At 38.4% G+C, this 288,358-nt stretch overlaps 3 protein-coding genes and 1 long non-coding RNA gene across 14 annotated transcripts in view; all 4 read right to left on the bottom strand.

The window, feature by feature from the left end:
- DYNC1H1 (dynein cytoplasmic 1 heavy chain 1) overlaps window positions 1-35,691 on the bottom strand; it is a 60,757-nt gene extending 25,066 nt beyond the window's left edge. Inside the window, exons 1-42 of one of the 2 annotated variants that reach the window (XM_087726517.1) lie at window positions 35,363-35,691; window positions 30,870-30,957; window positions 29,171-29,344; window positions 28,479-28,734; window positions 27,580-27,766; window positions 27,142-27,413; window positions 25,252-25,479; window positions 23,792-24,868; window positions 22,896-23,075; window positions 21,523-21,672; window positions 20,244-20,390; window positions 19,976-20,116; window positions 19,550-19,726; window positions 19,188-19,298; window positions 18,768-18,887; window positions 18,312-18,551; window positions 17,769-17,924; window positions 17,466-17,579; window positions 15,980-16,090; window positions 15,681-15,890; window positions 15,362-15,508; window positions 14,536-14,702; window positions 13,223-13,396; window positions 12,865-13,030; window positions 12,595-12,783; window positions 12,284-12,478; window positions 11,875-12,157; window positions 11,686-11,786; window positions 10,287-10,446; window positions 9,306-9,549; window positions 8,800-8,983; window positions 7,982-8,194; window positions 7,598-7,836; window positions 7,328-7,484; window positions 5,047-5,274; window positions 4,697-4,927; window positions 4,413-4,553; window positions 3,036-3,269; window positions 2,228-2,434; window positions 1,846-1,967; window positions 635-800; window positions 369-532 (exon numbers count right to left, since the gene is read on the bottom strand). In XM_087726517.1, coding sequence (XP_087582643.1) covers window positions 369-532; window positions 635-800; window positions 1,846-1,967; window positions 2,228-2,434; window positions 3,036-3,269; window positions 4,413-4,553; window positions 4,697-4,927; window positions 5,047-5,274; window positions 7,328-7,484; window positions 7,598-7,836; window positions 7,982-8,194; window positions 8,800-8,983; window positions 9,306-9,549; window positions 10,287-10,446; window positions 11,686-11,786; window positions 11,875-12,157; window positions 12,284-12,478; window positions 12,595-12,783; window positions 12,865-13,030; window positions 13,223-13,396; window positions 14,536-14,702; window positions 15,362-15,508; window positions 15,681-15,890; window positions 15,980-16,090; window positions 17,466-17,579; window positions 17,769-17,924; window positions 18,312-18,551; window positions 18,768-18,887; window positions 19,188-19,298; window positions 19,550-19,726; window positions 19,976-20,116; window positions 20,244-20,390; window positions 21,523-21,672; window positions 22,896-23,075; window positions 23,792-24,868; window positions 25,252-25,479; window positions 27,142-27,413; window positions 27,580-27,766; window positions 28,479-28,734; window positions 29,171-29,344; window positions 30,870-30,957; window positions 35,363-35,621 — 8,510 coding nt within the window. In that variant the 5' untranslated portion in view covers window positions 35,622-35,691. The remainder of the gene's footprint in view (window positions 1-368; window positions 533-634; window positions 801-1,845; window positions 1,968-2,227; window positions 2,435-3,035; window positions 3,270-4,412; window positions 4,554-4,696; window positions 4,928-5,046; window positions 5,275-7,327; window positions 7,485-7,597; window positions 7,837-7,981; window positions 8,195-8,799; window positions 8,984-9,305; window positions 9,550-10,286; window positions 10,447-11,685; window positions 11,787-11,874; window positions 12,158-12,283; window positions 12,479-12,594; window positions 12,784-12,864; window positions 13,031-13,222; window positions 13,397-14,535; window positions 14,703-15,361; window positions 15,509-15,680; window positions 15,891-15,979; window positions 16,091-17,465; window positions 17,580-17,768; window positions 17,925-18,311; window positions 18,552-18,767; window positions 18,888-19,187; window positions 19,299-19,549; window positions 19,727-19,975; window positions 20,117-20,243; window positions 20,391-21,522; window positions 21,673-22,895; window positions 23,076-23,791; window positions 24,869-25,251; window positions 25,480-27,141; window positions 27,414-27,579; window positions 27,767-28,478; window positions 28,735-29,170; window positions 29,345-30,869; window positions 30,958-35,362) is intronic. The other variant, XM_087726508.1, reaches the window with a different exon arrangement.
- A 6,117-nt stretch (window positions 35,692-41,808) lies between these two features.
- On the bottom strand, window positions 41,809-103,670 carry PPP2R5C (protein phosphatase 2 regulatory subunit B'gamma). Of its 7 annotated transcripts, none has more exons than XM_014076281.2 (16): window positions 103,376-103,668; window positions 101,637-101,702; window positions 91,973-92,132; window positions 72,197-72,396; window positions 69,995-70,105; window positions 66,862-66,954; window positions 66,645-66,775; window positions 61,155-61,214; window positions 60,666-60,774; window positions 57,464-57,517; window positions 56,013-56,183; window positions 55,040-55,167; window positions 51,499-51,600; window positions 49,511-49,583; window positions 48,743-48,859; window positions 41,809-45,002 (listed from the first exon to the last, which is right to left on the bottom strand). In XM_014076281.2, the coding sequence occupies exons 1-16, from the start codon at window positions 103,406-103,408 to the stop codon at window positions 44,871-44,873; spliced, it is 1,740 nt and encodes a 579-aa protein (XP_013931756.2). In that variant the 5' UTR covers window positions 103,409-103,668; the 3' UTR covers window positions 41,809-44,870. The 7 variants fall into 7 exon arrangements, with proteins under 7 accessions (XP_013931756.2, XP_013931758.2, XP_013931757.2 ...); XM_087726484.1 differs by having other exon boundaries at window positions 44,920-47,548; window positions 103,376-103,664; XM_014076283.2 differs by lacking the exon at window positions 48,743-48,859 and having other exon boundaries at window positions 103,376-103,670.
- A 41,365-nt stretch (window positions 103,671-145,035) lies between these two features.
- LOC106542443 (uncharacterized) lies at window positions 145,036-260,331 on the bottom strand. Of its 4 annotated transcripts, XR_015698209.1 has the most exons (5): window positions 260,176-260,331; window positions 235,630-235,738; window positions 233,896-234,066; window positions 215,599-215,715; window positions 145,036-145,743 (listed from the first exon to the last, which is right to left on the bottom strand). It is a non-coding gene; the product is annotated as an uncharacterized LOC106542443 (long non-coding RNA). The 4 variants fall into 4 exon arrangements; XR_015698207.1 differs by lacking the exon at window positions 233,896-234,066; XR_015698210.1 differs by lacking the exons at window positions 233,896-234,066; window positions 260,176-260,331 and adding an exon at window positions 260,010-260,102.
- Window positions 162,161-163,937, bottom strand: DIO3 (iodothyronine deiodinase 3). Its single transcript, XM_087726449.1, has one exon. It carries the CDS (start codon window positions 163,803-163,805, stop codon window positions 162,936-162,938), a length of 870 nt encoding a protein of 289 aa, XP_087582575.1. The 5' UTR covers window positions 163,806-163,937; the 3' UTR covers window positions 162,161-162,935.
- Window positions 260,332-288,358: the final 28,027 nt, after the last annotated feature.

Raw genomic sequence — 288,358 nt, 5'->3', positions numbered from 1 at the left:
TAAACCAGGATAAAAGTAGGGAAATAACAGCATAATAGAGCTCTGAGAAGAAGAAGGCTGGAGGCAATCCTCACAATTGTCTCCCCCCAACTATCGTGCAGGAAAGATTCTAGAAAAATCTTTAAAAAGTAAAGGTTTTGACAGCATACATTTCCTAGAAAATGTTTAGATTTTATCCTTTCTGGACAGTTCTTAGGGGATTCATCTACAACATGCCTATAATTTTAAAAAAGGGGGAATTATTTTAAACAGAAGTCTAGTACAGACTATTTATTTGCTACAATCTCAGTAAGTCTTATTGAGTCTTAACTCTAATACTGGCAAATAAAAATAAAACAAGCGTATAACTTTGCATCCCTAAGATTTACCTATCCTGGAACAGACGCAAGGCTTCATGTGCCCAAATTCGAATGAGTCCTTCAACAGGCAATGTTTCCAGCGGTCTCAGAGCTTCAAAGATACCTCGCACCCACCGAGTCATTTCACGAGGTGAATAGATATAGTGTGGCTGAGTATCTTGAGTAAACCTTTCCTGTGTGGGGGAAAAAAATATATGATGAGTGCTTACTAGCATTTCTCTTCCAACCGCTTAATCACTTAATTAAAATCTATGAAAAACCTTCAGCCTTGTTACCTGTGACATTGTGTAGAACTCAACCATTGCAGCAGTGAGGGGCTCTGCATATGTACGGAGAGATGGAATTAGTCTCAACATAGCACGATTGAAAGTACCATAAATCTGAGTGAGTGAAGCTGGTCCAGGGTAGTCCACATATACAACAGGAACATGGCGCAAGAATCTGAAAAGATATTCAAAGGGCTTAACTTAGGAAAACTATCTAATAGTATTTTATTAGACTAGAGAGCCAATTTGCTGTAGTCAGTCAGACTAGAAAGCAAGAGATCGTGAGTTCTAGTCCTGCCTTAGGCACAAAGCCAGTTGGATGACCTTGGGGCAGTCACTCTCTCTCAGCCCAAGGAAGGAAGCAATGGCAAACCACTTCTGAAATCTTGCCAAGAAAACTTCAGGAACTTATACAATAATAATAATAACAGTAGACTTATATACCGCTTCATAGGGCTTTCAGCCCTCTCTAAGCGGTTTACAGTCAGCATATTGCCCCCAACAACAATCCGGGTCCTCATTTTACCCACCTCGGAAGGATGGAAGGCTGAGTCAACCCTGAGCCGGTGAGATTTGAACCGCTGAACTGCTGATCTAGCAGTCAGCCTGCAGCCTGCAGTGCTGCATTTAACCACTGCGCCACCTTGGCTCTTGCAGGCACCAGGCATCAAGACAAACTTCAAGGCACAAATACACAAAAAATGTAGACTGACTACATCACGGGGGTCAAACTTGTGGTGTCACCTTGCCATCACATGACATTTTGTGACTTTTCCCCATTCGCAGAGCTAGGGTGGGTGTGGCCTGCGTGTGACGCATCCAGCCCATGAGCCACCAATTTGACACCCCTGGACTCTAAGAATTGACAAGTATACGCCACAATGAATTGTTTCACAGAAGGTTCTGAGAATCATGCAGGATAAGATATTTCATCATTTCTTTCTATTTATGAGTAGACTTTCCAATGAAAATATCATTCCAGGGTCCAAACTACAGGAATGTAGTATTATATTGCACCAACAGGGCACAGGTACTGTAATATTACATAGAGAACTAAAAACTTGATTGTGGAAGAAAGCATTTGGAGGATGTTAGATTTGCTATTGACTCCTCCTGTTCAGTGCCTTTAAAATGCACATTGTTTAAAACTGTTGAGTTTCATACAAACCCCATCAGACTAAGTTGGCATGAACATCCATATTGTATTATAGGCATATTACCTATGTGAAAGAGGCTTTCTTCCAGGATCTGTAGGTGGATTGCAGGCACCAACAAACTGAATTCGTTCCAATTTCACCCAAGTCTGGTCTGCTGTACGGTAGAAACCTCCATGCTCTACCATCTGATGAAGTTAAGAGTCTTGGTTAGAAAAGAGATGGACATATCACGCTGTTCCCTTTTGGGAAACACATTATATGCAAAGCATAGAGAAAGGCAGAAAAAATGGAGACAAGAGAGTTTTTAAATAAATCTTTTAGTAAAACATTTACACCTTTTCTTCGCACCTTTCTATTTTTGCTTTGACTCCATACATTGCCTTTTGTTTTGCAATTTAATCCTGATACACAAAAAAGATATTTTTTTTCACTTATTAATACTTACCTGTCTGATAAAGGATATGACCCTCTGTGTGCCATATTTATCCATATCTGGCAGGTTGATTTCATCACAGAAGAGTACCAGCCATTTTCCCAGCTGAACCGGAGCTAGTACCACACCATTAGGTGTACGCCTGTACTCACAATAGTGATCAAATGTTTTCAGGAGAAGTTCTGGAGTGGTAGCACTGGAGAAATTCAAGCCAACCACCTGGAAAGGCAGAAACAATCTTGAAAACAGGAAATAAAAATAAGAACCAAAAACATCCTTCACCTGCATAACATTTTAAAAAACGCTGCAATCTGTTGATGGTTGACTATTTCCAAATCAACATTTTAAGCTATGTTTTAAAAGTCTGGTTCTTGAAAAATATGGGTTCCAATATCGATTTTATGTATAACAAAGCCACATTAATTCATACTGTTGCGGTATTCTGCATTGGCTTATAATGTCCTTTGAAGATGATTCGGCTATTATAATTACAACCAGCAGTTATATTGTGTTAACTGTGCATGTAGAACAGGTCTTAACAGACTTGAATCAGCAATATTTCCTCTTGTTGATTCTAATTCAGGGTGCCGGTTTTACTTTAAAATTTTAAGTGACTAATGATCAGTACATCTCAAAATCTATCTATTGAGATAATCAAGGGCATCCAATTTTCTGGAATGAAGTGAATGGACCTCTGGAACAAGTTCTCAATCGCTACTGGAACTACTACTTTGTAATTAAAGAATTATATTTCTCCTGTTCTGCTAGAAGGAAGAGTAACTCACTAAAATATTTTCAAACATTCAGAATGGGGAAATACCTCCATGTCAGGCAAAGCCCTGAGTGCACTAAAAAGAGTCATGGTCTTTCCAGATCCTGGTGGGCCACAGAGTACCAGTGGTTTGTGCTCTGCAAGCCAAGTATACAGCAATGCTTCATGGCGGACAGTGTCAAGTGTTGGCACAACAACATCAGGAGCTGCAACTTTGTGAGTCTCAACTTCGATCTGTGGGACCTTTGACTGCCAAGGCATCCATTCACCAGTGATGGAGACCTATACAAAGGAAAATAGAATCTGCTACTTTCTGCATTTGTTGCAGCCAAAGATTTTAACTCTAAGTAGAACTTTTAACTGTTCAAAAATTAAGAAATGTCCCCAATAAATTGTCAACAAATTGAAAAGGCTTTTAAAATGATTCCACATAAAATGTACTTGGACTCCTCCTAGTTCTGAGAAGGCATTATTGTCTGTGTAGAGGACATGTCATCAAGATAGACCCAAAATGACCAACGAAATATATTTTTCTTTAGAATGCTTACTTACTCTCATATACCATTTTATAGTGCTTAAGCAACAAATCCAGGAATGTGTTTTTGATACTCTAATTAGTATCAAAACGTAATTTCATTAAGCGCATGATCTCAAAAGATAGAGGTGTGCATGGTAAATTAATATTTTGTACACTGTTGCTAGGCCTTTGGAACTACTTGTAATACCGTACAGATAGTCCTCGACTTACAATAGCAACAGGAATTGGAATTCCTAAGTGATATGGTGGAAAGCATTTCTGGAACTGACAGCAGTCCCAGTTGCTGTCATTAATCAAATTCCACAATCATTAGGTGAAGCAACTTCCTGCTGACTTCTTTACAACCAATGTTTGTAAGGAAGCTGGCAGGAAGCTGTGACTCCCTTGCTGAAAGCAGATTAAGTGGCTGCTGCTGAATGGGAGAGGGAACATGGGAGGGGAATAGGGGAGGGCTGGGGAGATACGCAAAGAGGTGTGGGAGAGGCACAACATAATTCAGGGAGGAAGTGCAGGGCTGTGTGACAAATGGAGATTGGGGAGTGTGCTTGATGATGTGGGGGAGATATGTGAAGGGTGATTTGTGAGAGGGTGAATGAAAAGGAGGGTCTGTGGGAATGCATGGGAGGCACATTGCAGTTTGAGGAGGCTGTGTGAAGGATGGGTGGCAAGGGTATATGAGAATGTGAGGGATCCAATAATTGGTCATAAACCACTATTCATTGAGCACAGTCTTAACTTCAAATGGTTGCTGAACAAATGGTCATAGGTTGAGGACTACCTGTATTTGCGGTACTGATTACATTTTTTCCAAGCATTGCAATTAGACAGCAGTCACAGTAAGTTGATGGTTTTTTTAAAAAGTACTCTAAGAATACAATTGTCTTTACCTCGTAATCAATTATGGGTATATTTGGTGCACTAGGCAGGGGCACTGTTGTAATTCTTCTGATATATTCACCTAGCTCTGCTCTCATTTTCAGACGGCTGTCTCCCGAGAACGACCACAGGATTGCATACACTAGGTATCTCTGAAATGACAGTCAATCATCAGTGTTGATGTGAGGAAACAGGATTGTACTTAAGAAACACATGGAAATCAGCACCAAGAGTTTAAAAAGCCTGGTAATTTTATTGCCTCAGGATTATAGTCTTTCGGTGAGACAAGACTTACCTGGATGTAGCGTTCTAGCTGATCTATTTGCATTGGAAAATCTGGGTGGTTGGCATTATACTGTGCTACGTTGCGGCACGCTTGGTGAAGCATGGAAAAGAGAGAACCGAGACATCGTAGTCGGGTGAGGTCCATAATGTGCTCCAATTTAAAAGCATGTTCAAGTGCCTTTGTCACCAATCCATTAGATGTGAAGTAGGGCTGCATAATTGTAGCTGCATCTCTTTGAATCTGTCAACAAACCATTTCAGTAACATTACAGCTAGAAGTTACCATACCGGAAAACAGAGCTAAACAATTATTGTGTAGTGAAGCGGGGAAATCTAGACACCCCCCCCCCCCAGGTTTACCTGCAGCATTGGAGATGCTGTTTCTTCACTTTCATCTTCTTTTCCCTTTCTCCTGCGCTGAGCCTCTTCTTCACCTTCATCCAGAGGAATACTTCTCAGTCGGGCCAAGAAATTGTTGAAAATCATGTCAGTACTTAAAACATCTTCACTGAACCAAACCATGCCGCATCGTGACACTGTGGCTAGAGTGGCATATTTCAAATCTTGAACTTCAAACATGATGCGCACCTATGGAAAAAACGAAAGGGTGGTTTCTGAAATCATTTAAACCAGACTTCTTTATGGTTTCTGTTCAAAACAGCCTTCTTCAACCACCCTTCTCCTTTCGAGTTTAAGGTAAGCAAAAAGCAAAGCATCAGAGAAAGAATCTCCTGGCATGGGCAGTTGAAAGCTACTGCAGCAAACTCAGTGGGAGAGCTTTTTTTTAAAGATATTGGGAAGCCAAGTTGCATGGACAGTACTCCAGGCTAGAAGGACTGTAGACATTCTGAATACAGACTCATCCTGGACACAGAATCTAAATATTCACAAGGAACAGATATACTCACTTTTGTTGCCAGCAGTTTAGAGATTAATGGCTGTGTGTTGCATTATTTTGAGGGGACAGCACATTTACCGTTATACAAGCTGTATACTCACTACTTTACATTGTAGCCAAGTGTCATTTCTTCAATGTTGTCACAGGAAAAGATATACTTAAATATTTACAAAATGTGAGGGGGTGTACTCACTTCTGTGATATACTGTATGTGCTAGACACTGCCTAAGCCTCTCTGTGTAGATAGGAAACAGTGAGATTTAATATCTTCCCACAGCCTCAGAATTAACTGGCTGAAATTTCTACAGAAACCCAGGTAAAAGAAGCAACAGGAATGCCTCTTTCAAGAGCCTTGTTCATTTCTGTAGGTAAAGGGTTTAAGCAGGAATTTGAGATTAAAATTTTTCTTGATTTTAATATATGTGTACTGATTAAATCTGTGCAATTACTTGTGCCATAATCTCTACAGATAAGCCTTGCGCTTAAGGACCACAACTGGGACCAGAATCTTGGTCACTGAGTGAAGTGATCATTAAGTAGGACATCACACAATCTCTTTGCTCAACAACTGCAATAGCAACACCTCTAGTTCTGGTTGTTAAGTGATTTCATGAGTCCCAGGTAAGGTGCGTGGAATGCCTCAGGGAAGACCCTGGGAGACATGGTGCAGGTCAGATGCAAGTGTCATAATCTAAAATTTCTCTCTCGAAATTCAAGAAGCAATTTAGCTTGAGTAGGTAAATACTTGTGCACAGCCTGTACCAGGTCTCCCAGGGCCTCTGCCACCACCAAGGCCTCCCTCTTTACCTTACAGCACTGCCTCCCTGCTCCAAGACTGTAAATCCTTCGTGGAAGAAAATCCTATCTCGATTTTTCAACTTTTATTCAGCCAACCCCCAGAAACCAGGGGGAATCCTCTTGTCTTTGAGGGCTGACTGTGAATGCCCTGTGCTGCGAACGCTCTGTGCCAAAATACTGCTTGGACCCTTGACAACCAGCCTCCATAAACCAGGGAGATTCCTATTGGCAGTGGCTTGAGATCTTCCCTGCCAGTTTCCCTACTGACTTTCTGGAGAAGCCGACAGGAAAGATTACAAATGGCAATTATATGATTGCGGGATGCTTGGCAAACAATTTTAAGTGCAAACGGGTTTGCCAAGTGCCCAGACCACAATCATGTGCCTGTGGAAGCACAATAGCTGTAACTTTGGGCATGGGTTCGAAGTCCCTTCGTTCAATGCCATTGCTATTTCAAATGGTCAAATGATCATTGATTATATTAATTATAATAATTAATGATCATTCAGATTATCATTAAGCAAGGACTATCAGCATATAAATTGGGAAATAGTATGGATTTCCCTCATTTATCATACAGCTTGTATTCATAAATCTAGCTTTATCGACGTTAAGTTGTAGTTGAATGATAAAAAGGCAAATTGCAGCAGACCAGTAGCATCTTATGATTTGAGTGGTTCATTCGATTCCTTTTCTCTTTTTAATTAACTTATCAATGATGCTTTCCCATGAGTTGGGCAACTCTGAAGTTACCCTTTTTTGCATTTTGATATTTGAAATTCAGAATGGCTTTCACCTTTGATTATTTTTTTCTGAGCAGAATATATCAGCATGCTGCTGTGTGAGAACTGAGTCAATATTCTGATACTCTGTTCTCCACATTTAGCTACATTAAATCACATGGAGATACCACCTTAAATATGAATTTACTGTGGATAGGCTTACATTTGGTGGAAGACTGAGACGTTCCCCATTTGGTAATGTCAGCAACTTGTTGTCATCCAGGACAGAATTCAAATTTTCAACCCACTCGGGATCAACATCTCCATCAAAGATAATCCACTGTCGTTTTTGTAGTTCCCCTCTCACATTATCTATAATTCTAAATAAGATAAGAATGTAGTGCAAAGTTAGGCAAACGTTCAATCAGTTTAAACACCTTCTCTGGAAATCTTCCTATTTACTTTCACCACATCTTATATATTTCACACTTACTTTCTCAAGACATGGGTAAACAACCCATCTGTCCACTCTCTGGTGTTGGGATCCAAAGTACCATAGAGATGGTCTTTGCTGATAGCTTTCGGATCAATTATATGTGCAATACCTTCCACCCCTTCTAGTCTCTCCAGAGCTTTCAGAAGTACTCTCCAAGCCATGCTCTTTCCACTTCCAGAAGGACCAACCATCATCAAGCCATGGTTGATCTGGGTAATTTGATATAGCTGAAGAACCTATAAAAAGGAGTAGAATGTGGGAAGATCTTTAATCTAGAATGACAATGGTTACAATAATCTTGTTTAAATTTTTAGAGGACTATTTACAGCAAATCTCATAGGATTTTATATTATGTTGTCAATAGCAGTTGCAAAGCCATACCTTTTCCACCCACATGCTACCAATATCTTCTCCATCACCATACGTGAGGTACATTTCCTGACAGACTTTCTTAAGTTCTTCTCTCAGTGCAGTCATTTCTCCTCGGTGATACTGAATGCCAGGGAACACGTCTGATAAGAGACTGAAAAGCAGTGGTATATCTTCTGCAACCAGTTTGGGTACCATAGTTTCACAGACACTCTGGATCAGAATCTACATGGGAAAAACATTTATTAGACAAACTAAAAAGCAGAGTTATTTAACAGTGCAGGGTTCAAAGACTGGATATAATAGAGTTACTATACTGAAGTTTAAACTGGACATTACATATATTTTCCTTGGTTTTTTTTAAAAAGATAACTTGAGATACTGTCAAATACTATTTGTGTGGTGGTTGGTCCAGGTGCATTTTTGTTTAAACAAATTACTGTGACTGTTATTAACTGATTAATTTAATGTTTATAGTAGTCCAGGGCATTAAGGCTACAAATAGTAGCGTATGTAAAAATGGGATCTGTTTCAAGTGGAAAACAATAATGGGCTCTTCTAACCATTTTGGGAATTTTCAAACACAGGCCAGTACTTTGTATCTGAAATGTATAAAGCTCAAAACGAAGCCTCAAACACATAACAGTTGTTTTGCACTCCAATCTGGTGTTTTGAATTCAAAATGAATTGAACCTGAAATGTTATGCACACTTGCACTGAATATTGATTGCAAGCCAATTCAAAATCCTTGTATGTTTTTGCACTTAAGGATCAGTGTCTTACATAGCTGTAGAGTGCATTAACCACTCCACGTAAAGTGTAGGGCATACCTCCTGTTCTGGTAAATTTTCAGCAATTTCTCCTTCATCAACAACTTCACCACGCTCTTCCTTCTCTCGTTTTATTCTCTGAATCCTTTCTCTTTTCACATTGCCAGCACTGATCAGTACACTTTTCAAAGCTCTCAAGCCGAAATCATAATGGCTTTGAGAAGAGAGCTGCTCATCACAGAGCCTAAGAATATAAAGATGTCACTCTCACCACTATGTTTAAATAAAAACATTGGCTTTAGAGATGAAGACACATTATTATGACATTCTAGAACATTACTTCACAATGTTTCAGCTAGTTTATTAAGTAGTTCAGATACTTTCATCTGTCTGTAGAAAATATATAGCAATGTAGGAAATTAATTAGCAGTTTTGAGCTACTTCTTCATGCATTTTGATCTACATATAATAAAATAAGAATGGCAACTACAGTAATGCCAGCATCTGATTTAACAGTAATCCAAGAATAAATCATCCTACAACCCACTGCTAACAATGATACTTACTTAAAGAAGGGGACAATTTTGTTGGCAAGCACTTCAGCTGTCCGAAATCCTTGGGAGTACAACATAACCTGAGCAATCAGTTGACGATCAGGCTTTGTCATGGCCAAACTACGGAAAAGTTTCTTCAAGTTGTCTGGAAGATTTGATCGACCAGCATAGCCAGGGTTCATTGTGATGAAGATTGCCATATCTGGGCTCACTTTCACTTGTTTGTTCAGCAATTCACAGGTAATGGGGGCAGCAGCTGAAAGCAAGCATCTATCAGTAAGTACACTTTTCACCTCTCCACTTTTCAACAACTGACAGAAAAGGAATCCAGAAAGGCTGGAGAAGACTACTGGTATGTGTATGTATATAGTATATTTTATATATTTTTAATTTTATTTTCATGACTTCTATGGCTGAATAGCTCCTACAATGACTCTGGACAGCTCACAACAATCCATATAAAACAGTTAAAAACACAAAAGTTTCATTAATACATATATTGCTCAGAGGTGGCATTCAGCAGGTTCTGACCAGTTCTGGAGAACTGGTAGCAGAAATTTTGAGTAGTTCGGAGAACCAGTAAATACCACCTCTGGCCCTGCCCCCATCTATTTTCTTCCTCCCGAGTCCCAGCTGATCGGGAGGAAATGGGGATTTTGTATTAACCTTCCCCTGGAGTGGGGAGGGAATGAAGCTTTTACCACTCCTGGAGTGGGGTGGAAATGGCGATTTTACAGTATCCTTCCCCTGCCACGCCCACCAAGCCACACCATGCCCACCAAGCCCACAGAACTCGTAGTAAAAAAATTTGAATCCCACCACTGATATTGCTATATTATATTATGAACCAATAGATTAAAAATATTAAGTGTAGTGTTTCAAAAAATGTAATTATATTTCATAAAATAATAACAGTATTGAAATACAGAAACTATATACTTGAAAAACTTCTAAAGCACTGCAAAAAATAGCTTTTCTTTTAAAAATACATACATTTGTCATAGTTTGGATTTGAGTGTTCTCGCAAGGCTTCCTGTATGCACTGGACTTGCTGAGAAACAGCAGAAAGCATTCGCTCTTCAAGTCTGTTGAACTCATCAAAGCAGCCCCATGCACCTACTTGACAGAGGCCCACAAAGATGCGGCCCATTGCCTAAAGAGAAAAAAAAACCCATGCATATATGAAATTGAAAAGGGTAAGATATTAGATGTAAATCATCACCTGTAAAAACAGGGATTTTCCTCATGGTTTTTAAAAGGCAAAATCGCTATATAGCCTGAGTCTTTCATTAAATATTATAGACATATACAGGAGCTTCCCTAGCACCAAAATTTAGGCTCATAATAGATAATTGGATGCAAGATCCTGTTTATTAATTTGGATTCCAGAGTACAGTTGGAATTGTAGCTATTGTACCAGCCTCCCTGTTCTACTGCATTTTTCCTCCCTCCTCTGTGACTTGATTGTGGGTGGTGTTCTCCAGGATTATGGTCCTGAGGGACTTCAACTTGCTCTTTCAAGAATTTAATCAAGGTGGCTGTTCATGGCCACCATGACAGGTATGGATCTGACCCAAGTCATCAGGGGCCTGATCATGGTGCTCGGAAATTAAGAGATATTGCCATAATTTTGTCATGGACTGATTAATTTCTGATCACCCTGGAGTGTTCCAATGCTGTTCCTTGACACAGGGAGGCAGTGATATAGTCATGGTGCTTGGTAGACCCTGCTGGATTTCAAAGAAAGCTATTAGGGCTATTCTTAAGGTTTGGTGCACAGTTCAGTTGATGCCTTCTTGCAGTTTGGAATGGGAAGAGAGCTGGACTAAATCAAGCCTATATGGTTTCTCTTCTCCCATGTATCCCGCCCTTTGAAAATGATTTTAGGGTGCTTGGTAACCAGTCATAAGTGTGAACAGGTTGCTAAGTACTCAGATTATGATCATATGATTACAGGTGTGCTGGGGAAGCTGGAACTCTGAGGACCAGTCATAACCACCATTTGTTCACAGCACCATCATACCTTAGAATGGTCACTGATCAAATGATGTCTATCTGTAAATCAAAAAATGAACAAATAAAACTGGCTGGGATTGTTGTTCCTTTCCAATAATCCATGTGACTTAAAAATAGGAATTATGTTGTTTGGAATTCATTTTATTTTCTGGGTTATGTTGAATTTAATTTTTGAATTATCAAGATTGGAAATTGTGAAGACATGACTCAATTAATTTTAATCAGTGAAGGCTTTACAGTTAGCCTATCATTAACCCTAACTCTAACCCTAACATTATAGTATTGCTAGATTTATGCAAAAATACCTAGCACTTTTGACAGAGATAAAACTCATTTTTTTTCTAAAATAATCTAATTATAGATAAAAATGCTATACCTGGAAATCAAATGTTTCATCACAGTTGAAAACAAGAACAAATCGTCCAAGCTGATGTCCAAGAGCTTTAACAGATTCTGTTTTACCAGTTCCAGCAGGTCCTGTTCAGATATAAAAGAGGTAGATTACTTCTGCTCTAGAATAACAGCATAATCTTGACAGAAAAATAATGTATGAGCAACAACTTACCAAATGGAGATCCTCCCAGTCTGGCCTCCAAAGCTTGTGTCATTGTCAGGTAACAACGATCAGTGAGAGGAGTCTGCACCAGTTTATCTTGGACTCCAAGGTACTCAAAGCCATAGTTGAATTTGGCATTAGCCATCTGAATGGATAGTTGCTGCAGTACGTCAGTTTGTTTAGGATCAAAGTAGAACCTCATCTGGCTCAACCAATCAAATGATTTGGAGTTGTCAATTTTGCTCTTGACCAATGATCTTGTAACATCTCTTTGGTGAACCAATTCGGTGATCTTTTGAAAAAGCAATAATCAATCTTAGCATGTGCACATAATTGAAACGTTATTAGATCATGAAATGCATATGTAAAGTAACATGAATGTCTGGCTAAGAGGCAATTAGTTAAGATGATAACTTACCAGGTGTTCCAGTTTTCTTCTGCGGAGAGGAGGCTGCTCCATCAGTACAGAATCAGCAAGCACAGTAAGTGTCGCTTCGACATTGGTTAGCACAGATTGCAGAGGGGAACTATCACCACCTCCCCCCATGCTGTTCAAAGCAGACTCCACATTTTCTGACCAGGCAATCTGAGCTGAAAGGACAACGAGTTGGGCCTAGAGAATTAAAAAAAATATGTCTTAAGTGTTATCGATTATTTTGGCTTCCTTTCTCTCAAAGCATTTTATCTTATTATAATGCTGAAAGTAAAAATAAATAAATAAATAAATACCTGATACTTGTCAATCCATGAGATGTAAGTAGCTGGATCAATTGAAGTTCCTTTGCCGAAGATCTCAATTTCTGTTTCAGACTCAGCAAGAAGTTTGGCAAGTGTTACCCTCATTTCTTTTTCAACAAGTGTGAGCCATTCATTGATCTTGGGATGCTCAGTGATTGACACAGGAGTTTTGAATATCACCTGGAAACCGAATTGTAAGCTTGTTATTGGCTTTAAGAGAAAAATGTTTTATGCCATCAGTTCCAGAAAACACATTTATACCTCTTCTCCCTCACGTGATGATATTCCCAGAACAATAGAGCTGTCTTCATTGAGGATAATGCTTGACACACCAGCAAACATCTTCTTGAAATGTTTCTGCAGTTTCGCTACATTTTTGCTGTTTCCAATGATTTCAAGCAAATCTTCATCTCCAACAAAATAGAACCTTAAAAATAAAGTTAAGTGTTTCAATAGATCCACACATCAAAACAATAAAGCTCAGACCAAAACCAGCTGTGATTTTTCTTTGGAAATTGATCAATCAATTTAAAAGAAAAACGTAAACTACTGCTTATTGAATTTAGAAGTCATTCACATTTATGTAGATGAACAATTAATTCTGGACTAAACTGCTTACCGAGGGAAAGAAGCCCTCTCTCTCTCCAGGTATTCTCCCAAAGCTTTTTGGATCTTTCCAAGCAAGTCTGCTAATCTTTCCAGAGATCTCTGTACCCCCTGAATATTCAGAACATCCATCACCAAGGGAGACTTTGATACCTTTTTCATCAGAGCCAGAAATTCTGTGCTGATGCTGAAAAGCCAAGAGGAGAGAATGCTGATGCACAAGACATATAATATCTTCCACTTTATTTACTTATATTTTTATACTGCTGAAGCTGAATCTGAATCTGCCAAGACTCAGAACCGTTAACAAGTGATCATCATGATGTAATATAAATTAAGTCATATACAGTGAATAAAACAAAATTAAAAAAATTGGATCTAAAAATGCAGTCAGTTCTTACCAACTGCAATAGGGATTGTCAACTTAAGTGGTGTGATCAATAAATGTGATGTTAACTGACTGCACTATCTACCTCAGTTCTGGTTGGGGTCATTAATTGTGATGGCACATGACCACAATTTGCAATTTCCTGCAGGCTTCCCCATTGATTTTGCATGGTGAAGCCGTTCTGAAGGTCACAATTTTTGATCACATGACCCAGAGATACTTCAACCATCATAAATGTACACTGGTTGCCAAATGCCTGAATTGGGATCAGATGAGTAATAAATCTCTTATTTTCATCATAAATTCAGATAGTCACTGAATGACTTTTTGGTAAATGAGGTCTAGCCATTGTTACATAAATCTGATGGAATACTAACAACTGATCTAAGGAGAGGCTGGTCTATAGAAATTAACACATAATCAAAACATCATAGACACTGGGAACCACCAGTAGCCTCCTCAGTGATAATTCCATAGAAGAACAGAATTATATAGGACGATGAGAATACAGTTTTACAAATATCTAGGTATCAAACCATTTTTGGATTTTATAGCTCAAAATCAGCATTTTCAACACAGAAACCTATTGGTAGCTAATTCAGGTTCGGCAATACCAGCAAAATATAAATATGTGTATGTGTATGTATATGTGTGTGTGTGTATGTGTGTATGTATGTGTGTGTGTGTGTGTGTGTGTGTGTGTGTGTGTATGTATGTATGTATGTATGTATGTATGTATATATGTATATATATATAGCCAACACCATGAACCATTTTGTAACATTTCCAGTTTCCAAGTAGACTTTACAGGGAACTATGTAGCGATCGTTGCAATGGTGATAAAATTACTACTATTGAATTGTTCCATAAAATCTTTAAAACTAAACACAACATTAACGTTCTCATGTTTACATCCAAAACTGGGGCCAGGCCATTACCTTTGGAACCTCTGAGTTTCAACTGGCAGCAGATGTTTGATATCAGCACTACCCGTGAAGATGCCTTCCAAGTAAACCCATCGCCTCTGGACATCAATCCAGACATCAAACAGTGCCATAATTCGATTCAGTTTGTCTTCCCAGCTAAGGGCATCTTCTTCAAATACCTAGAAATAAATAATAAGCTTCAATTAATGAAACAAATTCACAATAGGCTGAAACTACTAATTAAGGCATCTATTAATTTATGAGTCACAATAAATAAAACAATTATATTTATTCAGTAAAAGTATTGATTGTATCTCCATAAAGATCATAATGTGATATACAATAAAATATAATAAACAAATGTTAAAACTTTTAAAAATTGCATTTCAAGCCTGAAATTAGAATGTTAAATGGCCAATGTAATTTATTTGTTTCTCAAAATATGCAGAGTTTTTGCTACATTTTATTAAACAGGCTCTGCAAATGATGATGTTTCTCTTAGAGATCTTTAAAAAAAACAGGCAGAATAGTGACACAAGGAGATATTCAGCTATCTGGGCAATAAAACCATTCAAGCTATGAACTGTGATTGCAAACAATTGTCTGTCATTCACTGTGAATAGCCTAGCTGCCATATTTTTCTGCTATTGGGACCTCTGGATATTCTGCCAATGATCATAATTTATAGATAGTTTTGTATAGAAGCTTGCACATTTGTATATTTGTAAACTTTTATATTTGTAAACTTTTTCAAGAATAAATTGAAGCATGGTTTAACATTTACTGTTCAAAAATACTGCAATATGGAGAAGATAAAATAAATATAGCTAGTCATTACCTTGTAGTATGGCGAAAGCTTCATTGCAGATACACTGTTGATGTGCTCCTTGACCTTGTTGAAGAGGTCATCCCAACCACGAATCAAACGGCATTTGTTTTGATAGTTGACCAAGTCCAACTCATAGGTATTCCATACTTCACGTATCTTTAAACAAAAGGAAGCAACAATGAGACCTAGAGCTTAGCGTAGTAAAGACTATAAAACATCTTTACAAAACCCTGATATAAAATACAATTAATTCATATTTTTGTTAAAATCGCCAGAATATACACTGAAAATCTATGAAATGGTATAGAAATTAAAAATGAATTGCTACCTGTTTCAAGAATTCTTCCAGTGCCATCTCTCCTTGTGCCACAAGTAGCACATCCTTCACAATCAATTCATTCCTTTGTAAGTCAACATCCCAAATCTGCCCCAGCGTTAGTTCAGAAACCACCCAATTGACATGTAGCCTCTTCATCAATTGTTTCCAGTGACGATCCTTAAGAGCTTCTGATTTCAGCTCAATTACCAACATATTTATCTGGAAGAAAAAAGGGAAAAAAGGCATAAAATCTTTCTTTTAAAATCAACATACTGCTACATTGAAGTAGTTTTCAAAAGCAACCTTACCTTCATGTAACCCTTCAGAAGTCTCTGAACATATTCATAGGATGCATACTGACGTAGCCGAGCAGGAAAATTTTTCAGCTGGTTTAGTAAGCCATCTAAACTTTGGCGAAGCTGTGGAAACAAGAACAATTTAGAAAAAAAATGCAAATCTTGAAGTCTATGAATCCATGCTTCATTACATACTTATTAACATATTTTAAACTAAAGGAATCTTTATCTGTGATGCTAACCAGCGGTATACCTGGTTTTCAAATATAAATGATCATATTAATTCCCTGTAAAATTTCTTAAGCCTTATTTGGGCTTCATTCTAACCCTACTTACATGATTGCTATCTAGTATTGTCAAAGTGATAGAAAGTAGATATACCAAACCAATTTTCCAAATCTACTCTGGAGTCTTAGGGGACATTGCAAAACTAAGGGTACACTAAAGTTGTAGCTCAAAGAGCCTCTAAAACTGCATCTGGCTTTTGCCCCCGTAGTTAAAGTTAACTCAAATCATCCAGTTCCAATCTTTTTGAAAACAAGGAGCTGACGTCTTATCTAAGATACAAACCAATAAAACAGAGGTGATATCAAAATAATGCTCATATAATATATGTAATAGTAAAATAATGAAAGAAAATCTAGATCACTGTAATATGTTTCATTTCATAAAGCAGGTCTTCATATTTTTAAAACCACTTTTTCCCCTCTGGCAATAGTGTCACTTCTATTTTTTGTTTGTTTTATTTAACTTCATTCAACAAATTACTATAACCACTCTACTGCCCATACAACTCTGTGAAGATAGGTGAACACAATCAAACTACAGCAATTCAATTCAAAAGAAACTGTGTCAAGGACCCTAAAAATAGTATCAACACATCAAACAAAACCATACCAATCAATGTCCTGGCCCCAGCCTGTGCTTGTTTAAACATTATTTTGACATGGATATGCCACATTTCATTCAGTGATCAGAACAGTTTGTCGTAATGCAAGTATTAAAAATAAAATAATATGCAATAAACAATGTAGTAAAAATTAATTGAAGGGTGTCACACCAAAAATGGGTGCAATGTTGAAATACTCTTCCCAACTAATATTCATATTAAGTATGTATAATGCTATACTGAAAAAGTCAATTTTGATGGAAGTAGGAACTTAAAAGAAACTAGTATGGAGACATGCAGTATCAGTCATCAGTAGGTTATCTCCAAAGATTCTTAGTTTCTAATATGGTTAAATAATAGAAGAAAAGTGGTTGAAGTTCAGTGATTTATCCTTGTGGACTCTTAACAGGCATACTAAAGTTCCTAGGCTTTTTTATTAAGAGATTTGATATTTGTTCTAATGAATGTTTTCCCACACATCTAAAAAAAGGGTTTTAAATTTCTACATTGTAAGAGGCAGGGATATAAAAGAAGATATATTATATATTTAAGAATGGATGATGCCCTCTGCCCCCATTTCTGCATTCACATGAACAGCTGAAGTAATACCTTTCTGGGTTGTACAGAAACCCAAGGTTGTTCCTTCATTTGATCAATCTGTTCCCAAACTTTTGAAAGTTCAGACCAGACTCCTTTAAGGTCCTGTAGCTCTTCTAAAGCAACCTGTGATGAAAAAAAGTTAAAAACATCAATACGTTAAAATAGATGTAGATTCAGTGATAAAGTATATGATTTCTGAAGAGCCACTGTAATTATAGCAGGACGTATGTGTAGAATGTTTCTAATTTGAATCTCATAACTATAAAACATTCATGTAAGAATTCTTGGAATTCAAACTGTGATTTTGCTTACTTGGACACGTTCTTCACTGCCGCTGAGAAGTCCTGTATCAGTAAGCTCCAGGGCTTCTTTGGCCTTGGCGCATTTTTCCCGGTCATCTTTCAATCTTCCAAATTTTCCTTCATAGATGGTAAGTGCTTGGAGAGCCTCCTCTGGACGTAGGTTGCCCTTAAGAAGGAAGTTATGAAATTTTAATATAAAATTTAAAATATGTTACTTTAGAAGTCACTATTACATAATTTGACACTGGCACTTATCATATTTTAGCCTTACAGCTGCTACGATTAAGTATTGTGTAATTCTACCCAGGGAACTTGGTGTGTATTTGAAACAATGTATACTTTTCAGGTATACATTGTATTAGGTCTATTGTTTCAATCATTGTGTTCAACCAGAGCACCAAAATTAATTATAGGTTTCTGGTATCATCAAGGAGAGTCGGAAAACAATATTGAAGCCATGCAAATATATGGAGTGAAAATAATAAAATAGATCTCCAAATGCAAATTTAAGCTAAAAGATAAAAAAGAACTGGTTGAATTAATGGAAACTTACTGTTACAGGCTTCGTTTTCTCCCAGTCTGTCAATAAGTCCACTGTGCGGGTTTCTACAGCTCGATCTTCTTGAACAATCTTCATCTGCAAGTTTGCTACTTGTTGCTGAATGGCAGAATCCTTCCGTCGCATAATATCATTAAAAGCACCCCATTCTCCTTCAATGTTGTCAATATACAACCAGGATGAAGGAAACTGGAATCTCTGCTTCTCAAGCAAGCGTTGGCCATTACGGTATAGCTATAGGGTCAGGGGAAAAAAAAGACATATGGTAAGATCAAAAGATACCCAAGCTGGAATTTTAAATTAGCAGCTGCTACTATAATATGAAGAACGTAATCATTTTATTAGTTGATGAGGTGTTTGTTTTTTAAAATTCTAAAATTGACCAAGAATTTATAATCAGGATGTATCTTTTCAAAACATTTTTTAAAAAAATATGCCAAACAAGCTTACCTCAACTTGTTTCTCAAACTGCTTGATTTTGCGTTTCAGTGACTGCACATATGTGATAAATGTGACAGCATCAGATGTGCTAGCTGTATCCACTGAATGTTGCTCCAATTCTTGACGGGACTACAAGAAATGGAATAAAGCACTAAACTATAATTATATCAGGAAACATCAGAACAACTTACAACAGTGAAGCCTGGTCTAAAAATGGATAGGTTAGAAAGGAGATGCCATTGTTACTAATGTCCCCACCTCCCCACGCAAAATTCCTAAATCAATAAAAACTATGGAAAAAGACAACTCTTTCATCCTACCTATAATTATAATATTAGATAGGATCAATTAGTTTACCTCTTTTTTGTTTTTGTTTAGGGTAACTTAATATAATAAACGACCATCACATTTACTATAGACTATTCTTACCTTGGAAATCTGAGAATGGAATTCTGTCATGTTTTGGCCCAGCATTTGACCAAATTTGCTGAGAACTTCTTTATGCCAGGAGTCATACTTTAAGTTCACTTTGGATTGAACCTACACAATGAAGATAATGATACTTTTATTTGATACCTTTCTATCTCTGTAACACAAATACCTACTTTTATATTTGTATTACATTTCCTCATTCATTCTCATTCTTTTAATTTTTTTGCATGTTAAGGGAAAGTAACTAAAAAACGAGCAATATTTATGGTTTTGACTTTTAAAATTTGCTTTACAATCTGATTAGGTACTAAATTAACAAACTAACAATATTACTCAATAGCATGTTTTGAAATGTTTACCTTTCCATAATCTATGATAACAGGCCCAAATTCCTTCCTAGTTTCGGCATTGTCAAAGGTTCCTCTGGCTTTTCTGATTTGAACCAACAGTGCTTGCCACTTGTTTAAGTCTTCTCCAAGTCGGTTATAGATATTTTCAGCTTGCATGTCCCATAAACACTGGTACTGCAGCCAAACCTATAAACCAAGCACACAGAAAGAAAACTTAAGCAATTTTAAGAAAGACGTCATCATTTCTGAACAAATTGAAAACTACTTTTATGAATTTAAATTCCTTCAAAAAATACAAATTCTCCAACTTATAAAATTAATGTACATGGTAGGAGCGTAAAGGCAGAACATTCAGCAATAAATAATCAGTCAATCACACAGAATACTGATACATTATCTCAAAATGAACCCCCAAGAAACAAACTACAATCCTACCTTAACATACTGCTCCACCTCTGTTACAATCCCCTTGACAGCAGAATAAGCTTCTTCCAGAGCTGAAGGACCATCTGGCATCCGTGTCAAAGCATTACGATAAAACTTTTCTTCTTCTGATAACTCATAGTGAACACCAACCTAATCAAATCCAGAGTTAAATACATTTTTAAAAAAATAAAACAATTAGCAATTTCACCAAAATTCTTGAATGTCTCAAGAATTCTTTGAGTCAAAAGTATGTGTGTGGGCGTGTGCTATGTTTTACCTGGTATCTCTGACTTTGGATTCTAGGCAGTGAGAGTATTATTGTCTTCCAAGCAAACAATTCTTGGAAGAGTTTGTATCTGCAGTCTTCAATTGGTGGATTCAAATAGATCACCTGATTGGTTATTCGTAGTTCATGTACAACATTCTATAAAAGTATAAAGCCATGTTTAGTTTTCCTATACTAAATAAAAGACATAGTATTCATTTTAAAAACCTTCTAATGTTATAGTTGGAGAAGAGGTTACAGTGTGATAGACTACGTTGGCCAGATAGACTGTATTTTTTGGAGTATAAGACGCACCTTTTTACCCCCCAAAAGAGGATGAAAATCTGGGTACGTCTTATACTTCAAATGTAGCTCCACCCACCCGCTCCACATGTCACATTTTCAGGGGGTCCCATGCGGTGAGAATCCTCACTTTCACATGGCGCCTGATTCCCGAAGCTGCCTGGGGAACTGCAATGAAAGCCTTTTCAATGAAAGCATTTTTAGGCTGTAGAGTCCCCTTGCCACAGTTCCCCAGGCAGCTTCAGGAATCAGGTTCCGACTGAGGCAGCAAAGATGTTAGCCAGATGAATATTGATAGATGCTGCTGGGAAAGAGGCAGAAATGTTTTTTTCCTGATTTCCTTCCCCAAAATTAAGGTGCGTCTTATACTCCAATGCATCTTATACTCCGAAAAATACGATATTACTGTATTACTGTATCTAAAACTGACCTATTCTTTGAAATTATTTCATTAACTGTTTAATGTTTGCAAAGCCTAAGCACCACAGTCAACGTGTTTTTACTTATCCCACCACTTTATTCTATTCTTTCACAAATCATAAATATTCACATGAAAAAAGACTTTAGGAGAGAGGCCTGTCCCTTTTGATTATGAAACTTGCATACATTTATCTTATTTTTTGACATTCCAATAGAAAAGTCAAATTCAGTGAGATAAAAACAAGGGAATAAATATGAGGAACATGAAAAGAAATTAACATAATTCATATGCTGGAAACCAGATTGAAATCTTTAGCTATTGACTAGTCATAGTAGAATGCAGAATCCCACTTTTCTCTTATCCCCAAACTTTAAATAAATTGCCAATATGACACTCACAAGCTAAAAATTTTCTAGTAAAACTCTGGAAGATAGCTTCTCTGAAAAATTATATTTACTGCATTTGTGCAAATATGAATAAACTTCAACAGAATCACTACTGGTGTTCTTCAACTGATAATAGTATTCAAACTGCACAGATATAGTTTAAAGTTAAAACTTCACTTACTTTGATTTTGGGCTCTCCACCTGGTTTATGACTGACTTGTGGAGCATCTGTATCCATATCTACTTCGGCTTTGTCATCAGCTTGACCAAGAAGTACTTGTGTCCATGCTCTCAACCCAGCTTGCAGGCGAACTCCTAGTATTCTCTCAATCTAGGATGCAAATATGTTCAACAATTGTATTACTTGACAGCATTGTTTATTTTTATTCATATTTTAAATGAAATTTGTTTGCCAATGGTTCCACTGAAAGGCTACAGAATATGCAAAAGAAGGACTAGTTAGACACAGTTCACATAATACATGGAGTCATAATGACTTAGATCTGCGACTGCCATTTTTAGCAATTGTTAGAAGTTATGATGGTACAGAAAAAGTAATTCTATAGCCAGTCCTCACATTTACAACCACTGCAGCATCTCCATGGTCTGTGATCAAGATTTGGGTGCTTTGCAACCAGTGGATGTTTATGACAGTTGCAATGTCCCATAGTTATGTGACTGTCATTTGTGTGCTTCACACCCTGCTTCAAGAAGCAAAGTGAATGAAGAAGCTGACAGTAAAACTGCAATTCATAGACACATAGTATCTTGCTTAACACCTAGTGAGGTCATAAGTCTGTGTAGTGACATGAAGTCTCACTTAATGACTGATGCTTGATTAAATCACCAGTTTCAATTGTGACCATTAAGTGGGACTACTTTAACATAAAACAAGTATCAATAAGACTGAATATTACATGAAAACTGTGTCACTGAAAAATTTGGAGAACTTAAAATCCCTTTAAATTTTAAAGTAAAATATGGTTAAGAATGATATTTCCAAACATTATTTGTGAGTTACTGACTAAAATTTGACATTTTAAAATGTTGCCCTTAATATGATTTGAATAAGTGAACAGTTTAGAAAAGATGCCAAAGTAAAATCAAAAGAATTCACGACCAATAAAATATATCCTTGCCACTGCTATATTGGATCACGTAACTTAACATTTTAGCAGTGCTTAATAACCAAAGAAAAACAATTTCTAGAACCAGTTGTTCAATTCTTATTGTCTTTTATCTCATAGAACATTTAGTCATTCTTCAATATGCATTTATGCATGTTGTCATCTGAACAAAAAAACTGATAAAAATAGTATTTTTATCAATCATAAGCAAATAGATCAAATTTTAAAAAGATTTTAGCCTAAATAGCATTGTACTATTATGTATGTTTGCAGAAATACAGTGAGGACTATTTTCAGGCAAGTGTATCAACTTGGAATTTAGAATAGAAAGGAAAGAAAGAGAACTATGGATTTAACCACCTATTCATGTTTTTCCCCAAGATATAAGCCAGAGAGTTTAGGAAGAAATACAGTCAGTGAAGCTTACCTCCATATCTAACTTATTCACCCAGATTGGCAAATTGGAATATGAATGAAGATTCAGATCATCCACAGCCTTCTGAACTCTGTTTAAAATTTCAGAGAATGTTTTGTGATCATACATGCATGTTTCCAAGGATCTGACTTCCAGGTCTATTTTCTCTTCAATGATAAGCAGGTCATCCACCTAGAAGATAGAAAATAATAAGCCTTTAGTACTTAACAATTCTTCTCTCCCAAACTTTGGAAATGTAATTACGTAACAATTAACTTTATAGTCATTGGGCAAAGCAATTATGTTTGCAAGTGTAAGTGGTAAAAGGAAACCAGGCTGTCAGAGAACACGGTGGCCAGACACTATGAAAGCTGACACCAGCCAGAGTAGGGGAAAACTCAAAGACATAGTGAAAGATCAGAAGGTGCGCAGAGATCTGGCCTATAAAATCGCCAAGAGTCAACTGTATGTACAACATCATCATCATAATTTACAGAGCTAGTTTGATCTAGTGGTTAAGGCACCAGGGTAAACTAAGATTCTGTGATTCTAGTTCCACCTTAGGTATGAAAGCTGCCTGGATGATTTTGGGCCCCTCCCAGCTCATGATGCCAGGCTTCCATGATAATACTTGGTTAATCCGAAAAGTGGATCCTGCATTTGCAGGAAAATACTAGAAAAGGGTGTGTGTGTGTGTGAGTAGCATAAATTGTAACTGCTAAGTCACCTAGATATTTTAGTATATTTAGGAATTGATACGTCTATTACTTTGATCTCTAGAGAAATGCCTGCAGAAACAGAAGATGTAGTGAGATTTTTTAAAATATGCAATGCTCTCACTGAAACATTACTGGGTCACTCATCCATTTAAAGCCCCAAACTTGAAACAAGTCTGACAATAAACTAACCTTTTCCTGGAAGTTGAAAACCGTCTCTGCCAATCGCTGAACGTAAGGATCCAGTTTGTAAGATTCCCATACCAGTGCAATGCCCTCTGCAATCAAAGCCTGCACTTCTTTTTTAAGACCCGCAACCAAGAGAGAAATGGTATTTCGTTCTTCTACTTTTTCACAAGTACGTTCGTATGTGCGAACACTCTCAATCAAAGAGATGGCAAAAGGATAGAGCTGATTGGCTTGGTGAGCTTTGTTGACTATTGCAAGAGGAACCCGAAATCCAAGCCACTTGAGGTTACGGACTTCTTTGGATAGTGTAATTATTTCTGGGAGGAAGTTAACCTTTAGCTTGAGGACATTTCCTGTTCTGCCTCTCACGCGAGTGCTCTCAATGGTAAAAATGCGCCCAGAGACACCAAGGTTTCGCTGCTGAACCTTCCGAGCCCAATCATCAAATATTTCTTGAGTGTTGAGCTTCATACGGAAGCTGTCTCCATCTTGTTTTAGCTTCTGTCCTTCTACATGGTTTTCCCAGCCCTTCCCAAGAACATCTTCAACACGCTTCATGTAAGCCGTAAGTTGCCTGTCAATCTGTTTAGCCCAGATGATAGACCCTGCGACAGGAGGCAAATCTCGAACATGACTCATTTTGCAAGCTTGACTTTGAGGATACTGAACTTTGAATTTGTCATGAAGTGATTCTATGTCGTCTTTCACACGTTGGATTAACTGTGTTTGGTATTCACGGATGGCACCTCTAATATGTGGCCGAACAAACAGAGCATTAAATCTGGAGAAGATTCTGAACATTTCATTGGCATTCTTGGCTGTGCCAAGCTGATCCCTGAGGCGAGCAGTAATGCGGGTTTCAACTCTATCAATTCTTTCATCGTATCTTTTCATTGCAGCTTCCCAGGCTTCTGTACCTTCTTTGGAAACATCCAAGCCATCTACTTCTTTCACGTTCTCATAAGCAAGATTTACTTCCTCAATTGCATTAGCATCAGCGGCGTCAAACAACACTTCTGCTACTTTCATATCTTGAGGCTCAGGCACATCTCCCTGATTTTGCTGAGCCACAGCGGTAACCTATTTAAAGTCATAGCAGTTAATAGGATAGTTATCATTCAGTATTCAGAAAAGTAGGCTTCTAACACTCAAATAAAAAATGGGTCTTAATATTCAACAAGGTTTCTAAAAAACAGCCATGACCTGTTCACTTAAACTCAAGTTGCAGCATGCTTGCTATGAGTTTTCACCATCTATTCTACTTTGCAATAATTATTCCCACTTGCCAATTATGGGAGGATTTTTTTGTCATTCAAACAATTTTTTATGAAGCTGACTTATCCCTTTTCAATTAAAAAGAGCCTTCATTAGAAGTCTATGAAACAAACACCTGCAAGATTAAATGCATGCTTAAGATTTGGAAAACCTATCAATATTTTAACAAAAATGGCAATATGTATTACCTGAGGCCGTAGGACTCTGACAATGACTGCTCTTAGTTGTTCATGCTGTCTCCGAAACTTCCTCATTTGATCAAGACGAGCCTGCAGCTTTCTGTGGGCAGGATTGATACGCCATACCATCTTCAGATTCTCTTCTCGCTTTCTTTTCACAATGTCTCTTAGTAGGACCTGAAGTTTCTCATACTCATCATCCCAAGATTGGAAGACTTCAAAGCATGCAACCATGACCTGAAATAATATTGAATAAAGGAAATGAATATATCCTGTAATTTTTTTTAGTTTATTATGCACTACATAGTTTACTTAAAATCCATCTTAATACAATAGCAGAGTTGGAAGGGACCTTGGAAATCTTCTAGTCCAACCCCTGCCTAGGTAGAAAACTCTATACCATTTCAGAAAAATGGCTATCCAACATCTTCTTAAAGACTTCCAGTGTTGTGGCATTCAAAACTTCTGGAGGCAAGTTGTTCCACTGATTAATTGTTCTGTCAGGAAATTTTTCCTCAATTCTAAGTTGCTTCTCTCCTTGATTAGTTTCCACTCATTGCTTCTTGTTCTACTGTCAGGTGCCCTGGAGAATAGTTTGACTCCCTCTTCTTTGTGGCAACCCCTGAGATATTGGAATACTGCTATCATGTCTCGCCTAATCCTTCTTTTTATTAAACTAGACATACCCAGTTCCTGCAACCGTTCTTCATATGTTTTAGTCTCCAGTCCCCTGATCATCTTTGTTGTTCTTCTCTGCACTCTTTCTAGAGTCTCCACATCTTTTTTACATCCTGGTGACCAAAACTGAATGCAGTATTCCAAGTGTGGCATTACTAAGGCATTACTAAGGCATTATAGTGCGGGATCTTGATTCAATCCCTCTGTTTATGTAGTCTAGAACTGAGTTGGCTTTTTTGACAGCTGCTGCACACTGCTGGCTCATATTTAAATGGTTGTCCACTAGAACTCCAAGATCCCTCTCACAGTTACTACTATTGAGCAAGGTATCACCTATACTGTACCTGTGCATTTCATTTTTCTTGCCTAAATGTAGAACCTTACTGTTTTCACCATTGAATTTCATTTTATTACATAGTGCCCAATGTTCAAGTTTGTCAAGATCCTTCTGTATATTAAGCCTGTCTTCTGGAGTGTTGGCTATTCCTGCCAGCTTGGTGTCATCTGCAAATTTGATGAGTTCCACATTTATTCTCTCATCCAAATCATTGATGAAGATGTTGAAGAGTACTGGGCCTAAAACGGAGCCTTGGGGTACTCTACTGCATACTTCCCTCCATGTAGATGCAGTTCCATTGAGGACTACACATTGAGTCTAACTTACATTCTTCTACTTTATCTAGTAGTAGGTTATGGTCTACCTTATCAAATGCCTTACTGAAGTACAAGTAAACTATATTGATGGCATTCCTCTGGTCCACTAATTTTGTCACTTTGTCAAAGAATGCAGTAAGATTAGTCTGGCATGATCTGTTTTTGACAAACCCATGTTGGCTTTTGGCTACTACTGTGTTTGCTTCTAGGTGTTCGCTAATTTGTTGCTTGATTATCTTTTCCAGAATCTTTCCTGGTATTTAGGTCAGGCTTCTTGATTTACAGAGAGACACAACTAGTAATCAGCCATTATGAAACAAATAGTATTTCAGGGCTGTTTGATTATGTCTCCAAAATTTCAGAATGTTTTAAATTGAAATCTGCACAAAAGCTATCTTTAAAAATAGTTATGCAGAATCACCACACAGTCAATATGAGTAAATCGCTTCAATGCTATGGTTTTTGTGCAGTAAAAAATAAGCTGTGTGTCTTCTGAGTTGAAGCTAATATTCTGTACCAATGTTTGGTCTTTTCCCTCATCATATCAGCACGTTAAGCAAGACTTACCTTCTCAAATTCTTCATAGGCAACATGCATCAGTTTTCGTGTGCCCAATACTTTGAGTAACTGGGAACTTAAGTCTCTTGAAATGGCTTCCACTAAGCGTAGAGCTCTTTGAATAGGATATTTTGTATTTCTGATTTTTCTCAGGTGAGTGAATATTGCCACCAATGCCTGTCGTATTTTATCCAGTTCGGTTGCAGACAACAAATCATTTAGAGGGAAGTCTTTCATTAATGGATTATAATCATTAACTGTCTCCAATGCCTGTTTCAGACCTGGGTGTTAAAAAAAGAAAAGAAAATGGATTTAATTTTTTAAGTGTTAAAGCAGTTAAATATATAAATATAAATATATATAAATATATATATATAAAGACAAACACACAAACACACACACACACACACACACCCCTGCCAAATTCTCCTTCTGGATAACTCTTACCTGTATCTGTATCAAAGCTAACAGTAGCATGAAACCGTTTGCCATGTTTCAAAATATCTAAAGTTAACAGAACTTCAGGGCTTTCACGCTTCTCCTGAATACGGTAAAGAGCACGTTCCAAATTTAGCCAGAAACTGATTTCTTGCAAAGCAGTACCTGATGCAGGATCCCTATCTAATTTGGTCACCTAGAAAAATAAAACGAAGAAACATATTTAATGAATTAAGCCATAATTTAATGTGATGTGTAGTGTATTTCTTTTCCTTATTCTGCTTCAGTCACTTTAATATATAAACAATGAACAGAACAATATGAACTTGTGAACACCAACCTATCTATAGAAAAGCAATTATAGCAGAAAACTTTACTTACTTATTGTATGCAAGAAATAAAAATTTGGTAGAATTCAAAAAGTAGTCAAAAATGAGCAGGTTAAAATATTGTGGGATATATTAATAAAAACTGATAAAATCTTGGCCGGTAACACACTAGATTTAACTGTGGCTGAAAACTAGAAAGTGTGGAGAGTTAATGTGGCAATAGCAGAATTTAGTAGAATAGAAGACAAAGAATAGGATAAGATCACAATATATCAAGGTCTGAAAACTGAAATATTATAGCATAAATTGGCCATGGTGATCCCACTGTCTATTGGAACAGTAGGTGCAGTATTAAAATATATTAAATAGCATTTAGAAATTATACACATTGACAAACTTTCTGTCAGTTATAAAAGGCCACACTGCTTGGATTTGTGTGTAAACTACACTAATATATTATGCTATCCTACATTCTTGGGAAAAGTTGATGAATATGAAGACCAACACAGCTAAAGAAATGGCAACTGTGATTTCATACTTTTATACATATATAAAAATAATAATAATTTTCCAATTTACCTTTTGGATTTCTCTAATCCAGCGATTAACTCCAGATTGTAGCTGGTTGAGAAAACTTGGGTCCTCAACTTTATCACCAAAATCTGTAACCTTTGGCTTTTCTCCACGTTCATAGCATTGCTTGGCAACATTAGTGATAATTGGATGAATTGGTAAACTAATCTCTGGTATTTCAATATTCTGCTGCAAATGCAGAAGTCCCATTTCAAGTTCTGCAATTTTTTTCTCAACTGAGGGAGCCATTTTATCCCCATCCCTTAGGAGAAATACAAAAACAGGCTAAATAAAAATCTACGTATGTAATTAAGACATTTACAATACATATGCATGCAATCCAGAATATGTTGCCCACCAACACAAACAAGATATTAAGATATCACTACAATATAAAATAAACTTGATAAAAGAATGAGATGTGCCACACAATTAACTGCTGTTACTATGTTTTCACAGGGAATGACACATTTCAGAAAGTTGCCTCTTTCCTATAAGGAGCCATGGGAGCAGCATCAAATACAGCTTGAAAGAAGCTTCAATCTTTTTTTTTTTAAAAAAAAACACCCTCTTTAAATGTCTTCTAACAGTTAATATCTTGACTCAATAATTTTCCATGTATCTTCCCATTTTTCTTCTTCTTTTCTAATTCACTCGTCCATATCAGAAATACAAATTGTACCAACTAGAGTAGTTACCTGTCTGCCTTGCCAGATTCTCTGATGTAGGACTTGAAGAATGGAGCAACAGCATTGCTAATGAAGGAATGCAAAGTTTCATAGGGAGAATCTTCGCTGAGAGTGAGAACTCTGAGCTGGGATGACACAGGCTTGTCTGCATCAATTACTGGTGCCCGCTTAATGAAAGCCAAACTATAGATTACAAAAATAAAAAATAAAAAATTAGTGAGCATTTACTCAGTTTAACATGAAGACATTCAAGTTCTAGGCCAGTGTTGGTGAACCTTTTCGGCACAGTGTGCATGTGCGCTGGTCACCTGGTGTTCCAGGGTCTGGCACACATGCACGCGTGAAGACCAGCTGGTGGGTGTGCATGCGCACGCCACAAACCAGAAACTCAGCTTCCCAGTGCGTGCATGCCAGAACCCAGAAGAGCAACGGGTGATGGCTGGCGTGCCTGGAGAGATGGCTCTGCATGCCACTTCCGGCATGCATGCCACAGGTTCACCCTCACGGTCCTAGGCAGTTTTAATTTTTGTTAAGTTTGTATCTTATTTCCACTTCAAACATGTACTCAACTAGCTAATAACAATACTAAATAAATATGTTATTAAAACCTAAACATTGGTTAAATACTTTTGTAGTATCACAGAACCTATTTTATATTGTCTGTCTGTCTCAGTCAGTCAGTCAATCATCTAATTTATATGGCTGCCCAGCTTACAAGCAAGTTGTATTCAACAAAACCGAAACAAAATCCTACCAAATTACTTGAAAGGCCCCATGTCTAATAACAGCAATTTGCCTGATGAGAAGTAACTTATCCTTGAAACCATGCTCAACACTACTGATTCCCATGAACAGATTCATGCAGTTTTCTTGTCCATAATATAGAAATGATTTGAGATTGCCTTCTTCTGGGGAGGTTTTGACTTCCCATTTAGCCTAGTACCATAGTATTTTCTGGTAGTCTGACCACAAAAATTAAACTATTAAAAGAGTATTTAAACCAGGATCAGACAAGAAAGCTTTCCCAATGCGAACTGCCAAACCACCATGTATATACTGCAACCTAAAATGATAATAGCATAATTTAGCATCAAATTATTAGAATTTTCCATTTTTGAGAAAAATAAAACCCTTGAATAATTATGTAAGCTTTTGATGTGCTTAACAGTTTTACTAAGCAATTGATTCCCATTAAAAAAAAGGAGGGGATTGAGCATCCTGACCCTATTTCCAGTGACTATATAATTCCTTACAACCTTGGAACAAAAAAAAAAAGCCTAATAAATGTAGTTTCTGATTGCAGGATACTTATCCAGATCTTCTTTCAATTCAGGCCTTATGGGAAATTAAGATCATTACTCATATGACATATGTCATGATTGGCCTTTTCAATATTTTTGTGTCAGAAAGTGGGATATGCTTCATAGAATCATCTAACTTCAATACTGGCATGAAAAATCTAAATTTGAGAGTACAACCAACCTGTAAAGTTCACTCTTCAAAGGAGAGAGGAGTAGAATAATCCCTCTTTCTAATTTGTCTTCTAATGCACTAACAGAAATTCTGTCTTTTTAATTTAATTCCCTTTAATTTATAATCTGCACTGAATATGGATCTGTCATTTTCAGGTAGGCATGTATATTAGACATATTTAAAGGCACAAGACTTCATACTGACCAGCATATTTACAGGGAGTATCTTGACTGACCTGTTTGATTTTATACCATAATGAATATCAGTGCTTATTCCATAAGAAATAAATTCTTTTTCTTCCTCTCCTTCATCACCAACATCCTCTGCAAAGAATTAAGAAACCTTACTAGCATCAGTTTCTCCACAAATACATTTTTTTTATTTTGATACATGAAAAAGAAAAAAAAAGAACAAAGGGAAACATTAGAAAAATACAGGAAGTCATGTGATTGTTTAAAAGAGATCATTAAACACTGGCTGCACACAACAACACTTTCCATTACCTCATATACAGAAAGCAAGCATGTTTTAGTAATTAAAAACCTCAAACTTGGGGTCATACAATCTCTTCAAAACTGAAGACTAATATTTTTCTTGCTTTGTACAGTCTTAAATTCAGAAAAGCATAAAAGCCAGGAAAGTGCTAAAGAGATTGGGAAGTTGGCCGGGGTGGGGGGTGGGTGGGTGGGGGGGGATGCTCCAGAAATGAAGATTCCTAAAATTAGAATTGCTTATTGCTGTTATTTATACTATTTTACATAAATTGTCTTTTCACTAAACGTTTTTGAATTTGAACTATGCCCGTTTATAGTTTACAAATAAAGAGCTTTCTGCGGAATTCTAATTTGTCAAGATTCAATACAAATAACATTTACACTTGATAGAAGCTATAATTCTCTCAAATATTAGAGGATTCTTTATACAGGAAAACCTCATAGCTTAAGGAAAATGAGACTCGATTAACAGTTTCTTAGCTGACAATGCTATAGTAATGACACCACTGCAATGCAGCACAGTGACGTGCTCTCTGGGAGACACACCCAAATGGGGAAATGGAAAGAAAAAGCAATGAGCTTGAACAATACATCTCTAGAGACAAAAATACTTAAGTGAACTTTCAGCATTTCTCATAGTATCAAGGACTCAGTTGACATAATTGACAAATGTACTTATTGTTTTATTAAAAAGCTAAAATACTTTTAGCAAGGTTTACTAGATGTTTGTGTTTTAGAAAGGGGAAAAAACCCAAATTCCTGGAAGATGTAAGATCAGGGACATAGCCTTTCCAGGGAGTATAAAGATGCTCCATTGTTCTGCTCAAATTTTTATGCACAACTTTTTGTCAGAAATCAACATACTTCGTGTCTAAAAACAGACTGTTCTTTAAAGTGCTCCAATATAATTTGTTATTATTTCTGCTTTATACCTTATTCTAAATCAAGTTTTTATTTTTAATGAAGTAAAATAAATGATGAAATTTACTAAAAAATAAAAATACTAAAAAAAAAACATTTTAGTGTCATTCAGATGAGAAATATCCCATATTGATTATCAGATTACTCCTGAAAAGTCTCAGAAAACTGTAATTACTGCAAAATGCCGAGACTGGTTTAACTATTGTAATAAGGATTACATGAGTCTCTACTGTGGTGAAATATCTGCACTGCATACCCATTGCTTACTGGTCGTAATTTAAGGTGCAGTCAACACTCCAAATGGTTTAAGTCTGATTATCTGAGAAACCATGTCCTATTATGAACCTCTGTGGACATTAAAATGCTTTTATCAGAATTGAATCTATCTGGGTTACAAGAGAAGACCTTTTCCTATATTGCTTCCAGACTAAGAAAATTACTACTATGGGTTTCATGATTGGCCTAATTATCTAAGCAGTGACAAAATATTTCAGGCTTTAATGATGTAATACCTTTAAAATATTTGTTAGCTACCATGACTGCTCGTTTGAAAATAAAATACTGTGAATTAACACCAGAACTTGCAGCTTAAACTTTACAAAATTGTATTACATCTCAAGTCAGTAATTTGGGACATACAATTTAGATTTGCTTGATAAGCTTAAGAGATTTGCATGATATGATTCTTAACATTCTGAAGTATTTTCAAAAGATCTATTAAATTACAAAAAAGCAGTCTAGACTTTTGGTATAGCTATTTGTCAGTGGCATAATGAACAGAATTAAAATGCTTTAAAATGCACTATTTTGATTATCATTTACTACTAGTTGATCTCATTTAAGTGATACTACTAGCAATTACTGTACAACACATTTTAAAAAAAGGCTCTTTCCAGATTATCAAAAAGGACCGAAAGCTAAAAATTCCTTACTTTTCATTACAGGTTCATTTGGAAATAAGAATGGTGATTTAATCAGGCAAATAATGAAGTTATTGCCTCATTATTACCATGACTTAAAATGTAATCCACAAGATAGTTCCAACAAAATCTGTAAATCTATTTACAAAGTCTATAGTAACTTTATGAAAATTGTTTTATTCATAAAAGAAAAGACCATAAAAAATCTACCATTCAATTTGGAAAGCACCCATACCTTTCAAAAATACTTAGTCACAAAATGAATCCTATCACTAATTTAGAAGTTCTGGAGAATTAACAGTACATGGAATTGAATAGAAAATGCTTATAAACAATTGTACAATTCTTCAACCACAAAGAACATTTAGAAGAAAGCATGTGTTTACTGTAGTAATTAGTACTGGAGTAGTGTTTTTATATAAAGCAAAAACATTCTAAACTACTTTCTGAAATTTCAACAATACCTATCAATATTTTAAATATTACAAATGATTATTTCTGATTTTACGTAGGAACTGTCTCCTTTTAGAAGGATTTTACGTAGGAACTGTCTCCTGAATGACTTCTAAATCTGTCTAAAGAAATTGCAGATATTTGGATGATATTTTTTCTTATCACCCCCAAGTTATCAAATTTAATCAATTAGTAATTGTATTTGGCCATTAATATTTTCATTTTTAGAAAGGTTAAAATTTACCTTTTGAACCAAGCCTTTCATAATGTGTGATTTTAGATTTATATTTGTTTCTAATCTTTTATAAAACCAATAATTATTTGGACAAAGAAACTGAATTTTACTTACAGAAAGTTTGCCTTTATGCTATAAGAATATACTTTTAATTACAAGACACTTATCTGTAAGCCATGGAGATATATAAACTGCTGTGCATATGCAACTGCAATAATGCTGTAGGGGCCTTATTGGTGTCCCATCCTGAGAACCTTTTTGTATTTATTAGGAAATGTAAAATATTAGTATGTTTTTCCAAACATTTCTTAATCTTGTTAAATATTTTACAATGAAAAGGCACATCAACAATATGTAATAGAGGTTATTGTGCAAAATACAGATATTTCAACTCAACAGTTAAAGAAGTGTTAAGGTGGAACAGGTCAATGACTGATTCTAGCATATTAGATTGACAAAGGAAATCTGATTGTTTGGTTTTCTAGCTATCTGATGACACTATTCTCACTTAAGGCCAGTATAAGAGCCGAGGTGGCGCAGTGGTTAGGGTGCAGTACTGCAGGCCACTTCAGCTGACTGTTATCTGCAGTTCTGCGGTTCTAATCTCACTGGCTCAAGGTTGACTCAGCCTTCCATCCTTCCGAGGTGGGTGAAATGAGGACCCAGACTGTAGGGGCGATATGCTGACTCTGTAAACCGCTTAGAGAGGGCTGAAAGCCCTATGAAGCGGTATATAAGTCTAACTGCTATTGCTATATTATTGCTATAATCCTGAATGGTTTATTAAAAGCTCATTCCAAAATAGGTACTATTGTCCATTTTCTCTTGTATCTTATTTACTCATCCACTGATCAAACTGTTATCCTTTGGACACGCCTAAAAGTGATAGTATGTGATGGGGCAGATCGCTTTGGCGATCAAAGGAACTCTCCCAGATGGTTATGCCCCAAATTTTCAGGCAACAGAATCTGCTTCAACCTATGAAGCCTTTACAAGGAGTCATAGAAGGAAGACATGGATTTTGAGCAAATACTTCCACACTGAGAGGCGAAAATAATCGGGTGGGCAAATCAGCTTCTTAGGATCTGGCGTTCCAAAGATGAAATCTGATTTTACAGTATTGATAAAACGAACATGGCCGATTCGGCCAGCCGTGTTTATTATTGTCAGCTGGGCATCATCCTTTGGGGCCGTGGCAAAGATTCAATTACCGCCAGCATTCGCCAGATCGAAGCGAGATAAACGAAGGTCACACGCACAACACACCCTTTCGCCAGTCTTTCAAGGCCGGGGCAGGAGTTAGAGGGAGAGGCAGAGGGACTCTTTCCAGACGGGCTTCTTCTATTCTAGAGCTAATGGGTGAGGGCTGCAAAAAGCCGGGCGGCCACAGTTAAAGGGAGCAAGCAACACGACCCTCTCAAGGGAAGGGGCTGCTGCGAGTCCTACGGGCGGAGGGAGATATTCCCCGGCCGATGGTGCAGACAAAGGAGCAAAGAAGCCGGGGCGCCATTTTGACAGCCGCCTGCCTGCCTGCCGGCCAGCCACACCCTCTCCATCCTTTCCAGCCTGCGCAGCTGCGGCTTAACCGCTGGGCGAGACCCGCTCTCCGCTCTTTCCTCCGCTCCCAGCCAATTCCTTCGGCAGCCCCATCCGAGCGCAGCCCCGGGGGCGGCAAGCCGCGGGCGCCCCGCCGCGGGTGACTCACCCTTGAGGGTGGAGCGCTCCACCAGCACTGCGTGGACTTGCGGGTCCGAGAGGAACTTCCGCATCTGTTCCACGGCGCCCTTCTCTTCCAGCGCCGCTTCCAGGGCGGCCGGGGCCTCCCCGCCGTCTTCCAGCAGAAGCGGCACCAGCTTGCGCAGGTGCTTCTGCAGCACAGACACGTCCGCCACATTTTGCACCGCCGAGCCGCCCGCTTCCAGGCCGCCGTCCTCCCCGCCGCCGCCGCCGCCCGAATCGGACATGGCTGATGGGCTTCTCGGCTGTCGAGATGGAAGGAGCCGCCCTTACAAAAGCGCTCCGGAGCTTCCCTGCCGCGGAGTTCTGAAACTTCGCACTGAGCCCCGCCTCGTCCACGACGCCGTTCTTTAACGACGCCTTCCTCGCGACAGCCCCTCCCCGGAGGATCCTGGGAAGTGTAGTCGGGAATTATGCGGCTCGGAATAACAGGCTTTCTCTGCGGCGAAGTTCGATGGAGTCCTCGGCGACCGAGTCTAGAATAGAACAGAGGTCTTCAAACTTGAAGACCTCTGGAATAGAATAACAGAGTTGGAAGGGACTTTGGAGATCTTCTAGTCCATCCTCCTGCTTAGGCAGGAAACCCTATATCATTTCAGACAAATGGCTATGCAACATCTTCTTAAAGACTTCCAGTGTTGGGGCATTCACAACTTCTGGAGGCAAGCTGTTCCACTGATTAATTGTTCTAACTGTCAGGAAATTTCTCTCAGTTCTAAGTTGCTTCTCTCCTTGATTAGTTTCCACCCATTGCTTCTTGTCCTGCCCTCAGGTGCTTTGGAGAATAGCTTGACTCCCTCTTATTTGTGGCAACCCCTGGGATATCGGAACACTGCTATTATGTCTCCCCTAGTCTTTCTCTTTCATCCAAAGACACGTGAATCGTAATTGGATTTGTAAAATCCTAATCAATTGTCCCCAAGGCATTGTTTAGTTTGTTTCCGACGCCATAATACGACCATGCTAAGGGAAAGATCGCAAAATGCTTAATAAGCTAGATTTTCACTCTGCATTTTAGTTCTAGGAGTGTGTGAATCGCTTCAGTTTGTATTTAGGCCGCGACTGTTTCTTTTATATTCTGGACTTTCCTCTGAGTCGAGGAAGAAACAGCCCCTGTAGATCAAGCAGCTCTAACGTTAGCTTTAACTGCAGCCAAACTCAGATCTCACAGTAAGTTCCTTAGGTTCATTCAGGCTTATGCTGAAAAGGTTAAAACAAGGGCTAACCCTTAATGGATTCTGAAAAGTGTAATTGCATCACTAAGGTTGGGGCAGATGTGTGATCCAAGCACAGAACTAATCTTTATGCAGTGTTCCTTGAGAGATCTTGATAAAACTGAAGGGACTACTCCAAACCACTGGCCCCAGAATTCATAGCAACTGCTCAATATCGGAGTGAAGGTTAACAAGCTAGGAACAGTTTTGGAACTCTTTGCTACATGTGAAGAAACCTTTATTTTCTTGCTGCTTCAGCCTCTTCCTGAATTGCAGAATAGCTGGAAGAGGACCAGATACTGTATTCTGGCAACTGTCAAGTAGTTATTAACCACTGATATAGATGACTTATTTCTGAATGAACTTGTAGCAATTATTTGTGACATTTGATGCATACCTGGGAACATCATTTGGGAACTTCTCAGTGGCCTTTTATACAGCATTATGCAAAATGAAAATTGTTTTCTAAATACTATAAACCTCTATTTGTTGGACCAATCCAGTAATGCAAGTTGTAAACTTTGGTTTATAAATAACAAAATCTAGGTTTGTTCATTGTGCTGAGCTAGGATTGATTTCCTTCTTACTTTACATGTGTGACTCCAGCCAATTATGGCTTATTCAGTAAACTATGAAAAATAGCTTAGCATAAAGTAAGAATATAGCTATATAATTGAGCTATGTATTTTGGAATGAAATTGGGACTATGAAAGCTGCATAGAAGTTGGGGGACCTCTTACAAGTAAATGACAGGGAATTCTTTCTAAATTCCAGAATTCTTTCTACATGCCAGGATAATTACACAGAATGTCCAAATTATACTTATTCCCAAAAGGAGAATATTTTGAGCTTATTTACATGACACACTAAGTCGCCAAGTTGACTGTTGACCAATTTGACCAGTATTCCTTCACAATGGAAACACTTTTTAAAAAATATAATTTTCAATTTTTAAAATGGATTTCATTTTTAATTAAAACAAGGACAAAAAACCAAAGCCAAAATAATGTTAGTCAAATTGGGATCAGAAAATGAAGAAACAATTGACTTTCCACTTATCTCTTCATCTCCAACTGAGAACAAATGATTTGGTTACATTGTTCCCATTTTATGGCTACTCCATCTTCTTATCCCCCTGAATCCCCTTATTATGCCCGACTACAATTTGAAGCCAACCTGGCAGATTCTTCATTCTGTCATTCCCACCATGATATCACATTCAGACTAATGGGACTTAAGTTATTTTTAATGGTAGCAATGCTAACATACAGTATTTCTAATACTATTCAAGGATAGCCTTAAAAATACAGCCTAGATCTATCAGTTGCTGGGAGCAGACCAATGTAATGGGTCTAAGCCCCCTGCAGTGAGTGGTGTTGCTAGAGAATCCCATAGAAATGAAGGGGTGATCCAATCATGACAAAGGGAACACCAAATGGTGACCATGCTTCTGAGTTGGGCTCTAGATGACTTGGAATAGGCTCACAGTTGCAATGAACTCCCAACATGCCTCAGATGGCATTTCTGGGAAAGGCAGATAAAAGTACTCCAGAACCATTAATCTGGGAAACTCCGCCACTAACCCAAAAAATAAATTAAAACAAAAAGATTTTGTTCCAGAATTTTCATTTTTTCCATAAATCAGGAGTGAGTAAACATCAGATCTGTAGAATCTATACGAACAAACACATCACTATTCTAAAATCACTATTTTAAAATCCACCAGCTTGAGTTTGAAGAAAAAATTAAGGGTCACACCAAAAACCACTACAGGTAGTTCTCAATTTGTGCATCAGTTCATTTATTGACCATTCAAAGTTACAGCAGCACTGAAAAAACTGACTTATGACCACTTTTCAGTTACAACCATTGAAACAACCCTAAGGTTGCCTGATCAAAATTGTGATGCTTGGCAGCTGGTTCATACTTATGGCAGTTGCTGTGTTCAAAGATCATGTGACCCCCTTTTGCGACCTCCTGACAAAAAACGTCAATGGGGAAGAGAAGTTCATTTAACAACTGGGTTACTAACTTGATCACTGCAGTGATTCACTTAACAACTGAGGCAAGGAAGATTGTAAAATGGGGCAAAATTCACTTAAATGTCTCAATTAACAGATTTTGGGCTCAATTGTGGTTGTTAAGGATTACCTGTATTGGCTTTTTCTCAAGTTTCCTTAATACTGATATTAGCAATCTAATTTATCCTATGATTTATTCTGTTGCTATCATTGGTAAACAAGCAGACGTCAAAAAACCTTGTCAATTTATAAATTACTGTACAAGATATACTAAATCCAGGTGTTCTGCCTACCCTTGCTTTAGATTTTCTTTGAATATATGCCCCTATAAGAAAAGGGATCCCCCCATCTTCACTATTTTATTAATATGAATACATGAACTGTTTTGTTATTTAAATATTGTACATATTTAGAATTGTGAGGTCCTGAATTTTTACCGAACTTTTGGTGAATGAGACCTTACTTTTATCACACTTGCTATTAATATTTTTTAAATTGTTGAAAATTGTTTCAATATTAGCCATAAGTTGTTGGGAGTCAGGCAGGATGCAAGTTTAATAAAATATTATGTGGAAAAACAGTAGCATAAGCTCACTATATGAAAAAGTACATAGATTGTTCCTAATAGTTTAGACTGGATTTCAGAAAGGCACTTTAATTCATAGAAAATATTTTCAAATAGGTTTTTTTCATGTATGTTACAAGCTAGAGTACCATTTGACTTTCAACAGCTGTAACCAAACTGATGTGCATTTAAAAGTTAAAACTTAGTTCTATGCCATCAAAATTTTGCAATTGGACAATTGCAGTAGTTGGAAACTCTCCACTGTGAAATTGGTTTTTATACTTTTTCTTTCATATGACTCTAATACATAGTCGCTTTTGTAGGACACTGGCCCATCTTGTTCATGAGGTGTCAAACCCAAGGCTTGTGGGTTGGATCCAGCCCGTGGGGCCAGACTAGAAATAGTGAAGGACTGGCCCACGGTGCCTCTGGCAGCCAAAATGAGGCATGGAGGGGCCATGTGTGTCCCGCTGCAGCCCATTTTTGGCCTGGACGGCACCGTTTTTGGCCTGAATGACACTGTTTTGGCTGACAGGGTGCTGCAGGAGGTGTCTGCCCTGCCCCTCGCCCCTTGCCCGCAGAGAACAATGCTGATTCGGCCCTCGAAGAAATCCAGTTTGACATCCCTAGTTTAGATAATCTTTTAAAGTAATGTAATAATTTGTATCAGTTTAATAAGCATACATACAATGGTACTTATCTTTAATTGCTTCCGAGACATGATGAGTATCAAAAATGATGAATACCAAGCGATTTTTTCCTATAAGGAATAATGTAGTCACAAGGCAGCCAACACTGACAAATTCTAGCTTATATGTTGAGCACCAAATAAACAATGAGTACAGGGACAAAATTTTCACATCAAAATGTGTCGAGTGCCAAATTTGATGAGTTTCAAAGCAGTTGAGCACCAAGATGTCACTGTATAAGCCTTTTGTTTTTTTTTTATTGAAAATTTTGAAAAAAAAAACTTTTACAAATATTTACCTCCCTCCCCCTACCCTCCCCCCAACCCTTTTGTGTAGTATAATCATGCAATAAAAACATGCTGCTATCCTGAAATGCACAAATTGATGACAATAAATGTCCTGAGAATTCACTTGCTATTCAGGTCATTGGTTACATATAATGGCACTTCACTCAGGCAGAGGACGAGTATTTATTTATTCTCCATTCCATAGATACTGCAGCTTTCTTCTGTAAAGATAATCTAGAGCCTTGACAACCTGTTGTGTTTGGGTGGGAGGGGAAGATAGGAATGGAAAAATTAAGTGACGCTGTATTTCAAAAGCTGGAGGGTATAACTCATTATGCATTTCCTCTTAACCGAGGAAGACAGACTATAAAGGCAGTTATGAAGATACTTTCTATCCTCTATTTTATATGAAGACAGGGAAAAACTGAAGTTTTGATGTGTGCAATAGTTTCATAAAATAGTATCCATGACCCCATAACCCACATTTGGTTTTCTAAAATTTCTGGAATATGCTAAGTCTTAAGACTTCAAAACATGGTAATTAAAAAAATATACTATTTTATGGAAGCGCTACATTACTGAAGTTTCATACATCTTCTATATCACTGCAGACATTAACACAGATGGCCATTTTTGGTCTCTTAAGTATATTATATGACAAAAAATTTGTCAATTTATTTGAATACTGGTTTATTACTAGTTTTTTTTACAATTTGATGTCCTCAAGATACAGTGGTGCTGTGTATATTTTTGACTTGTTTGGTTCTCTTTAACTAGTTTTGGGAAGTGGAAGACAGATCATATTTTAAACGAAAGTATATAAACATCATGTTTATACAAAAATACTGAACTGCTATGAACACTGTAACCCTCAGACAATTTGAGAAAGGCAAGAATAAAAATTGCATTAGGTAGCAATCAATATTCTCTATTTAACATTGTTTCTTCAGATATGCCTGAAATCCGGACAGGAAAATTTATGTCATCTATCTTGAGGTTAACTGGAGAAAAATGCATTCCATATTTTTCAGACAATGGTTTATAGGGCTTACATGGTGATAAGCACTATTAATCAGACAGATGCCAGTCAGAATTTTTCTGTTAGTGGATACAACAAATTTCCTCAACTTCCAAAATTATCAGAGGATCAATTCAGTGGGATCAGGATAACCATTGTAGTATTTTTTTCCCCAGGGAATATTGGGGCTATAGGAGAAACTGGATAGAAAGTTATCTGGAAAGTTGTCTAATTTGCTTTATTATGGGGAAAGGGTGGGTAACAATAATATTCTAATAAAGGAGTGCATTTGTAGCTCGGGGTTGAAATGAGGGGTCCTTGATGCTCTCTGACTTGCTTGTTTTCTTGTAGACGTTTTGTTACCCAAACTAGGTAACATCATCAGTGCTAGTAAGGAGTGTAGTTTGCTGTTTATATTTTATTGCTTTCTAAGAATAATAATAATTTTCTTATGGCTACCACCTGTACAGATTTGTCCACTGCTGTAAGAACATATGGAAATTTGAGTGGATATTCTATAAAATTGGATGTTTGCTCAGTATTTCTTAGATGCTTATGTAATCCACATTCACTTTACAATGTTCTATATTAGGGCTAAAAGCAGTGTTATGATGAGCAGGTAAAATTCCATTTCTTCTTTATTTAATCCATAGAATACACCATTTGTAGAATTTAAAAACTAGATAAAAGAGCATATTAAATGGCAGGTGTATGAAGTTTTTCCATAAACAATGTCAGAACAAAAAAATCCAAATTACAAAATATTAAAAATATGTTGGTACATTAACATAGCATTCCACTAAAGCATAAAGATACAGGTATAAAGAAAAATTGTGCCACTTACCTATTATTATTTTTTGCTGTTTCTAGGAATGTTTTATTCTGTACATAGGACCATTCTGTACAAAATATGAAGTCTACATTTTTATTACTCATTACAATAAAACAAAGTACAATGTATGTACAATATTAAAATGAAGCCATACTAAAGCCACACAAAAGAAGACACTTGTAATATTCTTTTGACATTCCTGATGTACAGGCATAAGGTTCTGGAGAACATGGGAAGATAGGTAACACTGAACTTTATGAAGAGTAACAATCATCAAAACTGTTTTTTTATTTGTACACTTTATTTGGGATGAATTTGTTTTAACAATAATTTAATACGTAACTTGTATAGAGCATAACATGGTGATAAGAAGGAAGCCAAACAAATGAATACTACTAAATCTTAGTATTGCTTAGGCAAGTTTGTGAACTAGCCTGATATTTCTAGAACAAATTGGGATGGCAATAATGCTACCTGCTCCAGAATAGTTGGTTTTTGGTGAATGTTTATCTTCAGTAAAGAGCAAAAGTAAAATTTAGACAGTGAAAGATCTTATATGCTGAGCGTTACACAGTCAACCAAACATTGATATACAATATTTTCTCAATCCCCCATTCCCCAAGTTAAAATTAGACTGCTTCTTCTCAAAACCCTCTTTCATGAACCTACTGAACAGCCAAATTATAAAGAAAATATTCGATAAATTATCAGCTAAAGATGGGAAGTTCAAACAATGGCATATCAAAATACATACAGACATTGCTTTATGCAATTATAAAAGCACCCTTCCCCTCATCAAAACGGAGAAGATATATTTAAACTGCTTTTAATTATTTGTATTTCATTATGGCAAAGCATATTATTTATTTTCAAGTTTAACAGGTATTATTTTCACAAAAAATAGGTATTTTGTTTGAAGCTTGGAGTGGTATTTATATTCAGTTTTTTCTTATCACGAATTCCCATCATTCTCACCTGATATGATCTATTTTTAATTTTCACTATATACTTTTGGACTTTTCATATTTGAAATCAACCAGGGCCCTGGTCCCAAAATGCCTGCTTTGTAAAGTATTTATTATGGATCAAGATATATTAGTTAAAATAACTATTTTAAAGAAATTGCAAATTTTATAAGTGGTAGAGATAAGAAAAGAAAAAAAAAATCACTAATTCTAAATCAAATTGGTCTGAAACTGCCCTTGAGTTACTAAAGTCTAAAATACTGGCTACCCTTAGAGCAATCAAATATTAAAGACAAAGCACAATACATTTTTTTGAAAATTTATTTGTGCTTTCCCATCTAGAAGAGATAAAAGAAAACTCAACATGCAAGCAATGTTTTGGAATACATAGCAGCATTTGAAGATCAACAGTAATGCAGATGGCTTTTCTTTTTTTCTTGAGGTGTGCATGTTCTCGACACTTATTTCATCAAAATATATACTGACAGCAGAATTACTATAGTTAACTTCTCAGCTTTTAAAATATGTATCTGAAAATGCTGGAATGCCATTTGAGGGAATTTGTCTATGCTAAATTTTCTAAGATGCATCTCTCTAAACAATAACATCCAGAGAAATGTATCCAAAATAATCTATGTCCTGATGTCTATAACAATTCTTAGCAGGTAACATATTCCATACACTAAAAACTTTTTTAAAAAAAGAAATAAAAACGGGAAAGTCATTTTGATAAATAATAATTCTGAAACCAAAAAATATATGCAATTACTTTAAAAATGCTATTTACTTTTAGCCAAGGCAGACATATTTTTATTTTTAGGAGCACAACTTCTTTACCAGCTCAGTTCCAAAATATTAATTTTGTACTTCATGCTAACGGACCAGAAAATATGGCTTCAATCCATACAAAGTACTCAACCAAAAGTGTCTTCTATCTGGAACCAAATTTGGATTAAACCATTTCTCTAGAAATTAGACGTGATTAAGATTGTCATGAAAATTACCATTCTGTAATAAAGAATTAATAACTTTCCAAACTGCCAGAATATATCAAGGCAGTAATGCATTTTTTTTCCTCTTCAGGTATTTTTCTCCCCCGATTTATAAAATGCTCAATAGTTATATATGAATTGAGAAATGTGACCATTGCCATGGTACTAATGACAGGCAGAGATGGAGAGAGGAAAGAGAGAAAGAAAATAGGCTCCGTTCATCTGGCACTGGTCTTGTGCAACCTTCATTATTTCAGTGGACTTACATAAGAAAAGCCATGCAAGGTCACTTCATCTTATCCTCGTTATAAGCTGATCAAAATAGGAAAAAACATGGGACTCCTGTGTAATTGTCACACATGCATTTCATTGTATGACCATGGATATTATGGGGAAAAACCTGAAACTGCAACCAATTTAAATTTATTAGCACATGTACGGATATGAAACATGATAGACATTATTGTTTCATGCCTTTTTCTATATAGAGCTGCTTTTAATATACAAACAAATAATTATGTTTGAAGAGGCCTGAAATATCTGAATGGTTGCTCAGCAGCAGTGCTTGATAATTTGCTCTCCTTTCAACAATAACTGGAGAAAATGCATGCTTCCCACTGGTTGGTACTATGCCAACAGCACCAAGAAAATGTCTTTAATACTAATCAACTCAAGCTTCTGATTACAGAATTAGGTAATTCACCATTGTTTGAACTACTTATCTTGAGCTGCTTACACTGTATTGAAATTATTGCCTAACAGAATGGGGTTGAACAAAAGCTTTGACTTGTGTGTAACTGATCAGTATGGCACAAAAAAAGGTAAGTTCTCTACTGCGGAACAGAGTCCAGAAAAAAATTGTTTTTCTCCAAATAAGATATCACTTGACTAGTCTAATGCCCATCATGTGATAGTAGATCCTCAGCTCGGCAATGAGTCTCCAAGGCTTTCATGGTATAGATATCCTGAGGCAATTCAGACTTGCGTCGTACTATAGGACGTTCCCTTTTTTGCTCAGTCAGTACCTGAAATTAAAAAAAGCAATGTTTAAAGAAAACAGAGATTTCTTACACCAAAAAGTGCCTGGTTTTTATTTATTTATTAATAAAATTTATGGGATGCCCACCATACCATGGGGTAACTCTGGGTAGCTTACAGTTAAAACCTAAAAAGTTAAAATCAAACATTAAACAAGACTGAAAAAGCATTAAAAGAAAGCAGATTTCAGTAGAATAAAAACACCTGATCTGTCATTTTTGGATTTTGCCATACCGTTCAATGGCATTCCCCTGAAATTGTTTCTGTTTGTTTCCAATGCTCCAGGAAGTCATTCAGTACAAAGTTTATTTGCTCTATCGATTTCATATAGAGTAAGTAAGCTTATTGTTGTAACCACAGATCATAATATACAGTGTGTCATAAAATACAGTAAAATAACAGTAAAATACAAAGACTATTTAATAAGAATATTAGATATAAAATGGTTACAACAAAACAAAGCCAAAGATACAATTACGAATTTAAATATTTCTTTCTAGGTTTTGACAACTTGGTTGCTGACAGTTGGAAACATTAGTGCAAGAAGATAGTTGAATTTTCCAAGGTTGGGTCCCTTGAATTCACCTGCTCTCAGTAATTTTAAATGAGATTATCATTTAAATGATATTATCATTATCATTATGGATGCCCTTGGATAGAGGTGATGTCCAACAGGCAGTTTACAAAATCTCTTATCAAGATATATGGAAGGCATGGTCTGCAAACAAAGGGATCTTAAAGCCTTTCTCAATGAAGCAGTGGTTATATTGACCAGGAATCTATACCATTTGAACGTAAGTCCTCAGGGTACATTTACACTATTATTATATACTATTACAATTATAGACTATCATTTAGTTTATACCCAGGTTGCTGGCACAACTGTGGTTGCTAAGCAAGGACTAATTGTATGTACCTACTATAATGTAGATGACAATAACCTTTGAGAGGTAATGGATGCCCCTAATGACTCTGGTACATCTAGCAGGACTATAGTGAGAAATATTGTGGCCAGAATTGTGTAATATTTGGTCACAACATGGTATAAGCCATTCAGGTTTAGGATGGAGGCATTTGCTATATCTGTCAGCTGGGTCTTTTCCTGGTCTCTTATGATAGCCACAAAATACATGAAATTAATGAAGAGGGCAGGGGAGTGCAAATTCAAGGTCTCATAATGTAAGTGGTAATAGATACTTTATCAGATCCTCTCAATAGGAACTATTTGAGCCAAGGTGCCCAAGCAACAGAGACTAAAAGCACCTGTTTCTTCTCTCCTGTACTTAATCTTTATTCTCATGCTCTGCACTGGTATTCAGTTTGTTGGCTACATACAAGTGTAGCTTGTATTCATGACCCGACAAAAGCGCGCATGACAAAAACGCGCCGACAAAACTGTGTCGCTAGAACCGCGACGTCAACGCGGCGACAACAGCGTGGCAACAGAAGGGCGATTTACAACAGTGCGTCAATTTAAGTTAAGGTAAGGGTTAGGTTTAGGATTAGCATTACATTTAGGGTTAGGTTTAGGTTTAGAGCGTGCTTCTGTCGCTGCACTGTTGTCGGCGCGATTCAGCGCTCATTCGTCGGAGCGCTTTAGAACTCACAGTTTTGTCACCACGTTTTAGTCGGGCGCGCTTTTGTCGTTCGCCCTTTTGTCGATGAACCACTTGTATTAAGTTGAACTCACAAATTTTATTTACCGTTTACCAAATGGTAAATAAATAAATAAATATTTAAATAGCAATAGCACTTAGACTTATATACTGCTTCACAGTGCTTTACAGCCCTCTCTAAGTGGTTTACAGAGTCAGCATATTTTACTGACCGTGGAAGTATGGAAGGCTAAGCCAACCTTGAGCCAGTGAGAATCAAACTGCCGGCAGCTGGCAGCAGTAGTCTGCAGTACTGCATTATAACCACTGCACCACATGGCTCTTTAATATTTAATATTCTTCAATAAATACTGTTATAAAGCACTGCACTCCAATAAGACTTATAAAGTTTTATAGCATTAAAAACCATATTTTAAGAATGTGTTTTCAGTTGCATGCTCCTTAACTCTTCTGTTTTCGAACAATCAATAAGCATGGTGAAAAATGGGTAGCACATCATTACTTGTGCTGACAAAGCACAAAACCTAATGACACGCCCTGCCTCCTGAGAAAATCAAACCACATATTCAGATATCACATTTACAATCAGTCATTAAGTGAAAAACAAAGAGTTTTGAAGTGCTTTAAAATAATGATTTATTCAATAGCCCCATATACACATTTTGACAGTAATGTTTCAGTAGTTATGGGTATATTTTTTAACCTTTTTTTTTTTTGCCTCTTAAGCATTTTAAGAAACATGAATATTACCAAAGTCCCAGGCCTGGAATTCTTGACTGTTTTTTGTTTGTTGTTTGCAAGCCTTTAATGCTATACCCATTAGAAGCATTTATTTTAGTACTTTGTGCAAAAGAATGAAAAGTTCAGTTATTATGATGTTGTTTTCCATCTTTTCTTCTTTATGATCTTGGGTAAAACTAATTAGAAGTAGTATGTTAGTTTATAAGCTATAGCATAAATATACAATTATTCAATTCAAATACAAAAGTGGGACCAAATTTAGCATGTATTAAAACCATTCTGCTAACAAGCAAATGGAGTGATAATTTAAAAATTACTAAAATTATTCTGCTAATTTCAATTTCTTGCAATTTCAGAGACGAATTGTACAATTCACGATTAAATAGTTGAATCAAATTTGGAAAAAGTAAGCTATTTCTTTCTCTCTCTCTCTCTACAGGTAGTCCTCAGTTAACAACTGCTGATTTAGTCACTGCTCAAAGTTACAATGGTGTTGAAAGAGCGGTAATTATGACTGATCCTAAGGTTCCAGCCATCTAAGCACCTTTATAGTCACCTGAGCATGAGCCGGGCACATGGCAACCAGTTTGCACTTATAACAATTGCAGCATCCAGTAGTCACCTGATCACGACTTGCGACTTTCCCTGCAGTCCTCCCCACATGCAAAGTCAGGAGGAAAACTGGCAGGGAAGGTTGCAAGTTGCATGGGTAAATCTCCCCCACCCATGCATCCTCCCTGAGCTTTACCACACTTCCACTACACTTCCCTGGTCACTTGGTTACCCTCCCCAGTTACTCATGCACCCTCATGCACCAGTAAGCTTCCCCTATCCGATAGCAGCATCCCGAGTGTTGCTGAGCTCATGCTGCACCTCCCTGCTATACTTGCACATCCAGCAGCAGCCACCACAAGCCCAGCATGCGTGTCTCACCTCCCTCCACCACCTGCACACATCCGGCAGCAGCTACCCCATACCCACTGCTCCTTTCACTTTGCATCTTCTCCCACCTGGCAATAGCCATTCAAGCCCCTGCTGTACTCTCACCACACCTCCCCCACCACTTGCTCACCCTTTCCTACCCAGCAGCAGCCACTTACTTGCTTGCTAGCCTTCTTGCAAACTACCTAAGACTTGCAACTTCCTGCTGGCTTTTCCACTGACTTTGGTTCTTGGAAGTCAGTAGGAAGCTTCAGAGAGGTATTCACTGAATGACCCATAGCCCTCCTTTAATGATGGTAATAATACAGGAATTGCCATAGCTAAGTGAAGTGGTCAGGTGATGTCACACTTTCCAAGTGCATTGCTTAGCTACAGAAATTCCAGCTCTAAATGCTATCTTAACTGGAGGACTACCTGCATATGCTTACCAGACAAGCTTCTTCCTTCACTCCCTTTGTCAGCACCTGCAAGTCTTCAATAAAAGGCCCATCTGTTTCCATTGCAACAGGACTGCTCACTAGAGATGTGTCACTATATACTGAGTACTAACCAAATACAAAAAGTTATGTCAGATTTTTTTATAGCAAATCTCAGATCCTTAAAATTGTTAGAAGCTACAACAATTCAGGTACTTCATTGCCAGAAATGTTAACATCAGTCCACCTTTGGATGAACAAATCAGAAATAAAATGTAACTTGATTTTTTTATAAGCAAGAGATTTGACAAAGCTTCAGGGAGATTAAAAGGAAGAAATTCAAAGAGCATTTTATTTATGGAATTTCATTATTAGAGATATTGTCATGGCCATTAACTTCGATGGCTTTAAAGGTTACTTCATAATGGAAAATGATCTTGTTGGTCATTACTAATTAGGGCAATAAAGAAATAGTGGAAAATAACTAAGAATTGCTATGACTATAGATTTATGCTATGTGCAGCTAGGATCAAATGATATTCTGAATTCCAGATGCTACAGAGCAAGAATGGCAAAATCTGTTTTTTATGGATTTGGTTTTTTTGGGGGGAGGGAGAGGGATTCTAGACTATCGTATGGTTCCTATGGTCAATGGAAGTCATTAAAGGATATAAATATAAAGCTACATTCCTACAAAAAAGAGTAAATAAATGTTACTTTGGCAACCTTTATTCTTCCAGTGAGATCTAAATTAAAATATTCATCCTCAGAGTGCCTTACCTGAGGATTTGATTTGGCTAGATTTTCTATTTTGACCCAAGCTTCTTCCCGTTCCTTCATTTTTAGCTTTTCCCTAGGGGAGAAAAGGACATTCACACATACTATGCAATGCTTAATGAACATAAATGAATTAAATTAACACTAAAATAATAGGATATACAGGAACTTTTCACATTTATTGTTTTTGAAATGTTGCATACATTATAAATAGAACAAACTCCTTTATAGTGAGGGGACAATAAATATTAGAATTATGGATAAACAATAATCCAAGAGGAAAAAGGGCAGGAAGCAGAGATTTAAACACACACACAAGGGGGGGGGGGAACAGAGGGAGAGACCATTGTTATAATCAGCTATACAACTGCTGATTTGTTATTTTCTCTCCACTGCCCACATTTTTATAACTTAAAGTATGAACCATGTATGGGCAGGCAAAATGAATAAAATATAACAATTCATATTAAATTGAATTTGTAAAAGACATTCTTTGACAAGTTTAATATTTTTAAATTCCTCTTTACTTTACATTTGAACAAAAACTGTTAATGAATGAATATCAGAATGAAGCCATTTGCTATATCTTTCAAGCAAAACTTTGTTTAGTCATAGGCAATATATTCAATTATGAATATATTGCTTAATGAATATATATATATATATATATATATATATATATATATATATATATATATATATATATATATATAAATAATAGTTAAGTATAAATATTTTAAGTAACTAAATGTTTATCATTTCATTCTAATCCTTTCTGAATATGCTCAAAATTTTCATTGAGGATTCTGAAGAATTACTACTCTATTCTTTATTCATATAGCATAAGAAATTATTTGAATTTTATTCTCCAAAGATGTTTTAACTTGGAAGCCAAGATGAGTAATACTTTTTGCAAACTGATTGCTTGTTTTACTATTACTTTTAATATGGGAAAGCATGGATGAGATGAGATTGTTTGACAAACTGGAATCCTGGCAATCCTGGTGACAGATGAGATATTTTCTCACAATTTTGTATTTTGGAATTTAATGAGAAAAAGAATCTCAGACTTTTATTTATTTGTTTATTTATTTGATATTTAGGGGCCATCTATGTCCTCACAGAGTGACTCTGATTTAAAACAGGCAAGGATAGGTAAAGTTGACATTGACAGTTAATTAAAATTCTTTTCTTAAGAATTTTGTCTCAAAAGCCATTCCATTTTGAATCAAGACTGGTTTCACTTACCATTGAGTAAATAGTATATACAGATAATCCTTGACTTACAGCAGTTCATTTAATGACCGTTCAAAGTTACAATGGCATTGAAAAAGCAACATGATCGTTTTTCACACTTATGAACTTTGTAGCATCCCTATGGTCATATGATCAAAATTTAGATGCTTGTCAAATAACTCATATTTATGATGGTTGCAGTGTCTCAGGGTAATGTGATCACCTTTTGTAAACTTCCGACAAGCAAAGTCAAAGGAGAAGCCAGAACACTTACTAATTTAACAACTGCAGTGATTCACTTAACAATTATGGCAAGTTAGGTCATAAAACCAGGCAAAACTCACTTAACAACTGTCTCCCTTGGCAACAGAAATTTGGGGTTCAAGTGTGGTCATACATTGAGGAGTACCTACCCTGTTTTCTCCAAAATAAGACCTCCCTGGATAATAAGCCCAATTGGGCTTTTGAGCACATGCGCTAAAATAAGCCCTCCCTGAAAATTATGCAACACAGCAGTAGCCATGAGGTGACCACGTTCTCCGCCTCCTGCACCTCAAAAATAGTAAGATCTCCCTGAAAATAAGACTAAGTGCTTATTTCAGGGGTTGAAAGAAAAGAAGACCCTCTTTTATTTTAAAGAAAACACGGTACATCTACAGAAATGCAATACAAAATTTATAACAAGCACAGCAGGAGGTTTTCACAGGTCTTAAGAACGGTAAATAAAGGTGAGAATACATTAAGAGGAAACTCACTTAAGTTTTTCTGCTTTAAATTGCTGAGTGCAGTCATCAAACAATTTTTGGTTCATTTCCATGAAAAGTTTCAGAGCATTGTAAATCAAGCCATGTATTGTCCTATAAAGTAAAAAAAGAAAATGATGTAAAACAGATTCAGGCTTTGCAGTGCATATAGTCACAAAAAGCCCCAAAGCAAATGGATGTTTCCATTAGCTAAAAGCGGCACACAGAAACTAAAGATTCAATGAGGAATATAATACTTACGAATTCTGTGAACACACACCAATGTGTTCTGCATCTGTGCAGTTGAACATATCCCAGAGTTAGAATGTTTGGCAGGAAACTGCCATCTTGCCCACTACATATGCACTGGGAATGGTTTCTGCTGATTCTGTTGTGGAGATATCCTCAGAACCAGTGATGCACAGCACCTAACAGGGATGGATAGTAGGCTGTGTGAATTCACAGAAGACCACTTGAAGAACCACAATTCAGGTCAGTAACAAGTTCTTCATCATCATGGTCTCTGAAATTCACACCAGTGGGGGAATAGTAAGCTGCATCCCTGAATATGGGAAGTGGCCCAGAGATTTATAGATGGAAAAAAAATGCTTTTTCAAATTCTATCTCCCTTTCAGAGCAGAGATTCTTATATCCAATATGCCTCATTATGTCATCATGATGATAAGTATGACTAATCTAAAGAGGCAAGAGTAACCTTTTGTCTGCTTCCCTATAACAAAAGAATGACATGAAGCTTGCTGAAATCTCTTAAAAGTTAAAAGCAAACCCTTGAAGGACGTTCAGGATGTGGAGTGATGATCTAAAATAATGACTGAGAATGGAAAGAAGGATAGTCAAATAATTATCTAAATCAAATGGAATTTTGAGATTGACTTTGTAAGAAAATTCTGACAAGAACTAGCTTGCTATAAAAGATGAAAAGAGATGGGTCTGAACATGTGATACAGAGCTCACTTATTCATCTGGACGATAAAATGTTTTCTAGGATAAATTCGAGATAAATTCCAAGTGGTAAATAGCAAGGAAAAAGAAAAATAATATGAATAATTTCATAAAAATTTGTCTAACATACCAGAAAACATAGAACTACCATATTCACAGAAATAGTATTCAGCAATCACCATTAGAAAAATTATTAATGAAACAAAAATTTTACTGGCATTTTTCATTTTTAATAAAAGGAACAGCAGATGAGGGAGCTTTTTCTGGATGTCTCTCTTTCAGTCAGGCTTGACTACTCCCATATAACTAGACAAGTCCATGACATTTTCCTGGCAAATCTTTTTTGGAAATAGTATGCCATCTTTCAAGGGCTGAAAGGAAATGACTGGTCCAAAGACATTCAGTTGGCTATTGTGTTTAAGGCAGGACTAGAACTTGTAGTCTGCTATTTCAGTGCCTTTAACTAATTACTAAACTGGCTCTCATATGAGGAATATATCAAGTATGAGGATCAAAACATCTTTAGTATAACATAGAAGATGTACAAAAGCCAGAGTCTTCAATGACTTTACAAAGCATCAGAGGGAAGGTGTTAGTCAGAAGGGTACAAAAAGATTTCCAGGGACACAGTAAAAACAGACATGAACAAGTGGAGAAAATATGTAACAGAGATATTACCAAGAACTGCATGTCCCTCCATAATTGATGAAAAAAGAAGAAGGCTGGTCTGAGAGACTGCCAAGAGGCCTACAACAACGTTAAAGTAGCTACAGGAATTTCTGGCAAGTATTGGTTGTGTACTATATGTGACAACAATCTCCCATATTCTTTGTATGTCTGGGCTGTGGGGTAGGGTGGCAAGACGGAAACACCTCCTTACAAAGAAAAACATCCAAGCCTGGCTACATTTTGGAAAAACTTATATCAAGTCTGACAAAAGCATGTGTTATGATTTGATGAGATCAATTTTGGCCATAATTGTTGTATGTTTTTATTATTATTTTCCTCCCTAAAAGATTTCAGTTTGTTTTTCAATTGAATTGCACAGCTTACATGCTATATTAAATGTAGAAAAAAAATTGGTGGTGATTTATCTTGGTCTCATTTTTTTTACATCGCAAAAACATTTTAACAGGGGTCTTTAGATTTTTTTATATCCACTGTATAAAAAAAACTGCATGATACATATTTGTCTTATGTCTTAACAAAAAATAATTGAAAAGATTAATGTGAAGTATGGATTACTCTATGGATTTGGACAGGAAGATGAATCTACCACAAGAAGTTCAAACTCTGGGAAGTTCAAATGGTGGTTTGAGCAGACACAGAATCTATTGGTGTGGATCACAGAGAACAAAACAAACTATTACTTTTTATTAGTAAATCAAACTCCTATTTTTACTCCATATTAATATGCAGATAAGTTTAAGAATTGAAGTCTGGCATAATTTTGCATAAAGCAAATTCCACACAGCAACTTTTGCAGAAAAGATATATTCATCCCCAAACAAGTAGCTGTAGTGTAACATGATTATCCTGACAATGTAAACATACCTAACTGAAATATATATTACAAATATTTCATGATAAAAATTCCCAATGAACACAACTATACAATCTAAAAATCTATACTCCATTATAAACATATTTGGGGGAAAATAATTAGGTTGCTTCATCAACTCATATATCAAACTAATATAGCAATTTAGGAACTGACATTGAAAAATATAAAAGTCAGACTACAATCATTTAAGAGAAATTAAATTATTTTGTTCAAATAATCTCATATAGACTCAAAAGCAAACCTGTAATAATTACACTGCTTACTTACTTGGTATTTTTTAATGGTAGATTTATTCAGCATCCTTGGTTTACCCTATAGGCAATTTTTAATTTATTTGAAGCTTATAGAAGAAACAAATTTTATTTCCTCTCTTCTACATAAAACATTCTTTTATGGCTGAAAGTTCTACCCACATTCTTAGCCACATAACCTATTATCCACCAAAAAAATAATCCCTTTGTTATACTGTAAGACAAATTATTGATTTGAGGGATTGTACGGCAGAGCTGATTGATGGAATGGCCTATAAACCCATAAATAAAATTAATAAATATAACATTTTTAAAATAGTGGATCTTGGGAGCAGGATGTACAAGCACGCATTTGTATTACCCCTGTATATTGAGCATTTGGCAGATAGTGGTGTAGAAATGCTCTCATGTTAATCTGATACTTAAGCCTTTTGTATGTTGTGCCAATGTCAAACCTGGCCAGGGGGTTGGTCTAGATGACCTACAAGGTCCTTTCCAACTCTGTTAATCTGTCTGTTTTAATTTGTCAGCTCTTGAAGAAGGTGAGCTGAAAATTCAGAACGAATTTCACATGGAAGGTTCTGCACATTTGCTCAGTCCCTTATAAGATGCAACATATAGTTTCACTGATTGCACTGAAGGAATAGCGTCATGTTCTTTATATTCATGGGAAATTCAAGGGCACTACGCAAACACTATCATAATTTATAAAAAGTCTTCCAACTGAGCTGTTAGATTATATGTATCAAGAAATATAAAACAGAAAGATTCTTACTTGTTCCAGTGAGTCTTTGAATTTCGATACAAGGATGGAAACATGATAGGTAAAATCTTAGCTGCATTGTCACTGATTAAGCTCATAATATATTCATTATTCCAGTAGTATAGTGCTCGTTCTGCCACCTAAGGTACATGAGATAGTTAGCCATTTAGCAACTTATACAAACCACAGAATTTCTACTATATTCTCTTTTTGATGATGCAATTGTGCTTTGATCTTATTTGAACTATTTCTAGCAGTTCATCTGTTCTCTGCATGCAATGTCTATTGTATAGATGGTGGCATGTGATTGGTATCTGCTAGAACTGCCACTACTCAACTATCTAAAGCTCATAGAAATGTAAGAACGCATCCCTTTGCTAATATCACAGAAAAGGTCTTCACAACTTATAGCATCAGATCTAATGCATTTTCTGCCATGAGTTTGTCTTGGAAAAGCTGCAGCATGCTGTATTGCAATATATTTACAAAGCATACAGGTAGTTCTCAGTTAACAATTGGGATCAGTATTTCTGTCGCTAAGTGTTGTAGTCATAAAGCATATTTTCATGTGAACATGCCACTTAGTGACAGTAGTTCCAGCAATCTTCAGTTATCTGCTTTAAGCAAAGCCTTAAGTGACCATGAACTCAGACTTCCTGCCAGTTTCCCCATTGTCTTTATTTGTGGGAAGCCGGCTAGAAATATCACACATCATGAGCCTTTGCCTGCAAGATGCTGTTCTGGCCAGAAATCTGAACTGGTTGCTGAGCACACAGATCATAAACATGTGACTGCAGGCCTGCTACACCACCCAGAACATCAAGGACCAGTTGTAACGATGACTCATCCAGCACTGTTGCAAGTTCAAATGGACACTGAACAAGTGATCATTAAAGACTGCCTGTAATTCAAAGTGACTAATAACTGACTATTGGCATGCCATGTTAATTTTTTTTAAAAACCCCACAGAATTAAAATGACCAACCTGAAAGTGTGGACTCGAGACGCACTTTGCTAGCTGCCTGAAAAGAGGTTCCATAACCTTCACAAATTCAGTTGGTTCAATAACATCTAAAATTTCTTCTAATTCATTTAAAAACATAACTTCTTTTGGACTATGAGTCTTTGGCCAGTATTTGAGTAGCGCCATCACCACCTGAAAAATAAAATATGCAAATATCTAAGTTTCTATTTGCTTGCCTCAAATATTACACTTATATATCATTAATGCCATATATAATACATATTCTTATAATCAGTGGGCATTACAAGGAAACTTTTGATCTTTTGACCGAGTTAGCTTGAAATATTGACTTCAGCAAACATGACTGAACAAAGTTTTGAAATTTTCACAAACAGTGATCTCAAAGAAAGAGTACTGTTTATTCAAGTGAGAAATTATTATTTTCTTATTTAGAACTTTTTTGTGTATGTGTAGCAAATAAACCCAAGTCAGTTAAGAGAAAAATAGCATAGTGATTGGGGCTTCTGGACATTAAAATGTCTTTTATTAATTCTTTTCTAAATCACCAAATAGTACAGTATTTAAAACCAGTAATTAATTAATAATAACTAACAATTCAAGTAATACTCAATGGCTTATTGCCTGTATAAACATAACTTATTTCTATGTATATTTATTTGTATTCTGCCTTTATTATATTTACAAATAATTTATGGTGGCGAACATATATAATATTCCATCTTCCTCCTATTTTTTCCACAACAAAACTGTGAGTGGGAGAGTTACTGTCCCAAGGTCACCCAGCCAGCTTTCATGCTTAAGGCAGGACTAAAATGCATGGTCTTGTTATTTTTAGTCTAGTATCTTAACCATTAGATAAAACTGGCTCAACAATGAGGTAAAAACCCATAATAATAAAACTTCCATGTAGAAACATAAACAACAAAACCAAAGAATAAAGGATTATTGCTGATTTAGGTTATGTTGCTATTTAGAGCTTCAAGGCTTAATAAGAAATTAAAACATTTATATTTAAAATGTTCATGATATAAAGGTAAAGTACAAGTGGGAATGAATTATTAAACAATAACATTTCTTTTATTATTCTGATGTCTTTTATTATTTCTATTTTCTTCTAAAACAATGCAATCCAGAAAAAGAAATTTTAAAATGAAATATGTGTATCTATGTTTGCTAATTAATGTGACTACTTTTATAGTAGTAGATTAAAACCAGAACTATATATACAGATATTATTCTGTAAACTCTAACTGTAAATCAATTTTAAATAATTTTAAAGGCACATTGTCTTTCTGTTTAAATTGTTCAAGCTGTACCATTGTGAACATAAGATATGACTAGTGCACTGTGCAAGTTAGCTGTTGCAGATGCCTAAGTAATAAGATCACAATTTTTAAATTATGCTGTTTAACTCATTAGATAATATAAGGAAGAAGAAAAACTAGACTTACTGGCTCAGTAAGTGTGCTGTCCTTTTCTAAAAACTGAACTACGCAGTAAGCCAGCTAAATTGAGAGAAGAAAATGTTATTAAGATGGGGTTCAATAAAAATCTAACATATTAATATTGAATGTTTATCTAGGGTAAATAAATAAAATTGAATTTCAAACTCAAAAGACCACAAAAGAAAAAATATCATCTCAAAAAATTAGAATATCGTGCAAAAGTTCATTTATTTCAGTAATGCAACTTAAAAGGTAGGATTTAGGATTTTAGGATTTTATTAGTATTTATAGGCCGCCCTTTTCCCTGAGGGGGACTCAGGGCGGCTTACATAAAATAAGGAAGGGAGGGTACAGACAATAGACACAAACAAAGGTGAAACTAATACATGAAATAAGACTCATTACATGCAAAGCAAGATAGTTCAAGCCGTGATTTGTCATAATTGTGATGATTATGGCGTATAGCTCATGAAAACGCCAAATCCACCATCTCAGAAAATTAGAATATTACATGCAATCAATAAAACAAGGATTGTACATAGAACAATATCGGAACTCTGAAAAGTATAAGGATTCATATATACTCAGTACTTGGTTTGGGCCCCTTTTGCAGAAATTACTGCCTCAATGCGGTGTGGCATGGAAGCTATCAGCCTGTGGCACTGCTGAGGTGGAAGACCAGGATGCTTCAATAGCGGCCTTCATGCAATCCTTTTTTTACTGATTGCATGTAATATTCTAAGTTTCTGAGATGGTGGATTTGGGGTTTTCATGAGCTGTATGCCATAATCATCACAATTATGACAAATCATGGCTTAAACTATCTTGCTTTGCATGTAATGAGTCTTATCTCATATATTAGTTTCACCTTTTAAGTTGCATTACTGAAATAAATGAACTTTTGCACGATATTCTAATTTTTTGAGTTTCACCTGTATCTAAAAAATAAAAGTAAAATCAGCAGTGGAGAAAAATTTAAAACCACAAATAATTAATTGTTCTTAAAAATGCCTGGGAAAAATAAAAAATAACGACTTAGTATTCAAAAAGCAATGCCATGTACAAATAACATGTACCGTAACTGCATAGATTTTTCCAAAGAAATATTTTTGAGGCCCCAGATAATGAGTCGAGTAATAAACTTTCTTCTACTCATGTAGTGATGCCACTACATTATTTGCCATGGCACCCTCTTTTTTTGGGATTGTGAGTGTAGCTTAGTACTTAAAATTCAGATTAATCCTGAAAGTAATATATATGTACCCCCATATATAAATAGTTGGCTGAATATGATGAAGTAGTTTGTATACTTCAGACCACAACAATATAATTCATTTAATATTCCAGGTTCTAGACCCATGATGCCAAACCTATGACACACGTGCCACAGGTGGCACGTGGAGCCATATTTGCTGGCATGCCAGCCATCAGCTCCGGAGGGCATACATGCTCCAGCCAGCTGTTTTTCGGCCTTCCAAAGAGCCGGGGGAGGCCATTTTCGCCCTCCCTAGGCTTCAGGAAAGCTTCCAGAGGCTGGGGAGGGCGAAAAACAGGCCCAATTGACCAACCAAAAGTTTGTTGTCAAACTTCCGGTTGGCTTGTTGGGGCTGTTTTTCACCCTCCCCAGGCTTTAGGAAGGGTGAAAAATGGCCCCAATGGGCCAGCAGGAAGTTTGGAAACGATTCATTTCTGGCTTCCGGGGGGCCTCCAAGGAGTGTTTTTGCCCTCCCCAGGTTTCACGAAAGCCTCTGGAGCCTGGGGAGAGGTCGTTCATGCATGCGCGGGAGAGGGGTTGTGCATGCATGTTCAGGTGGGTGGGTGAGGATTGAATTGGTATGGGTACCTGTGCGTGCACAATAGCGCACATTTGTGGTATGATGTAAGAAAAAGGGTCGCCATCACTGTTCTAGACATTTCAATGTTGCACTAACTGTGACAATTAAAGCTTGAATTGAGAAATTTAGTTTTCACATGCAAAGTACCTTTCTGAGTCTTCTATTATTATGCTTATCTATTTCATCAGACTATGAGATATTATATTTCAATGCACATTCATACAAAACAGGAGATCACACAAAAATCTTAGAACACAGGTAGAGCAAATCTAAAAATGCTGAAGTGGAAATAATATATATGGCAGAGGAGATGCTACTTTCCATGCCAGTCTGAACTCACATAATCCACAGGTAGAGAATAAAATTATTTCAAAAAATACTAGGCATTTATTTCAATTTCTTTCTCTATTGTTATATAAATAAATATAATACTGTTCATTAATTAGTACTGTTAATTATGTTCTTACTAGCAACGGATCAATTTGGGGCATTAATCTTACCTGAATTTCTACACTAGACTCCACACTCTACTCCTACCAAGTTGTAGCTACTAACATGCAAAGATTTTGATTTCTGTACTCCACTAGATGAAGCATATTTCTTTATAATCACATAATGTACTTCTATCACTTCAAGTGAGGTGTGTTCCCCAATGAAGCAGTAGTAACCTACATTATTCAAATAAATGAAGCTATATGAAACACTACTGAAGGTTACAATATTAATTATATTCTACAAGTAATCATTAGAACATGAAACTGTGTCTGTAGAAAAATGCACATCACTTTGCTTCTTGTTAGAAAAATGCCATGCCAGTTACTGCAGATTTTTTTCGTTTTACGATCCTGTAATCCTTTTTATCGGGCTGGAGTCAGGGTGACTGAACTGAGTTGACTGTTTACTGGCCAGATGCTCTTCCTGACATCTATGTGGAGTTTGCAGCAGATACTTTCTCTTTGGGCCCTAATTGAGAAACCATCTGTCACTGCCTAAGATTGAACTCTTAACATTCCAAGTGGGAGGCAAGCATCTTCACCTCTAGATCACTGCACCGCTCTTCTAATTTATTTTTAAGGACTAAGGACAGAGAAAATACTCAAACAAATACTCACAAAGAAGCATTTTACTACTTATCCAAGAAGTGCATATTGTTCTATTTTAGCTGTTTTCTTGAGAAAGCCTAAAATGTTTGAAATTAAAAAATCTTCAACTTAAACAAAGCAATTTAACCATTAAGTAAATAAAAAAGTAAGAAAACATAGGTTTTCAGGATTAAAGATCATTTTCTTTATCTCATAGTTTCCTACTTAAAATGTACAGTTATGTAATTTATGAATAATATGAAAATAACAAGTACACATCAAAATATTTACCTGTGGATGATAGACACTGAGTGATTTTACTTTGTGCAAAGGTAGTAATACCTTGAGAAGGAAAATTTTGTGCTCTTCTTTTAGTGGTAAGGCAAATCCATTGATTATACTGAAGAAGAAAAAAGTGTTTAGGAATGAGAAAATCTATCACATTGCTGCATTTCAGTTTCATTTTTTAAAAAAAGGAAAACATATTCTTCCATTAGCTTTAAGATGTGCTTTCATTCAAATGTTTTTGATAGACTTCTTAAATAGCTTACAAATACAAATAGACAATAATTTAGGAATTATTTCCCAGATTTCTGTAATGGTAAAGCACTACCCCATTTCGCTACTCCAATTCCAGTGAGACTTTTTCAGTTATAACTGACAGAAGCTATGCAAAATGTTTATTGTTTTGTTCAGTCCAAGATCCAATTTATAAAACCCAGAAAGATTTAAGTTACAACAGCAGTATTGATTATGAAGTATAACTATTAAGCAGTTTACCTTCCCAATATTTCCAGTAATTCTGCTATGCCATTGTGATGTTCTGTCTCATAAATAAACCTGAGAAAACAAATTCATTATCATCAATGGTGCAATGTATTCAACAATATGCTTAGTTGGATAAAAGGCACAAACATAACTTACTTTCATCAATTTAAAACCATATTGTGCATATTGGTAGTTTCAGAATTTTTATTGTTACTCACCCTCTGCAAAAGTAAAGCATGTTCTAAATGCAGACATAGCATAAATAGCTGTATATTTGGCTAGCTGAGACAGGTAGTCCCCGACTTACAACCACAACTGAATCCAACATTTCTCTGTTAAGTGTGACATTTGTTAAATGAGTTTTGCCCCATTTTATGGCCTTTCTTTCCACAGTTAAGTAGGAGAAGAATCACTGTAGTTAAGGTTGTTAAGCGATTCTAGCTTCCCCATTGACTTTGCTTGTCAGAAGATTGCAAAAGTTATCACATGACCCCTGGGACAATGTAACTGTCATAAATATGAGTCAGTTGCCAAGCATCTGAATTTTGATCATGTGACCATGGGATGCTGCAATGATCGTGTGAAAAACTGTTTTAAGTCACTTTTTTCAGTGCTGTTGAATGGTTGTAAGTTGGAGACTATATGGAGATCGCTTCTGAATTTTGTGTTTGAGGTGGGGGGGGAATGAAACTTTTATTTGGTGTTTTACTGATTAGATTGATTTGTTGTTATAGACATGGCTAGTTTATGTTGTAATGGAAAAGTAAAAAGTTGAGGTTTGATGTTAATGCTTTATTCTACTACAACAGAGGGAGTAGGAAGTCAAAGCTTTTCTCCCTTCCCCCTCACTTTTCTTCCTCCTTTTCATCCCCATGTGTCCTAATATTTGCTTTTATGTTTTTGTATTTTATCTTTGTATTTTATTCTATAATCTAATAAAAATGTTAATAAAAGAGGAGTACCTGTATCACATTTTTTAAAAGAATAGACTGAAAAATAGAGAAAACAGAGATACTATTTTATGTTTGGATCTATTTTATAGCTGCACACCATCGGGTTTTTTTTGCATATAGGTCTAGAAGCAGACATTTGGGACAATGATTTAAGGTAAGTAAGGCTTCTAGCAATCTCACGTACAATTTTAATTCCTAAAAAGGGGAAAAATAACCCTTCAAAACTACAATCACTGGAGACACATATAACCTCTTTTTGCTGTTGCTGTTGAACTGATTACCGTATTTTTCGGAGTATAAGATGCACTAAGGTTTTGAAGAGGCAATTTTTTTAAAAAAAAGGTTTTGCACTCTGCAAACCTCCCAAAAACGGCCTGTTTTTTGCAAAAACAGGCCCATTTTCCCCCCCCAAAAAAGGGCATGAATAGCACTTAGGAGGCTTGTAGAGTGTTCCAGCCCCCCCCCCCAAACAAGCAAAAAACAACCCATTATTTGCAAAAACAGGCCATTTTTGTCAAAAAAGGGCAGTAGGAAGCTTATAGAGTGCTCCCGGGGGGGGGGGGGGGGAATTTAGCAAAAAAAAAAAAAAAGCCAATTTTTTGCTCATTTTTGCCTTCCCCAGGCCCCAGGAACTCTCTGAAGCTTCCTGCAAGCTATGCACCGCCATTTTGATGAAGGGGCGGGGTTTTGGGAGGCAAAAAAAATGCTGTATTCAGTGTGTAAGATGCATCCAGATTTTCAGCCTCTTTTTTGAGGGAAAAAGGTGTGTCTTATATTCCAAAAAATATGTTCTTTAAAATACATTGGGGGGAGAGGGAGAGTTTGAAACTTACATACTGGGAGGTCTATTATTGCATTTTGGCATGAGAATGCACTTCAACCCTTATCTTTAAATATTTGGCAACTACATTCAGATTCAGGCAAGCAAAAAAAAACAAACACAGCACACCATAGGATAAAGAAAACATTGTTTTGCGGTCTCACAAATTTGATTAAATTCTTTATATTTGCTAACTATTTTGGAAGGCAAATCAGGGAAGATCATTAGGCTTTTACTTGTATATTCCAGCAGTTTTGATTTTCTAGAGAGCTGCAGGATATTAAGATCCTCCTAAATATCTTTATTACAATTGGACATGATAAGGTTGAAATCTTGATGAAACCTAGCATATTGCATTAATTTCAAGAGAGTTGGAATTGATTCACTGAGATGGTTCTCAGCAATGTCTACAAGAAGCTTCTCATCAGCAATATAATGAAGATAGAAAACTCTGAGCTTCTTCCTCCATAAGTGGTCTTGAATCTGTAAAAGCTCACTTTAGTGTGCCAGAATGTATTTTTTTGAATTTTTGTAAAGTCTGTTTTCATGAAATTCAATTCAAATTTTTCTGAAGCTTTTTCATTTCCTTTTAACTGAGAATTAACTTTTGTTGGAGTATATCATTGCTTAGCAGATCTACTATGGTTAGGTTAGGTTTAGGTTTAATTTATTTGTATGCCGCCCTTTTCCCAGAAGGGACTCAGGGCGGCTCACAACTCAAAAAGGGAGGGATAACTATAACTTCTGCTTATTGATTGCATTAAAAGTATAGTTCAATGTTTGATAATTATCTTGGCTCTCTTCATTTAATGGAAGCTCTGGAGTTAACAGCTGCATGTGAACCACATAAATAATTATCTATCAGCAGAGAGCAAGTTTCTCAGGAACTAGCCTTGTAACAGCCACAAACTAGGAGTTAACTTATGCTAATGGAGATAATTCTTCCCTGACAGGCAAAATAGAAGGAAGAGGGTTCCCCCCCCCCACTTTGAGGCATATTTCCTCCCAAAACATCAAGATTCACTAGAACTGTGATGGTGAACCTATGGCACATGTGGAGCCCTCTCTACGGCCATGCGAGCCATCGCCCAGCTCAGCTCCAACGTGCATGCGCATATGCCTCTCACCAGCCAGATGATTTTCGAGTCTCTGCCATGGATGCAGGAGACGCGCCTGCATGCACAAGGGCATCATGTGAGAATACATGGGGGCAGGGGGTCACACATGCATGCACAGGGGGTGGTGGTAGTGCGGCGTCCCCCTATGGCCTGTTTTTGGTCCCAGAAGGCTTCAGGGAGACCTGCTGGCCCAAAATGGGGCACAGGGGGTCGTGTGCATGCACGGGGGACTGCGGGGAGATTCCACACATGCGCAGGGGGTGGGGAGAGCACGGAGGATGCGGGTCATGCGCACATGCATAGGCGGGTGTGGTCACGTGTGTACGATTTCAGCACGCGAGGAGAAAAAGTTTAGCCATCACTGCACTAGAAGATTTAAGTAACATTTTTTTCCCATTTTTAAATAAACAATTCAATTACAGTTTTTCAGCAACTCAGTGGGAAAGAGAAAATGAAGTGTAATTAACATACTGTAAATTCATCTTGTCCACAAGTCATTTTTTGGAGGCTTTATTATATTGCTTTTGTCTTTTAGGTTTCTTTCTTTATTTGTATGGCTATGGCAATGTTTCTTATTTTTATTTCCATTTTTATTTTTAATATATATATATAAGTATGCTTTGAGTTGCTGAATATAGTTATTTTTTAATTTTTCTTGATCTATTCTAAGTCATCTTGAGTCCTCTCATTATTTTGAACAATTTTAATTCTTTCATGAAAAGTTAAGATCTAAACTGTATATATCAAAAAGAGATATTTTTTTTTACAAATTGAAACCTAAGTAGTTTTTTCTGTTATTGCTGCAAAAATAGTGTTTTCTTTATGGAAACATTTGTGGTAACATGCTGATATATATCTGTGGCAAATTTTACTACAAGAATTACTATTTCACTTAAGATTTTTTAAAATTATGGAATTAATTTTTTTGTCATATACCAAAGGCTATTTTATTTAATGATGGCTATTAAATCTTTTCAGAGTTTCATTGGTTAGTTATAAAAAAACCAGTATAGCTTTAAAAGTCAAAATATTTTGTGGCAATATATGGGAAAAATTTAATATTGCAGGTTGAAAAAGAAATATAACTTCTAAATTTTGTTTCATTCTAGTATATATAATTTTCTAGAATTGCTAGAACATTGTTGCCAAAGATGGAAGAATAATCTGAACTGATCATTATATTTGTTAGAAAATGGTTTACTTTAATAATCAGAATTGGAGCAATATATCAATGATAAAACATATTAGTTTTCTCTATGATATTTGATTTAATTTTCATGTTCTTCCATTGAAAGGAAGGTGGCGAGCCAAGGTGGCGCAGTGGTTAAAATGCAGCACTGCAGGCTACTGCTAGATCAGCAGGTCAGCGGTTCAAATCTCACCGGCTCAGGGTTGACTCAGCCTTCCATCCTTCCGAGGTGGGTAAAATGAGGACCCAGATTGTTGGGGGCAATATGCTGACTCTCTGTAAACCGCTTAGAGAGGCCTGAAAGGCCTATGAAGCGGTATATAAGTCTACTGCTATTGCTATTGCTACTGCTATTGAAAGTCTCATTGTTGCATGCTATTACAACATTTACATTCTGCATTGATTTAATAATACAATTTTTAATTTGTTTGGTTTCTGAGTTAAAGTGTATTAATAATTTGCAAATAGGGCCCAACAATTTTTGTGTGATAAAATTTCACGTTTAGTCAATTTTTCTCTTGTTTCTGCAGCTTTTTAAATACTAGAGGACTCATTTGAAGACACTGGAACCAGACAGATAGTTAAGGCCATTACAAAGTAAAAGCCTGAAAAGATTTATCTTTATCCTAATCAAATCTTATAATTGAAGCATTAGCTTTCCAGAACCTAACCTCCTAATTATAATGTGATTATTATCTTTAGTTGAAAACTAGAATGTAACCCTTATAAATAATTAAGTCATTTGTATATCCCATTTCAGTTTAAAAATTTTTCAAACAAGGAACGTTGATGGGATGATATTGTACATTCAAGCATTATTGTCATAATTACAACTGACATTCCTTCTTTCAGTAGAAATCTTTACTTTTGTCTTTGGTACATAGACAAAAGCTGGCTCACACAGATAATACTTTTTCACTATTATTTCCATTTCTATCTCTTCTATCTGCAGCTGGTATTTCTGTCTTTTATAGATGATTGGCAAAAGCTGTGGCACAGCTGGTACTACTTTTTTAAAGTGTTCTCTTTTGGGAAAACTTTGGCAACAAGGAAAATGTACAAAAGAAAAATGATACAATATAGTGCTTCTACAGCTTTGAATGAACAACTATTTTTAAAGTGCTCTGCAATACACTGTACATATCTTCTGTACATAAAAATATCCTGCTATTAATTCACATACCAAAATGCGGTAATACAGTATTGTTAAAAGTCATGGAACTCCAATTTTAAATAAATAAAAAATGCTTTGGCCTGCCTTTCAGAAAGAAAATTAGATTACTAGCTATGGGATTGACCAGACATTTAATGAATTTTAGCTTGTTTTGATTTTAAGAACATTTTTGTTTTCTATCAAAAAAGTTGTAATATGATTAAAATACTTTACCTATTACTGAGCATCAGCACAGAATATAGACATACCTATAAAATATGTTGTTAATTTGCTTCCTGATGTAAGCTCTTAGGCCTAAGAATTTTCCATATATTCTATGCAGAGTAGTCTTAAGAAAATCTCTTTCACGAGGATCCTCACTGTCAAAAAGCTCTAAAAGCTGCAAAAGATGAATATTTATTTGCTTAATCCATTTCAAATTAAATGGAACTTAAAGTTTGAAGATATATTCTTTTTTAACCTCACCTGCAATACAAACTTCTGATCAATATATTTCTTAGCTATATTAGGTTGGAAATCTGGAGATTCTAAAAACCTTAAGAAAAATTCATATACAAGCTGAAAAAGATCCACAAAAATAAAAATTAGTTTTACAACATAAATCAACTTGAATTTTGAAAAGCTGTTAAGACAATACTAAGTTTTAAACACTTTTCAAGAAAGACCCAAAATCATATCAACAGGTAGTCCTCGACTTATACCAGTTCATTTAGTCACTGTTTGAAGTTACAACGGCATTGAAAAAAGTGACTTATGACCATTTTCACACTTATGACCATTGCAGCATTCTCATGGTCATGTGATTTACATTCAAATGCTTAACAACTGACTCACATTTATAATGGTTGCAGTGTCCCGGACTTATGTGATCCCCTTTTGTGACTTTCTGATAAGCAAAGTCAATGGAGAAGTCAGAATCACTTAACAACCATGTTACTAATTTAACAACTACAGTGATTCACTTGACAAATGTGGCAAGAAAAGTCATAAAATGGACCAAAACTTACTTAACATTTTCTTACTTAGCAACATAAATTTTGGGCTCAATTGTGGTCATAAGTTGAGGACTACCTGTACGTACAATTCCTTCAGCTTTCTATGTTCTTCTGTTTCGTTTTCCTTTAGACCATAAATCATCTTGAATCATTCATTTTACGCAGGCTTGGCAGGAAGTTGTTCATAACAAATTGAGCATTTCCCAATAAATATTTACTATATTGATTTCACAATGTTTGCATTCTGAGCCAATTAACATGCAGTGACTATTCTGAATGTAGATAAAATGTTGGAAGATGAATGCAAAAATGTACATTTTCCAACAGAGGTTTAACTAGGGTCAATACATGTATCTGGGATGTGCTGGAATTGTTTTAACAAATATGTGAGACAAAAAATTATATATAAATAAAAGCTAGATGGATTTCCTAATGTATTTTATATAAAAATTTAATCGCTACTATAGTTAGTGTGAATTTACCGTGTTTCCCCCAAAATACGACCTATCCTGAAACTAAAGCCTTGCCACATTTTTCGCATGGGCAAAAATATAAGCCCACCCCCGAAAATAAGCCCCCTGGACAAACCCCACTCCGGCCAGGCAGAGCACCGCTCGCCGACCTAGTGGTATCCCGAAGGCGGCAAGCCTCAGGAACGAGGTGGGGGGGCAAAGGCGCTTGTGTTGCTTGGTGCTTTTGGGATACCGCTAGGTCGGTCAGCAGTGCTGTGCCCAGATGAAGGGGGAGTGGTTGCTTTGAAAGCCGCAAAAAAAAACCAAGCGGCGGGTGGAGCCAGCAGCGGAGATGCCCTGGCTCTGCAGTTAGCCAAGGGCATCGTGAGTCTGCGAGTCGCGCGAGCGGAAAAGCTGCTCACGCAACTCCCCTCTCCAGCCATGCAGAGCCCCATCCACTCACTTAGGGGTATTCTGAAAGCGCCGAGCCGCAGGAGGTGGAGGGCGGTGAACAGGCGCTCGCATTGTTTAGTGCCTTCCGGGTATAGCAAGATTGGTCAGCGGCACTGTGCCTGGTTGGAAAGGGGGGTTGCTGGGAGGCTGCTCGCGAGTGTGGCCACCTCATGGCTGCTGTGTTGCTGCTGCGACAACGCAACGCAGCCATTTGACCCTGAGGTTTTGCCCGGGTCTTCGGGAGCCCAGTCGCAAGGGAACAGCCACCCGGCAATCCAAAAACAATAAGTCCTCCCCTTTAATAAGGCCAAGACCATATTTGGTGGGTCAAAGAAATATAAGATCCTCTTGTATTTTCGGGGAAACACGGTACTACTTTGCTGCACCAAAGACTTAAGTCTACCTGACACTTGCCAGATATTGGGATTACAAATTCCAGAATTCAGAGCTAGAAAAGGTATTCATTATTAAATTAAAAACCTTTGGAAACTGTAATTTCAACAAATCTGGAAGATGCCAGTCTAGGAAAATTTGTCTAAAGGGAAAAGTAATTATGAGATGGGAAGAGAAAAAAGGTTGACCTTTTAATCATGGAGTCTTACAGCGGATCAATGGTTTTGACATGAAACCCAAAATACAATTTTACTTAAAATTACTGTATATACTCAAGTATAAGCCTAGTTTTTCAGCCCACTTTTTGAGCTGAAAAAAACCGCCTCGGCTTATACTCGAGTCAGTGAAAAATTTGCCCGAAATGGAGGAGAAAAAGGGGCAGGGCCATGCCGCTGGGTGACACTCGTGAATGGCCCAGCGCCCCTGAGTTTCCCCTCCCTCTGTGTCAGTTTGCCGCGCAGCGTGCACCGCACCATCCCCCTCCTCACGTTCTAATGTAATGCAGGGCTATCTTACGATTCCCCTTCCTCCCCCTCCTGCCGCTCTGCAACGATGTCCCACCTCCTCCTTGTTATGGCAAGCAGCCACATAGCGATGTCCCACCTCCTCTGGTACAGTGATCCAATGATAGGAATCACTGTGCCGTGTGTCATAGGAGGCGGGACATCATCATCACAGCGGGACATCAGCATCATGAGGTGAGTGAAGTATTTCATTGAATACACCGGTATTGTGTGATAATAATTTGTTATGCAGAGCAAATTTTTACAATGGCTACTGTATATTTAATGGGCACAGGCAGGCTGTATATGTTATTCAATGGGCAATGGCATTATTGGTATCTATTTTTATTTTTGAAATTTATCGGTAGCTGCTGCATTTCCCACCCTAGGCTTATACTCGAGTCAATAACTTTTCCAGTTTTTTGTGGTAAAATTAGGTGCCTCGGCTTATATTCGGGTCGGCTTATACTCGAGTATATACGGTATATGAATGTTTACAATTGCATTTATGCCTTCTGTTCAGTGAACCACAGGTGCCACAAATCTTACCTATGTTTAAATCTTAAATCTCAAAAATATAATTTTATTAAGATTATACATTGCATTAAAACATGCTAATATGTTACTTATTTAAACATTAATCTAACTGCATAATGAAACAGCAGCACTAGTATACATTAATATGCAGACTTTAGACCCAACCAGATGGGGAAAAAATCAATATCTAGATTTACATGTTCATTCCACAGTTTGGATTAATTTGCCATTCCTGATTAGATGAAAATATGTATTTCAGTTCTACCTGTAAGTGAGGCCAGGCAGCTTCTAAAGTTGGTTCATCTTCCTCTGGGTCAAATTCTGCTCCCGTTGGATTGGATGAAGGGGGTAGTGTGCGAAACATGTTAACTGCAAACTAAAATCACACCTGATTAAGCAAAAGTATTTAAAAAAACCCCAATTCTTAAAAATATGTTCTTGCATAAATATTTTTAAAAACTAAGCAAATACAAATATATGATAACTTTCTCCTCTATTACAGAAACTTTTCTTTTAAGAAGTTTCTCAGAAAATTCTAATTTATTAAGGAAGGGGGATAAACAACCCAGAATCTTAATGAGGAAAATGTCAATTTAGAAAAAATGAAATTGAAATGACAATTTAGAACAGAGTTAACTAGAAGAAAAGTATAATTTATCATATAAAGTGATACATTATTTGTACACCACCCAGAGTCATGTTTTGTGAGCTGGGCAGCTACATCGATTTGCTAAAAAAAAATTGAAAGATTTTGTTAACGATCTGTTTCAAATTTTCTTGCACAAAATGTTTCTCCCCTAAAGTTAATCATATTAAGAATTATTCTTGTGCTCATTAGAACAGCACTTATTGAGAGCAGCACTTCATCCTAAGCTATAGGTGTAAGAAAGCTGTAGTATGGAAACTCCTTGGTTAAAATCTCATTTTAATATGAATTTGTAGGTAATAATTACATAAAAATGGCAGATGAAGATCCATAATCTTCAAAATTATCCCTAGATCATCCTCCTAATAAAATTTACAAAGTTTTGAACTGCAGTGTATCAGTGGCTTAATAATGGTTTTCTACTCTGCACCAACTGTGGAAAGTGAGCATCTTGAAGCTCTTCTGAGTTTAATGTTTGAATGAATGGATTCCATTTTTTGTTCCAGCGTTATACCCTCTAAAGAAAAGTCACATCATCGCTAAATTTTGGCAATGTGACAGTAGATCTCTAGGAGGCATTAACCAGAAGCTCAATGCAGTATGTGGTTTGCAGGTTGCTTATTCTCGATATATAATTTAGGTTGAATTGAACTATGTTGTCCATTTAAGAACAGTCTGGAAGATGGAGAATTGTTTTGAATCCAATGTGCCCAAGCACTGGTAGTATGAAAACCTTTCTCTGCTAGCTCTAGTTAGTACCTCACCACTTCCCAGACAAAGAGCATCTGTCTACATTGATATCAAAATAATTTATGGTTGTTGTAATACACAGGTTCTTTAAAAGTGCCCTGCGTGAGATCACCTATGAAAACTGATCAGAAATTATTCAAAATAATCTGTCAGACTGCTATTGGAGACAAGTGAAATTCAAGGATCCGTTTTCAAAGTTTGGGATAGCAATAGCAATAGCACTTAGATTTCTATACCACTTCATAGTGCTTTTACAGCTCTCTCTAAGTGGTTTACAGAGTCAGCATATTGTTCCAACAATCTGGGTCCTCATTTTACTGACCTTGGAAGGATGGAAGACTGAGTCAACCTTGAGCCGGTGAGATTTGAACTGCCAAACTGCAGCTAGCAGTCAGCTGAAGTAGCCTGCAGTACTGCACTCTAACCATTGAGCCACCTGGGCTCAATCTTTTGGCCATCATTTCCTCCCATTTAGGCCTACTTGTATGTTATTCAGAGAGAAGTTACAGTGTCTCTTCACAAATTGAATTGCAATGATTTTTCTCAAAAAAGAAAAAACGACCATCTAAAATGTTGTTCTTTATCACTGAATTGGGCTGAGAGCAATTTGAAGTGGGACCTCAATGCCACTATGCTAGTTTTAAGGCTGCATTCTAAAAGTCCTTTCAATAAATGCATATGTTATTTATTTATTTATGTTGCAAGCAAGTCTCCCAACCTTAATTTCTCCTAATATACTACTGCAGTTGAAGAAGAGCAGGGTGAATGTTAAGCTTAAACACTCATTTTGCATTTGTGATAAATTTAGAACATATCTTTGAACCATGCAAATTCTAATAAAATTAAGAATAGGATCTATAGGACCAAAACAAACAGCCCACTTTTCTGAATAATAACTGAACCTAAACTGTTATTAGAAGTTAATTATTTAGTACGTATCTGATTGTACAATACTATATGCTTCCAAAAGCCAAGCCTCTTCTGTTATTGTTACATATGAGAAATCTGTTTAGCAGAATAAGTCAAAAGGAAGGGTTTTAAAAATTGTATATTTAATTTTAAACAACTTACCATATGTACTACTTCTGGATAAATGGGCTCAGTAATTACATTGCGATTATGCGTGATGTACTCTACCATTTCACTTAAAGCTGCTCGCTTTACTTCTTTCCACTTCAGGTCACTTAGTGGATCAGAAACGAAGTCGAAAAGGACACAACATTGTCGTAGTTTCTGGATAAAAAGCTTTTCTTGCTCAGCGAGGGGGACATCTGAAAATATTTTTAAAATTGTTATACTATTTTGCTTGTAAATCTTTGCATTATAGTGAATATAACAAGATTTACTGAAGACAAACTCATTCAACTGTTGACACTTTGTTTAATGCTCATAAATATACATCATAATCCTCTTTCCCTGGGTTTATTCCTCTAATTCCAACTGGTATTTAGTAATAGATGAAATATTCATCATTTATGGTATACATCACCTAACCTGAAATTTGATGCCCACCCAATTTAAAATTCTTTTAAATTGATATTTGTTATACCCATCACATAGAACACTATCATATCCATAAAGTGCATTGTCTGTTTTATGTGTATCTGTCAAAACTCAGCATGTGAAAGTTCCCTCAGAAAGGACTGTATTCAACACAGAGTTAGCAAAACAATATAAATCGATCAGAAGGTCTTCCAGTCCAGCCTCTGTCTCAAACAGGAGACCCTATACCATTTCAGGCAAGTGATTGTCCAGTCTCCTAAAAACCTCCAGTAAATAAGCACCCACAACTTTTGAAGGCAAGCTGTTCCACTGGTTAATTGTTCTCACTGTTAAGAAGTTTCTCCTTAATTGTTTCTTTCCTTGATTAGATTCACCCGTTTCTTGTCTTACTGTCTGGTGCTTTGGAAAATAAACTGAAACACACACCCCTTTGTGGCAGCCTCTCAAATACTAGAATACTGCTATCATGTTCCCCCCTAATAAAATGTTAGGTCTTTCACTGAAACCAGCAGCAAAATGCTGTGGCAATATTACAGAAGATCTCAGCCATGATGATCTGTTATATCCATGGGAGAAAAATGGACTTGCTGTTGTTTTAATTGCCATACATCACTCAGACTTGAAGCTAAAGTATCAAAGTATCAGGAGGAGGAAGGAGAAAGAAGAAGAAAAGGAATAAGAAAAAGAGGAGGAGGAGGAAGAAGAAACAATTCATTGTAGTCTCTGGCAAGTATTTATTTAGAATAAAAATGTCACCTGACATTCTCTGTAAAAAAAGAACTACAAAAGAATATGTGGTTCACAGGCTCGATGGAGTTGTTCCTACGTGGTAATAGGCGTTGATGTAGAGGGATGTGGCGCAGTGGTTAAATGCAGCACTGCAGGCTATTTCAGCTGACTGCAGTTCTGCAGTTCAAATCTCACCGGCTCAGGGTTGACTCAGCCTTCCATCCTTCCGAGGTGGGTAAAATGAGGACCCGGATTGTTGTTGGGGGCAATATGCTGACTCTGTAAACCGCTTAGAGAGGGCTGAAAGCCCTATGAAGCGGTATATAAGTCTAACTGCTATTTTTAAAAAGCCCCCGAGGGAGTATGGAGAGTAGTGCATTTAACCTGGCTATCATTAAGGCCTGATAAATTTCAGAATTAGAATGGAGGAATGATAAGATGATGTCACATGCCCATTTGATAAAAATTGGAATCTAAAATTTTGTTAAGCCAAGTTGATTTAAAATTGTCTTTGAGAACCATTCAGACTACAACCAAAGGGAAAAAATGTTAACCAGAAATTAATGAGATAATACTGTCAGGTTCCGAAGGGTTAATAAAACCAGCCAAACACAAAAACGGTTTGTAAATGCAGTTTGTATTCTTTCTTCGCACCAACTGACCAACAAAGCATAAGTCAATGAATACATTGTCAGAGCTGCCACCCTGTGCTTCCCACCACCTTTTATAGCTACATTGGTAATTAAGATAAGTCGCACCCCACACACCCATCACCTTGTGACCCAGAGCGAAACCACCCGACAATTAATCATGGATTGTTAGCATGAACTTCTTCAATTTGTGTAGGTGGGACGGTGAGTCTGGCAGCTGGCCCAGTCTTCTCCCCCGAATGACAGCTCCAGGCCTCTGAGCTGGCCAGAGCTGACAAGTACAAGGCTCTGGCATTCATGGAAACCAATCCTCTGTCTAGCCTTAAGGCAGTATTCTTAATGCATCTTGGAACTACAAGGATAGGTTGTATAAACATTATTTTTTTGAAAGGAGATCAGAAAAAAAAATACCACTAATACATTTGCCAACATTTCCTCAAAGGCTTTTCCTAAGCCCTTTGATCCATTTCTTTTTTTTAAGGTAGGAAAATATTTTTATACCACTGACATTTATAGAAATTACATCATCGATTTGAATTTGTAATCTACAAATGCAATTTACTAATTTATTCCAATAAGTAAAAATACCTTTTACAATACACCCTTACATTACTTTTAAATAAAGTCATGAATAGGACTTTAAGTAAGTCATTAGAGATAATTATTGTATAAGAATATATTAATAAGAAGTAAACATGAAGATTCTATTCTGCTTTGTATGCTTAAAATGAAAAGATGTGAAAGAACGTATTTTCTAAAATTGCAGGAAATATACTTCCTATGCTGATGGCTTCAAGCATAAATAGAAGACAAAACTATAGTGGGTAACTGATGACTTTAAGATTAATGTTAAATGATTAAACATTTAAAAGTCAATTAAACATTACCTTAAAAGGGTTTGTTATTGTATGTTCAGATTTTAGATATTTGATGTGGTTTAACATGTCCGAGACTAACTTAACATAGGAGCACAGACAAGTAGAGATACAATGCTAAGTGAAATTCAGTTGCTGCTTTCGTCATTGTTACTAGGAGACCAGTGATTAGCAAAGAGTTTAGTAATCACAGAGAAGGTGCTAAATGATAGCTATTTATGAACAGAATACCATTCTTATGACAACTGGCTTGCTCTGAGATCCTTAAATATAAAGAGAAACTAGTGTTAACACATCATTTTAAATTGTATTGTTGATTTGATTTAACCTAGCTTATTGTGTGAACCCGTCATGATTTTATTCAATATATTTTGATCAAATAACCTAGGTTTAGACAAAATTATCAACTTTATTTTACAGTAATTTAAAATGAAATTAAAGAGTGTTCTTCACATCGTTCCAAACATTGTTTAATGCAAATATTATTCTTGTAACATAAATTGCTAAAATTGAGTTTGCACGTTCAGTTTAAGGAAATATTAGAGCAACATCTTCAATTATAATAATAAAACATGATCATGGAAAATTATTAGTAGATCAGATTTACTGTATCATACATTATGCTTTGTTATTGTGCTTTTGGCTGTCTATTATGAATATAATTTATGTTGAGCCCAATCCCAGAATAACCTATATGGTATAGCATCTGTATACAAGATGGTCTAATTTAATATTAACTAAAAACATCACTCCACAAATAAATGTTTTATTTAAACAACTGTATTACTAAAAGGACGGCAAAATGGGTAGAAAAAAAATGACTACTCAGCAGTGATTTCAGGACTTACTGCTTTCGCTAGGATGATAAAAATATACATTGTGCCATCAATCCCACCCTTTCAATTATATAAGTGATGAACAGAATAACATAGTTGGAAGGGACCTTGGAGTTCTTCTAGTCCAACCCCCTGCTTAGGTAGGAAACCCTATACCACTTCAGACAAATTGTTATCTAATCTCTTCTTTAAAACTTTGAGTATTGGAGCATTTACAACTTCTGGAGGCAAGTTGTTCCACTGATTAATTGCTCTGTCAGGAAATTTCTCCTTTATTGCTAAGTTGGTATCATACCACACCTACAAAAGGGCTGTTTTGTCATGCTTCTTTCATATGTTTGACTGCTTTGCCACCCATCCCCTATGACTATTTATTGAGAGTGTGAATAATAATTGTATTCCTGAGCATACACAATCAAAATACAACTGAGGATAGTCTTCCTACATCAGATTGATTGATGGAAATTGAATAAATGTTTACTATTCTTCAAAGAATTGTAAGAGATTATTTATTTATTGAATTTATATAGCCGCCTATTCACTCATGGCAACTCAAGGCAGCTTACAGAATATAAAACCACATTTGAAACAATAAAACTAATAAAAAGAAACAAATAAATTAATATAGTATAATATAATAAAACCACCCGCCACCCCCTCCGCCCCAGCGACAGCAGATAACATGAGCCATTTAATGCGCTCCATCCCACTCTGGGTTCCCCAGTTGCATGAAATTCTGTGTAAATAATATTGAATAATCCTTATTGTCCTACCCTGTTTTCCCAAAAACAAGACCTCCACGGATAATAAGTCCAATCCAACTTTTGAGCACATGTGCTAAAATAAGCCCTCCCCAAAAATATTGCAACACAGCAGCAGCCATGGTGACCACGCTCACTGCTCCTACACCTCAAAATAATAAGACCTCCCCAAAAATAAGGCCAAACACTTATTTCGGGGATCAAAATAAAATAAGACCCTGTCTTATTTTTGGGGAAACACGGTATTTTAAATAAGGATTGCAGATTAATCACTAAAAAACAGCCAACACTGTCTTTTAAAAGAATTGTATGTGTAGCAAAAAGTGAAAAATAAAGATTCCAATAAGTTAAGTTCAGCTCCAAGTAACTGCAGTCATGTGGTTTATTGCCAATATTGTGGAAGTGATTTTTCATTATCTTCTTTCTAAGATATTTTTTCAACTTCCACTTTAGGCCACTACCTTGGAATTGTGGACACCAACTTCTATTCCGATCAGAATATGAAACATATACCACAAACATATACCTCAAAAGCATACTGCCATATGAATTAAAAATCCAAATGATTGGAACATATATTGTTGGGAACTGAATATCAAGTTTCAATACATGGTTAAGAATAATTGGCATTTAACAATTGTTAACAGTATCCACCTTAACTTACTTTCAGATAAAGAACAGGCACACTAAATTAAAACTAAACACCTTTTGGAAATTATCCACAATTTATTGAAGACAGTTGAGAAAACAGGAATCTCATAGAATTATGAATTTTTATTAACAAAGTCACAGCAATGTTGAGAGTATATAACTTTTTATAAAGGAAGCTCTGTATAACATCTAACTTTTATTATTAATTTTAAATGAAAAGTCGATATGTAGGAAACTATGACATTTATCAGCATTGACTTTACTCCCAAGAAAGCCTCTTAATCCTTCATTATTTCATAATAAAATAAAAATGTTGGGAAAATACTGTTCAGTTGTTTATTTGGAAGAGTCCAAACGTTGCCTGGACAAGTGCCTGCAGATTTCTTGGCAAGATTTTGGAAGTGGTTTGCCATTGCCTCCTAGCTAGGGCTGAGAAAATGAATGGCCGAAAACCATCCAGCTGGCTTTGTGACTAAGACAAGGAAAACTCATAGTCTCCCAGTTTCTATCAAGATCCTTTAACTGCTACACCAAATTGGCTCTCCTCTCCTCTGGACAATTTAATTCCTTACATGAATTAATAAATTAAACAAAATCGAATTGCTGAATTAGCAGAATTAGCCTGCAATATTGTATTCTAACCACTGCGCCACCACGGCTAATTTTTATTTCTATATTTTTGGTTTTTTCCGTGCATTTTCTATTTTTAATTATTTTTATTTTTTGTAGTCTATATTAGTTTTTATCTGTCTGTCAATCAATCAATCAATTTTTATTCAGTCATTGAGCAATAAATAAAACAATAAAATCACAATTAATTAGGATAAACAAGAAAATAATTTGTAGTTCAAAAATATCCAAGAAAGATTAGAAGAGATACTACCGCATAATGTGCAAACTGTAAAACAGGGGTCCCCAACCCCCAGTCCACTATCAGGCTGTAAGCTGTTTAAAACCAGGCCACCTGAAGTGGTGAGGGTGTGCATCCCCACTTGTGCGAATAGCAGGCGAGCACATGGACACATGTTCCATTTGCAGGCACATGTGCTTGTTGCTTGCGCAAATGGAGCTGTGTACATGCGTACGCTTGCCCACTCTTTGCGCAAAACTATTCCCCCCTTCTCCCCAGCTGTCAATCTGCAAACCCAGAAAGGTTGGGGAATTCTGCTATAGAATATTACTTAGTTGTAGTCAAAGAAATACAATCAGATTGATCTGATAATAACAACTTAAGATAAAACAAGTCAGAACCACCAGAATTTTTAGTAAGCAATGGAAACAATAATTCTTAGTGAGCATCTGCATAGATGCTCACACATTCCATTGCTTCAGTTAGTCCTCAACCACATAGACGCAGTCTCTGTTCAAAAGGGATCTTTCATTATCTCATTTTCATCTATTTAACTATAATATTTAATAACATTATTATTAAAAAGAGCCTGATAAGGAATGCAAAACAGTCTTGCAAGCAGAAATTAAACTGGGAATATTTTTTTTACTTCTGATTATTTATGACTGTTAGACTGCACTTTTTCCCCAAATACCCGAAAGGATACCATAAAGATCTGTTTTCTATCATCTTAGAGCTTATGGCAAAGAAGTCTGAAGTTACAAAAAGTTAGATACTAGGTTAATATTCCTTACAATAAGAATAGTTTGACAGTTCAACCAATTACTAAGGGTATTTATTAGTGAGCTCCTGTTAACCAAATGTATTTAAACAAAAACTGAGCAACTACCTGTTGACATTATTTCAATTTCCATTCTTGCACATGAGTTGGATTTAATGGCATAGGTGGAATCTTCTAACAATATGATTCGAGGGGTGGAACTCTGTTCTACAAAAGCTGCATACCATGGGAAATGAATGAAAACTATCTCAATATATTTTATTTCTTAAAATAAATCAAATTGTTTTAATAAAGAAAACATCAGTCTTTGAAAAAAGCTTTTTTCATTACCTGGATTTACTTTTTCTCATAGCAACTTCCCAACTGAAGTGAAAGAGCAGATGCTGAAACTTTAAGTGCATCTGTATTGCTGTATGTTGGCAATTTATAATATTGGGGACATTACTTTTCATTAAACTATCTTATCAAATCATAGTGCAATGAATGTTTCTCTGGAATTTTACATAATATCACACCAATGATTTTAGCATAACCTGCATATTCTAAATTATATCACAACTTTTTGCCTCAAAATATACTCTATTGAACATGCATTTTGAAATGCCTTGTATTATTTTATTCACAGATTAGTTTGATTTTATAATTATTGTGATCCTCCAAGGCCCGCGAATTTTTAAAATATAATCCTTTCATAATACAGCAAGATTATTAAACTTCCCACGTATCCTTCTTTCTTTTATTCTCATGCATCAGCCTTATATCTTTGATTATTTTTGCCATTTCCCATTAAAAGAGGCATGGTGGCTTAGTGGCTTAATGCTGCTGAAGAAGGTCTCAGCTCTGGTGGTTCGAGCCCTAGGGCTATGTGGCAGGTGAGCTCCTGTCACCCGCCTCAGCTTCTGTCTACCTAATAGTTTAAAAGCATGTTCTATGTAAATAGATAATTAGGTACCACTTCAGTAGGGAGGTAAATGGTGCTCTGTGCAGGCAATCAGATTCCTGATGACTCTGACCCTTCCTATTTATGAGGCAGCTGTGGGAAGAGAGGGGTCTTGCGTGACGCTGCAGGAAGAGCCACTTTTCTTTCCCTCTGGTGCAAAGCCAGGTTGCCCTCCTGCGGTGCACCTTGGGAACCACACAAGCATGTCCTACAACAGACCTGGTGCCTAGGCAAGCCAAACTACTACTTTTCAATAGCATTTTGGTCTCCTGACTTCTGTAACAATGCTATATGCTAATAATAAGTAATAATAGTCCATTAAAAATCATGGTTCTTCTTCCCTACAACAGTATAATAAATATTAAAATTACTGCTATCATTGGCTTTCATTTGCTAATTAAAATATTTCCTTTCCTGGTCTTTTCTTAGTTTCATATCTGTCTTTTAAATTTATTTGTGCATTGTTGAAAAATATTCCCCCCCTCATACAGTACCTTTCCTTAAATCCCTGAACTGTTTGCCTCCCTATTTGAACAAGATTACTATTTATCTTTCGATATATACATCTAGTACCCATCTCATCTATAATTAAATAGCATTCTACTTGTAACAGTTATTTATTCATCCCCTTTCTATTATTATTTCCTTTTCTTTCTTCTTAACCTACTTATTAGGGCACAAACCAAGTTATAAAAATAGTTTAAAAAAACATAAGTCTAAAGAAAAATCTAAAAAGCCCAAGAAAATATATTTTAGCAATAATCTTTAAAATTAATATTATCAATTGCCTGAAAGAATAGGGGGAGAGAGTGTGAGACCATGAAGTTTTCTGTCTCAATACCTTAAGCCTGTAAGAGGGTGTAGATGGGCAGGACTCTTCTCCGACTTAGTTCTCCTAAGACTGAGTGAGTAGCTTATGGGTGTTTGAGCCACCCATATTTGGGATATTCCATCTTTAATCCTTTACAACTTCCCCATTCAAGAGTAGAGCATTATCTAGGTGTCTTTCTGAACTAACAGTTCTGCTCAATGAGCAGAGGTCAGCTGTGGCCAGTTTCATCTTGTACACCAGTTGCACCCTCTCCTATATTGAGGAAGTTCTAGATAGATAAGATTCTGGAGGTCACTTAATGACTTGACTACTACAATGCACTCTACATAGCTCTGCCCTTGAAGGTCACCTGGAAGCTTCAACTGGTCTTAGTATGCCTATGTCATATCTCTGTTCTGTGAGCTGCACTTGTTGCCACTTTACTATCCTACCTTCAAAAGAATTGGCCTAATGATCAATCATCGAATGATATCTGTCTTAATTTTTTCTTGGTTATCATGAACAGGAGGGAGGGAGAGAGAGAGAATATGTATGATCTTTTTTAAGCATCCTACAAGGTAATGATTTTCTGGCCAAGGCCAAACACGTACACAACCAAAACCATCTACCACCTCCTTTCCTCCCTCTCTCAAAATTAATGGAACATCTTTAACTGCAGTGCAAACTGTTTGCAATTACTTTCTGAATGTACCATCCTATGTAAATAGGTTTTGTTAGCAAATTTCACTCTTGCACTACTCACTCCTTACTTGAACATATACAAAAACTAGTATACCTAATAAAAACTGACCACCTAAAGATGATTTATTTCCCATTTCATAATAGACATTTTCAAAAGCGCATGATAAATTGTTTTATTAAAACACGCATAGAACTTAACACCTGATATTTAAACCAAAAATTGAATCTATTAAGAATTCTTGTATTGTACAATATTTTATAAAAACACCAAATTGTAATTTACAGTAAATAAATTTTAACATCCTATAACAATTTTAGAAGCATTTAAGCAATACTTAAATCCCTTGTTTTCCAATGTCAGGTTAATGCTTTTTATGTAACATAGTCTTTCATTTTTAAACTGCCATCACTATAAGGACGCAATTTCATCTTTACTCCCCAATTAATATTACATCATATACATTGCTTATGAAACTCCTTCTCAATATAGTTCAGCAAGCTCATTGATAACAGACTATTCTACAGCCGAAGTTACCACAAACTGATAAATGACCAGTAGTTTAACTGATATCCTCTGTGCAACTAGGAATAAGGTATTTTTCCCACTCTACTTCTTACACATATAGTAATCTTCATTAATCTTGTTAAAGATACATTTGAACTATGTGTTTACATTTCAATTGTTGAATGTGACTATGTGTGTCTGTGTATCTTGCATGCATTTTACTTCCAGTGTGTCTTACTCTACACAGAGATAAAGCTACCAATACTCTTTTATTTCATGAGGCATTCTAAGAAACTTGATAATCTGTACCTTTTTTTTTGTGACATTTGTATTTTTTCTAATATAACCTATTGTCAACTATGGATTTCAGATGCTTATTTTTGTATTTATTTTATATAGTTCCATTCTTTCAAAAATATTTTTTTAAAAAGTTGTGTTACTTTGGAATGGAAAGAGGCATAGGACAGACACAGCTTGACAGAAATCAGAAATCAGTAACATTAAGCATAGGAATACTTATGAATAGTTTGTATATGGAGTCTGAATGTACTGAATTTTATATAAAATAAAAAGATAATCTTAGTGAACTTGAAATCAATCACGAAAAAGCTTTTCTGGAATAAAAAATAAACATTTGATGAGGAAGAATAAAAAAAAACTACACTGAATATGAAACAGCTTGATTCTCAGTAGCTAGAATTACACCAAGTCTACTTTAAATGCCAGCCTAATAATAAGTACTTTTTTTTTCCAGAGTGAATAAACATTTCTTTTACAGGACTTTTCCCCCCAAAGTAGGAAGTGTAGGAGCAAAGCTTTTCCTCCTTCTTTCAAGCAATAACAATAGTGGCTTGATAGCTCTCTAAACTATGCCTATCTGCGTATAACCAAAGTATCCTTGTAATATATTAAATCCCATTAATCTTAATTAGCAGTAGACATTACTTATATTATCGTAATATAGCAGAAACAACAGGAGAAATCATACAAAATGTACCAGTGAAGTTTATCTCCTAAAAGAACAGCATTTTCAATTATTTTGTTTTCTCCCTCTATCCCCATACACAAACTGAAAATCTACATGAGGATTGGATTTATCTAGAATAGATCCAGAGCAGATTTGTTTCTAAAGTTATCAATCTTAAAACATACCATTGTAAGGCACTCATTTCAAGCAATTCACAAAATTCTACAAGATTCCTTATTTTTTAATATGTTTTTATCCGTCTGTTAAACATTCTGTTACTACAGAACAAAATTGTTAGTGACAAGTTACAACCTTGTAACAAGATCTTTTCCTATGTTAAACATTTTATTTACATAATACATGGTACATAGAAACAGGAAATAATAAAGTTTTTTTGAGTCAACAAACCATATTTCTAATACCTAAATTTTTAGCTTATTTGCTTTAAAGAAAGTAATTTCTCTGCAGTTGCATATTCTTGGGTAATAAAAATGAAGCCTTTTCCCTGGGCAACAATTTGATCATCTTTTTAATCTCATATCATCGGAATTTTGGTAACTTCAACCTGTGGATGAAATCCAATTGTATTCACTTGCTGCAAAGTGTTACCTACAAGCAGTGCCCATGCTCCCTCTGATTGTTATGTAGCCATCCTATCTTCCCAAACTCACTAAAGAGTAGAATCTGAGGTCATACCCTGTGCTGCAGGTAGAAGAGGGTGGGTCTACTTGTTCAGCAATAATAATTCTATTCTACATATTGAAAATTATTTAGTAAGCTAACTACAATTGTAGAATCATATTATAATATGTACGTATTTTAGTGGTTTTAGAATTAAGTGAATAGGTTTATGAAAGAAATTCAAATTAAGAATTTGAAACTTATTAGGAAAGGGGCACAAACATTCACTTTATCTTCTAGAAAAATGTTTTATACTGTATAGCTTTTAAATAGATTTTAAAATAAAAATCCTACATCAAAGCTTTTTAAAAATATCTATCACATTAAAATTTGGAATTAACTTTGTTAATAAGTAACCATAAATAACTACTTTTCTTCAGTAGTATCACATATATTCTTCCATGAAAATGAATTATAAAAACTAAAATCTGAAGATCAGAGCATCAGAAATATTACTGCCTTTGCATTCCATATTATGAGCACAGAAAATTTAATATAGGATCAAAATATCCAGAACTCAAATTGTAAATTTACTTCTTGAAAACTCCACAGTATAAGCCTTATATCCAACATTTTAAAAGCTTCCCTTTTCAGAATACATCAAAAATATAAGGAACAAAAATGTAGCAGTCTGTAATTACAACATTTTTCTAATCAATTCAAAGTATAATGTATAAACAATCCTGTAAGTGTATATGTTTATAACAGAGAACTATTATTATAATGTCTCATATCTTCAAAAGTTACCACCAGTCTCGTAAGTATTTTAAATGGAATAAATGGGAAATAATTCCAAGAAAATTTAGTAACTCTCTGCCACATTAAGCATTCTGTAGCTAAGATTCCAAAATAGCAACATGTATCCTCATCCTTTACTAATCAGCATAATAGACAGGAACGCAAAATCACCATCAATGACAAATTGCACAAATAACAGATTTCTTTGGATGTGTTTTACATATCTTTGATAAATGTAATGGATAGTGTCTTTCAGCACTTTGACAACTCTATTACTGGTTATAAAGAAAGTGTCATTGCACGCACAAAAATCATTTTTATTATGTATGTTATGGTTTATTTGTGTCCTAAAAAACTGCAATTTTCTGGAAAATCTGTAATGTAACTTAAAGAGTGCTGGCTTCTCTTTCATCCACTCCTCACAAACAGCTTTCTGGGATAGTGACTTCACATCCTTTGACATCAGCATAGCTTGAAAGAGGGGAGGGGAGCACCAGGGTCGAAAGCAGTAAAACCTGTTTAACATTGCAAGCAGCTCACCCAATTGTTCAATCGTTTAAAAATAAAGTATAAACCTGCTGTCTAATTTTGCAACTTTAATAAATCTGCATCAAAACAAAAATGGATTCTTCCACAAAAGACTTCCTGCTTTCCTTACCCGAGAATCACAATAGCTAGTCACAGAAGGTTACAATTCATTCAAACACAAATAACTTACCTCGAATATGTAAAAGGGCCACAGGCTGGAACGGCCCATTTGAATTGGCTGCTTCTACCACCATTCTGTTGCCAGCTTTATTACATGTCAACATTTAGGCTTCAGCAGAGAAAGCGGTGTACTCCTTAAGGCAAGAAACCAGCCTCCATTTTAGTTTAAAAAAAAAAAGAAACTGAAGCTCTCTGCAGCTGGAGGGAACTGGCTAGTTAGTGATGTCAGCAGAGATGAGAAACCTGATTGGCTATCTACATTAACTTAAAATGACTCTAGAAAGCCGCAAATGAAAAGAGCTCTCTGTGTGACTGTCACTGTGCATTCAGCATGTATATTGTCAGCTTGTGCTTACTTTTATTCATCACTAGTAAATTAAAATCTAAACCACTCTTTCAAAATACTAGTAAAAAAGGCAGAGTATAGCAGCATAACATGATAAATATATTTAAGTATAGTAGGAATGAAAAAGAATTATCATGCATTCAAAAGATTAATATGTTCATACTTTAGTTGCATTTGACATAAATAGTCAACATTTCTCTTTCCTCTCTAATGAACTTACATCAAATATACAAACACTATGCCTATACTTTTAGGGCTTTACACAATTTTCTATAACCCTGTTCAGAGAAAATGTAATTTTTCTGCCATCTCCAAAATACACATATGATACATATGTAAATTTCTTTGAAAAGTCTGAAAGCAACAGTTACATTGAATTTATCCATACATCTTTAAAAAACAATTACGGCATGGAGAGCACATGAAGTTTGCTTGCAGAAACCTTTATCTGATTTTTTTTCTGGACATGGAGAAAAAAATATTCTGTTTCTTTATCACATTTGCCTTTCTGCTGTTGGTCTTCTGTTTATCTATTACAGAGCAATTGATTTTACAGTTGACTAGTATACTCAAGCATTTAAAAGCAACTAAGACTCAATTCATTAACTGAATTTGAGATTTTTTTTCTTTAATAATGCAAATCTCAGGAAACAGAATTTAAAAAGAGAGCAGAAGAAGAAATAATTTATGTACAAATGGGCTCTCTTTTCCTGAATATGGACAGATGGATAAGATAGTATGTATATGATTGAGAAAATAAGATTGTTATAAGTATTACTGCAAAGCTGCTCACAATGTTATTAGCCTGAGGTAATATTTTGTTTACCTATCATACCTCTAGATTACATATTTGGTAGTACATGGTTCCGTTTGGAACTGGGCCACGCAGGAGCGCAAGCATTGGTCGCTTGCATGACTATCTGTAAATAGCAGAGAAATACTGCATTCACTTGCATTCTGAAGCAGTTTTTAAAATCATTTTCAAAATGTGCAAATCGGACTGTATGAGTAATCTTCCTCAGCCATCACAATTGTGTCTGGCAACTTGGTTGTTCAACAAAGTGGTTGCTAAGTGAAAATCACATGACTGCGACTGTTTACAATTTTACTTCACCTTTCTTTACTTTTTGCTACTGCCTTCAGATGAAGGAAACTGGGTTTTTTTCTCTCTCCCTCCCTTGATATGAGGTAAATAAGCAAGTCAAAGTAACAGCAGTTAAACATATATTGCCATTAATTTGTGCATTGACAATTTAAAATTTGCAGGACAGATACCAAAGAAAAACACTAAGGGAGATGCCAGAAGATAGTAAATCTTGACAAATCATTCCTGAATATATCAGAAGGATATAACCACAGCCAGATGAGCCGAAATAGCAGGGAAGGTTTCCAGAGCAAACCTTCCTCCCACCCCCACCCCCTGTCATTTGCCATGCTTACCCTGGCACTGCCCTCTTCTGGAAGACCAAGAGCATGGGTCTAGATTTCACCTCATCCTGGTAGCAGAATATTCTAAAGGGTGGAAAGCACAACAGAAAAGGCTCTTATCCTGGATTCCACCAGTCGAAATTACTTGACAGATGAGATCCATGAAAAGCATATTCTCTTGTTGTGAGTGGGATAGGCCACCTGACAACTAGTGCAACTTGAGCAACAAGGATGTTATATTTGCCACCTTAGGAGCCTCAAGAACTATCCATAGTGCGTTCTGTATGTGTTGTAGCTTCGAAATATTCTTCAAGGATAGCCCCACATACAGCGTTTTACAGCAATCCAATCAAGAGATGACCAGGGCATGAGTGATTACACACAGCCCCTTTAGAAAGGATGCAGTGGGTGCACAATGTAAAATTGTGTAAAGGCTCTCCTAGCTATGGGACTAGCTAAGAGAGCTAGTGTCCTGGCTTGCATTACATTACTTTTTTGAAGCAAGGAAGTTTATAAACATAATGAGGTTAAAAATGTGTAAAACTAATTACATTCAAGATATGATTCTTATTTATTTTATTTATTTGTTTGTCAAGCATGTACAAGATAGGAGGTACAGGTATAAACATAAAACAAAGGAAGTAAGTACAGATAAATGGGGACAGTAAGACAGGGATGGTAGGCACACTTGTGCGCTTATGCACACCCCCTTTACGGACCTCTTAGGAATGGAGTGAGGTCCACGGTAGACAGTTTGAGGTTGAAGCTGTGAGGGTTTGAGGCTGTAACAACAGAGTTGGGTAGATCATTCCAGGCATTGACCATTGTTGCTGAAGTCGTATTTTCTGCAATCGAGTTTGGAGTAATTTACCTTGAGTGTGTAGCTTGAGTTTGTTTGCCCGTGTATTATTGTTGTTGACAGGTAAGATGTTGTAGCAGACAATTTTGTGTGCTATGCTTAGATCAGACCACAGGTGGCGCAGTTCCAGATTGTCCAAGCCCAGAATTTCAAGCCTGGTGGCATAAGGGATTCTATTGTGAGTAGAGGAGTGGAGCACTCTTCTCATGAAATACCTCTGGACCTGCTCAATTGTGTTAATGTCCGATATACAGTGTGGATTCCAGGTGGATGAGCTGTATTCAAGAATTGGTTTGGCAAAGGTTTTGTATGCCCTAGTTAGCAATACAATGTTAACAGAGAAGAAACTTTGCAAGATTAAGTTAACAACTCTTAATGCCTTTTTGACAATGATGTTTCAGTGAGCTCTGGGGTTTAGATCATTTGAGATTAGTATTCCTAGGTCCTTGAAAAAGTGAGTGTCATCTACAAGATCGTTTGTGCCCAACTTGTATTTGGTGGGAGACACCACTGTTAACTGGTGCTGGATTTGATTGGGCCCTCCCTATTTTGACTATTTGTTGCCTGTTGGACAAGAACGTGGCTATCCACTTGTGCAGGGATCCGGAGATGACGTAAGAACTTAGTTTCAATAGTAGTTTGTCGTGTACCACTGAATCAAAGGCTTTACTGAAGTCCATGTAAACTGCATCTATTGCCCTGGTCAAGATGTGTGGTCCAAATGTTTCTACAGTGTAGGAGTTGCACATTATAGGACATTTTTTTTCTAAAACCAAACCACATGGAACTTCATACAATCTGAGTAATGAAAACGAATGCTGTAACTTAAATTTAACATTACCTATCGGTGTTAAAACAGATTTTTGAATCACAGTTTATTGAATAAACTATAGCAATCTGGGTCACACATTGAAACCACATTATGCTAAGCCCTAGCACTATTACAGCTTAGCATGATATAAAAATCCAGCCATTATCTGCCTTTCAGTGGTCAAAAATTAAATTATGCTTAGGCTTCTTGAAAATGGACAGCAACTTAAAAGAATATCCCTTATATTTCAGTTTATTTTCTAGTAAACCATTTATAGTAAATATGAGTTATCTTCCTAAGTATGCTACATTGCAAATTAAATTTCGTTGTTTATCAAACTTCTGAAGTGAAATAAAATACCAATGACTCTTAAAGAGAGTTCACTGTTTAAAAACATAACCAAGCAAAGCTAGTACTGTCAAGATAGTAGTAGTTTCAAAAGCCACACAGAACCAAAAATGTACAACACACACACACAAATTGTCAAATTAGAAGTTTTTTGGAATGTGGTTCAAGTTTTATATATTCTTCCAGATAATAGCATTTAACTGAGCAATAATAAAACTCTAAGAAGGCACATAGAAACAAGAAACTCAGCATCTCAGCATCATGTACACTGAACATTTTGTCAAAATTTAGAATGTGCATATCCATTTTGTCTCTACCACTTCCCAATTATTTTTTTCATCCAGATTAAAAAGAGAGTTGATGCACATGCAATGCTGGCTTTCTAAAAAATTAAATAGGCTATCAGTCATTTGCATGTCACATGCAGCCATTCTAATCAAAACACAACAGATAACTCAGCTCAACACTGTTGTTAGCCTATACTTAAAAAGGCTAAAATACAGAGTTAAAATCAACATACGGGCTCATGTCCATGCACAATTTAATGGCTGCCTACCTTAAAATTGACCTCTATGAAAGGTGCATCCAATTTTCAAGTCCTGAATTGAAACAAAAGTGAGCTGGCCTTTGAAGGATATGTAACATACATTTTAGAGCCAGGTGATTATCTTTATTTTTAAGGCAAAATCAGTCCTAAAACAGACTCTCTAATAATTAAAACATTAAAATTGATTTAATAAGGGTTTATATTGTAGGAGATATATGTTCATTATGCAACATGCAAAATTGGTGTTAAATGGCAGCAATTCCATCAGACTGTATGAAAAAAATGCATAGTACATTTTTGGATTGTCTAAAATACTAGCAATTAGAAGAAAGTTTCTCCAGTTCATTTCATTTAAATATGAATATTTTGTTTTTACAACTGGACTGGAGAAAAGTTATATGACTATAATTCAGGTTTTGAAATAAATGTAGGACATCTTCATTTATCATGTAATACATTCTATAAAATCCCAATACATACAGTCTAATGGATAGCATTTAAGACTTAATATTGCTAAGATGGTGTAACTTTGAGCAAATTACATTCTCTGCGCCCATTTTCCAAAACAGAGTAAGGTTAATGATAATCCAGATTTAGGATTTTTGCAAAATAAACAATAAATATTTATAAAAATATTGTCCATACATTTTCTTCCTTTGTTATTCACTGTTCTCTATCTCTTTCAGATAAACTATCTAAGATATTCATGTTATATCATTAAACCTAAAGGCCACATGTATCACTTGTCAAGCATTACTGAAACATGAAGAAATGAAAACTGTTTTTAGCTTCAACAGACCAATATTATCTCACAAGATAATATTAATTACAGCCTCGGGCGAGAAATCAAACCTATTTTTTATTTTAACTGAACAAGCACAAAATTTGAAAGTATTAAACTTATACAGAGAAAACACACTGTAGAATAATGATACATTGTGATTACCTCACTGTTCCTATGAAGTTGTTTTACTTCCTTCTCCTATTTTTAATTTTCTGATCAAAGCTTGTTTTTTTTTAAAGGAAAATCAACAATCATACTCAGAAACCATGATGATTTTTAGTGAGCAAATATGACAAGGGTGAATATATTTTATAAATAAATACACATTAGACAGCACACTGAAGTTTATCGTGATCAAGAAGCAGCACCACAGTTCAGTCATTATATCAGTAATATGATGATGTCCACTTTCAAAATCACAAAAGCAGTTATGAACATACTGTATGACATAGGGAAAAGCAAGCGGGGGAATTCTTGTGTGAGCAGCAAAAGTTGACCTGAATAAAGTTTGGTGTAACTTACAATGGAATTTGCTGGTGCCTTGTCAAAAAGGGAACTTGCAATGTATAGTACTGGTATAGAAGGTATCTCACAAAGCAAGTATATATTACAGCACTTTAGGTTCATTCAAGATAAGATCTCATTATTACAAGTATATGAAAAATAAAGAAATCCAGATTTTATCTTAGTAATTTAGAAATCAGACAATTACTATAATGCATTATCAAATGGTTGCTTTCCACTTTGGCATGTTGTAGAAATTAATGCCTTACAAACTACACAAACTCCCTTCACTAGATCTTATTTAATTCTCTTTTTCTCATTGTTTGGAAGGATCCCACGATTATCAGCCCAATATATAAAAGCTTTTTACTCCTAATAATGGCATCTGTGTATTTGCATTATGTCAGCATAGTAAAGAGATTCAAAAAGCATAATTCTGTGCATGAAATTGTAAGTGACAAGTCTCTTAGCATGTATCGTCAAGCCTTTCTAAAATAATTAATTAAAAAATAGGCTATAATATCATTAGAACCTATGCTATTTCTAGTCAAGTGTTATGTCCTGTTTATTTGCTGCTAGTCTTATGTTTAAAAACCTGGCCGCTTCATGGAAGAGCAGTGCCTCTTTTTCTGAAGAATTACAGAATCAATTTTTGGCTTATTTAAAATAAGATGCTGTGCAGAAAGAGAACATGCTTTCTAGAAATGTAAAAGTAAAACTTCAAGAAATTTTAATTTTGTAATTCATAGTCATAAAATTATTCATAGATATCGATATAGCAAATGCTTTCCTCTAGGTAAGAATTTTTGGAAATTTGAGAGTTTTGCATATTCTACAATATTCCTATTAAAACAATTTGATGGCAGTCAATCAAAAATGCATTCATAGGTGTTCTCCATATCAAAAGTGTTATCATACATTCTGGTCTCAAGTTCAACATCTGCATATATTATGCTTTAAAATTCTACAGCCTCACACTAAATTGCTTGTATGAATTTGTTACTTTAAATCTAACCCCTTGATCAGCATAAATTCTCAGCTATTTTTTTCTGGACATTATCACAGCATAAGGTTATATGAATTTTGGACCATACTTTGCTGCTTCTGCCCTAAAGCAATAATCTTGCTATACTTCCTTAGTTTATGAACAACTTGGTTAATGCTCTGTGATGCAGTGTGAAGATCTGATCTTTGAAGGAAAAAGGTCAGAAGCTCTGCTATAAAACTTAAAGGAATCCACAATAATACATTATATTGCCATTTACAACCAACATTTACTTATTTCAATTTTTATGTCTGCCCCTTATGCCAAAGTGATACTGATACTGAGTGGTAAAAAAGTAAAAAACATTAGTGAAGTAATGAAAAATAGATATATAAACATAACACAAATAAGAAATCAAAATGAAACAAAGAAAACTAAGGAAAAAATAATCCACAATAAATTAATATCTCACAGGCTGAATTAACTGTGATCCCAATCCATTGGGATCTCCACCTGCATATGATTTGTGTGAAAAAAATACAAATACCTTTTAAAGCTGGCAGTTTTTGTAGTTCTCTATTACTCGTAATACTAAATTTTGAAGAACTCTGCCGTTTTTCTTTCTTTGCTGTAGCTTGTGTAGAAGTTACTTTGATTTTAGATAACTGTGTTGCAGGTGATACAGTATTCGATTTTTTGCACGAGACCTGTTTTTAAAAAGCAAAACATCATGAGACTTCTTAAAAAGAATGTTAATTAGGCAGCAACAGATTTTATTGATGCAGACTTCACTTAATGTTGTTAACAATGTTTTTCAGAAGTGGTTTGCCATCTTCCTAGAGATGAGAGAAAGAGAGACTGGCCCAAGATCACCCAGCTGGCTTTTGTGCCTAAGCCTAAAAGGAAATGGCACACAGTGATAGGAAGCAGAGTTAGGAAACTTTGATGTAAATGAACAAATGGCATATTATCGTCAAAATCCACAAGATAAAAGTTCTTGAGAAAGATGATGATGTCTACTGTTCATTTTTCTTTAGAAAAGAAGTATTTTTTATACTGATCCTATGTTTGGTTTTCTTTAAGTTTTCTCTATTCAGGATTATAAAATAAACCATCACACAATTTTGGAGATTAAATTTGTGCAAACGACTTTTAATATATTTTGATTTCTTTTTCTCTTTTATTCATATTTTTTTAAAAACAGGCAAAGTAACTAAAGTTACTGGAAGTGTTTAATATCTATAGTAGCTGGTTTACGGTTTCAAAAAAAGTTACAACTTTAGAGGAAGATGAAAATTATGGTTGCACAGAAGCTACAAGAACTTGGTTTGCTGCTCATGCAAAATTCCAACAAGATTCAATTTTCCCAAGCTTTTTGTATAGAAATAAACCTTATAGCTCTGGGATTCTTGGTGTTCTGAGCTTGATTGTTTTCTTGAAGCTGTTTCATTACCAAACTAGGTAACATCATGAGTAGCACTGATATTACCTAATCAGTGATGCGAACCTTTTTTTGGCTTATGAGCCATAAGTGGGGAAGCCACTTCCAGTTTGCTCGGAGGGTCGTTTTGAGCTCTCCGAAGGCTTCAGGGACCTTCAGGCGGCTTTCCTGAAGCCTCGTGAGCAGTCAAAACGACCCTCCGAGCAAACCGGAAGTCCATTCCTGAACTTCTGGTTTGCCCGTAGGGCCGTTTTTTTGCGCTCCAGAGGCTTCAGGGAAGATCATGAAGCCTCTGGAGGACCTCCGGGAGGGGGGGGGGAGGCTCTTTTCGCCCTAACCAGGCGGGGAGGGCGAAAAATGGCTTTAAACAAGTGTGAACTCATCTGGCCAGCGCACACGAGTGCTGGTCAGCTGACAGGGCAGTGCCTTGCGTGCCTGACAAATGGCTTTGCATGCCATCTGTGGCACGCGTGCCATAGGTTTGCCATCACTGACCTAGTTGATAACAAAACATCTGCAAGAAAGCCACCAAGTTCAAATAGCACCAATGACCCCAGAGTTTAACCCTGAGCTACATATCTTATAGCATTAAGTCAATAACACATACACTCCATTTCCAGCGAGAATATTTTTTTTGGCTATCTTGAAATTCATGATAATAATCATATTCAAGCCTTTATTTCTAATACAGGGATGGTTACTGTTACCCATCCTCATATTAGAAATAAAATGCTTCAAAGCTTTCAAAAATGAAAGCTCTTTTGCCTTCATGGGTTCCTTGGAAAAATGTATTTTAAAAGTGTTAACTTTCATGGAAGCCTTTCAATGTGCTATTTAAATTGAACAATTTTTATTTCTATATATATATTTCTTTTTCATTAGTAAGTCATAAGTGCTGAAATTTGTGCCGTGTCTTGCTGTTAACCAGCTCTAGAATCATCTTTATTCTTAGTATTATCCTTAAGCCTTGAACAAAATGTTATGGAGATCACAAACCATAAGTTTCTATTTTATCATTCAGATTACATCTCTGCCTTTTGATTGAATTTTTTGTTTCATATTCTCTTTAAATCAAATCAACTTATCTTCCAAGGTGAACTTTTTGGGAGAATGCCCAGAACACATTCTCAAAAGCACCAGTGATTCAAAGAAGATAGGGATCCCTGCATTAGGGTACCTATTTCAAAACTATGACTTTATTTTCACAATAAACTTAGATATCCTCTGGTCATAAAAACTGAATAACCTCCAATGGAGGAAACTAGATTTACAATATATTAAATTCTGGCATATACAACTGTTTATAATTGTTGTGTAAACAATGAATTTTATATTTGAAAATGGGAATTTTTTAAATTTTATATGCAATATTATTGCAAACTATAGAGCAAAGTACTGAAATAATATTACTACCCGTGTTTCCCTGAAGTAAGACAGGGTCTTATTTTCTTTTGATGCCCAAAATAAGTGCTTGCCTTATTTTCGGGGAGGTCTTATTATTTTTGAGGTGCAGGAGACAGTGAGCATGGCCACATCATGGCTGCTGTTGCAATATTTTCGGGAAGGATTTATTTTCAGGTTATTTTAGCACATGCGCTCAAAAGCCCGATTGGGCTTATTATACAGGGAGGTCTTATTTTCAGGGAAACGGGGTATTTCAAAGTTGACTTTTTATATGTGCTCAAGAAAGGAATACTTTGAGGAAAATTCTGAGAAAAATTATTTATTCCCCAAAGTATTTCTTTTTTCCTAATCTTCAGCCATTTGAGGAAAGGTGTTTGGCATGGGTTTATAACTTAAACCCATGCCAAACACCTTATAACTTAAATTTAATAGTGATAAACTACTTAGAGATACTTAAGTTTATCACTACTTAAATTCTAATTTAAAGACTGAGGATGTGTGTTTATTTATAAGAAATAAATTACAGGTCCTGATCATTCAGTCTAATTCTTTAAAATATTAATTTCCATAACTGTGGAATTAAACTCACAACTATGGATACAAAAATGTAACTATACCAAAGCAAATATGACAATGATGAATTTGAACTCATCTTAGTCAAGATTCTACATTCTTGATCATTTGTTTTCATTATACAAGATTGGTTTGAATAATCATTCATTACTCCTATAAATCTACTATCAAACACTCAAAAAGCAAAAAAAAAAAAAAAGCAACTTTTCACCTTGTATTATAGCCTCCTAAAATATCACAAAAGGCTTCCAAAACAGCACATACAGAAACACTTAATGCTCACAAAAACTGTACCATTATTTAACATAGTATATTTTTCAAATACACTTCATGGTTAGCTGCCAATATGTAATGTACATCCAAAAGAAGGGTATCATGAGAATCTTGAGAAAACTTCTACAATGGACAGTGAACATTATTAAAAACAGTACTAAGATGATACAAGAAATTACACATAGCCATAGTATTTTAGAATAAACAGTCAATAAAATCTCTTTTCAAATCAAGTTTGAATTCCAGGAACAGCATTTTTTGCAACAATATAGAAGGGTTGGTGTTTTTTTTTTACCATTTCCTTATTTCAGATTTTCTTTTCACATATCCTACTTTAATCTATAGCTTATTCTGGAAATCTCTGGTAGTCTCTCACCCAGGTTCTGACTAGATCTGACCCTTTTCATATTCTTGACATCAGCCAAGGATGGCTAGGTATTGCTACTGCTTTGACATGTTAAAGATGTAGTAAGTTGTAATAATATTTGCAATTTTCTTCTTGCATTCTGGGATGAAGAAACAATAACCCCTCTATTTTTGAATACACAAGGTCATAATTTCAATTCTGGATTTGAATTGGGTGAAACGTGTAAGAACTTGGTAGCAAAAATAAGGGGAAAAAAGTCAGCTCCATTTTAGCAAAAGTGAAGATTCCAAGATGGCCCTGATCTAATTGTCTTTTCAACTGTGCTAGTTACTAAATTTAAAGAATTAATAGAGAAGATTTCAAATATTGAATAATTTGGAGAATAACAATGAGAAATTATTTATAAAAAAATAAGAAAAAGGTGCAACTCTGCCTCTATCAAGGTCAAAACTGATATATGCTGCCCAGGAAATAATGCAAATTAAAGATCACAACACTGGTTTCAGAAAATTCAATCCCTCCCCACCACTTCTTTCATAATGGAAAACATTACATAGTATTCTGCATAGTATTCTGCAAAAACATAGTTTTAATAGAAGGGATTATTTAAAATATAAACTTCCGCCCCGGACTTGAAGATAACACCTTTTCCCCATTCTTGATAACCAACATTAAAAAAGACCTGATTACTAATTAAGTTGGACAAAATAAATAATCATGTTATAATTTTATACCACACTTAGCTCTGACCAATTTGTTGTGAAAAAATACACTTACACTAAATAATTGAATAAAGTAATGCTATAAATATGGATAAAAGAGTTGAAAAAGCATTTCAGTATAAAAAATGAAATGTATGCTGGTTCAGAGGCATATAAAATATGGTAAAAATATTCACAATTTTAAATATTTCCTAGTTAACCAAAGCTTTCCAGAAAAAAAGGTATGTTTGCCATATCAGCCTAGACAAACACCAGAAGTAATATTATCCTGTATGAAACATACATTATATTACTTCAAAATGAACTGGAGATGGTGTGAATAAAAGTTCTTCAAAAATAAACATCTATCAGCTCTTGAATAGTAAGAGATTACAGGAGCTAAAAAGTAATTTAATAAGTATCCTCAAAAAAATAGCAACCAGAATATAAATGTAAGAACTTTGTTTTCTCTACCGCAGGATTGCTGCATTATTTTGAATACAGTAGAGAAAGGGCAGAATTTTTCTCTGAACATATAAAACAATATTGTGGAAATAGAAGAAAAACAGAGTTTTTTGTTCTGTTCTCAGATTGCTATTCAATATGGGGGTAGAATTTCAGGGAGTATGATGATAATTTGTTGAAATGTGAGTAAAACATTTTCGATAAGATCTGTACTACAGAGGAACAATCTCTCTAGGGAGGTTGTGGGTTCTCCATCACTGGAGGATTTTAAGAACAAGCTAGATAACTATACTGTAAGTTATGAACAATTTAAATATTCAGATTTGTAATTTGCAGTCCCTGCTAGATGCTGCAGGAGGCAACCTGAAACTCCAGATGAAAACTATTTCCCTATCATAATTTATCCCTGACATAATGTCATACTAATATCCATGTTAATAGAAATTCCAATTCTAATATTGAAGTCTTAGTACATGATCACAAATTTCTCTCTCCTTTGCTTGTCTGGAAAAGGAAATAAAAAAAATGATTAATGTAATATTAGATTTTTAGGATCTTGTCTAATGCATATGTAAAATATGGCAATTATAAGGCAGAAGTTTATGGTTTAATGCTTGCAAATGCCAGAAGGCAGATAACATCTCCAGATGTAACCTATAGAACCCTACATTAAATGCTTTATTGTAAATGCTAAATATCTCCCAAATATGAAGTCTCCCAATATTCTTCATTCTGCACAAGAGCTCAATGGCGTCTTTGGCAGTTTGGATGTGAAAGTATTTTGCAAAGGGACCTTATGTAAAGTAATCTATCATAAATAATTAGGCATTCACATCTTATGTATGAATTAATCTCTTCCTTATTACTAGCATCTTCTTAATAAATCTACTGCAAGAGAAGTAAGATTGCAGAGAAAAAGACCTAAGTAATTTCTCAGCTATGCCAGAAAAAAATAGCACTTTTTATATTTTGTGTAAGCTAATATTGGGCATCTAGAATTTCCAGGTAGCTGCCTAGCTGAAAAGATGTCCACCTGTTGATATATCCACAGGCAAAAGAAAAGTTAGATCTGCCAAGGTAAATATGTTCTTAGTCTGTGGAATATCAGGATATGACCCAAAGCAAGCTTGATGCTGTCAGAGCAAAAATGTAATGGCTGAACATTGGCATTCTGGGTACCTGAGAGACCGCCTCCTGCCGATTACCTCTCTCAGACCAATTAGATCGCACAGGTTGGGTCTCCTCCGGATTCCATCTGCCAGCCAATGTCGGCTGGCGACTCCCCGGGGGAGGGCCTTCTCTGTTGCAGCTCCGGCCCTCTGGAACGAGCTCCCTGTTGAGATCCGGACCCTTACTACCCTCCCGGCCTTCCGCAAAGCCACCAAGTCCTGGCTGTTCCAGCAGGCTGGGGGGAGCTGAGAAGCATCTACCTCCACGGAAATTGTGAATGCTGGTTTTGTTTTTAATATGTTGTCTTTGTCTCATTCCCCCCTTTCCCTTGTCTTTTGTGAGCCGCCCGGAGTCCTCCGGGAGTGGGCGGCATACAAGACAAACAAACAAACAAACAAACAAACAAATAAATAAATAAATAAATAAATAAATAAATAAAGTAAAAGGCCTGGAATGGGTCAATCCACATCAGAGAAACACAAGATTTTCTTTGGACGAGACAAAGAAGAAATGGAGCAGTTGAAGTCAGTGCTTGTGCACAAGTGCCAAAATGGTAAAATGATCTCAATTAGTCCAAAGCAAGGCAATAAATGGTGCTATATGGAGATCCACGTTTATGACGCAATAATAGTTGCAGAGAAAAAGGAAGTTAACCTATATTTCTAACAGTTTATCAAAACTCCCCCAAAATATACTAGTTTTAAGAGACTACCATGCTAAATAAAATAAAACAGTATCCATTATAACAGGAACATTTAGCTTTAGATATCAGAGTATGCAAAAAAGAATGTGATGACAATCCTCATTTCATGAAGCACGCAGAAATTTTCCTGAAACCAGGGCAGAGGTAGCTGCTGAACTGCTACCAAAAATTGCAGTCCTGTATCGCATCTGACAAAATAGTGTATTATGGATGTTTAACCCAATTCACCCTTACTTGATTAGTGCTGACTAAGTATTAGAAACCATCATATATGATGCCTTGTATTATGTTTTATTAGATACTGTTGAGAAAATGAAGATGATACCAGGTTTACTACTATTGGGATTACACGTCATCATATGTAGTTTCAACCCTTGTCCCGCCACCCAATTGTGTTGCAAGTTTGGCTATTAAATCTACTTTTCTTTTGGTCTTAGACACCTCACATTTTAATGTTTATATAACTGTGCATGATGTCTGAAATAGTTTACTTCACTAGTGCACAAATATTTTTAGAAAGTGATATGTAAATTGAAACAGTGATCATTTATATAGATATTATAAATAAAATATGTGTAAGTTACTATTACTTGTTTTTTCTGTCCTTTGATTTGCGGACAATCTTTAGACTTTACAATCTGGCATTTTTTTAACTAACATTTGGAATAAAATAACATATACTAGTACATTTTCAGGCAGGAAAGTTTCAGATTGCATTTACAAAAATTAGACAAAATTAACAAGGCAGAAGTATAGCACATAATAGCACCCGGTTACTTTTATGCTGATTCTGAAGAAACTAAGCAGGGTCAGCCCCGGGTTAGTAATTGAATGGAACACCTGAGGAGATCTCAGAGATCTAAATGACAGGGAAATTAGAAAAAGGGATCCCGGGGAGTTGCCAAACTCTTTTTTCATACTGATCTATGAAAAACTATATATATTCCTTGAATATACTCCTTGTGATTATATCCATATAATCAAGTCAAGGGAGACTTTTTATATAAAATAGAGACTGTGGAGAGATGTTGGTGGCAGCACTGGGGGCAAGTTAAATGGATCATGAAACAACTGAACTCCTATTGCCCTGATGGTGAACTTATGGCATGTGTTTCACAGGTGGCATGCAGAGCCATATTTGCCAGCACAGCAGTCCTCACAGCAGTTCTGGCGCGCATGTGTGAGCCGGCCAGCTGATTTTCAGCCTTCCGGAGGGCGGGGGAAGCCTTTTTCGCCCTCCCCATGCTTCAGGAAACTCTCTGGAACCTATAGAGGATGAAAAACAGGCCCAACCGGAAGTTCGTTCCCGAACTGCAGGTTGGGCTGTTGGGCCTGTTTTCATTCTCCCCAGGCTCCAGAGGCTTTCCTGAAACCTAGGGAGGGCGAAAACAGCTTACCTACGTAAGTGTGCTCCAGGTTGCCCAGTGAAAGAGATAAGCCTGTATGACCTTGATGAGTTTAAAAAAACAACCGTATTCTAAATTGCCTGTGACGCCTCCCTGGAATTTTTGAGGACCCCTGAATTACATGTTTTTTGTTTAAAAAAGGCTGAACAAATTAAATGACACTGCTGGTAATAACAATTCTTATATACTACAACCTACAGTATCTCTAATTATAACTTCTAGTGAACAACTATAAAATATTGCTTGCAGTTAGAAATGTGTGGCATTTAGATATGAAGCAGGCAAGATTTTTGGATTCAATGAAGGTACCTTTGTTATACCTGTTGACAACTTCTGGGCTGTGCCTTTATTGCTTCCCAAATGCTTCTGACTGATCACAAGGTTCCCACAATACAGTAAATGACCCCTTTGTTGGATCCAGCAAAGCTCTCCTATCATTACCCCATTTAGTTCTACTGTCTGAAGCACATCTATGCATACATTCAATTAATTATATTATTCTTCACTCATCTCTCTCTCTCTCCCCCCACACACCCTCTCCCTCTTCCCCTCCCCCATTATATCCCTCCACCCTCTCTTCTTCCCTCCCTCCCTATCAATCATCCATCTATCTATGTATCTATGTATCTATCATCTATGTATCTATCATCTATCTATCTATCTATCTATCTATCTATCTATCTATCTATCTATCTATCTATCTATCTATCTATCTATCTATCTACTATCTGCATGCTGCATTTGAATATGCAAGTTCTCTATTTTCATAGAACTTTAATTTCAAACTGAGCATTAGTATTCCCATATACATATGTACAATGTACAGTAGAACCTCTAACTCATTCCATAATTTTGGTCACAAACCAATTTGGTTATTACCTGAACCTAATTTTGGAAATTTGGCATTTACAAAAAAATTTACGCAGAAGGGGAAATTGTGAATTTTTTGGTTGGAACCCGATTTGGTCGCGTTCGTGAACAGAGGTTCTACTGTACTTTTACAAAAGATAAAATATGTACCATAAAATGCTTGTGTTAGAATGTTAAACCATCACTTTATCAGCTTCTCACAATTCAGCATGTACAATGCCCTGCAATACTAAATGACGTACAATTCTTAACCATTCTGTGGTTTTCTTAAGAATTTAAGAATTGCAGCTATGGAAGCTAATCTAAATATACATTCAATAGGATCTCTGTGTATGCTTCTATCTTCTTAGTTCTACTCTCCCCAGCAAAAGAGAATATTTTTCTATATGAGTTGTAGAACAACAGGGAAAATATTATCAAACCCACAGAGATATTTAATGCAAGAAAACTTAACAAAGGAAAACACTGAGAAGAAACTTATGTATGGTGTTCATCCTCCTAGGTATGCATAGCACTTGAATCTGAAGCAGAAAAGCTGCTTTGGAATAGGGGTGGGCATGAATATATCTGTCAATACATCATTAAATAATAAACTTGGCTTTTATACAGTAATTTTTCTTAAACTTATAAAACACTTATAGTATATTATTGTAATAATTCTTTCAATTAAGTAAACCAATATAATCATTCCTAGAATCCATATATTAGATTAAGGAAATGTGAGAAATGGTTTAAAGTTACTCAGATAATTCAGATTGAGATGTCACAAAAGAAAAGACTTGTAAATCTTTCAAATCTTATAGAATATAGCATACTTTTCCAGTATTTAAAAACTCACCTCAATATCCAGATTATCTTGTACATCTTTGTTGCTTTTGCCACTTTTGCCTGCTTTTGGAGGTTCCTAAAATTGATAGAGATAAGAAAATTTCAAGCGCACTTAGAATATAATTTTGTTTAGAAAGTCATTATTTAGTAAACTTTAAAAATGGGCATTACATCAAACAGAATATGTGGCCTGCATTTACTTTTAAACAAGCACTAGAGTTTTGAAACCACTGTTCATTGACATAAAACATGAAATTGTTTAAAAAAAGCAAAGGCAGTAGACTAGTTCTCTTAGGTCTAAGAGAGTAAGTTCTGTTAGGCCTAATTAAATTTGTAATATGGAAAGGTCACATGAGTTCAAGTATCCTACCAAGGAGCTTCCACGTGTAGGATTTAAAAAGTTATACCAAATGATGAGTTGAACTCATATATATGTATTTAAAACACTTCAGAATGCAAGTGCCAACAAGAACCCTAGGCCCTCAGCCAAAAGACAAATTTTCCTATATATTTATTCTTGATATTTATAAGGGCAAGTAGAATTGTAGCAAACCAGTTAAGGCCCTGTTGCATATAAAGTACTCTAATAAAAGTAATAAAATACATGTAATAAACATTTGCATTTATGAGCATATATGGAGATGCTACCATAGAATTCAACACTATAGGGTTAATTAACAAGAGAACCTCCCTGTTTCACTCAATAATAAATAATAGGATACCAGATCTTTATTTGCCAGTTAGCAGACAAAGTATACATATACATATGTATAATACATATACAGCCTGTTGGTATGCATACTTGAATTAATGAGCCTCACTAAGCAATAAAGTTTATTCCAAAGTATACAAGCATAGGATTGCACCACTGCCTCGATAGAATGATACTTGCACACTGCTCCAGTAGGAAAACAGCACCTTAAAGCTTGCTTAATGACACTTTCATAAACAAGCCAAAATGAAACAGAAAAATAACAAGTGAATCTTGAAGTGAGTTTATTATTATAACAAGACTGATTTCCCTACATCAACCTTTGTTAGTGCTTTCCACACTTTCCAGTTTGCCAGTCTGTTGCAAGAACACCCCCCCCCCCCAATCTAAGTATTTATAGTTTAAGTCACTTTCCAAAATAAGCCCATCCTCTTTGGTCAGTGAACACTTAGGACATCCAGAAACCATCCCAAAACAACACTTGCAAAAAAACTTGGCAGCCGTGTGTTAGTGTTTGTTGCAGCAAAGAGTCTTGGGGTTAAAAGGACTGTCAGATTTAAAGCTTATGAGGTGCTAAGGCTTTTCCTTTCTAAAATGCAAGACATTCTCCCTCGGGGTACAAACACGTGCTTCGTGCTCCCCCCCACTCATTCCAATCAAGTCTGGAATGGGGGGGGCGATGAGTTTACACAAGAAATTCGTATGCATAACATGAATAGTGCCCTATAAAGTACTACAGATGGGAAGGACTCCTTTCCAAGTAATACCTTCCACTCATGTGCAGGGGAGTGTCAAACCTTTTCAAACCTCGCCCAATTTCCAGTAAATCGGGACGTACACACACATACACACACACAGACAGAGCAAGCATTGCAGCCCTCACTTCGGGCGCCCCCTCCCCAAGCTCCCCAGGCCCACCAGTCTGCCTCCACCCAACCAGTTAGATAGAAACCCCCAGCCCCCTCCCCCCCCCAGCCCCAGGGCCTGTTCCTGCCTGGGACTACTCCGCGGCCGACGCTGCCTCTCTCGGGCCTGACCTGACTCTTCTCCTTCTTGTTTTTATTCGGCATGGCCGACCGATTGGATGTCTGGGGGCCCGCCAGGCCGAGGAGTCGCAGCCTCCCGGGAAGGACGGTAGCTGAGGAGGGGGAGGCGTGATGGTGGCAGTGGTGCCGGCCCCGTTGCCTCTGCCTTCTTTCCCTCCCCTTCCCCTTCTCCCTTCTTCTTCAGCTGTTTCTACTCCTCCGGCTGGCCGGCCAGCCAGCCAGCCGGCTCGCCTTCCCGCCCGCCTCCCGCACTTGCTTGCTAGCTGGCTGGCTGGCTCCCTCCTTCAGACCCCGCGCGGAACTCGTCTCTCTCTCCCTCTCTCTCTCCCCCCGCCCCCTGCTCCGACTACCGGGAGCGCTGGCAGAAAGAGGAGGAGGAAGAGGAGAAGGAGGAGAATGTAGCCGCCGCCAAGAGTCCTCTTAGCCTGCCTGCTTCACGGCGGGGCTAGCAGGCTGCCTCTCCATTGGCTTGACCGAGTCACGTGGCTCTAACGTTCTTTTTCCTCCTCCCACTCACACCTTTCTCCCCGCCTCACCCGCACCCCACCACTTCTGGAGGGCGTGGTTTAAATACTGACGTTGACGTTTGGTTTCCAGCGTGAGGCGAGTGGTTGCCGGCCGGCCGGATTCCCGCTCTTAGTCAGAATAGAGCTGAAAAGGACCCCGGAGGTCTTCTATCCCAACCCCCTGCTCAAGCAGGAGACCTTGTACAATTTCAGATAGGTGGCTGTCCAGTTTTTTCTTAAAAACCTCCAGTGATGAAGCACCTACAACTTCTGAAGGCAAAGCTGTTTCCACTGGTTAATTGTCCTTACTATGAATTGTCCCCTCATTTCTGAGCATTTTCCTGCATTGTCCTTCCAGACTTCTTTCTCTCCCTTCTTTCTCATCAGAGCAAAATAAAAAGGCATCTTAGCTTCCAAAAAACAGTACTTATGAAACTGGGATGTGGATGTAAATGCTTCTCTTTCACTGCCTGCCATATCTGCCTGTGGAGTCTGGGAAATTTACCCGAAGAGAAATTCGTTAGGTTTTTTAAAATGATTTTAAAAAACTTGATTTTGTTGTGAAGCCCTGGCCCGGGTACAGTAGTCCTTGAAAACAGACACTTATACTTTACAGGAGGATGCTGCAGCAGGAAATATGTGGAAAATACAATTTATGGGTATATTTGATTGTTACCCAACAGCTGGTCCTCTGGCTTGCAATCTGCATGTAATCATCTAATCGGATTACAGGTACTTGGCAGCTGATTCATTTTTATGACGGTTGCAATGTCCCGGTGTTAGAAGAGCACCTTTTGGGACCTAACCAGCAAAGTCAATGGGGGAGCTACATTCACTTAACAACCATGTTACTAACTTAACAGCTTTGGTGATTCACTTAACTGTTGCAAGAAAAGTCATAAAATGGGGCAAAACTCACTTAACAAATGTTTCACTAATAACAGAAACATTGGCCTCAGTTGTGGTTGTAAGTCGAAGACTACCTGGATATGTGTAGTAAATGTTTTAAGGTATCACAGGACTCTTGCAATTTTCCATGTAACAGGTTGGCACTAATGGAATTCAGTAAAAATTACATATATTCTGCTTACCAATTTCAACATAAGCAAATACTGTTTTTCCCCAGTTCTGGATGCCTTTAAGATCGTTCAGGCTGAAATAGATGCCCATACGTTTTCCTTGCATACATCTTCATGGAGTGCTTGAGTTATGACCACAATTGAGATCAAAGTTTTTGTTGCTAAGCAAAACATTGTTAAGTGAATTTTCTCCCCTTTTACAACCTTTCTTGCCACAGTTGTTTAATGAATGATTGCAGTTGTTAAATTAGTAACATGGTTGTTAAATGAATCTGGCTTCCTCATTGACTTTGCTTGTCAGGAAGTAACAAAATGTGATCACATGACCCCAGGACACTGCAACGGTCATAAATGTGAGTCAGTTGCCAAGTGTCTGAATTTTGAACACATGACCATGGGGATGCTGCAACGGTTGTGTGAAAAATGTCATGTCACTTTTTTCAGTGCTGTTGTAACTTTGAACAGTCAATAAATGAATTGATGTAAGTTGACAACTACCTGTTTTGCATTCCTTTCCAGGTGTAACTGGTAGGAATATATGTTTTTCAGAATATTGAATATCTTCACTGAAAATTCATGATATTTCAAATCTATTTCTATGGAACAGAAACAGCCTATTAAGAATATAGCAAGTAACATCAGATCAAAGCAGTTTGTACAGTGAGAACCAGTGTTTAAGGAAGAGCTTGTGAAGTTATTTTTAAAATAAAGTAAAATTTGGAAAGATTTCTGGCCAGGATAATATACCCATCAATCTTCCTAAAAAAAACCTAAATTGGTGGGTCCCTTTATTAGCAGCTTTGTTAACTAAAATAGATAATCTTGGTTTAATCTCCTTTGAGTAAGTGAATGGAGGCTAATAATACTTTATGAAGGGAAATATGGAAAACACTATAGCCTGATTTGCTTTCTATCAGTTTTGGGAAATTCTATTCAAGGTATCTAAATGAAAATTAACTTCTTTCTTTTGTGGTTTTAAAATAACCTCCCAAACAAGTCCAGAATTCAAAGTCTTCTGTATCTTATGTAGTTTAGTTCAGAGACATTTATTCATGCTTGGAGATTAAGTCCTTCTTGAGAGAATTTGGGATATAATTGCTACAACAGCAATTCTTTTACGGTGGTGGAACAAATTATATACCACTGTCATCATGAAATACAGTGCAATTCCCAGAACAATCTAGTGGGTAATATTCTGTAATTTCCCCAGGAAAAATAAAATAGCAAAACAGGCAATTTTCTCTGGTTGGATATCCTTTATTTATGGGGGACTGCAATGTCTGGAAGGTCTTACTACTGGTATAATCCCCACATATAAGGAAGTTGTCAGGTTTGAGAATGCTGATGCAAGAAATTTCTGTCCCATTGAGTTAAACGGAGAAAAAGAATGCCAAAATATCTTGCTCTTCCATGACAACTCATAATTACATGACAGGGTGTAGCATATGGCACAAAACATTGTTGAATCATTGTCTTTTTAAATACTGTAGTCTGTTGTTAAAAGGTATGCTTTGGCAGAGAAAATAAAGGTCATGGTACACATGAATCTAAATGCATCTTGTGACATATTTTGCCCTCAGGGTGGATCTCAAGATTCTAACCCGATTTATCCCAATGTGAACTCAAAAATCTTCAAGGAGAGAAATCACTTGACCCTGTGAATCACTTGACCCTCTGCATGTATAAATGTACAAAAATCCATTTGTGCATTTATCTGATGTTTAGCAAAATGATAATAGGAGACATATTTTGAGAAATCAATCACATTCCGTCAGGCCTGGGGATAAAAAATCTTAGTTTGTCCCCTCCCGAATGATGAATGAATGTTGTGTTCTATTTTTTAATATTATGTATTGTTTTATGTCTTTTGTCTTTGTACCCCCTTTCCCGTGTTTTGTAAGCCGCCCTGAGTCCCCTCAGGGAAAAGGGCGGCCTATAAATTATAATAAACATTCCCAAACAAACATTCCCACATTTTCAAAGAGCAACTAGACATCAAAGAGGCATCAACTCTATACCCAAGTCACATTTTTATCCTGCTTCTAATTTCTAACCTTTTATAAAGAAAAGACATTTAATGTAGGAGCAGAGAATGGATCTTGCAACCCTCAGCATTGTTTTCAAAATCAGATACAACAATTTTATTATTTTTGTATAGAAGCAGCAGTACCATGTAACAGACAAGAGACCAAACAGCAATGAACATGGGCAAACAACAAAGGTTGTATAGGATTAATTCTACTTTCTCTTAATTCTGATCCCATCCTTAGGAAATAAACATTAATGTATGGGCATAATCCATCCTCTTCCCTCTGCATAAGGTCATTCTAGATTCAGCTCTTAGTCACACTACATGGTGGCAGAAGATTAGAAACATGTTATTTATAATCATGCACACATGTACATACATGCACACACACAGAGGCACTACTGCTGGTTTGCTTGTGTGCAAACTTTGCACGCGTGCACATGCGCAGTGCAATTAAAATTGTTCTGCGCATGCACAGAACTAAAAAAATGGCGGCACCAATATTGCTGACCAGAAAACCAGGGGTGTGGCAGGCCTGGGTCACTGCTGGTTCTAGTGACCCAGGCCACCAAACCACTACTGGTTCGACTGAACCAGTCCGAACTTGTAGGAACCCACCACTGCACCCACACTTCTATCAGTGGTGGGATTCAGCCAATTTGCACCACGTCGGGAGAACTGGTTGTTAACTTTCTGAGCAGTTTGGTGAACTGGTTGTTGGAAATAATCATTAGGGCAGAAAATCAGTTGTTAAATTATTTGAATCCCACCACTGACTTCTATCACCAATAGTATAATGGTTTGAGGTTTGAAGAGATTTTAGGCATCTCTTCATTATGTTTAAGTATACCATTTTAGCATGAAAATCAAAAGTAATGCCATGTAACCAGGAGGAATAATATTTACTTGTTTAATAATAATAATTATAATAATACATTTATATGCCACCTGATTTCCAGAGAAATTATTTTAACAGATGTTAAAATGTTTTTAAAAATGTTTCAACAAAGCAAAACAGCATGAGACAAAATAATAATGCTCTTCCCCGAGAGAAGAAAGAAGCCACTGAGAGACCAAGGAGGACATGGAACGCTCTTGGCTCTGCCATAGGCATTGACAAGCATCATGGTCATTTCCCTGGCCATTTTCATAACCCAGGGGGGGACTCTGATCCAGTAAAAAGTAACCAAGCTAACAGCAGAGAGAATTTTGTCCACTTTCTCAAGTATAACCAACTCAAACTCATTCTAGATGATACCACCAGACCAAACTCTTGGCCTGATTCTCTAGGTCAGAGGTGCCAAACTGGCAGGCCGTGGGCTGGATGCATCATATACAGGCCGTGCCCTCCCCAGCTCCACGAAGGGAGAAAACATGAAATGTCACATGACAGCGTAATGCGTTGAGTTTGACACCTGTGCTCTAGGTTATCACCACAGATCTGAGATGTGCCATTGCAAGTTTTAGATGAACCCCAACAGGGGCTAAGGAGCTGAAGGAAGAACTTGTTGAATGTGATCACTATGCTGTTCCTATTCATGACTGTGACTTAGTATTGAATAATGGATCTTAGATTATCAACTTCCAACTGAGGTCTGGTTTATACTTCACACTACCAGAACCATTTCATGGCATCTTTGGTTTAGCATGCTATGTCAATTCAGACAATTGTGGTTTATTCTACAAACAAGAATTAAGATTTGTTCTGATATCCTTATTTCTAAATTCAGATCTCTGAGGATCTAAGCACTCCCACTCTATAACACCTTCTTGGTGGTGATAAGGAGGCAAGATTACTCAGAGACAATGACCCTATTGTGATATTTTGGCCAGGTCAACCATAGATGATAGAAAGGACATACTGTATATTAGAGTGAAGCCACCATAGAAGTTTTTATTAACATAATAGAATATTACAGTTGAATAAAATATAATTTATTCAGGCCAACCAATGAATGTTGAAGGCGTGTTCTCCACTCTTATTTTCTGCAGAAGTTATAAGATGATAATGCATGTTTATTTCTACTCCTGATCATACATTCACAGCATGGAATGCAAAGAAAATGGATATTTTACCTGTTGCTAGGACATCGTGCAAAACATTTGTTTTTGTTTTCAGGCAATGGGTAATAATGTCATTGTTTTAAAGATGCTTTAAATATTAAATGCCCATAGCATATATAGATGAGAAAAATGAGTAAGCAGCTGTGTAGAACCAAAACGATTTGTGTAAAAAATGAGATTGGTTTGCAAACTGCAAATGAATTATTGATGTCATTTTATTCTTGGATCTGCAAAGCAGACCTCAAGGGAACTCTAGATAATGGATACAGAGATTTCTGTCTCTAAGTAACTAGCTTATGAAACTGATTTTATGACAGCAGGCCATGTAAAATTAACTACCTGGCAGCTTCATTCACAAATCAGTCCAACTGTGGTGAGATTTCATATTGACCTAAAGAAGGTATAGAGCTGTTAAGACACCGTATATAAGAGTTGGATATAAATATATACCTACTTGAATAATATTTTCATCAGGTAAAGATACATACAGAATTGAAACTATTATAACATTCTACATTGTTTATTAAAAAATTACTTTTATGTTTCTTCTTGAAAATGAATGTATTAGCATAATAATTTTCTTATTTTGTTCTCCTTTTCTGTTACAGATAATCCTTCTGTTACAGGTAATCCTCAAGTTATCACCACAATTGAGCCCAAAATGTCTGTTGCTGAGCGAGACACTTCTTAAGTGAGTTTTGCCCCATTTAATGACTCTTATTGCCACAGTTGTTAAGTGAATCACTGCAGTTCTTAAATTAGTAATATATAGTAGCTGTTAAGTGAATCTGACTTCCCCATTGACTTTGCTTCTCAGAAAGTCTCAAAAGTTGACCACACAACCTCAGGATACTGCAACCATCATAAAGATGAATCAGTTGTCAAGCATCTGAATTTTGAACATGTGATCATGGGGATGCTGAAATGGTTGTAAGTGTGAAAAGGGTCATAAGCAGGGGTGGGTTTCTCGCCCCGTTCCAACCGGTTCGGTTGGAACGGGGCCGGCGGCGTCCTCGTGCACGCACGCAGTGCACGCATATGTACTAGTGCCTGTGCGATGCTCCAGCTGCTCCTGGAGGATCGTGCAGGCGCTGTATGCGTCCTGCGCATGCATGGAAGCGCAGAACTCATCAAAACCGGGTAAGAAACGCGGGCAGGCGGGTGGATCCTTCGGCGTTCCCGGAAGTTACTTACTTCCGGGTTCGCCGACCAACCGGTTCACGGGGACCGCTGCGAACCGCCTGAAACCCACCCCTGGTCATAAGACATTTTTTTCAGTGCTGTTGTAACTTCAAATGGTCACCAAATGAACTGTTACAAGTCGAGGACTACCTGTACTAATTTTAAATAGAATAAAAACAACAATAAAAAAGACATTGAATGGTTTGAGACCAAGGGAGTGCAAAACAAGGTGAGCTGAAGAATATTCATACTCTGAGAAGTGGTTAGACATTGGGAAATACATTCCTATGGTAAATACTGTTCAAAAATAGAACTTGCTACCTTTGGTAGATGAATAAATTTTCCTTGGTTGGATGTATTTAAATAGAATTTAGATTACCATCTTTTCAGCAGTGACGTGAGGTTTATGACTGGTGAGGCAAGCGGGCAAAAGCTACCCTATGTCGGACACAGTGGCAGGGCGTTCGGATGCCCCGGTGCTGTGTCCGCGATGCCGGACGCAGCACCGGAGCTTCGGCGGGGCTTTCAGAAAGCCCAGCCAAAGCCCCAGCATGGCTTTCCGAAAGCCCCGCCAAAGCCCCACCGCTGTGTCCGACATGCGGACACAGTGTCAGGGCCACGGCATGGCTTTCCGAAAGGCCTGCCAAAGCCCCGGCGCCGCTTTCTGAAAGCCCCGCCAAAGCCTTGCCAAAGCCCCAGTGCTGTGTCTGACATGCAGACACAGCGCAGGGGCTTTGGCGTGGCTTTCTGAAAGCCCCACCAAAGCCCTGGTGCGGCTTTCCGAAAGCCCCACCAAAGCCCCAGTGCGGCTTTCCGAAAGCCCCGCCGAAACCCCGCCACTGTGTCCGACATAGAAGCTTCCCACGGGATGCCTCTAATGGCGGACACAGCGCCGGGGCTTTCGGAAGAACTCTACCACACCAAGGGAGAACCCATCGTTCTCCCTTCTTCTACAAAACAGCATCAGAAGGAGAAAGGGGCAGATTATACATCATACATAAAAACATAAAAAACATAAAAACATAAAAACATTTAAAAAGTGCCAGCCCACCCACCAGCAGCGGCGGGTAAAACACACACACACACACACACACACACACACTACTTACAATAATACAATTACTTACAAATTACATTAATTTTGAATTCCTCCCATTCCCTCCGACCCACATACCTTTTCCAGCTCTTTCACAGAGGATTTCAACTCTGCTCGTCTGCCATGATGAAAATGTAAAAATGTAAAAGGAAAAAGGCAAGAGCTGCTGAGGTCAGGCTGGATTAGCTGCTGCCAGAGTCCCCAATGGATGACTCTGCTTAACTGTTTAAAAAAGCCTCTTAAAAAAGTGCCCTCTACAGGAGGAGGTGAGAGAACCACGTGCCTCATTTACATAAGGAATTTTTCGCCTTTTAACCCTTGCTTGACTCTGCTCGAATGATCATAAAGATAGACTAAATGAGGCACGTGGTTCTATCGCCTCCTCCTATAGAGGGCACTTTTTAAAGAGGCTTTTTTAAACAGTTAAACACTAAGCAGAGTCATCCACTGTGACTCTGGCAGCAACTACCTCAGCCTTTTTCCTTTTACATTTTTTTTCTTTTCATGATGACAGTGGTGAGGCCCTGCCTCCCCTATCTCACCTGACTGCATGTCCCTGCTTTTCAGGGATGTAGTAATGCATCCCAGCACTGAGCAGCACATTGGATCAGATGAGTATCAAGATGCTCTCACATTTTATGATTCTGTACTATAGAAAACTGCTTTGGAATGTTGGTGAACAACATGGTTTAACAAATAAAATAAAATAGCTATGTTTCATGTTTACAAAATAAAAAAGGAAAAAGATATAATAATGCTAAAAATCTGTAGAGATTCTCAGTCACCCAGGTTATGGTTTTCCCAAAGATACTTTTTCAGGAAGTAACTGGATTTCCTTGTTTTCTCTTTGAAGACGTTTCGCTTCTCATCCAAGAAGCTTCTTGGATGAGAAGTGAAACATCTTTAAAAAACAACAACAAGAAAGTCCAGTTGCCTCCTGAAAATGCACCTTTGGGATATAATAATGCTCTAACTATGAGGGTAGGAGTCAAATGTATATCAAAAACTATTGATCTGTGTCATCTAAGTTATTATGAGCACATATACTGCAAAGGTATGCCTCGGTAGATTGGAAATAGTGTGACATCTAACACTTCAGCAGGAAAGAAGCAAAATCTTCAGAAATGTTGTGCTACGTTCTGAGGGGAAATTTTTGTTGGATGACATGAATGGAAGGGTGGGAACATGACAAGAGAGTACAGGTAGTCCTTGCTTATCGAATGCCTGTTCAGTGAGTATTCAAAGTTGCAACAATGCTGAAAATGGAGATGTGTGATTGGTCCTTGAAGTTTCAACTGTTGCAATGTCCCACAGTCATTGGATTGTAATTTGGGCAATGGCAACTGGTTTGCAATTATGATGGTTGCAACATTCTGCAGTAATGTGATTTCCATTTGCAACCTACACAGCTGGCTTCCGGCAAGCAAGGAAGCAGTGGACATGTGACATTGCACTTAAAGACCATGGGTGATTTGCTTAATGACCATAGCCGGAACATATGCTATAAGTTGGTGTGGTCATGTGACATTTTACTTTACAACCAGATAGCTTAGTGGATGAAGTTGCAAGTCGATAAGTGACAGTTGTTAAGTAAAGACTACTGTACTGAAAAAGTAATTAGACAACTAAAATGAATGAGAATGGTAATTGTTCAGTCAATATTTTCTTAGAAAAACAACTCTTTCTTTAGAATTTGAAATTTATGCCTGAATCTATCCATAAGGTAAGATGAGAAAGAAATGAATATTAAAGAGCATAGTTAATTTGACTAATTATGGTGAAAGAGAAAGAGGCCATTTTTGTATTGTCCAAAATTCCCCCCCAAAATAAGACAGGGTCTTATTTTATTTTGACCCCCGAAATAAACACTTGGCTTTATTTTCAGGGAGGTCTTATTATTTTTGAGGTGCAGGAGGCAGCAAGCATAGTCTGCTGCTGCTATGTTGCAATATTTTCAGGGAGGGCTTATTTTAGTGCATGCACTCAAAAGCCTAATTGGGCTTATTATCCAGGGAGGTCTTATTTTCAGGTAAACAGGGTAGATCCTGGGAAAGAGTGAACATAGAAGAAAAAAATATACGTGAAATAAATAAGATTCAACCACGCAGTTGATCAAAATTCCAGACTTCAGTAGGAAGGGAGTAGAATCCATATTGAATGCAACCTCCAAGTTGGGATTGGAGGAGGAGTGAGGGAGGTGGAGAAACTACCCCAGGTTTGACCAATAGAAGGTCCTAAGACCAGGCTTGACCAATAGGATATGTTAAGATCAGGCTTGACCAATAGGATGTCTTAAGACCTATCTTTACAAGCAAAGCATTGGCTTAAGACATAGAATAGGAGCAAAACTGAATTTCCCTGGGAATATAAGTGAGGAAGAGTGGGGTTCTGATCTAACAAAACCTTCAAGGAAGAGATAATAAAGCCTATTTCCATGGGGAGGCAGCAAAGATCCTAGATGGACAGAATGAATTGTTTGGAGCTCAAGTTAAGGGAAAGCTAAAGTTTTGATTGAAGATTGTAGTCAATGGGATCCTCAAAAAGGAAGTGCTAAGAAAATTTTAATGGAACAAAATGCAATCAGTAGTAACTACATACTCACATTTGCAGAAAAATGTTACACTACAGTATGTAGAGGTTGTGATATTGTTTGTTCTGTTAGGGATTAATTGAAGCACAATATTTGACTGGGGTAGCCACACTTTTGCATAAGACTGTGATGGAAGCAGGACTGGTATTCAGGACAGGAAAATATTGACAAATATATTGAACAATGTTGTAAATTGGATTAGATGTTATCAGATTAGAATACATTAGATTAGACAAGATATTTCATGCTCAGGCTTGTAATTTCTCTAGATTACTATTTCTTACTCTCTTCCAGAAATTTGCATAACATTGCTCACCTCCAAAGGAAGGCAAGATAGGTATGTATGGAAATGTGTGGAAGGCAAGATAGGTATGTATGGAAATGTGTGTGGAAATGTGTGTGCAGAAATGGGTGTGTGAAATGGGTGTGTTGAACTCAGCAGTCACTTAGAAGAAGCATCATTTCAGGTGATGTTTTCCTTTTCAGGAAAAGTAAATATACCCAAAGCTAAATCAGAACAACATACAGAAATTCCTACTGAGACTGAATATCCATGTGTCCAAGGCAAAAGTAACATACTACAGTAATTTCCTTGCTGAGGAATGTCCAATATCTCTTGATAACAATATTTTCTAAACAAATACTTTCTGCATGTTGTACTACAATAACTATTACTCCCACTAGTTTATGTACTCCAACTTCTTTCAAGGAAATATTATTCTTTCTGCTAAAATTAATTATTAAAACTCCAAAATTCCAAAACACACGCACACACTCTCTCTCTCCCACGCATCCTCTCTCCCTCTTCCCCTCTCCCATTCTATCCCTCCACCCTCTCTTCCTTCCTTCCTTTCTCCCTCTCCCACTCTCTCCCTCCCTCTCTCTCTCACTCCTTCCCCTTCTCCCCCCTTTTGTGTAAAATTTGTCCGGATTTTCATCAGACAAAATAATTAGTAAATATTATTTGCCATATAGCTCATCCAGAGGATTTAATTAAAGAGTAGCTAATGTTTCAGCTTTGACTGAGAAACTCAACTTTAACACAATAACATTTAACTTAAATATAGCAGAAGCAGTTTTAAAATAGAGGCTGACTCACATGTGATGTGGCATGTGGCATTCATGTTTTTAGATTAAAATATTTTAATTTTTGCTTTCCTTGACATTTTTTTCCATTAAAGAATGAGTTTCGGTGTCATTGCATTAAATTGTAAGTTACCAATTCCTTTGATTTATAGATATAAGTAGAGAACCAATATAGAGTACTAATATTATGGAGTCATTGGTTCTATCTGAGCTTGGTAACTAAATGTTTGCAGGCAAACAACCAAGCTCAAAGAGCAGAGACTCCAACGCGGAGCTTCATATATTCTGTTCTTCTGTTGCTGCAAGACTAATATTTCATAACACTGACCTCTAGCGACAAGTGCTTGTTCTTACACAATTCAAGCTTTGTTTTTTGTTGTGCATAAAACACAAATCTAATTTCTAGTCCTCACAGCTATATAAAAGTTCATTCTTCCCAACCCCAAGTCAACCGAAAAGTATGTTGCCATAATATCCAATTTGCTGCCCAGACAGCCAAATTCTATCTTGTGACAACATTGACAAATGGATTTTTTGTTTGTTTATCTAATTTGTATAGAGTCACCCATCTCACAGAACAAGTGACTCTGGGTAGTTTACAACAAGTTAAAACAATCAATAAATACCAAAAACCATTACAATTATTAACAATTGAAACTATCAAAAACTATTAAAAAACTGAACTGAAGTAACAAGTAGATAAAGGGAAGTTAACCATAGTGGAGCCACCTTATTAGCTCTCCGTCCCTCTGAAGTTCTTGAATTTACTGACAAACCAAATCTTGGGGGATCTTCAGAAGCCCAGAAGAGATGAGGCCAGAGGGGAAAAGATTCAACAGAGCACCACAGAGAAGGCCCAATGCCTTGGGCAGTGATGGAGAACCTTTTCGGTATTGAGTGCCAAAAATGGAGCATGCGCACATGCTCGTCTGAGCTGCAACCTGGAAGAGGGGCTGTGTGTGCCAGAAAATGAATGCCTGCTTATACTGGAAAACGGAAGACTAGCTCTTCCAGTTTCTGGCACTGCCGCACGCACGAAGGCCAGCTGATTGTCATGCATGCATGCATGCATGCCAGAAATCCGGAAGAGGAACGGGCAACGTTGCGTGTGCCAGGCAACATGGCTGTGCGTGCCACTTCAGGCATGCATGCCATAGGGTCGCCATCACGGGCTTAGGGTTTGCTAAATGTAGCCCCCTAGATGATGGAACCTGTAATATGCCCTGTATGTTGAACCTGTAGGGATGGATAATTGAAATTGAGAACAGGCAACCCCTCAAATAAACTGATGCCACGCCATGAAATGCTTTAAAGATCAACATCAGCACCTTGAATTAGACTCAGAAATAAACTAGTAACCAATGCACCTTGCGGAGCAGAGGTGTAATGTCTGTCCTGCAAGAAATACTAAGTGCATTTTGTATCAGTTGACGTTTCCAGATATATTTCCAGGAAGATGAACAGGGAATGAGAGACCATGAGTAAAGCACCTTGTTAGGGATGTAATCCTAGTCTTGGGTTGGCAATATATATAAGCCATGATTGAAATAATGTATCTGTCACTTTAAATGCTCAAGTGAGATCCGATTGGATGCTGTTGCTTTAATCAGCCATAAGAGGGAGTAGGAACTACTACTGTTTGTTCCTGGTTGTTCCTGTATGTTCTCTGTGCTTGTTATTGGAGTTGAATACTGTATATTGCATGGTGACTATTCTGTATGTTAGTTACCGTCTACATGGTGAATCATGAGTTGAGCATCTGTAAACCAATGTGTTGTATCATAGACTGTGTATATAATTCAAGACTATTTATCGCTTGTTTTGGAGAATGTTTATCCTACTTTATTTTTGTCAATGCAAGTAAAGTTATCCTTGTTTAAACATCGGCGGATGTGATTGATAGTGTGACTGTTCAGCGGCACATTCCTTGCTACTTCTGCTACTCAACTCTAGTCTCCAAAAGGAAATATACTTAACACACCTCAGTCAAGGAATGGATACAACTGTGCAAAGATCCTTCTAGCGACACCTGCCACCTGCTCATCAAGCAGGAATTGGGAGTCCAGGAGGATCCCTAGATTGTACACAGAGTATGTTTAAGGCACTGCAGTTCCATCTACTACCAAATATGGAGGTCTCAAAACCCAAAGCCACTCAGTCTTGCCAGGTTTAAGTTGAAACCTGTTTTCCCCATCCAAACCCTCACAGCCTTTGGATATCAGGATAAGGTGTTCATAGCATTGCTTAATTTGCCAGGGATAGAGATGTACAATTGAGTATCACAGCATATACCAGATCATCAACATACAGCAGAAAACCCCATGGCAATGGATAAGCTTACTCAACCATCTCACGTAAAAGTAGAGAGGAGATCACCTACCCCTGCAGCATCCAATACAGAAGGGGCTGGAGACAGATGAGATTTCTCTTTTTCAATCACCAATGACTAAAGTTGTCCCTGGAGAAAGGAGGTGATCAAGCTCAGCACTGTACTGCCTACTCTCAATCCTCTGAGTCAATTCAGAAGGATACCATGGTTGATAGCATTGAAAGCCATGAGAAATCAAGTAAGGCAAGGCAGGATGCACAACAAACAACAACGATCTAAAGATTGTTAAAAATGTGACCAATATAATTTCAATTCCATATTCCAGACTGAATCCTGTCTGAAAATGATCTGATTTCAGTGGCACGCAGAGCCTTCACTGGGGGCACATGAGCTGTCGCCCCAGCTCAGCTCCACCATGCGTGTGCGCGCGCCTCCCGCCAGCCAGCTGATTTTTGGGACTCTGCCGCCCATGCATGGAGGGCGGGGTGCATGCAGGAGATGTGTGCGCATGCATGGGCGTTAGGGAGCCCCTACTACGCTGAAAACAGAGCATGGGGGTGTGGTGCATCCCCCCCAGGCGTTTTTGGTCCCAGGAGGCTGCAGGGAGTCCTACTAGGTGCAAAGTGGGGCAGGGGAATGGATCGCTGCACATGTGCAGGGGGTCAGGGTGAGGGTGTGCATGTTATGCATGCATTGCATTATGGGTGCGGGCACAATAGTGCATTATCGCGCATGCTTTTGGCACACAACAACAAATCTAGGTAATCTGCTTCATCCAAGATCCTCTGAAACTCTTGCGCAATCATATTCTAAATCACTTTCTCAAAAAATGGGGGTTTGGATACTGGACAAAAATTTCTCAAGATCCTGGGTTTCAGATATGTCTTTGATGAGGGGATGGACCAAGATCTTCTGAATAGGTAAAGGAACAAACCCCTCACTTAAAATAAGAAATTCACCATCACTCTAATCCACTCATATGACATTCTCTCTGGTCTGCTTTCACAAGGTAGATAGGTTATGGTTCTCAGAAGCAGGTGGCTGAGCTCATAATCCTAAGGATTCTTCCTCAAGACCAACAGGTTCAAATCATTCCCAGATACCAGGACAAGACTCACTTTAGGCAAGTCATTATGTTTGCCAGAAATAATGGTTAGTTAACTCAATAAAATGAGCCTATAAACTGGCATAAGAATCAATTGACAGATACTTCCATACCTATCAAAATTAGAAAGAATCATAGCTTCTCTTAATTTCAGAAATGACATGTTTGTAGACATCCGACTGTGTTGGTTTATTGGAAGGCATGTTAGTCTTTTTTTTTTTTTTTTGCAAATCTCCTTAGCTTGTCTGCCTGGGATGAAAATAATGTTTGATCTTTATTGAGTTAAATAAATAAAGCCTACATCTGGAGGAAAGCCAAATTTTCAATGGGAAAGGATTTTAAAATTTTTCCACAATACACAGCACTGACAATTTAATTCTACAGAGGGTAGACTCCATTTATTAGGTTAAAAACCTACTTTTACCCTCAAAAAGTCTGAGAATTGCCATCCTTTGGAAATTCAAACTCAAAATAAGTATTTTACAAGGGCAGGAACGTCAGGAAATCTAAAATATACGTGCAAGATTTTGGCTGATCATATCATGCCAATGCCTTGTCTGTTTCTGGACTCAAATCAAGCACAGGCTTTAAAAGCTCTAAGAATACTTTCCTGATACCATCCTCAGAGCTGATATTAAATAAAAAGAGTTGGCAGGCTGCATGAGAATGGGCTTCTCAGCTGTAGGGCTCCACCAAGGAAAAGTCTTTGGTCTGGTAGGATAGGGTAGGGTTCAGTAGGGTAGATTATGATAGAGCAGTGATGGCTAACCTTTTTGTTGTTGGGTGCCAAAAATGCGAGCGCGCATGTGCGATAGCGCATGTGCGTGCTGGCACCCATAATGCAAAGCGCCCCCACATGCCCATGCATGCACACACCCCTCCCACGTGCACTGCACTGCCGGTGTGCTGCTTGCTGCCAAGATGAGCGTGGTATTTCCTCCAGGGGGACAGGGAGGCCGTTTTTGCCATCCCCGGGCTCCATGAAAGCCTCCGGAGCCTGAGGAGGACAAAAAACGGGCCTACTAGGCCTACCGGAAGTTCAGAAACAGACCATTTTTTTCCTCCCCCACCCCCCCCGGAGGCCCTCTGGAAGCTGGAAATGGTCCATTTCTTACTTTCTGGTAGGCCCATTTTTTGCCTTCCCCAGGCTCCGGACGCTTTCCTGGAGAAAATGGCCTCCCCTGGCTCTCCGGAGAGGCCAAAAATCAGCTGGCCATCATGCGTGCTGGAGCTGACATAGGGTAACGGCTTGCGTGTCTGCAGAAATGGCTCCGTGTGCTACCTTGGCATGCGTGTCATAGGTTTGCCACATGGAGATAGAGTATGGTACTAGGATAGGGTGTGGTAGGGTAGGGTAGGGTAGGGTTGGATAGGGTAGGGTAGGTTATGGTTTGGTATTAATTATAAATAATAGCAACAGTATCATTTTAAGCCCTCTAAACCTCTCAGCCATTTTGCAATTATGGTCATTAGTTTTTTTAAAAATGAGCAAACAAATATTATTTTTAAACTGAATTGCTCTTTCACCTTTTGGCCCTTTTGGTAAGTACACATAAACTTCCCAAGTGCAGTGCTTATGCTAGAAGAGATGATACCCCAAGCAACCCAATTATCTTTAATGTTTCCTTCTTTTGGTAACTGTTGGTAACTGTTGGGTGTTTTTTTTAAAAAACTAATTGCAATTGTAACTGCTATTGCAGTTCCTATACGACTTGTGCTCTGTAAGCATTAAATTATTGTGTTGTGTTGAATGTACACTAAGATTAAAAAAGACTTGTAGTGGTATAGCAAGAATTATCAAGACATTTGTTTTTGCTGCCAAATTTACACATGAAAATGGACTTCTGTACTCTTTATTTCTGCTATTGTTTAGCTAGTAGCAGATGAGTTTTTATCATATATGTAGGGGCATTCTCCCTGGAATGAAGCAGAGTAATTCCATAATTTAAGAAATTCTCACTTGGAAGACCTTCAAAGTCCTATCCTGTCTATCTTTTCTGTTCTGACCACCTGACCACCAAATCTCTTTAAAGTTGTTTTATTTTATTTTTTTATTTTATTTATTTCTTCAAGCATGTGTTAGATAATATATATAAGTATAAACACGGTTTTGAATACATGAAATAAATACGAATAAAAAGGAATATTAGGACAGAAATGGTAGGCATGTTGTTGCGTTTATGCATACCACCTACCTTGTCTCTTCTACTTGATCCTCAAAGTATGCATTTGAAAATCTCTTGCAAAAATGTGTGTGTGAATTTCATTGTGTATGCATGCTGCAGCAACTTGATGTCCCCCCCTTACAAATATCATAGCGAACTTCTAAGTTAAATTCCTATAGGATTTAAAAATGTGACTCACTAATCTTGTGTAAAGAGGTATTAACCACACTAGTCGCAGAGCTCTCTACATTTTACCGAATAACCTGCCTTCATATAAATCCTCCTATTTTTTTCTTGAGTTATTAGCAATGTTAGTCTCAATACTACTGGTGAAAGTTCATTTGAGGCTAAGAAGTTCTCTGTCTCTGTCTCTCTCTTTCCTTAAATAATTCCAGTTACATTCACAACATTTCTGCTAGATGGATGCTTGGCAATGTTTAAATTGTAGTGTGATGCCCAGAAATACTAGTTTTTTGAGGAGGCCTGCCATACTTTGTTTTAAGCTAGATTTTTTTTTCTTACATTCTCTTTGGAATGAAAGACTCGTCTTGATTCCAATTTCAAAACTTACCATAATTTATTCTCAGATGGGACAGCAAAATACTGGAAATCATATTAGAACCGTAACTTAATGAATGAATACACATAGCAATCATACGCTTATATGTCTTTGATACTAGCATTTCTTCTCCAAGCTGGCACCTTTTAAATTGATTGGAAGTCATGCTGGCTAGGACTTCTGGAAATTTACAGAAATCCCATCAGCATGACTAGACTGAGTTATGATACATGCAGCAATTGTTAAAAACAATTTACAGTAAAGCCTGAGGGTACTTCCAATAAGCATCCATGTTCTATTAGCACAGCATAGCTTCTTTAAAGTCCAATAGACCTTCTAGCAAAAGATTGTCCACATAAGCAAAAGCCAGTGGTTCCAAAAGAATACTTGCTTGTTTTTAAACAATTACACCCAGAATTTATCATATATTTTAATTAGTGAGATAAAATATCACTAACCATTCTGTCTCAGAACGGATTATCTTTTCAGGGGAAGGACTATGGGGACATAACTTTTTGTGAACAGAAAAATCTCAGTTTTTTAAATATCTTAGACAAAGTTAACCTCTCATAATGTTGCTGTGAAAATCCAACAGAAGAGGGAGAGAAGAACTATCACACTTAGATGTAAGCATAATATAAACAGTTTTTAAAAATCTGCTAAAAGTATACAAATGTTGATATTTGTTGATGTTCGGTCACTAAGTTGTGTCTGATTCTTCATGATCCCATGGACCATAGCACACCAGCCCCCTCCTGTCCTCCACTGACTCCTGGAATTTATCCAAGGTCATGTTTATTGTGTTATTGACATTATCTAACCATCTCTCATCCTCTGCCATTTCCTTCTCCTTTTACCTTCAATATTTCCCAACATCAGGGTCTTTTCCAATGATTCCTCTCTTCTCATTAGGTGGACAAAGTATTTGAGCTTCAGCTTCAGTATCTGTTCTTCCAAAGAACAGAGTTGAAATTTAATATTAAAGGAGAATGAATGAGTATAATGGTTATGAGTGTTGGATTAAGATTAGGAAATTCAGATTCTACTTTCCACTCACTCTAATAAGTCATGGTTTGTTTAAAAGATGGTTTTTGGGTGGCTTCCCACAATATTCTGAAACAAACAATATGTCTATAAACCATGTTTTACAAACTACAGTGGTTGAATTCAGGGAATGTGCTAAAACAAAACCAAATAGACCACATGATGGCTTACTTTATGCTAACCCTGTTTTATCTCTCATCCAAACTTAACCTCCCTCACAGTGTTGCTGTGAAGATAAAATGGAAAGGGAAGAAAGAATTACAAACACTGCTTATTATTTAGCTCAACAGAGCAAATAAATGGAAGATTTCACAGAAATTGAATTTATTTGTTTGGTATTTCCACTGCATGAGAAATAGAGCAAATACTAATGTCCTGATCTGGTATCATCAGCAAAAGATTCTACAAGAATTTCTGGCTAAAAGGTTTTTGCTTCTTATGTTGTTAAGAGTTAAAGTCCTGGATTCTGGATGAGGTATTTCAAAGTTGAAATTCTGCCTCTGTCCCTAAGCCAGGTAACATCTGATTTCTGCTTTTTTTCTTTCTTCCCTTTGTTTTTTTTAGTGAAACAATACTTTGTCCAAGGATGAACACACACACACACACACACACACACACACCCTTCATTAAGCATAGACATTCCTGTTCTTTTTTCTCTCTCTCTTCACATGCAAGTTTGGCTACAGTCTCAATTCACTCTGACTATCCCACAGTGAATTTTCAGAAGACTGAAAGCTCTTTTGCATGCCGGCCTCCCATTGCTAAGTCTCTTTCTGCAAGAACCAGGGGTGGGCTGCTGGGGGTTTGCAGGGGTTCAGGAGAATCTCTAGCTAAGATTCTGTGCAGTTCAGAGGACCCCCAAATCCCACTCCTGGCTGGCCCCACCGACCGCTCCCTTCCTCTCCCAAGAGTCCCCATGCGGTCCATTTTGGATGCAGGTAAGTGCAGGGTGTGCACGGAGGTTCAGGGAGGGCGAAAAATGGGTCTACCAGAAGTTCAGAAAGAGGGCCTACAGAACCCGGGGTGGCCATTTTCACCCTCCTGGAGGCTCAAGGAAAGTCTCCGGACCCAGGGAGGACAAGAACGTCCCCCTCCCATGCCCTGGTGCAGGAGGCAGACTACACCCACTGACCATGGCCACCATGGCCACATCATGGCCACGCCCACCCAGCAATCAGGTAGATAACCCCTTTCTAAAATTTTTGAAGCCTACCCCTGAGTAGAACCTCAAAAGGTGCCACACTCAGGCTTACTAGAGCAGGGGCACAGGACCATTCTAACAACCCTTAGCAAGAAACCTAGGAAAAGCAATAGTAACAAAGCTAAAAGTTGCTAGATACCACACCTTCCTGGTTCATTAAAAATTAGAATTGGATTGCCCTTGTTAACTGCTATTGTGCAAACTATACTGGCCCCCAGTTTTTTGTGGTGCTGGTTGTCATCTTTAAAGCCCTTCATGGCACAAGGCCAGGTTATTAGTGGGACTTCCTCTCTCTGAGGGCATCTGTCCATTCCATCAAGTTGGATAAAGATGGGCATGTCTTTTCCTTTAAATGTTTCCATTTGTTGGACCTAGAAGGTTTGTTTTTTTTCTGTAATAATTGCTGCTTTTTGGAATATCCTTCTCTCTGAAATCCAGCAGGTCCCAGCCCTCTTAGCCTTCTGGAAGGCTATAAAAAGCTGGCTCCCCCACTCCAGAAAGGTTGGGCTAGGGTGAGGTTGGAGCCTGGAGCCTAAAGAAATAAAGACAATCCAGTTTAAAATTGTCCCTTCCAGAGTAGTAGCAGGTTAATGTTTCACAATTAAATGATTAGAGTCATAAATATTTTACATGCAGATTAGAGTTGTCCATATTTAAACAATTTGAACACAACAGCTCTCTGCTATTCATTACAAAGCCAGTCTTTTTCTGGCTCCCATCTAGTCCTGAAAACAAGGTTCCATGAGTTCCATGAGTTTCAGGAATCTATTAAAATTCATGCAACTGTTAAAGCAGCAGCACTCATTTTAAGCCCACAAAGAATCCTTAAAAATGGTAAATGTTCATTAATGAGTAGCAGAAAGAAGCTGCAATTGCACGAGGTCCAAAGCACTTCTCCCAAATCTTTTTCATGATCATCACATATGGATCTGTAATCCACGTAAGCGTATAAATAAAGCTTTGTTGCCTTTAAAATAGCACAAATCCTTTCTGCTATTCATACTATTGAGTCCTTTGGAGGGCCTTCATGTACTAGTCTAGATAACTTCACATTCTGGGTTTTTTTTAAAACCTGTGTGAAATAGCTTTCACATACTTAGGCACACAGAGGCAGAGTTCCAACATTCTTTTTTCTACCCATTGTGTGAAATATAACAGTGAAACAATTGGAATATATTCTGTTAGAGCTATTCTGTGAATTCCATGTTGTGATTTTTCCAGAAGAAATTAGTCATCCCATTGTTTTTGCAAAACCCATTTACTGGTGTATTATTGCAACAAATTCTCACAATTCATAGGTTTATCTTAATGAAGTAGCTTTCCTTCCCCAATACAGCACAAGAAAAATCAGGTTGATTTTTAAAAAAGCTCCAAAAACAGCACCACCAACAAATAGTTATCCTAGTTATATATCTGTATCAGCAGCATTCAGAAATGGAAGAGTAATACGGCCCTGCCCCGCTCCTCCCAAGAAAATATTTCATAATGTGCCAAATAACACATGGAAATGCACATTATAAAGCACAATTTAAAAAAAAACACAAAAAAATATTCCAAGATTAACATACTCTCACAACTTTTCCAATCAGAAATCTGATCTGTGATGAAAGCTTAATCACTCTGTTGCAGACACGGTTTTTAAAAAAGATTCTTGACTTGTATTTATGAGAATTTACAAAAATTTTATAAACTTTCCTCCAAGAGAAAAAAAAGTTCCTTCTGCTATTAGTTTAATATAAAATTCAAAAGCCTCCTAAGTGGTAAGCTAAGATGCCTTTCTTTGTAGTCTTAAAAATACATACTTGCTCTAGGGCTTGTTGAAAGAATAATCTAATGGAATGCCTAGAGAGCTGCAATACTTGGAACCAAAGGACTATAATTCTTCCAGCCAGCATCATAAATTATGTGGCCAAGTACTAGAAATTTTTAAAACTAATATTATTATTACTCATAATATTTTTAAAAATCCACATCTCTTGCAAAGAGAAGAAAAGAAGAGCATCAATAATTTTTACTCCGTCTCTTTATATTTGCAACTTCCCTTTCAGAGATGTTCTTGAAAGTAATAATAAGCTGTAACAGTTTTGAAACATGGCAGCCAATTAGAATTCCAACCCTCCTGGTCCTATCCAGCAATATATAGGTGGTTTCACTGGGATACTGGAGCATCCTACTTTGTCTAATGGAGTCTATAGCCACATCAAAATGTCTCAGTGGTAAAACTAGGTTGGATTGCAACCACAGGGAGGCTGTTTGGGGTTGTCTAAGAGATGTCCCACAGGTCAGAGAAGATGTATGTGGAATGCTGACTTGGGAGGGTGTAGCAGTGCTGGGATTCATTTTTTTTTACTACTGCTTCTGTGGGTGTGGCTTGGTGGGTGTGGCATGGCTTGGGGTGGTGGTGGCTTGGTGGGTGTGGCAGGGGAAGGATACTGCAAGATCCCCATTCCCTCCCGATCAGCTGGGACTCTGGAGGGCGAGAATAGATGGAGGCAAGTTCAGCCAGAGGTGGTATTTACCGGTTCTCTGAACTACTCAAAATTTCCGCTACTGGTTCTCCAGAACTGGTCAGAACCTGCTGAATACCACCTCTGGAGTGTAGGTATGTAACAGTACCACATGGGTTGGGGAAGGAACATGGGGAGAGTGATGTTGGTTGGGGGAGTATATAGGAGGTGCATGGGTTCCTTCCTCCTATTTCCTTCCAAAAATGGATTTCTGCTTGATTCTTGTGGCTTTCTTGATTCTTCCTTTCTGTGACTACTCAAGTGCATATTAGGCTACCGTAAGAGAATTTCTAGAGTAGCTTGAGACAGAATATTTGAGCCAATGCCAGGCAAAAAGAATTAGTTGATTCTTATTGAGGGGGAATTTGAATTTGAAAATTGGGATGCCATCTTAAAAAAAATGGGATGCCATTTAAAATAAGTAAACAACCTTTTGTGATCTCACCAAACACATATCTTTTGATCCCTTAGCATTAATGTTTTCTGGCTCTAAACTGTTGAAAGCATCTAGAAAATCACCAGTACATTAAAAGGGCCCAGAAAAAAATGAAAATCTGTTCAATTATTAATGTGACCTTGAGAATCCGAAAGGAAGTTGGCTATGATGTTTTGCAATACTGTACTTTCCAAATGATTGCTATTACGTGCTAGATTCTAATTAGGCAGTGAGCAAGGCATCTTTCAGATTAGGTGGTAGTGAGCTAGCTGACCTATCAGCTTCTAAGTCACTTGAGCATCTGGAAGTAATGTTGAATCCAAAAAACCTGCCAAAGTGACTCCCTCTTGCACAAGGCAATGTATCGTCTACTTATCTAAGGTAAGCATACTTTCTTATACCTATAGTTCACAATTCAGACAAACGTATGGACTTTCAAACCATTTGAAACCAAGGACACTCTAAAGAATTTGAGAGTGTTATGCTCTCAAACATGTTATTTAGATTTTCCTTTTCCATTTTAACACACTTAGAATTACTTCCAAACGAAAGCAATACTTTCCCCATTCAAAATCATAAAAATATCATCGCCCTATCTGTGTAAGTATATGAAAACATACAAAGAAGTGGTTTTTGAGAGCTTGTATGTATTATGTATAAAATTGAGTAGAGGAACTTTTTTCCTTCTTGTCTCTTTTGAAGAGAAAAAGAAAAATGCCAACAAAAAGAATTTCAAATGTTTAAGGATTTTGACGTCAGATAATAAAGGCCAGAGAAATGCATTATCAACTTTTTAAAGTAGTACAATTTTGGTGGTCTCTTAATCCTTTGACATGTGAAAAAGAGACATTCTTTGACTTCTTACATAATTTAAAATACAAGCTTTTTCAGGGCAATTGGTGTTATATTCTCAGTCGCTTATTAAAAACTTCAAGTACTACACAAATCTGTTTTTGATCCAGGGACGTGCAGTCACTAGAGGCAAGGGAGGCGGAGCCTCACCAGTCTCCTCAGGAAAAAGAAAGAAATTTAAATATTTTTTAAAAAATAATTAAAGCCAAGATAGTTGCTACCAGATTCCAGGTCACAGTGGCTTGGTGTCTGCTTAGTGTTAACTAAAGCAGGAGGCGAGAGAACTCGGGGCCTCTTTTCCATAAGGAATTTTTCGCCTTCTAAAAGTTAATAAAGAGTTAAAAGGCAAAGAAGTTCAGATGGAAAAGAGGCACTAATTCTCCCACCTCCTGATTTGGAAGCAGCCAATTGTGTCTTCTTGAGCACGCTTACGTTAGGCGGGGCGTGCTTCAGAGGAGAGAGGAGTGGGCGAGAAGGAGGAGGCTGCCTGCCTCTTTGCTGCAGACCTGGGCACTTGGCGGCTCCCGCGATGCAAAGTAAGTGCCCCACCATCCCCGATGCTGCCGCCCGCTGCCCCGGCCTGCTAATCCAGGCTCCGCCGCTGGAAGTCCCGGATCGCCTCTGGGGGAAGGCTGGGTGAGAAGCGGAGCGAAGCTTCTCTGCGGCCTCCTGGCGCTGCCCAGAGGCGCTTGCAGGAGCACGTGTCAGCGGCCGGCGGCCTGGAGCGGCCCCGGTTGTGAGACAAGGAAGCACTTAAAGCAGCTGCTGCCGCCGCCACCACCGCCCCTCCTTCGCCCGGCGGGGCGGTGGTGGCGGCAGCGGCAGTGGCTACTTTAAGTGCTCCCTTGTCTGTCTCACAGCCGGGGCCGCTCCAGGCCACCGGCCGCTGACACCTGCTCCTGCAAGAGCCTCTGGGCAGCGCCGGGAGGCCGCAGAGAAGCTTCGCTCTGCTTCTCACCCAGCCTTCCCCCAGAGGCGATCCGGGACTTCCAGCGGCGGAGCTTGGAGAAGCAGCGGACGCAGGCCGGGACAGCAGGGGGGGGCAGCGGGGCACTTTGCATCGCGGGAGCCACCAAGCACCTTTGCTGCAGACCTGGGCGCTTGGTTGCTCCCACGATGCAAATTCCCCCTCCCCGCCGAGCCTCACCAGGTATCAACTTCACCGCACGTCACTGTTTTGATCCTTCTCTCTCAGTACTGCAGAAAATTGACAGAAATCCTTAAGAATTATACTTCTTTGCAACATTCTTTTTCTGGAACAAGGAGATGGAAAAGTGACCAATGATTTTTTTTTTTAATTTGGCAGCAATGGTATTGTAAATCATATCATTTCCTATCATTCTGCCATGCATAATGTACAATTTTAATAAAATAGTAACTAGCATCCTATTGCCATCGTATAGGCCCTTGATGGTGAACCTTTCACACGCGTGCCACAGGTGGCATACAGAACCATCTCTGCGGGCATGCGAGCCGTTGCCCTATGTCAGCTCCAGCACGCATGTGTGTGCCAGCCAGCTGATTTTTGGCCTTCCAGAGGGGTGGTGGAGGCCGGTTTCACCCTCTCCAGGCTCCAGGAAAGCCTCCGGAGCCAGGGGAGGGCAAAAAACAGAACTTCTGGGCCTACCAGAAGTTTGGAAATGGACTGTTTCTGGCTTACAGAAGGCCTCTGGGGGACCAGAGGAGGCTGTTTTTGCCCTCCCCAGGCTCCAGGAAAGCCTCTGGAGACTCTGGGAGGGCGAAAACAGCCTCCCCAGGCTCCAGAGGCTTTTCTCAAGTCTCTGGGAGGCCCTTCCTGAAGCCTCCTGGTACCTCCAAAGCCTGGGAGGCCATTTTTGTCCTCCTGGAGGCTTGAGGAAAGCCTCGGGAGCCTGGGAAGGGTAAAAATCCCACCCCCTGTGCAGGGAGGGTCACAAACATGTGAGGGAGTCATGCGTGCATGTGCGGGGGGGGGGTTGTGCATGCATGTGTGGGGTCACACACGCATATGTGGGGTCACACATGCATGTGCAGGGGTTGCGTATGCATACACCGGTGGGCAGGGCACATTGCATTGTGGGTGTGGCGCACACAATTTTGGCACATGAGGACAGAAAGCTTCACCATCGCTGGTATAGGCTATTATTTATGCTGACAAAATGGCACTATCCAAAAAGAAGACACAGTTGTTGGTCACTTCTTACAATCTAGAATAGTGTTTCTCAATCTTGTGAACTGTATGATGTATGAACCTCAACTCCCAAAATTTCAGCAGTTGATGTACACCCATCTTAAAGTTGCTAAGATTGAGATTTACCATATTTTTGGGAGTATAAGACACACCTTTTTTCCTTAAAAAGAGGCTGAAAATCTGGGTGCGTCTTATACATCGAATACAGCATTTTTTGCCTACCGAAGCCCCGCCCCTTCACCAAAATGGCTGTGCATAGTCTTATGGAGGCTTTCAGACAGCTCCTGGGAGCTGGGAGGGCAGAAATAAGTAAAAAAAATGGCTATTTTTTGCCCCCTCAGGCCCCAGCAGCACTTTATAAGCCTCCATAAGGCTATGCATGCAATTTTTTGACAAAAATGGGCCAATTTTTGTGAAAAATGGGCCATTTTTTGCTCGTTTTTGGCACCCCCCTAGGAGCTCTCTGCAAGCCCCCCAAGGCTATTCATGCCTGTTTGTTTGGGGGGGGGAAATGGGCCTGTTTTTGCAAAAAGTGGGCCAATTTTGGGAGGTTTGCAGAGTGCAAAAACTCCCCTCCCTTTTGGAAAGCTCTTTAACTGATTGACGAGAATTACGTTGATCAAGTGCTGTGTCAGCAGAAACAAAGTCAGTGATTTCCTTCTCTAGCACATGGATAAATACACCTGGAAACATCTACCTACTTACCTACTCTCTCTCTCTCCCTCCCTCCCTATCTACTATATTTCCCCCCCTCTCTATCCCCCACCTACGTACCTACCTACCTACCTACTCTCTCTCCCCCTCCCTACCTATCTACTGTATCTCTCTCTCTCTCTCCCCCTCTACCTACCTACCTATCTACCTACCTACCTACCTACCTACTCTATCTCTCTCCCTACCTATTTACTGTATTTCTCTCTCTCTCTCTCCCTTTATCTACATACCTACTCACTCTCTCTCCCTACCTATCTATTGTATTTCTCTCTCTTTCTATTTCTCTCTCTCTATCCCTCTACCTATCTACCAAAACACACACTCTCTCTCCCTACCTACCTGTGTTTCTCTATCTATCTATCTATCTATCTATCTATCTATCTATCTATCTATCTATCTATCTATCTATCTATCTCTATTTCTCTCTCTCTCTTTCTATCCCTTTACCTTCCTACCTACCTACCTACCCTCTCTCTCCCTACCTACCTACTGTATTTCTCTCTCTTTCTCTCCCTATCTATCCCTCTATCTACCTCGCTACTTATTTTTAAAATTTGCCTCTTCAAAACCTTGGTGCATCTTATACTCCGGTGCGTCTTATAATCCGAAAAATATGCTACTAGTCTATGGGATCCTGAATTTGATTTTGTTACAGGTTTTGAAATGAGCAATAATGGCAATTAAAGGATGATTCTGCTGGATAAATGTACATTCTGTTACAACTTCAGAAGCCAGAAATAATCACATTGCTCAAACCGCGTTGCTTTCCAACATCCTACATAGCTGGAATGTAGTCAGTTATACCATTTAAAAATGTAATTATGAGATGGCTAACCTTTTTCTTCTCACGTGCTGAAATTGTGCATGTGCCCACACCCATAATGCAATGCCACTTGCCCCCTGCACATGTCTGCATGAAAACATTAGGGATGCTCAAAAGTTGTGACATACTTTGGGGACTGTAAAGACATTTTGGTTACTTTAATATAATTTCAATTTGCTTGGTAAGTAACAACATAAATATCATGAGTTTTTAAACATATTGCTTGTTTCATGTATATTTTTTTTAAAGTGAATTTACTGCTGTGCACTTAGCTTTTAATGCCCAGGCAATCTGTCTTGTCTCTCCCAGACAAGTTCATTTATTTTATCAATTATGGGAGAAGAAAGACCAACAGGGTAAGAAGGCAAGAAAACAGAGGTGTTTAGCATTGCTTTTACTCTTGCTTAGTCAGCTTCTTTTTGCTAGACGTGTTTAAGTAGAGAATGGATAATTTTTCTGAAGAATTCTTAAGTCTGAATTCATACACTCAGCAGAGTGTTGAATTTGATGGCCAGTAGCTTCTTCCAGTTCTGATTCACTTACATTAATTACCCTGTTTCCCCGACAGGGTCTTATTTTCTTTTGACCCCAGAAATAAGTGCTTGGCCTTATTTTTGGGGAGATCTTATTATTTTTGAGATGCAGGAGGCCCCTTAACCTCGGTCTATGGCCCACAAATCAGCTGATCCAGAGAAGACTGGAAGTTCTGTATCTGTTTCTGTTATACACTTGCCAGCCCTAGCCTCACTGGGCCTCTTTTTGTGGCCGCCACTAAGTGAAGGGGCGTGGTAACTAGGGTTTGCAAGAGCGGCCTCTGCAAGACTGTTCCGCATGGATGGCAGGTGCATGCGGGGTGAATGGGGCATGTTCCACCTCCAGAAAATGACGGAGACTAGCTGCATATGCAGTTAAATATTTGGGGAGAAGGCTTATTTTAGCGCATGCACTCAAAAGCCCAATTGTATTTATTATCTGGGGAAGTCTTATTTTTGGGGAGACAGGGTAGTTAGACACATCTTTCTATGTATTCAAAGTGGCATATAATATTATATATAAAAGTCTATAAGAGTAACTTTAAAATAGCAATTAGAAAAACAGCAATATAAATAATAAAATAAAACATTTGAAACATGTTGGAGAAGAAAGTCCCAAAGACCAAAAGATGAATCAACCATTCCTTTGTTGATTTATCAAATAAAACTGTGGGCAGTAATACATGGAAAATGCACTTCCCCATGTCCCCTGTTGTCGTTCATGTGGGAAGTGGCATTCCAAGAATCCAACATCTTGGTATTACATGGACTTCTGCAGGATAAATTCATCTTCACCTCTTGCTTTGTATCTTGGATTTAAAGTAAAATAATCTCTTGCTAGTTGACTAGTTCAGACTAGTTGAGTCCCCTTCGGGGGGAAAAGGGCAGCATATAAATATAATAAATGAAATATATAATAAATAAATGAAATAGTTGACTTTGGACAGAATTTCTAACTGTCTCCTAATGGTGACTTTCCAGTGGAAGGATGATTTGAGATAAGCACCCTCTCATTTGTTTCTTTACCTGTTCAAACTAATTGAGAGGATGGACCTTTTGTCTTTTGTATGCCTTTGAAGGAAGAACCACACAATGAATGAGTATAAATAAGAATTTGAAAAGTGAGAGCAATCTGAAAACAGGAAATGATTTTACCAAGAATGTCATCTTGCAAATCTTCTTACAATATCTGGTTTGATTTTGGTAGGACTCCTTCTAGATATTAGCAAGTTTGAGGTTAGAAGAGAGGGAGCTTTTTCAGGTAGACACGGGTTTGGACAGATTTCTTTCCTCCAAGCTTTTATTTTTAGACAAATGGTGGTTTATCTTGTCTTGGCCACAAGTGGGAGCCCACGGGGCATGATGAATGACTAATTGTGGCTTAATTAGGCTGGAATTGAAGAACCTTGGAGAGCACCAAGTACAATAGCTGTCATAAGAATTGCAGCTTAACAAAGGCTTTTTATCCCTCCTGGGCTAGACTAAATATAATTTGCAGGCGTCATTCTTTTCTTCAAGAAGGAAGAGTTTGAAATATATAGTTTACATGCTTAAATTACAGCACTACCTAGATTTTTTCTTCCAGGGGCTCATCTGAAAAGAGCACTTACAAGCTTGACAAATAGTCTAGCTAGCTTACCTTGTAGGAGGATATTTAAATTAGTTTATGGTAGCCTCAAATTAGGAATCTGGAAGCACCTTTTCCCAACTAACAGCTTGTGAAGGCTTCTGTCTTTCAATAAAAAGTTTTTGGAAAAAGTGTCAGCAGAATGTAGTTTAAATTTAGTATTGCGAGTTGGGGCTCAACACTCCTTAAGGTTGTTTTTCCTGTTGCTGCCCCTTAGCTCATATCCAGGAATTGGATTGTATCATATTTGTGCTATTAATGTTTATTGCTCACTTCAACTCCAGATATGTTGGTTATTCCAGAGTGGAATAAGAGTGGAATAACCACTCTGTGGTTGGACAATTTGAGGAAATTATTGATCCAATTTATTCCAAATGTATCAGATTGGGAAAGGTTATTGTATATGATCTTAGACTGTTGTCAGAATGCTAATTCTTTTTTGAAAAATGTTATTTGCCAATATTGAAAGAATAAAGGTCTAGTCTCATGATGGCGAATCTATGGCATGTGTGGCCAAAGTGCATGCGAAGCTATGTTGCCCGGCACATGTGGCCTTGCCTGTTTGTCTTCTGGGTTTCTGGCGTGCATGTGCATGCGATGATCAGCTGTCCTTTGCACGAGGCAGTGCCGAAAACTGGTATGCTCATGCGTGCTGACCAGCTGATTGTCAGGTGTGCTTGTGTGACAGAACCCGGAAGTTAAGCTTTTCCAGAGAATGATCCCTTTGCATGTGCAACTAAGTGCCAAAAAGGTTTGCCATCACTAGTCATAAAAACATCAGATCCTTAATAAGGGATTTTCATTAACGTCTTAACCTTTTCTGACCAACTCCTGCAAGATGCCCTTGCTTCTATTGAAGCCAATACTGCAATTAACATCAGTATGTTATGCTAGCAAGGAGAGTTATTTAGAGAACTCATCCCGGTGGGCAAAGGGCAGAAAATTACTGGGAGGGGAAAATAATTTGGGAGTGACTCTGAAAGCAACAGAAAGAAATGAACACAGTGATGCAAAAAGGAGGCAAAATGGGTTGAATGCAAACTGTGGGTCCCAGCCCTTTCACACATAGAGAGCTTCCAAGGCAGACATTCAGATGTTTCTTGGTGGACAAGTCAAGTGAAAGTGTCCCTGGAAGGGATATTTTTTTTATTTTTTAAAGGAAAAATATAACTCTAATGTTGGAAGAAATGTCTTTCTGGGCTCAATTCCAAGTGAGGGAAAAGACACTGGAAACATGGAGGCTGCTTGGAAAAATGGTTTAATGGTGGACAGGCTCACATGTCTTGAGCTCCTGAACAGAAAAGGGGGATCACATGCTTCCAGATGTTGGGTGAAGAAGAAAAGAGGTAGTGATGTTGAAAGTCCCTGGTTTTATGCCCTCTCTGGCCTTTGAACCTGAGCTTGTGTTCTGATTGGTTATCAGATTCCCATGGGTCCATGCAGGGGCAACTCTGTAGGCTGTGTTTTGAGTCCAAGTTCAGTTGAGCATTGCTTCTTCCCAGTTGCCCAGTGGTGAAATGGGTAAAGGGCTAATACTATCATGCCTTAACCCCATCACCCTGGAGCTGAAGTGGGGAGATCTTTGGTATGTAGAATAGACTAACTCAGGCTTTTAATGACCCATTGACAAGGTGGGGGCTATTAAGAGTGAGTCTGTTTTCTACCTAAAAACTTTCTACCTGTTTTCCATTTCTTATCCAGGGAAATGTAATATTCTGCCTTTTCAATATTTCCCAAGACATTTCATTTTTCTAGGAGACAGGTGGGGTTTTAACTTCCTACACTAGGAAATGTGAAATTTGGGGCAGCAATTTTAGTTATTTAAAATTTTAGTAATAGCAACACAAAAAACCCAAAGTAATTGTATGTTTTATTTTTAAAAATATGGTACATTAATATGTATTACTAGTAGTACGGTATTTCATAGTAAGCTACTTATAAGAGCCTATACTTAGTGTACAATAATATGATACTTTAAAAGCAAAACATTGGTTTTGGCAGGCAACCGGTTACTCTTTGAACCTGAAGTTGTTCATTGCCTTCATTTCTAAGCCTTGCAGAGAGTCTGCAATAGAGGCTTGACCTTCAAATACTTGTGGCTTGTATGATATTTGCATTTGTATCCTGGGCATCAAGTGGGCGTCAAGGGAAATGACAACATTTGCATGATGACCTCATCATGCAAATGCTGCAACTTACTGTATTTCGCAAAGCCTGATACAAATAGATAAGTACGTAATTATGACATTTGTGTAATAACATCACGTTCCCTTATTACAGTTTGTTATGAATGTGACTGTTCCTTATGTTTTTCTTTTTCTGCCTTTTTGTTTCCCCTTCCCTTTCCACAAACACTTTCTGGCATAAAACAAACATCTTCTGTGATATATTTTTTAAAAAAAATCCTGCATGATAATTGCAATAAGAAATAGCGTAACTCTTTTAAATTCCCTGAGTTGATGCCACTGAATTGTTGGTTGAATTGTTTAAAAGGAGAACTAAGTGGACTTGGAGAAAATGTTCTTTGCTGTGAACAGCTTTGCAGTTTCTCTAGACTTACTAGGAGAGGTTTGCCCATTCACAAAATGTCAGCAACATTGATGTAGCCAATTTCAGTTCATTGACTGGTTATGTGCTATCATGTTGTTTTGGATTTCTAGCAATCATATCGATAGATTTTCTCCATGACATCTGGCCAGTACAAAACACCGCTTGATCTGAAGGTGAAATGCTTATTCCATGCTATATTTTAGTCCTCCCAAAATATTTACTATCAAATCCATCTTTTTCCTTGGCAGGTGGGCACGAATAATTTATTGAGTCAATCAATCAGTGCTCTTCCTAGTCTGTGATGTCCAGACCAATCCAATCAAGATGATATCTCTTGACTATGAAAATTCTCTCTTTGCGATTCACAAAGAAATCTGTATTCTTTTTCAATGTACAGTTGCTTCATACTCTATGATTTTTTTTCTATGCTGTACTCGTGTCTTTGATTTTTCCTACCGAAATTTAGGACTTTGCATTTATTTCTGTTGAAATTCATCATGATCGTTTTTATTCCATATGCCAGTTCATGAAGATTATCCTGAATATTCTGATACTATCTTCTAAAGTATTTCTCATATGTCCCTCCCTCCCTTTCTCCTCCCTCCCTCCCTTCCTGCCTTCCTTCCTTCCTTCCTTCCTTCCTTCCTTCCTTCCTTCCTAGTGTATACCCAATATGACTAAATTTAAAAAACTTGAGTATCCATTCAAACATCAGTAAATGAGTCACTTTGTTCTGCACAGACTTGCAAAATATTCCTAGTATACAAAACAGCTAAAACTTTCTGAACTTTTCATGGTTTAAAGGTTGGTAATACTTGACTTAAACACCTTTTATTAAAGGCAATCATTGTAAGCTGGGAGAAAGTAATGCTAATAGCAAATTATTATTTTGGAACTAATGAACACACACCAAGGCCACCAAAGTTTCAAATCCCTCCTGTCTGCTACATTACTTACTACCCCCCTGAAATCTGATAAATTTAAATTCATCAGCTCTAGATTAGACAACTGAAAAAAACTGACAGGCTCTTCACTGGAGCTTAGTACCTAACACTCTGATGGCATTTAAAGGGATTTGACATATTTTTGTTTTAATTGAAAAATAGTCCAATTATGGCATTATTGAGAAAATTAAATCTGGATTAAGAGGCCTGACTTTGAGATATCTCAAGGTTCGAAATATTTTCTTTCTTGATAGTTAGATCTAACTTTTTCATTCCAATGAAGCCATAAGGACAATTGCATTTTCTCCAGCTGATGCCATCTCAGCGAAGATTTTATAGATAAAGCACAGGGTTGTTGTTTTTTAAAAACAAAAGTTAGAACAATACTTCATTTTTACATATATAAAAGAAATTTAAGCCTATAACTCTAACCCTAGAATACAGTATGTAGAAATTATAATCTAGGCTGGAACCGAGATGAACCCATAATTTTTACTGAACAATTAATAAGTAGGTAAATTAGTCAGTTAGAAGCTGAGAATCTACCTCAAGAACCAGCAGAGAAAAATAAAATAAATCAAAGCTCTGCCACATTTCATCCTTTTGCAGAAGATTCAGAGCTCAAAATGGAATCAAGGGCACCAATCCTGCTCCAACTAATTCTTTACTATTCACAGACTGGGTATTTCAAACTGCCTCCTTACTTCTCTCTTTGCCTAGCCAAGCCTGAACATTTTGGCTTGGAGGAGTACTTTTCAGTTCTATTGGATTAGCAGAGGTGGGCCGCTGGGGGTTTGCAGGGGTTGGGAGAACCTCTAGCTAAGATTCTGTGCAGTTCGGAAGACCCCCAAATCCCACTCCTGGCTGGCCCTACCCACTCCACCCTTCCACTCTCAGGAATCCCCATGTGCCCCATTTTGGATGCAGGTAAGCGCAGAGCACGCGCGGAGGTTCTGGGAGAGTGAAAAATGGGCCTACTGGAAGTTTGGAAAGGCTGGAAAGAGGGCCTCTGGAGCCTGGGGAGGCCACTTTCCCACTCCTGGAGGCTCGAGGAAAGCCTCCGGAGCCCGGAGAGGACAAAACCGCCCCCCCCCATGGTGCAGGAGACCAACTAGGGCGTGCCCACCATGGCCACGCCAACCATGGCCACACCAACCCAGCAACTGGGCAGAGAACTGCTTGGTAAAAATTTTAAAGCCCACCCCTGGATTAAGGCCCCTTAGATTTAAGAGTTTAAGAAAATCAGGAGCAGAATATAAGCTTTCCCCTTCTTCTCAGCATGATGATGCAACTTTCCCCCTTTATTTCCATTGGTTGTTGAAATTAAGAATATGTAAGTCACTTTCAGACTTGTAAGATTCTATTAATGTAAGGTAGCAGCCCTGGTTGTTTTTATTATATGGACTACATTACAAAGCTCACAACAGTCTTGCAAATCTTAAAGTACTCCACCCTATGTTCATTTTTACTCTTCTGAAAGCTAGGGAGGATGCCTTCTGCAGGCTCAGATTTTTTTTGTCAGAATTATCTAGGCTGAAGCTCTTTCTCCTGCCTCCTGAGTCATTCTGTGCTGGTTAAGAAAAATTGTGTCCAAAAAAGAACATTGATAAATTGGATCATATCCTGTAGAGATTAAAAAGGACAAACGTGACAGAAAGAGGGAAACCTATTACCAAGACAACAAGTAGATAAATATTATGGAAGCCCAAGTGAGGGGAAGGGTCTCAGACAGGCATCTCCTAAATTTACATGATGATAAAAGAGAAAGGATGAGAAATTAACTCAGACTTGCAAGATTCTGTTACTATCACTAATCTGAATAAAAGTATTTTGAGGCACACATGGCATCTGTTTTTTAGTCTGGTCTACTTTGTAGAAGTAACATATCCCACGAAAAGTGTCGGAAATCTAATCCTGCGATTGACAAAGGGCTCAGGGTACAGGACAGGACATCTTTACATTTACTTTTACAGAAAAAAGATCCATTTTTCAGATTAGCCCATTGTTTTTTGAAGAATATCATGGAACTCATATTTAATATTTCAAGGTAAGATATTCTGGAAAATTTCATTTATTGCAAGGTGCGAAATGGAAAAGTCAGGCAAAGCTTTGGGAATAAAAATTTAGAAGTGCACAGGTGTTTTGTTAAAGAAGATCTTGGAATGAGAAAGGACTGAAATAAGTAATGCTTTCCTTATACTATAAATGTAATGCTTGTTTTGTAGGCTTTATTCCTGATTGTCTCATATGATCGTTGGACTCATGCTTATTAGCAGAGATCCAATGAAGCAAGAATGCTCTCCAATCAAGTATTGATTGATCAATCTTATCTATACCTTGCCATAGTCATACATAGATTCTCAGCTACTTACAATGTAAAAAAAAAGCAACAATTGTACCCCATAACAATTGTGTGCTGGTAGTGATTAAAAAGAAGAGCAATTAAAAAGAAGATAAATGACAGGGGGAGGGGGAGAGAGAGATGATAGGGAGGTAGCTGAGTAAGTAAATTAGAATATTAGATAGGTAAGTAGGTAGGTAGGTAGGTAGGTAGATATGGATGATAGCCATTTGTGCAAAGGAAAAACTGATTACTTTCAATCTTGATGTATCCTGTCAAATCTGGGTCAGATTTGAGCGGACATAACAGGACTTTTGAGAAAAAGAGCTTACACAAAGACTGCTGTGATAGGCAGGGTCCAGAGATGGGTTTCAAAATTTTTTGGAACCTCTTCTGTAGGTGTGGACTGCTTTCCGGGTCCACTTGTGGAACCTCTTCTAACCGGTTCGGTAGATTTGACGAACGGGTTCTACTGAATAGGTGCAAACTGGTAGGAACCCACCTTGGCAGGGTCAATCACACAACACTCTTACTGGAAGGCGAACTAGTATCCCACGCTGGATCTATCTATCTCAGTATGACCTTCACAAGAACCAAAGGCATTGCTATAAAAATCTGATGCTCTAGGCCAGTGATGGTGAACCTTTTTTTTATGGCGTGCCAAAATTGCAAGTGCACATGCTATTGTGCACGCACATGTGCCCACTCAATCTCCCTGACCACCTGCACACGCAACCCCTCCCCAGGCGGATTGTGATGAAACATATCATTTCCAAACTTCTGGTTGGCCCGTTTGGGCTGTTTTTTGCTCACCCTAGCCTCTGGAGGCTTTCCTGAAGCCTGGGGAAGGTGTAAATGGCTTCTCCTGACCCTCCGGAAGGACAAAAAATCAGCTGGCTGGCATGCACATGCATGCCGGAGCTGATGGCTGGCATGCCACCAAACTGTCAAAAAAGTCAAATATCTTGGTATACATTTATCTGCAAGGTGTGTGACCATCAAAGAAGGTAACTATACCAATTTGATCAAGAAAACTAAGAAAGACTTAGAAAGGTGGAAAAACCTACAACTGTCCCTGATGGGTAGGATCGCAGTCATAAAAATGAATGTATTACCAAAATTTCTTTTCCTATTTCAGAATGTTCCCATGAAATTAGAAAAAGGTTTTTTTTAAGGATTTGAATTAACTGGTTTCGAAATTTATTTGGCAGGGAAGAAAACCTAGAATAAAACTCAAGGCTATGCAAGACACTAAGGAAAAAGGAGGATTTGGCATACCAGATTGGGAACTTTATTATACTGCGGCCACTCTAACATGGCTAAGAGAATGGATAATGTTGAGAAATAAAAGATTACTCAAATTGGAAGATCATGACCTCCAAGTAGGATGGCATGCCTTCCTTTGGTATGAAAAAGGATCTGCACATATATATTTCAGTAGACATTATATCAGACAGTCCCTGTTATTAATATGGAACAAAATTAAACACGACCACTACACCAAAATACCCATTTGGCTATCTACGATGGAAGCATACATACATCCAAATTTAATTAATATGGAAAATATAGTTACATATAAAGAATTATTGAACAGACAGGGAGAGATTAAAACTAGATTAGAATTGACATCACAAGGGGTACAAGTAGAATGGTGATCTTATTTACAGATACAGTCAAGGTTTGCACAGGATAGGAAGAAGGAAGGTATTGCCAAAGACTAATCATTAGATAAACTTTTGATACAGATAGAAAACAGGCTGATCAAAGTGTTGTATAGATTTTTGTTGGAATACAAGCTAAAGGAGGAGCATGTCAAAGAAACTATGGTCGCCTGGGTGAAAATTTTTGGTTACAATGTGGAATTGGCTAAGTGGGAAAACTTTGGATACTTAATCAGAAACTAACAATGGCTACAGCGTATAAAGAAAATCTTTATAAGATGTTCTACAGATAGCATCTCCCTCCAGCACGGCTCTCCAAAATGTTTAAAAATCTGGCCCCAAATTGTTGGAAGTGTAAAAAAACACCAGGCACTTTTTATCACATGTGGTGGACATGCAATGAGGCAAAAAATTATTGGAAAATGATTCAATCATGGTTAGAACAAATGGTGGGAGACCAAATCTTGTTTAAACCGGAAATTTTTGTCCTAAGTATAATACTGGAGGGGTTTAAGAAAGATACACTTCATTTAATTATACATGTACTAACTGCGGTGCGCATAACTTATGTACAATATTGGAAAAAAGAAAAGACACCATCAGAGCTAGATATAATCAGAAAAGAGTTGGCCTGTGCAGAAGCAGATAGGCTCACTCTTGAACTTAAAAATAAAGGGGAATCAGAATATTTTGAAGTCTGGAACAGATTTTATGACTGGTATAAGACAAGGTGACAAGACTGGAACAAACTGTATATATTGTGATTGGACAGAAGGATTGATAATGTATTAAGTAGGCTAATTGTCAGTGGTTGAGACTAGCTGTATATAATGTGAATGTATGGTCACTTCGACTTCACGGTACTGCATTGTTTTAAATGTAATAATAATAAAAATATATGAAAAAAAAACAAATATGGCTCTGCGTGCCACATGTGGCATACATGTCATAGGTTCGCCATCACGGTTCTAGGCTGATGTAAGCTGGTTCTTGACTTTGCAGCCTATCAGCTTCCTATTTCACATTTTATTACAATATTTTTTTAAAAAGCCTTTTAGAAACTAGGGACAATCCTCCTAAGCATAAAAGCAGGTATGTGAGGAGTCACTGGTCTTCGTGGCAGTAGGTTGCCTGTTTCTGGTTAATACAGAACTCTGACTGAAGTAGTGTTTTAGACAGAAATCAGATAATTCTAGCTCTTATGAACTTCTACAAAATCAACTTTTTACCAGCCTTGGAAAGTTGATACCCTATATATGTTAATAGATTGAATATTTCATAATTCTCAACTAGAGCATTGCCTCCCTTAACTGAAAATCAAGAGAGCATCAAACTGAAGAAAATTAGTTCCCAATAATAAAAATTCATTCTTCCATTTACAAGTTTTAATTCAAGAAAAAAGGACAACAGTAATATATGCCTAAGTCTCCTCAATTTGAGAGCAGTTGTTGCTTTCCCAAATAAATTGTTCCTTTTGCAATAAGCATAACTTCTTCTGCCTTTCCTACTTTTGGACTTATTTTGATTGGTGTTTGGAATTGTATTCATGTCTCTGAGGTACAAGCTGTTCTCCATTGTGCACGTGCTGCGAACAGCCTTGTACTTCCTGGTTGTCCTTCATAACAAATCTGCAATCAAATAGCTTGAGATTTTTGAAGAACTTATTTTCTCCTTTCAATCTAACATCATTTCTAGGACAGTTGCCATTGCCATAAGCCTAGTAAATCAGAGGGAAAGAAAGTCACCTCAAACTACCCAGTGGTTCAGTTTTGGGGAGAGCACACAAAAATCCACAATTCTGGAAAACGTTTAGGTTTAAGATTGCTAGTAATAGCCAAGTTAAGTAGATGTTGGAGAAACCATAAATAGGTTTAGGAACATGTCAGGAACTGCTGACCAATGACACTTGTGGAAAGTGAAGTCTCTGTAGATGATCAATCAAGTGTTCCATACGGCATGCCAGTGTTTATTATTTTTCTTTAAAAGGTTTTTTAAATGTCCCTAATCCCCATGGATTCAGTGCAGTATTCAGCTAAGTATGGCTAAATACGTTTTTGCCTCTAATCTTGTCCTCTTTTAACTTTGCTCTTCGTGATCTTCCCCAGGGCTAAAATGTAGACTGTAAGATCCTCAGAGAAAGCATATTCTTTTGTTGGCATATAGAATGGTATTATAATAATTAATAGTTTTTAATGTTTACCCAGAAATAAGACCCATTGTGCTTAATAGAATGAAGGGTAAATAGGCTTATACTGCAGTCATACACATATTTTGGGCAAAACTTACACAACTGATTTTTTTTTTGACTGCATGACCTCATAGCAAATTAGTTATACAGTTGGAAGGAGCCAGTTATTCCTGTTCAGAGTAGAAATTCAGATAACTGTCTAGCTTCCTGTAATGTTCCCGTGGTTCGCTCATGAGGCCAATGTTGAGAAAAGACAGGACACGAACTTTCTCGAGATGGAGCAACCCAGATTGGGGGTCTGAGAGCCCCTTTTATTGAGATAGGACAAAGGCAGGAGGAGCAATAGCATGTGATTAAAAACAACCTGTATTTTGGTATTTTGGTATTTATTGTACATTTATAGGCCGCCCTTTTCCCTGAGGGGACTCAGGGCGGCTTACAATAAAAGTACAATTTCTAATCTACTGCTCAGGGAAGTTCTGTCTATATATGGTCAAATCCTGGACGTCATTGATAGGGCACATCTCAGAATGTTATGTTATGCACTATCAGGATGTTATGGCGTTTTAGGAGTTTGTTTTCTCCTGTGTGATTCAGCGTGGCTCTGCATGCCCTGGTATGAACTGGACCATGGGTGACCCACACCTAGGAGCTATATTACAACACTTCCACTTGAACACATCTAGTGAAGAGGAACCCATTGTTTTTCTGGGTAATTGGCAATTCAAATGGTTTTATTATTAGGTCATTATTTTCTAACATTCAACTGGAATCGGCTCTCTTATAACAAATGTCCCTCATTGCATGTTCTTCTTCTTTATGAAACAATGGATTACAGGTCTTGATTTTCTTCTGCTTGATACCCACTCAGGTATTTCAAAAATGCCTTTTCTACCTTGCCTCTAATGCCGCACTTCTCAATGCTAAATATATACAGCTCTTTGTCCATAGTATTCTTTGAGTCTTAAAATCTTTTTTCATAGATCTTAATTTCTAGTAAATTCTTTAAGTAGTAAATTTCTTGACTACTTACTGTTCTAATTATCTTTACTGCCCTATTCCACTTTGGCTATATCATTAAGCTACAGCGTCATGAACTGCCACAATCCTGCACTTGGGTGGGATATTGCTTCTCATGATTTGGAAATCACATTGAATCTGTTGATTCAGGCTAAAATTGCATTTCTCCATTCTACAATTATCTCACAATGCTGAGTTACATTTGGCCTGCACTTAGTTACTAATCCAAGGTCCTTTTTACAACCTCCTCTACCAAATCAAACATCCCCATCTATACCTTCCCACTAAATTCTATGTATTTATTGAAGAACTTTGCCTTTGTCTCAGTTAAGTTGCCATCTGTAATTTTCTGCCATTTCTCTAAGCTGTCAAGATCCATTTGAATGTTATTTTTATCTTCCAAGGTATTACTGATTCCTTCTATATTTGATAAGCACTCCTTCTACCTCAATCTAATAAAATGGTGAAAAATATTAAGTAGGGTGCTAGTTGTTGCATCCCACTAAATACCTCATTCCAGTTCGATGAGCAATATTGATGAACATTTTAAAAATATTTCTAAATATCAACTAACGAGCTTCACTATCAGAATACTAAGAGATCGCTGACACTTTGATGACATCATATTTTTTTCATGTAGTCAACATTCACCTAGAAGTTACCTATTCAAAAAAGCTGAAATCAGGCTAGTTTGTCAAGATCTATTCTTGATAAATCCATGTAGATTACTGACAGTTAACAGGCTCCTTTCAAGATGCTTATACAGCAATATTTTTATCATCTAACTTTACAGGATTCTCAGGTATTGATATCAGATGGAGAGTATTGTTTTTTTCTCCAAATTTTCCTTTCTCTGCCCTTTTGAAGATACAAAATTTTCTTCTTCCAATCACCTGGCATTACCAGTTCCTCTGCATTTTTCAAATAAAATACATAGAAGGTTGTTAGGATCATGAAAGCATTCCTCCTTTATCTAGCTCTGGAGAGATTTAAATTAACTCAGATAAGACCTGAGCATGGTTCTCTGAATTTCGGGCTTTAGAACTGATTCATCTTGCCTTTATGGTTATTTAGGTGAAATGTACCTTTTTGTTGGAGAAAAGTAAAAATAAGAGTTCACTAATTCTTCCTTTTTATCATTGCTTGCTAGCATTCTTCTCTCTTCATTGAGCGGCTTATAGAAAGATTATTTCCATTTGTTTAATTTTTAATTAGCCCTTTAAATAAAAAATTACACCATTACATGATTTTTTTTAAAAAAGCTTTAATATATAGAAATAAAATGGAAAAAAATGCAGAACCAAAATAAACAGAAAACAATGTAGTCGAAGTGTGCAACCCCCTTTACCAGCAGTTACCTAGGAAGTATCATTTTTTAAAATTTTGGGCAATGAATAAATATGAAATAAATATGGCATATATTAGTGTGTACTGTATATTTTTCTTACGTTTGCATAGATGTTTATGTACGTACACATTACAAATGCTAAAGATGTGTGCGTTACTTGGAGTCAAGATGACCAGAGAGTTTAGAATGAAACAGTCAGCAACATTTCCAGCTGCTGCTCAACTGGGTCTCCCATAGAAATGTCCCAAAGGTGTTTTTCCAAAAGGCAAATGGACTTGAGTTTTTTCCCCATGAAAATGTTTCGCTTCTCATCCAAGAAGCTTCTTCAGAACTAAGGAAGCTTCTTGGATGGGAAGCGAAACATTTTCAAAGGAAAAAAAAAACCCAAAAGTCCATTTGCCTTTTGGAAAAACACCTTTGGGACAACCATGACCTGGATCATTGGCATTCTTCATAGACATTCTTCCATAGAAATGCTTTCTGGATTTTTTCCTCCTCTGCAGTCAATGGATTGATCTGGCTTATTTTCACACTCCACATTTCTTTTGTTGTCTTCTTCTGCCACATCTAATTTCTCTCACTCTGTGGTTTTCGGAAAGTTATCCTGCTGATAGACAGAAAGACAGAGATAATAAACAAATGTAATTTCTCTCCAACATTCCAAGGCAGTGGAAAGAATAACAAAATAGAGAAACAGGCTTGTAGGATTATTTCCAAATCCTTTATCACAGTGGACATCGGAGGCATCTGTATTTTTTTAAACATAAGAAGATAAGAATTGCCTCGGAGCCTTGGCCTCTCTAGTCCAGTGAGGGCCAACCAATTGCACAATGAATGTCAGATGGCATTAAAGCTAATAACCATTGATTCCCATGACCTCCAGGAAATGGTCCAATCCCGCTCCCCTTTTTTTGATTAAGTCAGAGGAACTGGCATGCAACACCAGCACCAGATTCTCTATTTAACAAAGTAATATATTGCTTCTGTGTGTGTGAGTGTGTCTGAGAGAAGGAAGGAAAGAGGAAAGTTGATTTATTAAACATATATGCTGCCCCTCCCTGCATATGTCTTGCCTCTAATGTAGATTTAATCCGTGTGCAAATGTGTTGCCACTTCACTGTGGATCAGAGGTGAGTTCCTACCAGTTCGCACCTATTCAGTAGAACCGGTTCATCAAATCTACCGAACCGGTTAGAAGAGGTTCCACCAGTGGACCCGGAAAGCAGGCCACACCTACAGAAGAGGTTCCAAAATTTTTTGAAACCCACCACTGGTCCTTGGATATGATTATTCTACACTATCATTCTCATATTTATAAAACTCAGTGCCTCTGTGAAAGGTAAGGATGACTACTGTGTTTGTGATGCAATCAGAACATTGCGTGTGTTGAAGTTGTTTTAATGCAAACCAAAGATGCCTTTTAAAAAACAAGTTTACATCATATTATTATGCATGCCAGTGCTGTATGTGAGGTAATTTAAGGTCGTTCTGACAAGTGTCGTCGGCATCTTCATATCCAGTCACATGGGCAGCAAGCCACTCCCACAAAGGAGGCCACACCCACAGAGTAGGTTCGAACAATTTTTGAAACCCACCACTGCTGTGGATCATATGACTATGGAGGAAAATCGGGAGTAGGACTGAACCATTAGCACAGGGGTGTCAAACTCAAGGTCTGCGAGCTGGATCCAGCCCTCAGGATGCTTAGATCTGGCCTGCGGGCCCACCCTCAAAACAGCGAAGGACCAGCCCATGGTGCCTCTCCCAGTGGAGTTTGGGAGTGCGACGTGCGGTTCTCCCAGGCTTCATTTTTGGCTGTGACGGCCTCCTGCAACCCTCTGCTAGGTGTGGCCCTCCTGGGCTCCATTTTCACTGGCAGAGGGCTACAGAAGGCCATCACGGCCAAAAACAGAGCCTCAATGAGTGACGTTGAGCTGGCCACACACCCCTGACCATGCTCCCTGTCCCCCCCCCCCCGTGAAACAAAGCCCAAACCAAGTTTGACATTCCTGCATTAGCAATATAACAAACTGAGCCAGTCTGCTCTAGTGGTGAAGGCACCAGGCTAGAAACCAGGAGACTGTGAGGACTGTTAGGTAGGATTGCCGCATTTTTACAAAATAAAAGTTATTTATAAAAATAATAAAAGCAGAATAAAAAAAATCTTTAAAAAGTCCCATACCACCTAGTACCAAACAGCTTCCCCCTTAGGCATGTACAAAAGTATATTTTCCTCCCGGAATCATTTCCTCTGCACTTTCAGCGAGATCCAGGATCAATTTTGACCTTGCTATTTCTTTTGCTGGCTTTCACACACATCAAATTTGATCCTGTTGTGTTCAGTTTGGGGAGACTTATTCTGCTGATGGATCATGAGCCCCTTTTCATGATTTCTTTCCAAAATTATGTTGTACCAAAAATACCATAAAAGGTAATAGGACAAAAAAACATACATACAAAAAAAACCAGCTCCTAGGTGTTTAATCACTGCATTAAACCTTGATCAAATTCAATAGTATTGATCAGTCTTTCCATTACATCCATAAAAAGCCAGTTTGCAAGCACGGCATGGATACATATCAATCCAAGATTATAGCAATGTCTTTCCATTATAAAACAGTAAAACCTGAACTATCTTTAAATGATATTGTATATGACCTCCTGCTTGAGTAGGGGGTTGGACTAGAAGACCTCCAAGGTCCCTCCCAATTCTGTTATCAAGTGAACATTCTGTTATTCTGTTCTGTTATTATCATTTTCTCTATATCTCATGCTTGATAGATCCATAGTTGTCTATCACATTCACATCTTAAAATATATTACTCTTTGCAAAATATTAAGGAATTTATGGCTATGAAACCAAAATGGGACCATAGTGTGGTAAGTCCATATGCACAAGAACCCCCCCATTTTTACTTCCAGTATATGTGTCATTTTAAAACATCTTCTAAATTGTCCAATAAATATGAGAAAATGTTTTTTTGTTTTAATGTCATGTTAAGACAATAGGAAACATACATTAGACAAGACTTTTATCCCTGTTTGTTATTATGAGAAATTTCAATTTTTTATTCCAAAATTCTTGCAAATACCATGTGCATTTTAACAATACTTTTTAAATTTGGAATAATCCTGAACACATTTCAGTGCTTACAGTAGTCAGGAGTTTTAGATCCTGCTAATGCAATTGGATTAACCTTTGAAATAAAAAGTTGTTTTGATTGGATATATTACAATCCCTTAATCTTATATATCCCAATTTCTCTTGCAATAATTTGGGTGTTTTAAAAAAACTTGATTGGAAATAAGCATAACTGCAGTACTAATACTCCTATTAGTCTATGAATTGAAAAAACAAATTTATCTGCAGTTTCTAGATAATGATTATTCCAAAACATGTTTATGATATGAATCAAAGTCAATGTACCACTTCTATTCTGAATTCTTTTAAATATGATCTGCAGTCTTTAATATTGCAAATACGTTATTGGCTAAATTACTCAGTTATAGTCTGGGTAGAATACAAATCTTTAAAATAAATAAATAACCAAACCCCAGTGCTAAGATATCATAAAATAACTTTTTAATTGCACCCATAATGGTTTGGGACTTGTTCAATTGGATTAAATAAAGAAATGAAGTGAAAATTTTCCAGTGATAAAGCCAAAAGTTATGAACATCATAACTCTATTGTCATAATTTAAATAAAATTTCCAGGTTCATCTTTCCCATAAACACTTTCCTACACAATCATTTTCTGTCAAATATTCCCGCTACTTCCATTCCCTTGATTAAAACCTCCCCTTTTCATTTTCATTGCCTTATGTTTTTTGGCAATGAAATAGGAAAAATAATGTTCCCAATAAAATGTGTGAATTTAATGAATAAAAACCACGATACAAGATCAGAACGATAGACATAACTTTGTTTTATGGCACTTTGCTTTAATACACTCCTCAGATATTTCATTTTTTTACAGGATCCTACACCAGCAAAAAAAAGTTATAATTCATTGAAGGCTCAGATGATGATTGGCATTTATTTAAGTAATAAAGTGTTTTTTTAAAATTAAGGTATGTACTTTGGGGGGTGGGGTTAGACATAATGCTATTGCATGCTTACTAGACTATATTATAAACAATTTTATATGCATTAGGAAACACAAAACTGTAACTTGCTTTATTGCGATAGTCACTTTATTGCTCTGGTCAGGAACTGAACCCGCAGTATCTCTGAGACATGCTTATTATACATATTATCTCTCACCCTTCTTTACGTGTGGTGATATTTGGGGACAATTCAGTATAAGCTGTCAGAATGTATCTGTGCACTTTCCGCTACCTAGAAAATAAAACCAAGCACTGTAGGCTTATACCTGTTATCTCTAATGTAGATTACAGGTAGTCCTTAAGATATGTTAGTCCTCAGATCATTTAATGGTTGTTCAAAGTTACGACAGAAAACACCCCCTCCCCAAAGTTCAGCTCTTAAAAAAAAGTAGCTTAGAAACCTTTTTGTTGCCTGCCTGGCTGCCTTTAGGACACAGCTTCTGCATTTGGTGAACATTTGTGCTGTGGCCACTTTTGCTTTTGGCCTGAAATTGAAGTCCATGTTGGACTTCAATTTAGTGTGTGTGTGTGGGGGGGGGGGGGGGAGAAGTAATATTTCTCAGCGATGACCCTGATGCTGTGAAACCACCTTCACCTTCTTGTAGAAATTTATGACATTTCATTTCAATCCTATTATTTTTATAAACAACTCAAGGTGGCGAATGTATCTAACACTCCCTCTGGGGTGAGAGAGTGAAGATAAAGCAGGTTCGTGAACAGAATTTCCAATACTTAAAATCTTTGTGGGAAGGAAGTGCCGCCTTATGATGGTTTATTGTTATGAATGTGTTGTTTAATTTGGTAGTGCAGTATAAAATAAGAAGAGAAATAAATAAATGTAAACAATTGGTTTGATCTTGTCTTTAAAAAAGTGATTCATTCTAAATAGACATGCATAGAATCATGCCAAAACACAACACAGTGTTACTTATCAATAACTATCTGATTGATACTGTTTGGTATTCCTTGCATGGTGTATATTTTAGCAAATTTTGTTTAGTGACCATTTGAAGTTACAACAGTATTGAAAAAAGTGACATGACCATTTTTCACATTATGACTGTTGTAGCATCGCCATGGTCAGGTGATTTACCTTTGGATGCTTGACAACTGGTTCATATTTAGGATAGTTGCAATGTCCCAGGTTCATGTGATTAACTTTTGCAAACTTCTGGCAAGCAAAGTCAATAGGGAAGCCAGATTCACTTAACAACTGTGTTACTAACAACAACTGCAGTGATTCACTTAACAAATGTGGTGTGGAAAGTTGTAAAATGGGACAAAAGCCATTCAACAAATTTCTCGCTTAGCAACATAAATTTTGGGGTAATTTGTGATTGTAAGTCGAGGACTACCAGTATATAGATGCAAGTTGTTCTGTATCTAACTATTAAAATGGCAGAATGTAAAAATTATACATGTTATTTTACGTTGTAGATGGGAGAAAAAGACAAGGAGAAATAAAACATAATTTTGATACTGAGAGAATCTTAATATTTCCTTATTTGCAGAAAGACTTCGCAATGTGTGCAGAATTTCGTCAGGCCTAGAGCCCTTCATTCTAATCATGTTGAAAACTGATCTCTAAAAATGCCCAATGCCTAGTGAAATTGCTCTGATGATTCATTTGGAGAAGAAGCTGAGATAAGGCTGGGGTCAGATAACTCTGATTTGCGTAGAGAAGGGAATTTCCCAAGTTTTTTCAGCTAATTCTTTTTCACGGATGGGAAACATTTTGTAGTCAATAAAATCAAAATATTTGACTCTTAAGAAATCTGTTAACAGGATTAGACAAGCAGTGAGCTTCAGGCTATACAAAATTGCTGTTTTTCATGGACCTACTAAATATGACGCAAGACATGATGAAAAATGCACCCAATGTTTTTTTCTGGACGAACGTCAGTATTTTAAATTTGCAAAAGAGACGTTTCATGCTGGGTATGGCTTAATGCAATGCATTATTCTGAAACATGGTTGTCTTGATTTCGGCCTAAAGGTCCACTTCAGGCTGAATGATTTATAAAACAGGGCTCGTGGTTTCACATGATCTGTGAATTTTACTGTTGTAACCTAGTTTTCAAACTGTAGCCAACATAATCTATGACTGCTTATCCATGGCCACCAAACTTGTGGTGGCTTTATGCTAGCAAATGAAGAACTTTATTTATTAGTGGTTATTTTTGCCTAATGCATCATTCTTATACCACATCTACACCCCAGGCTACAAAATGTGGGGACTTTTGTTATTATGAATACGGGGGCCTACTGTAGATAAAATAAATTAATAATGTAATGCTTCCACATGAAAGGAACAAAGGCAAAAGAGTGATATAGTGGCTAAGATATTGAAAGTTGAATTTGGATTGAGTATGGCCTGTTATTGTCTCTCAGTCCTAGATGTTGGATTGGATGCTGTTTGTAAATCAATAAATAGGCCTCTCTACTCATCTTATGCTTCGTTGAAAGGACAAAATGAGGGAAAATGCAGAAAGGCAGAATATAAATGCTATATTAGTACATGAAATGCCTTCCAGATTTCGTGCAAAGCCATTATTGTTTACAACTGTATTAATCAGCCTTTATTTGGGGCCTTTGTAGATAATGTTCTTATAGCCATTCACGTGGAGGTGCTACTATCCTCTCCAATGAAATTATCTTGCTAGGATTTGGAAGGCTATTGTTCCAGCATGCTTCCAAGGTCTTTATGTAATTGTATGACGGCATACATCCTTTCTATGCTGAGGTTTCAGGTTCAGTCCGAGCCATTTTTGGACAGAAACCTGGAATGATTGATTATTGTCAGTACTGGTTGAGGATGGCAAACTTCTCTCTCTCTCTCTGCAAGGGTCACATTTCTTTTGCAGGAAGAGGCAAGGTAGGTCACACTGAAGCCAAAAATACCTCTGGTGCTCTTCCCCCTCCCTCTATGGAACTCCTCTTACTCTACCCTCTTCTCTGTTACTTGTGGAAAACAAGCTCTTTGGGTATTTGGAATTGCTCACTTGCAGAGCCCATTTGAAAGTAGGTCAAGGAGCACCAACTTTGCTGGGGTTGCTCATTCCTGCGGTAGACAGGAGGGAGCTGGACTAATAATCTGACTTGAGATAAGCAACTTTCTGCAAGACCAAAGAAGAGTACAAATTATGGCCATCCCTAATTCCAGATATTACTGTAATGCACATTCTTATTTAGGTATCTCTACCTAATTCTCCCTGTGTAGTTCCAGTAATACTTTTACCTGGTGCTTGCCTGATGAAGAGTCAACAAATACTTGCTATATTTTAAATTAGAAGGCAATGGAATACTTTTAAAGTTGGCTGTCAAACCTTTTGAGTACTGTAAAAATGCATACAGTATTGATGTTTTGAGCTCAAAACAAAAACACTATGTTTGGAAGCTTTATTCTTCCAAATTTTGGCCCCCAAATTGAGTATTTTCTTCTAAATTGTTTCAAAGTTTTCTGTATTTTAGAATAGAATAACAGAGTTGGAAGGGACCATGGAGGTCTTCTAGTCCAACCCCCTGCTTAGGCAGGAAACTCTATACCACTTTAGACAAATGGATATCCAACATCTTAAAGACTTCCAGTGTTGGAGCATTCACAACTTCTGGAGGCAAGCTGTTCCACTGATTAATTGTTCTAACTGTCAGGAAATTTCTTCTCAGTTCTAAGTTGCCTCTCTCTTTGATTAGTTTCCACCCATTGCTTCTTGTTCTACCCTCAGGTGCTTTGGAGAATAGCTTGACTCCCTGTTCTTTGTGGCAATACCTGAGATATTGGAACACTGTTATCATGTCTCCCGTAGTCCTTCTTTTCATGTTAAGGTTTATGTTTGGCCTTTTAAATTACCAAACTTTGAAGTACATCAGCCAATAAAAAAACAAGGACGAACTAAATCTCTGGTTTAGGACAAAGGTTAGTAAGGTAATCACATGTTCAGAGACTGGGACAAGTAATTTGGACATAGAAAATACATGTAATTCAGTCTGATTATTAAGTTTACTGTTATTTTAACTCTTTGCTATGAGAAAGTTAAAGTTTGCAGATAAAGCAAATGTCTCATAGCAACAGAAATGTTGGGCTCAATTTTGGTCGTACATTGAGGACTACATATGTGTGGTGAGCTTTCCTTTTCAATAAATTGCCATTTGTAAAAAAATATGCATTAAAGATGAAGTTGCAATGCATTATTCAGTTTTCAAATTGCCTAATTATATATTACATTCATACTCCATGTATCTGTTTATACAATGTTCAAGAAAGACTGCATATTCTAAAAATGATAAAACATAATAAAAAGAATGAAATCACAAGCAGTTCAACAATAACGAGTTTGATGAAAGATATGAGTTTTCATAATTTTCCTAAATACTGGAAGAGTGTGGACCAAATAAATCTCCTTTGGAGTGTTTTCCTTACCCTGAGGGCCACATAAGAAAACCTTTCTTGTTAATTAAGCTTTAAACAAAACAAATATACAAACACTGTTTGTTTGTCTGTTTATACAAAGAATCTTGATTTATTTTTTGCTTGTTTCTTCCATGATTTTCTCTGAAAAATTTAAAAACAGTTTAAATATGCTTTTAAACATCACCTCCTTGGAAATTTTTTTCTTTAAGGTAGCTGGTTACATATTATTCATGAAGTGATATTTAGACCTAAACCAATGACTGGCAATTTTGCCTTACATACATGAATAAAACCCAATATGCTTCAAATCTTCCGTGTCAAGGTATTTTAAGTATATAAGCTATAAAACTGCTGCTTCTTTTCTGCTGATTTAACTCACTGTGTGGCCTTAGTTAATCCATCCTTCTCTTAATCTTATCTTTCATCAACAATATGAGATTGATCTAATTTATTTTTTTAATGTTGCGGAATTCATTGAGATCATGTATTTGGCAGCCAATATGTTAACTTGATTTATACATCATTCCAAGGCAGAGTTTAATTTCTGCAAACTGATTACAGTACAATTGTTTGGCTATATAAATGTGAGGAATAAAATAAATAAATTCACGTCACATTCAACCATATACTGCAGATACATATATGCACAATGGCTCTGGTAACACAAAACGGTGACAAAATTAAAACCAAACATATAATGGTTTGCAATATTGTGTAAACCATGTGGCGGAATTCCCTTGGAATAATCTATTAATTGGGCTTAGTCTAAGCAGAGTTTATAAATCTAGTCTCTCAATCTAATTTAAGTTGTTTCTATTCAGGGTTATGATTAAGATAAATTGGGGGAGGACAGCACCTGCCACACCTGGCTCATTGAAATCCATCCAGCCACCCATAAGGGATGGGTATCCATTAAATGCATCCAATTCTTAGAAATATGCTATATAAATCTTATATTTAAGTACTTTGGTTCCATTCTTCATCTCAAAACAGATACTGTAGTCCATGACTTACAACAGTTTGTTCAATGACCATTCAAAGTAATAACAGCACCAGAAAAAGTAACTTATTTTTTACAGTTACGACCACTGCAGTATCCCCATGGTTACATGATCAAAATTCAGATGCTTGGCAACTGACTCATATTTATGACAGTTGCAGTGTCCCAAGGTCATGTGATCACCTTGTAACACCTTCTGACAAGCAAAGTCAACGGAACAATCAGATTCACTTAACAACCATGTTACTAACTTCACAATTGCGGTGATTCACTGCAAACAGTGGGAAGAAAGGTCATAAAATGGGGCAAAATTCACTTTAAAATGTTTTGCTTAGCAATAGAAATTTTGGCCTCATGTTGTATTTAGAGACCATGTTTTTAATATGTCTACCTGGAGCAAAAAGCTGTTTTTTTTTTGTTTTGTTTCAGGAAAACAAGGTTTAATGCTGATGTGTTATTGTGCTCATTGGATGTGTGTGCTGTCAATAAAAGACTGAAATGCACCAATGAGGCACATGTTTGTTGTGTTGAAATCACTGGCTTTTATCCATAGATACATGTGCTAAGCTGGTGCTTTTTGCTTATACTTGCTTATCTAGCAGATCCTAAAAATGAAGTGAGGGCATTTTGAAAGGTTTATGTAAAGGAGAAAGAACTTCTCATGTCTTTTTCTAGCAGAGGCTTGCTGTACTAAAATAAAAAGGTTAGATGCTCCCTGGTAACTGGGTTGATAAATCACAGTAAGTCATGTGGTCTGTTCTTCATTTAGTACATAGCATGAACTCAGTCAAACATTATACGCTAAGCAAGCCACGACTTTATGCGATGTGCGAAACTAGCTAGTATAATATCAAATTGCAAAAGTAATCAGTATGATTGCTATGTTGGCATTTCTCAATTGTTGTATGGTATTATGGCTGGGTGTCATGGCAGCCCAGTGCATTATTAGAAATTATTGCTCAGGCATGACACTCTACACATGAATTAACATTAATCATGATTCAGCAAATGTGCCAGTGATATCACAGCACACCACAACTGATGACAAACTGACACTATTTCGCTTTTAAATATATTTCCAAACTAAAATAACAATGTGGCCTAATCAAGACAGGATAATCCCATGTGAATTTGGAAGTGTTAACACCCAGCCTTCTATATTCTACACAGAATACATCCTATGCTCAAAATGAAGAAGTCCAGACTTACTATCTTTGCTAGTCTTAAGTGAGGCTAAACTAAAATGTTCCAATGCCACACAATGGAAGACTGCTGATGTTGCTCATATAGCCATCATTTCTACATTGCCCTGATGGCTGGGATCCTTATCAGTAGTAAACCAAACATTTGCAAACACCGGGTTGTAAAATGGTATCTTATTTGGCATTGATAAAATATAAAGCCATTGCAACAAAACATGACTCTGTTGCAAGCCTTTTGGATGAAATATTTATTCCATCAATCCTTCAACAGGATGGAACTGAGTAGCTCTAATAAATTCAGATAAATAATGCTACTTTGAGGGCTAAAACAGATGTAGTATCTTTCATGCAATTAATAGTTCATGAATGTTTTAAAACAATAGATGCAGGCTGGATATGAAACAGGGGTCATAAGACATGTTGGATCTGTTTATTTAATATCAAGTATTCATGTACTTGCTAAATATATGAGTACAATTATATCTATACTGGAAGTAGGTCTTTTTCAAGAGGGAGCTTTTTCAACAGCATCTTTGGGACAACCATGACCTCCATAGACAAGTAGGTCTATGCTTTCTCAGAAATTCTTCCTGGACTTCTGTTCTTTCTTCTAGTTCAGTATTGGAGATGTAACTAGAAATTGCAGGAAGCAGCTACTTTGCAGGAAGCAGCTACTTTACAACACAGCTCCTGAGTTTCTGCAGCACAATTTTGTTATTCAGATTCCCTACCAAGCCATTATGGTTGGTGTGATATTATTAAACCAACCAGGAGAGAGTTCTCTGAATTTAAAGAAAATGGGTCCAACCCATGGTCTGTAGGTGGCCCTGGGCAGCTAATAATGCTGCTCCACAAGATCATAAACTTTACATATAACACACATTCAATGTATTATATATTTTATATACAGCCCAAGACAATTCCTCTTCATTCAATGCAGCCTAGGCAAGCCAAATTGTTGGACACGCCTGATTTCAAGTAAAATTTCTCCTCCACAAGAGCAGAAATAATGCAATTGAGTGGGTTGTGGTTTATGGCTACAGCAGCCTTCTTGGATTTATTGCCCTTTGGATATACCAGATCTGTTGATCTTCAACCTCCGGAATTCTCAGAACCAGCCTTGCTGAAGCTCACAGATCCAATATATTTGGAAGATACCAAAATCAATACATGTCCTCCTTCAGGTCTTATTTAGGAGGTAACGTGTCTGGGCTAGTCACATTCTTAATAAAAGAAAAAAAAAACAATGGGATTAAAGCACTGTCCACCATGTGTGTTCCTTAATAAATTAAGAAAAACTACCGTATATTAAATTTCTTAAAATTGTTTTCTGAAACATGCTGGAAATAGAACATTTGGAAATAACACAAGGCATGTGGATATTTTTTTCCCCTTGCCATATTATAAGTCCAATTTGTCTAACAAAATCTTTGGAATGCTTCTTCATAGGGAAGGAGTCCTTGTGTTGCTTTGGATTCTATGGAAGAAATTTAGAGATACAATTATAATAAAGAAAATTAAAGCATGCCCATGCAAATTCAACATCTATTTTGGTAAAAAAAAAAAAAAAAAAAAAAAAACCAACCCCCCCCCCCCCATGGCACTAGCTTAGGTCAGAGATGTATACATTTAGTGGCACCCTTTTTGAGCTCATTGATTAAATCGACAGGTGATTTGCTTGAATGCTGTTTCCAAGTGCAGATTTCATTTCAGCACTCATGTGCTATTAACTTGCCGAGTGGCATACTTCTTTCTGCTTAAGAGTGACTGCATCAGAAGGAAAAATGGGCATGATATCAGTTAAGTAGAGTTATAACGAATTAATGAACGAAGATCCTGAATCCAAATTTCGTAGGCTGGAATAAAGCTAGAATCCAGAATGTCTACCTTAGTCGGGTTTAAAGCCAAAGACATAATCTGTGGACCATATAAAGATCCTTGAATATATCAAGGGAAAGGCAAAAATCATGATTTTGGCCTACTGTGATTCAAGGACTGATGCTAGAACAATGTATATATTTAATAATTAAGTTATTTTGTAACTATCACTGACTTTCTGATTAAATTCTAAATGACAAATTAAACATTCCACCTAGATATCCCTGTTTTAATTTTATGGCCAAAGGTTACTTTTTAAATGTACTTTTTTTGATAAAAGTTGTGCTTCTTAATAAACTATACAATGGTTAAGAAAGTTTGCACTGGGTTGTCACACTTGGTGGCCACCATATAAGGTTTATGAGCCAGAACATGAAGCTGGAAAAACACAAACCAGTCTGTGCTGTTTTCAGATGGCATGGGAAGGGGTAGAACAAGCATAGCTATTGGATTTACAAGGGTGGTATTTTAAAGTGACAGTGACCTTTTTCAGTTAAACTAGATAGATTTTTTTTTAAAAAGTGTATTTATAAGAAGGTAATGGATAACTACTTCCAAACTGTTGCAAAGCAAACAAGATGTCCATGTAGCCACTGTATGTGAGTTAGGCAAGTTAGCATTTCTCAGGCCAAATACTATGTAGATATTCACAATCCCTATCAAGAGCCAAGCCGACTCTATTAATTTATGGAAAAGACAGGGGAAAAAATGATGGGCTTAAGGCATTGTAAAGTGCAAGACGACAACCATCCATTGCTATTCAGGGAAAGCACAAGCAATGTGCTTCATTCATATCTGCTTCATTCATATCTGCAGTAAACAATCTTTTGTAGCTGAGCCATGCCTATGAGATTTCTGCCAAGTCCTCACCTAGGAGTCATGTGAAGCCCTATGAAGTCACGAGATCTGTGATTCACTGCCAAATCCTGGCACAGGAGCCTGACATAATGTGGCATTACCTCACCTTTACTTAATCTTTAAAGCACTAAGCAGGGTCAGATCTGGTTTCTATCTGCATGGGAGACCAACAGAAATTAGTACAGGTAGTCCTTGACTTATGATTGATGGCTTAGTAACTGTCCAGTTATAATAAACCTCCCTGGAGGTACTTATGACCCAGTTCTGAAGGCCAGGCCTCCACCTACAGTCACGTGACCACATCAGGTGTTTGGCAACTGGCCCTCATTTGCAGCTGTTTGCAGTGTCCTACAGTCATGTGACCACACATATCTCACAATGCTTTTGCTGAAAACTGACTTGTTTCCATTTTGGGGGGGAAAACCAGCCCATAGCCAATGATTGATTTGCTTAATGACTCCTGCAATAAAGAGTTGTAAAAGTGGGCTGGTCATGTGGGTGACCTGTTTTATGATCACCACAACTATGATGGTGATGGGCAGGCTCCATTATTGTCATAAGCCGAGAACTACCTATACGAAGTCTAAGGCTAGCCCAATGCTTCTTTTCTTCCTTATTTACCCCAAAGCTGCTTACCATAAAGTCTTTTATTTAAATTTTGCTGTCATGATTAGATAATGAATTCATGTCTTGTTATCCCAAGAAAATCCCATCTTATCTAATTTTGAGTAATTTACTCAAAAGCGTGGACTACACTATGTGAACTATCCCCTACGAAAGCCATTTCTACAGGTGACCAGCATGTTAGATAAAGGTAAAGGTTCCCCTCGCACATATGTGCTAGTTGTTCCTGACTCTAGGGGGCAGTGCTCATCTCCGTTTCAAAGCTGACGAGCCAGGACTGTCCAAAGATGTCTCCGTGGTCATGTGGCTGGCATGACTAAATGCCAAAGGCGCATGGAACACTGCTACCTTCCCACCAAAGGGGGTTCCTATTTTTCTACTTGCATTTTTTACGTGCTTTCAAACTGCTAGGTTGACAAAAGCTGGGATAAGTAACGGGAGCTCACTCCGTTATGTGGCACTAGGGATTCAAACCGCCAAACTGCCGACCTTTCTGATCGATAAGCTCAGTGTCTTAGCCACTGAGCCACTGCATCCCTGGACCAGCATGTTACAAAGAGGCAAAATGTTGGAAATGGTGTCACAGTCCCAGCCCCAAACCTTTTGTACATGCAATGCTACATTTGTCCCTTTTTGATCCCTGGCTCCCGTGGACACTGCTGAGTAAACCACTTCTGTATTGTTGCCAAGAAAATGAAAGGGAAGTGTTCAAGTAATTCCCAGGAACTGAGCTTGATTCCAGGAAGATCCTACCTCAATCTTTTCAGGTTACAACCCGATTTCTGAAATGGTTAGCCAGCAGCCGCATGAGAATTCAGGGTGACTCAAAAGCCACATAACCTACCACTATGTTTAGAAATGTGAGTTTTGGATTATAGCTTACATGTTCAAACATTGCAGTTCTGTTGGTGGTCTGACTGTATTTGACTGGTATTCTTTATTATATAAGGTCTAACTATACAATAATTACAAATAATACATAAATTAGCACTTGGGTTTGAGTAATACCTCTTTGCTCAATTCAAGTAAACAAAGTGCTCTGAAGATAATAGTGAAACAAGTACTGGTAATAGCCCAGCTGTAAGCAGTTGCCTGCCCAGATTTATTAAGGTCATGTTGCTTGGACTAAAGCAGTATTTTTTACATGGGATATGGAAAATTATGGTAAAGCAAGCATATTTCTCGCGTTAATAAAACTAATAATGATCAAATTTACATAACAAATCTAGAAGAGTGGAAAACTGCTGAGCATTTTTAAAGGTTTTGTGTATATCACAAGAGGCAATCCTTTGTGGGGATAACAGGTAAGAATATCATATTTTTTTATTCTTTCCCTCTTTACTATCTGCTGACCATCCCTGTATGTGCAATGTGAGCTAAAAACAATTCCCTGCTACAATGCAACATATTATAGTTACTTGAAACTGCATGCCAACGTTTGAAGTTGTGTGGCATAAGATTAAAAGACCTATCCAAACCATAGCTGTGCAGGCAAAGGGTTGTAACAGAGAAAGCTTACAAGCAGTGCAACTGCTCCTAAATAAAAGGTCCTTTCCTATCTCTTGGCATCAGATCTCTTCCATGCAGTTAAGCTAGCTGCCTTTTCACAATACTTTTACTCATTTCTCTCCCCCCCCCCCAAGATTACTCATGTTAGTACCAGAAATCTGTGGAGCAGATAACTGTTCATCAGTAACCACAAAGGACAATACGCTGATAAGATGTGATGTAACTTAAGCCTCAAGGATTACTTGATGTGTGTAGTTCTTTTCTGGGAGAGGAGGGGCGGGGGAATGAAAATAGCCCAGATATTTAGAGGCATTGTCTGGGAATCCAACTATTCCTCTGGCCCAGCCCACCCAGCAAGTTCAAATGATTTACAAATCACAATCTTTCCCCTTAACAAATTTACCCAACATTGGTGTGTATGAGGATATTTATGGCTCTTTCTTTACACATTTGCATATTCAGTATATAGGATGATAGTAGCAAACCCTAGAAGTCTATCCCCCCCAATACCTTAAGAATAAACAACTTTTACAGAGAAGAAGGGCACTTAAATTCTAGACTTGCAACCCCAAGTTCTATATTGCATGATAAGTGGGTTTCAAATGCATAACAATTGCAGAATTCTAGTTGCATAAACTTTCCTTGAATGGGGAGGGAGAATGTTTTTGGGATTCTATTTCATTTTCTAAGCCCCTGTAGACTTCATAAAACAGTGGTTAAGAGTCTCACAAAATAAATCAATATTTGGTTTAAGTGTAAACTGACTGTGATTTGTGACCCATTGTTTGTATGACTCAGGGTGCTGCGTAAACCCAGCAAGTTCTACTTGAGTTAAGAAACTATGGTTAAAACAAACAATGGCTTAGCACAACGGGTAAAGCCTTAAAAGCTCATGTCACGATATACAGTTGTCTCTCCCACCATATCCAGAGTGATTCCAGGTATTCTGTCTTCCAAGGTGGATAAACCTACATATTTCTTAATTGGGGGCTGGCAGTTGAATCTTCCGTAGAACTGATAAGACAAAACTCCCGCACCTTATCAGAAGGCAAACTGGAGGAGGCTGTTCATGCCAGATCCCACAGTTGTGTCCCCCCCCAAAGGCAGTAGTAGAACACAACCCCTTCCCATCCAACAAGGCACCTTTTCCTTTGCTTAAAAGTGGCTTCTGATCACATCCCGTTTGGGAGCAACTTCCTCAAATCAAAGTCTGAGCCACCATGGAAATGTTCCTCAAAGCTCCTTTACAAATGGCTGCTAGTCCACACGAAATATACATACAGTAGTGTAAAACATGTTTTATCATGGTGGGTCCCTCTCCTGCTTTTTCTCCCCACCTGTTGGGACCCTCATTGAAGCAAGTTGAGAAAGTTGCTGCACCTCTGGAGCCTTAATCTCCTCCATTTTTCGGTTAGAAAGATCCAAATGAGGCATACTTTATTCAATCATCTTTATTAATAATGTTATAAAAAGCTCATAAAAAACAGGTATTTTACAAAAAAAAAAAAGATAAAAGAAGCTCAATATACCACCAGCTCAGAAATCACATAAATAGACTTGTGGGGTGTATTTTTTTTTTTTGGTTTTTCTTTTTCTTTTTCTTTTCTTGCTTTCCTCAAAAACCAAAACTGGCAATTCTGGCATCTCCCAATTTCAGACTCGGTTTCCTGGCGCTCCAAAACCATTTCGAAACCGGTCATCATAAAGAAACGCTAGAACTCCCAGCCAAGGTTTTTGCTAGGAGAGCGGAGAGAGAGGAACAATAAGGAGAGAACACACGCCGCTCGGGCACGCGAAACTTCTCCCCAACAGACACACGTGCAGGGCAGAAGACCGTTCCCATCGGAAACACCCGCGCACACGTACACCCGAAGCCCGCACGTGCACGCACACGCTCAGCAACAGGCCCTCCAAAACAACCAGGAAGCGCGTCCCCCCACCCTCCCCGCAAGAGAGAGAGAGAGGGAGAGAGAGCGAGAACGGTTCGTTCACGCACGCAATCCGGAAATAAAGGGAAACAAAACTGCACGTGGAAATGGATGTCAATAACAAGTGCTGGGCAAATCAACATGATTTGAATAACGTCTCGCATGAAAACTCACACAGAGTCTCTCGGGAGTTACGGAAAGGGGCGGGAAAGGCGAGCGCAGCAGTTCGAGCTGCGCTCTTTCCTTCCCGTCCCCTTTGCTCTCCGCCGGGGAGTCTTCCTTACACCTGAACGATGACGGTGCTGGGCCCGGCCCGGAGGCTGCTCTTGTACTGGTCGAGCCAGCGCCTGAGTTCGGAGATCTTGTAGCCCTCCGGGCCCCGGCCGCCCTGGTATATCACCTTCCGCTCCTGGATAATGTAGATGCGCTCGAAGTACGCCCCGTAGGCGGCGCTGGAGGCGTTGTCCATGGTGTCCACGGCCAGCGGGCAGCCCGGCGCGCCTTCCTTCATCAGCTGAGCCGCGCGCAGCCGGTCCTGCAAGCACTGGTGCTTGGGGATGTCGTAGGCGGCGTCCGAGCTGACCCAGCCGTCGGAAGGGTGAGCCTCCTCGATGTAGACCAGCAAGAAGTCGGCGATGTCCACGAAGCGCGTGGCCAGGCGCTCGAAAGCGCGCAGGCGCGCCATGAAGGGCGGTCAGGTGCAGCTGCCGAAGTTGAGGATCAGCGGCCTCTTGCCCCGGGCGTAGTCCAGGATGCGCAGCCGCGTGCGCCCGTCCAGCTGGACGACCTCTGGGTTGGGTGCCGTCGCGCCGACGTGCGCCGCCTTGAAAAAGTCCAGCTTCTGCCCGTGCCACACGGCTTTGAGCGACTCCAGCGTGAACATGCGGTTCGAGTCGGAGACGCAGAGCGGAGGGTCGTCCGGCGGGCAGGTCCCGTCGCTCGAGTCGCCGTCGTCCTCTGCCGCCAACTCTTGCTCCTCACCAGGTGCCGCCGCCGCCGCCGCGGCGGTCAGCAAGAGTTTCTTCCGGATGCAGAGAAAATCCAGGAGCCAGAGCATCACAGCGGTCAGGAGGAAGCGGGGCAGGAGGAGCACGCCGGCGGCCACCTGGCTGAGCGCTTGCAAGGTTTGGGCGCCCACGGAGTGTAGCATCGCCGCGGCAGGAGTGGCAGCTCTGCTGGGCACCCACGCTGTGGTCCCGAGCCTCCCGCTCGCCTCCCCCGCCGCTCACTCCCACCAGCTCCTCTGGGCGCCTCAGCTGATGAGATCCCGCTTCTCCTTAAACCCATTTTATAGTCGGGGATTTAAATGAAAAAGTGACTCCACCTCCGGCCGGAACCCGCCTCCTTTGGAACCTGAGCCCGGGGATTACCTACCCCTCCACTCCAATGACCTAAAAATATACTGGCCAAGAGAGGCACTGGGGTGGGGGGTGTGGACCGAGGGAACGCGCAAGCCAGCCAGCCCCAACCCGGCTTTGGAAGGACGGGGGGACGTGCCAAGGCGCAGGGAACGGCCGTTCTCAGGCCAGGCAGCTTTAGGGCATGTCCGGGTCTTTTCCCGGGCAGGTCGGGCGTGCCGGGAATAATCGACGCAACAGGCTCCCTTCTCCTCCTCCTCAACATTGCTCACTTGGGTGTAAACTTGGGGAGCGAGCGAAAGTAATCAATGAAACGCTCGGGACGCGGCGACCAATACCGGATACCCCCCCCCCCTTCCCAAGCGCCCTCGGGCAAGTAGTCGCCCCTTTCTTGCCTCTTCTTTTTTCCCGCGCTCGCCACCCCAACTCCCCAAACGTCGATGGAAAGCGAGGCTGAAGTGAAATTATCCCGAAGAGTGAAACACCCGGTGCACGCAAACGCCTCGGAAAGCAAACCTCTCACGCGGAGCAGCGTCGCCAAACTTTGTCTTAAGTCTTGGAAGAGCCGACTCGATCCCCACCTTCCTCTCAAGGGTTTTTTTTTTTTTTTGCCTCCGCCCGTCCGTCCCCCTTTGCCAGCGGTGAGGCGCGAGAAGCGATGGGCTACTTGGTTAAAAACAAAAGTACCTGGCTCGGTCTTTCTCCGCTTGGGAAACGGACGCCTTTTTCTTTTGGGCCTTCGGGTTCTGGGACGCCGTCCACGTGGTCGGGGAAGGATAGACGTCGTTATCCGGGAACCCGGGAGTTTAATGTTTGGTTGGTGACCTCGTCTCGGAGTTACCTCGCTGGTTAAACCTGTTGACCGCGGCGAATTCGGCAGCGAGATTTTAAATGCGCGAGATAATATGTTTTGCTTCCCGCAGCCGCCGCTAGGGGTAGCTGTTGGCCGAAGGGTGAAATCGGTAGCTCGGAGCCCTCCGCGTGTATAAACTCCCGTTTTTAACCGATTTGACTGGGAATATTTGGAATTTAGCAGCACAAGAAGCCGAAGGTGTTCACTAACTCCATCCCCATAAAGTTCAGCATGGTATACAAGATGGAAAGAATGCACCCTCTGAAATTATGAGCCCTTAAACAGCTTTAAGATTCATTGGTTACACAGGGACATTGCATACAAGCACACACTTCCCCCTTACGTTAGAAGTCATTCTGTTCCAAGGGGGACTGTGTTTATTCTGGGTATTAAGCAGAAGTCTTTCCCTTTAGCTGATAGCATACTTTTTTCAGCTGGAGATGCCTTTGGTAAACTATTAACAAAACTAAGTTCTCTCATGCCAGCAACACATTAATGTTACGCAACAGGACTTTCACTCTGTAGTTTTGCTCTGTAGAATACTTTGAAAACGATTTAGAGTTATGCTTTGAACCACGCACAAGCACTTCCCTGCTGTTTATTAAAGGAGCCCATTCTTTTTCAAGCTTCTGTGAAAGCTGGAAAAAATAGACCTGGTGCTTTTAAAGCTTGTCTTAATGAACAGAGTCCTTAAAGTAGCAGCAACCTTTTAAGGCTCCAACCTTTAAAACGAGTGTCTAACCTTAGTAACTTGTGCTCATAAGACTTGTGAGCTTAAAGTTAAAGCATGTCTGGCTGAGGAATTCTGGGAGTTGAAGTCCACAAGTATTGAAGTTGCCAAAGTTGGACACCCTTGCTTTAAAATATCAGGCTGCTTTGATGCTGTAAGAGGTCTTGTGTTTGGGTATGCCTGAATCATGGCTTCTAATATCTTTCATGCAAGATAAATTTTGGATAACGTTACACTGTATATTGGATTTAACAGCCACCTGTTGTATAATGTATAAAAAGTTTTTCCCCCCAAACACCATCAGTCTGCTAAATAAATAATTCCCTCAATACTGTCAAACTATTCACTAAGGCTGCATTACTATTACTATTAATCTTCTCATCATTCCTATCACCCATCTCCTCCCACTTATGACTGCATGACTGTAACTTTGTTGCTTGTATCCTTATGATTTATTGTTGATAAATCGTTGATTGTTGATTGATTGTTTCCTAGTATGCTTTGATTGCTTATTTATACCCTATGACTATCATTAAGTATTGTACCTTATGATTTGTGACGCATGTATCTCATCTTTTTATGTACACGGAGAGCCTATGCACCAGACAAATTCCTTGTGTGTCCAATCACACTTGGCCAATAAAGAATTCTATTCTATTCTATTCTATTCTATTCTATTCTATTCTATTCTATTCTATTCTATTCTATTCTATTCTATTCTATTCTATTCTATTCTATTCTATTCTATTCTATTCTAATACAATAAACCAACCAAAACAAGAACCAATCCTGGATCCTATTTTTCTAGTAACTTGGTGGTTATAAAATGTTGAGGGAGAATGGATCAATTGTAATTCCCAGGTAGTTATCAAGGATAGCCCCTTGTAGAGTGCTTTGTAGTAATCCAAATGGGAAGTGACCAGGATGTGAGTGCCCCTGACAAAATCTGCTTAAATGACCAAAAATGACCATATTGTATTGTATTGTATTGTATTGTATTGTATTGTATTGTATTGTATTGTATTGTATTGCATTGCATTGCATTGCATTGCATTGCATTGCATTGCATTGCATTGTATGTAAGCTGCATTTCTGGGTTCACTATCAGATTGGGATGTAAGAATATGGATGGCCAGTGGATGGCAGCAAAGCAGTACAGAAAAAAATGTATTTAAAACATTAGATAGCTTCCCATCTTATTTAGCATAATTTTATGAAGAAAAATAAAAGCATAAAAATCAGCATAAAAACTCATAAAAACGAACCCTTTGCTCCTATTAAGAGGTGGTGTGGGTTTTTAATTTCAATTTGGGAATTTTTCCAGTATCTCTAGAAAAGGAGACAGTTCCATATTTCAAAGTAGGGAATAAAGTAGATTTAAGTAGTGCTCTCCAGATGTGTGGCTACATCTCTCTTAATCTCTAGTGGTTAGCTGTGCTGGGAAGCCTGAGAATTGAAGTCCAGAATATCTGAAAGGCACTAGATTGCCTATCCCTGATCTAAGGATCCCAAAAAGAAAAAAAATCCTCCCCCTACAGATACAAAGTCAATTAAAAACTCCAAAGCTGGAGACTTTAATTTACTTTCAATCAGCCAACCAGTTTTCTGTTGACCCTGGAGATCAGTGAACACTTGTACATTACTGGGCACTTGGCTTTGGAGACTATTGATGACAAGAGGACCAATAAGTACAAGAGAGTGAGTATGTTCAAGGAAATAGAGCAGCATTTCTTAACCTTGGCCACTTTAAGACAGGTAGCCTTCAACTTCCAGAATTCCCTCTTAGGGTTCAAGCAGAATTTTATTTTTTATTTTATACCTATTTATATCCCATCTTTATTATTTTTACAAATAACTCTAGACAGAAAACATATAAAATCACAAATGAAGAGGTGATAAGCCGCCTGGGAAAGCAAAGGGAAATCATCCAAGTCATTAAAAAGCGAAAGTTAGAATATTTAGGGCATGTGATGCGACATCCAGAAAAATATGGCATACTTCACCTAATCCTCCAGGGAAAAAATTGAAGGCAAATGAGGTCCAGGCAGAAGAAGAACATCATGGCTTCAAAATCTAAGGGTTTGAACAAAACTCGGCAGCACTTTTTCATGCGGCTGTTGAGAAAAATAGGATCGCCAACATCTGATGATGGATATGCCACAAGAAGAAGAAGCAAACATATCCAGCATACCTTCCTCCTCCTATTTTCCCCACAGCAACAACCCTGTGAAATGAGTTGGGCTGAGAAAGAGTGACTGGCTCAAGGTCACCCAGATAGCTCTCATGATTTAAGGTGGGACTAGAACTAGAATTCACAGTCTTAAGCATCAAATCAAACTGGCTCTCCTTGTGGCTGCGGAATTCTGGGAGTTAAGAGTTCACCCATCTTAAAAGTGGCCAAGGATGATAAAACCTGGAAAAGAGCATAGTATATCTACACCTATTAAGGTTTTAGAAAAAAAAAGTTGAGCAAGAAGTTATGAAATAACTACAAACAATTACAGTATGGAACCCTGACTGCTCTTTAGAAGGCCAGATCCTGAAGATGAAGCTCAAATACTTTGGCCATCTAATGAGAAGGAAGGACCCACTGGAAAAGAGCCTAATGCTGGGAAAGATGGAGGGGCAAAAGAAGAAGGGAAACACAGAGAATGAAGTGGCTGGATGGAGTCACCGAAGCAGTAGGCGTGAGCTTAAATGGACTCCATAGGATGGTAGAGGACAGGAAAGCCTGGAGGAACGTTGTCCATGGGGTTGTGATGGGTCGGACATGACTTTGCAACTAACAACAACAATATTAATGTCAAGAAAGATATTAGGAGATGTTTTGCACTGTACTTTTCATAATATTAGGACCCTAAACCACCAAAGAAATGGAATGGTGGAAAACACAGGATAGACAAGGAAGTGCTGCTTCATACAGCCCATATTTTAACTATGGAATTTGCCATTCCAAGAGATGGTAGCAGGAACCATCAAAGGTGTATGCCTGTTAAACATGTTCATGACAATTGCTCTTGGAATGGCTCATAGTTGTGCATTAGAACATTATCTCTAGTATTGTGAGAAGATCCCACTTTATACTCATCGCTGAAGAAGAGAATGCTGGGATATTGTACTCCTAACCTGCTTGTGGACTTTCCAGAAACATTTTATTGGCCACTTTAGGAAGATAAAGCTGGCCTGGATCATCTATGGAAAAATCCGATACTTAACTATGCACTTTGTGAAGAAAAGGAGCTTTTCCCTGTTATCTTTCTCTACAACTTACTCTATTATTCTATTACTGTATGTCCCTCAGTTTTTTAAAAAGATCTAAGCGGGGGTGGGCTTCAAAAATTTCAGCAACAGGTTCACTGCCTGGTTGCTGGGTGGGGGTTGCCGTGGTGGGGCTCTTGCATCACGGTGGGGGGTGGGGAATACACACAGACGTTTTTACCTACCCCAGACTTTGGAGGCTTTCCTGAGCCTCTGAGTGTGAAAACTGCCTCTTCTGGGCTCTCGAGGCCCTCTGAAGTTCCTTCTGGAACTTCTAGGAAGCCTATTTTCCCTGTCCCCAAGCCTCTGCGCACGCCCTGCACTTACCTCGCATCCAAAATGGGCCACATGGAGACTCCTGGGAGGCCGGGGTGGGGTGGGTGGGGCCAGCTGGGTTGGGATTTGGAGGGTCTCCAAACTGGCCATAATGTTAGCTACGGGTTCTCCCGAACCCAGGCGAACCCATAGTGGCCCACCCCTGGATCTAAGTAAAAGTAAAGGTTCCCCTCGCACATATGTGCTAGTCGTTCCCTACTCTAGGGGGCAGTGCTCATCTCCGTCACAAAGCTGAAGAGTCAGCACTGTCCAAAGACATCTCCGTGGTCATGTGACCGGCCTGACTAAATGCCGAAGGTGCACCGAACACTGTTACCTTCCTACCACAGGTGGTCCCTATTTTTCTACTTGCATTTTTATATCATTTCCAACTGCTAGGTTGGCAGAAGATGGGACATGTAGCGTGAGCTCACTCTGTTACGTGGCGCTAGGGATTCAAACCACTGAACTGCTGACCTTCTGATCGGCAAGTTCAGGGACTTAGCCACTGAGTCACTGCATCCCCTGGTTCTAAGGCACCCTCAAATTTAGAACTTTTCATCATAAATAAACTTAATGTTCTTTGGTATTCAATGATTTCTCCCTTGTTGTTGGTATTGTTTTTGAACTGTGATTGTTTTTCTCTTACATAACTATCTTACATTTGTAACTTTATTGTGTTTAATCTGAAATACGAAGTGTGAGCAAGAGGAACTAGATTCCCCCCCCCCCCAGAATATGTATTGGGTCTCTTTAGTGCTAGTACTGCTGCATCCCACACAAATTTGATGTTTCTATCCTTAAAACCGTTCATACATCCATGTTTCCTATTCAAGAAGTATAGACCGGAAAGAACATAGTACATGTACTGTAATGTATTTGTGGTTGCGACCTTGTTGCCTGATCTTAATTCCTTAACAACAAGTGGTTGTTTGTGCTATATTTTGTAATTTTACATTGAATTGAGCAATGGGAAATGGAACGTGCCCATAATAGAATTTTAGCCTTGGAAGAAATTTCAGTTACTGCTCTTACCATGCCTATGGATCAAAAGGGATTGAGCCTCAATTGCTCAGGCAGTATTTATGCATGCTTAACTTGCTTTTTGGATTTTAGTGGAAATGCTCCTACATAAACTTGCTGTAAGAGTTACTGATATTTCAGATCAATCTTGACTTGGGTTTTTGTGCAAAGTTGAATCCTCAACTTGGCTATATTTTTGAAGTCTTGATTTGATTCATATTTAATGTCAAGCATTTAGGAAAAAAGGCATGAAAACCAAGCATTTTCTGGCCTCTTCATCCATCCCTAAGCCTACTAGATTATCCACATGCCTTGAGGGACATATAAGTTATATTGGGATAGGGTTCGATATCCAAACATTGAATAGCATAACATCTGTTTTTACTCTTGGCACTTATAAAATCAAACAAAACTGAAGTAAAAGCATGCTGAAAATGTATAGCCTCTCACACACTGATAATGTTACATAGCATTCAATGAATCCTATGCTGCTCCACAGAGAATAAATTAGTAATCCTTGCTGGAACATAACATTGCTATAAAAGAAAAAGAATACTTTTCAGAGGTAGAGATGAGGGTCCCTCTTTTGTAGGATTAGGGTCAATTAAAACTCTTACAAAGGGGGCAGCCCCCTAAGAAATGCTCACAATTCAGATCTTTGCCAGTTTAACAATCCTGCCTGTTTTGAACATTCAAAGCAAAAATTGGCGTCCTTCCATCTCAAACTTCTAATCACATAATGTTTCCAGACTGCCCCCCCCTCCTCCCCAGTTAGATTGGAGAGAACTGCCAATACAGTTACTGGGGAAGCCATGACCCCCCATTATGGTTAGATTTCAGATTCTGTTATTCTCAGCTGTTAGCCATTTTACCTAGAATCAATAAAAAGTGCCATTTTGGAAGATCACAAGTTTTTTTTTTTTTTTAAAGTTCTGGTTAAGCTCTGAAAAACTGTTGCCATTGATTTAGGTGTGCAGTTGTCTTCCTTGCACCGCAAATGAAAAATTCTCCAAAATACAATTCCAACACCACCACCACGTTGGAACAGAATTCTAACTTTTTTGTACCATGGATCCATTTGAGAGTCTGTAAACCTATAGACCAGAGGCCATAAGAATGTGGCTGTTTACATTCACTATTGAACAACAAGTTACATTTCAGTTAGAAGTTAATGAAAATAAGATTGCATATTTCCCCAATTCCCAGGGGGAAAAAAGCCAGCTTTAGAAGATACTTTTTTGTCCAGCCAGCTACATCTTGTACCAGTGATTGATAAATCATGTGCCATCAAGTAATTTTTAACTCCTAGAGACCACATAGATCTGTATGATGAACTGTAGTAATTGTTCGCTTTATAGATTAAAGATTATTTCCATCTACTTCCAAATATTGTAGCTAACAATGTACTTGCAGTTCTTCAGGTTATCACTACATGAGTTCAGCCTTGTTCTACTGCTTAATTTAGAGTTCCTCAACTTTTCTGGCTTTGCAGACCAATGTGTGTGTGTGTGTGTGGGGAGAGGGGATGGTTTCTTGTAAGCAGCCAGCAAGCGGCACATGCTCACTCACTGCTCAGGCAAGTGGGAATGCACCCATGCCCTCGCGTGCTGCTTCCATAGCCTGGTTCCAAATGGCTCGTGGCCCAGTAGTGGTCCACAGCTCAGGGGTTGGACATCCCTGGCTTAATTGACAACTAAACTTCCCTAACAGATCAATCTTATTATTCACTAAATTACAGTATGTCTCCATGGGCCATCTGAACGTGGAGGTGAATATCACACAGGAGAATTTAACATTGATAAACACAACATTGCTTTATTAGCGTTTTTGGATTTAACCAATAAAACCCGTGAGTGCTTGAAATAGAAGTAATGATTCCCAATTGATTTTGCCCTTGCTTTGTGCAGTAATTACTGAGACTGTAGGATTGGAGGATGGTATGGAGATAATACTTGAAATGAGTTGATGTGTGAGGTTTATGGCCTTATGCTAATTAAATTTAAACTAGTTTATTTTTCTTACTGTTTTCAGTCTAAGCTAAAGACGTCCTGATACCTGTGGATTTTCATAAAAGTCAAGTTCTGCAGGTTCCTTCCACTTTTACTGTTAGTGACTTTACGTACTCTGAGCATATATGCTTTGTATTGTGAAGGACTTCCGGGAAACTCACCTGAGAGGGGTATGATAACTTAGCCTCTAGGTTAAATTTACAGAGTAACCTTCCCCAAGGATAGAAAAGCTGGTAATTCTTGTTTAGCACTCTGAACTCTGAAAATAGTTTGTTAACTAGCTGTTCCTGGATATTGACTTTTTTGATGGGTTAGGCTTTTCCAGTGTTTGGTTCCTGAAAATTTGGAAGGTACTTGCCTGCAGCAAATCTACCGTGAAGAGCAAGATATCAGAAGGAACGCGTAAATCTTTTGCCCTTAGTTTTCCTCATTTCTACAACCTGTCTGCCTGGAATCCATGCTGTATACAATTGAGTGGGTCCAGAGGTATTTCACAAGAAGAGTACTCCACTCCTCTGTTCACAATAGAATCTCTTACGCTACCAGGCTCGAAATTTTGGGTTTGGACAATCTGGAACTGAGCCGCTGCGGTCCGACCTAAGCATAGTACACAAAATTGTTTGCTACAATGTCCTACCTGTCAACGACTACTTCAGCTTCAACTACAATAATACATGGGCAAACAATGGATACAAACTCAAGGTAAACTGCTCCAAACTCAATTGCTGAAAATACGACTTCAGCAACAGAGTGGTCAACGCCTGGAATGCTCTACTTAACTCCATTGTTACATCCTCAAACCCCCACAGCTTCAACTTTAAACTGTCTACTGTGGAGCTCACCCCATTCCTAAGAGGTCCATAAAGGGGGCATGCATAGGCACACCAGCTTGCCTACCAGGGGTGGGTTTCTCACGCTGTTCCAACCGGTTCGGTTGGAACGGGGCCGGCGGCGTCCTTGTGCACGCGCGCAGTGCATGCATGCATACTAGTGTCTGTGCGATGCTCCAGCTGCTCCTGGAGGATTGCGCAGGTGCTGTATGTGTCCTGCGCATGCGTGGAAGCGCAGAACTCATCAAAACCGGGTAAGGAGTGCGGGCGGGTGGGCCCTTCGCTGTCTCCGGAAGTTACTTACTTCTGGGTTCGCCGACCAACCGGTTCGCGGGGACTGCCGCGAACTGGTTGAAACCCACCTCTGGTGCCTACCATCCCTGTCCTACTGTCCCCATTTATTTGTACTCATTTCCTTTGTTCATGTCCATGTTGATACTTATTCCTGCTATCTTGTACATGTTTGACAAACTAATAAATAAAAATAAATAAACCTCCCCAGTTTTTCCTTACTTGCTGATCCAAAAGCTAATGTGAAGCACCCTTTGTAATGGAATGTAGGAATGACCTATCCACCAACCTATCCACCAATGTTTCTTGAGATGTGTACGCATTTCCATTTCTACGTTGGTTGTCAGTTGCTGCTAATTTTTAGGGATATAGGAGAAGTCTATGACAATGTGATGATGGTGTTTCCTGGCTTCTATTGTGTAGGTTAGTCTGCCTTCAGTGCTGGGTGAGATGTGACTCTTCCTTGCAGACAAGAATGAAGCCATAAGCATAGATAAGATTTCCACTATTACAGTGCACAGAAATTAAGGTCTGTATGGGAAACTGTACTCCAAGGTTTAAGTGGTGGGCTTTTCTCTCCAACCCTTCCAACCCAGTGGATACTCCCTGTTCTCTTAATGGCCTTGGAACATCTCATCAGTATTGACAGAATAGTCATTTGTAGTCCCTGTCTTGCTAGTTCATTCTTTACCTTTACAAGCACCTCAGATGGAGCTTCTCATATCTTCCTGGTACTTTAATTGACTATATAACCTCAATTCACAAACATCAAGTCACAGTCCTAACCTTGTCCTCCAGGCCTTCCAATAGTGCACATTGCCACTGTAAGTGTCTTCATTCACCTTGTCTCCTCTTATTAAATGGGCCTTTTGGTAAATTTTCTTTCATTCTTCAGAACAAGAGCTGTAGGTCTATCTGTGCTTGTAAAAGTTCTTGACTTTGGAAAGTTTAGCAATTAAGTTTAATTGCATGCACATACAAAAAATAAAATGAAGTTTCCAAACAGGGCATGCCCAGAGTCTCTTCACATGTAACTTAGAAAAGCCATGCAGAAATCTTTGATGCAAATAAAACAAGTCAAATGCTATACAAGAGAAGAATCACGTAATTCTTCACACACACACACACACACACACACACACACACACACACACACACACACACACAAATATATATATATATATATATATAAACAGAATCATGGATTGATCCAAACTCTTCATATTTAAATGTCACATGAAATTGGGTCTACTTTAAAGGTTCCACCTAACTGTATCTTTAGTTGGAATTTAATTGAAAACTACTTTTATCTAATCTTGGATGAATAGGGGGAATTCAAATATGAAGATGTAGAATTGATCCCAGAGAGATCTGATGCGTATCATTTAATATGAAGACAATTTCATATTTTTGTTTGCTGAAATAAAAAATAAGCAAATGTGAGGAAACTGCATGGGATTGATGAAAATTAAAGCTATGGGAATTAAACCAGTGTTCAGTTTCTTTTGTTCTAAATATTACGTTGTAATCTGTATGAAAAAAATAATAAACATTAAATTCCAGATATGTTCCTAGACGTAAACGGTCAATTTCTCAAAACTGGATCCTTAGTGAAATGTTTGGTAATGATTAGCTACCAGAATAAATTATAATATCCTGCAGTATATATTTTTTTATTTGTCAGTGATATCATGGAGACACACTAACAGTACATAACATTCAATCTGTTGCAATATTGATTTAATAATATCAGCCACTGCAGTGCCAAGCAAAGCAGCTGTCACTTTTCAGCAAGATAATCATTGCCAGTTGCAGAGACAGAAGAGAAAATTCTAATTAAAAGCCTGCTTTGAAATACAATGCAGATTACAGTCCAAAGGCTAACCAGGTTTCTCACAAAAAGGTCATAGGAAGGTGCTGCAATTCTTTTTAAGAATTAGGGGATTCACAGTATTAACATGTTTATATGTGTCAATCAGTGGTGAAATTCATTTTTTTTACTATGGGTTCTGTGGATGTGGATGGGTGTGGGCATGGCAGGGGAAGGATACTGTAAAATCTCTATTCCCACCACACTCCAGGGGAAATGATACTGCAAAATCCTCATTCCCTCCCAATGTCAGGGGAAGGATACTGCAAAATACCCATTCCCTCCCCACTTCAGGAGAAGGGTATTGCAAAATCTCCATTCCTACCCCACTCCAGGGGAAGGGTACTGCAAAATCTCAATTCCCTCCCCATTCCTGGGGGAAGGATACTGCAAAATCCCCATTTCCTCCCAATTCCAGGGGAAGGATACTACAAAATACCCATTCCCTCCCCACTCCTGGGGAGGGTAAGGTGACCAGATTTTCAGATTGGAAAAGAGGGACGCCCTTGACCGGGGGAGGGGGTGGCTTGATTAAAAAAATTTTTTTTTGTCAAAAGGTCACCCCAGGACACTGAAACCAGCATAAATACGAATCTGTTGCCAAACAAAATTTTGATCACGTGACCATGAGGATGTTGCAACGGTCGCTAAGTGTGAAAAATGGTCATCAGTCACTTTTTTCAATGCCATTGTAACTTTGGTCACTAAATGTTTTCCTCCTCCTCGAGACTCCTCACTTCTTCCTTCATTCCTCTTGCTTATCTACCTTCACCTTATCTGTCTTCTGCTCTTTCCCTCTCTTCCTTCCTTTCTCCTTCCATCCTCTCTTCTTTCCTCACTCACTCCCTTCCTCTTTTTTTCTCTTCCTTCCTCCTTCCATTCTTCCAGCTTCATTTCTTTTGCCTATCTACCTTCTCTGTCTTTCTGCTCTTTCCATTTCTTCGCTTCTGTTCCTTCCTTCTTCCCTCCTTTCCTATTTCTTCCTTCTTCCTTCCTTCTGCCTATCTACCTTCACCTTCTCTGTCTTTCTACCCTTTCCCTGTCTTCCCCTTTCCTCCCTCCCTCCCTTCTTTGCTTTCTAGTTCCATCTTTTCTTCTTTCCTCTCTCCCTCTTTTTCTTTCTTCCTTCCTTCCTCCTTCCTCTTGCCTATCAACTTTTTTTTTTTTTTTGTTACATAGACGACACATACCCACAACAATAAAAACAAAAGAAAAAGAAAAAAACCCATCATCACATATAGCATGTCATTTGGTTACAAGTGTTTTAACATTTATCATTCTTATACATTTATTATTTCATTTAATAGGTTATAATATACAGTTTGGGTTGCTTTGTTTACCATCCCTTCCTCCTGTTATAACACCACCTTATTTTCCCTTTCTTTTCTCCCTTCCTCCCTTCTCTACTTTCTTCCTTCCTGCTCTCCTTTCCCTTCCTTCTTCCCTTACCTTTCTCCTACTCCTGCTCTTCCTCTTCCCCTTTCTACCCTCTCTCCCCCTCTTTCTCTCCTTTCCATCCTCCTCTCCTTACCTCTTTCTTCTTTCCATCATCCTTTCATTCTCTCCTCCTTTCTCCCTTTCTCCCAACTCCCTTTCTGGGAGTTGAAGTCCACACACTTTCAAGTCTCCAAGGTGGAGAAAGACTGATCTATCTAATTAATATAATTATTTCTCCCTCTCTTTTTCACTCTCTCTCCAGCGCACACACGCAAATGCATAGGGCAGCCCACCTCACACACAGGTAACTCCGGGCGGCTTACGGGAAGAGGACAGCTGACCACTCAACCACGCGGGGGGGGGGGCAGGATTTCGCCAAGAAAAGTTAACTTTCCTGCGAAAGGGGCCGGCAGCCTCTCAGCTGTTCCCGGCCGGGGAGATCTCCCCCCACTTCCACTCCTGCGACCCTCCTCCCGCCTCCTCGGAGCTTCAAGCAAGCTAACTGGGAAGGCCGGGGAAGAAGAAAAAGCGGCAGCGCGGGGGCGTGGCAAAAGCCCGGCTGCCGTTTCTCTTGCTGAGGGCGGAAGGGGAGGAGGAGGAGGAGAAAGTTAAAGTGGCAGCCCGATCCCTTCAGCAGCTGAGGAGGGAAACGTGCGTTTTGACAGGGCTTGAACAGCGCTGTGCAAGCCCTGCCAAAGTGTCCATTTCCCGGGCGGGCTGCCGTTTCTCTTGCTGAGGGCGGGAGGAGGAGGAGGAGAAAGTTAAAGTGGTGGCCCGATCCCTTCAGCAGCCGAGGAGGGAAACGTGTGTTTTGACAGGGCTTGAACAGCGCTGTGCAAGCCCTGCCAAAGTGTCCATTTCCCGGGCGGGCTGCCGTTTCTCTTGCTGAGGGCGGGAGGAGGAGGAGGAGAAAGTTAAAGTGGTAGCCCGATCCCTTCAGCAGCTGAGGAGGGAAACGTGCGTTTTGACAGGGCTTGAACAGCGCTGTGCAAGCCCTGCCAAAGTGTCCATTTCCCGGGCGGGCTGCCGTTTCTCTTGCTGAGGGCGGGAGGAGGAGGAGGAGAAAGTTAAAGTGGTGGCCCGATCCCTTCAGCAGCCGAGGAGGGAAACGTGCGTTTTGACAGGGCTTGAACAGCGCTGTGCAAGTCCTGCCAAAGTGTCCATTTCCCGGGCGGGCTGCCGTTTCTCTTGCTGAGGGCGGGAGGAGGAGGAGGAGAAAGTTAAAGTGGTGGCCCGATCCCTTCAGCAGCCGAGGAGGGAAACGTGTGTTTTGACAGGGCTTGAACAGCGCTGTGCAAGCCCTGCCAAAGTGTCCATTTCCCGGGCGGGCTGCCGTTTCTCTTGCTGAGGGCGGAAGGGGAGGAGGAGGAGGAGAAAGTTAAAGTGGCGGCCCGATCCCTTCAGCAGCCGAGGCTAATTCTCTGCACGAACGAGAGCGTGGGGGCAGCGGCAGCCGCCCGCACAGAACTTCCACACGCTTCACGGGCTTCTGCCGGGCGGCGGGAGCCCCGGAAGTGAGAGGAAGTTCTCTGCGGGCGGCTGCTGCTGCCCCCACCCTCTCCTCCTGCCGCGGCGAGCGGAAAATTCTCTGATTAGAATTAGATTAGATTACTCACCAACAAGCGCAGCTGCAACCCCAAAAGACGAAAGGAAAATGGAGACTTGCGCAGGCGTCCTCAGGCTAAGGAGTCCAGCCAATCAGTGAGCTGGTTGGGATGGAAAATTTTCCATCCCAGCCAGCTCACTGATTGGCTGGAGTCCTGGCCAATTAAATCAGTGAGCGCAGGCTGGGCTGGCTTAAATTTGTAGGTAGCAGATAGAACAGAACGATGAGCCAGCCCAGCAAGCTAGCAGCTGATGGGCGGGAGCTGCCAGCGCCAAAAAAAGCGTGCTTTTTTAAAAAGCGTGCGGGACGCGGGAAAATGCATTAAAAAGCGGGGGTGTCCCGCCAAAAGCGGGACGTCTGGTCACCTTAGGGGAGGGGATATTGCAAAATTTCCATTCCCACCCCACTCTGGGGCCAGCCAGATGTGGTATTTGCCGGTTCTCCAAACTACTCAAAATTTCTGCTATTGGTTCTCCAGAACTTGCTGAATTTCACCCCTGGAATGAAATATAGTATTCTTGAATTAGCTTATGTCGTGTTTAATGCTTAACATGTTAAAGAATTTGTTGCCCTTATGCTATCCCAACTTGCTTTTACAGATGGTGATCTAATTAATTTCTGTGTTAATATTTCATAGGTATTTAAACTTCTACATAATTCATGTATCAAACTCATTCAACCATCTAGTCTCTAAGATATGATCATTTTGGATCTCCTTCTCATCTTGAGAGATTTTGCCCTTCCTGGCCCTTTTTATTTTAATCCCTAATCTAGCCTTTCCCAAATTGGTATCCTGGATGTGTGAGCAAAGCAGTTTCCCCCAAGATTCTGTCCTTCAACAAACAGAATAAAGGAGTTTTCTCTAGTTAAACAGGGTAAGAATGATGGGACTTGGAAGTCCAACACATCTGGAAGATAAAAGATTGAGTATGGCCAATATTATTTAGCTTGTTCTTTTAACTATGTTACTTGTCTTTTTAAAAAATTAACTATCTTCCCCATTGACCAATTTTTCTTAGTATGTAATCCCCCCCCCCCATTTTATCTCATTGTCCTTTTATTTTTACCATGACACATTTTTAATTTCTTCAACTATGTGATAGTGGTCACTTGGATGACCTCTATATTAATCTCTTCTATAGTCTCCGGGATATTTTAAAGTTTTGACCAAATTTATACAAGTCAAAATTACTGGCACGGAGGATTTTCAACTTTTGCCAACTCTAAGCAATTCTTTTTGGAATATCAGTCTTGGTTTTCCTACAAAATAGCAAAACCAATGGTCATACTATTGCTCTCTGCCATTTGGAATTCCATAATACAGTGGAATCATGTTGAGATTTTCACTCATTTTACCCTGGCCAGCATTTCCATGACTGAAGATGAGAGATGCTGTATTTCAATAAATGGATATGCTACCAGTTTGGGAAAGACTGATGAATCTTTTTTCTTTTGCCTTACATTTTACTTATTTCTTATTCTTTCTGCTCCTCATTTTGTTCTTAGTACTTAGTACATTGTGGAAATCAATAGGTTTATATTTTTAATTCTCTTAATTGCTTAATGGTTTATTACTTACATACGCTTTCCCCAAATCTTTTATTTTTGTAATGAGAAATATATTGGTAGTTATTGCTTAGCTGGAAGATCTAATTGAAGGGTTAAAGTCCTCCTTAAAATGTTGTGACTCTGATCTGGATCAGCTTCTACTAAATTTATTTTTTGCATAAAACAACTAAAAAGGACACTGTTTTTTTTGTATTAAACACAATGTGTGCTATGACTCTTGAGTTCAAACAATTAAAGAGGTTGGATTATGCTTTGATGTTCTATTTGTGAACGTAGAAGACTTCTGGTTTTGCATTCTGGAGAAACAAAATGTTGGGTTAACTGATTCTTTGGTATTATTTAGTAGGTATTTTCTTACCTTCTGTTAATGGTATTACTGCACAGGAACTGCATGGTTCTTATTTTTTATTCTGCATTCTCTTGGAGATGCTGTGGTTCATTTACAAATGTTCATTAACAACTATATGCTGTTATATTCTATTTATTTTTCTCAATTAAATAATCTTTGTGAATCCTCTCTATTATGCATTTACATGTCCTTTCAGACTAATTACAAAATTTAAAGTCTAAGTTTTCTACTTTTTCCTGGTCAGAGGTATGCTTCATTGTAGGAGTTATTGTTATTTTTCAGATTTGTGATTATTATTCCACTGTATCTCTTCTTTCTGTTTCCATTTCCTCTCATCTTTAATCTAAAGAGTTTGGGCAGATATTCTGTCTTCCCCTCCCCAATATTTTTAGTGCAGTTTCTGCCTATCCATATATGAGAATTGAGGAACTTGTGATCTTCTAGATCAGTGTTGGCGAATCATTTTGGCACTGAGTGCTGAAATGGGAGTGCGGAGTGCACGGGGGAGCACCAGAAACCGGAAGAGCAGCTCCCTGGCTTGCATGTGTGGGAGCACTGGAAATCAGAAGAGCAGTTCCCCGCTGTGCATGCACGCACTGGGAAGCTGAGCTTCCTTTTTCCAGTGTGCCCATGCACACTGATCACCTAGTCTTCCAGTTTCTGGTGCACATCAATATGCAAAGCTCAGCTAGTCGGCGCACATGTGCATGCTGGAATCCATACAAGTAATGGGTGATGGCTGGTGTGCCCAGAGATATGGCTCTGCATGCCACTTCTAGTACGTGTACCACGTGGCACGACAAAACCGCGAAGCCCTTATCCGCGGAGACATAAGCACGTTGCTAAAGCCGCAACGTCATCATTGCGCGTCATCACCGCCACGACAACAGCGCGGCAACAGAAGGGCGCTTTAAAACGGCGCCGCGGCAGAAAGCCAATTTCCATTAAGGTAAGGGTTAGGATTAGGTTTAGGGGTTTGTTTTAGGGTTTGTTTTAGGGTTAGGTTTAGGTTTAGGGTTAGGTTTAGGGTTAGGTTTAGGGTTAGGTTTAGGGTACTGAGTGCTTGGGAATGTGCGGATTTGCCCTCCGCGATTATGTCATCACGGTAGGGTCGCGTTTTTCCTTAGCGCTTTGAATGGCGTGAATTAGTCTTCGCGCTTATGTCTCCACGGATAAGGGCTTTGCGGATTTGTGGTGGAACCCATGTACCACAGGTTTGCCACCACGGTTCTAGATCAATGTTTCTCAGGTTTGGCAACTTGACATTTTGGGGACTTCAATTCCCAGAATTCTTTAACCAGCATTGCCAAGGTTGAGAAACAGAGTTATAGATAGTCTCTGAACAATATCTTCTAGCATTTCTTCCTACTGACCCTGTTGATAATAGGAAAGTCACATTATGAATATCTGGAGGGCCATAGGTTTTTCATGCTTCAACCTAAATCCTTCAAATTTTGTCATTATTTAATTCCAAGAGTTGTTTAAATATTATTTTAAGTCTAAGTCTCTCAACTAAAAGAACAGATTCTAAAAAAGACAGTTGTATTCCAAGATAACACATATTTTTTCTTGATTTGTGCTCTTCCATTAAAATGCCACTTTGATGGAAATGCTTAATAAAAAGTAGACAGAACACTGGAACTTTTCAAATGTCTGTGTCTGTCTCTCCCTTCCTCTGAGAAATATAACTAGAAGGGCCAACATTAGTAATTTTTCAGGACCTTTTTATGTTCAGCTCATATTTTCAGTATAATTCTAACAGATCAGAATTAAGTAGGTATTATTATATATTTCCAGTTGTATTTTTCTCCAGTCCAACTCAGTTTACTTGGCTGTTCTGTTACAGGGAAGAATAGACCTGTGTTGGGCATTGGAAAATATGCTATATTTTCTGTCAGCCTTGCCTTTCTGGTTATAGTTGCATCAAGTTGGGGTTAGATAGTGAACAAAATATTAAGTTCAAGATAAAAACAATACTCTTTTCTCCCATTTGTTTGTGGGTTTTCAACACGCACGTTTAGCATTCAGATTAGACAAATGTGCCAATTTCAATTTTTCTCAGGTCTGCATTTTAAAAAGTTTGCATTAAAATGTCCATTATTTGGGTGGATAGTTTCCCAAAACATATATGTCTCAGTTCATAATTTCCCTAATGTAGACAGCAATTGGAAGCCATTTTATATAAAATTATGCATTTTGTACATTATTCTTCTGAATACATATATATCAATACTACCTTAAAAATGGTAAATTGCAAGAGAACTGCATTTTTTCAGTATCATCTATTATCTAAATATCTTTGTTCATTTATTTAAAATATTTATATTTTAATGTAGTCCTAATGTATTTTCAAGGTGGTATATACCACCCAATGTTAGAATATAGGGCACTGATGACAACAAAAAGTAAACAATGTTCACATTAAAAACATCAGAACAGTAAAACAATCACAGATCAGAGCACCAGAAAAATGAAATTCACAAAACTCAGCAAATCCTGAAAAAATCCAAAGTGGTGGCGCTTCACTGAAAATAAGATCAACTTCCCAATATTTAATCATTCTCTCTCCCTCCCTCCTTTGCAAGCAAAGATGAAAAAGAATCTTTCTACAGAAAAATAAAGGTATGCTAGCCTGAGAAACTGAAAAAAAAATATTCCAGAAGAAAGCACTGGCAAATCATTTCTATATTGTTTGCAATACATAAAGCCATTAAGAATTAAGCTTGACATGAAGCAGTTTTTACTCGCACTAAGTATAGATTGAAGACAATGGTCTTAACACCCAAGTAAATGAATATTGAGATTAAACCATAATCCTATATAGTCAAAGGAATAAGCAATCACAAGAAAACAACATGGACAGTGTCTATATAGGCACTGGAAGTTAAACTAAACCTGTTCTAACCTACCCAACCTTAGTATCTTTCAAAATTTCTACAAGTTCTGTCATTGTTGTCTGAGGATGAAGAGAACTCATTTCTGCTGGCCATGTTGCTTGAAACTCTTCTGCATTTAGTGGAAGAGTTCTGTTTTACATACACATATTTTGGCTTTCAAAGGAAAATATGTTTATTCTTTTTGTATCAGCTCAGCATAAAGCTATAAAACTCAATCTTGCTCATAATTAAATTCCCACAGTCAGAATTTATTTAGCTTTTTATTTGCTCACTTCTTTCTCTTCCTCCTTTTTTATATTCAATGCCAGATTCTGAGGAAGAGGATGATCAAGTTGATTAGATCATGCCTGTTTAAGCCTGACCTCATCAGTAAGGTAATGATACATTTACCTAATTAAACACATTTTTAATTAAAAAAAGTTTCTCCAGTTTGTTTATCCCTATGGTAACTCATTGGGTGCAGCCTAACCTTGATTAGTTCAATGTTAGTTGAAACAGTGACAGTCATACCGCTCCCAAGAGAAAATGGAAGTGGGATGAAAGTAGGATCTTGTCTGCTATCATGAGAGTAAAGGAGATGTAGCTCAACTCAGGAAGTAATTCGACTGTTCTCTTAGAAACAACTAAAACAGTGGCTGCAAACAAAACACATTTTACTATATTATAACAACTTTTAACAATATTTTCTCAAATGGGTTGAACGCATCTCCCATTATGCTTCTTTATGAAGCTTCTTTCATTCTACATTCAAGGCAATATGGTCCAGGTTAATAAAAAGAGAGTCCATGGTTCAAAACCAACATTTCCCTGTATTTTTATTCCTGTTTCTGGATTATCTTTCCTAGCTTTGTGGTGCTTATCTTTAGGACTAGAGATTGGTGGGAAATTTGGGAGATGTAATCCTAATGTATCTGAAAGGCATCACTCGGAGATGAAAGAGTTTAACTCATTTGTCACAGACTAAATTATCCATAAGTAGCAATAGCACTTAGACTTATATGCACATTGCTTTACAGTGCTCTCTAAGGGGTTTACAGAGTGAGCATATTGCCCTCAACAATCTGGGTCTTCATTTTACTGACCTTGAAAGAATAGAACTCTTAGGTCAACCTTGAGCCGGTGAGGATCGAACTCCTGGCAGTGGGCAGAGTTGCTCTGCAATAGTGCATTCTAACCACTGTGCCACCAAGGCTCTTTGACCCATGCATGTAAAGTTTGTGGTACATTCATAGTTAAACTGTTAAAACACATGGAGCAATGAGGAAATAGAAGACTGTTCCACAGGACACATTTGTGCTTGCAGCAACTTCTCCACTGACTTCAATAGCATGTGTGAGGGAGGAGTTCAGAGACTGTATTGCTAGCAACATGCAGACCAGTAAAGCTACTTAGAGAGCAAAAGGAGAAACAAGCGTGCTGAATTGAAACACCCAAGGTTTGCAGAATGACAAACTCCCCTCTCTAAAAACAATCCAGTGAGGACTGGGTAAGGACTAGCCTGATAAAATGAAAACCAAAACCCCGGGTCGGCATGGCTAGAACCAGGGGTGGGTTCCTGCCAGTTCTAACCTCTTCTATAGAAGAGGTTCCACAAATCTACAGTGCCATTTAGAACCGGTTCCAGCTCCCTCCCCCCGCCCGTCTGCACATCATCAAGATGAAGAATGAGAGGAGGAATTCTGGGAGTTGAAGTCCACAAGTCCTAAAGCTGTCAAGTTTGAACACCCCTGGAGGTTTTTTTCTAAAGGGTTAGGGATGCAAGGGTCTCGTAACTTGATAGCTTTAAGACTTGCGTGCTTCAAATGCCAGAGTTTCTGAGCCAACATTTTGGTTGCTAAGCAAGAGTGTTGTTAAGTGAGTTTCACAACATTTTACAAGTTAGCCACGCCCATCCAGTCACATGGCTGGCAAGCCACTCCCACCCATTCACATGGCCAGCAAGCCACTGCCGCCCGGTCACATGGCTGGCAAGCCACTCCCACCCGGTCACATTTCCAGCAAGCCACTCCCACAAAGCATGCCACACCTACAGAAGAGGTTCTAAATTTTTTTGAAACCCACCACTGGCTAGAACCAATGGAATTGGAATTGCCGAGAAGCAACTTCTGATTGACACCAAGAGATAATTTTCTATTGATAAGATTTATTTGACAATGGAATAATGGATTTCTTATTGTCAGGATCTAAGCAGGAAATAGACAGGTTTCTATGGTGAATATTATGACATCCTTTATATTGCACAGAACCTGGACAAGATGACCTCAAAATCTCATTCCAGCTGTCAGTTCTATGTGGCAAACAGCCAGGAAGATGAAGTCACTTTACTCACAAATAAAGCTTTGTTACTTGTGAATCAGAAAATTTCCAAGCTTGAGACAAATCAGCCCAGAGGAAGTCTGAGAAAACATTGATATATTTTTCCTTTCGCTCGGTGGAGTTTCTGTTCTTTACTAACAATTCAACTGGTGACATTTCTTTGCATTGGCCATTCAAAGCCAAAGGCTGCCTTTTGTCTGGAGCTTTTGTTTGAGGCTCATTTTTCTTCTTTACAGACTGACCTTAGACCCTTAGCCCTGACTTAGCAGAATTCAGTCCCAGCTCGGCAATCTTGCTGCATAAATCAAGTTTTTCTGATCTTTGGTGTTGATGCTTTGGCTTTAGGATGCGGCATTTTTAACCAAAATAGCCTTTGGATGTTAATAATGTTAATAATAAAAAGGAGATAATTCCACTGTAAACTTTTGTCCTAAGCATTTAAAAAATGTATATATTTGGAGAATTGGAAGCTTTATACATATAGTAGTATAACTGTATATTTGGACCATGTGGGCATAAATCCACTAGGGACAATAGTGAGACCAAGCTTTCAATTCCTTACCCTGAAATCCCTCAAGCCATCTCGAGCCCCTGTTTCTCTATTTGCTTTTTCACTAAAAGCATTGACTGACTCCTTAAATAATTTTCATCTTATGTGTACAGCCTACTTGGTTCACAACGGTATCTTAATTTATGGCAGATGAAATCCTAACTTTCTAAATTTTTCCCTGGGGTCACAACTGAGGAAGCAACAAAATTATAAAGAACAAAGAGTGGCTGTTCAAAATGTCCCTAACTGGAGCCAGTATTTCTCAAACTTTGCAACTATAGGACTTCTGGACTTTAACTCCCAGAAATCCCCAGACACCAGTCCACATGCCTTAAAGCTGCCATGTTTGAGAAATGTTGAACTAGATAATGTTTAATTACAAACATGATGATGACACAAATATTTTAATGTTACCTAGTCATGTCCAGCCTTCCCTGTCAGCTGGCAAGCATTTTGCAACTTGATAATTACAGCACAAGATTTTATCTAGTACATCACGGGGGCATCCATGCATAAAAAACAGGTGGAGCTTTGACTATGGCCATTATTTTGATCATGCCCTGTGGACATCCAGGATCGTATCTATGCTTCTTGGATTCTCTTCACCATATCACCTCATCTGAGGTTAGCTCCAGCTTTTGTACTGTGTGTAATCAGTCCTTCTGGCTGTCACAATAAAGGTCAAGTAAGGGCTACAAAAACATGATGATGACTTTGAAGGCAAATGCCAGTTCCCTGGGGTGTGGGGTGGATTGGGACGTAAACATGATTAAAGTAGAATCTGAAATACTGCAACTTTGCCCCTAGACTGAAGGATGGAGGAGAAGCATGCAACAGTGTGCTTTCCCACAACCTTGCTGTACAAATGCTGTTCTTGGATTTCCATCTACTTCTACTTTAAGCATTCTAAAAATTTGTATTTGGAGATACAGAAGAAGTAATCATGTCACATGCTGGTCTCAGTTCCACTTTTTGTAGACAAAAGAGCAAAGAGTCACATTGTGGCTGATTTTGTGTGGAGAGAACAGAGAAATCATTATTAATCCGGGTTTATTAATACATCTATGTGCATGCCCAACAGCAGCCAATACCACTCTTTATTATTTGTGTAGTATGGACAGCTGCCGATTGATTGTCAGTGTGGTTTTGGCAGCTCTACCAGAACATTTTATTTACCCCGTTGACTGTGAAGAGTTTATGCAACTTATTTATCTCATTCTAATCTTATTAACCTTCCAGTTGCCTTCAGTGAAGATTGCCTTTATGAATCAGGATAACAACTCCTTTTTTGTAAATGGTGCTTTAGTACACAGGGCCAGTGAAAGAAAAGGTGTTAAAGCATATTTTTAGACACACAGAACAAAAAAATAAAATGTGTCCAAAAGAATATAATCATCCTGTAATATGAGTACCAATGTGTAGATTGATATGCAGATGTGGATATTTAGCCAAAGGCAACATTTAACGTACTATGGTTTCAGTCTGTTCTGGATGGGATTGTAGGATGCTTAAAAAGATCAAGCTAGCAGGTCAAGATTATTTTCATATTCATGTTTCCAGAAGGATAACTCTCTTTTTTCCAGTCAAGACAACAACATGGGGCTTTACAGAAAAGCCTATTCCATAAATATAAAATACATTTGTTTATCCTCAAGATGTCATCAGATTCTCTAAGGATTTCCTCAAAAACATTCTACGGTATGGAGCAGCGGCTATTCTGATGATAAATCACTAAATTCATATCAGAACAATTATTGCAGGCAGAGAGATGCTATAAATCTCTAGTTTGGAAATGCTTTTTGCTGCCTTTAAATTTTAGACATGTCTTGAAGAGAAAATAATCACTTCTGAAGTTTATTTTTTATTTCCAAGTTGCTTACGTGTCCGGATGTATGGCATGGTGGATGAGGATGAGGGATTTGTAGCTCAGCATATTTGGAAAAATATCAGGTTGGGAACTACTCATCCACTAGATTACTGGATTGTTATTGTAGATCTAACACAGGATTTTTAAATCCAAAGTACCGTAATAGCCTGAATACTCATGAAACAACCTTGCAACCATTTGGAAATCCTTTTATGCCGACATGAATTTTAGGGAAAGAATATGTAAGATAATCACATGCATTGTATTAAATGCCCTTTGTCCCTAAGTATAACTTTGTTAGGGCCTAAAATCTAAAAGGTTTTTTTAAATTAATTATAGAGTCTATTAAATATCAGTTTATTTCTGGCTATCCTGTCAGGCCTGGGGATAAAGATCGTAATCTGTCCCCACCCGAATGATGAATGAATGTTGTGTATTATTTTTACTCATGTATTGTTTCATGTTTATTGTTTTGTATCCCCTCCCCTATATTTTGTAAGCCGCCCTGAGTCCCCTCAGGGAAAAGGGCGGCCTATAAATAATAATAAAACTAAAACTAAAATTAAACTATTTAATGCTTTAACTAAATCCCTCCCTGTCATTTAATGACTCTGTAATTCCTTGCATTGGGGTGGAGTCGGGGCAACTGAATCAGTGGTGGGTTTCAAAAATTTTTAGAACCTCTTCTGTAGGTCAGAGTGGCTTGCCAGCCATGTGACTGAGTGGGAGTGGCTTGGCAATCATGTGACTGCGTGGGCATGGCCAACTTGTAAAATGTGGTGAAACTCACTTAACAATGCTCTTGCTTAGCAACCAAAATGTTGGCTCAGAAACTCTGGCATTTGAAGCACGCAAGTCTTAAAGCTGTCAAGTTACAAGACCCTTGCACCCCTAACCCTTAAGAAAAAAAACCCCAGGGGTGTTCAAACTTGGCAGCTTTAAGACTTTAAGGTTTAGATAGGACTCTTAGAGGCAGCGGGGCGATTGGTGAGCCAGCCAATCAGTGAGCGGCGAGCGGGGCAAGTGTGGTGCGGACGGGTGGGGGGAGGGAGTTGGAACCAGTTCTAAACGGCACAGTAGATTTGTGGAACCTCTTCTATAGAAAAGGTTAGAACTGGCTGGAACCCATCCCTGAACTGAATGGAGCTGAGTGTTTACTGGCCTTCCTGTCGCCAATGTGGAGTTTGCTGCAGATATTTTCTCACTGTGCCCAGAGAGACAAATATCTGCTGCTACCTAGGATCGAACTCACAGCTTCCTGATTGTAAAGTGAGAGCTTCACCTCTAGGCCACTGCACCATTCAATGGTCCAGCTACATAAAAAAACTAAAAAAAAAAAACTAATTGTTTTTAATAAATAGTCTTTTCACATCTTTGCTTTATAAGCTCTAGTTTTTATTTATTTAAATTGTGATCATTTTTTTGTTGCTTTTGGCACCATGCTTCTCAATTATTTTGGCTTTTAAAACCAACTTCCCAAAGGAGTAGTCCATGATTACGCTAATTAATCACATTCCCATCCTCTTCTGTTTGTAATTATTTTTCCTAACTTGTGACCTGCTACTGTGATTTGGATTAACTTTAAGTATCTCAATAATTATTAATTGCCTGCTTCCATTTCATGTTCCTTTTAATCAATCCTCTCCCTTCTGGGACTATCATGGTTTTCAGAAGGACACCCAAGAGATTACAGTCTACATATAACAGATTGTCTTCTTTGTCCAGGAAAAAGAAGAACTGGTAAAAAAGAACATTTTTATTCTTGCAAGCATCCCTTTGGTGTGCAGAGACATCTCTACTACCTTATGAGGAGCAACAGAAATCATCAAAGAAAGAGTAGCGCTGTGGTGAAAATAGTAACAAAATGAGGTTTGAAAGAGGTCAATAAGGGGAAGTGTTGGGTTTACTGCATTCAAAGTATTGCTGTTTCCTGATCTGGGTGGCACCATGAGTCAACAGTTCCAATTTGAGAGGTCCTGGTCTCAAGGACCAAGTCTCAAATGACAATGTTATTGGCTTTGGGGAAGCATTCCAAACAATACTTTGGCAGCTAGATCCACCCATTTTCTTACTTTTCTGCAATATTCCCTTGTAAGTGGTGCAATGTTTGGGCTTTCTAACCTTTTGATAATCTAAGCATAGAATTCTACTAATTTACTTTTGACCTTATCTAATTTCTCAGAAAGATATACTTGCATTTTATAAAAAATGATGTAAATATGATTGACTAAAAGATTGGTAAATGAAGAATTGGAAGACCTAATGCTGATTTCTACATCTTAATGAGGATTGGATAGTTGGTTGGAAGGGATTTGAGAGGACAATAACAACCCTCAAATGATGATTAGCCTGATATATTCCTGGGTTTTAGCACTCTTAGTAGCTGCACAAATAAGACAATAAGCAGCAAATCATATGAAGGGTGAAAGGGCCCTCTTACTGAATTATTTAATTTGATGTTGTTTTAATGAAGATTACAATGGTAGTTTACTTTGCTCATGAGGTTTATGAGAAAGAGATTGAGCTTTTGAGTGCATGCGCTAAAATAAGCCCTCCCCGAAAATATTGCAACACAGCAACAACCATGAGGTAACCATGCTTGCCATCTCCTGCATCTCAAAAATAATAAGACCTTCCCTTTTCATATAACTTAGTAATGTCAACTCAAGTATATTTTGGGCAGTGGTGGCTCCGGATTCTGTTCCAACCGGTATGCTTGGAATGGCCCCGGAGTTACCCACATGCACGCACATGCGGTCTAGCGTCAAATGATGCTTCCGCAAGCCTCTGCAACGCTCCAGCTGCTCCGCGGAGCGTAGCGCAGGCACTGTACATGCCATGCGCGTGCGCAGAAGCACCAACAGCATAAAGCACCAGTAAGGAGCGCGGGCGGGCGGGTGGGCCCTCCAGAGCACTGTACTGGAACAGTATCCGATGCTCCGGGCAGGATCCGGTACGCCCGTACTGGGGTGTACTGCCTGCAACCTACCACTGATTTTGGGCTTCAGCCAGTTTGGAATATATAATATGTATTTATTTATCCCATATGATGAAAGAAGAGTTAAAATACAAGATGTTCATGCTGAGCTATTTAGAAAATTGAACTGTGATTTAGAAATGTTTTTTCTTTTTTTTGTCCTGTCAATTTTTCTCCAATTTGCTAAAAGACCAACCTGTTAAAACAGTTAATGCCTTAACAATAAAGATAATAAATAAACAAACAGATGTTTGGTACAGAGATCAGCTGGGACTTGAAAATATTATAGGGTAATTTGGGAAAATAAATTGGCAATTATTTCTTTGGTTAGAAAATATTTCAATTTAGCCTGTTGCCAAACTAAGGCATATTGGGATGCTGATATGTTACTTAATGCAAATTAGACCAGCTCATGATATAGACTGTGGAAAAGAAGGGGTGGAAAAAAAGGTTGTGCCTGTAATCAATAATTTTTTTAATTCATTAAATTAAAAATTAAATTAATTTAATTTTTCTTCTTTTCAAAGTTTTATTTTTACATCGTTATACTTTTTCTATTAAATATATTTCATTTTACGGTTTGGCAGTTCTTAGAAGAACTTAAATCTTTTAAAAAGCATATTTTGGCTTTAGCTGTGCAATTGTGAATGGACTTTGAATCATAAACTTAAAAGATTAGGTTCAATGTTGAAATAATTTTAATGTTGTTTTTTTTAAATCCAGGTTTCTGGGCAACAGGAAGTGTTTAATCTTCTTCTGGAATTTTTTTAAATTTTCCATCTATTTTCCATTTTCCATTTTCGTGTTAACGATTTCCCACTCAAATTAGTTCTGAGTCTGCATAGCCCTTTTTTTTTTTACTTAGCCAAAGTTTAAAAAACACTCATTTTAAATTGTTGAGAACAATTTGCAATTCAGTCTGGATTTAAGCATCATATTGGGGAAGATGGATTTAGAAATATCAAAATAACAGCCAGCTGGATTCCTTTTGGGAAGCCCTCCAATAGGACATGAGGGCAATAGCCCTTCCTCACCGCAAATACACACACATTTCAAGGGATTCCCTGAATTTTTAATTCCTGGAAAATTTTGGCTCAAAAAAAATATTTATCTGGAAACCTGGTGGAGCAAACTAAGTATCGCCCTTATTTGGAATTGTTTTCTATAAGTGGTAGAGATTTCAAAGTAATTTTAATTTCATTTCTAAAAAAATATCTGGGGCTATTCCTGGTTATTTCACCTGAGTTTATTTCTTCAAAAGCATGCCATATGGCACCCATGTACTTGTGCTGTTTGTGCAATATAAATGAAAACCAACACTACATGCTTAGTTGTGGATTAAGACAGGGGAGTCCTATTCATTTATAAGAAAAAAAGGATGGTTGTGTGAGTCCATTAGGAACAATAAATGCAGCTTGAAAGCTTGAACATGCTTCTGTGTCATTTGGTTGGTCCTAATAATGATTATTTCACACTACTAAGAATTTTTTCCATACACAATACATGTATTATCTATACATGATTAAACATACACCCCACTTTTCTTTTAAGAACATATGGTGACACATAGAGTTCTCCCATTCCTATATGATCCTTAAACAACTCGTGTGAGATGTAGTAGGCTAAGAGTGGGAGTAGACCATGGGTGGGTTACTGCCAGTTCTAACCTCTTCTATAGAAGAGGTTCCACAAATCTACAGTGCCATTTAGAACCGATTCCAGCTCCCTCCCCCTGACCGTCCGCACATCATCAAGATGAAGAGCGAGAGGAGGAATTCTGGGAGTTGAAGTCCACAAGTCTTAAAGTCTGTCAAGTTTGAACACCCCTGGGTTTTTTTTCTAAAGGGTTAGTGGTGCAAGGGTCTTGTAACTTGACAGCTTTAAGACCTGTGTGCTTCAAATGCCAGTTTGTGAGCCAACATTTTGGTTGCTAAGCAAGAGCATTGTTAAGTGAGTTTCACCACATTTTACAAGTTGGCCACACCCACCCAGTCACATGGCTGGCAAGCCACTCCCACCCAGTCACATGGCCAGCAAGCCACTCCCAGCCAGTCACGTGGCCAGCAAGCCACACCTACAAAGTAGGCCACACTTACAGAAGAGGTTCTAAATTTTTTTGAAATCCACTACTGGTATGGACAACCCAAGCTCTTTGTCTGCAGACCTCAGAAGTCTTCCTGGTACTGTAATGATGAATGAAAACAGATAGCATTATCTATTATTTCTGAGGAGGGATTATCAATAGCAATAGGACCTATATACCGCTCCATAGTGCTTTACAGTGCACTCTCAGCGGTTTACAAATATCAGTATAATGCCCACAACAATCTGGGTCCTCATTTTACTGAGCTCGGAAGGATGGAATGCTGAGTCAACTTTGAGCCGGTCAGAATTGAACTCCAGGCTGTGTGTAGAGTTAGCCTGCAATACTACATTCTAACCATTGTGCCACCATGGAAAATAAACACATAATTAACGCAAAGGCCTCTCCCCACCACTTCAACCTGCCATTCTAAATCCTGCCTCATCCAGATGTATCATGTGGCCTCACCCAATTTAAATCTCTGTCCCCCATGTCAAAGAGGCTCTGGCCCACCAAAAGGTTGACCTTTTCTGGGATAAGGGACACTGGTTGGGCTAAAACATTCATACTTCTCTGCCTACTCAGAGAGTTTTTCTTAAATATACAGTCAATTCTTGGTTGAATGAACTTGGTTTAATGGACTTTGGATGTGATGGACAAAGTCTGTCCATATTCTGTTGAGTTCTGCACATTATGTTTTTAAGTTTACATGTGTATAAAATGTTTAACACACATACAAATATCAAATTCCATTCCCTTTCAATCTTAGGCATACAACATGTAAGCATAAATATTCATTTGGACTTACTTCTCAATGGATGCTCCTTTGCTCCATTAGTCCATTAAATCAAGGGTTTACCATATAGACATTTGAATTTTTTGGTACAATTTTGGAAGAGATGGGGGGGGAATGTAATGAGCAGATCATACACAGTAATTAAAATATTGCCTTAGTGGCTGATGCTCTATGTATTAAACGAAGGTTCCTTCAACTTCAATTATTTTGATTGCATCAAAGACAGACCCATGTGCTTTTCTTGGCTACTATACACATATGGCTTGCCATTGCCTTCATTGGAGATTTCCCCACCAGCATCCTAGTCTACTCTGTAACTCTGGTATTTCCTGGGGGTGTCCAATCAAAAGGCTAATATGGTAATTGTGGAATACAAAGATGCATTTTAGCATGAAATGTTTGCCTTTAGGTGTGGTTGCACTGACTTCATCTTCCCTTGTACCTGTCCCAACAGTCAGCTGGGTAGTGATACTACAAGCCCATGTATCCACATACCCGTGAAGATGATATGTGACTTTCAGAGTTCCTTCCTGCTGCAATGAACTAAGGATTAAAAAGGTGAAAATAACAACAAGAAAACCCAGCCTGTCAGGTTTTTACATAATGGACATTCCTTAGAAAATAAAAGTTTCGAAGTCTTCCTGGAACTGCAGATTTATGAATTGCCACAGAAACCCATGGGGGCTGCTTCAGCCTACGCCTGCAAAACTTGGTTTTATAACTATGGCTGCCACCACAGAATTCATTCTTTATGACTAATTTGCACTGCAATGCTACACTGTCTGCTCAAAGAGAAGAAGTCAGGATGCTGGAAGGGAGAGTTAACCAGAGGCCAAAGAGTAGAAGAGTTATTAAATAAAGAAGTAAGAACAATGACTCATGAGAGGAAGATATGAGGGGGTATTTTTACTTCAGGGAAAGTATATTGGACTAGAATGTAGGACAGGCAACAAGAAAGAGTGAAGGTTCAATTTTTATACTTGACATAAATTACAGAAAGAAACCTCTTTTCCCCTTGTTACCTCAGCCAACCGTTGTCACTTACACCAGGTCAAATATAGCTTCCTCAAAATGTATTTATTCCATTTACGTCCCTTCTTTCTGCCAAGATGCTGAGGCCAGGATATGTGGCAAATACAACCCTGTCCTCAAAAATGCTCTTATGGCCATTACTCATCATCTGAAGCCATATTCTGTCCAGCTGCATGGCTATCCTGCTGCTGCCTGAGCACCATTGCCCTTGGCCAAAGGGGTATATCAGGTTTTGTGTAGTAAATCAAGAGCACATTCCAGAAGTCAGCAGGGCCTATTTTACTTCGTTTATTCATTTCTCCAAGTTATGCAGTCCCCCATCTCATAAAACAAGTGACTCTGGGCAGGGTACAATAAAACTAAAGCAATGAAACGCTTAAAAGAATTATCATGATCATCATTCGTATTAAAAACATGAAACACTATAAAAACAAAGCTAACAAAGTTTTGGGAAGGGGCTTCAGAAGTTTTTTTTTAAAGTGAGACCAGTGCTTTAAAAGCATGGATAAGAAATAAAGCATTACTTTTGATCCTTTAGATTCAAAATGGGCCTGCTTTGGTTCTTTTCATACTGGGGGATTCTGAGGATTGCTAACAGAGCTATAATGTCCCTGGGTCAATTTTTGCCAGGCTGCATAGAAACATAAAAAGCTACCAGTATTTTGTTCTCAGAATAGTGAATTGATGTGTCTAGGAAGCTCTTAAGCCAAGCTTAAGCACATAAGTATCTTTCCCTCATGTTTTTTATGATTTATGACTTGGAAGCATACTGGTTCTGATCCTGCTGGAGCCAATATGTTTACTCATCACTGTTTCTCATATCAATACTGAGGTCACTGATTGCCTAATATCAACATATGATATTTTATAGTATTGTAACTGCTTCCTTTTCACATTGTAGGTGTCGATCTCTCCTGTGCTCTATGTATGGTAGCAATTTTATTATCTTTCTATTAAGAAATAGGTGCACGGGAGTTAGACTTAAGTACTTTTACATTCTGTTTTTTAAAAATAATAATTATGACATTTTTGTTAGATGAGATAATTGAATGAGATTTGCAATCATGGCTACTCTTTTTCTAGGATTCAAAAATTAATTGTAGGTATAGGTAAATACAGTCTCTCTCTCTCTCTCTCTCTCTCTCTCTCTCTCTCTCTCTCTCTCTCTCTCTCTCTTTGTGTGTGTGTGTGTCTTTGTGTGTGTGTGTGTGTAAGAATAGTTTTATAGATTCAGGGGAAATTTCTCTAATTGCTTTTTCTCAATGGGCAACATTTAGGAAACTACAGGCATTTTAAAGATGTCATTTGGTAAGATATTAGTTACCATATTTTTCGGAGTATAAGACGTACCGGAGTATAAAATGCACTGGAGTATAAGATGCACCAAGGTTTTGAAGAGGCAAATTAAAAAAAAAGTAGGTAGGTAGATAGAGGGAGAGAGAGAGGGAGAGAAAGAGTGAAAAATGCAGTAGGTAGATAGATAGATAGAGAAAGAGAATAGTTAGGTAGGTAGATAGATAAAAGGATAGAAAGAGTTAGAGAAAGAGAGAGAGAGAGAGAGAAATATAGTAGATAGGTAGGAGAGAGAGGGAGGGAGGGTAGGTAGGTAGAGAGATAGAGAGAGAGAAATAGAAAGAGATAGAGAGAGAAATACAGTAGATAATAGGGAGAGAGAGAGTAGGTAGGTATGTCGGTAGATAGAGTGGGAGAGAAAGAGAAATACAGTAGATAGGTAGGGAAAGAAAGAGAGTAGGTAGGTAGTTAGGTAGATAGAGGGGGACAGAGAGAGAGAGAGAGAAAGAGAGAGAGAGATAGAGATACAGGAGGTGGGTAGGTAGGGAGAGAGAGATTAGGTAGGTAGGTAGATAGATTTTTCTAGGTGTATTTATCCATGTGCTGGAGAAGGAAATCGCTGACAATCTGCAGCACCTAAGACTTTGTTTCTGCTGGCACAAACTTGATCAATGTAATTCTCATCAATCAGTTAAAGAGCTTTCCAAAAGGGGAAAAAAGTTTTTGCACTCTGCAAACCTCCCAAAAATGGCCCATTTTCCGCAAAAACTGGCACGTTTTCTAAAAAGGCATGAATAGCCTTGGCTGGGGTGGGTGGGGCTTGCAGAGTGCTCCTGGGGGGCGGGGGTCCAAAAATGAGCAAGAAATGTTTTTTTTGTCAAAAAAATTGCATTCATAGCTTTATGGAGGCTTATAAACTGCTGCTGGGGGCTGGAAGGGCAAACAACGGCCCATTTTGTGCTCATTTCTGCCCTATGCAGCCCACAGGAGCTCTCTGAAAGCCTCCATAAGGGTATGCTTGGCCATTTTGGTGAAGGGGAGGGGCTTCCGGAGGCAAAAAATGCTGTATTCGATGTATAAGACGCGTCTAGATTTTCAGCCTCTTTTTTGAGGAAAAAAGGTGCGTCTTATACTCCGAAAAATGCGCTAAATTTCAGATGATAGTTGCCAGGGTTTAGAAATAGTTATAAATTCAACACTTTCTTAAAAAAACAGTAAAAAAAACAGTAAAAAACGGGAAAGCTTAGATTTTTGATATTAGACAATATTGATTGGAGAACTGCCAATGAAGTGTTCCCTTTGATTAGAAGAGATATTGAACAATCATTTTTACTTTTGTTTTCCTTTTCTCTTTGCCATTTTATAAAATGAGAAATGAGAACTAAAATTAGAAGGGTTTGGGTTAGATGCTCTGTTTTGTGGCTGATACTTTTGCTTTCTGTAGTAGTCCAAAATAATCACATACAAAGTTGAAATTGCAATTTACGTTTAGGTACCTCAGCGGGATCCCCTTTACACTGTCTAACAAAGCAATATGAAGCAACTCAGTATGATTTGAGACTCAGCAAAATCCCCATACATTTGAAGGTAGGACAGTCAAACTGTTATGGGTTGAGTGAAGCAGCAGGATGCTCAGCTAATACAACAGCTCTTTATCTGGTAGACCATTACACAGAAGTGTCTGTGCTGTCTGGCAGCTCCCTCTTTTAAAGGGAGCTGTCTGACAGCTCAGCCACTGAGATCTCTTGAATTTCCCACCTGTAATATGAACCTATCACTTTAAACCACCAGTCTTTTCAATCTGACAGGCGGACCAGAGGGAAACCTTCACCCAAGGTTTCCCTCCCTATTATCATAATCAACACAAACATTGGAAACCCAGCTTTCCTAGGGTCCTGGCAGAGACAAAGAACCATCCACTCTTAATCTTTCTCCTACTTATAGTTACAACTACAGTTAAGTCTTTTGCTCTGCAACTTCCTGCTTCTTTCCCTTGCTTGAGCCTCCCTCTGTGCTCATTGGTTGCATTAAATGAGTAATGTGCTTATTACATGAGCCACCTAGCCAAATGCCTAGTGAACATATTTGAAAAATTGTACGCAAATACCCTATTCAAGCTACTGTTTCTGCCCTAAAAATGAATCTGTCATTCACATAAAAGTTCCATATTAGCAGTTAGACTTATATACCGCTTCATAGGGCTTTCAGCCCTCTCTAAGCGGTTTGCAGAGTCAGCATATTGAAATACTTAAGAAGTTAGCATCTTTAAGTTTGCCTTATTTTTCCCTTTTCTTATGTCTTCTCTTGGTGAGCAACAGTAAAGCTCTGAAAGTTTTTCTTTGATACTTAATTATAATGACACCAATGATTTATTGGTATGTTGTAGAACCTGATAAATACAATCTGAGGAGGCTGAAATCACAGCTTCATTTTGTGTAATCTGTGAAGAAGAGTTGATGCCAAAGCAAAATAAAGTAAGGGCACTGCCTTACTAGATTTCAAAACTATTTTCAAATTTTATCTCTAATCTGGAGGGGTCCTACAATATATTTAAAGAAATCCAATTTAAGAATTTATTTGAAACCTGGAATTATATTTCAGATTTTAAGTAAGGATTCTCAGGTGCATTGCCAACAGGGATCACAGCATTGCCCAGTTTCTTAGTCTATCAATAGCTTCCTAATCATCATTAGGACTCATAAGTGTGATCATGTAATCACCAAGTGGTTTGAAATGCTTGGGTGTTTGTACACAAGACCTTTCAGTGTTTCATTATTGAGAATGTATGCAATTTTGGAAGTAAAATCATAAGGATCTTGCAAGGTTTTATTATCTTTCAAGACTTGGGATATATTCAAATTGAAGCTTCGGGAACAATATTTATGACTTTTGTTTCAAAGAATTACTCATTTCTTCCAATGCAACAGGGATACAATCTGAAATCTTAAGTCTACATTTCATTTATGCAATGCTTATTTAAAATCTTGTTCATTTTAATGTCATTCTTTAATTGAAAGTAATATGTTCTGGTGATGTTAATTCAAGCAATGTTTTACTTTGCAGATGATTCCTTTTTTGAGTGATAGCAATCATTAACATGCATTGCACTCCCTGCCTGTTTGCTCTTACCACCCTCTATTGTTTCCCAGCTGTTCATTTAGACTATAATCTCCTTGGGAACTAAATTCTGTCTATACTGCTTATGTAACACAAGCAGTTTGATTGCATATATCAACATGTCATAATGCCAGGTTTATCCAAGGTTACGGAGAACAAGTTCACAGTGATAGGATATTGTCAGACCAGGCTTTTGTTAAGTTACTTCAAATAATGGGATTCTATGAGGGGTCCAGAGTATGTCATCCATCATCTATTACTCTTCTGCTTTCTCCTACCACTTTTTCCCAATTGTTTTGCTTTCCAGAAACAAAATTCATTCAGGAGGACAAGATGGAAGATATTTCTAGTTATATACTAGAAATACTGCACCCAATTTTGGTTACCACATTGCAGAAAAGATGTTGAGACTTTGGAAAAAGTGCAAAGAAGAGCAACTAAGATGATTAAAGGACTGGAGACTAAAACATATGAAGAACGGTCGCAGGATTTGAGTTTGGCTAGTCTAGAGAGAAGAAGGATTGGTGGGGAGGGGGACATGATAGCAGTATTCCAGTATTTGAGAGGCTGCCACAAAGAGGAGGGGGGGTCAATTTATTTTCTAAAGCACCAGAGGGCAGGACAAGAAACAATGGATGGAAACTAATCAAGGAGAGAAGCAACTGGAATTAAGGAGAAACTTCATAACAGTGAGGACAATTAACCAAGTGGTACAGCTTGCCTTCAGATGTTGTGGGTGCTTCATCATTGCAGGTTTTAAGAAGAGACCCTATACCATTTCACTTGTCTGAAATGGTATAGGGTCTCTTGCTTGAGCAGGGGGCTGGACTAGAATACTTCCAAGGTCCCTTCTAGCTCTGTTCTTTGAATATTTGGTTTCATCCATCATGCTAAGTTACAGTTTAACTTAAAACAGGGGTTGCTTATGAAATTATGACATATTTCAAGACAGTCATGGTTGCTGTTGGTTACTGACCATAACTGTAGTTAACCTTGATTCAGAAACAAGGACAGATTATTTGATGAGGTTTCCTAGGTAATACCTGTCCAGGTTTCCAATCAATCTATATAGTTCCAAGACAAGAGTAACTAAAAAAAGAGAAAAAGCAAAAGAGAGAATTTGGTTAGACTGTTGAGATCTTGAGCTGGCTCTGTTGCTGGCTCTGTTGCTGATCAAATTTCCTGTGTGTGTGTGTGTGTGTGTGTGTGTGTAAAATGACTGTCATACTTATCTTTTTATACTTTTTTGTTACAGAGTTACTTTTTGTGAGATGGAGTGTTGTATAAATTTAATAAATAAACTAACAATGATTATCTTGCTCATCTGCAAGATTGACTGTTTATTTCTGGTTTAATCAACAAACAATGGTTAAACCAAATATTGTTCAGTATCATTGACTGATTCAGGGATATGAATAGTTCTATTAACCAGATTCATTAACCATAGTTTTGAAGTGTCTGTTAAAAGGGTCCCCAACTAGTGGTGGGATTCAAATTTTTTTACTATTAGTTCTGTGGGCGTGGCTTGACGGCGTGGCAGAGGAAGGATACTGTAAAATCTCCATTCCCTCCCCACTCCAGGGGAAGTTTACTGCAAAATCCACACTTCCTCCTGAACAGCTGGGACTCGGGAGGCAGAGAATAGATGGGGGTGGGGCCAGTTAGAGGTGGCATTTACCAGTTCTCTGAACTACTCAAAATTTCTGCAAGCGGTTTTCCAGAACTGGTCAGAACCTGCTGAATACCACCTCTGTCACCAACCCCTGGGCATGGCCCATTATTGGACCATGGCCTATTCAGAACCCGGCCACGCAAGAGGCGGGAGGGCACACACACGCAGTTCTACTTGCATAGTGGGCCAGTGTGCAAACACATGCACACTAGCCCATCGCTCACATGACCCAGTTCCCCTGTCCCCCTGAGCTTGGCCACCAAGCCACAAAGGTTGGGGACCGCTGCCTTAGGTTGAAAGAAAGAGAAATCTGTCCTAAATGGGATAATTGACAATGGAAGCCAGTGCTTCCTGACAGTGATATGGCCAAGTAATAGCAGAGGCATGCACGTGATGAAAAACTCATGTTGAATGCAAATAAAGCCATGTAGACAACCAAGTATTTACCAATGACATATTTACACTTATTCATAAATAAAAAATAAACAGAATGCCTGGATTATGGTTTTTGCATTACATTCAATTATTTTACATGGAAAATTTCTTCTGCATGTTCACTGGGGTCTCTTAAGTCCATGAGAGAAAACTGAACTATCAGGATTCTATCTACCCTGCATGCTCTTTTTATTTTTCCCCATTTTATGAGATTGTTAAACATATTGGATTTTTTTTCATTCTTAAAAAAATATTTATCCAAGGACCTTGGTATTTAACTGAGAAGTATATCAATATGTTCACTTCACGCTCACAAACAACGCAAGTCTACTGCACCCAGTCCTTGGAGAGAAAATATATTTATTTAAGTGCTGCCTTGCCTTTGTTAATCTACACAGTAGTTTTACAAGGTATTGTTAAGAATAGGAAGTTTACCAATGGGCTTGGAGTGAAAACATAGTTTCAGTTTTGCAGAAACACTTGAAAGTGCATTGAAATCTGTCCTACCCTTTTGTCATTTTAAAGCAATACTTTTCTATACTGTAACCAAATTCTTGCTTAAGATATTATTTGGTTGCTTCTATTCCCTTAAGTTAAATACAGGTGAAATATTTTTACAACTTCCCCATCTGTGAAAGGAATAAAATGGTAAGCACCTACTTTGCCTTATTTTTTTTCCTGCTTGGGCCGTTTTCCCAGCAAAGGTAGCTAATAAAGCTGCAACCTTGACAAGCTTAGGGTGCGGACCTGGGAGGAGAAGGGACAAGACTTGTGTTTTGGACACCAACAGAGTGCAGCAACCAAGGAATTTTTACTTTGGGAAGAGAGGATGGTGCAAAAGAGAAGTAAAGAAGCATAGCACCCAGGGGTGGGATGGCTGACCCCTCCTCTCCCCACCCATCCCCTCCCCCCTCCTCCCCTCCTTCCCTCCCCTCACAGGAGTCTTTATGTGGCCCATTCATCATGCCAGGTCAGTGCAGGGCCTGCGCGGAGCATGAAGAGTGCGAAAAATGCGCCTACTGGAAGTACCAGAAGTCTGGAAAAAGGACCGTTTCTGGCCTCTGGAGGGCCTCCAGAGCCCAGGGCACACTGTTTTCGCTCTCCTGTAGGCTCAAGGAAAACCTCCAGAGCCTGGAGAGTGTGAAAATGCCCCCCTCCAGCTGTGATGCAGCCGACTAGGCCACACTCCCATGGCCACGCTCACCCAGCAACCGGGCAGAGAACTGGTTGCTAAAAATTTTCAATCCCACCCCTGATAGCATCCCAGCAAGATAAAACACATATCACTGTTGTCTTTTTTTACAAAATAAAACATCTCAACCCTCATAAGGAGATGTAAAAAACCCCAACTTTCCAGGGTCCAGTGGTTTTGCATCTTTCTTTAGTCTTGGTCAATCTAAGTGGGAAAAGTTTAAAAAAGGCTTCTGCTGACAGAAACATATAACAGTCATCTCAGACATTAGATCTCAAAGTCCTTTGACATTAAAAATGCCTCTGTTATAGTTAAAGTAGCTTGGGTAGAAAAGAAATGTTGTTTATTATGAATGTATTCCAGAAGAGATAGGATTTGACTTAAGGAGATTGTTTCATACACTATCCAGATAATGCAGGGGCCAAGTTGTCATTTCAACAGATTTGGAGTGGTGGCCAAGAATTACAAAATAAAATAGATAAATAAAACCCTACTATAATTAACTGCAGTGGGCTCTGCATATTGCTAGGGGAACTTGATACCAAGTAAGGGTCTTAAAAAGTTGAATTCCCATGGACTTAAACACAAAATTGTGAGGATGGACTATTATTTAATTGGTTAGTTCTGCATTTTTAAAATATTTAGTTAATGGTCCATGATTGCAGAAAATCTGAGAAACGCTGTGCTAGACCATTCTTGTTTTAACTGGGCACAATAACCATCTGCTTCAGCCAGATTGGAGCTGTTTTTATTGCTTTTAATTTGTAATTACTTCACATTTTGTCCTACTAATGTTGCTTATGTAAGTTTTTCTTAAACTCTAAGTGCAATTATTGTTTTGGTGGTGTGTTTCTAATTATTGCTGAATAGTTTTTTTAAAAAGCAGATTATAATATCAAAAAGTAGAATACTGATATTTTTATTTAATAACAATAAATTAAAACCATGTGTATGTTTAAAATAAATTAAGCCATGTTCTGTTTTACCAAGAAGTAGGCTTAGTTGAAAATCTTTTATTTTCTCTAGACATTTCTTATCCCAAATGAAATGAATAATCAATTTAAAACATTGCCCTGATTTTTAAAAAAAATGCATTGTAGACTTCCATGATAATTTCTCAATAATTTCTTCCATGGCTCCCAAAGTTTTACCTCTCAGGACAGGAGTTTTGAATGCATACGTTGGCTATTTCTTTTTTAAAGTCTTCCTTCACTGAAGACAATGGGGAAAACTGGCTTGCTCAGTTCAAACTAGTGGAAACCCCTGCTCCCTGGAATAGGGGGTGGTTGGAATATGGAGAATGGTAGAATTTGGAAGGTGATGATTTTGTAATAATGCATAAGCTTTGGATACCCAAAGCCCCAGGTTTCATTTGTGATTTCCTCTTGGAAGATCCTTGTATAGAACTATCGTCAATCAGTGTAAACCACACTTAGTTATATAGGACAGGACAGGACAGGATAGAATAACAGAGTTGGAAGACACCTTGTCTTCTAGTCCTACCTCTGCTTAGGCAGGAAACCCTACACCAAATGGTTGTCCAATTTCTTCTTAAAAACTTCTTAAAAATGTTGAAGCATTCACAACTTCTGGAGGCAACTTATTCCACTGATTAATTGTTCTAACTGTCAGGAAATTTCTTCTTAATTCTAGGTTGCTTCTCTCCTTGATTAGTTTCCACCCATTGCTTCATGTCTTGCCCTCAGGTGCTTTGGAGAATAACTTGACTCCCTCTTCTTTGTGGCAGCCCCTGAGATATTGGAACACTGCTGTCATGTCACCCTTAGTCCTTCTTTTTATTAAACTAGACATATCTAATTCCAGCAACCGTTCTTTATAAGTTTTAGCCTCCAGTCCCCCAATTATCTTTGTAGTTCTCTGCACTCTTTCTAGAATCTCAACATCTTTTTTATTCCGTGAATGTACATGAATTAATGACAAAACAACTTCCTGTGTTTCTACAGCAGGACCTTTATTCTGTTTTGTCCTTGCATCAGAAGTGCTTAATTGAGCCATTACTGTTAGTGCAACACTTTTCCTATGTGAAAGTTACCTATTCTGAAAGCGTCATTGACCTGGAACTGTCTTCCTCCAATCAGCTGGGGGTACATGATTTTGCCTTGTATTTAAACAGGATGTGTTAATGATTCAACAGTCACTAATGCGGAAATGATACAACCTCCTTTTGGCAGGGCTTGCCTATTGCAGTATTACTTCCTTCCAGTAAGGAAGCTCATTTCTTTGTAAACACAATTTATTTTTTTAGATAGAAACTAGAATGGGAAAGTTTGACTCCCTCTATGAGGCATAATTTAGCACAGTAAAGTAGTTAGCACAAAGAGATCTAGCATCTACTGTATATTTAGGCTTGGAAAGTCTCCTCTCTGAAATAAACTGAAGTGAGGTAAGGTAAAATAAGATAAGATATGAAAGGCGGAATCTCTATGGGGATTCTCAATCATCCAGGTCATGGTTGCTCAAAGGTGATTTTCAAAGGCAACTGGATTTTCTTGGTTTTTTTTTCTTTGAAAACATTTTGCTTCTCATCCAAGAGGCTTCTTCAGTTCTGAAGCATCTTTGGGTGTGAGAGGCAGTTTGGTATAGTGACTAAGGCACCAGAAACCAGGAAACTCAATTGTAGTCCCACCTTAGGCACGAAGCCAGTTGGGAGATCTTGGGTAATCGATCTCTCTTAGTTGTAGGAAGAAGGCAATGGGAAACCAATTCTGAAATCCTGCCAAGAAAGTTGCAGGAACCAGCCCAGGCAATCACAGCTCAGACATGGAGACTTAATCAAGGTTCTTAGTTCAAGCTCTCAGTTCACCAGTTGATCTGACAAATATGTTCTCTGAGCCTGTCCACAAGGCTGAACCCAACTCTTGTTCTCATAGCAATGGATTGTTGTGATCCTGGGCAAAGGAATATTTTGAGGCATTGATAAGGATCAATCAATCGAATATTTATTCAGTCATCAGCATTACTGACTAGGATGTAAACTAGGAGTTGAGAGTATTTTTCTATTTTCTATATTATATAATTTTTGGGAGTTGTGAAAGAAGAAATCACAGAATTCTTAGCCAGCAAGGACCTTGAGGGAGTAAGGGAAGTAGGGATTCATGCATTTGAAGGGTATTTGTGTTAGAAAAGGCTGCCTTAAAATTATTTTCAAAACACCAGACAGTTTTGTTCTTCATAAAATAATAAAATGGTCTAGACTTCCAATTCAGTGTTTAACCTTGCCTCTCTAGACAACAGCCCCTTCCGGAGGTTCAAGAGTATCTTTTTTCTGTTATTCTATTTTTCTAACTTTTTCTTCTTTCTTGTTGACTCTAATAACTTTTCATAAAATGTTATATTAGTTCTACCGGCTACACACATTTTGTCTTTGGAATAGTGCCAGAGCTGCAGTAAGAAACAATCTCTTCCAGTATAATATTTAAAGTATAATAGTCATTTATGTTCTCAGAGAATTTAATCTGCAGATGTGCTTAGAGGAGCAATACTAACAAATAATGGATTACAGTTAAATATATACAGGAAAACAAATCTTTAGAGTGAATGGAATTGAATATTTCATCTTAATCAAAAGTGTTAAACCATCCAATGAAAAACAAGCAAGTAAACTCTTGTTTGGTAACTCTTCCTTCTCTCCTTTCCCTCCCCTCCCTTCCTTTTAAAAAGCATATATATCTTTATCTTTCAGATAAAACATACCCCAAATATACTTTATCTGAAAGCAGATGAAAAGTTTTAAAAGAGGCACCATGGCACAGGTGGTGGATTTAGAGAAGTTGGGGAAGTTGCATGTTGATATGTGAAATAAGATACAAATCCTACCTGTGATCTATTAGATCAGGGGTGTCAAACACACATCATCATGTCGTCACCATGTGACATATCATGTGGGAGTGGCCAGTGTGTGATGCATCCAGCCCATGACCTGCGAGTTTAACACCCCTGTATTAGATGAATTATTGTAAATTTAAAAAACGTTGGTGAGGGAAAATAGAGAAATTTTTTAAAAAACAATTTCTTCTTGGAATTACTGGGTTAATTTCATTAAAGATTGGTTAAAACTTAATTTCTCTGCTGCTTTAAATAAAGAATAATTCCAACAATTAGTTTGTAGTTACCATATACAATTGAAAACATTAGACTAGAATAGCATATATTCCACATCTTGAAGAAAATTGTTAATATTACCAATCATGGATTGTAGTTCATGTGTAATTCCAACAAAGACCAGCCATCTTCTGTTATTATTTCAGAGTGGCACCCACTTGAAACTTAAAATGCAGCTGTTACCAACTAAAGTTCAATTACTTAGACTGCATTTTTGTTTCCTTAGCAGAATAATTTTAAGTGAACACAGTGTGTCTGGGTACATGATAAAATAGAAATAATAGCACATTGGAAGATCTGAAATATCATTTGCCTGCAAGCAAGAGCTGGGGGGACCATCAAATAAAGAAAGTAATATAAAATGAAGAAGCTGAAGTGCCCTGGGACTTTAGAATTCAAACAGACAGATACCTGCTGCATAACTCGCCAGACTTCTCAATCGTCGACAAGAAAGACAAAAAAGTCTGAATAGTGGACGTGGTAGTACCTGGGGACAGCAGAACAGAAGAGAAGGAACTGGAGAAGATAACAATATTCAAAGACCTGTAAATAGAAATACAACTGTGGCAAATGAAAGCAAAGGCAGGACCAATAGTAACAGGTGCCTTGGCTGCAATTGTAAAACAAATGGAACACCATTTGAACAACGTCATTGACAAATTCACCATCAGTCAATTGCAAAAGGTTGCTTTACTTGGAACAGCTTCTATCCCATGATATACATATCTGTAACATCATCACATATCCACATCTGCCTATCCCAGGTCCTTGGGAAAAACTTGATAGGCAGACAAAAGCAATAGCAATAGCAGTAGACTTATATACTGCTTCATAGGGCTTTCAGCCCTCTCTAAGCGGTTTACAGAGAGTCAGCATATTGCCCCCAACAATCTGGGTCCTCATTTTACCCACCTCGGAAGGATGGAAGGCTGAGTCAACCCTGAGCCGGTGAGATTTGAACCGCTGAACTGCTGATCTAGCAGTAGCCTGCAGTGCTGCATTTAACCACTGCGCCACCTTGGCTCTTTTTAAAGCACCAAATCCAGTCTGAATATCTAGCTGACTGAGGGATGAACCTTAGTGATAATAGTGATGATGAAATTACTAATAAAACTAAATACAAGCAGCTCCCAAAACATCTGCCAATGTTATATTGGACAGGTTTAAAAACCATATTTGCTCAATTATCTATTGAGATAATTGTTCTTATCTCAATAGACTTTCCATTATTGAATCATTAAAAACCATTAGTTGAATTTTAAAAAATCTGGCCTATAGGTAACTTCAGGTAACTCCCCAGGATCTCTTTTATTGGTTAGAACTCCACAAATCTTTCTGTTTTTATTTTGTGGGTCTTTTTAAAGGACTTATAAAGGTTTATGCACGCAATTCCTCTTTTAGCCCACCAACCCTCTTCCACAGAAATATCCTAGTAGTCAAGATGGTATCCACAGCCGCCATTTTGTCTTTTGGGGATTGTTCCTGTGGATTCCCCTGCTCCTTCACATTTGTTTTGTTCTTAATTCTTTCTGGAGTGTAGCAATCAAAATCTAACAGAGATCATGCTGGATTCCTCCCATTGTTTTGTTTTGTTTTTTTACTTCAGGAAAGCTATAGAGACTTGGAATGAAATATTATAGGAGAAAGAAACAGAATAATAATAATAATAAGAAGTGACTTTATTATTTATTTATTTAACAGATTTATGTGCAACCATCTTAACGAACAAGTTGTATAAACTAATAATAAAAATAAAGGATTCACAGAATTGGAAGAACTGCAAAGATCTATCCATGGCAAAGGAATTGAAGAGTTGCCAGAAGTAGCTCAACTGTAATGGCAAATCAGGTGGGGTTGATAGTAGAGGAAGCCAACATAGCTATTGAATCATTTCATTCCCAAACTAGGCATCCTCTCTGCTTTGTCCTCAGAAGGAACAAAGCCCTTTAACTAAAAATTAAAAGCAACAGAAACTGGAACAAAGAATATCTATCTAGAACAGCAAAAAACAACAGGATAAAATTGTCTGAATAAAGACTTGTTCCAAAGAAAAAACTAGCATGTAATAACAGATGCCAATATTGTAAGAAACATTCAATTGCAATTATAACAACAGCAACAAAACAACAACACCAACACCCAAACAGTGCACCAACATGACATAAGAGGTTGGAAAATAAGGTCAGATCAGATGCAAGCAAGCTGGAACAGATGAAAGAAAGGAAGCTGAATAATACCCAATCAAGAAATATTACACCTAGAAACAAAGAAGGACTGGAATGAAGAAGCAAATAACAGCTTATAGCCAAGAAGATGAGCAGATGTGAAGTTATGGATCAGAAACTTCTTTGCCAGTTTATCTATAAAGAAACTGCAACAAACCAGCCAATACCTTAACAGAAAATGTTAGAAGAGACCTTCTAGTCCAACCCACTGTTGAGACAGAGAACCGTATTCCATTTCAGACAAATGATTGTCCAATCTTTTTTTACAAAACTCCAGTGTTTGACACCCACAATTTCTGGAGGCAAGTTGATCCACTAATTAATAGTTCTAATTGTCAGGAAATTTCTCCTTATTTCTTGATTAGTTCCACCCCTTGTTTCTTGTCCTGCCTTAAGGTGCTTTGGAGAATAGGTTGACCCACTCTTCTTTGTGGTAGCTCCTCAAATATTGGAATACTGCTATCATGCCACCCCTAGTCCTTCTTTGCATTAAACTAGATATAACAATTCCTGCAACTGTTTTTCATATGTTTTAGCCTCCAGTCCCCCAATTATCTTTGTAGTTTTTCTCTGCACTCTTTATAGAATCTCAACATCTTTTTTATATTAAAATGACCCAAAGTGGATGCAACATTCCAACTGTTGTATTATCAAGGCATTATACAGTGGCGCTACATTCTTGATTCTATATCTGTATTAATGTAACCTAGGACTGTGCTGACATTTTTGGTGGCTGCAGCACACTACTGGCTCATATTTAAGTGATTGTCCACTAGGACTCCCAAATCTCTCTTGCAGTTACGACTATTGAGCCAAGTACCACCTGACAAAGGAAAGAAATAGTGCAGTTCTGGGACAATCAAAACAAATATCATAAGAATGCAGCTTGGATGAAGGAGAAGAAATTTTTTTGAAAGGAAATACCTTGAAATGATCATGGAGAAAAGGGCAAGGAAGATCAAGAATTGGTCACCCCCAAGCAAATATGAACTGCATGTTTTTTGGGGTGAAGCATCTTCCGAACAATTTAGCAATATATTCAAAGAGGTGGAATGAAGACTGAATAACATCTTATAAAATATATCTGATAATGAAAGATCCAAAAAGGTGCAGCACCAGGCAACTACAGGCCAATTACCTGCACACTAACAACTTTCAAAATGGTAACTGGTGTTGTAATTGATGCAGTCCAAACAGCATCCAGTTGAAAATAAGCTCTTTCCACCTGAGCAAAGCAGTAGAGGGAAAAATAGCAGAAGGACAAAAGATCAGCTCCTAACTGACAAAATGATTTTGGAAAACTGCAAGAAAAGGAAGACCAATTTGAATGTAGCTTGGATTGATTACAAAAAGGTGTTCAACTCCCTGCCACATGATGAGCTAATCAAGTACTTAGAAATAAGAAAAGTCAATAGAAACACTATACGCTTTATACAAAGACCAATGGCAGAATGGAAGACACAGTTGCTATTCAAATCGGATAGACAGGGAGAGGTTAATATAAAAAGAGAAATTTTTAACAGGAGACTCATAATTGCTATTCATTTGTCATTGCATTCATTTGTCCGTCATCAATCCTGAATAAGTTGGGGCATGGCTATCAAACATCAAAAACATGTATCAGACTACCCCACCTCTACATGGATGATCTGAAGCCGTATGTAAAAACATCATCTGAAATAGTATCGTTGCTCAATCCTGTCTGAATATAGAGCCAAGATATTGCAATGGAGTTTGGACTGGACAAATGTGCCACATTTGCCTCAACAGGGGAAAAATAATAGAACCGAAGGAATCAAGATGTTCTATGGCAATAACAACAAGTGTCTAGATGAAGGAGATCACTATAAATATCTGGGCATCCTTCAAGACAACAACACCAAGTACACTGAAGTCAAGAAGAAGGTTAGAAGTGAGTATATCAAATAAGTGAAGGTCTTAAAGTCGAAGTAGAGGAAATACCATCAAGGAAATTAACACTTGGACAATTCCAGTCATTAGATACATAGCCTGAACAGCAGACCGGATTCAAGCTGAACTAAAACCTTTAAATAGGAAGGATGGAAAAATCATGATGATGAACCTCATGCAGTGATGTTGACAGATTCTACTTACCAAGGAAAATTGGTGGGTGTAGAATGTTTCAAGTGCACATAGAGTTGAAGAAGAAAAAAGAATATTGGAAGAGTATCTGAAGGACAGTGAAGACGATCCACTGAAGCTAGTATATCATGAAAGCTTATTGAATGCCCCAGAAACCAAAATGGTTTACAGGAAAGAATATAAAGGAGATATGGCAAGGCAACCCACTACATAGTCAGTAAATTAAAAAACTAGGAGACAGAACAAATAACAAGAAGACATGGGAATAGCTAAAAGCAGGAAAATTGAACAAAAAGGCAGATGGGCAAATTTAGGCTGGAAAAGACCAAGCCTTAAGAACAAATTCACGTAAAGCTGGAATTGAGAAGGCAAACAGCAAATTTAATCTCTGCAAAGAAGCTGAAGAAACAGTGGATCATCAATTAGCTGTTGCAAGAAAACTATATAAACTGCAAATAATGGCAATCAAAATCACCCTCAATCAATTGCAAAAGGAAGCTTTAGTTGGAACGTACATCCTGCAATGATCCCTTTAACACAAACGATACACTTAACACCACTAAACAACATCTGTCTATCCCAGTTCCTTGTGAAGATGATAAAAATACAAAATCCAATCTAAACCTTTGACTGTCTGTACGACCAACAATAATGCACCAAGAAAATCTGCAAAAGCACTTTAAAATAATAGAAATTGAGAGAATCTCAACTCATCAATTGCCAAAAGGTTTATTACTTGGACTAGCACATGTATTGTGAGAATCTTACAGAGACACTTGCTGAGATGGGTGGCTATAAAAATCAAATAAATAAAAACATAAATAAAAATATCTTTAATTATTGTAGATGTTTGGAAAGGATCTATGGGAAGTCAAAAGTAGCAATTCCACTATTGGTAGATTGTATAACTAACAACATACAACAACAACAACAATACAATATAAACAAATGAAAGCACTAATTTAAAATGATTAAGGCACCTCACCAAGTGAAACAAAGTCATTGCTATCAGTTCCCTGTAGCATCCTGAACTCAGTGCCCAAGAGAAAGGCCAGGTCATGAAAACCAGCAGGATTAGGACAATCTAAATCTCATGGAGGATGCTGTTCCACAAGACAGGCTTCATAGCAGAAATGGCACACATCCTAGGTCCCATTAGATGACATTGTTTCAATAAACACATAAGAAATGAAGGACACAACCTGGCACCTCCTTGGTGTGTTAGGCTGCAACAGTCCTTCCAGCCTAACCCCAAAGCACCAGGATGAAAAGACTTTAAGATTCAAATTATAGTCTTTTTTACTAGGAAGTAAGCTCTGTTGAACTGCATAGGATTTTATTTCTGAGGAAACATGTTCAATCTTGGTCTGTAAAACGTTCAGTACTCTCACTGCCAAACAAATGTTAGCAATGTTGGAAAATATTTGGAAAATGTCACTGATGTGGAAAAGGGGCCAACAGAAGCAAGTAGGAAGGAAGTCAGGGTGAAATAAAAGCGAGGTATAGCAACACAGCTGTGCTGTACGTGAGTAAAATTTTAATCCGTGGAAAAAAGTATATACCAGGCAATAAAATAAAATAATTATGGCTTCATCTGAGTGAATCTGTCCCTTCCTCTAGAATATTCCGAGTACAATTTCGTATGCCTATTAAACATTTTGGCAGTAATTGGGGTTTTGGTATTAGTAGGAGGTCAGTCATTTTGCTGAAGTAATTGTTGCAACTGTTAGAGCTTAACATGATAAAGGAAGCAACAATCCGATCTGGACTCTAAACCTTTGTGAGGAAAGAAAAGAAAAAAAAAGAAGCAATTTAGCCAATCATGTAAAGAGCTCAAAGGATTCTGGAAGAAGGCAAGAGAGATGGTATTAAAAGTGTTTGGCAAGGCATGTCATCCAAGAGGAAAGGTTAAGATAACTTGGCGTCCCTTGCCAAGTTCAGTAGAAGAACGGACGGGGCCCACGAGAACAGGAAGCATAAAGGAATGTCATAAAGAGGACAAGGATCAATTATTCTCATTAGTCAATGAGGGTGGAACAAGTATAATTGGACTGAGAAGAAAGGGAAGTTTTAGGTTAAATATTCAGCAGGGCTGTACTAGGCCTGTTCAACAAAGAGGTAAATTGCCAGAAGCTGTTGTATAACTGCCTGAGCCAGAATTACGCAGAGCAGAACCCACATTTTCAGGAATTGTTATAGAATAATTAAACCAATCCTGTCACTGAGGGTGTAAGTGAGTGAAGTCTGTTCTAATACCAGTAGCTCTGAAGGTCTAAATAAAGCAGATTCTCGAGAGGATAAAAAAGTTGTTTAAGTTAGGCTTGGTGTCAAAAAGCTGTAATGCTATTTTTTCCAAAATTAATTATGCTCTTCATCCTAATGTGGATACTTCTAAAAATGATTTTCTTACCCAGGTGTTGTGCTTATAAATTTAGCACAATATAATTATTGTTTTAAGTTGTTCTATCTTATTCTAGATAGAATTTGGAATAAAGGGATCAAGGTTGTAAAACAGAAATTAAAGGGAAAGGGAACATAGATTTGTGCTTGCTTATGACTCATTTCTGACTGAAGTGTCCTGTAACATTCTGACACCCAAATTAGAAATTTTAACTTATGCTGCATGACAGTATAGTACGCACATAAAAGTTATGTAAGGATAAATTAAATAATTAGTAGTGTGGTCCTTCAATTATATTTTGAATAGTGTCTAATAGAAAAATTCTCCTGAAGCTTTTCTCATTTAACTTGAAAAGAAAGTTGCTGTTAAAATTTGTTTAAAGAAGACAATTTCACAGAAATTCTCAAGAAAGGAGTATGGTACACTTGGGCTAACTTAGTGAGGGAGATGTAGCCAAGAGATATGTGAATGCTTCACTATATAAATCTCTTTCCAGTAGTATGAAATTTTTCTGGCAACATAATTTATGTTGAAGGAGAACATTACGAGAGATTTTTTTCCTGTTTGTAATGCAATCCTACTGTTGCTAAACTATCAAATAATTTATCCTCCTTCTGAAGAAATCGAAATAAGCCACTACGGTGTTTCTCTGCCCTGAAATTTTGGGAAGAACTTTGAAAGGTCAGCCAAATTGTGTTCCCTTGTTTTCCCTAATTTGAAGGTTCAGATAATTATAATTTGCTTGTGATTAGCCCTTTATTTCTGATTTTGTATTATTATTGGTTTTCTTTCAATCTTTGTGATTAAATTTGTTCACTGGAATGGGGTAAAAATAAACATCTGTTTAAAGAATTTCAAGTACAGAATTATAATTGGTTCAAGAATTCAAGTTATTAACAAGTTGAAGTACATGTGTATGTTAAAATTAGCAGACAATATGAAATACAGAGGATGTATGGTTTATTTAAAATCTAGTACATCTATATTTTTTTTTGAGAATTTCCAGTAGAGAATTTAAAAAAAGGGGAAAAAAACCAAACCAGCTATTGTTACTTCTAATAAAGAATTCTTTCAGATTTAAAGGGAAAACAATGCTAAAATCAACAAGGATTTACTGAAACACAACCCACACACCAGAAAACAACATCCTTAAAAGAAAACCACAGAAAACAAAGATGGTATGTAGTGCTTTACTACTAGTTATGCACATTACCGGCAGCTATTCATTGGAAGAAAACCCTGAGAAATAAAGATGGAACAGCATGAAATAAAGCAAATGGCAAAATACTAAACCAAAACAGGTTTGTTAAAAGATGAACAAAAGTTGCATTAGGATTTGGTTTCCACTTGATTTGGGCAGCTTGACAGAAAGATACATCAACAGTGCTTGCCTTGATAAACCTGAAAAGCCAAAGACTTCCATCATTGAGAAGCCTTCTCAAAGTTTCTGCACACTAAGAACCTCTGGATTTTTCTTCTTCTCATGGCTAAAAAGAGTTTCTGTACTTTTTCTGGGCAATAGAATGTATTCTTGGTGGAAAGCAGTGTGATTCCTTTTGCATAAACCTAAATATGTTTTGCTCATGCTAGGATATTTTGGAGCTAAATCATAATTTAGTTCATAATTCAATGCAAGAAGTCCTATATGTTACTTTCATTTTTTTCATACTTCAATGCAAGAAGTCCTATATGTTACTTTATTTTTTTATGCTAGTAATATATAATCCTACATAGGAGATGATTATCCTGCAATCAGAGTCTGAGACTAATAAAATTATGACTGATAAGTCTAGGTGATGTGGTAACATTTTAATTTGAGGCTTTATGGACCACACTTACAGGCAGTTGATTATATCAGGTCTTGGTAGTTTTGTCCCTACTCTTTAATATAAAAGTTGAGTCATCAATGGTAGGATTCACATTTTTTTACTATCGGTTCTGTGGGCGTGGCTTTGTGGGCATGGCAGGGGAAGAATACTGCAAAATCCCCATTCCCTTCCCACTCCTGGGGGAAGGTTACTGCAAATTCTCATTCCCTCCCCACCCCACTAACCTGCTTTCCAGATCCATTCCCCTGTTCAGGGCAACAAAAGAAGATCAGCTGGGAGGAGGCAGTGGCACTACAGCCTATGTGCCAGTTCTCTGAACTACTCAAAATTTCCACTACCGGTTCTCCAGAACCTGTCAGAACTGGCTGAATACCACCTCTGCTAGTCATCCAAAGAGTTCTGCAAGACTTGGTGTAATCAAACATTTTGCCCAGTGTTTCTTGGAAGTTCATTTTCCCTTTGTTTATATTACATTTAAGCATTACTAGGTTTTAAACCTTCAGTGACATCATCAAAAAGTCCAGTCAGTTCTCATTACCTTGCCAAAACTGAGCTTGTTGTCTGCGATGGTCTATCCAAACATATTTGGCCCACCACAAGGAAGCTTATTCCATCTGTCAGATAGGAAGCTACTGGTTGTGGAGATTGGCACCATCTGTCAAGTTCAAAAGAACAGTACAAATGATGGGAAAAATGGAATTATAAGAAAAATGTGAATTAAAAGCAACCCTAAGTACTCCTGAACTCCTGCCTGTCTTTGTGGTTGCCACTCCTTGTATCATCCCTAAGGGCTAAACAAATGTGATCCTGATTGCATGGATGCAATTTGTGGGTAGACTGCAGCTGTCACTTATATGTTCACAGCCCTACAAGTTGGCCCTCAGAAAAATAGAATGCTGTAGTTATAAATTACAACACAGAAATGAAATACTTTTGTTTAGCATTCCAAACTAAAATTTATAACTGAGTTGAATAAGGAGAAAGAACATGCAAAAGGAAAGGAAAAGATGAGAGAGGTGGACACATGTTCCAAAAAATTATTACAATGATTTTGAGCAATATGACTGGATGTTGTAGATCAGTGTTTCTCAACCTTAGCAACTTGAAGATGTCTGGACTTTAACTCCCAGAATTCCCCAGCCAGCGAATGCTGGCTGGGGAATTCTGGGAGTTGAAGTCCGGACATCTTCAAGTTGCCAAGGTTGAGAAACACTGTTATAGACTGATTAAATAAAAATACATTTTCACCAAAAGTTTTTTTAAATTTCATTCATATTGTTGTTCACTTGCCAAGCAACTCTGGGTTTTTAACAAAACTAAAACCAACTGAAGGAGTAGAAATAATAAAAGTTCAGAAAAGAAAAAAAAGTGACCATAAGGAAATACATATATGCACTGGCAAGACCATATAGAAAGAGAGAGAGAGAAACAGAAGAAACCAGATATCAAAGAGCATATTTTAAAATGTGCTTTAAGGAAAGAAGGGGAAGAAGCGGCAGATATCAGAAAAAGGGGGGAATAGGATTAAAAAAATTAATGAGATATAGTAAAGAGGAAGGTATTGGCAAAGGAAAGATGATAACTGACAACACAAATTAAAAAGAAGAAGGAGAAAATATTTAAAAGTACAAAGAAGTTGCTTAAAGTGGATCTGTAAAGAAATAGATGTCACTGAATGTTGTAAAACAAAGGGTACAAAACCAAATGTAGAACCCAGTAAGTAAAGCTTTTAGCAATATTTAAAATTGAAAAATGGCAAGTTGTTGCAATACATGTGGTTTTGATTAATAGTGCAAAAGAGTGATTAAAAAAAACCTCATTAGATCTGGTGCCTGAAGCTATACGCGAAGGAGAGAAAATCAAACTCTCAGGTTAGCTAAGGAGATTTTTCAGCAGCTGATGGGAAAGCTGTAGGAGGTGTAATTAATAGTAGCTGTCTTTTTCAACTTTAAAATATGCTCACACTTCCCTTGGCAGCTGCTTGTGAATATTGTTCCAAAATGGTATGCTGAAGCTTTTTCTTTGCATTGCATGTATATTCCAACTTTGCTTGTAAAGCTCAAGATAACATGTTGAAGAACCACTTTAACAAGCAAGATTTGGTTGCTTAGGTTTAGCATATCATGTCCTTTCAGCCCCATACCATAGAAAGACAATTTTGCACAGGACTGGGAAGTCTCCAACCTGCAACTCAATCTACCTTGTGGACTTTCCACTTTCCTATCTGGTCTGTAAGCTCACTGAAAACCCAATTCTTCTATCTAAGCAACCCACCCTTTGTCTCTACTGCCTTTTGCTAAGTGATGACCATACAAGGTTCATCTGTGGCTCATCATCAGTGCTCTGTCCTATCTCGTTCATCACCGTTCCTTAAACTTGAAATGGGATTTGACTCCCTGGCCACTGCAACATCTGAGATGAATAAGACTTTTTTTCGATGTGCAGGAGAAAGAGGATGCATCTGCCCTTAGGTTACTGTTATCAGTTTCTGGCTCCTGCTGGATTTGCAATGTTCTTGATAGGACCGAAGAGAAAAGTGGCATGCTGAGAGAAGCGTCCAAAATTTAGTTCAGATACGTCTCCAGAGGCTAGTCATGACAGAACTTACAACACAAGCATTTGGAAGGGGGGCACTGAAAACAACTTGTCCTCATTCCAGTTGAGCAACTGCTAGCAGATTTTTTTTCCAGCGTGGGCCATTTAGGGACAAGATGAGGAAAGAGAGAATGACACTAAGAAGAAGAAAGAAAAAAACCCCTTTTCTTCTTAAATAAGATTCTGGAAGATTGTTCAGCATGCATTCATATTTTTTATTTAAAGGTAGTTCTCATTCCCCTTATCCCTTTCCAATTTTCCCATCTCTATTCCCATTAGAGGAAGCAAAGAAAGTGCAAGTGACAGAAATTCTATTTATCTTACAGTAGCCTGACAGTTAATAGAAGGAAACTGATAAAAGACACTAGTTAGACACATCTGCCACAAAACAGCCTACAGGCTAAAAAAATGCATTGCTAAAAATCTTTTTATTTCATCTTATTATTTAAATAATCTTTTTATTTCATCTTATTATTTTAGTTCACTGATTTAAATAATGAGTGCAAAAGGAGCAAATTTTATGCACATTTACTCTGAACAGAACCTGAGCAAAAACTGTGAAGGATTTGTAAGTTTGGCATTGGTTACTATTTAGATGGAAGAGGTACTCCACCCCCATATTTCAATGGACGAAGTTCAAGTGAGGTGACTACTTCAGAATGAAGCATGCCACACTTGTGCCAGTCACTCAGGTTTTCTGTATCCTGCGATTGACAGGCAGTAGAATCACATCCGGTATCTATCAGGAGTGTCAAATTGTACAGAGAAGAGCAGGTTCGAACAAAAAGGGGTTAGCTAAAGGACAGGATGATGGCAACCAATGAAAAATAGGCTAATCAAGCAATTTGCATGCTATTATTTTGCATAATTCTGATTGCCAAGGAAAAAGATATACAGGATTAAAATAACACTCCCTGCTTTGGGAAAAATCTGTTCCTTGTGTCTTTGACTTCTGAATGTCTATTGCAGTGACATGCGGTGAAGTTTACAGTTAGTGAGGCAAGAGTGTGGTGGCGGCGAGAAGCAGCATCCCCACATCTGTCAACAACAGAGGCGTCTTGCATTTATGTCCACCATAGACGCGAGAAGCCTCTGTCGGACACAGTGGTGGGGACGGAGGAGGCGGGGGGCGAGGCAGCAGCCAGCGAAGAAAGGGGAGAGGAGGAGGAGGAAAGAGAGAGGGGAGCAGGATGGGGCTCCCAGTGGGAGGGGGAGAGGAGAAAGGGAAGGGGGGCACAGCAGGTAAAAGAAAGAAAGCGCTAGAATAATGGCACACATGAATGGCTTTGATGGACATTCACTTTGGTATGTAATGGAGGCACCACACTGCTGCTTAATCTCAGGCAAAATAATTCCAGGAGCCAATGCGAATATTTCCCTCTTCTGCTTTTCAATAAGTGATGTTCAGTGAAAGATTGCCTTTGAAAGGAAAAGTTCCACATTCATTTTGACTAGTAGCTAGACATTGTCCCATCCATTCACCTAGGCTTCCAGGTTCAGCAGAGCACCAAATTTCAAGGAAAAGAAGGCACTCTTGGAGTTTGGGGTGGGACACCAACTGCATGGTTAGCTTAGGGCAGTGGTTCCCAAACTTGGCAACTTTAAGACTTGTGGACTTCAACTCCCAGAATTCTCCAGCCAGCTCTGCACAAGTCTTAAAGTTGCCAAGTTTGGGAACCACTGGCTTAGGGCAACAGCTGCTTGTAGTTAGTGTAGGACCACCCTTGCTAGCAGCCATTGCACAAATGACTCATCTGTGATCTATTTCACCTCATATCCTTCCATTCTATACCAAACTAGCCATTGGCCTTTGAAAGATTTCATGGAAATTGATTTGATCAATGAATCATGCATTGTGTGAAGATGGAGGCTTTCTGTCTGCTTTGAAACGCTTTCAGTTTTATTGATATGTAATGTTTTGTTATATGCAGATTATTTTATCTTAAACCAATGGTTATTTAAGATAATTTATAATTTATAATTTACAGCTAAAATGTTAAAAACAATGTATTTACATTTTTTTTTAAAAATAGTTATTTTAGACTATTTTTGACATTTTCTCAATATAAGATCATAGCAATAGCACTTAAACTTATACACCACTTCACAGTGCAGCATATTGCCCTCAACAATCTGGGTCCTCATTTTACCAACTTCGGAAAGATGGAAGGCTGAGTCAACCTTGAGTCAGTGAGACTTGAACTGCCGAACTGCTGGCCGTAATCAGCAGAAGTAGTCTGTAGTACTGCATTCTAACCACTGCGCCACCATGGCTCATATTTATGGTAAAGTGTAAAGCTACTTAAGGAACCATCCATCCCATTGCACTGGGACTGGCCTGTCCCAACTGTGCTGGCAGAGGAGACGTGCTACGGTTTGGTTGGTCAGGGAATTCTAGCTGGCTGGCTGGGTCCCAGAGAAGAATCTTTTCTGCTGTGTCCCTGGCCCTTTGGAATATCTTGCCCCCTTAGGTGAGATTAGCTCTCACCCTCATGACCTTCCTCAAGAGCCTTGAGGCCCCAATGGGGGACTATCATGCCGGAAGTGGTTGATGGGCAAATATCAGATCCCATCCCTTACATTCTGCTCTCCTTCCCCATCTTTTAGCTATAACCTTTATTTTTATTATAATTTTAGTGTTTATCGATCTGTATCAACTTTATGATTTTTTCCTCTCTCTCTCTCAGATATAGTTTTTATCACCTCACAGAAGGACAGCAAACCAATTTAATAAATAAATAAAATAAATAAAAGTAAGATATTGGTTCTATGATTTTGAATAAAAGGAAGCAGCACTTGGTTAACAGTCTGGTGGTCCATGCTATACTCTGATTCAGTGACGTGAGGTGAGTTTTATGGCTGGTGAGGCAGCTTTTTAGACTTGTGGACTTCAACTCCCAGAATTCCACAGCCAGGCATGCTCAGTTCCGATTTAAAGCGACAGCATTTCCCCCCCTTGCAAAATAAGTTTTCCCATTCTTTTTCTTCTCCCTCCCCCTCCTTCCTCCCTCCCTCCCTCCCTCCCCCCTCTCTCAAACAGACACACGCACACAGAGAACGTGGATCCCTCTCTCACTCTTAAACAAACACAAACACAGAAGTTGGATTGGATATATTTTCCAAAGGCTTGAAAGCAGCTCCTCTGCCATACCCCCCCTTTCCCTGCTGCCTTCTGATCGGAGCCTTTGATTGCAGGTGAATCACGTTGCCTTTTCAGTGAAGCTGGGCTTATATACTTTTATCCAGCTGTGTGTGTGTGTGTGTGTGTGTGTGTCTGTGTGTGTGTTTGAAAAGGCAACGAGGGTTCTGCATGCAATCAAACTTTTTGAATTCCTCCCCCTCACACACGCACCTTTTCCAGCTGTTTCCGAGAGGATTTCAACTCTGCCCTCATGAAAGGCCAGAGCTCTGAGTCAGACTGAGCTAGTTGCTCCCAGAGAACTCTAAAAAGCCTCTAAAAATGCCCTCTACAGGAGGCGAGAGAACAGGTGCCTCATTTGCATAAGGAATTCTTCGCTTTTTAACCCTTGGTTAACTCTTAAAAGGCGAAAAATTCCTTATGCAAAAGAGGCCCCTAGTTCTCTGGCCTCCTCCTATAGTTAACACTAAGCACTGTTCCAAGTCACTGTGACTTAGAATCTGGTAGCAACTACCTTGGCTTTAATTATTTTTAAAAAATTCTTTAAAATTCTTTCCTTTTCCTCATGACTGGTGAGGCCATGCCTCCCCTGTCTCTAGTTATTGCACATCTCTGCTCTGATTACCTGAGAAGGATATTCAGGTAGTGAACAAATGCAGCTTCTCTTTACAATATTGGATTTTTCACTTAAATTGAACATTTCTGTTTAATACATTCTGTGTGTCCCTTGCTGTCAATAATTTGGGGTTAAAAATCCATAATCTCAGGAGTCTGCTCATCTTTAAATATGCAAAATTATAAATTTATTATAATCTCATCAGAGAAACTTAATTATTTGGAAAGTATTGAGGAACATTAACATGTGATGTGAATTATTAATGTAAGCAAGGAGTGAAGCTGAACAATGTCTTATTTGCTGGTCATTCTGCATTCAGATGAAGTATCGTAATTTCTGACTGAACGAAGTTCCTTAAAAAAACAATACATCGTGACTGGAAGGAAGCCATTTTGTATCACTTGGGATTAAATGTCTGGGATTCTGGAGCAACTTTTTGCATATGCTCAAAGCCTGCTGTGGCTCTAGTTTGCTGGTTTCAACCATGAGGGAGAGAGTTATGGTGTACTAGGAAATTCCATCTTCTAATAGAATCCAGACCAGCACAGAAAGTTTTCTCTTTCCATATAATGCAAGATTAATAACAAGGCAAATGCACGATCCAACTGGAAGCTACATAACATTGAGGCAAAGTGAGAGGTCCATCTGTGCCAATAACCTTATGCTAGGAAGATCCCTTACTTCTCACAGTGAGGAAACAGCTTGCTTTTATTATTATTAGAGCCTGGGATACAGGCAACACCAGCATAGAATCCCTGCTTTAAGTTCTGTTTCCAATTTAGTAGTTTGTTTATACATGCCTACAAAAATATTCTTAATCTAAAAAGAAATTTTGTCAGGAAATGTGGGTATCTGGAAAGATTATTATTGCTCACTGCCGCCATCCTCTGTCCCGCAAAATAATTTGACAGATTATTATTTTGAGCTCATAACCATTCAGGCCATAACTCATAGTAGGATATGTGCTCTGTGTAGAATGTTGCTGTTTACTTCTACAAAACCTGCAGTAGCTAGGCATTGTATCAACGGTAAGTAAAGTGCCAGGGCTTTGATCCAAACAGTGTATTGTATGAACAAGCAGTATACGTGCTTGACTTTACTTTATATCTAAGCATATGAGACAATAAAGTGACACATTTTCCTGAATATAAAATAAAGTTTCACAGTTACATCTTCCCACTACAAAAGCTTCCTAGAAAGTTGGAGGTAGGACAGCATTATTCATTCAGCACAAATTTGGGGCAAACCCTTTCAAGTAGGTCAACTTTCTTTAATTTAATAGTTTTATTGGAGTTGTGGTCCCAACACTTGTGGAAATAACAGGCTGCGAAATGCCTTTTAATGTCCTAAACCACCAGATATTATGTGGATATGAGGGCTTGCTTTGAAAGATAAGAAAATAATTCATAATGAGATTATTTGATTAGATCACTATCTTCATTTCTTTTGAGTGCAAGTCATAAGCTTTTGGCTACAGATTTCCAAAGGAAGGAACCAAATGCCAACAGAATGGAGTGCTGTGAAAATGATCACAATGAATCAGGTTTTTTCAAGGAATTTTGTTACTAAAGAATGAGATGGTCCATGCTCTCTTCTCATTCCATATTCAGAAATCAGATGGTTTCACCTTTGAATTTTATTCCAGTACAGGTGATAGGACACAGCATTTGAGAGAAAAACATTAGCTTATAGTGTGTAGTCAATTTTCCCATTACTGATATAGCGTCATCTAGTGTCCTATACCAACTGCTGACATGATATAAAGCTTGTCCTGTTATGTAAATAGAGTAATAACTGGATGACTATAAATCAACACTGAGTAACTGATCATAGCTTACATAGTTCCAACCTCCAGAATTAGGAGCTTGTATGATACAGTCAATGACGTTTTCAGAGTTCAGGACAAAATGGTCTCCTCAAAAACATCTTGCTGGAATAGTCTAAATTGGCTCTGCTATGCCGGAACAAAACTCAAAGCGGAGTGTTTTGGTTTTGCATCAGAACAAAACTTTCCGTCATATACATTGAGTTAAGAACATGTTACATGTTAGGAAGTCATAATTAGATATTCTTTTCTTTACGCAGAAACCACAAAATGCTATCATTCAAAAAGATCTGAACTTTGTTCTGAGCCTGAAACATTTTATACATTCCTATGTGTAACCTTGTCTTCCCTGATTAATTGCTACACCTGTTTGGTGCATGCTCAAACACAACAGTGTCAACACCAGTGTGTCAGAATCAAGCAATGTATGTTTGTGCTGGCTATCCTATGTCTGCTGGAGCATATGATCTGATTAGTTGGTTTTTTTATCTGCTAGCTCACCTAAGCATTTCCCCCAATATTTATGATGTGTTGGAAGATTTGTTAGTGAGACAGCTACTCAGACCAACAAGAGAACAAATAGGCAACCTTTCTAACAGGTTTCCAACTTAGGAAAATGGAAATGTTGGGGCACTCAACATGAAATTACCACTGGAGATTCCTGCTGATCCAGCATCTGCTTGAATAGCTGGTTTGTTTTATACATAACAAACTTGATAAGACACTGTATGAAAAGATACATTTTCATCTGCAGAGAGATGATTAAAATAGATGATGTTCCTGCACATTGTGTCCTATTTTTACTACCTCCCCTGTGCTTTTTCCTTTGGTTATAAATATCTGAAAATGCCGTATCAACCTATCACATAATATCTATCAATAACACTGCTTTATCTGTCCGTCCGTCTGTCCATCCATCCATCCATCCATCCATCCATCCATCCATCCATCCATCCATCCATCCATCCATCCATCCATCCATCCATCCATCTATCTATCTATCTATCTATCTATCTATCTATCTATTTTAGCCCATTTCCCTCAGAGATCCTAGGTTGCCAGATGTATTTTCCACACTTTCCTAAGTTGCAAGGTGTATTTTCAAATATAATGCCTTCTCTACAGTAAACTTAAGACTCTGAGCTAGTAAATCCACCTCCTTTCCCCTCAAATTTTCTCTTGCAGTTCCTCCCCTTGCAACCCTATTAGCTGTTTAGTCCAGATTTTTAAAATTTGAGAACTGATTGTAGGAGTGCTTTCCGCCAATCATTACATTTAAAGATGAAGAATGAAATAGCTTGAAGACTTGGAAAGTGATGTTATACATCTGTGAAGATTTAGATCATTTCTGCATATAACCAGCAATAGTTCCGAATTACCAGCCTAGTATTTAAACTATGAAAATTCCATCCTTGGCTGTGTCTGTTTTTCTTGTTAAATTTTCATTATTCATTTTTCCCTGTATAAAATCTACCACTTTTTAAAAACTAATAATGAGCTGGAAGATTCTCAAAGAGAAACAAGAATCAGGGAATTAATATCATCAGAAGCTGGCTGTTCCTTTGAGAAACAGACCTGGGGCCTTCCCTCTGTCATAACCCAATCCCAGCCCTACCTCTCCCACAACAAAATCCCAACCACCACGAATCCACCATGAAAGAAAAAAGAATCCCCATCTACAGCACTCTGTTCCAGTACCTTCATCCTTGTCCCAGGGCACTTGCCCCTCTGTAAGTCCCTTCATCACTGTTGGCTCAGCATAACATCATAATGTCATACAATACATTACATGACTGAAAATTTTCTGAAGTCATGTTTGAACCTTCAATGTTAAATAACTATGCTTGCTATATGTCATGTTGCCATGCAGCAAAATCTGAAATTTGTATATCTTATTTATCTATTGGGTTTATCTTATTTGACCTCCAAATTTCACTTACATGATTAATACAAAGATATGAAGTTGTTTTAGCAGGAGTAATGAAAAAAAAACAATTCAGTATCAAATATCAAAGGAAAATGATTATGTGGTATTATGTTATGTTTGACTCTTGCAATCACATATTGTAGATAGAAAATAAAATAAAAAGGAAAATATAATTAAAACATCAGACATACAGTTTAAACATATGATTTTTTAAACCCTGACTGAAATTTGAGAGAGGAGACTTGAAACTGTAGTCTATTGCCTCTGGAGAACATCAAAATGAAGAATGCTAATGAGGATTTGCTTTGCATAAAGCAAAACAGAAATACCAGTTCAATTAATGCCCTTCAAGCATAACATTAATTAAAATCTTAATCCAGCAACAGTCGTTTACATTTTTCTTTGCAAATATGAGTTAAAGCTTAAATATGAAGGTTATCTCCACTTTTCGAGTAGGAATACATTTCAGTTACATTCAATTACATTCCAGGCATTGTCCCCCTACCCCAGTGGTGGGTTCCAGCTCCCACTGCAACTGGTATGCTGCAACGGGACCGGGTGTTAACCACGTGTACAGCATGCACATACATACCCACCACCCACGATGCTCCAGATGCTCGGCGGAGTGTTGCGCAGGCACCATACGCCCCGTGTGTGCGCGCAAATGTCCCAGTCAGCTCAAATAGAGTTAAGGAGAATGGGTAGGCGGCTGGACCTGGTGCTCCCAGAAGGTACCGGTACACCCGTACCGGGGTGTACTGGTTGTATTCCTCCACTGCCCTACCCCAACGCCAACACCCAAGAATTGGGTGTATATGTAAGAGCTGCACTTGAACAAGAGTTTAGTAGGTTCAAAAATCGGAAAAAATGAAGTTTAAACAAACTAAAGGCAGGATCTATTCCCAGAATTAAAGGACAAACCTAAAAAAAGTAATTTCTTTTGTTTAGAAAATGATTATTGGAATGAATCATTTGGGAGACACAACTATTTGTCTGATTAATGCTTAGGGAGCATATAGACATCCCAGTATAACAGTATTGAATTACGTATCTGCTATCCACGACATGATCTGATTAGTGATGATACTAAACCTTATCACTGTGAAACTAATAAATCAACATGTGTGATTTGCAATCCATGAATCATTGATAAGCAGAACTCTCCCTCCCTTCCTAAGTCTTCCAAAAATTTGGTATAATCATCAGCTTGTTAAAGCAGTTTTGAGTTATGGGAAATACAGTAAGCATTCTTCAGACAAATATTTTTGACTCACAAATGATTCATCCCAATAATTACTTTCTAGGCAAAAGAAAGTAATTTTTTTAGGTTTGTCCTTTAATTCTGGGATTAACTTTCTATACAACCTACTACTTTCAAGAGTCCAAGAAGTCTCAGTCAACATGGCCACAAACCAGCCTGTTTTCTAAAACATTTTTTAATGCATGGAACAAGCTTGATTTGTGATATGGATTGATGAAGGAATGTATTGGGCAGGGGTGGGTTCCTGCCAGTTCTAACCTCTTCTATAGAAGAGGTTCCACAAATCTACAATGCCATTTAGAACTGGTTCCAGCTCCTTCCCCCTGCCTGTCTGCACATCATCAAGATGAAGAGTGAGAGAAGGAATTCTGGGAGTTGAAGTTCACAAGTCTTAAAGCTGTCAAGTTTCAACACTCCTGGGAGTTTTTTCTAAAGGGTTAGGGGTGCAAGGGTCTTGTAACTTGACAGCTTTCATACTTGCACACTTCAGTGCCAGAGTTCCTGGGCCAACATTTTGGTTGCTAAGCAAGAGTATTGTTGAGTGAGTTTCACCACATTTTACAAGTTGGCCACACCCACCCAGTCACATGGCCAGCAAGCCACTCCCACAAAGCAGGCCATACCTACAGAAGAGGTTCTAAAAATTTTTGAAACCCACCACTGGTACTGGGCCATGAAACATGGATACCACTATGTGGTTCAAGCTTCCCAGTTTCTAGACTACACATAGCTAATGATTTATATGGTAAGAAGAACATGATCTGAGACCTTTGGATTTGTATAGAGCAATGAAGATGACCTTGTTGATCTAGTAATGGATAATGCATATCTCTGACAAGGTCCTCTTCCTTACTCTCTACCAGAGGTGGGTTCCTACCGGTTTGGCCCAGTTCAGCCGAACAGGTAGTGGTATGCCAGCCTGGGTAGCAGAACTGGCAGCAACCCAGGCTGGCCACACCCCCGAACCAGTTACCCGGTTGCCGCCGTCACCATCTTTTTTTTAATCCTGCACATACGCAGAACAATTTCCATTGAACTGCGCATGTACATGCATGAGCAAACTAGCAGTAACGCCAGTTGAAACCCACCCCTGCTCTCTACGGAATCTTATTATAACCCTAGTACAAGCACTGGAAATGCAGTAAGACATTAATTCAGAAAGAAATTCAACATAAAAGTGAATTAATGTTTAATTTGAAGCAAGCCCAAATAAACTTATTTAAAGGATACCTATTGTAAGCCCATTGTAAGAGAACATATTTATTATGAGTTGCTGGTGTGATGAATCACAAACCTCTAATAGGTTCGGGACAGTATACAGGCATTTCTGTATGGAGATAATCCAGAGCATCTAGTTATCTATCAGAAAAAGAAGAAATACCACTACTACCACCACCACAATAACAAAAGTCAGCAGAAGAAAACAAAACTGAATGTTTAGCTTGGTATTCTGAAAACATCAGTTCTTATAATCTGAAGTATGATCTTCTTGCAGTATTCTTTTAAAATAAATGCTTACCTTTAAATATTGGAGTTATGTATTTTTTTTAAAAAATATAGGAACTTCTGAAGATATAACAATCAACATGCACACTGTGTTATCTAACTTGCAAGTTCTTTATGTTGGTAACAAAATGTGAGTGGCTCATTTTTAGAACCATAGAATCATTTTCTTATTCTAAGGTGGTAACAATAAAAGCCCTTTAAAATACTACTTGCTCTCCAGACTAAAGGAAACATACTATGATGTAGGACTTTCCTACCTCTGCCAATTGTAGTCGCCTGCAATCCTTACTGGCTACTCTTGAGAATCCTTTAATATAACATCCTTCCACCTGATTTCTGCCCCTTGTAGTTTAACTCCCCTGAGTCTAGTGCTTTTCTAATGGTTCCCCCAATCTTCAGAAGCAGAGTTGGGGAGATTGCAATGGAAAAAATTAAATACAAAAATCTGAAGCAATACTTGTACTACTAGAATGACTTTGGCTATGTTGCATCAGTTGCGCATCCTACATGGGCCTTTTGCAAATAGAAGTTGATCTTATTCCTTCTAGAAGGATCCAGAAATTTCCAACTCTTTCTAAGACCTCTGTGTGCTACCTACTAAGGTATATGGATATGCCCTATCCCAAACTAGTGGTCTACAAATGTGTTAGACTCCAATTTATTGTATATTGATTAGAAAGTATTAGGTTGTGGGAAGTGCCTTGACACATTCCCATTTGAGAACTTTATTTATTTATTATCAAGAAAACCCATAAATGGCCATGACTCAGCTGGTCCCTGTGAAATGTCTCAGTGATTTTGAGAGCTGTGTAATAGGTATCTCCTGAACAATCTTATGTTCTGTTTTGGTATTGTTTTCTTTTAATGTGCTTTAACTGTCTTCCAGATCTCAAATTAATGGTATATGAAAAGGTGACACATTCTGAAGTCAGTCAACAAAGACCAACTCAATGCCGTGTACATAAAAGAAGAAATACTAAAAGCCTAAAGCTGTTGCCTAGGTGATTCACAGAATCCTGCTCTATTAAGGTACCCCGAACTTGTCCATAACAGCAAAAATGTCATACTGAAATTAAAGCTAATCATACTTTTCTACGGTTCTTAAGAAAAATTGCACAGGGAAGTTTTTTCCAAAGTGAACTTTTGGCTAGACATTTTATCTTTTTAAAGCCTGATCTTTTTTGCTCATATCATAGAAGGACCTTCAGTCCACCATAATGTATCCTTGATGAACAACAAAGTAAAGATGGCCATGCTAAGAAATAGATTACTACATGCTGGGATTTACCTTTGAGTGTATACCTTAGTTGTAGAGTAAAAGCAACACATAACATTTTAAAGACAACTTTTAATCACCTGGACATCTTCAGCCAAATTGATGGGTAACTAGTATATAAATCATGAGCTCCAAGACTACATGAATTCCATAAAACAACATCCTCCTCCCCAATAACGCATATGACTGAATTTTTTGTCGTTTGTATAAAGAAAACTCTTGAAATTGCAATATAAAGACAAAAAATGGCTTAATGTAGTTTTAAAAATGAAGCTAAGCCTTGTCTCTATGCATGATGGACCTCTTCCTGGTCTGTGTCATCACATATCAATTGTTCCAATTGTTTCCAAAGCTACCAAATGCAGCCTTGGCCCCCCAAAATGTTATCCACTTCTGATATAAACCTATGTATGCTCATTCCCTACACTCTTACAATGCATATTGCATCTGACACATTCAAGGTAGTTAAGCCACAGTTTTCAACAACAGACACTGCATCTGGGAAAAATGCTTGTCACACAACCTAATGTCATTCTTATGGCAAGAAGTTCTACTGATATGCCTCTTATGTCTCCAATCCAAATAGTTGCTTCCCTTCTTCCAGGCAAACAGTTTTTCTAGTACTGTAGAGATAATTTAGACATATAAACTTGAATTGAGGTCAAAGAACACGAGACAGACCAAGAAGAAGATGGAGACACAACTTTAAAAACACATTGCAACAGCATCAATTTGTTCATTAGTTCAGGCTGCCAGAAGAGCAAGAACATTAATACAATTGAGCGAGTCCAGAGGTATTTCACGAGAAGAGTACTCCACTCCTCTGCTCACAATAGAATCCCTTATGCCACCATGCTTGAAATTTTGGGCTTGGACAACCTAGAACTATGCTATCTAAAGTCTGACCTAAGCATAGTACACAAAATGGTCTGCTACAATGTTCTACCTATCAACAAATACTTCAGCTTCAACCTCAGTAATACATGGGCAAACAATAGATACAAACTCAAAGTAAACTGCTCCAAACTTGATTGCAGAAAATACGACTTCAGCAACCGAGTGATCAATCCCTGGAATGCACTACCTGACTCTGTTGTTACATCCTCAAACCCCCATAACTTTAACCTTAATTTGTTTACCATGGACCTCACCCCATTCCTAATAGGTCTGTAAGGGGGCACGCATAAGCGCACCAGCATGCCTATCATCCCTGTCCTACTGTCCCCATTTATTCATACCCATTTCCTGTGTTCATATCCATGTTTATACTTACACCTGTTATCTCGTACATGTTTCACAAACTAAATAAATGAATAAAAGAAATAAATAAAAGAACCAAAACTTCCTTGACACCAGTAGTAAAAGAGGAAGTAAAGAAGAAGAAGACCTAACGAATTTGGGCACAGGTCTTTCCCAGCTCTGGTGTTTGAGATCTTTTCAGTGGAATATATCTGAGAGTTAAATATCTACAAATAATTATAGAGCACTTTTGTGAGAGATGGTAGTTGTGCCATTATTAAAATCTCATATAAATCCTTGAGATTGTACTAGTTTTGTAGTTTTTCATGAAGACAGGGAACAGATTCAAAAGCTAGAGCAAAGATTAAAAAACAGAAGACTTGACCCAACAACAATTGAAGAAAAGTTGCAGAGTAATTGCCCAATATATCTTAATTGGGTTCCAACTCCCTGTTCTTTTTCCAAACCTCTGATTATCCTTCTGCACTTAGATGTCTTTATTCCTTGTTTGTTTTGCAAAAAAGGGATCATTCTTTAAATTCTGGCCAATACTAGAGACTTTGGCTTTGCAGCATAACATAAACTTTCATGTACTGTATATGATGTTATTAGCACACACAGACTAATATTAGTAACTGGAAGAGAACTTTTAGAAAACAGACTAAGCAGAAATACTGAGTCTATTTCAAACTGAAATGAGAAGAATAATTTGCCCATCATTAACAAACTGCAATTTGGAGAATTTTGTACTGACATTTTCCCATGCTCCTCTAGCGATACCAGAGAATCACTATTAAGCCATCTTAAAACTGCAGTATACTGTATACTTGTATAGTGAACTAATTTCATGTGTTCCAAGACTGAATCTTGGTAGTTAAAATATGTTCAGAGAACAAAGTTTGGTTTGCATAAAAACCAATTGTTTGTTTTTGTTTCATTTTTGGAACATCCTTTTGTTATAATTGTAGAATTACTTCTGACTGGCAAGAAAGTTCTTTGGTTAGAAGCTCTTTGGCTGCCTCCCAAGAGATGACGTCACATCATTCCCATCTAGCATCATGTTCTGTTAGCAACACTTGGGTAAGTCATTAGTTCATCAGCTCCATTTTTACTGAAATAACCAGACACATTCCATTGAATGTCTCAGAACTGTTAATGATTACGGGAAGCATCAGACTTTTATCCGATTTCCCATTCTTTTTCCCTAATGTGAGAGTTCAGGGAACTAAATCAAACATACACACTCACACAATGCCATCCTGCTTCAGCAAGAGCCAGTGGGAGTCTTTTGGTCATTATTTTCTCAGTCAGAAGAATGTAACCATTTTCAGAACTGACTAGAAAAGCTGCTGTAGGAAGCAAAAAATGCTAAATTCCCACAATTCAGACTGTAAAGATATTAATTGGACCTCATTAAAGCTATTAATATGTGGAGAATGAAAAACTGAAAGTGATGGAAGCTTAGAAAGGACGAAGCACATGTTAATTCACTGCAGTTGTGTCTTTGAATTTTAAAGATTGAATTGTACAGCTACCCATTTTGGATAAATCCTAACTTCCAATTACCTACCATTTATCAATTCTTAGAAACTAGCCTAGCGTGTTCTCTCTTGATTTTAAGATACTTGTATAAGAAGCTTCCAGATCCCTGTCCTATCTAAGAGTGCACCATAAATATGCAAAACTGAGGGTTTGTATGATGCTCTGCAGCCTTGGTGTTTGTGTAAAAGATCTGGAAATACCATGATGCCAAGCTCTGTCCATTTGCATTATCCTAATGCATGTTTTGGTATTTGCCTTTCCTTTCTCTCCTTTGAATACCTGTGTTCAGTGGTGTATTAACCATTAAGCAGACTAAGCATGTGCTTAGGGTGCCAGGCACAAAGGGGGCACAACAAAGTTGAGAAAGAAAAAAAGACCCATGAAGCTTGGCTTCATTTGTACAGTATGTACAAAGGAGGGGGACAAGATTTGTCAATGCTTAGGGCACGAAAGATCCTTAATCCGCCGCTGCATGTGTTGTAGTGTTTGTGTGCCTGGGTGGCCTATGAAAATAATAGAATAAATTGCTGGCAACTGAGAACCAAAGGCCTGGCTTTTTAGTGAGGTGAGGCTGTTTTTAATTTATTTTAAAAGAATTACTAGCAAATTGAGGAAAATGAAACTATGGTATTTCCTTTTTTCTGCAGGGGATTATTGTGTCAGATGAGAATTGTGGACTTCATATTTCTAAAAAAAAAATCCAGTTAATTCTTCCAAAGTATGAGCTCAAGAGTCTCTTTGGACTCAGGGTCATTTACTTCTTGGTTTGCACATTAACTATCTAATATTTTCTGGCTTGCCCAACTCTATGAACTTTCCTCCGGTCTCATAGCCACAGTGGCAACACTCTTCTCCATGGAGCAATGCAATTCTTCAGGGCCAATGTGCTGAGTTTTTCTTTATGGAAGTCAGGTTTGTGCTCTTAAGGACAAAAAACATTGGAAGCAACTTGGAAGTTCTTACAAGTAATGTTTGCTCTCTGATTGGAACTCTGTCTTACTTCATGGAGGCCTATATGAAAGAATGTTCCAAATAAAGTTGGCTAAGATTAATTTCCTCAGATTGTTCTTTCTCCCACTAAATCCTGCATGATTAGTTTATTTCTCATGGGAGAAAAGCATAATCTTGGGCTTGCAGTATTATGTCCTATGAGCCCAAATTTCGACATTGTCACAGTTTGAGAGGGCCATCCTAGGCAAATTCTTAACTTGGATTTGGAGAAAGGCAAAAATGAAGCACTTCATTATTATAATGATGGTCTCAGTAGTAGATTGTTCTTACTGAATTACATATATAATTTCCTTTCCATCCTTTGCATAAGAGCACATTAGCCAAGCTAAACATATTACTACTTACGATCTTGGAGGGAGGATTCAATGATACTTAAAATGGTTTTGGCTTTAACTTTGGCAATATCTGCTGGCTGATTTATCTCTACTCTAATGGTTTGTGATTCATTATTTTCCTTTCTCCCTTTTCTCTTTGTTTAATGAGATTGTATTGCTATTTTGATATTTGTTACTTAATTCAATTTGACTTGACTCAACTTTGTCTTGTAAAGTAGTAGGTAATGGGTACACTAATCATTCTGTGTCACAGAATCTTTTATTTTAATATTTTCCAGCCTTACTGGAGTTCTTTTATCTTTTTGTTATAAAACTTACTTACCAAACCACTAACTGTCTCAATTTCTCTTTCCTGAATAATCTACAGTGTATTCATATTTGTTGCATTTATTATTTGGAGCAGTTGATATGATGTTAAAGGGACATGTAAGTTGCAGACTACTTTCTTGTGACTTTGGGGTTAAATAGCACCAGAATCCTCCATAGGGATGTGGATCCAATTCAAGCAATATCAGCAAATAGCCCGATCCTGTAAAGATGAAGTGAGGAAAGCTAAGACTCACAATGAAGAAAGGCTTGCCCCAAAAGGAAAAAATAATTGGAGGATGATCCAACGCCACGATGACACGGACATGCGGTCTCGATACTCCGAGACCGCAGCTGATACTTTTGCCATTAGGTGGTCCAATTGGACCTAAACCGTCCGATGAACCGATGAAGTGCCAGAAGGATATCTGAAATGAAGTTGATAGAAGATAAAAAGAGAATTTGACTAGACATGACTATGTGTCAAAGCTGTGACTTATAGTATGGTAGTCAGGACAGTGAAGTATAGTTATTTCTTCAACCTTATTGCATATGTCGAGTGCTGTCACGGATCCCTTTTCATATTAAACTATGCCTTTTTTAGGATATGATGGCCTGAAAAATTGTTTAGAGGACCTCTATGAAATATTAACTTGATAAAGTCAATTGGATTCATTTTGAATTGGAAGTTAGCCTGGCAGATCTTGAGAAGATAACCCAGATAATGCTTTGGAACATAACTGGGGAGGAGCTTAAACCTGTTACTATTGAAGAAGAGGACAGTTTTTGGTGAGATGGTCACTTCTGGACTGGATACCTATTCTATCTAGCTTATACTGTCTAAGATCTCAGGGAAGGGGCATGAAGCACATAAGAAGTCATCAAACTTAAAAAAATACAAAATAAATTATGTGTGTTTGTTATATAGGTTATGATTTACATGTAGCCTATGTAGGCATAAAATAGTTGTAATAAATAAAATAATAAAATAAATCTGGGTCTCCTTCCCAAATTTTCCTTTTATGAAAAAGCAGAAAGGATTTCTATATCTTTTGGCCAATCAAACAAACAAACAGAAATCAGGTAAGAAAAGAAATTTCAGAATTTCCTCTATTTAATTAAATACTTCTACAGCAATTTATTTAGGACAAGTCTCAGACACTTTGAAGGAGATCATCCAGTTGAGTATTCAGGTGTTCCCATGAGCAAATTCATAAGCCTAATCATTTTAGCAGATTCTTGCAGGCAAAATATATCATAGGAAAATTAAATGAAATGTCTGGGTTTGTGGCCTAGATATTATTTCCAGAACAATCTTCCTGACCATTGTTAGAGACTGAATTGGTCTGATCTGGCAAGACAGTTCTTAGGCTCATATGGCCCATTACAGGCTGAATCACTGAGTTATGTGACTTATTGACCCCAATGTCTGCTGCTAAGGAGAAAAACAAAATTCCACATTAGGAGTTATTAAAAAAAAGAGTAAAAATAAATGAAAGAAACAATATTATAATACTTTTATAAGGGGCAAGCATTCTTCAAAAACGATTCAGCAGGAACACAGTACCTTTAAATGATTCATTTAAAGGACACCCTCATTTTTTCGGGTTTCTTCATTATCTGGAAGGACTATATCACTGCTTTAAAGAATCTACTTGCTAATGTTAGTGACTTTTAAACCAATGGCACTTTCTTCAGGCAAATATAGGAGCCAGGAATAGACTGGGATCCTTTAATGAATCATGGAAAGATGCTATCTTCTGTGGGCAGAAGGCTTTCAAAATGTACACCTATCCACTTAGTCATTGGTCTGACCACACTGTAGAATATATAATTTTATTCGCTGCATTTCAAAAAAGAATCGTATAGAACTGTAGAAAGGAATATGTGGGGGCAATCAAATTGATCAAGGGACTGGAGTGATTCCATAGAAAGTAAATGTTCAACAACTGAACTTTTTGCTTGGAAAAAATGTATAAAATTATTCTTACTGTGGAAAAATTAATTAGGGGAGGTCTTTCTCTTTTGGTCTGTCTGTTTTGTCTGTCTTTCTTTCTCTCAGAATAGGAAACCATTCAGTGATGTTGAAAGATGGGAAATCTACGAGAAACAATAGGAAAGATCATTTGTAACTACAGTTTTCTGGTTGTCTATTTTGCTCTTAATATCACAGGAGCAAGGTCGATAAAAAGCAAGAGCCCTAAACATGATATCCATCTTTTCTTCAGCCTGGGCTTCCAGTAAGAAATCTTCTAAAACAAATTATATGACATAGATGAAGAGATGATGTAACATATGCTTACAGTAACCTATCTAGCAGTTTTAATCCCAATTTAATTATAACATTAATTTTATACATTATTCTATTTATTGGCTACTTTATATTATACATCAACCAGAGATCCTCTTTGATGGAGATGGGTGGTTTAGAAATATGAAACATTAAATCAATCAACAAAATTAATTAATCAATCAATCTGGGGAATAACTCTCCCTCCGCAGTTTCAGTTTATTCTTGCCCATTCAAACAAATTACACTAACTAAATGAACAGAATGTATTTTACTTATGGTTATTCAGTCATTAAGTGTAAAAAATAACTATGAATAAGCATGTCAAGTTTTTTTATTGGCAAGACAAGCTATGTCTTCTCCTCTCTAAAGTCCAGTCTGCCTGGACTTCTTGTATAGTGGACTTGGCAGCAAACATCTGAGCTTCTCTTCAGCAAGTGACCACAGAAAACATCAGTGGGATGCTGAAAATTCCTCCAGAACAAAGGGGGAAAACAGAATGTGTCCCCACAGTCCCCACATAGCTGCTTCTCTTGTACAAATTGCAAAATGAAAGCTTTAGTGGAGTGTCTAGTGGATGAGAAAATATGATCTGTTCAAGACTGAGGTGCACCATTTATGTTCCCTTGATTCTGGCATCCCATTTCCCTGTAAAATATAATTGATTGTATTCTGAAGGTGTTGTGATTATTCATCTTCAAAACATTTAGAATAAATACTTAACTTTATTTTTTTAATAACTTGTGAGATTTCCATCATTATGATTGGTCCATTCATAAATCTTCTTTATGTGTCAGTAAGACATGGTAAATTCTACTTTTGAAGATGACATTCTATTTCTTCCAAATAGATGTCAGATCTTTTATATAAATTGGAATAGTAATGATGAAAGGTTTTTTTTTGTATAGCCAAAATATTTGGTATAAGTGAGTTACCATGACAACCATGACCTGTCCCACATTATTGAAGTTTGAAGACATAATGCACTCTAGATCTGATTTTTTATCTTAGTATAGTTGCAATGTGATCTGATTTTGAAGGACATTCCAATCAGTCTGTGGCCATGACCAAGTAACTCTGTTTCTTGGCTTTCTGGGCCAGCTGCCATGGGCAGGTTCAATTGGAAGAGCTAGAAACTACTACTACTACTACTACTACTGATGCTTTGAATGAATGCCACAAATAGCTGGAGGAGTGACTGGATGTAGGACTTATCTCCATTGCTAAAGCACACATCCTATCTGGCAGATAGGATACTCAGATTTCTATCTGGCAGATAGGATATTCAGATTTGCTTGAAGTTGAACTATAACTGGAGAACTCCAGTAGAAGTGCCATGGGCAGAGTCTTGTAGGGTTATCTGGAACAAGTTTATAGTTGTCTTTTAAGGAAATAGACATGCTCCTCTAGTCTGTGGGTTCACCCAACTTTTTGTCGGTATCAGATCTCTCTTGGTTGATCAAGAAATGATCTTTTATTGGATCCATGCAGAGACATCTTCTCTGAGAAAGGGATTGTCTTCTTAGCCTTAATGGAAACTGTAGTGCCTCTTCCTCAAGATGCTATTGCTAGACCTAATGATTTTGAACAATTTCCACAGTCTCCAACTGTCCCTATTTAGGGAAGATGGTTGAAAAGGTGATTTGGTTTCAGCTTCTAAGAATCCCAAAGAAGATATATTATCTGGATCCATTACTGTTGGATTTCAAGTTGTATTAGAGTATGATAATAGCATCAATTTGCACTAATTGAGGACCTGTGGTGAAGCTGAGATGGAGGAAGGCTGGCATCAATCTTGCAAGTTTCATATTCTCTTTCAGGAGAGCCTGAATATCTTGCTTTTGTTAGTTAAGAGCTTCCATTGTCTAGAGAGCACCTTGCTACAGATTCATTGCCACATCAACAGGTAGATTTACAAATAACTAAGTTGCAAAATGCCATGGTGTCATCTGCACAAGGTAGATCAGGCCCCAAAATTAACTCTGCAGGAAGACTAGAATTACATTTATTGGTAGGCTATAATCAAATCTTGCAAGATAATTGTGTTCTCCTTGCCTCCCTCTTCTACCCCTGTGTCAATGCAGTACTGGCAGAAATGAACAAAACTCTCAACTGCCTTTTATTTTATAAATAGATACAAATATGAAACATAACAAACAGTTCAATTTTGAATCAATAACTGCTTTCTTTTAACCTCTGCAAATTCACTAGGTTCCATGAATATGTATGCAACCTAGACCAAAACTGATTTTGGCTATTTATAAAAGAAAATATTTCTGTACCTGGTATGTAAAAACAGGTCTCTTATTGACTGTGATAATCCACACATTATTTTTAAATCAATTCTAAGATTTAACTAATCTTCCCAACCCCCTTGTGGCACCACAAAGATAGAAAAAATTCTAATGGTTTCCCCAGTTATTTTAGTAGTAAAGTAAATGTCTCTTCTGTTTGATAGACTCTGCAAACTCCTCTGAATTTCAGGAGCAACTGGGTGTTGTAATCTGCATTACAAACTGAAAAGAGTTTACTGAAATTTCTGCAGGGTTTTTCCATATTAGTCTTAATCAGTTATATTATTTCAAGAGGTTAATCAATATCGAAGAATGCAAAAAGCTGTCAGGCCTGAAGCCGATTCCTTTTAGGATCTTTGGCCTGTCACGCTCTCTATTATTGTGCTGTCCTGTTTCATTAGTGTGGAATTGGGAGGGGGTATAATAAGGAGTAGAATGTGTTGCTGTCAAAATAAATTTCTTTCTAGAAAGCCAAGGTCATATTTTGTTCTCTACACCTCTGAAGAGCTTGGAAGGTGAGGCAAGTGGGGTGAGGCAAGTGGGATGAGGCAAGCGGGGTGAGGCAAGGCGCCCCTCGACATGAGTGATGTTGAGTTGACCATGCCCACTCAGTCACATGACCACTCAATCACATGACCACCCAGTCAATCCCATCAAGCCACGCCCACAGAACAGGTAGTAAAAAAAATTGAATCCTACCACTCGGTAGATTGAATCTAATTGTATAAATCTAAATTAAACTGAAATCTACAGTTCGCAGCTGCTGATTATCGAGAATTGTGGTTTTCTATCTTTGTTACTGGAGTTGGTGCAACAAGAAATGAGGGAGAATTTCTTCTCCTGCTTTGGTCCTAAGAAAGTTTGCCCTTCTGAAGTTCCCTCTCTGAAGCTGGATATCAGGAAGACCCCTGTTCTATAGTCTTTCCCAAGACAAAATCCACGCCTACTTTTCCCTCATGTAACTTTTCCCGCCATTTAATTGATAAGAGAAAAACTCTGGTGTTGTTTTTTGTATTTTTGTAAACTGCAAATTTCTCATTATAAAAACTTTTTATTTTTTAGAATATGAACATTCCATCTTTTCTTAAACAGTGTATCGTCTGGGTACAAATGTCTCTGTGCAATAGCCATCAGAATTTACAATATCATTCACTACATAGATATTAATGCTCTAATCTTACAATTATAGTATATTAAACAATTGAGCACAGTAAACCTGTTCATTTTTCCCTCTTAATGTATCTTCTAATAAGAAAATAATAATAATACTAAATACTAATAATACTAAATACTAATAATACTAAATATAATAATCCTCATTATCATAATACTAACAATTATTATACTGTTTACATCTCTGTCTTAACATATTTTCTACTCTTCTTTAATCTCCTTTTATTTCCAACTTCCATTTTTATTCTCTAACCTTTGATAAAATAATTCCCATATCATATAATATTCAGTTTGTTCTTTCTCCTTAATTTCCAGCATTAATCTGTTCATTTGTGCACATTCTAATATTTTCCTAATCACCTTCTCATCAGTAGGGATCTCTTCACTTTTCCAATTTTGTGCAAATACCATTTTAGCTATGGTTAATACATGAATGATTAAATATGTATTATCTTTACTATACGTTTCAAGTAAGATCCCCAACAGAAATATTTCTGGCTTTAAATCAATGTGCTGTTTTATCATCTTTTCCAACCATGTATGTATTTTTGCCCAGTATTTTTTGCTTCTACACATGTCTACCATATATGATAAGACCCAGGTATCTGGTGGCACTTCCATCATTTAGCTGACTTATCTTTAAACATCTTTGGCAACCTCACCAGTGCAAAGTATGGCAAATTTCTCAGAGATCTACCAATAAATTTCAATTTACTTTCCTATCCTTGCTTCAGCTTATTTTTACCACCAAGACGTCTTTTTTTAAAAAATGCTGGTGTGTGTGTGTGGCAGGCAATGTTACAATGAAGTTTTTAAAAAAATGATTACTTGTGATTGTCCAGGGAATTGGACTGTTCGTCTATTTGCCTAGGGCAGCACCAGGTGAGGTTGAGAAGCTCTTACTGTCATGAATAAATTGTGGAACTGTATCATTAAAAAAAGTTTTTAAAGAACTGGCAGTTCTGAAACTGCTCTTGGCAGATCCTGCCCAGCTTGAAAGATTTTAGTGCAATAGATGGTAAGCTTTCTCAATCTTATCTGCTACTTCAGGATTTTACAATAGGTGTCAATATTTGTGGGGGGAAAGCAAAAGTATTTTATTACTCCATTTAGTATACTGTCAATAAAATAAAATATCAGAGTTAATTTTTGAACCACCATCTGAAATCCAGAAAGAGTTTAATATCAAGGAATACTTCCAAATTAGAAAACTATACTTTCTAGTTTCTGTCTGAATATTGTTTTATTGAGCTCACTCAAGATATCATTGGTGAGTTTGATAAAATATGGGATAGATGACTAATGTAAATCTTGAATGAAGAATCACATCCTTCTACCCTGAAAGTGCATCAAAAATATTAGCTTTAATGTAGCCCGGTTATGTAATCCATGAAAATGCCCCAATTGGGGGTTTGTAAATGGTACAAAATTGACCTATGTTTGGATCTAGATTTTTTTTAAAAAGTTCTGAATGCAAGTATTTTATAGATTATATAGATTAAGCTTTTTACATTAGTCTCAGATTATTTTATTTTATTAGTACTGCTAAATGCATCGGTGAAACTCTGGATCATGTGGCAAAATCATCCAGTAACAAAGGCCACAATCCCACGACAAAAGTCAACATTTTATAGGAGAAAAGTATAAAAAGACTAAAGGTGTTTGGCTTAAAAATGTTTATAGTTAAAAAATTTCCATAACTATACAGACACTGTGGAATATAACCGAGGACACTATAGGGTCAATTACTGTTCTTTTTGCATTGCACCATCAGGCCAGCTGACTGAGAGAAGTGGGAATGTCAAGAAGTTCAAGCTGGGGTTTTTGCATTACAGCTGAATTTCCTCCTTGCTTGGAGGTGAATCAGATGATACCAGAGAACTGATGGCCTTCTGTAAAATAAAAATCCAGATCAGCGGCACCCTCCCAAATTGGGAAGCATGTTGCTGGGAAGAAGCCAAATCTAGAATCAATATATTAAACAATGACTTAGATGACAGCATTCTACTATGACCCACAATGTGACACTCCCTTGTTCTTCCCTTCTATTTATTTTTAGATCTTTAATTGCAAGCTATGCTGACTGACCAGATCTAGATGTTCTTTAAATGTCCCAGCATGCTATGAGCAATGCTTTATCAGGAAGATCATGGCAATTATAAATGGCTGTTTTATGCGGTTGTCTACTATGGTTGTGAGATTACAACTCTAATCTCTTAAAATATATAGGGTTTAACAGTAGGCATGCCTCCATTAGGCATTCTTCAATCAAAATCCCCTCAAATCTGGAACCAACTCAGGGGGAAAGTACCACATTGTTCAGACACTTATGTGATAATTTGTCTGTTTGTTGGATACAATAGACATGCATATAATCTGATTCTTCTTGCTTACTTATATTTTCACTAAATAAATGCAAGCCCAATTCACCCACATACCTGCTATCTAATATTTTAGAACTGACATGCTGATAGGAAAATTGAAAGTTTGAATTTGAAACATTGGAATGTTTCAGTATCGAAGAAATGTAGAGAAAGGTGTTAAGTAGATTTCATAGTACTAAATAGGAGGGAAAATAGAATTTGTTAAAGAAATAATTATGGATAAAACTATTATATTAAAACTCCCTATTTCAAAATGAAACATAGAAGCACTTTGCTTCCAAGATGAATTCAATAATTTTCTGGCTTTCTGTTTAATGGTAACATCATTGCTTATATTTATTTTATGTTTATTTGTCTGAATTGCCAAAACCAGCCACTGATCAGATATCTAGCCTAGAGAAATCTGAGCTGATCTCATCTGATGCTCTCAGCAGTAACATGAATCACAAAAGGAAGAAAAATAGCAGCAATAATAAAAATTAGTTCATTCTACTTTGATCATCTGTTAAGGATACTTCTTTTGCGGAATATCTAGCCAGGTTTTCTTGGAAAATTTTTGGTGACAATATCAAAATATTCATAATAATTATACATCTGATATAATAGTTGTACTATTACAGATACAAATGGCAGTTTTTGCTCCTTGAGTTAATTCTGTCCATCTACAATTTCCAGACTATGCTCACAATCGGTATCTCTAGCTGTCTGTATTTACTGGCATTAGATGTAAGAATGCAAGCAACTGAATAGACAGAGGAGGAAATCGGGGTGGGGTGGGGAATCTTCCTCTGTGAAGGCTAGTGAGAACAGAAGGGTCTTGAGACCTATACAGCTGGACTCATGTATTTTAGTAAGTATAATCTGAAAGTCAGCTCAATAATTGTTTAATTTTATTTTTTGTTCTTTTATTTTTTGTTTCCCAAATCTATTTTTTTCTAATCTGTTCCTTTTCCCTTTTCCATGTAAATTGCTTTTTAGTTCTATTATTTACATTTAGTTTACTCATGTTCAGATTTAATTTTGTATTTATTATACCATCTATAAATTAAATACAGAGGGCTGTTTTCCTAGGACACACAACTTGGGTAGATCATTTCTGTTTATAGAAGATACCTGAAGGTACTTGGAGTTACATAAAGCATTACAGGCTAAGACTAATACTTTGAATTCCACCTAGAAACCTGTTGTAAGTCAATACATGGTCCATTACATTGACATTACATGCTGATAACCAGTGGCTAATTCTTCCAAGAACTGAACTTTCAATGACAGCTTTATGTATAACACACCTGTGATGCTATGAGAATTAATTAACACTGCTAACGTCTCTGTTCCATGTGGAATCTCATCTAGCATTTCAGCTAAGGGTGACTTTAGACACAAACGGCTCCTCTGGGAGAGTTTCAATTAGTGATGTGCTCCTTCAGAGGTATGCCTCCACATTCAGAGTTAATATTGGAGCAGACATGGAACTTCTATGCATATTGCTAAGGTTCACCTTCTATCTCTATTGCCCTGTCTAGACCCAACAGTTTCCAAGCTCAGAGTCAAGGTTTCTAGAATATCTGCAGTTTAGATCAGGATAAAAATACATAGTACACAATTAACTTTCAACAGTACATTGATGATACATTCCCCAGTCTCCTGGATAACTTCTCCCAGGATCTTCAGGTAGATATTACAGAGTAGGAAGGAGAAGACTAAAATCTCAGACAACCCACAGATGTCCATTAAGCTGACCTTTCATTCCTATTACCAGTGTCTAGAATTACGCCAATTACAGTGGAATCACTGTAAAATAATGCCATAAAACCCTATCCCATGCAAGCAATCCAGAAAAATAGTAGGACTTATGGTCCTACTTGCTTTTGGGAGGTCTTAATAGTAATAGAAATATTGCACTACTGAAACAAGTCATAACCAGGAGCAACTAAATGCTGTTCCTATCCCTTGCTGGGCCCTGAACTTTGACTGGGAAAGGATGTTTTGCTAATGATGCACCCATTGTTTTCTTGCTGACATTCTCCCAAAAGAGGAGGTTCGACCTAGTAGTGTAATATGATTTGGTCCTAGGAAGTCTGCTTGTTAGAGTCATGCACTGACTGCACCATCCTTCAAGACTGCTGACATCACCCGCCTCTTTCAAGGCCTTCAGAAACAGATAAGGCATTTAATATGTCATCATGTTTAGTCAAACCCACTTAGAGACTTTTGATCAATGTCAGTGTTCTTCTGTTTATAAGGGTGTGGGTATGTCAAGTGAGGGTCTTGTGACAGTCTGAAGCCCTTGTGAACAGAAGACTGACACTGACATCCCCTAAATTCTGCTGAATATGTTACCTAGCCTGGTAATGAAATGTTTGGAAGCTTGGAGAAGGAACTTCACCCTCATCCTAGACCCGAGCTACAGATATCCACCACTATTGCAAAACTTTTGATCAGTCTTGGCTTCATGCCTGAACCAACCAGGAATGTGCTGATGCTGGGGCAAGCTTTCTTTGTATCTTTCCTGCAGACTTAAACTTATTCACATGTGGGTGAATGCCTGCACTGACCTTCTATGCAGCCATAAAGATAAACTGGAGGAACATACTGTATAGTAGAGAAGAGCTGTCAAGAGCTTCTCTTGATCCTGTTACTTATGTCAGCAGTGGGTAATCTTTTCTAGAGAAACAGTCACATGCTTGTAAATTGATTTAGGTCAGTTGACACACTCAAAAACAGTGGCAAAATAAAAACTGAATTTCATTTTGTTTTCATCAATTCCCTATCCCAATCCCTATCCCTGTCCTTGTCCCCTTTTGGGTTCTTTTTGTCATTAAGAGAGCCATGTTCTCACATGAGTAACTTTCCAAGGGCTGATTGCCAGAGATAGACAATTCGGAAGGGGAATCAATCATATACTCTCTTAAAGAAACATGTGTCCTGTGCTGGTCATCCACCCACTTTTGCCTTTGATGTCATCCAATTCTGGATAGAGGGTTTAGTGTGTTGTATGAATTCAACCAGCAGGTACATTCATTCCAAGTGACCGAAGTGTGCTTACTTTGTGGTTATGCATTAAAAAACAAGGGTCTTGTAATATGGGTAACAGAAGATGCAGTCTGAATTGTATTTACGTTCATCCCTACTAGGATTTCAAAAAATAGCTTCCTTTCAGTCCAGTGGCCATTGAAATGTGTATAGTGCTTTGGAAGTCCAGATATTTTTAACAACTGGTAGCAGCCAATAAATTTATGAAACAATCTTATCCATGTAGGTTCTGATTAATCATAATACATAATGCATGTAAAAACAGACAGGATTTTAGTTTCATGCTGTGGCTGCCATCTTGATATTTTTTTGACTGCTCTGTGGTTATTATTTACTCAGATCATATACTGTCACTGTCCTGTAATGAGGATTCCACCCAGAACACTGGATTCCACCCAGTCTCATTGCATATATCTGAATTGGAGTTAAGCCTCAGAAATGAATAGAACTTGTCTGATATAGTGGTTAAGAGGTTGGCCTAGAAACCAAGAGACTGTGATTTCTAGTCTTGCCTTAAGCATAACAGCTGGCTGAATTACTTTGGGCCAGTCACTCTCCCTCTCTCAGCCCAACTCACCTCACAGGTTGTTGGGGGGGAGGAGGAGAAGGAAGAAGCATTATGTGTATTCACTATCTTCAGTTATTTATAAAGTGATAAAGATGGGATAAACATCTATTAAGTAAACAAACTTGTATATATAGCTGTGTTAGAAAACATTGCTAGAAGATATAGATCAACTAAAACAGTTAAAAGGTCACATACAAAGTTATCATATAAGATATTAAATAGTCCAAAATATTCTAGATTATGTTGGGTTGCATTTATTTATATATAAAGATAGCCATGTCAGTTTAATAGACTAGGAAAAATGTCTGCTGAAAACCAGGGCCTCTGAGATGACATTCAATTAGATCAGTTTATCTCAGTGTCAGAGCTTTTAAGATGTGCAAACTGGAGGATGTGCATGTTGACTGGAGAATCCTGGGAGTTGAAGTCCACCTATAATAAAGAGTCTGAGATGAAGAAACACTGGGATAGACGAAAGAATTGCCTGTGTGGTTATATTCATGATTACCTATTTGCATGTTGCTACACTTAAGTGGACTGAATGTAAAGTGTGACATTTTTGACCAGTTTTAGGAAAGAACTATGAAATGAAAGAGGAAAAGAAAGAGCCCCCCCCCCGCCAAATTTATAACAGAAGTAAGAAAAGATCTACTTTGGCTTTTACCAAATAGGCAACTGATGGAAAGGATACCTATCTGGAATTACAAAATCTGGGCTTAGTTTGGAGTACTTGAACTGGATGGAGTTTGCTGTTCTGTATACAAACTTGCTACTAACATCCCAGTTTGCTTTACTTCAGCATTATAATTTTTATGCAGAAAATAATCCTTCTGTTGTTACCACTGTTAAATATCGTTAAACAAATATTCAACCCACTGTGATATTTTTTTGCATAAATTTCGCACAATTTTGTATGTAGGTGAATTGGACATATTATTAAGCCAAAAATAATCATAAATAGAACATGATCAGATACACTTTGCCCCTACACAAACAAAATTAGCAAGATTAGAGCTAAATAAAGTAGAAGTGCAATAAAATTAAATTAAAATGGGAGCCAGGCTAGCATATAGTATTTTTTGAACTTTTTTCAACCTTGACATCAGTACTAAACTGTCAGTGAAGCACAGGACTGGAATACAATAGGTTGTCAACTGACAGTTATTCTACAGCAAATGATATCTTGAACTCTTGAGAAACGGAATAAAATTTAATGAATTCTAAAATTCATTTCGAGAGGTAAAACTGGAATGACAACTGAGGTTAAAGGCACTGCCTCTCAGCCTAACTATATTCATAGGATTATTCTGAAATAAAAAGAGAACATGAAGATTTTTTCTACCTTGGCAAATCATCATTATTCAAATAATAAGCTTCAAAGAAGCTTAAGCCTTTTTATTTAAAAAAAGTTATTTTGAAAAGGAGCTACCGGATTCCGAGTTTTAATTACAATAGGCTACAGAAATGTAACTTTCCTACTATAACATATTGTGATGGAAGAAATAAAACCCAGATTGTCTTCTGCTAAAAATCAGAGTCAGATTGCTCATGTGGGATGACAGAATGGCTAAATCATGCACCTTTGCATGTAACTTAGAAGCAGCACATACTCTTTCGATTTTGTTTATTTATATATGCTATTTATAGGCTTCCCCCAATCAAAAGACTTCTGGGTGGTTTACATTGTAGAGCAATATAATTAAATAGCATATTATTGTAAAATGCAACCCAGTGTGGCAATTGAAACCAATCTACCAAAAAAAAAAAAATCCCACCCATTTCCCCCCTCATATTTTGTATCATCATCTCATATGGTTTTCTGTGCATGGACAGCTTTCCAAAAATATTCTGTGGGACCCTATGGGACATATGTTGATACTATGAGTAGAGAAACATCACTAAAACTGTTTGATCATTTTAACTAGATAAACTTTCTCTTCAATAATGTTTCTTCTGACTCCACTTGGCTTAAAAAAAGAGTTTGCACTGTCTTTCCAGCCACAGGCTGATCTAATCAAAGATATCATTTTACCTTCTCAAGTATATTATGTAGTACACTTTTTAAAAACGTCTATTTTTCCATATCAAAATAAAACAGATTTCAACTCTGTCTTCAGAGGAGACCTCCCACAAAACATTGTTTATAGAAAATGATTCAAGGGGATTTAAGGAGTGTGACACATATTTAAGAGGTGACAAATAACACGCTATGTTAACTTTTGTTTTCCTGGAACAATCTACAGCATACTTTCATTTTTGATGGGGAGATATTTCTGGCATCTGTGTGGTGAACTGGACATAATGACAACTCAACTATGAAGATAACTTTTCTAGCTCAGAGTTGGATATTATTAAAGATACAATAGAACAGCCTTCCTCAATCTTGTAACCCCTAATATTGAGACTGTTGTTTAATATTAGGAATTATCTAATTGGGAAAGGCTGTTGCATCACCATTTTACATTATATAACATTTCCAAACTATTTTGATTAGGATTGGTTGAATTTCAACAAAGACAAAATGAATGTAAACTACACTACAGATTTTGTTAGTCCAGTAGCCCATTTTACATTGGAATTGGAACAGTTAACACTTGGGAAAAAAAGTTTCTAAGCACAATTCACCTATGTAGTGCCAGGCTTTCTAATGGGGCACCTCCATTCACATGAATCTATCTGTAATTTCCATTATTGGAATTGATGTTCTTATCTCCTATCACATGAAAATTTTAAGTTGATAAATATAAGAGCAGGATTATTTCAGTAACAACATTTCAGTTGTGAAATTTCCTCCCAAGCAGTGTCATTCCTTCTTTTACTTTGCATTGGATGACCAATAGTATTTGCTTTATACATCTGTTTTATTTTTATACAAAATCAAACGCAAAACATTTTATTTTATATTACATTTTCCTAATTTCCTCATTTTCCTTTGCGTGGCATTTTCTCCTGTTGCCCCTTCTTTTTTAATATCTTTTAATCTGTGTATTAATTTGGTGTCTAATAGAAGAATGCACAAGGCATACATATGTCTGGACACAGATTGAACATAGAACATAGAATAAGAGAGTTGGGAGAGACCTTGGAGGTCTTTTAGTCAAACCCCCTGTTTGAGCAGAAGACCATATACAATTTCAGACAAATGGTGCCCAGATACACTAAGGCAGGAATGTCAAACTCGATTTCATTGAGGGCCGCATCAGAGTTATGTTTGACTTCAGAAGGCTGGGGTGTGTGACCAGGGGTGGGCGTGGCCATCTTGACATCATTTGTGTTGAGGGGCACCTGTGATATCCAAGTGCTAAGGCAGGATTCCCCTCAGACCCTCCCTCACTCTCATTATAATTTCCTTCCTTCCTTCCTTCCTTCCTTCCTTCCTTCCTTCCTTCCTTCCTTCCTTCCTTCTTTTTCCTTCCTTCTTCAGTTCCCTCTTTCCTTTTCCATTCCTTGCCCTCTTACCATCTTTCCTTTTTCTTTGTATTTCCTCTTTTCCTTTCCCCTTTCCTATCCCTTCTTGCACGCTCAAATTCAAAAGGGGAAATATTTCTCCTTTTGTTTTGTTTTTAATTTGTTTTGTTAGCCCTCTGCCAGGGGGAGCTGTGCCCCCTCTGCACCCTGTTTTCGGCCACCTTCTGCAGCCCTCTTCCAGAAAAAACAGAGCCCCCCGAGCTCTATTTTTACTGGCAGAAGCACCATGGGTCCAGTCCTTTGCTGTTTCCAGGCCAGCCCCATGGGCCACATCTAAGCACCCTGTGGGCCTTCAGTTTGACATCCCTGCACTAAGGCATCTGCCTGGTTCCTATGTTCACCTTTGCATTAGTTAATGAAGGCTTCCCCAATGTGGGACCCACAGCATCATCTGCTAATGACTCCAATTCACCTGTAGTTTCATTGCAGCTTTTACTTTATTTTATTATGCAGCCCAAATATTGTTTTCAGCATCTCTGTTGAAATTCTGAGATTTTGGTTACATCTCAGGCTGCATAAACTGTCCTCATTAATAGAAACCATGCTGGCAGAATCTCTTGATTTTCTGTACTTAATTTCTGCCAATATGACCTAGGGGAAACTTGCAAGCCATAACCATGGAGTCATCATATTTGGCATGGGATGCATGAATATTGATTCAGTTAGTAATTCAATAACAAATAATAATATAAAGAGTCTCCATTAAAAGCTAAACAATGTCATGAAACATGGCAGTATTCTATTATGCCCATATCACATGAATTATTTTTAATTTACATGAAAATAAAGTATATAGTTGCTCAATGAATACAGAATCTTATATTAGGTGAGACCAACAGTATCTCAATACTTGTGAGATGAACAACTGTTAACAACTGTTAGCACAAAGTAAAAACACAGAATGATATCAAATGTCAAGTTTTCTTGATAATTAATTTTCCTTCAATATTCTGGATTTTAATAGAATTTCATGAGAATTTTAGACTTTCTGAGAATTCTGTTTTAATCAAACCCCCAAACTACTTCAGCATTTTAAAAGAGTGATTGTGTGAGTGAATCTTTCCTAACAAAAGGAGAGTCCCTCTCAGGGAAAATGTTTGGTCCAGCTTTCAGAAGGATCAGTATAGAGGAAGGCAAAATGAACTAGGGAAAAACACTTTTTGTTTGTCATTTCTTTTCATTTATGGAGAATAAATCCTTCAGAAAGATATTTTTTTAACAATTGAAGAAAACTATAACTCCAAAATCTAAATTGTTTTTTTTTTAGAAAAAGAGTGTTGATTTTTAATTCTGTCAAGAGGGTTGTAATTTAAACATCCATTTTAAATGTCACTGAAAAATTTTTCCATTGAAATACATCAATTCCTCTCCCCATTCCAAAAAAAATGTCTAAAGAAGCCTCCCACTTTCTGTTTCTTAAATTTGTCAAGACAGCTGTGATGGGGCCTACCAAAGTGAGCAAGTTTCCATTTCACATCTGAGAGGCAAGAAATTTCTTGAAAGAAACTGAGGTTTTTATGGCTCAAATGCAGCTGCCTTCTCTACATTTGGAAGCAAAACAAGCTTTTGTCTTGGGATGTTCTTTGGATAACTCACACAAGAATGCAATTCACTTTGCTTTACATTGATTCAGAAAGAGATAGTTAATTTGCACATCAAAATCATAAGAAAAGCTCTGACAAACAGCAAAGAGCTTAAAATAGCATTTTAATAACCATCCTATGAATGGTTTCCGGTTTTAAAGGACTCCAAAGATTCCTGGGCAGTAATTCCCTGGGCAGCATCTTCACTTTTATTATAATATTAGTTACTTCTTTCAGATTGACTTTTCTAAAGTGGTTCTGATAGCAAGTATTTTTTTTAAAGGAAATCTCTACTGAAGTTTCAGGTAAGTATATATGAACAGAGAGGAAATCCTTCAACTATTGGAATCTCAAACATGTAAATAATTCTATCCTAGTGTATATCCCATGTCATTAAAAGCAAATGGAAGTTATATGGAGAGAAATCTTCTAACATTTCACAAACCCAGGTTTTATCCAGATTCTGGGACAAAAGTGTGCAACATTTATGGCAGATATCCCATAGCCGCACTAACTGTGTAAAGGGCTATTCTGGTCTATGACCATAAGAAAGATTTGATTTTATGAAATAAAGGGTGTTCACCATTGATTTTAAGAAAGTATTGTGCTAATTGACTGGTAGTATTTTTTACACTGTCATAAGTGTGCAATTGGAGGTCACCATGTATGTATAGCAAATACATATATTAACCCTTAATAGGGGAAAACCAACCATGCATTTTAATTTGAACAAAAGTGAAGTTTAAAATAAAGATGTCTGAATGGCTTTTGATGCAGACATTAATTCTTGTGAATATCCATGCATGCAAAATAGAAAGTGAAAGTGAACTAACTTTAAAATTGAAAGAAATTATGTTAAAGTTAGTTAAAATACTTTGCATTCATATGCATGATAGTAATCATGGCAGGAAAGAAAGAAAGCCTGTTATTAATAAGTTTTAAAATGGACAAATGCCAATTAAAAATTAATCAGCAGCAAAAGAAAAATATATCTTTGTCTATGGCAAATGTCCATAGGTTTTATGAACAGCAGGAAAATCTAAATTTAGTCATTTACTCTTTTGACTTTTTATAGTAGGCTACCTAACACGCTAGCAACAAAATACATTCTTTCCTGAATTAAAGTGTGGAACAATCACAAATAAAGTTTCAACTGGATGAATTGTGTACTCCATTCAGTTTTGGAAATCCCCCCCTCCATTTCTCCCCCTCTCTGTCTCTGTATATATGTCATCCATAGCTTCTGTTGTCTAAATAGCTCTATAATGCAAAACAAATATATTCCTTTAAGAATGAAGTCTTCCCATTTTTGTTTTATACCATGTGAAGTTTTAAAGCAACCAAGGCACTATTTTGGGTTAAGAAAAGAACTAGAATGAATTACCATTAAAAAAATTTTGTACAAATAATTTTGGAGTTTTCTACTTTGTCCAACCTATGTCATATTTGTCAGATGCAACACACAACTGAACTCCAATCAGAAGAAAAAATATTATTGTAGCTCAAGCGTTCAAAGACTGCAATAGGAATGTTGAATATCGATTCTGAGTAAGTCCCATAAATAAAATAGAGTAGAGTAGAGTAGAGTAGAATAGAATAGAAGTTTTATAGAAATATCTGTTTTTTTTAACAAATTGGAATATGATATTGGATTCATTTCTCTGGATTATGAGGCACCACCCAAAATATGTGACAGGTGCCCCAAACTCTTTTTTAAATATTCTATAACAAATCAATATGGCTCTTGTTCTGAAATAGCCCAGTTGATTTTGCTGGGAATCATCCAGCTGGAAATGGCAACATTGTTATTTTAAATAAATACAAACATTTGCAATGAAACTTTCTTTTAAGATGGAATAAATGTAATGAAATGGGGGGACGATGACGACCTTGGGCCAGTCACTTTTTCTCAGCCCTAGGAAAGAGGCAATGGTAAACCACGTTTAAGAAACTTTGTCAAGAAAACTGAAGGGATTTGGTCCAGTCATTCTCTAAGAATTTGACATGATTGAATTGGGGGGGGGGGGGGGAACCTCGGGAAGCCATAAAATAATCTAAAACAAAATACTGTACATACAAATATATATGATATATACAAACGAAAATCCTCCCAAAGCAGCGATGGTGATTATTGTTATGATTCCCATATCTTATTATTTCATAATACCACGTGAAGAAAGATTCCTCGGGTCAAATTCAGAAGGCAAAAAACCAACCAACTAAACAAAAGCGGAGCATAAATATAAAATACGAAATTACTAAAGCAACACAAAACCAATGAAGGCAAAAAAACGGGGGCTTTCCCTGGAAAGTCAGAAGGGACCATCCCAAGTGTCACCTGAGAGGATTAGAAAAGGCGGGAAACGTTTCCGCGAACCTTCGGGATCGACGTCGCGGGTGACAGGACCCGCCGACGCTCGACTAACGCCCCCATTACACTCTCTTTGTTTAGTTAGTTGCTGAAGCGTCGCGTTCTGCGTCGATTGGAAAGAGTCACCGGACGTTCTGATTTCGAACGTTCCCGTGTCAAGCGGCGCGTTTCGTTTTCCCTTTTTGGTCTTTCTATAAATAACTGGACGGGGCGGGTAGAGGAGAAGGGAAAGAGCGACGCGCTACGATCAAGACGGCTCCTTTTGGGGCTGCTGCGCATTCCCCAGTTGGGCATTGTGCATCGCTGCGGTCATGTTCCCCCCGGCCGGGCCCGTTTATTTTGCTAATTAGCTGACAGGCTTCCCTCACACAGCTGCTGTTTTATTTGGTCTCTCGGCTGTATTTTCCTTCCTGAGATGATAGGAAAAGCGGTGGCTTCACGCGAAACACCCACCGGGCCGGACACACCCGCTGCCATGTGAGGATCGTGGCCCTTTGATCGGCTTCCTTTCTCAACCCGTTCGATTTTCCTGAGATCTAACTTCGTTGTGCTTGTTATTTTCTCAACAACAGGAGCGCGTTGTTGTTAAAGGCTGATATGGAATAAGTTTCCCCTCCCGGCAGTTGTCGGGGACAGACACAAGCAATTTCCATCGACACTCCCCCCACCCCCAAATCTGACTTTTCCTGATCTCATCTGGCAGCGCTGGCTTCGATTTTAAACTTTAAAGGAGGGTGTGAGCTACAACGGAGGAAATAAGGTTTATGGTAATTGGGTATTCCGTCTGTTGTTTTTTTTAGCAGGACTACCGAATGAATGAGGCTCCCGGTCCCTTATCACACTTTTCATCCTTATTACTTGATAACTCTCTTTATTTTAGAAAGCCAGCCGTTGTTTTACTTCCCTTCTCCCAAACTTTGCCACACAAATCGTTTAGCGTGAAGATAGAAGCAGAGCAAGAATCAGTTTGATGTTCTCATTCCTAGGAGGTAGATATTTGGCCACCTACGGACCTGCCCTGCCTAGCGTCTAGTCTTGCCTGATGGGAGACCACGAGGAAATCTCAAGAGAGTAGGTTACATGGAAAAAAAGAATCGTCCCTAGTATATTGTCCCCGTGGCATCCTTATCTAGCCCACTCCCTTCCTTTCGCTGGATGCTTTCCCTGCTTTCTTTCGGATCCTATTAACACTTTAAGATTTGTAAGATTTTTTTTAAGGGGGAGGGGGAAAGGCCTGTCTGCCAATATTTGCGGAAAACGTCGGGCAAACGTTGGGTAATCGAGTCCCAGGCATAAAATATTACTGCTCCAGGTATATTGTGGTTATGACCGACATAGATTCGGAACAGATCCGCTTTTGACCCGACCTGCATACTCTGTTATCAGCACTGGATGCCAGGATGGGTGAAAAGCACTCATAATAGGCTAGGGGGGGGAAAGCCAGTAACGGAATAAATTGACCGAAGGGGGGGGAAAAACACACCTAGGGGTGTGGAGGAGTTAGGGAGAGATCTGGGGGAAAACATGTGCCAGAATCTCCCCTCCCCTCTCCCCTATCCTCCTTAGAGGACACCGTTAAATCGGAGTTATTCCGCACCACACACACACACACACACACACACACACAACCCGCGGTTAACTAGATGTCCGAGTGCAGCAGCCGTCGAGAAGGGGTGGGGGTGGGGAGAGAAGGCAAAGGAAAAATGACCTCGCCGTGGTCACCTCCGGGCAGCGGCAAAATACTTTTATTCTGTGGTGAGTCATCCTGACTTCAGATTTTAGAAGATTACCGCGGCGACTCACACATGAAACACATAACAGATGCATTGTGTGACCCGCTCTTATTCATTTCAAAAGGGCGTAGCATCCTACGGTTAAACTCTTCAGAGCGCTTACTCAGGCGGTTTGGGGGGGGGGGTGCAGTTCCGCTGTAAAAGCGCATATAAGACTATATACTGCAGGGTTTCGTTTGGGAATTAAAAACATACTTTATTTCCAGTACAGTAAAAATGGGCTAGAGTGAACTGGGTATCTGTCTTCAACACACCCTGTAGACTTTTTTTTTGCTGCATGGAACTAACCTTCTCCCCAATATAGCGGTTTGCCTAAAAACCGGGAATAAGAGAAACAGGTGGTTTAGCAGGGGCTCTCAGAGCGGGCTAGTCTTAACCCTCTGCCCTCAGAGGGGTGTTTCCCTGAATGTAGTTCTTGTCGACGTGTGTAGGGTAGCCTATTCAGGGTCGTAGCCTTTTATACTCCCCCCCCTCCCACCGCGCCCTATCTTGCTCGTCCCTCAATTGCAAGGTGAATGCGAGGCGAGTCAGGTTTCCCCGCAATTTTCTTGGATCCCTTGTTGGCAGTTGAAGCGAACTATTCGATGCCCTGTTTATTGAACGCGTTTGCGTCAGAACGAGTTTCCCAACTAGGGCACAGCGAGTTTCCGGGCAGAAATAACAACGCGGAGCAGATCTGTATATTTGTCCTTGTCCTCTTCCTCCTCTCAGTCCCGAAACAAAAATTTCGGGCTGCGGAAGAGTCCTTTAGAACGGCCCCTATGAGCGAAAAACTGGCGTTAGCCTGAATCGGATGCTATATAATATACTTCATTCCTAGGTTTCAAGCTGGCAGAAACTGATTTCGCCAGCAAGCAGCTCCTGCCTTCCGGGTGGTATACAGGTAGCGGTTACTCCTTACTTCTTCCCAGACATGCCAAGTGTCACAAAACCTGCCGCTCGGTTTTCCCGCGGCGGCCCGAATTTTCGGGAAATTTCCCGGGAAGGGGGGGGGGAGGGATCAAGCTGAATCAACCAACTCCCATCCTTCTGGCCGATGGACCAGCCTTCAGGAACCGCCCTTAGGAAGTGAAGCTGAGCCTTCTCTAATGTCGAACATAACCCTAATACCAAACACACTCTACAAAGCCTTTGGGGGCGATGCATCTGTTTCCCTCGCGGCGGGGAGAATGCGCGCGCGTGCGGGTATGTGTACTATGTGGAGAGGACGTCCAGTCCTCCTCTCCCTCCCTCCCAGAATCCTTAGAAAAGGGGGAACGTGAACTAAAGGAAATGGTTAGGAACCGGGGTAGTGATTACCTAGTTGCACAGGTGCGGCTATAAAAAGGCCCACAAATTTGGCTGGGTATAAAGCAAAGTCGAATTCGACTTCTGATGACTTTCCCTGCGGTTTTGGTGGCAACAGGACCTCCTCCTCCTGCCTAGCTTGAAGAAATTCCCCTGGATGAGAACGGGGAGGCTAAACACCTCGGAGCCTAAGAGAGGAGCTGAACTCTCGAATCGCCGAGCTTTTAAAGAGACCTCCTCGCCTCTGCTCTCTCTCCCGTTCCCGGCACTGCGCCCAGTTCATCTCAACGCGGCGACCTCACGGAGTCCAAAGCAACCTTTCCCACCCACCCCCGAAGATATCGGTGTTTGCCAACCCAAAATAAAGCTGCGATCCTAAACGTTCCTTCCTGGGAATAAGGCTGCAGCTACTTAGGCCCAAGTATGATTGACTTGGGAAAGAGAACGAGCAACAGCATAGGATCGCGCTGCGTGTTAGGTCCTTAAATATCACCTTGCCCCTGCAAGCCTATTCTTGTCTACACAGAAATAACGTCCGTTGGTCTTAATGGGGCTTGCTGCGCTGCCGCAGGTAAGAGCCTAAAAGCGTGGGGGCCACGGCGCTCAAGACAAAATCCCACCTGAAGAATCGAGCACTGTTGGCCGGGGGGTAAAAAAATCCACCCTCGGAATCTACCCGACGTGAACCCTATAGATTTCAATGAATCTCAATCCCAGGTAGAGTAACAGGTTTTACACACTTCTCGGCTTGAAGTGTCGGGAGGCTGGAGCATCACTGGATGCGTCCCTCCGATTTTATTAAGCGTGCAAGTTTTTTAACCACCCTGGAATTTTGCGGCGCCGAAGCGGAATATATGAATACTTCGCGCAGCATTTCGTCCTGAAATATAGGGGAACGAGGATGCCTGGCGCCTGTCCTGAAGCGACTTGAACAAGCTTCATGCGCTTCTAAACATAAACGAGCTGCCGATTCCCCTCCCAGAGAGTTAGAAGTGGAGGAGTCCAGCTTCTCCATCAACCCGCGGCTGGGGTTTTGGGGAGGGGTGGGAGCGGGGCTGAGCGGGGGCCCGAAAGGAAACGGGGGCAGGACGGGTTTGAAATGATTCAGGGGAAAAAAAAATCCCCTTCTTATCTGCCCCAAACACGGCGGTTCAAGACATCGCTCAGCTGGAGTTTCAAAATCCTATTCGCGAGCGCCCCAGGAGAAGAGCGAGACATAAGAGCGGCGAGAAGGAGGCGGAGGCGGCAACCGAGTCATCTGAGGATAAAGTCCTTATAATCCCAGGCAGAGCTACGTAGGCTCTCGCCCAGCCTCCTTTCTCCCGCTTCGCAAGCAGGGGCGGTCCGAGGCTGCAACGCCGCTGAGTCAATTTTTCTCTCCCTGCGGAGCAAGCCAGGACTCTTGACAGTCTGCATTATTTCTCAAGCTTAATGTTGATTAACTCCTTGCAAGTAAGCATTGCCCAACAGAAGGGGGGGCAATTCTCCCTCATCTGTGGGCTTGGGGGTGAGTGGCGGCGGCGGCGGAGTCTGTCTCAGGAAACTAAAGGAACGATAAAAAAAAACCCCTAAGACTCTATCCTTTAAATTAGACGGGTGGCAGGTTAATATATTGGGTCTATGCGTGTTTTGATTCTCTTTTCTTAGCAGTGGGACTCATTGGACTCAATGGGGCTTTTGAATAGACATGTGCAGGACCAGGGATGGGATATACTCCCTATAATTCAATTTAGAATCATAGATCCCTGCTGGATGGTTATTGAAATTTATTTTATGTCAATCTACACATACATGCATTCTATTTATAACCCAATGGTCAAATGCAATGCCCCGGATACAGTGGTTGCAATCCTATGCATAGGGTTCCATGTTTATGGGATGCGGAATGCACACTAACAATCTTTATTGCCAAATGGTCTGTAGGAGTTGGGGAAGATATTCACCTCTTAATGGTACTGCCAAAATTAGAGCAAGGCATATTAATGCAAGCTGTCCTGTAGTGGAAGGTGCTGATGAGAGTTTGGGTTACAGAAAAAAGTTGTGTGCTCTTGAACAAGGTTGGGTTTCTTGTGTTCTCTGAGACTGGTTGTTTTCTTGCAGACGTTTCATTATCCAAACTGGGTAACATCAGCGCTGATGATGTTACTTAAATTGGGTAATGAAACGTCTGCAAGAAAACAAGCTCAGAGAACATCAAGGACCTCTCATTTCAACCCTGAGCTGCAAATATATTTATTTTATTGGTACTCTTAAATAAATTAATAACTTTGAAGCTGCAGCTAAAAATTGTTAAGCCAGGCTTCACTAGCCATCACTGAAAGTCATGGGATTTAGGAGTGCTATTCGTCTTTGACCACATGATCAAGATCCAGGACATGTCTGGCTTTTCTCATGCTTCTCTTTATTATGCCTAATAAATGTCTTTATTTTTTCACTACAGAATGACCTTTATCCCTCCTCATAAGCTCCTGTTGAGTTTTATTCTCTTGGGGAAGAGTTGGCGCACCCATGTCCCTGTAATTTCAAATCTTTTTGCTCCACTGTCTCTACTGAGCCTGTTTGCGTACTGAAGCTCTTGCAACAGCAGGAAGATATTAACATTAATAATTTTAATTAGTGAGAAAACTGGCCAAGCAAGTACGGTACCACCTCACGATTCAAATCATTGCTGCACCAGGTCCACCTTATCTAGGTTGTAAGAATCAGGTCGACCTCTAGGTGACAGCAAAAATACAAGGAAAAAACTCTTTGTAGGCATCCAAGATTCACAGGCTAGACTAGGGCCTAGGCCCACCTTAACTGGCCACTTACACCCCTCCCCAAAAAAGTGGCCCTATGCCACTTGCTTCCTGTTGGAACCAGGATATTTACTTATGAGCAAAATTAACCCCTAGGGTTGCTTCCTACAGGCTTTCTAGATCTCTTTATCATCCCATCTATCTGTGTTTCCCCAGTATCAAAGATACTAGATTAAGGGAAAGCACCATTCCCAATGAAAGGGCTACACAAAAGGTTAGAAATATCCATCAGTTCCAAATTGCCCCCACGGCCACTCTTCATTATCCAGCATCCCTGATCTGGTCCTCCGTGTGTAGATGACTGCTGGGATTGCGTCACTTTCTCCGGTAAAACGGCGCTTAGCACGACGCGCCAGCGCTCAAAAGACAAGCCGGAAGAGATTGGAAGTCGAGCCACAGTCGGGAGGATCTTGGAACCGGCTGTTGCAATGACTCGCAGTTAAACAGGTGGAAGTTGAAGCGCGCGAAATGAGCGGAGGCAGCCGAGAGAGGACGAGCCCCAAAGTCTCGCGAAAGGGAAACGCACAAAGGGCAAGTTTGACACAATTACCCGAGGGGAGAAAAAAAGGGGGGAGGCCGGGGCTCCCCAAGAAATCTCTTCGGGGTGTGGGTGGGTGTGCGCTCTCGGAGCGCCATTACCCAGATGGAAACGGCACGAACAGGCAACAGTAGCGACTTCTGCGGAAAGGGCAGGCGAGGGCACCGCTCGCTTTGACGCCTGCCACCCCGCCCCTTCCGTCGCGCCAGCCGCTTCGGTCCTCCCCCCCCCCTTTCTTCATGGTTGATCGGGGATAAGCTTGTTTAGATCATTAGGTAATAATTACACCTTTCGGCCAAGGGAATGCGGCCTGCTCCACACTGACGCAGGGTGACCAGAGGGCCTTCATTTCTCGAAACATACTCGTTTACACCGGGAACAAAACGGGCGTACCAGCCCCCCCTCTCCGCCTCCACATTCCCTCCCCCCGGAGGAGAAGCAAAAAATACCGGCGCGCTCGTTTGCGTGGCTCAGGCTTTGCTTTCCTGGGCGGGCGGGGGGGGGGAGAAGAAGAGAAGAGGGGGAAGTGTTCCTTCTTTAAATCCGGTTTCCATTCACTTTCAGCAGGAGTCTGGCCCAGAGCCTAATCGAAAAGTGGCGGAAAGCGTCCCGCGGAGGGGGCCAGGGCTCGAGGCTTTTCACCACAGAGCCCCAGCCCTTCTTTCTCCTCCTTTCACCTTTCGGCTCCCGCTCACTTGAAAGCCGGGGCGCCCCGAGGGCCAGACCTCTGCAGTGTTAACCCTCCCCATAACACACGAGAGCGAGTTGGCAATCCTCTTGCCTTTACTTACTGGGGAAATGCATCTGATTGAGGCCGCCTAAGTAATTTTCTGCGTGGGATCGGGCCGCCTGAGCTCGCCTCCTCGACGCCTCTCGTTTCGAGGGCTCCCCCTCCCCTCCCCCCTCTGTCTGGGTTGTTACCTCCCCTTAGTTCCTTTGCTTCCCTCAGATTCTTACCTCTCCCGGCTGCCTGTCTTTCTCCCTGCGGAATGATTATTTAGGGCTCCCTCCCTCCTCCCCACTTCAAACGGGGGGGGCGGGGGGGTTGGAAAGGCAAGGCTCGTAGCATCCCTTCCTCTATATGCCTCCAAGGAGGGAGGGGGCGTTTGCCAATCTGCCTCTTTGCCTCGCTCATTCGCTCTTTCCTCTCCCTCCCTCCCTCTCTCCCGTAGCCTTGCGCGCCCCCGGCTCCCTCTGCGGCAGCCAACGAGCCGGGTTCACGCGAGGACAGCGGCAGCTCCCAGCCGAAGCGCGTCTGGCTGGCAAGGGCTCTGGAATAGCGCCGCTGCCGCCGAGTGGCGGAGGCGGAGCCGCCCTTGTCGCTGACTCGTGACGGACTCCTGAGGCCTCGGATTAGTCGACCGGCTGCAAGGCAAGCGCGAAGGGCCGGGCTACCGCGAGCTGGGATGCCGCATCTCTCTCCGGTCAGGTGCCTTAATCTCCACAGTTCCCCAGTGAGAATTTGAACGTAGTCAGAGACTGCATCGTTTCTTCCGTTTCAATGAGCCCGGCTTTAAATATTAGGTCCGTTGTTCTACTCTACCCAGTTCTCTGGCGCCACATAGCATTATTAAAACAACAACAACTAGTTTAGTTTAGTTTATTAGTTTTGTATGCCGCCCACTCTCGGAAGACTCCGGGCAGCTTACAATAAAAAAGGGAGTGGGAATATATAAAACAATAAAACAATTTAAAATGACAGCAACATTCATAACTTAAAGTGGGGCTGGATGATTCAACAGCCCCAGGCCTGCCGGAACAGCCAGGTCTTAGTTGCTTTACGGAAGGCCGGAAGGGTAGTAAGGGTCTGGATCTCAACGGGAGATGTTCCACAGGGCCAGAACTGCAACAGAGAAGGCCCTCTCCTGGGGAGTCACCAGCCGACATTGGCTGGCAGATGGAATCAGGAGGAGGCCTAGTCTGTGCGATCTAATCGGTCTTTGGGAGGTAATTGGCAGGAGGCGGTCTCTCAGGTAGCTAGGTCCGATGCCATGCAGGGCTTTAAAAGTAACGACTAGCACCTTGAAGCATGTCCGGAGACCAATGGGCAGCCAGTGCAACTCGCGGAGGATAGGTGTAGTGGGTGTACCTAGGTGCACCCACAATCGCTCGCGTGGCTGCGTTCTGGACTAACTGGAGTCTTCGAACACTCTTCAACGGCAGCCCCATGTAGAGCCCGTTACAGTAATCCAGTCTTGAGGTGACGAGGGCGTGAGTGACTATCCGAAGGGCCTCCCGGTCCAGGTAGGGTCGCAATTGGTACACCAGGCGAACCTGGGCAAAGGCCCCCCTAGTCACAGCTGACAAGTGATGTTCTAATGTCAGCTGCGGATCCAGGAGGACTCCCAAATTGTGAACCCTCTCTGTGGGGCGTATAATTTCACCCCCCAGGCTAAGAGATGGAATAGCTGGACCAACTGCCAAACAATATTTCTAATAATCATTAGAATAATCCGTGACCTGTCAAAACCGTGGTAGACAAAACCGCGCTCGACGAAAGCGCGTACCTGACGTCAGCAGCAGCGCGACACAAAAAAAAATTTAAATTGAAATTAAAATAAAATTAAAGCAAGCCGATTCACATAAAGGTAAGGGTTAGGTTTAGGGTTAGGGTTAGGTTTAGGGTTAGGGTTAGGTTTAGGCTTACGTTAAGCGTTAGGGTTAGGTTTAGCGTTAGGTTAAGGGTTAGCGTTAGGTTTAGGGTTAGGTTAAGGGTTAGGTTTAGGGTTAGGTTTAGGGTTAGGTTAAGGGTTAGGTTTAGGGTTAGGTTTGGGGGGGTTAGGGTAAGGTTTTCGCTTTAATTTTAAATTTACCGCTCACAGCGCGATGTTTTCACTGGAGTTGAACACATTGCCATACTCAGTTCCTATCCCAGTGATGGCGAACCTATGGCATGCGTGCTGGGAGTGGCATGCAGAGCCATCTCTCTGAGCTCGCCAGCCATTGCCTGTTGCTCTTCTGGATTCCAGTGCATACATGCGCAAAGACATGTGGTCTTTGTGTGAATGGGGGCACTGGAAACCGGAAGAGCAGCTCCCTGGCATGAATGTATGTGCTGAGAAGCTAAGCTTCTGGTTTCCGGCATGCACATGCGCTCCAGCCAGCTGATCTTCAAACCGGAAGATCAGGTGACCAATGCGCATAGCGGAAATTGGAGCTCAGCTTCCCAACATGCACATTGGGGAACTACTCTTCCAGTTTCTGGTGCTCCTCCACCCGCTCATGTACTCCCATTTCGGCACTTGGTGCCAAAAAGGTTCGCCAACACCGTCTTATCCTAATGCCCAGTTGGAATTTGGAGGGAAAATATAAGCTAGAATCGTAGTTTATATATTCTAGAAATTAGACTGCAACTGCAATCCATGACATTCTCTTATCTCTGTGCAAATCTGACCATATGAATAATCAGTAATGCCTCAGTGGAAAATGAACTAGAAGATAATGCCAAGGGATTTGCATTGTCTGATACTTTTGTCAAACGATGACAGCATGTCATGCTGTTTCCTCCATGATTTATGTATTGCGTGCAACAGTACAATGCACATTGAAGAAAGTGGAGCTTACAGTTGCAATGGTGTGATGCTACTTTTGTCATTTGCCTCCCTGCCCTGCAGACACCTAACTGTTACAGATGTGTTCCAGTCCCTGGCTGGCTGCTTGGCACTGTGACTTTTACCACTTTCTCCTGGCTGCTGTATGAGAACCTGGATTCCTGGATTCTGTTGCTTCCTTTTCCCTTGTTTGAAGTGGGAAGGAATATCTGTTTCCCTGGGAATCAGTGTATCACAGTGGAGGCCAATACATTCATTGTAAACCTGCTGCCTGTTGTACTTTAGTAATAATGATCCTGTATACTTGGGAGCATTATGTATAGTTGGAATAGTTACACTATCCAATCACTCAGCTGAGTGGTCAAATGAATTTTAAATGGAAAAGTTTCTGTCTGGTTGCCTAAAATGAGCCTTCTCAAACCTGGTGCCTTTCCTAACACCAGTGCAGAGTAGCATTTTGGTAGCTGTAATTCTAACATAACTAGAAAAAGGTTGTTTTGGAAAAGCTGATTGCAACAAAATACTCTTCCCAGTTTGTATGTACTTTCCCTATAAATAAAAGTGGCAATGAGTCATGGTGGCGCAGTAGTTAGAGTGCAGTACTGCAGGCTACTTCTACTGACTGCCGGCTGCCTGCAATTTGGCAGTTTGAATCTCACCAGGCTCAAAGTTGACACAGCCTTCCATCCTTCCGAAATGGGTAAAATGAAGGCCCAGATTGTTGGGGGCAATATGCTGACTCTGTAAACTGCTTAGAGAGAGCTGTAAAGCACTGTAAAGCTGTATATAAGTCTAAGTGCTATTGCTATTGCTAATTCAGGGCTGGCCAGAAGTATTTCTAAGGTCTGATTCTTACATGTTCTTCCTTCTTAAGTTATACAAGAATACAAATTGCACAAACTTATATGTCATAGAAAAACAAAGGGAGACTTTTTTCTGTAATGTACTGTTGTTAGAGGTTTCCCGTGCATGGATTCAAAACCATTGGGGGATTTAATTTTAAATGACAATTATGCAAGACTGAACTGACAGCAGTAAGGTTCTGATACAGAAATATGAAAACCAGAATAACATTCCAGAGATGAAGAGTCCTTCAGACTTTCAACAATACTCATTGTTATGATTGGATTCCAAATCCCTTAAAAACAGACCAGGGCAATGGGGAGATTAGAAGGAAAGATGATAAAACAACACTGATCATGCCAACTGTGGAATGAAACCCACTGCTATATAATGAAGACCAATAGCTTTAAGAGAAGGCTTTTTAAAAATAAGTCATTATTCAGTAACAATGTAATCAATCATCTTGTTTGCTGTGGCAAGCTGGGAACAGGACTATTTCATTGTTGCTTTTGGCATCAAGAAGAGTCTTACTGAATGAACAATAAGATGTCCAGATAAGGGCCATATCATGTGGTGGGCATAGATACAGGTATCCAGACCCCAGTGGAAGCTGCTTGCTGCAAAAGCAGCTCCAGGAGGTAGGATTTGGAACAGGATATTAGCAAGAGTGAAAAGTGAGTTAATTTGTCTTCTACCCGCCACATGTTATTGTAACTGTCTCTCCATGTCCCAGGATACTAGGCATCTGTTTTCTTTCAAAGATGAATTTGAGGCATGATTTACCTTAACTGTTTCAAAGATAATTTCAGTTCTCTATCTCATCGTTTTTATCAATAGGCAATTAAGAAAACAAAGACAATATAGGTATGTGGTTGTATATATGAGGATGTGGGGAGTATCGATTACTTTTATAAAGCCAGGCCTATGAAAAGGAAAATTGTAAGTATAGAGACATTTTTATTGACAATTTATTCTTCGATGCTCTAGATCTCAAATATTCACCTGGTAAAATTGAAGTTTATACATCAAGGTTAAATGAGTTCCTCATAATTTGCATACATGAAATAGCAAGGCAGGAAGAAGACCTAAAAGATTAAAAAATAAAACTAAAAATAAAGTTCCTGTTTGGATTTATGTTTGGTGTGTTACTGGCAAGTTACCCATTTCTAGCAAGCTGTAAAAAATGTGGGAACAATGGCTTTATATAAGACAGTCTGCCAAATAATATTACAAAATATAATTAGTCAATAGAACAACTAGTTCCTGTGCTAGGATAATAGTGGAAGTTTGAGATAAATTCAGAAAGATACCTAGTCTGTTCATATCTCAGCCTCAGTTACATATAAGATGTTATTATATCAGATATTCCAGCTTGGAGTAAATGCAGTATTACTATCAAAAGAAGTAATTCTGTTTTATGGCTAAATACAAACTTAAAATTGGACTCCCTTTTCTTTATATCTGATTCATATCAGATCAAGTTTGCAAAAGAAATATTATTGCCTAGATTAGCTCGGTATTCGTGCATTCCAGGCTAAGAAATCTAAAACTCTCCTAATGCATAATTTAGAAAAATGACTTAAATTGGATTCATCAGGTGAGATTCATCTTCACTGAGAATGCTGAAAAAAGTGATTGTGGAAAATGTAAGATGGTACAGGTGATGAAATGCACATTATGATATTGTGGTGGGAATGTTATCCCTTGCAAAGAGTTGACATAAGTTCAAAAGAGTGAGAAATTGCATTGTAATGTCACAAAGAACTTTTTCTCATGTTGCTATCACACTTATGGAATATTGAGAGCTGAGCTGGACTCCAGTTGGAGCAGCCCAGAAGCCTAATATTCCATTCACCCAAGAAAGAAAGAAAAAAGGAAGTCTTATAAACTAGGCAGTTTAAAGAAAATGAAAGGCAAGACAGTAAATGGAGACCAAACAAAAGTTAGCCTTGCTACCTCAAAATAATTCTGATACAGATTATGATAATCAATAATCAATATATATTATTTATTATATACATATTAGGTGATAAAACTCTTGTCATCTCAGACAGCCTCAACTCCCATCCTTAGCATTCTCAATAAATGGAAGTGAAACTACAAATTATATATTCCACTTTGATGATTTCTTTATAAGGGGCAAAGATACAAAAACATTATTTAAAATCAAACGCAGTCTATAAGAACCCCAAAAGTGTTTCATAGTTACACAATTTAATTCACTGACTTCAAACTTGAGTCCATGTTTCAGTTTGCAAATCTGCTTTTGTGGGATGATTGATAAGTGCATTGTCAAAATGAAGCACCCTTAATTATTACAAATACAATTTAAAGGTGTTTTTTCTAGAAACACTGTTTGTCACTAGGCATTTAAGAACTAAGAGAACAATGGGAATGTTTTTAATCAACATTTTATTCAGAAGAAACAGAAGAATTTCTAAAAGCATCCAAAATTGGAAACGGGGAAGAAAAGCTTTTACCAAATGCACCATGCTTCTGCATAAGATTAGAAAAATGATAACCAGGAAGTTCAAAACCTATTGCAGATTTTAAACATATGTGGTGCACATGCAGACTGGCCACAAAATAATAGTAGACTTCATTAAAATGTAAAAGAAATTGTATCATAGGAAAATTGCATTACACAGCACACTAATAACCTTTTTAAATTTGGAATTTGATGCAAGAGGTTTGCCATATCTGTCAAATATCCCAACTTATAATTCCTAAGTCATGGAAGGAACTTCAGCACTTTAAAGAAATTACATAATCAACCCAGACTTTTTTGATGCAGCATAAAAATAGCTAAGTCAAATGAGATGCTGCGAGAGAAATCAGTATTTGCAAAAAAGTAAAAGCTCCCTATATAAACAGTAGGGAAAATATCCTATATTTTTCTAAGGGAAAGGGTAAATTGTTAGCCCAAAGCAGCAATACAGTATATACTGACCATTGCTGCATGTTGACCTTCTTAAATGTGACTTCAGGTAATTCCACCCTTCAGTCTCATTTCATTTCATTTCATTCATTTCATTTTATTTGTCTTGTATGCCGCCCACTCCCGGAGGACTCCGGGCAGCTCACAACAGACAAGGGAAAGGGGATAAATAGACAAGACAACATTTTTTAAAAAAGGCGCAACATTCACAATTTCTGTGGGGCTGGGTATTTCACAAGCCCCACGGCCTGCTGGAGCAGCCAGGACTTGGTGGCTTTGCGGAAGGCCAGGAGGGTAGTAAGGGTCCGGATCTCCACAGGGAGGTCATTCCAGAGGGTTGGAGCTGCAACAGAGAAGGCTCTCCCCCGGGGAGTCGCCAGCCGACATTGGCTGGCAGATGGAATCCGGAGGAGACGTAACCTGTGAGATCTTATCGGTCTGAGGGAGGTAATCAGCAGGAGGCAGTCTCTCAGGTACCCAGGTCTGATGCCATGTAGGGCTTTATAGGTAGCGACCAGCACCTTGAAGCGGATTCGGAGACTAATGGGTAGCCAGTGCAGCTCGCGGAGGATAGGTGTGACATGGGTGTACCTAGGTGCACCCACAATCGCTTGTGCGGCTGCATTCTGGACTAACTGAAGTCTTTGAACACACTTCAAGGGCAGCCCCATGTAGAGCGCGTTACAATAATCCAGTGTTGAGGTCACAAGGGCGTGAGTGACTGTCTGAAGAGCCTCCTGATCCAGGTAGGGTTGCAATTGGTGCACCAGGCGAACCTGGGCAAAGGTCCCCCTGGTCACAGCTGACAGATGGTGTTCTAAAGTCAGCTGGGGATCCAGGAGGACTCCCAAATTGCGAACCCTCTCTGAGGGGTGTATAATTTCACCCCCCAGCCTGAGAGATGGAATAGTTGGACAATCTTTGGGAGGGAACATCAGAAGCCACTTGGTCTTGTCTGGATTGAGTGCCAACTTGTTTGCTCCCATCCAGATCCTAACAGCCTCCAGGCACTGGCACATCACTTCTACTGCTTCGCTGAGTTGGCACGGGACGGACAGATACAGCTGCGTATCGTCCGCGTATTGGTGGTATTTAATCCCGTGCCGGCATATGATCTCACCCAGTGGCTTCATGTAGATGTTAAATAGGAGGGGGGACAGGACCGAACCCTGTGGCACCCCATAATTGAGGGGCCTTGGTGTCTACCTCTGCCCTCTGACCAACACCGACTGTGACCTGCCCGAGAGGTAGGAGGAGAACCACCGGAGGATGGTGCCTCTCACTCCCACCTCTCGCAACCGTCGCAGAAGGATACCATGGTCGATGGTATTGAAGGCCGCTGAGAGGTCAAGGAGCACAAGGATAGAGGGGTGACCCCTATCCCTGGCTTGCCAGAGATCATCGATCAGCGCGACCAAAGCAGTTTCCGTGCTGTAACCAGGCCTGAAACCCGACTGATAGGGAAGGTTGGAGACTGGATGATAGTTGCTCAAAATGGCTGGGTCCAGAGACGGTTTCTTCAGGAGGGGTCTCACCACCGCATCCTTTAGGAGGGGCGGGAAGATTCCTTCCCGGAGAGAGGTGTTAACTATCGTCTGGATCCAGCCGCATGTCACCTCTCTGCTGGTCAAGACCAGCCAGGAGGGGCACGGGTCCAGTATACAAGTGGAGGCACTCACCGCTCCCATGGCCTTGTCCACTTCCTCAGGAGAAGCAAGTTGAAACTGAATCCATAAAGTATGCTCAAGACCTTCCCCCGGTACCTCGGCTGGTATCGTGCAATTGGAGTCCAGCTCTGTCCGAATCCGAGCGACTTTATCCGTTAAATACTGAACAAATTCCTCAGCTCTACCTTGTAAAGGGTCATCCGCATCCCTCCCTTTCAAGAGGGAGCGGCTTATTCTAAACAAGGCGGCTGGGCGCGATTCACATTGACTTAAAACTTCTAGTCTGAATAATTGCATAACTAGCTTCTTGCAGAAAGCTAACTGAACATCAGATAATATGGATCAGCTGTAATATATCTTGTCTAGGTGATGAAGAAAGAGTTAAAATTCTCCAATAAGCGTATTAATTTTAACACCAGACATTCTGGCACTTTCTTATTGCAGTATTTGAGGAGACAGCTTTGTTTGCTCACACTTGTCTCTCCTAAAATTCATATCTCAGCAGTAAAATCTATTTTCCCCACTTTAACAGCTTGTACTTAGTTCCCACGGAAGGCAGAAGCTTGATCAATTTGTTGCTGCAAATTATAATATGAAATCCAAATTTATTCTAAACAAGTTGTGGCAACAGAGACAATTAAGGCTCAGTCCTCCAAGAGCTCCTCTTGTGCAAGTCTTATTAGTGGGGCTCTCACATTGTGCTAAGTCATAATATATGTGTGTGTGTGTGTGATAACCTGATGTATGAAGCCAATAGTTGGACATATCTGATCACAATAGCTCTTTCAATAATGTGTGTTAAAACTGTAAATTAATATTGCACATTAACAAGGTTACTAAAATGCTTTGTTGTATATGAGCCATGGTGGTGCAGTGGTTAGAGTACAGTACTGCAGGCTACTTCTGCTGAGTGCCAGCTGCCTGCAATTTGGCAGGCTCAAGGTTGACTCAGCCTTCCACCCTTCCAAGATGGGTAAAATGAGGACCCAGATTATTGGGCAATATACTGACTCTGAAAACAGCTTAGAGCACTGTAAAATGGTATATATGTCTAAGTGCTATTGCTATTGCCCTACAAGGTTTGAATAGCAACTAATGTGTTTTCTTATCATTGCTAAAAATTGGTGTCAGTCCACTGAATAAATGCAAAGGGAGGAGGAAAGGACAGGTATATACCCCTTTCTTCTACTGAGGTGTTTTTTTCAGGAGCCCAGTACTGTCTTCTCTGACTAAAAAGCAGATCTCTGTGGGCCCTTGCATATATTTATTACCCAAACATTTAGAAACAGCGGTATCAGGATGTGATCTTAGATTTAATTGTGTACAAAATATAAGCAGTATTACAAATGTGCACAACTTGAGATCCAATATTTGAATATCCTGAACGTTTTGGAGTGTCTTAGATCAACCTCCTCCCACCCAAAAAATTGCCAGTCAATAGTCATGTTTTAATACAACAGAAGGAGAAGTGCGTAACTACAGTATAATCATCACATGGACTTTGTTTAATGAATAACATTGATTTTAACCTAAATATGCACTAAACTAAATAATATGTAGTTTTTGTTTTAGTTCTAGCCCTCCCTCCCTCCCTTCCTTCATTTTACCATAATGGGGCCCTTCTCTGATTCAGCTTCATCACCCTAGCACCAATTGTTCAACAAAAGCAAAACAAAAACACATTGCAGTAAGAAATGTGAACAATGTGAGATCTCATTTGACCCTTAATGTTTTGGAGCTTTAGAAGTTTTATAAACTTAATTTTATGCTTTTATTAGAGCTAATTTTAATAAGCTTAGAAGAATGTGAAGCACTTAGCAAAGCCTCATTGGTTTCATTAGATGTTTGAGGGCAATGACTTAATTTTTAAAAGCATATCCTCTTTGTGATTTTGCATTTTCCTGCTGTGTTGTTCTTTTTGTTGTTGTTCTGCACTATATTTCTTCATGTATTGTGATACATCGTGCTGAGTGTTGAGCTAAATCAGGGATTGGATAGCCATTTTAAGCAGAAATAATAAGAAAAAAAACCATCTAAACCTAAAATAGGGACACAGTGGCTCAGTGGCTAAGATGCTGAGCTTGTTGATCAGAAAGGTTGGCAATTTGGTGGTTCAAATCCCTAGTGCTGCGTAATGGAGTGAGCTCCCATTACTTGTCCTAGCTTCTGCTAATCTAGAAGTTTGAAAGCATGTAAAAATGCAAGTAGAAAAATAGGAACCACCTTTGGTGGGAAGGTAACAGCGTTCCATGTGCCTTTGGTGTTTAGTCATGCTGGCCACATGACCACAGAGATATCTTCGGACAATGCTGGCTCTTCAGCTTTGAAACAGAGATGGACACCATTCCCTAGAGGAACAACTAGCACATATGTGCGAGGGGAACCTTTATCTATACTTTTAAGCCTAAAATAGAGCCAGATATATTATGCCACTCTTCTTAAATATTACATGGCTAGATTTTACAAGCAGATACTTAGGGAAGGTCACTAAACAGGACCTGATGTTTATAGCTGTTTCCTTTTTGTCATCAATGTCTGATATGAAGATTATTTAAAAATGGAGATTATACAATACAGAGAGCTCATATTTAGACACCAAGCCATATTTTCTTTCAAAGTATCTGTTTTACACCTCTTTATTGATTTCCATTCTGCTCCTAGCCACAACAGGTTTCTGTGATCATTGAGTGTGTCAAAGTTTGTTAATGTCCCTCCTGCAAAGTTTTAAAATAATTTTAAAATCTTGGAGTATTCTCATCTGCTGATAATTTGCTCTTTGACATTTTGATCATATTAGGGTTGTCATTCAAGAAGAAAAGCTGTTTAAAGATCTCGTTTTCATAAGAATATTTGGAATTCTGATCCATCATGTGATTTTTATCATATGAAAGAAAACTGAGATGCATGTGGTATTTCCCACTATCCTAATTCAGTTAATGCTCCCTAGATCAGTGAGCCAACTCATTCATGCAGGATGTTAGTGTGATTTAAAAACTTTTTACCCTAACAGATTCCTCCTGAACACTTCTGCAAATACATCACAGAGGGAGACCAGGATCACAGTGAAAATGGCAACAGAACGGGGAGGAAACAATACACTTATCCATAAACCTTACCTTATCAAATCCTAATTGTGTGGGACATTAGAACAGCTAAACAGAAGCTATGAATCATATCTTAAAAATGATGGTACTTTCTGTAAGAACTATCATTTTAAGTAGTGTAGAATATGATCTTTGAGACTGGACCCGTCTCTGAAAAAGAGGAGGGAAAATGTCATAGAGGAAGGTGTCAGTTTTACAGCACAAGCCCATCAGCTTGTGCTCAGCAATTTAATTTGTTCTTGGAAACCCAGGAGTGAAGATCCTGTTTTCTTTCAAAGGCCAGTTACTCACAGTAGCAATAGAATTACTACAGAACGTACAGCATTTTTGCTTTTTTATAAATTGAAATGTTTGTGAAATTCAAGAAATCTGAAAAAAAAATGTGGCTATCTCAACATTTGGTCATTGATTAATGAAAGGAAGATGTGAAATCAACAGTTCTTCTAGCTTCATGTTTTCTAAATAAACTGATAAATGTTGTTCACTCAGAACAACATTCAGGTTTTTATAGCCTAATATGGATTATATTGGAGACACATATGTAATCTTCCTTGTCCAAAGTATGTTTGTGTATACTTTGCTCTTATCTGTCCTAAACAATAGCTAATCTTGCCATATTGGTCTGATGGTATCATTCCCATTTGGGAAATATAGGGCTAGCTGACAAGATGCTATACTAAGAAATGTCGAGTGTCATAGTTTATGCAGAAGTCTAAATACTATCCAAGATTTCATCTTTGCTATCATCAGATAATACCAAGGTGTCTCTTGTCTGAAACTGTGGTGAGCTACTACTATTCAATAGCAATAGCACTTAAACTTATATGCTTCTTCACAGTGCTTTACAGCCCTCTCTAAGCGATTTACTGAGTCAGCATATTGCCCCCAACAATCTGGGTCCTCATTTTACCCACCTTAGAAGGATGGAAGGCTGAATCAACCTTGAACCGGTGAGACTCGAACTGCTGAACTGTTGGCAGCTGACAGTCAACAGAAGTAGCCTGCAACCACTGCGCCACCATGGCTCTTATGCTAAAAATATCAATTGAAGGACCAAATATTCTAACTCAGCATAAAGCCATTTCCTATTACTTAATTTTTAATTTATAGACTAATTACATGATGTTAATGATTGGAGAGTAGTATATTCTGCGAAGAGGCCAATCCAGTTAAAAGGGGCTGGAATTAGATGGAATTGGGTTTCACCTGAAACAGTTTTAGGCCTGTTTCTCTCAATATTGACAGAACACTCTGAATCTGATTCTAAACACATTTGCTTATTAATGGTCAGTGGGTTTTATTTTCTAAGTAAACATGTTTAGAATCAAAGTAGCAACTTCTGCTTGGAAAGCCATCCCATTCATGTTTCTAGTAAAGGTTGAATAGTGCACATTAAGTAGTAAATTGGTACACAGTGTAAAAATTCCATGTTTAGATAATTTAGAATCTTTTGGTGTGTTAGGCATAAAGGTCTAGATTATTTGAAAAGTTTCCATGTTAGTCTAATGGATTGTGGGTAACTATTACTCTTGACATTGGTCAACAGTAAGTGTCTTCTACAATTTTCCACTGGTAGTGGTAAAATTATTAGTATATCCATTTATACACAACCAACGGGAGTTTCCTAAAACTCTTTCTGCAGATCAGCTAAACACTGTGTTACCACTCTAAAGAAGGACTTTGGGAACCTAAATGTAATTGGCACTGAGTAATGATAACCACAATGTAAATTGTGGTGAGGCTAAAGATTCAAAGTACTGCTAAAAGTACAAGGAAAATGTTGTTGCTGTACTCACTAAGGAAGAAAAATATTTGAAATGGATTCTAGACAAGATGAGCTGTATTTATTTCCTCTACTACACTTGTGTGTGTTCTTGCTATGCTTGAAGAGGGCTTTTCTAACAAGCCAAAGGCAGCCAACATTGGCATTGCCTCACAACAATGACCACTACAGTTCAGTAAAACAGATTTGACTGAAAGAATGTGAATTGACCAGAAGAATGTCCTGTCTGTGTCAAAGACATCTGTGTCGATATGCCACCCTGGGTGTTAGCAAATGGTTGGATTTGGCTTGAGAAAGGCCACAGTTCAGTGCAGAGGACACACTTCGACCGTGGCAGTTCTTGACTGAGAGGGCGTCCTCCATTGTTCCCAATTAACGAGAGGTCAAATAGCAGAGCAGAGAATGACTTCTTTTAAGATTTGAGAATGTTGTCCCTTGGGTCAGAAGAGGCTAACTAGACAAACAAGAGAATGAGGGAAAAGGTAAAGTATGTTCAACTATATTAGATGAAACCTCTCGTCTCTTGATTTACATCTATTTAGTTATACTGGCTTTCATGTACAAATGACTTTATTTCTGTAATGAAATGTTGAATAGACTGGGTAGACTTGAAGATGCATTATCCCTGAGAGTTAATTTGTCTGAAAACCATTTGCATGTGTTATACGCAAAGAATCATATCCATGTATGTAAAATTCAGGCTAACTATTTGTTGTATTCAGCCTATAATGCATCAATATCCCCAGGTTGCTTGTCTTCCATTGGAAACAGATAGATAAGGTTCCATGGGGCTTATGGGTGGGTGTCTTACAGTTGTGCTTACAGTTGGATCTCTTACAGTTGTGCAATAATTCAAGGCTAATTCCCAACTTAAGTCCTCCTCCCTGTCTGGCTGGGTGTTTCCCAAAAGCATGGTAATGAATTTTCAGGGCATCAAGTAGAAATTCTCTAATTCCTGTTTATCTATTAGATATCAGTGATTGCACATAGAATGTTGCACATGGAACACAATGTTGTCAATACAACCTCTGCTAAATTCATTCTTTTTCGAAGGCCATCAAACATGCTCATATCTCTTTGGTCTGCTGCTTGATATATAAGTTTTTCTGATTTGACAAAGGTTGCAGTTCCTCAGGTATTACCCTCCTCTCCTTTCTCAGGAGAATTATTTGAGTTACATAACCACTATAACTCAGCCTCTGAACTTATTCTTAATATTTGAAAAAAAATTAAAGCCATTTAAAAAAATTCATTTGGAAAATTAAAGTCATTAAATAAATCCTTACTATAAAAATTGATGGAATTAAAGTTCTTAATTTTGACCACATTGTTTTATTTTTACACACACACACACACACACATACACACACAGCATAAGATAGATAGTTAGAAAGATATAGCATAAGCTTAGCACATGGTTGCAAAGCTATTGTTTTGATTTTATGAAAAAAATCAATATATTATAAAATAAAATATCTTTAAAAATATTTTGCAGCAGTTGCTTGGCAGATTTTTTTAACTTGACCTAGAATATCCTATTCATCTAATAGCAAGTGATGACCATCCCAATATGCTTCTACCACCTATTGTCCATCATTGAATAATTTGTTCAGAAGGGACTGTACATTTCACTGTATTGCTCTCCAACAGCACAAATGGATACTTCTGTTAGATTCACAATGATTTTGGTGAAAGACCTTCGAAACAATTAACAGTCAGAATGTTATTGTCTGAATAAGAAAAATAAGTCAAACCTTGTAGGTTTTAATCATAGACATCTTTAATATAAAACATTATATTAAAATAAGTAATGCAGTGTAAAGAAGGCCAACTATTCAGGGAAATACATGCATGTCTTTTTATTCCACCACATTTACCTCTTGAATCTGTGCAGTTATTAGAACAATGGGTGATTCAAATAAAAGATATTGTTTTTAAATTTTGAAATATTGTTGTTCCTTGAGTAATTTCATAGCATTATTAGAAGTTCACCATGTACTCTATTTTTTGTTGTCCTGATACCATCTGTATCAAAACTGTTGTAGAGAATCAGATAATATTGTGATCCGGATGGTCAAGTCAAGGCACACTTTTAGAGGATCATTTATTGTTCTCAGGAAGTGTTCAGCAAACACCCCTTCAACAACCAGTAAGTCTCCATCCCATACTATCCTGAAGGCAGCCACCCTCAATTCCCCAAACAACACCCCAAATATTACCCAGAAAGTCCACAACACACCCACTAGGCTTAAGACAAATGGCAGTCCACAGGGCAAAGGCATGGTACAAGGCAAAGGCAGTTCTGAAGATAAAGCAAAGCAAAAGTCAAATGCAGTCCACAAGGCTAGGGTACGACAAATGGCAGCTCTCAAAGCAAAGGCGAATAGCAGTCCTTGAAGCAAGGCAAAAAGGCACGAGTCAAAGCTGGCGGAGTGTAATCCAAAATGAACAATTGTTCCTGGCAAAGACTAACTCATCACAGCTTTTCCTTAAGTCACTCCATTCCGGGTGTTCTTTGTGAGGAGGAGTGGATGACCTTCTTCCAAGTAGCCTTGCAGCCCTTCTCTAGGCTTCCTATGCTCCCGTCTCCTTGCCCTTGGATCGAGTGGAGGAGGCAGCTGCTCCTCATCAGAGTGGATCTGCTACTTATCAGCACCACTGCCTGTCAGCAGCCAATCCTCTCCTGCATCTGTGAAGGCAGGCAGCTCTCCGTCTGGTTGACCACCTTCTCCAATGCCTGAGGGGCCTGGGACAGAATCATCCTCAACCCCTAGCCTCTCCAAATATGCCAAGAAAGACATGCCAGGACTGTTGGACAGTCCCGGTTCCAACTCCTCCTCCTCCGAAACGGCCTCTGATGGGGCTATGGCAGATAAAGCACTCAGAATAAAATTGTATACAACCAACTATATCTGCCAGGTATGCCTATTTGCTGATGGAAATACCTGGCAAGATCAAATATAGCATTCATTTTCGTAACAGATGCAAAACAAAACTCTTTGGAAAAGTGAGGCATCAGCTGGATTATTCAGGAGCCACCAATTTGGAGGGTGTGAGAGTTGGAATCCTGTGTGCGTCAGTGAGAAAGAAGAACTGTCATTTGTATATCACTTTTCTTCTAAATGCCACCAATTAATATGGATAAATGGTTTTTGTTTTTTTTTTCTTGAAAATACCTGGTTACCAAGCCTAATTGCAAAAATGGTTGGATAAAGACTATTGGGAGTTTGTATGTTGGCTTGATGAATTTTCAAATGTCTCAGTAGATGGCAGCACCTGGCTGACCTTGTTTGGGCTTGGAAGCCAAGCAGGATTGAACTTGGTTGGTTCTAGGATGGTTAGTTCAGGGAACTTCATGGCTGGAGGTTAATCTGAAGAGTCAAGAAACATCAGGGGAAAAGCTAATGTTAAACTACTTCCGTATCAATGGTAAGATTCAAATAATTTAACAACCACTTCTCTCCCCTAATGATTTTTTCCAACAGCCAATTAACCAAATTGCTCAGAAAGTTAACAACCGGTTCTCCCGAAGTGGTGCGAACTGGCTGAATCCCACCACTGTTCTGTATCATGTTGATGCCTTCATTTGGCTTTCAAAACTTTCCTTTTTTAGGAATGCTTTCAGCTATGTTAGAATTCTCAATATTTTCCATTAAAAAAGACTCTTGATCATACTTCAGTTTGCTTCCTGTTTCTTCTGAGAGCCAGTTTGGTGTAGCTAGAACGCAGGAGACCAGGAGTTTTACTCCTGTTTAATATACAAATCAGTTGGGTGATTTTGGACCAGTCACTCTCTCTCAGCCCTATGAAGGAGGCAATGAAAAATCACTTCCCAAGAAAACCTTGCCAAGAAGACTTCAAGGACTTCACATAATTGCCAGGAGTCAAAAACTGACCTGAAAGATATCCATCCTTCCTTCCTTCCTTCCTTCCTTCCTTCCTTCCATCCATCCATCCATCCATCCATCCATCCATCCATCCATCCATCCATCCATCCAGTGTTGTTTGCTATATATCAAGTTTTATAAATGCTAAATAATAAATGTAGATAATTTTGAAGATTCAAACTTAATCATATTTAGAGAAGAACCATCGGGCCCTAATTTTAACTCCATTTATTTCAAAGGGGATGTATCTCTATATAGAGAACATTTCATTTTATATATTTTATACCTGTCAATTGTGTTCCAAGGTTCAAAATTATTACCAATATTTATTTTACTCTTATGGCAATCTTCTGGGGTAGATTTAACTGTTAACCTAACAAGTTTTCAGATGAGATTGGACATAAACCCAGTTCTCCCCAGTCTAGCATTCTTACCACTCGACTATGGCAGCTAATGGAATACTTGTTAGCATTTTGCAAGATACCAGATTTTCATTAGCATCTGTCTAAAGACTAATGGCTAAAAATGTGGAGCAAATCAACTTAACTGGATAAAAAATAGGGAGGCTGAAATATTTTCACTAAAACCCTAGATTCCGGTGAAAGTGCTGAGAGAATGATGGGTCCTTTGCTCCAAATTGTCCTTTGCTTTGCTAGATCCTTGAACTTTCTAGCTGACCTATATAATTCTATATGACTAACTTATCTTAAATAAGCATACCTTTCATTCTTGACTTTAGCAGTACAACCCATTACAGTAAATCCATACTGTAAATGACCGTTTGCCTTTGATGATACTGTATGTAGTAATACCATCCAAAATTCATTCCTTTCAACTTGTCAGAACAGGTATCTTGAATCAATGAGGGCATTCATTTGAGGTAAATTGTCTTGATTTGCTAAGTGCCCTGCGCCAGAGAAATCAATCCGCTGCATGCATACATCTACAAATGCAAATGGTTGCTATATGGTTCCTTTTTCAAATTCAATACTATTATTTTCATGTTGAAATAAAAAGGATACTTGGATAAATATACAGGAATAATAGGAAAGGAGACACTAGATTTATATTAAATTGTGCATTTAATGTATTTTTCATTCCATTCTGTACAATGAGTATTCAAGACAAACTAAAAAAAACCCCAATAACAATAATTGACCATCCCCTCTTAGAAACAGGATGTGCATCAGGGGTGGTTCCGGCCGGCACTACTGTCAGTTCTCTCATGCGCGTGCATGCACAGTACAATTCGTTCTGCACATGCTCAGAACTGAAAAACAAGATGGCGGCGCTGATGGTGTCAACTGGGGAACCAGTTCAGGGTCGTGGCAGGCCTGGGTCGCTGCTGGTTCCAGTGACCAAGGCTGCCAAACCACTACTGGTTTGGCTGAACCGGTCCGAACCGATAGGAACTCACCACTGATGTGCATCCAATACAATGGGAAATCTAGAACCAAAATTAATCACTGAAAAGCATAGGTTTAACCAGAGAACTGATATAAATTATGTGGGAGTTTCAGAATTAAGCTGATACTTCCTCAAAATTCCTGTTTTTTCTTTCCAACCATCCTGAAACCACATTTCTAAGAAACAGGACATGGAACAAAGACTTAACCAGACTCGAACCAAGTTCAGGTTCAAGTTCCTTTCTTCTGCTGATCAAACCAATATTCATTTTTAAACTGGGTAATACATGCACAGTATGACACACGCTGGAGCATATAGGGGGACAACTAAGACCTGTAAGTGAGAGAAGCATTTTCATTCCATGCACTGTAATATTTTCATATTTCCTCAGGCTTGCTTGCTCACTCTGGCTAAATAAAATATTTGATAAATAAATAGGTGTCCCGTTGATAAATAAATCTCACTTAACCATCCCTAGCATTTCAGATAACATGAAAATACCTCAATAACCTCAGACAACAGTAGGCATCCTCTGTATAAATTGGGACAGCAGTTATGGGTTAAATAAAGGCTTGTTTGCTCCAGTGGGAATGGGTAAAATAGTTCTGTTGAAAAATCATGACTTGTGGTCATATCAATCAGTGCAGAATGTAATCTCTGATCATTGCTTCACACTTGTAGTTAATCATATTGGTTATCACAGATAATATAGGAACACAGGTAACTGATGTATAATCATTACCTCCCTGGGACCTTTTAGAAATAAACTCTGTAATGAGCCACTAAACCATAATACTAAGAAAGAGATCGACTTAGACTCCATGTTGTAAGATGTGCATATATAGCATTAAAATTCCATTTCTTTTTCTTTCACAAACAAACCTAAGTACATTCATACATGCTATCACTAGTAGCAGTAATTATTTCATACCAGTGATTCTGTTGGAGATCCCCTTTTCTCTGCTGTTATTAGCAATGGCAAAAGAGAAAAGAGATCCCTGCAACATGTCTTTGATCAACTGATAGTGGAGAAAAGTGAGCGGGAAGGCTTATATAAATATGTGTGTGTGTGTGTGTGTGTGTGTGTGTGTGTTCCAGCATAACTCTGGAACACCTCGAGCAATTTCAACCAAACTTGGTACACAGATGACTTACCCTCTGGAAATAAATATTGTGGGGGGTAAGACACCCCAACACCTCCTGGGGTGTGTGTTCTGTTAAGATACAGCCTGTTGTGCCTTAAAATGGCTTTACTGTACAGCGCAGTGAAGTTGCCATGGTAATGGCTTCACAATACTCCACAAGAGGGCTCTCTCTGGTAAAGGGGAAAATCCAACTTTAGAAATTACGTTTCTAAATATAGTTGCACAATTCTGGTATCATGTTAATTTTGACCCAAAGACCACAATTCTTGACATTATTTATATTCCAAAAGTTATCTATGTGCTAAATATTTTATAAAACTAAGCAATGCAAGACAGAACAAGGCAAAAAAATAGTTATATATAATAGTTGGGCATGTGGTGAATGGACAGCCAGACATTCTCCAATAGTGCTTTTGTGCTAAGCTACTTAACAACAGCAATTTCTTATTAATTACTAAGATCAAAACCAACCAAATTAATCAAATGACTTGCAAAGGAGCAACCAAATGAAAGCTTTGCATTGCTTAATTTTTAAACATGTTGGTAACTTCCGTAGTGCAAGTGAGTGAACTTTGCTTTATGAACAAATAGGTTATCCTATAATTGTCATGGTCAATATTCAAGTTATTTGCCTGATGCACAATGCCGCATCAGTTTTTCTCTAGAGTAGAACCTATTATTTTTTTACTACCAATCATTATGCAGGTTATAGAATAGCAAGCAAGTTAAGCATTTTTCCATTTGAAATGTTTGACTGCTGAAGCGAATTTGCCACTGCCAAGTTTATTTCAACAGAATGAGATCATGCTTATAATTATGTAGATTTTTCCTTAGGCAAAACAGTGTTTCACAAATGTGAAATCATAATCAGAAATATTAATTCACTACATAAATGAATAAAATGAATTCATTTAATTATCGTCATCTTAATATTCTATTTATGGATGTAGATAATTCTCAACTTATAACCACAATTGAGCCCTAAATTTATGTTGCTAAGCGAGACATTTGTTAAGTGAATTTTAACCTATTTTACGACCTTCTTGCCATAGTTGTTAAGTGAATCTGGTTTCCACTTGACTTTGCTTGTCAGAAGGTTGCAAAAGGTGATCATATGACCCCAGAACATTGCAATTGTCATAAATATGAATCAGTTGCCAAGTATCCAAATTTTGATCATATGACCATGGGGTTGCCTGCAATGATTGTGCGAAAAACAATCAAAAGTCACTTTTTTTCCAGTGCTGTTGTAACTTTGAATGGCCATTAAATGAACTGTTGTAAGTCGAGGTCTGCCTGCATACTCCAGACTTATTCTGGTGAAATATCCATTGAAGTATTATTTTTAAATGATCCAAACAAAACCACCAATCATAAACAATAATAGTTGTTTCAGGTGTTTGAATGCTGTTGAATTCTTCACCAGAGTGAATATAAAGCCTGTTTAAGATTATTGTCATTTTGTAAATTCCTGAAACTTCTAGGAATTGGCATTTTAATATAGTACTCTTGAAGGCATTCGTTTTATAGCATCTATTGCAAAATTGCGTTACTTCAAACCTTGAATGACATCTGGCATCGTAACCTCCTTTCTGGCTTTTGAAGAGAGTATTTAGTGCCATTTACGAATCAATATTTTTCAGAATATATATAAACTCTTCATGAGATATTTAGAGTTTCAGGTGTGTATAATTAATGTATTGCCTAAGGCTTGTGGTTAGACAAGAATTGCTCTGACTGAGGCTTCCCAAGCAGCACGAAGCCAAGTCCTTGTCCCGATAAACACCTTTTATTTAATTTACAGTGAATTCCTCTCTAGCAAAGTCCCAGCTCAATCTTTCAAGATAGTTCACAATTACCGACCTTTATCAGGCTTGGAGAGTGGCCTGGCCAATATTTTTCAGATATTGCATACTTGTCAAGAATGCAGGAATGAACTAATTTTTTCCTGCAAACACTCCTCTTTCCTCTTATATTCCCTATGGGAGGGGCCTTCACTGTCTACCTGTGACTTTACTCCCAAGTTGACCCTTGTTCCTTAGCTGTTCCCTTCATCTGGCTGGCAACTCTGTGCATGCGCACAGGTTTCAGCTGTTGGTCTGCCTCACTGACATCTAACTCTGAAGGCAGCTGATAACTGTCAGACAGCCCTGGCCCCATCTCTGCTTCCAATGCAGAGCACTCATCAGAGTCTTCCCCAGACTCTAGGACTGGCCCATGTTCCTCCTCAACCTCCTCACTGTCCGAATCTGCTGCCAGCTGGCAGGTGACAACAAGAATATAAGGTCTCTCTGCTCATCCCATTGCCTTTTGTTTTCAGTAGACATTATGCTTGCTTAAATAACGTAATTCCTCTGCACATAATGTATGTTAAAAACTGATTGGTGCTCTTGTTTTTTTTGGGGGGGGGGACTTCTTTAAGGTAACTTTTATAGTGGGTAACATAGACAGGCTTTTGCAATTTTTTTTTTTGCTGAATACAAAGGGATAACTGATTTATTTAAAATATAACTATAATATTTAATCTGTGCCAGACATCTACACAGACAAATGGCAAACAAAGAATATTTGGAACAATATAACAACGGGCAGTTTCTCGGGAGCCAGAAATGGGATATACAGCAAGCTTTGATAAATAAAGGTCGGTAAGCTTGCTCGAAGTTATATTATTTAAACACCTGGGAGATAAACATTCAAGGCCTAAAATCACATATTTGACCAAGGGGCCCAGGAGACTTCGTTTCTGAATCCCTGTTGTGCTTAGCTGTGGAATATGTTCTCTTAAACTCTGGATGTTTTTGCCCAATGCACGAAGTTAGCATATTGGAATATTTGCTAACTTATGTTGCTTCCCCCCAGCGACAGAATTTCAAAGTTGCTGCTTATTTGACCAAAGCAAGAAATCTCAAACCTTCGTTAAAATGCAGCACAAAATGTATCTGTGCTGAAATGGCAACACTTGCTTGACTGAATCATGCAAACGTAGGTGTTGTAGGAGAGGCACTCCACAATGGCTAGTGATTATGGCCACCATGACAGACATCGGGCCTTTCCAGCTTAGCACAGGTAATAGAAATACCCTTGGATAGAAATGGTAAGAAAAATATCAAGTGTTCTGAAGCCCTGAAGCAAAGTCACTGAGTGGAAGAGCGGGAGACTGAATGGAGGTGACATTTGCTGGTTCTCTGAACTACTCAAAATTTCCGCTACCGATTCTCCAGAACCTGTCAGAACCTGCTGGATTTCACCCCTCTGGTATACATTCATTTATAATACTACCACAGGTCATGGCTCACACAAAATCACTTTGCACTATGCCAAACCTAAACCAGCTCTGCAACAAACAGTGTCTAAAGTATGCTAGCAGGGGTGGCCTTCAAAAATTTCAGCAATGGGTTCTCTGCCCAGTTGCTGGGTGGGTGTGGCCATGATAGGTGTGGCTTAATCAGCCTCCTGCACCATGGCGGGGAGGGGGGCATTTTTGCCTTCCCTAGGTTTTAAAGGCCTTGAGCCTCTGGGAGGGCAAAAACTGCCTCCCCTGGGCTCTGGAGGCCCTCCAGAGGCCCGTTTCCCCCTCTCTCCAAGCCTCCACATGAGCCCTGCACTTGCCTCACATCTAAAACAGGCTGCGTAGAGACTCCTGAGAGGGACGGGGTGGGGTGGAAGGAGCAGGGTGGGATGGGCGGGGCCAGCCAGGGATGGGATTTGGAGGTCCTCTGAACTGGTTATAACATTAGCTGTGGGTTCTCCTGAACCTGGGCGAACCCATAGCAGCCCACCTCTGAGTGCTAGATTCGGTTTCTAAGTTCTTTTAAGCCAGGTGGGAAATTTAATTTCCCTCAAATCTCTAAAAGGAATATTTTGTTTTGAAGCAATTTCTTAAGAGAATTCAGCTTGGAGTTATGTTAAAAACCTGAGTATCACTTAAGGCTGGAAAAAAATAAGAAAAGATACAGGCCACTGTTTGTGAAGCATTGCATCAAGTCTTTTTGAAACCAGCTGGAAACTTCAAAATATGCTTGTGATCTGCTTGAAAGCAGCAGGCAGCATCCCCTCCTCCTTGTCAACCTTCTACTGTCTGTATCTAAACCACATGTAATTGCATTTTAGATATTTTCCTTTCGAGGCCAAAAATAATTAATCACCGGGGTCTTTCTCCATTGAAAGCTTTTCTTCAGGGATTGCAAAACATGACTAATAATGTTTGAGTTTAACAGCCTGATTTGAGGGTCATATAAGGATATTGTTGGAAGGATTAAAAATTTTTTTTGTTACTCTCAGTTCTTTTCTTCAAAAAAAAAATCACGCTCCCAGTAATTTAATTAAAAAAAATTAAATAAGGAAATATTTAGAAAACAGGACATGGTAATAAAAGTATAACAATTGTAAGAAAAGAGGTGGACTGAAACCAGGGGTGGGTTTCTCGCCCCGTTCCAACCGGTTCGGTTGGAACAGGGCCGGTGGCGTCCTTGTGCACGCGCGCGGTGCACGCATGCGTACTAGCGTCTGTGCGAGGCTCCAGCTGCTCCTGGAGGATCGCGCAGGCACTGTATGCGTCCTGCGCATGCGTGGAAGCGCAGAACTCGTCAAAACCAGGTAAGAAGCGCGGGCGGGCAGGTGGGCCCTTCGCCGTTCCCGGAAGTTACTTACTTCCGGGTTCGGGGACCAACCGGTTCGCAGGGACCGCCGCGAACCGGTTGAAACCCACCCCTGACTGAAACCTATAGCAAGCAACTAACACCAAATGAAAAGTAAATATATAGTCAAAGCGAAAGTAGAACTAAGTTCATGAAAGACCATTTTGTTAGGAAAATATGAGTTAAAAAACAAGAAATAGTTATTTCTCATGCATGATGCTGATATTCTATCTGTAATTTAGTTATCATTTTTAAATGTGTAATTTTCTTTTCTATTTAGTTATTTAATCAATTCCAAGGCTTTTACAATATAGAAATGGAGTAAATATTTTAGTTGTCTTATCTGATGCGGACTAATGAATGAACATAAAACATAGAATAACAGAGCTGGAAGGGATGTTGGAAGTAATCTAGTCCAACTCTCTGCACAAGCAGGAGAGACTCAATAATTTCAGATAAGTGGCTGTCTAGTCTCTTCTTGAAAACCTCCAGTGATGTGACTTCTAAAGGGAAGGCATTCCACATGTTGATTGTTCTCACTGTTAGGAAATTTCTTCTTAATTCTAGGTTGCTTCTCTACTTGATTAGTTTCTATCCATTGCTTTTTGTCCTGCCCTTGGGTGCTTTAGAGAATAGATTGACCCCTCTTATTTGTGGCAGCCCTTTAGATATTGGAAGACTGCTATCGTGTCACCCCTGGTCCTTCTTTTCACTAGATTAGACATACCCAATTCCTGCAACCATTCTTCACATGACTCTTTGAATTCACATCCCACAAATGCACAAGAGTAGGATGGTAAGATGTAACTATGCCCATGTTTTTAATTACATTTTTATTTGTGTCAGTGCAAAAAAAAATGTGTAGAAAAGGAGAACTGTGATTAGCATGGAGAGACAAAGAGGGAGAAGGGTAGCTACACACTCAGATTCAGGTGATCATCAGTTAGGGAGGAGACCAAAGGTGGGTTACTCCCGGTTCTGCAAACAAATTACAAGAACAAATTCCAGTCAACTGCACATGTGTGAACAATGTGTGCCCGCTGCATGCGCAAAGCGAACTGGTACCAGCCGGTACAGGAACCCATCCCTGGAGGAGACAACCTTAAGGGCCAAAGGACACAGAATCATGAAACAGAATCATAAAGGGCATATATCCAACTCATCACTGTGGGGTGTGAATTCAAAGATACTAGCTCAGTACAAGAGTTCAAATTAAACATCTCTGACAGACGGCAGATTAGCCTTTGCTGGAATATATTCAATGAGGAAAGTCCAACATTTGTCTGGATAATTGGTTCCACTGTTGAACTCTTTTTATACTTAGGAAGTTTTTTTTTTCCTAACATTCAAGTGGAATCTGACTTCCTGTAAATTAAATCCATTATTTCATGCTCTCCATTTAGGAATGACAGAGAACAGATTCCTTTCTATCCCTCCTTCAGTCATTCTCCAAGTGACCTCAGGGCACATTTTTCTGTTCCACTTCCGAAGCATACTTATTCATCTTGAGCGTTCCTGTCTGTTTCAGACAGCATGCTTCAGTCTGATGCAGGCTAACCTTAGAAGTTTATTAGCTATTTGCAGAGAAAAAAATGCCCTTCAATTGAATTCGTGTTTACCAAGCATTTTAACAGCTTCTATATCTCCCTTTGAGAGAAAGTTTGGTACAGTGGTTAATATACCAGGCTAAGATCCATGAGACCATGAATTCTAGTTGCACCTGAGGCACAAAACCAATTGGTGAACTTAGGCCAGTCACTCTCTCTCAGCCTTAGGAAACAAGCAATGGTAGACAACATCTGACATCTTGTTAAGTAAACGGCAATCGCCAGGAATCAACAATGACTGGAAGGCACAAACTCCACCCTCCCCAAACAAGTCCCATTATCAGAGCTTGAAATACAACAGTGGTTATTTCCCCCTCACCCCCTGACATACAGGAAACATACAATGCGGCAGAAACTATTTTATTATAATATTTTCCCTGACCTAAATAATTTTCTTCAGCATTTAATGAAATGGTAAACATCAAGCAGTATGAATCTGAAAACAGCAGCTGCTGGAAAGATGGACTTTCAGACTACAATTTGATGTGCCGTATTCGCACAGCAGCTAAGTCATAAAGCATGGCTTATAAACAAAATTTACTGAGTTCACACTTTAAACTAACTTCATTACACAACATTACACAAAAACACATAACAAAAAAGGAAAAATTAGTCCAACTTAACAAAAATGGTATCATAAAAGACAGATTCAGAATACAAGTCAAAATAGACAAGAGAATGGTAAGACAATGCCTATCTACTCTTCTTCTTATTAGTTGCGAAGTCATGTCCGACCCATTGCAACTCCATGGGCAACATTCCTCCAGGCTTCTACCATCCCCCAGAGTTCATATAAGCTCAAGCCTACTGCTTCAGTGACTCCATCCAGCCACCTCATTCTCTGTCATCCCCTTCTTCTTTTGCCCTCAATCTTTCCCAGCATTAGGCTCTTCTCCAGTGAGTCCTTCCTTCTCATTAGATGGCCAAAGTACTTGAGTTACATCTTCAGGATCTGGTCTTCTAAAGAGAATCAGGGTTGATCTCCTCTAGGAGTGACCAGTTTGATCGCCTTGCAGTCCAAGGGACTCACAGGAGTCTTCTCCAGCACCATAGTTCAAAGGCCTCAATTCTTTGGCGCTCAGCCTTTCTTAAGCCTTTCTTTCTCTCTTCTTTCTATCCACTCTAGACAAGTTTAAATCACTAGGAGCAGATCGATTACACTCCAGGGTTCTGAAGGAGCTGGCAGGTATGATCTTGGAACCATGAACCATATCTTTCAAAAATCCTGGAGCACAGCAATTACAGTAGTAAAGTAGGAACCACAGTAGTAATGGGAGTCTTTAACTACACTGATATCAACTGGGAGATAAACTCTGCAGCAAGTGGAAGATCAAATAGATTCCTAATGAACTTAGATGACAGCTTTGTCATCCAAAAGGTAGAGGAGGGAACTAGAGAAAAACTATACTGGACCTAATTCTTACTTATAGAGAAGAAGAGATAGAGGGAGTTGAAGTTGTCGGAACCTGGGGTGAGAGTGACCACATCATATTAGAATTCAATATAATGCTAACATAAGCAACAGAATATAACCCAACCAGCTCTTTAAAAGAGCTGATTTTAGCAATCTCAGAGAAAGTCTATGAAAAATGCCATGGATAAAAATCCTAAACGGGAAAACTAATCAAGAAGTGTGGGAAACTCTGAAAAATATGATCATAAAATTCCAGTCCAACTCAATACCACTGAAAAAGAAAAGAAACAAGAAGGAACCAGCATGGTTACACAAATATCTTTCTGATAAACTGAAAGACAAAAATGATAAGTACACAAAATGGAAAGAGGGATACATAATTAAGGCAGAATATCAGCCTGAATCTGCAAAGATGAAGTTAGGAAAGCAAAAGCTCAGAATGAACAAATACTTGCAACAAAAGTCAAAGGTAATTTGAAAAAAAGTTTCTTTTAACATATAAATAACAATAAGAAAAAAGTCAAGGAAACAGTTGGTCTATTAAAGAGAGAAGATGGCAATGAAATAACAGGCAGTAGAGAGAAAGTAGAGCTGCTTAACTCATTCTTTGCATCGGTCTTCATGCAAAAAGAAACTATAGTCCAACCTACCAAAAACATAACTATAAAAGACAGACAAGAAATAAAAATTAATTTTTTTTAATAGAAAGATTTCCTATAATTTTTTTTTTCTCTATTGATATTCAACGTTCAGGGGAAATATGATGATGGCAGGATTCATAAATTGCCGAAATTTTGAACAAATTGTCCATAAGATGCTAGAGGAGAGAAGCCAGGGATAATTTCATACCATGCAGTTTATGTTATTTATCAGATATAAAAATAGCAATAGAAATACAATTGCATTTTCTATCTTACATCATAATTGTGATTCTGAGAGCACTGAATGTTATGTTTATTAGTTAAATATTGTATGACTTATGTCACAATAATCACCATTAAGTCGGGGTCAAATACTAAATGAACCATGTTAAAACTACTTAAGTACAAAATCCCTAGTTAAAAAAAATATACTTAAGATACTTATCATTCTTCAGCAGACTTGGCCTTTGTAAAATAAGCTTTATGTCTTGCCAAAATAATTACTGGAAAATCTGT

The sequence above is a fragment of the Thamnophis sirtalis genome, unplaced genomic scaffold (assembly GCF_051295495.1).
Source record: "Thamnophis sirtalis isolate CommonGarterSnake01/CBP01778 unplaced genomic scaffold, rThaSir2_p1.2 scaffold_1, whole genome shotgun sequence".
Taxonomy (NCBI): Eukaryota; Metazoa; Chordata; class Lepidosauria; order Squamata; family Natricidae; genus Thamnophis; species Thamnophis sirtalis.
Note: the sequence above shows the minus strand (reverse complement) of the source record. Positions and strands in the feature narration are given on the sequence as shown.

What these genes read in the sequence shown, in the direction of transcription:
- PPP2R5C (XM_014076281.2), bottom strand. Translation starts at nt 103,408, where the DNA reads ATGCCGAATAAAAACAAGAAGGAGAAGAGTCAG. An exon ending in ATTAACAACATATTTTATAG is followed by an intron (nt 61,215 to 66,644) that starts GTATGTCTATAT and finishes TTGTTTTCTCAG; the next exon opens with GTTTATTTATGAGACAGAAC. An exon ending in TTACTGGAAATATTGGGAAG is followed by an intron (nt 60,775 to 61,154) that starts GTAAACTGCTTA and finishes TTTCTTCTTCAG; the next exon opens with TATAATCAATGGATTTGCCT.